This window comes from Sminthopsis crassicaudata, chromosome 4 (assembly GCF_048593235.1).
Source record: "Sminthopsis crassicaudata isolate SCR6 chromosome 4, ASM4859323v1, whole genome shotgun sequence".
NCBI lineage: Eukaryota > Metazoa > Chordata > Mammalia > Dasyuromorphia > Dasyuridae > Sminthopsis > Sminthopsis crassicaudata.
The window spans coordinates 319,092,912-319,381,269 of NC_133620.1; the positions used below are offsets into that span (position 1 = coordinate 319,092,912).

At 37.9% G+C, this 288,358-nt stretch overlaps 5 protein-coding genes, 3 long non-coding RNA genes and 1 pseudogene across 13 annotated transcripts; 3 read left to right on the forward strand and 6 right to left on the reverse strand.

Annotated features, from left to right (window-relative positions):
- Positions 1 to 6,403: 6,403 nt before the first annotated feature.
- On the forward strand, positions 6,404 to 9,041 carry PVALEF (parvalbumin like EF-hand containing). The gene is made up of 3 exons (XM_074264743.1): positions 6,404 to 6,512; positions 8,041 to 8,176; positions 8,906 to 9,041. Exons 1-3 carry the CDS (start codon positions 6,407 to 6,409, stop codon positions 9,039 to 9,041), a joined length of 378 nt encoding a protein of 125 aa, XP_074120844.1. The 5' UTR covers positions 6,404 to 6,406.
- Positions 9,042 to 28,829: 19,788 nt separating this feature from the next.
- CEP131 (centrosomal protein 131) lies at positions 28,830 to 80,856 on the reverse strand. 5 transcript variants are annotated; one of them, XM_074260385.1, is made up of 26 exons: positions 80,464 to 80,856; positions 78,954 to 79,155; positions 72,201 to 72,295; positions 65,529 to 65,640; positions 65,008 to 65,135; positions 56,107 to 56,220; positions 53,072 to 53,230; positions 52,274 to 52,391; positions 51,507 to 51,623; positions 50,878 to 51,031; positions 50,456 to 50,550; positions 49,609 to 49,791; positions 48,304 to 48,495; positions 46,799 to 46,936; positions 45,871 to 45,996; positions 44,355 to 44,471; positions 42,353 to 42,455; positions 41,201 to 41,402; positions 39,040 to 39,147; positions 38,782 to 38,899; positions 38,306 to 38,380; positions 37,945 to 38,087; positions 31,835 to 32,012; positions 31,556 to 31,752; positions 29,281 to 29,341; positions 28,830 to 29,185 (listed from the first exon to the last, which is right to left on the reverse strand). In XM_074260385.1, exons 2-26 carry the CDS (start codon positions 79,137 to 79,139, stop codon positions 29,111 to 29,113), a joined length of 3,294 nt encoding a protein of 1,097 aa, XP_074116486.1. In that variant the 5' UTR covers positions 79,140 to 79,155; positions 80,464 to 80,856; the 3' UTR covers positions 28,830 to 29,110. The 5 variants fall into 5 exon arrangements, with proteins under 5 accessions (XP_074116486.1, XP_074116489.1, XP_074116488.1 ...); XM_074260388.1 differs by lacking the exon at positions 49,609 to 49,791; XM_074260387.1 differs by lacking the exon at positions 44,355 to 44,471.
- Positions 80,857 to 80,993: 137 nt separating this feature from the next.
- On the forward strand, positions 80,994 to 94,408 carry LOC141538690 (uncharacterized). The gene is made up of 5 exons (XR_012481102.1): positions 80,994 to 81,152; positions 85,100 to 85,244; positions 88,490 to 89,255; positions 91,240 to 91,446; positions 93,310 to 94,408. It is a non-coding gene; the product is annotated as an uncharacterized LOC141538690 (long non-coding RNA).
- On the reverse strand, positions 82,741 to 98,043 carry TEPSIN (TEPSIN adaptor related protein complex 4 accessory protein). Of its 2 annotated transcripts, none has more exons than XM_074260390.1 (13): positions 97,859 to 98,043; positions 94,052 to 94,124; positions 93,674 to 93,765; positions 93,336 to 93,429; positions 92,040 to 92,107; positions 91,631 to 91,709; positions 91,347 to 91,418; positions 89,666 to 89,869; positions 88,531 to 88,705; positions 87,497 to 87,610; positions 86,975 to 87,053; positions 85,795 to 85,929; positions 82,741 to 85,349 (listed from the first exon to the last, which is right to left on the reverse strand). In XM_074260390.1, the coding sequence occupies exons 1-13, from the start codon at positions 97,901 to 97,903 to the stop codon at positions 84,759 to 84,761; spliced, it is 1,821 nt and encodes a 606-aa protein (XP_074116491.1). In that variant the 5' UTR covers positions 97,904 to 98,043; the 3' UTR covers positions 82,741 to 84,758. The 2 variants fall into 2 exon arrangements, with proteins under 2 accessions (XP_074116491.1, XP_074116492.1); XM_074260391.1 differs by lacking the exon at positions 97,859 to 98,043 and adding an exon at positions 97,287 to 97,834.
- A 163-nt stretch (positions 98,044 to 98,206) lies between these two features.
- On the forward strand, positions 98,207 to 99,273 carry NDUFAF8 (NADH:ubiquinone oxidoreductase complex assembly factor 8). The gene is made up of 3 exons (XM_074260392.1): positions 98,207 to 98,365; positions 98,483 to 98,593; positions 98,953 to 99,273. Exons 1-3 carry the CDS (start codon positions 98,282 to 98,284, stop codon positions 98,971 to 98,973), a joined length of 216 nt encoding a protein of 71 aa, XP_074116493.1. The 5' UTR covers positions 98,207 to 98,281; the 3' UTR covers positions 98,974 to 99,273.
- Positions 99,274 to 105,979: 6,706 nt separating this feature from the next.
- Positions 105,980 to 172,272, reverse strand: SLC38A10 (solute carrier family 38 member 10). The gene is made up of 16 exons (XM_074260394.1): positions 171,605 to 172,272; positions 165,004 to 165,121; positions 158,387 to 158,432; positions 157,399 to 157,492; positions 154,698 to 154,841; positions 152,624 to 152,748; positions 145,035 to 145,137; positions 143,383 to 143,565; positions 139,842 to 139,953; positions 138,421 to 138,527; positions 128,928 to 129,084; positions 117,329 to 117,496; positions 116,502 to 116,954; positions 115,762 to 115,881; positions 110,213 to 110,389; positions 105,980 to 109,854 (listed from the first exon to the last, which is right to left on the reverse strand). Exons 1-16 carry the CDS (start codon positions 171,701 to 171,703, stop codon positions 108,776 to 108,778), a joined length of 3,285 nt encoding a protein of 1,094 aa, XP_074116495.1. The 5' UTR covers positions 171,704 to 172,272; the 3' UTR covers positions 105,980 to 108,775.
- Positions 172,273 to 183,394: 11,122 nt separating this feature from the next.
- On the reverse strand, positions 183,395 to 186,074 carry LOC141538692 (uncharacterized). Its single transcript, XR_012481103.1, has 3 exons — positions 185,862 to 186,074; positions 184,379 to 184,530; positions 183,395 to 184,015 (listed from the first exon to the last, which is right to left on the reverse strand). It is a non-coding gene; the product is annotated as an uncharacterized LOC141538692 (long non-coding RNA).
- A 5,549-nt stretch (positions 186,075 to 191,623) lies between these two features.
- Positions 191,624 to 194,430, reverse strand: LOC141540784 (large ribosomal subunit protein eL6-like; annotated as a pseudogene).
- Positions 194,431 to 270,937: 76,507 nt separating this feature from the next.
- On the reverse strand, positions 270,938 to 277,988 carry LOC141541314 (uncharacterized). Its single transcript, XR_012481742.1, has 3 exons — positions 277,789 to 277,988; positions 271,164 to 271,379; positions 270,938 to 271,063 (listed from the first exon to the last, which is right to left on the reverse strand). It is a non-coding gene; the product is annotated as an uncharacterized LOC141541314 (long non-coding RNA).
- Positions 277,989 to 288,358: the final 10,370 nt, after the last annotated feature.

The following is a 288,358-nucleotide window of genomic DNA, read 5'->3' on the forward strand; positions in this document are numbered from 1 at the left end:
TGATGACTTTGCACAGCTTTGTCTCCCTTGAATCCAATTCACTTTCAAGTTAAGACATCATTCTCTTGATGTCATTTGTCTTCTTTGAGAATGAAAAATAACCAGCTGCTATGATGAGCAGGGAGGTTTTACTTTCAGCAACTTGCTCCTCAATTTCTACATGGATGTAGGTAAGGGGACACTATCTTTTCTCTGCCATCCTGCGTGGCAGAGCGATCTTACAGGCCATGAAGAATGAAGAAGATGAAAATTCCCTTTCATAACTACTCAGTCTCTGTCCTTTTGGCTGGGCTGAGCTCAATTCTAAAAGTCACCGCGTTCTCCCTGAACTTTGAGAGCTAATGCTGAGCTGAGGAAATATAGCTAACTGCAATCTCTTCCTTTTATGCCCTGACTCCCCCCTGGCCCCAGGGACATATACACCTCCAAAATAGCCACTGTGCTTGCGAGCCCCTGAACCTGATCTGCCCCTGGGATATGACAAGCCTAGTAACCTGAGAGTCCCATCTCATCACAAGATGTTCCCCTTACCACCTGGCCCCCGTATGGGAGGAGAGCAAGAGGATCTTGGGGTGGGGAGTGAGGAGGGAAGAGGCATTAATTGCCCTATTCTTCTCTAAGCTGTCCACAAAACTTCAGGCTTCCTAGTGACCCCCAATCAAACTTGTTCAGGGGAATGGGGAGCACTGGTGACTGATAGGAAAAACTAAGGTCTAGGTGCTTTAAGAAGAAAAGGGATCAGAGCCAGATTATTATACTATCAATTGGATAGCTTGAAATTTACAGACAAAGCTGCATGTAGACTAACATTTGAGTCCATGAACTTGCTTTTTTAAAGCATTTCAATATGATGTATTGAAATATATAATAACTTGTATGTTTAATATAACAATAACTTTCACTATAGGAAACCTATATATTTTTATTTATTGAAAAACATTCCTAGAATAGGCTTCACCAGACTACCAGGGGAATCCATGATATGAAAAAGGATAAGACCACAAACTACACAATTTTTAGGGGCAAGTGGTACAATGAATTGAGTACCAGGTCTGGAGTCAGCAAGACGCGTCATCCTTAGTTCAAATCCAGCCTCAGATACTTATTAGCTGGTGATCCTGGACAAATCACTTAACTTGCCTCAGTTTCCTCATTTGTAAAATGACCTGGAGAAGAAAATGGCAAAACCACTCCAATATTTTTGCCAAAGAAAACGGCAATTGAGGTCACAGTGTCAAAAATGACTGAACAACAATATATAATCTCTAAGGAAGTTTCCAGTTTTCATCTAATGATCTGAGGCTTGAAGAACCATTTGATTCGGTCCCAAGCATCGTCTCAAGTTCCCTCTTCCTGCCATAGGATGTGTGGAGGCCATGGCTTTGTGGACAGAAAGAATCTCAGGCTATAACATGACTGCTCTGCTGATGGCTTAGTGAAAATTATTCCAGACTATGAGATCAGCCAACAAATTGCTTGTAACAGTGAGCAACAACAACAGTAATAATAACACATGTTTCTATAGTAACATGATATTTGTAGAAAAAAATTTGGTGTCAGGAGAGGTGTGGGTAAAACTCATCTCATAGCTTACTAGCTTTGGGAACATGGACAACTGAGCTAACTAACCCCTCTGAAATTCAGTTACCTCCTCTGCAAAATGGGAATTATAATAGCTTTTATAACTGGCAGCTAGGTGGCAAAGAGTACTAGACCTGTAGACAGGAGGACCTGAATTCAAATTTAGTTTCAGACATTTATTAGCTATGTGATGCTGGGCAAATCACTTAGTCCTGTTTGCCTCATTTTCCTCATCTGTAAAAAGAGAAGGAAATGGCAAACCATTCCAATATCTTTGCCAAGAAACCCCCAAATTGGGTCACAAAGTAACAGTCATGACTAAAAAACAACTGAACAATAAGGAAGTCCCTTCCAGATCTCAAGTTCTCTAATTCTAGAATTCTGCAAAATCATTTTTTCTTTCTCCTTGGGCTTCAGTTTCTTTTTGTGTGAAATGTGGGAGTCCAGTGAGATGATTTCCATCATTAAGGTAGCTAAAGGTCTGCCAGACTGGCTCATAATATTCCTAAGGGCATGTGTGTTTTCTGTGTCACAGAAAAAAAAAAAAAAGGGAAATGACCATTTCTCAGTTCTCCCTGATGTTTGGCTTCTCTATAAGCCATACCATCACTCAGCAGTAAAATTTGTGTCTTGGGTCTCAGCATTGTCTTCTATCTTCTTAGGTGGGAGCCTTTGTTTACTAATCTGGGAGAGAATTCAGGGGAATGATTATACACAGTAAGGACTAACACTGGTCAAGCACTATTAATTAGCTCAGCATAGTTTTAGTTAGACTAGTGCAAAATGAGGGGATTGGCTAGATGATCACTAAAATCCTTTTCAGGGAAGAATGCAGCATAAAAGAACGAGTTCTGGAAATGTAAAATCTGAGGACTTGAATTTGAATCCTCGCTTGGTTACTTACTGTGAGGTCCTGATTGACTCAGATTGAATGTAAATAGCAATCATTTCTCTTTTGAGACCCTGAGGGTCTCCCCCCATCTATTTATTTATTTATTTATTTATTTATTTATTTATTTATTTATTTATTTATTTATTTATTTATTTATTTTCTGGACTAGGTGAAAGAGAGGATTCTTTGTCTCAATTGCTAGCCAGCCTTAATCATTGAATGGGAGTAGCCTCAGTCAAACTGAGACATGTTGAAGACCTTAGCTTAAAAAGTACAAGGTCTCCTATTGAACCCTGAGCCATCTTCAGTTGTCCTGAGGTATATCTTGCCATTGGACCTAAATGGACTCTGGAGGGGAAAGTGAGACAGGTCACCTTGCACAGCCCTCCTTCATTTAAATCTTTTTTCTTTTAATTTTTAAATTAATTTTATAATTATAACATTTTTTGATAGTACATATGCATAGGTAATTTTTTACAACATCATCCCTTGTACTCCCTTCTGTTCCGAATTTTTCCCCTCCTTCCCTCCACCCCCTCCCCTAGATGGCAGGCATTCCCATACATATTAAATATGTTATAGTATATCCTAGGTATAATATATATGTGCAGAACTGAATTTTGTTGTTGTTGTTGTTGCAAAGGAAGAATTGGATTAGGAAGGTAAAAATAACCTGGGGAGAAAAACAAAAAGTGCTAACAGTTTACACTCATTTCTCAGTGTTCCTTCTCTGGGTGTAGCTGATTCTGTCCATCATTGATCAATTGGAATTGGATTAGTTCTTCTCTATGTTGAAGATATCCACTTCCATCAGAATACATCCTCATATAGTATTGTTGTTGAAGTGTATAATGATCTCCTGGTTCTGCTCATTTCACTCAGCATCAGTTAATGTCTCTCCAAACCTCTCTCTATTCCTCCTATTGGTCATTTCTTATAGACCTTCACTTAAATCTAATTCACATGGCATCACCTCCCTGGTGTCACAGTCCACTTCGAGAATGAAGGACAAACAACAATAACAATTTGGTCTCATCTGCAATTTAAGAAAGTCTATCTCAATCATCTATTTCAATGATCTTTGAAGTGTCTTTCAGTCTTAATTTTGTGAGCTACCCTTGACTTGGACTTTGCTTTCTCAGTGTGAGACTTGCATTTTTTGACTATAGCTCCTACAATTTAGGTTTTCTTTCCTTTGAGTATGACAATGTGATGTCCCTTATGAATACAAAAGGAAAGTGAGAACTGACTGTACCCCACCCCTCTTCCTTGCATGTTGTTGCAAGATGGCTGTTTAGCCACTGATAATGTAGTCACAGACTGAAGTTCTGGGCTAGAGCCTAGAAAGCAGTTTAGGTGCTTGGGACAGGCCTGTTTTGGGGATTGTAAAAGGAAGGAAGGAAGGGAGAAAGGAAGGAAGGAAGGAAGGGAGGAAGGGAGGGAGGGAGGGAGGGAGGGAGGAAGGGAGGAAGGGAGGGAGGGAGGGAGGAAGGAAGGGAGAAAGGAAGGAAGGAAGGAAGGGAGGGAGGGAGGGAGGGAGGGAGGGAGGGAGGGAGGAAGGGAGGAAGGGAGGGAGGGAGGAAGGGAGGGAGGGAGGGAGGGAGGGAGGGAGGAAGGGAGGGAGGGAGGGAGGGAGGGAGGGAGGAAGGGAGGGAGGGAGGAAGGGAGGGAGGGAGGGAGGGAGGGAGGGAGGGAGGGAGGAAGGGAGGGAGGGAGGGAGGGAGGAAGGGAGGGAGGGAGGGAGGGAGGGAGGGAGGAAGGGAGGGAGGGAGGGAGGGAGGGAGGGAGGGAGGGAAGGAGGGAGGGAAGGAGGGAGGGAGGGAGGGAGGGAGGGAGGAAGGGAGGAAGGGAAGGAGGGAGGGAGGAAGGGAGGGAGGGAGGGAGGGAGGAAGGGAGGAAGGGAGGGAGGGAGGGAGGGAGGAAGGGAGGAAGGGAGGGAGGGAGGAAGGAAGGAAGGAAGGGAGGAAGGGAGGGAGGGAGGGAGGGAGGGAGGGAAGGAAGGAGGGAGGGAGGGAGGAAGGGAGGAAGGGAGGAAGGGAGGAAGGGAAGAAGGAAGGGAGGAAGGGAGGGAGGGAGGGAGGGAGGAAGGGAGGGAGGGAGGGAGGGAGGAAGGAAGGGAGGAAGGGAGGGAGGGAGGGAGGAAGGAAGGGAGGAAGGGAGGAAGGGAGGAAGGGAGGAAGGAAGTTCAAGTTTCTTGTTTTCTTTTTTTTTTTTCATGAGTTCCTTGGGTCTGGTCCAACAGTAGGCACCTGGATGGAATTAGAGATGTAGAAAGCTGAGCATTCAGGGTAGGATACCCACCCACCTCCAACAGGTTAAATCCAGTTATTTCTAAGCCACCAAGCAAAGTATTTAGGGAATTGAACCAATGGCTCCTTCTTGTCTGGCAAAGAGAAAAACAAGTTCCATCAGCAGATACAAATGTCCCATTGCTTTCTTGAAGAGTTCCCTCTTCCCTTCCTTAATCAGGCCTAGAATTTTCAAGAATGGGGTTGAACTAGGCCTCTAGATCCCAGGCTCAGTTGTAATGTCTTTGGATTTCTGAGATGTTCAACCTGTGTGCTTTAAGAACATCACTAAGGTATGTAGGCAATGGACAGATATCCGAATGGGACAAATATATATATATGAATTTTTGTTGTTGAGCCCTTCAAGTCAGACAACTATATGAAAATACTGAAGTGATCCAAGAAATTTTACAGATGGGGAACTGAGGCAAACAGCGTCAAGTGACTTGCCCAGGATCACTGGGCAAATATTTGAGATTGGATTTGAACTCATATATTCCTGACTCTAGGGTCAGTTCTCTATCCACTGTATTACCCAATTGACTGTACATATGAATAGACCTTATATATATATCAGGCCCAGGAAGGTTTTATAAATATATATTGCTCAAGTTTGAAATCTTGGTGCATGAAAATAGCTGAATACTCAGGAGATTCAATCATCAAAGTTATAACTAGGTATTTCTAGTACCTGGAGCAAATTCATTTGGGTAGGAGTAGGAGAAGACCCCAGGCTATATTCAAGATAATATTGAAGAACTTGGGCATGCCCTGGCTAATCATGTGAGATTGGTTCCTGGGACCACTGGCATTTTGTTTTATCTGGCAAGTCTTGAAGACAGCAGTGGAGAAAGGCAAGTCTCTAGAGATGAATAGAACTCTACTGAGGATGGGGATGGTGTGTAGTAGGCTAAGTAGAAGGGAGGCAGTAGAAAAGATATGTCAGTATCAGCACCCTGAGCCAAAGTCCTGCTCTTTTCTTCTACCATCCAGGGTTTTCCTTTGTGAAAAGGGCAATCTAATTTAACTCCACAGGGAGTGGTTTAGGGCAAGACTAAGGAGCAAAGATTGGGAAGAATCTACGTATATTTTATATGAAATCAACAATATGAAAAATTATCAGTTAGGGTAAATATTTTTCAGGAGGATTGGCAGGAAGCTAACGGATCTGAGGGTAACAGGTCCTAGAAGAATCCAAGCATTTTTATCATATTGTATAATGTAGAATTTGACCTTAATTTTAAGCATACCATATCTTAGGGAGTTATGAACCTTATTTTCTTCATTTGTAAAATGGAAATGCAATACCTACTTTAGAGAGGTATTTTGTTTGAGGAAAATACTTTATAACTTTATTTCATAAACCCTAAGGATAAATGGGAGCTTTCCCTTTTATTAGTTAGTTCTACCTAACTTTTTGCTTTCTAAAAAGATTGCTATAGGCTTTTTTTTAAATAGGCAATTTTTCTAATGCATTTAAAAATATAATTTGGTTTGCAAAAATGCGATTAAAATGTATGCAAACATCTTACACAAAGTGAATTCCATTGAAAAAAAGGTGCTTCCCTAGCTAGCTCATAGATTCCAGAGAGTTAGAATCTCCTGGGCCCTCACTGGGTACCCAATTCTTTCTTCAGTGGTCAACATGGACGAAGATTTCTCCTCCCAGGTGAAGAAGATTGGTCTGGCTATGGGGACATCCCTATCAGACAAAGATATTGACATGCTGCCATCAGACATGAGGCACCATGGTAAGGTGTGAGTTAATGCAAATTAACCAGGCTCCCTAGTTGTGCTTCATGTAATGTTGATAGCTCCAAAATAGCCTTCCCCATCAAACTAGAGACCTTCTCTTTCACCACTCCAATCCCTCTAACAATTATCCTGCTTTATTGACTCTCCCCTCTGTGGCTTGAAAGAAAGTATAGTATATTGAAAGAATTGAGTTATTTTGAATCCTCCCTCCCACTCTTCTATCCCTGGATCACTTAACCTTAATCTTTGACTCTATTCCCTCATATATAAAATGGGAAGCAAGGAAAAAAACAAGCATTTATTAAGTATACCTACATTTGATTCTCACATCTACCTGAGATAAGTACTACAGGCATATGTCAGAGATATTGTGGGTTTGATTCCAAATCATAAAGTGAATATCACAATAAACAAGTCACATGGTTTTTCCAATACATATAAAAACTGTATTTACATTTGGCTGTAATAGTGTGTCTAAAAATCACATTTTTAAAAATCTAATGTACATATCTCAATTAAAAATTACTTTATTGCTGAAAAAATTAAACATCATTTGAGCTTTCAGTAAGTCATAATTCTTTTGCTGATAGAGTGTCTTGCTTCTATATTTATTGATGGCTGTTGACTGATGGGGAGGGGTTGCTGAAGACTGGGGTAGCTGTGACAATTTCTTTTTTTTTTTTTTTTTTTTTTTTTGCTGAGGCAATTGGGGTTAAGTGACTTGGTCACACAGCTAGGAAGTGTTAAGTGTCTGAGGGCAAATTTGAACTCGGGTCCTCCTGACTTCAGAGCTGGTGCTCTATCCACTGTGCCATCTAGCTGCCCTGGCAATTCTTAAAATAAAACAACAATGAGGTTTCTCATGTGGATTGACTCTTTCACTTGAACACTTCAAGGTCATTGCAAGATTATTAATTAGCCTAATTTCAATATTGTTGTGTCTCAGGGAATAGGGAGACCTGAAGAGAAGGATGGAGACAGGGAACTACCAGTCAGTGGAACAATCAAAACACACACAATATCTGTCAATTAAGCTTGCCACCTTATATGGGCACAGTTCATGGCACTCCAAAACAATGGCAATAATAATATCAAAGATCACTGATTACAGATCACTATAAGATATAATAATAGTGGAAATTTGAAATTTTGCAAGAATTACCAAAATGGGACACAGAGAGCACATGCTGTTGGGAAAAACCGAATAGATTTGCTAAAGGCAGGATTGCCACAAAATCTTCAAACCTTTTATAAAAAATAAAAACAAAACAAAAACAAAACACAATATCTGTGAAGCATAACAAAGCAAAGTACGATACAATGAAGTAGGCTGTATTATCCCCATTTTGCAGTTGAGAAAATTGATGCAGCTAGTTTGCTTCGGGTCTTCACAGCTAGTGAAGTCAGATTTGAACTCAGGTTTTCCTGAATCCAGAACCAACTTTTTGTTCATTGTGCCATCTAGCTTCCTCTAATGAAAATACAATATTTGCACCTAACATATATGAACCATTATTATTCTAGGTTCTTTCAACTACAATAAATTCTTTGAATATATGCAGAAGTTCCAGACCTCAACCCAACAGGAGGAGATCATCCGGAAATCCTTCCAGATGTTGGATAAAGATAAGAGCGGCTTCATTGAGTGGAATGAGATCAAGTAAAGGGCAGGGAGTGGCGCTGGGCCCCATCCTTCCCTCCCTTTGTCTGCCTTCTCATCCACTCTTGGGAAATCTCCCTCTCCTTCTCTATAACCATAGAATCTGAGAACATCTAAGCCAGAAGGGAGTTCAGTTATCATCCAGGACAACCTTTTCATTTTCCAGATAAGGCCCACAGAGGGGCAATGACATGCCCAAGGTCATGTAATCCTTTAAGTGGGAAGTCATTGTTGGAGCTGCAGGCATCTTCAGACTCTTTCTATTATACCTCACTACCCCTATCAAGGCTCTGTGCCTCTTCCTCCATACTGAGAGCTTTAATTTCCTTCCTTTAGAGGCTTATAAATTCATACACACTACCACTGTAGAGGGATATAAAAGGATTCACAGATAATGGGAAGAAAATGTGCAATTATTCAGGAATACCCATACTCTTAACTCCCTTTGTTATATTGATTTGTTTTTCCTACCCACATAACTTCTGTTCTCCTGTCTCCTATTGCTTCTATATACCCAGGAAGATAGAATAGAAGGAAAAGGTCTTGCCCCATTCTTCTCAATGACCACTTGTCATCCCCAAGTGTCCTTGGCTATGTCCACAGCCTCCTCTGGAAATAAGAAAGTCAATAAACAACTTAGATCAGAACCCTGAGAATGTCCCATACCTTTACAACCCACCTATTCCAAGGCTTTCCATTCTCTGAGGTCCAGGGATCTCTGTTTTACAGGTATATCCTATCCACGATCCCCAGCACTGGCCCTGCAGCCCCCCTGACAGATGAAGAGGCAGAAGCTATGATCCAAGCAGCTGACACAGATGGAGATGGACGGATTGACTTTGAAGGTTCGGATAAGGAGGGATGAAGGGGAAAAGATGGGACTGATTCTGGGGCTGATGGTGAATAGAGGAATGAAGGTGAAAGGTCTGATTCCCAGGCAATTCACCTCCCCTGTGCAGGTTCCAGAGTCCTCCCAGCTTAGTCCCTATACTTCTTTGTGATTTGCATGTATTAAGAACACATGGGCACAGCTGTCACTGAATGCAGAATTGGGAGGTTACTTAGACAAATCCCTGCCCAAAATATAAATCCTTATTTACAATACCTTTAATAAAATATTAACTAGCTTCCACTTCTCTCATCTTACAAGGTTACCATTATCAGCAAATGAGAACACATACTTTAAAATTTATAAATGTCAGTTGCTATTATTATTATTGCTATTACTAATAGAGAGTTGTGAAAGAAATGCTCTCTCAAGTTCAAGTATTACTGACAGATGAAATCAGGAAAAGCTTTATGAAGGTGACAATGTTTGATTGAGACTTTAAAAGAAGGAGGAGAAATTATTAACAAATTTAAAGTAGAACAATTCAATCACAAGAACTGGAATATACTGGTAGTTCTATAGACTAAATGGACTGGGGTAAAATGAGAGAAGACACTAGATAGAGCTCCTTGACTGTCAAGCAAGGGAATTTGAACTTGGGAGGCAATAGGGAGCCATGGGAGACTTTCTCAATCAGGAGAATGAGATGGTCAAATACAAGTTAAAGTAAGATGTAAAGTGCTATAAAGCTGTTGTTATCAAGCTCTAATAGAAGGAGTGAGGCACTAAACCAGGAGATACAGATCCTTCATACTGACTTAGAAAACCACATATTGGGGGCAGCTAGGTGGTGCAGTAGATAGAGCACCAGCCCTGAATTCAGGAGGACCGGAGTTCAAATCTGATCTTCCTAGCTGTGTGACCCTGGGCAAGTCACTTAACCCCAGCCTGGGGGGGGAGGGGAAGAAAACCACATATTAACATTATCTGTGTTTTACTGGATTTTTATGTTAAATATTTTCCAATTATTTCCCCATTGAGGGCACCAAGAATAAATTACATTTCTTTGATAATAAGAATAATTCTTAATAATACTAAAATAATTATTATAATAAATTATTGAACATAGTAATTATTATCTTAATAAGATAATTCAGAATAATTCTTAACCTTCATAGAAAAATGGAGGAAATATAAAATTTATGCTGGAAAGCTTTCTCTCCTTTTGTGGGCAGATGGAATGATTTCCTTCATTGGTTGTTCGGTGTCTCATAACTATATTCATTCCTCTCATCATCTCCATAGCTGTCAGGCTTTTGCCAGCAGTCCTGATTATGGAGACATCTTGCAAACACTCTCAGGAGGAACCTCTTTTATCTTCTTCCCTGCTGACCTGTGGTTTAGCTGCTTTGGTTGTCCCTTTGCTGACTCCTTAGCTGAGGCTGCATTAAAAACAAACAAACAAACAAAAATAAATAAAAACCTCTTGTCCCTATAAGTCTCGCTACCTTAAGGATTCAAGAATGTTAATACCAATATTAATACCTGTTAATACCAATGCTTTTACCCAGGCATACAGTCCCTGAGGAAATTTCTTCCAATGAGCAATGCTCTCTGAGCATCATGGAGAATGAAGCCCAGGGACATCCCTAAGCTTGTTTCTTCTTCTTCTTCTGCTTGTTTCTTCTTTTTCTTCTTTTTTTTTTTTAACATGTTAGGTCTGGCGTGCTAATGAGCCTTCTGGGTAAAGATGCCCTGTGGGCATTTAGAGATATGGTTTTGGAGCTCAGAAGAGAATTCATGACTAGGAATACAGACATAGGGGTGGTCTGTATAGAGTTTGATATGATAGGACTGGGGAAAAAAATTGAAAACATTTCATATGAAAACATAGTAAAGAGAGAGAGAGAGAGAGAGAGAGAGAGAGAGAGAGAGAGAGAGAGAGAGAGAGAGAGAGAGAGAGAGAGAGAGAGAGAAAGTTGAAAAAGAAATGAGAAGCAGAACCTTAGGCTCTGAAAAAAATTGTGGAATCACAGAAAACAAAGAAAAAGCCAGTTGGAGGGTAAGAATAGAACCAGGAAGATGGGATGACTGGAGTCAAAAAAGAAAAAAAAGATGATTTAGGAAAAGAGGGGGTCAAGTACTGTAGAGAGGATGAGGAGGATACATACTGAACATAAAAGACCATGGATTTGGCCATTAGGTTATCCTTGGTGACCTTAGAGAGATTGGTTTCAGTAGTGCAGGGGCAGAAAGAATTAAGGTTAAGCAAGAATAAATAGGTAGTGAGGAAGCTGAGGCATAAGATGAAAATAATTTCTCCAACTTTAGCAGTGAAGCCAGAAGGGTGAAAGGAAGATATGTTTTGAAGACTGAACATGTTGGAAGGCAGATGTAGAAGAAGCCAGAGGCAAGGAAGAGATGGCCTGAAAGATGCATGAAAGAAGAGGGATGATGGATGGAGAAGGGGGTCAAGAAACTAGCCTTATAAGGATAATACTTTTGCTAGAGAAAAGTAGGAGGTAGGAAATGTTGTTGCTAAGTAGTTTTGAAGAACAGGGCACTGAAGGAGCTGTTGTCTGATAGTTTCAATCTTCTCAGTGAAACAGAGAGCTAAATCCGCTGCTTTAAGTATGGTGGATAAGAGTGCCAGGGAAGAGAGGGAAAAGCTCGGAACAGTTGCTGTGAGCTATGAGATAAAGAGCTGATAAAATAGGATTTTTAGAGTAGCAGAGAGTGCCCAGCTGAGCTTATGTACCATAAATCTGAAATGAATGAAATTAGCTCAATCTTTTGATTTTTCTCTACCCACAGACTGATACCCAGCAGCCCTGGAGCAGGAGGAAAGAAATTAGACAGTGGAGGTTTTTTTTTAGGGATGAGGATTCACAGGACAACTTTTCCAATTCAATTAGAGTCAACAAATACCTATTAAATTTCTGCTAAGAGTAAGGCCCTTATGATGGTTTTCATGTACTGCAAGTCTTCTGTTCTCCAGGCTAAAGATCCCTTATTTCTTTTCAACTTAATCCTCCTATGTCTTGGTCTCCTCATCATTCCACAATGCCCTATCTGGATCCCATTTATCTCTTCTGAAATATAGAACTCAAGACTGAGTGAAATACTCTTGAAGTACTTGCTTAGAAGATATTTTGTATTGGTCAGCTGAGAAACATTTTGGTCCCAGCAGGATAGAATTTCTGAAAAGCTCTGAGGCACCCTAGAGTCATGTCCTGGAGCTCCCTCATTGGTCCCAATGCCTGGATCTAAAATCCTAGCCTTGACCCTCCTTGTACCATGCATTGGCTGTAGTTGATATAGGAGACAAGCTACTAGGCTTGGGAGCCAGAAGGTTTCCTGAAACCAGCAACAGAGATTCTTCCCTGAGGATTCTATATCCCTGGATTTCAGGAGGAATAAATAGTCAAATCAAATTTGATTCTATTCCCTCTATTTCTGCTAAGTCCTATTTTTTCACACTATGGATTTTCATGGATTTTACAAATTGTACTATTGGTGAGTTCACTTTAATTCTAAAATCATGTTGCCATAGGGTCTTAAAGATCATTCACCTATCTGGTCTAACCTTTCATTTTTACTCTCATTTAGTAAGTGGATATTATGCATTAGGCAGTAAGGATTAAAAAAACCCAAAATTTAAAAATCTCTACCTTTCAGGAGTTACATTCTTTTAGGGGAGGAAAATACATATACATAGATAATAATAACATAACATAGGGAGTAAAGGAAGCAAAGGAGAAATCAGAGTCTTTTATTAATATTTTTATTTTCCCCAGTTATATGCAAAACAAATTTTACATTTGTTTTTAAAACTCTGAGTTCCAGATTCTCTCCTTTCCTCATCCTACTCCCACTTTAAGAAGGCATATGTGAAGTTATGAAAAACATTTCCATAAAAAGTCACATTGTAAAAAAAAAAACATAGATCTCCCCCCAAAAAAACCCTCAAGAAAAGGTTTTTTAAAAGAGTATACTTTAATCTGTATTCAGACACAATCAGTTCTTTCTCTGAGTATAGATAATATTTTTCATCATAAGTCCTTCAGAGTAGTCTTGGATCACTGTATTGCTCAGAATAGCAAAGTCAATCACAGTTGATCATCCCATAAAATTGTTTTTACTTTGTACACAGTGAATTTCACTTTGCTTGAGTTCATGGAAGATTTTCCAGGTTTTTCTGAAAGCCTCCTGCTCATCATTTCCTATAGAACATTAATATTCCATCATATTCACATACCACAATTTATTCAGCTATTCACCAATTGATGGGGATTCCTTCAGTTTATAATTTTTTGCCCTGAGAAAAGAGTTACTATTGATATTTTAACATATATGTCCTTTTCCTGATTTTGAAATCTCTTTTGGGATTCATGCTTAGTAGTGGTATTGTTAGATCAAAGGATTTTGATTATGTAACTCTTGGGGCATAGTTGATATCTTTTGATCATTTATCAACTGCGGAATGGCTCATTCTTTTTTTATATATAAATTTGGCTCAGTTTCCTATAATTTGAGAAATGAAATCTTCATTAGGAAAAATACTTGCTTCAAAATTCTTTTTCCCAATTACTATTGCTAACTGCGTTCTCCCCATTTATTCTATTTTCATTTTCCTTTCACCCTGACTTTCCTCAAAAAGTGTTTAGCTACTGGGCCACCCCTGTCCCCAATATCCCTCTCTTCTATCATCCTCCTCCCTTCCTGTATACCCTTCTCCTATTTTCCTGCAGGGTAAGATAGATTTCTATATCCATATTGAGTGTGTATATTATTTCCTCTTTGAGCCAGTTCTGATAAGAGTAAGGTTCATTCACTCCCCCCTTTCCCCTCCACTGTAAAAGCTTTTTCTTATCTCTTTTATGGCAGATAAATATCCACCTCTCCTTTTCTGTCCTCATAGTACATTCCTTTATCATCCCTTAATTTTATTTTTTTAGATATTATCCCTTCATATTCAACTCTGTCTATATTGTCTATATTGTGCCCACTGTCTATATTTTCTCCTTCTAATTGCCCTAATAATGAGAAAGTTCTTATGAATTACAAGTATCATTCTGCCATGTAAGAATGTAAATAGATAAATTTTACTAAGTTCTTTTAGTATCTCTTTTCTGATTTTTGTGCTTCTCCTGCGTCCTGTATTTGAAAATCAAATTCAAACACTGGTTTTTTCATCACGAATCCTTGAAAGTCTTCTATGCCACTGAATTTCCACCTTTTCTTCTGAAGGATTATATTCAGTTTTGCTGGGTAGGACAACATTCTTGGTTGTAATCCTAGTTCCATTCTCTCCAGAATATCATATTCTAAATCCTCTAATCCTTTAATGTAGAAGCTACTAAATTTTGTATTATCCTGACTGTGGCTCTACTATATTTGGTTATTTCTTTCTGAATGCCTGCAATATTTTCTTCTTGGCCTGGTAGCTCTAGAATCTGGCTATAATATTCTTGGGAGTTTTCCTGTTAGGATTTCTTTTAGGAGATGATCAGTGGATTCTTTCAATTTCTATTTTATCTTCTGGTTCTAGGTTGTTGGAACAATTTTCCTTAATAATTTCTTAAAAGATGACATCTAGGCTCCTTTTTTTAAGCATGGTTTTCAGGTAGACCAATAATTTTAAAGTTATTTTTCCTGGATCTACTTTCCAGGCCAATTGTTTTTCCAATGAGATATTTCACATTGTTTTCTACTTTTTTCATCCTTTTGGTTTTGTTTTATTGTTTCTTGATTTTTCATAAAATCATTACTTTTCATTTGCTCAATTATTATTTTCAAGATATTATTTTTTTCAGTGAGTTTATGTACTTCATTTCCCATTTGGCCAATTTTGCTTTTTATGGCATCTTCTCCTCGTTAGATTTTTGTATTGCCTTTTGTACCACTCTCAATTCTCTTCCCAATTTTTCCTCTATTTCCCTTATTGATTTTCAAAATCCCTTTTGAGCCTTTCCATGGTCTGACCACACTTTTTATTTTTTCTTGGAGACATTGGATATAAGAGTTTTGACTTTCTTATCTTTTTCTGAGTGTGTTTTTTGATGTTCCTTACCATTATAGTGATTTTCTATGGTTAAAAATCTTTTTCTTTGGTTTGCTTGTTTTCCCAGCCCATTATCTGACTTTTAATTCTTTGTTAAAATAAATAGGGCTGTTTCCAGTGTGGAAGGTTCACTGTCCCAAGCTTCAGGGGTTTTGTGCACCTGTTTTCAGAGATCCTCCTAGAGACCTAGCCAGAAACCCTCTTTTCTGCCTTGTGAAAAGTATGTGGCTCCAAGTTCTGGTGTTCTAAACTAACAGAGTTTATACTCAGTGCTAGTAAAGAATCCTTCAGACTGAAGCCTCCAGAAGCTGGCTCCACTCCTGATGCCCACACCCACTCCTGGTTTGTTGGTTTCCCAAAGTTCTCTCATCCTTTGCTGCTGACCTTTTTTTAGCTGGAAAATTATTCCATTTCATCTTTTTTGTGTTCTGATGATATAAAATTTGTTTAAAATCATTAATTAAAGGAATTTGGAAAGATATTGGGGACAGCTAGGCAAGGCCCTGCCTTTACTGCACCATCTTGAGGCTTCCCCTTTGAGATCAGAGTATTCTAAGAACATTAAAGGAGGTAGAGAATACTAACATCCCTCCAATTCGGTGAACATTTATTAAGTGCCTACTACATATAGGGCTCTTTCACTCTCTGCAACTAGATTTTTTAAGGCCCTGGGGAGCAGAGAAGAGATAATAGGATCCTAGATTTAGAGAAAGAAGGAACTTTAAGACATCTGGTCCAATAACTTTTTTTGACAGTTGAAGAAACTGAGGCTAGGAGCAGCTTAGTGACTTGCCTAAGATCACATGTATACTGACTGGGAGAGCCAGATTGATGGCTCCCTGGGAAGCTGTCCCACAAATGGACAGAAGTTTCGCAATTCTGGACATCTGCGCCAATCTGAGTCTTGTACAGAGACATGTCCACCATTGCCTTCTTCTAAGCAACAGAAATACTACTGCATAGTTTTCACATCCATTGTTGACTCCAAATCTAAGCTTTTTCTCCTGTATCATACAAAAGTGACCTTCCCCATGAGGTGCAATATAGAGGACTGACTATATGACACACTGCTACAGAATCCTTTTCTGGTCTTTCCCATCACTACCCCCTTTCAGGTCTATTTCTTTTTCTATTCCCCTTGGCCATTTGCTAGATTAAGACCCAGAAGAGATCCCTGGTCCTACCTTTGGTTCCCACTCACTGACTTTTAGCTTTTCTGAAACTCTGCTTCCCAAGATATAACACAGGTACAATGATCCTTCCCCATCTTTCTTTCAGTAGATTGTTGCAAGGACCAAAAGCGTGTTAATGGGGCTTTGAGATGGAAGGCATATAACATAAGGCATTCATTGTTTTTTTTCTTTCCCCCTTCAGAATTCTCTGACATGATCAAAAAGGAGAAGATTCCAAAGAAGAAATAAATAGAAAACAGACCCCTCTCTCCAGCTGCTCTTCATCAGAGTACATCCAATCCTACTTACCTTCAGCTTTGAGAGTCACTGGGTTGTACCTGAACATGCAGTGGGCCAGAGAGCCTGATATGGAGTGAGATGCCCGCTGGTGATCAGCACCAGGCAGATACAGCTTTTATCCTGGAAAAGAGAATGTTAGCTCCTTGAGGGCAAGGGGCAAGGAGCAAGGATTTTTTTGTTTGTTTGTTTTGGCCTTTGTCTCCCTAGTACCTCTTAGTGCTTTATACATAGCAGGCACTTAATAAACGTTTGTTTAATTGAATATAATTGAACAAAGGAGAAAAGATTGGTAAATGAACCCATTTGAATATAACTGTCCCCATGCTCTGTCCTTGGATCTAGGCCCCAACCTGCCATCCCATAGGCTCCTACTCATGCCACTAGTACCTAAAGGAAGGACAAAGATTTCTCTCTTATTGCCCTGTTTCTGCTTTCTCTTCTTCATCCCTATCTCCTATCTTGGTCAGAAGCCTGCTTTTAAACTCATTGAAAGCCAGGGGAGCCCATGATGAGTTCAGAACTCTCCCATGGATCCTGTGGTTCTGAGTGTATGCTACCTCTCCTAAGACACCCCTTTCCACTTACTTGGGTGGAGTGGAGAATCTGCAAGGGGGAAAGGAAGGGAGAGCACCTTCACTACCACAAATACACCTTGTTGTCCTAGCATTTCCTAAACAGCATTCTCCACAATGAAGAGCAAGACCAAGACTGCTTCCTCTTAGTTAACCTGTCTGTGATGAAGGTTGCATCAACTTTTGACCTCCCCAAGGGCCTAGCCCTAACTGGCAAATTACAGCGACTCCTGAAGGGGAAGTGAGAAAGGTAGCGAGAAAGAGCGTGACCTGCCTAGGGAGGCCCTCGCAGTTTCTCCAAACCCCTGCTCCTCTTGGCCCATATCAGCTGACTGCTCAGAGAGATTCCCCCCAGTTAGGGCTCACCAAGTGGGGGAGGGAGTAGTGACCTGGAGAGGGACAAATTTCAGATGTTCTGGGAGAGAAGCAAATAGATGGAAGCCTTGGATCTGTCCATCTCAGAGAAACATATACTTGGGGTAGTCCGGGGAACTAAGAAGGACAGAATCGGGGTGAAGCAGTAATTCTAGCATTCACAGGGAAGCCTCATTCCCGTAATAGAATCACGAAGAATGAAAAATCCTAGAAATTTCTAGAAATTCTTTGCCCTGCTCTCTCCCTCTTAAGATACACACCTCCTAGAAACACGGCATCCATGGACAGTTGGGACAGTATGACAAATCCATACCCATCATCGTCCCCTTCTAAGCAAAATAAATATCCTATGCTTCGTGGATTGGAATTATAAAAGAGAACTCACTTAGAGATTCCTGGACAGATGATGGTAATGAGCCCAGTCCGGGGACTGGAGCGCCATCTCCTAGGTTACAGAGAAAAAGGGATTCTCGTTAGGGCTTGAATGCATTTGTGACACTGGAGGCAGAAAAGGCAAAAAGGGAAAATATTCAGAAAAACCATTTTTCTATGAGGGAACCTAGTAATTAATTAATCTGTCATATTAATCTATTAGAGAATCTGTTAACGGCACAAGCAGCATTCTGAAGGGTGCCGGGCTCACGTGAGCACCAAGCCACAGACTCAGAGAGCCACACTGGGGGAGCATGTTCTAGGCCTTCTTAGAACCCGCTTAGAACACCCTCAGGAACATTCCGTCATGGCTTCCATCCAAGGCTTGATGAAGCTTTTTTTGTGTATGTTTCCTTTTTAATTTGCAAAATGACAGGTTTATTTTTGTTAGGGAATCTAGTAACTGAAAGCCAATTAGCATCGCTGGTAATAGCCTGAGAACGCCTAAGCTGGGGAAGGCGCCTTCTCTCACCGGCGGCTCCGGCTTTGGGCTCAGGTGCACTGGGTTCGCGTCCTGCTCGCGGGGAGGGGGGCCGCTGCTCCCCTACTCCGTCATCCCCGAGCTTTGGGGATGTCGCTTCAAGTTTTGGTTTGGCTCCCCCAGTCATCTTTCTAAAAAGCTACTCAATATGCAAGCCCGGTAAAGTGTGGGGCGGCCACTTACTTCCCTAACGGATGCGGAGCAGACACTGAGGGAGACGGGAGGGAGCACTCCTTCCCGCGGGCCGGACATTTTGGAAGGGCCGTAAATATTCCCTCACTATCTCCCAGTGACTCCCAGAGATAGCTGCTGCTGCTGCTGCTAGTATCTCCCCTTCACAGGAGAGGAAACCGAGGCAGACAGTAGTTACATCATTTGCCCAGGCCCGCATGAAGCCGTGACACGCAAGGGGAATTGGGTACAAGTGAGGAGGGCGGAGGGAGCGTCCGAGGCAGTCTTGGAACCATCCTCCCGGCTCGAGGGCCGGTTCTCTATCCACTGCGCCACCTAGCGGCAAGACTCATTAGTGCCTCTGACCCACGTGACGAACGGGATCCACAGTATGTCGTCACACATTATAGCCTTCCAGGAGGTCCGTATCTGAAACCGGAAACGCCTAATGGGACGCCTGAACGGGCATTTCCCTTTCCCTTCCCATCGCACTGTCCCAGCCACTCAATGAAGGCCCATGGCTTCCGGTCAGCCGGGACATCTCCTAGAAGCTGCTTCACAGATTATAGCCACGTCACGGAGCACGTGGCAAGTTTGTTACCAAAACCCGACACGTGCATCTCCAGCAGGGCAAGGAGCAGAGCCTCTGAATCCAGGCTCGCGTCCTCTGAGATGCCCTCACTGTCCCGTGCAGACGGGCAGTGCAACTGCCGGCTATTGAGGAAAAGGCCAATTACCCCCTCCCCAACGTGATGCTATCTGAGGGAGGGCCTTCCAGAACCCCAATGTAATCCACCGACGGAAGGAGCTTCTGAGTGGGCCCCTTTTAAACTGTTCTCCGTGAACAGAGCCAGAGCGCTCTGGGTTTAAGGCGTGGACCCGGATTAGATCTGCTCTCAGACCCCTGAGACACTAATTGTGTGACCTTGGCAAGTCACTTGCTTCGCTCTAAAAATAAATGAAATCTGAACAGCGAGCTCTTGCTGCTCAGTGGCCAGTGTTCCTTAGCAAGCTTTCCTTATCCTCTGAAAAAGAGCCTCGGACTAGAGTCTCCTCTCCCCTAAAAAACCATGGGCGCCTGTCATTGGCAACGTCCGACCAGGGCTCTAGCCAGGACAGGGTGCAGGGGGCTGATCACTACAATCACGTTCCTCTCCCCCCACTAAGATAAATATCGGCTGTAGCCAGAAATCAGCCGCGCTCCACGTACCCATGTCCATAATGCTAGTTCAGGATGTGGAGAGGCTTAAGCTTTCTTCTTGTAAGGCCCTTCCCCGGTGCCTTGTGCAAAGTTGAGTGCCATGCCGGACTAGCGAAGGGTTACTTTATGGAACTAGACGAAATGATAATAAAATTTAATCTGGGGAAATAAGTGGGAGAAAGTAGGAAGGAAAGGAATTTAGTAATCACCAGATCTCAAATTATGTTACATGAAAAGTACTACGAAAATGATCAGAAGAACGTTGATATTATTGACTAAAAAGAAAGGTTGATCAATATAATAGATTAGGTCAGAAATATTTAAAAGCAATTGAACAAATAACCCATTGTTTCCTAAACCCAAGGATACTCCCTTCTGAGATCAGGATTATTACAAAATCTGCTTGGAAAATTGGAAAGCAGTCTGGGAGAAGTTAGGTTTAAACATCTCATATACAATAAAACATAAACAACAAGGAAATCTATCTTTTAGGAAAGAAAGAAAGGGAATTGTTTTCACAACTATGAATAGGAGAGAGTTCTTGACCAAAAGATAGAAACAATAATAAAAAATAAAATGGAAAATTCTGATGAAATAAAATTTAAAAGGTTTGGAACAAACAAAATAAGTGTAGTTTGATTAAGGAAAACATTGAACTAGGAAAGAAATCTCTTCAGCATTTTTTTCCTGTTAAGGTTTGTTATTCTATATACAATGTGCAGCACATATCAATGGAATTGGTTTAAATACATAAGAACACGAGGTATTTCTCAGTAAATCAGTAGTCCAAGGACACAGAGTTTCCATAAGAAGGCAAGCTATGAATAACAAGGTGAAAACATGCTCCAAATCATTAACAAAGAAATGCAAAGTAAAACTTTGATTTTCCATTTCATATTCATCAAATTATCAAAGATAAGGGGAAAAAGAAAGTGACAATTATTGAAGGGAACATTGGAGAACTGCACATTAATGTACTTCTGTTGGATCTGTGAAATGGTCCAACTATTTTGGAAAGCAATTTTAAATTATATCCCAAAAGATCTTAAATTGTCTTCAATTTAATATTCTTCAATCTAAGGATATTAATCTGTGGCACACATACTCCAAAAGAATCAAAGACAGAGAGAAGAGACCCATATGTACAATAATATCAAGAGCAATATTTTGTTGTGACAAAAAACTGGGAACAAAGTTATATACCTATCAACTGAGGAATAATTGAACAAATTACAGTATGTGATTGTGATCCATTTTTGACCTGGAATAAATGACAGAATGAAATGGAAAGATGTAGAGAAGCCTAGCAAGAGTTCTATGAACTGACTCATAGAATCAGCAGTGCCAAGAGAACAATTATACTCTAGTTTCTTAATATTTTTTTGTATGATGGGTGCCTTTGGCAGTGTCCTATGGATCTCTTCTCAGGTAGCATAAAAATTGTATTGAAATAGTTATCAAAATTTTTAAAGAAGTTCATGACTCCAAGCTGAGAATCCCTGATTATACAATTACTACATTTTAAAGGAAAACAACTTTTAATGACTTAATACTAATATCAATGCAGCAATAATTCATGATTACAACATTATTCCCATCTCTTGGAAGAAAGATGATGAACTACAGGGGCAGAACGAGATATGCATTTTAAAACACAACTTATATGTGAATTTATTTTGTGTGACTAAACTTATTTTTTTTTTACAAAGAAAGGTTGTTTTGGGGGGATGGGAAAATTATGGAGGAAAGTGGAGAGTAGTAAGATAGTGGTACAATAAAGAATGTCAATCAAATATCTTAAAATACACAAAAAAGAGTAAAAGGAGGATCAAAGAAGACCCAAATAGAGTAGTGTTGGTACTATTGTCTAGCTATATTTAATAATTATTCATATAAAATGTTTTATAGCAACTAGGTAGTACAGTGATTAGTGCCAGAAGTCAGGAAGACTCATCTTCCTAAGTTCAAACCTGGCCTCAGACACTAGCCTCAGTTTACTTATTTAGAAAATTAGCTGAAGTCGAAATGGCATGTCACAGTAATCTTTCTGCCAAGAAAACCCTAAATGGGATTATGAAGAGCTGGATATGATTGAACAATAACAACATAAAATCTTTTTCTATCCTTTGTATATGGGAACTATTCACTTTTGTTGATGCTCATGAAGTTCATAATAAAAAACGAACTTTAAAATATCAGTCCACATGGGGAAATTTAAATAGCCTTTAATAGCCTTCCATGCCTAACAAGTCTTTTGAGGACCTAGCCCTACCAGAGGCAGTGGGCCTGATGATTATAATCACCCTCAACTATAGTAATGCAAATTTTACAGAGAATACATCACAAAGTTTTCATAGTTATTGCCTGTTTAATACTTATAAAGTCCTTTAAGCAAAACAATTAAAAAAACAAAAAGAAAAAAGAAAATAATTATGAAAAACATAAAATGTGAGGGGAAATAAAACAAGCTTCTCTAAGGCAAAATCTCCCAGAGTAATCATGTTTTCCCAATAGGGATTGAAGATTTAGGATAGACTGGAGGTTTTCCACTTACCTTTGGGTGAGAAATCAAACTGTCCCAGGAGAAAATTCCTCCTCCATAGGTTCCTTTACCACTTATGGAAACCCATATATATCCTCAATGGATCTCCCACCATGGCAATCCAGATGGACGTCTGGACAAAAAACATGTTTCCAAAGGTTCCTGAAATTCATAGAATATTCCCATTTTTCTCCAATGGAGAATACAACACTCTATGACTTTCTGGAAGTGTCCATCCTGAGCTGGTCTGGGGCTCATAATAGTATGTCTTAGATGGCACATGGAAGTTAAGGAGGATGAACCTGTGGATATATTGAGTATGCTCAGATGACTTGCTTTCCTATTCTTTGGGTGGAAAGAACTTCCTTAGCAGCTCATTCTTAGCCTTTACATCTGACCTAACATTAAGGTCAGCTGTAGACAAGGTCAAGGTGAAAAATCCCTTGAGGATTATGGACATGGGACTAGGCAGAATGACCACTGGCAGATAATCACTACCCTCCTCCCCTTGCCTCCATTTCCTAATCCTCAAAATGTGAATAATAATAGCAACCATCTTAAAGTTTGTTGTCAAGATTAAGTGAGATTTATGTAAAATATTTTGCAAACTGTAAAGTTCCGGTCATCTCTAAGTTATCCTTCCAGACTGCCATCTCAATTCACTCTCCCAGCCTATACTCTCCTTCCAGACCACCGTCTGAACTCAATCTCCCAGTCAGACCATTCTCCAGGCTCAATGTTGCCTCTTTTATCCTCACAGAGAATGGGCATGTGAGAACTCAGGGGCTTGTGGGAAAATACTTCAACCAATAAACTTGCTCCTTTTAAAAAGGGGCATGTGGGAAAATACATCAACCAATGAACTTGCTCCTCTTAAAGGTGCAAACTCCTTTAAACATGTAAACTCTATCTCAGAAGTCCAAAGGTGTAAACTCCCCTTAAAGCCCCGAACCAAAGGTGTGAATTCTGAGCTAGAGAATTGCCCAGACAACCTGAGTTATCACCTTGTAATCCTAACATCTCCCCCTTTCTTTTGATTTAGAACATAGGGTGGTCATGACCTTAAAACATAAATCCATCAATATGGGAGGTATTACACATAATTACATAAATTACATAAACACATAGTAACATAACACATGCTAGAAGTGATGTAATAATGATCAAATAATCATAAATTGAGAGTTTATAAATGTCCATAAGTCCATTGTCCATTAGTCTCATCTTGGTGTTAGGAAATCCAATGATTCCAGTTGGTTTTAAGTTCTTTAACAGTCTTCTTATTAGCCATGCTCTTTCAGTGTCAGATGTTTCTTAGATTTTCTCCTTTGTTTTGAGGTCTTTCTCTTTTTCTGTCTCTCTCTGATGGACAAGGCAAATACGACTAGTTGGCACCCATCTGATTTCTTCTCCATCTGAAGAAATACAAGCAAACCCTCTCCCCCAAGCAGTTAATCTATCTGGTCCCTTCCATTCACCACTTTCTGGGTCTCTCCACATCAGTTGGCGACTATCTAAGGACAGTGGAGCTGCTTGCACTGGACACTGCCCTTCTGGTGGGTTATAAAACCTGTCTGCCAGAGCCAGTGCATCTTTGTCAAAAATTAGAAAATGGTATAGAGAACTAAATTTAGAAGTTCTCTAGAATTACCTGTGGCTCCCCCTTTCTTTTGTTTTTGGAGGAGTGTCTTAATGTCTCTGTTTCTTCTCTCTACTATTGCCTGATCTTGCGGATTAAAAGGTATACCAGTGGTGTGTAAAATCTTATACTGTGCACAAAAGTGTGCAAAATGTTTAGAAGTATATGCAGGTCCATTGTCTGTTTTTATTTCTTGTGGTACACCCATAATTGCAAATGTTTAGATAAGGAATTCAATGACTACTCGGGCTATCTCTTTTGCTGTTGGCACTGCAAAAGTGAATCCTGAAAAGGTATCTACCACCATGTGGATACAAGACAGATGACCAAAAGATTTATAATGGGTCACATCCATTTGCCAGATTTCATTGGGTCTCAAACCACAAGGATTCTTCCCTGGAGGGAGTGTAGGAACGTGGAAAGGAAGGCAAACTGTACAGTTTTTTTTACTATGCTTCTAGCTTCCTCTCTTGTTATTCCAAATTGTAAATGTAAAGTTAGAGCAGCTTAATGATATTTAAAATGAGATTCTTGTGTACTGGCTAACATAGTTAAAAGGCTATCTGTCTTTGAATTTCCATCAAAAATAGGACCTGGAAGTCCACTATGTGAGTGGACATGCAAGATATAGATCTTGCCTGGATGCTTTTTCACTTGCTCTTGAAGTTCCTTAAAGAGTTGATAAATATTAGAGGCTGCAAATTTTATTTGGGCTGTGGCAATTCTTTGTACTACACCTACTGAATAGGCTGAATCAGTTAATTATATTTATGTTTCCTGGGTAACAAGAGCTAGCATGATAGCAAATAATTCATTCTGTTGAGTGGACTAAAAAGGAGTCCTGACTACTCTCTTTATGGTTAAATCATGACAGTATACAGCACAAATATTTTCTTTGGAGGCATCTGTAAAGATTGTTGGTCCTTTAAGAGGAACCTTAGAAACCTTTTCTTCAAAAATCCATGGCCAATTATGTAGTAGCCGGGTTATCTTTAATGGAGATCCATGTGCAAAATTTAGAACTGTGGCTAATAAAATTTGCCATTCTGGGATGGTCTTACAGCATACATTAATTTGTGTGTTAGTATAGAATGTGTATATTTTTTCAGGACTTATCCAAGATAATTGTACTACTCTCTTAATAGCCTTTAATAAAATTCTAGCCACAAGCACTGGGTAAGGAGTAAGGCTTTGTTCTGGTTGTGCTGGGAGGTTCACCCACTCAATCACACTGTCTCCTTGATGAAGGACTGCTGTGGGTGCCTCTTTTATAGCAAAAACTGATATTTCCAAGGGTTTTTGAGTGACTCTTTCAACCACATTGGATAAAGCCAGTTCAACTTCTCTCAAAGCCTCTTGTGCTTCTTTTGTAAGCTGGCGTGGTGAATTGAAAGCACTGTCTCCCCTTAAAATGTCATATAGAGGTTGCAGTTGATTGGTAGTTAAGTCTAACACTGGACGCATCCATTGGATATCTCCTATTAATTTTCCTACATATTGAAAAGGAGCATGTCTTTGAATTTTTTTTCTGTAGCTATATGCAGCTTGTAGTACTTTAGTGTTTCCATGGTCTTTTGTAGACATGCCTCTAACATTTGTTCCTCAGGTGCACATCCCAAAATGTCATCCATATAATGTAACAATATTACTTTTGGAAAGGCTTTTCTTACTGGAGCAAGAGCAGCAGCAACATACATTTGGCACATAGTAGGGCTGTTTTTCATTCCCTGTGGCAAAACTGTCCATTCATATCTTTTATAAGGCTCAGCCAAATTAACACTAGGCACTGAAAAAGCAAATCTTTTCATATCCTCTTTATCTAAAGGGATAGAATAGAAACAATCCTTAATGTCTATAACCCAAAGAGGCCATTCTCTTGGCAACTGAGTAGGAGATGGAAGTCCAGGCTGAAGAGTTCCCATAGTTTCCATCTGTTCATTTACTTTTCTTAGATCAGTTAACATCCTCCATTTTCCAGATTTCTTTTTCACCACAAATACTGGGGGAATTCCAAAGACTTAGAGAAGGCCGCAAGTGTCCTTGGTCAGGTTGTATATCCATTGTTAGTCCTTACTATGGATGGGTGTTTATTTCATTTCAAAGATATTTCTGTAAATTTTTAACTCTACTATGTGTATAGAGAACATCTGTTAATCCTTTCTCCTTTTTGATAAGAGAATTAACCTTGTTGTAACTACCTTAGGTTTCATTAGGTTCAGTGTTTAAGTATTTCAGGTTTTTATTAGAATGCTTTTCAAATTTGTTATGCCTATTTTATAATTCCAAAAGTACACAATAAGACTGTATTATAAAAATATTATAAATACATTCTTCCCATTCAACTTGGCTTTCAAGATGGTGGTCTTTTGACATACATAACTGTAATGCTGGAGAAAATGAGCAAGATAGAGATTAGAGAACAATTTAATAATTTATTTGAAAGGGAGAGATTTACTGGGACCAAATGGATCCATGCTTGGTCCCAGGGCTGAACGGGACTATATTCTCAAAGAATCCAACAGTGAATATCCGATATGAGATTCTTTTATAGGGTAACAAGAACAATGACATAATGGAGAAGGTACCTGGATGGGAATGACCTAATGGGGGGGAGGAACCTAGGATGAGGATGATGTAATGGAGGCAGGCACTTAGGAGAGAGATAATGGAGAGGCTCCTGATATTCTAATGACGTCTAAAATGGATAAAGACCTTTATCCTAACAAACATTAAGAAGAACCCATTATAGCCTAAGGTCTAAGAAATAAGACCTTTATCCAAACATTAAGGGGGAATGGTTATAACCTAAGGCAGAGTAACTGAATAGGGCAATTAGGGAAACTGGGTCAGAACTGTGAACAGAGAACTGTGGCACAATACCCTGAAGTGGTCTGTTGGAGGCTAGGATAGACTGCCAGGCCTATATTCATGAGGACATCTTCCTGAATTCAATCTGGACTAAGACATAACTAATCACTTAATCCTATTTGTTTCAGTTTTCTCATCTGTAAAATGAGCTAGAGAAGGAAATGGTAAACTATTCTAGTATTTTTGCCAAGAAAACCCCAAATGGGTTAAGGAAGAGTCAGTCATCTAAGAAACATCTGAACAACAAGAGGAAGATTTAATTCAAATCCTATCTCAGACACTTATTGTGTGACTCTGAATAAGCCATAAAACTTCTTCCTCATATATAAAAATGAGATAGCAATAGGATCTGCCTCAAAGGGCTTCTCTGAGAGTCCAATGAGAATATATATATAAGTACCTTGTAAAACTTAAAGCCTTAGCCTTTGTAGCCTTAGATACTTACTAGTTGTCTAACACTGGGCAAGTCACTAAACTGAACCTATCTTTCAGTTTCCTCATTTGTAAAATGGGGATAACAACAGTACCACTTTTTGAAGAGTAATTAATGTAAAGTATTTAGTGCCATGCCTGGCACAGATAGGCCTAATACAAATGTTAGCTATTTTAAAAGGATATTTCAAAATCTTAATCTAACTATGACTATCTCCTTAACACTCCCTATCCCTTGATTTTTTTTCCTTTGCCCTTTCTAGTCTAATCGCCCCTAAGTACAAATAACTCTTCAGGTTTTGTTCTTAATCCTTTTCTCTCTGATCACCCCCTTGGTGATCTCATCTATTCCCATGACTTCAACATTTATCTCTTTGCAATAACCCCTAAATATAATATATAGATCCAATCCTAATTTCTTCCCTCAGCTCCAGTCCCTCATCTTCAAATGACTAATTGGACAATTTGGATGTCTTATAGGCACCTCAAAACTGCTTTCCCCACTTCTTCTCTATTTCTGTTGATGTACCAGGCACAATCACTCAAACTTTTATCTTAGGGTTGTCACTCCCATACTGTCTTCACCACAGGTGCCATGTCAGGACATCTCTGCTGAGGCTTGTATCCCCTGTTCTTTAGTCATGGGACTGCATGCTCACAGTCCAAGTGCTGTCTTAGTATAAGACAAGAAACAGCCTCAACAAGGAGAACAGTGCTAGGTAGGAAATGTGGTCGAGACAAATTGAACCAGAAAGAAAGAAGTGATCAGAGGCAAAAGCAATCATTCCATAAGACCACAGCCAGAGACTTCTGAGGTGGTGACTCTAAAATCAGTGCTGGATAATCTGAAAAGGAGAAACAGAGCACTCTGAGGGAAGGTAAAATTCTTCCCTCATTCATGGGCCAAGAAAGTTATCAACCTTGCTCAATCTAGGCCAAAAAACACAAAGTGGAAGCCCACCGAAAAGAAGATTGTGGAGGAAGCAGGATCTGCAATGCATTTGGAAATCCTTAGTCCCAGAAGGAGTACATTTGAGTTTCTTTGCTGACCACTTAAAGCATTTCAGAAACCTGTGCTCAGCAAAGTTCTGCTGGTGAGCTATCCATCATCTCTTATGAATGTTTCTTGTACTGTGGTTGTGTTATTTACCTGTGCCTTAGTAAAATTATCCTTTGTGGATTTGTCAGGGGAGTGGAACAGGCAGTTTCCACACCCATCAGTGCAGCAGGTATAGCAATGTCAGGTATTGCAATCAGCAGAACCCAGAAAAGACATGGGAACTAGAACCCAGCCGATCTTTAGGATAATCCCAACTTTCTTTAAGCTGCCTATTATTACATCCCTTCATGCAAGGGCAATGAGTGCATCTTCATTCCAAAAAGAATTGACAATGTGGAAAAGAGAAGGAAAGGAGGATATAGGTGATAACTGTTACCTTATGGTGCACTACTGACAAGAAACTCAGTTCTTCCAAGACCCATATTATTATTTCTGAACAGATTTCTCTATGACTGACCTTCTTAGCTCCAAATTCTTCTCACTCTGTGAGAGACAAAATAAAGGGCTGCACTATGTTTTAAAAACCAGTGACTTTTTTTTAATGTTAAAATACAATGACAAGAACCCCAAAAGGGCTCTCAGCTTAGGGAGCCCCTCATTCATGGGCACAGGTGTGCAGACACTGTAAAAACAAAACAGCAAAGGGCAAGGAGTGTCCCTCTTCTCTCCCAAGCCCCACCTGGGGCATTAGTGCTTCCTCCGTCACAGCCACAGACTCACGGTCCCTCTGGACAGCAAGGGCCACTCTGGCCGACTTGCAGCTGCAGGCTCTCTTCTGTGTGGCAAGAGGTGGTACTCATTTGGTACTCAGGAGCTGCTTCCTCTGTTGCTCCAGGAGTGCCTCAAGGTGCTCAGCCCGCTTAACTGCTGCCTGGGACACACATACACACAGAGCCTGTCAGGCCTCACTGAGGATGGCATCCCAGGGGATAGAAGAAGAGTTACAGGTAGGAAAAAACAACTTACTTCATACTGTTTTCGAAGATTGTTCACAGCCTCTTCTTTCTTCATTATTGCCATCTTGACCCTGTGAGGTGAACAGATACTAGATTAACCAGGAGGCTCAAATCACCCCACAGTCAATAGCTTGGAATCCCAGACAGAGTCTGAAGATCAGCCAAACGTGCTTTGGCAATGATTCAGTTTTGTGACCTGGACACTCAGCTGCTCTAGGCCTGCTTCTTCATTTGTACTGGGGTGGGGGTGGGGCAGGGCAGCGGCAAAATGTTCCCTGAGGTCCTCCTACTATTCTAGAATTCTAAACTGTTCTTTTCTAGTTTTGGGGGGAGGGAGATGAAGAGACTTGATGAAGAGATGAGTCATGTGTGTCTGGGGGTAAAACTTAACTTTTGTCTACATGGGTAGACATACAAACAGTCTCCATACAAACTCCTAGGCAAATCATCATGATACCAAATTACTAGGCAGTCCTTCTAAGGGCTCAGACCACTGTTGCTTCCTATCACCCTCCCTAGGAAATTAAAGGTTACTCCAAACTGACCATCCCCCTAGGGATACATATTCTTCCATCAATACAAGACTTGATTAGCCTGCTAGACATCATTTAACCCCCCACTGACTAATTCTACAAATGGGCATTGTTATTTATTAATAACAAATGAGGACTTTTAATGCTGAGCAGCCTCCTTCTACCCCAATACAGTCCAAGAGGATACATTATCTTAGAATTCTTTCCTAGGCCCATTGGCCCTGCTCTTCCCTGCCATACCTATACTCGCCTTTCCCCCTCCTTTCTCTTCTTCATGCTGACTCCCTTCATCATCTTATCCCCCCTCCCCATGCCACCTGTTGTCTCTGTACCCCTTTTATGCTTGTCTTGGTACACTCTTTGTCTAATTAAAGTGTGATTGCAGTGTCACTTCCCACTGCTACTGTGCACTTTCCTGGTGAGAATTGGGCATTGTGCCCTTATTTCAAAATTTCATAAATTCATGATCAAGTCAGAGTTTTTAAATGTTTATTTAAAATTTGGGGTATGCTTGGTAAAGCTGGGCACATATATAAAAGCCAACAGCAAAGCCCAAGTTCTCAGTGACTAGTGTGGACAAGATCCAAGGTAGTTCATTGGCCTATAAGTGCATCCAAGACAATGTCCTCATTATATTATCTCACCTAGGAGGTTAACTCAAGGACATTGGATAGATTTTTCTGGGAAGACACCAAGCCTGGGGACAATTTCTTTTTTCAGGCTATCCTGCTAGTAATTCTCCTACTTCATCACATGAAGGGCCTGACTGAGAAGAGCAACGAACTATGGGTCATTTGTAGTATACATCTGAACCAATGTGAAGCAGTAAGAATGGGCCAAGCATCAGTGGGTAAAATGAATGTGTTAAATAGCTGCTTTTTAGGACCTATTCAACTTCTTCTAAAGAATTCTTTACCATATTGGAATATTACAGGGACATATGGAATATCCCTAAATAACAGGGGCAGTTAGGAATGGGAATAGAAGTGGCTCTCCCTCTATTCCCTGGTCTTCATTAAACCCCATCTTTTTCCTTCCACAAAGCAATTCAAAGCCATTTCCTCCCCTTGGTTCCTAGTTCAATGCTAAGCACTAAGCAGATGCCTGAAAAATGAGGTTGTGGCAAGATTTATATGAATTGTCACAAAATGAAATGAGCAGAACCAGGAGAACAGTTTACACAGTAATAGCAATATAATGATCAATTGTGAATGACTTCATTATTACCAGCAATTCAATGATCCAAGACGACTTTAAACTATTCACAATGAAAAATGCTATCCATCTTCAGAGGGAAAAAACTGATGGAATCTGAATGCAGATCAAAGCATATTTTTCCTTTATTTTTCTTTGCTTTTTGTTTCTTTCACAATATGACTAAAGTGGAAATATGTTTTATATGACTGTACATTTATAGCCTATATCAAATTGCTTGCCCTTTGCTTTTTCAAGGAGGAGGAAGGGGAGAAAAAGAATTTGGAATTCAAAAATTTCTTTTAAAAAATGAATTTTAAAAACTTTTATATGTAATTGGAGAAAAAAATAAAATATTAAATTTTTAAAAAATTATAGGTTGATAGATTGATAGATTATAGTCTATCCACTATGTGACCCTGGGCAAGTCACTTAACCCCAATTGCCTCAGGAAAAAAAAAATAGGTTACTATTTTCCCTTCAAAGAAGTCTTCCCAGACAAGAATCAATGCATTTACCAAGTAAATGGAAAGAATGATTGGTTGGAACTGCACTCACCTCTTATGCACTTCTTCTAGCTCATCTTCTTTGTCCCGATTGATCTTCTCTAGTTCTAACTGCTGACGAGTCCGTAGCTCTGATATTTCTATTTTCAATCGCCTGTTCTCCTCTTCAGTTGCCATCAGTCGATCTGAGAATTCCTGGCGGATCACCTCTGACAGGCTGCTCCTTTCTTCCATTAACTTGTCCTTCACCTGGCAGGAAAATCTAAGAATCAGAGGCAGCCTGGGAATGTGGGGAAGGGTGGGGATGCTCAGTAAGAGCTCCTGAGCTCACCATTATTACATCCTCCACCTCCTTCTCCTTCTGTTTCACTAGGCCCTGGAGCCGAGAGTTCTCGCCTTCAGCCTCTCCCAGTCGACCTTTCAATTCGGCACAGCGCTCTTGTAGCTTTCGCTCTGACTGCTCCAGATCAGCAAGTTCTGCCTCATATTTGTCCCGTACACGCTTGATCCTTAAGGCAGGAAAAGATGAAAAAGTGAGATATGTTGACACATCATACGTCCTGGCAATTAGGTTGAGTCCCTATCACTGACTCATTGGACTTTCAATATACCACCAAAACCTTCTCACTCCATTGCTTTGTGTCACTGTTACCTACTATACAGCATTACCTGTGGAAGATTCATCTAGGTCCAAACTTTTTGGCTTTTGTGATTCTTCAGGCTGAGTGCTACAATGGATCAAGTCAAGAAATCTGAGTTTGACACTCACCTCTTCAACTCATCGACTGATCTCATGAAAGAATCATGTAACTTCATGTCTCTCCTCCTTTATAAAACCGGGGATAATCATAATAGCCATGTTTACAGAGTGCGCCAAAGTTTACAAAGTGCTTCACCTATGTATCTTCCTACATGAGCAAACTCGAACTCTTTCATTTCTACCCTGGGATTACTATGCTGCCTAGTAGCTGCTCTGCTGAGACCTCGTTTCCAACCTTACTTTGTGTTGCTCTGCACAGATTTCTGATCCTTCCAGTTTTGGAACCATTGTCAGCCATGGAAAGGGTGGGTCGATATGCTCCCCAATTGTTCCACTCATTATCCCTTTAATTTTTCAAACTGGGATACAGATTTTATTATCTGTGTTTTGTTTCTCAACTAGAATAAGAGCACCTTGAGGGAAGAGTCTCTCTTTACTTTTTATTTGTATCCCCATCAATTAGCATATTGCTCAACACCCAAGTGCTTAAGTATTTTTTTCATTCATTTATTATCTGCTACTATTATCATCCCTATTTTATGGATGAGGAAGTTGAGTTTGAGAGAAATTAAGGGACTCCATGATAACAGGACTATGACAAAAGTGCTCGGTAAATCTTAGAGCACTGAGTGAGAGAAACTGCTATATGACACCAGTTACTTCACACTATCCCCCTTTATCCTATTAATGAGCCCCTGGGGGAAGCCAATGTACTATAATAGCAGTACCATTGGTAGAGGTAAAGAATCTGCTTCTGACACTTTAAGGAAGTGTCATGGATAGATCCCTTTAACTTCATGGTGCCTGTTTTCTCAACTGTAAAAAGGGAAAGTCAGCAAATCTGACTTTGAATACTAATTTCATTATTTGCTACTTAACTATAAACAAGTGGATAAATCACTGAAAGTCACAATTATCTTTATCAAATTGGAATGATAACAACTTGCAACACATGCCTCAGGGATGCTGTGAAGGGAGAACTTTGTAAACTATAGAACAGTATGTAAATGACAGCTATTTATTTTACTCTGCTTTGTTGGATGGAAGATTATACCTTTATTTTCACAGTTGGTTACTTTCCTAAATTTCCATAATTTAATTTACTCATTTAAAACTATTATTCTAAAGAGTTTAACAGGCTTTATCAGACTGTGTGCATCAGTTTACTGTACTCTACCTGTACTTTCCCCTGCCTTCTTAATTTATCCATTCTAACTAAACCTTCCTTAGGCTGCTAAAGAGTATCTCCTCAATCTCTCTTTTTCCTATTCCTTTCATTTCCATCTCCCCAAACATCTGACTCGAATTTTGTCCTTTGCTCTATAATGAACATTTTAAATCCTTGTTTAATTCTCTCTCTTTTTCACTCTTTCCTGCTGACACAGCTTCCCTTGAAACCCTTTCAAGTTATGATTGCACCTTAAACTCATATCATAATTCACATTAATCACTGCTCTGTCATAGTGGTAGAGTCAGGAAATTCTTGCTCCTCAGTGCAGATTCAATTCAAATTTATCCCCAAATTCAAATTCTGATAGCTATTATAATAAGCCCAATCTCCCTTCTTCACAATGAGTTTAATGGCTGGACATTCCACTCTAATTTGTATGTTCTATGTTGGCATGTATGCTGGTATTCTATCAAACATCCTATTTTCTTTCCTTTCCTTTCCTTTTTTCTTTTTTAGGCAATTGGGGCTGAATATCTTGCCCAGCGCGTTACATAACTAATAAGTACTTGGGGTCAAACTTGAACTCAGCTCCTCCTGACTTCAAGGATAATGCTCTATCCACTGTGTCACCCAGCTGCCCCAAACATTCTACTTTCCATCGACTTCACTCTACTCCTACAACTTCTTCCACTCCACTTCAACTAATCCTTGGAATAACTTTGATCTTGCTGTTATTGACAAAGGTTTCACGTCCATGTTCAAGAAATTTGAATTTCCTTTATCTGGTAATATATACTTTATATTTCTCCTTTTGTTTCTCTCCTTCTAAGTCTACTTTTCATCCTCATTCCATTCTTCAGGTCCTAAAAATCTATTATCTCTACTTTCCCAATCTTAACTCTATGGTGAGCCAGTTCAATTATATACTATCTTTCCTTTCTTGAATCCCTTATTTCTTTGTCCTATCCCAGATTATACCTTGCCAAACCCACTCCATTATCCATTTTCTTCATCCCTACCCATGTGCTGACGAACTGGATGAAGTCACAAAATCATCTGACTATGTAAATCTTATCTCAATAGGACCTTCAATGTAGCAAAACAACTTATCTGTAATTGATCCCAGACCTCCTTACCTCACCAAATTTTTTCCTTTTCTTGACACTTTCTCTGTTCTGAGGACAAAAAATCTCACATATCACTGAAAAAACTCTGATCACTTGCCAAGAAGCTCCCCCTTTCCCACTTCATATTTCTCTGACATTGCCCCTCCTTATCTTCTTTCCAGTCTATGAGAAGGTTACCCTTTAGAGTTTGCCAACTCCAACTACTCTAATGTTGCTTTGGTCCCATCACCTTTCATCTTCTCCAGCAAACTGTCCCCGATATGATTTCTCTCTCCTCCTCCCAATCTTCAATCCTTCCCTACCTACTGGCTCTTTGCTTACAAAAGTGTCAGAATCTATTCTAGTCTAAAAAAACCCCAACCTGTCATGAGATCTTACCATGTCCACTAAGCTATCATCCTGCAAAGGAAAACTGTAGTTTTCTTCTTCTCAGCTAAAGTTCATGAAAAAGTAACCTATACAAAAATGAATGTTGAAAACTCATGCAATTAGAAAAAAACAATACTCTTGAATTAAAAAAAAATAGCCTATACTTTTTTTTTTCTTACTATCTTCTAAAACTTCTGGTTTCCAACTTTATCATTCAACTGGAATTACTCTCTCCAAATATATCAATTATCTCAATTTCCAAATGTAATGGTTTCTTCTCAATCCTTATTTTCCTCAACTTCTCTGTAGTATATAACATTGCTGATCATTTTTATTTCCTGCATACAGTATCCCACCTCAATGGGTTTCCAAAACTTTGTTCTATTTTAGTTTTCATACTGTTACTTTTTACTTCACAGCTCTCAGATTGGCTAAGATGACAGGAAAAGATAATAATGAATGTTAGAGGGGATGTGGGAAAATTGGGACACTGATATTCTGTTGGGTGGAACTGTGAAATGACCCAACTATTCCAGAGAGCAATATGAAGCTATGCCCAAAGGATTATAAAACTGTACATACCCTTTGACCCAGCAGTACCATTATTAGGTCTGTATCCCTAGGAAATCATAAAGGAGGGAAAAGGACCTACATATGCAAAAATGTTTGTAGCAGCTTTTTGTGGTGGCAAAGAATTAAAAATGAGTAAATGCCTATCAATTGGAGAATGGCTAAATAAGTTAGGATATATGAAAGTAATGGAATATTATTGTTCTATAAAAAATGATGACCAGGCTGATTTTAGAAAGGCCTGGAAAATTTACATGAACTGATGCTGAGTAAAGCAGTAGAATAAGTAGAACCAGGAATACATTTTACACAATCACAGCAAGATTATGTGATAATCAACTATGAAAGACTTGGCTATTCTCAGTTGTTCAGTGATCCAAGGCAATCACAATAAACTTTGGATGGAAATAGTAATAACTATGTAAATCAACCCATGCTATGTTACTTTTTTTCCCTCTTATAGTTTTCCCCTTTTGTTCTGATTTTTCTCTCCCAACATGAGCCATAAGGAAATGTTTTTTTTTTTAAAAATGATTGTACATGTATAATCAGAAAAAAGTGTTCCCTTTCAGTCTCTTTTGCCTGCTCTTCATCCATATCATACCCTGTAACTATAGCAATATCCACCAAAGTCTGTGTATGTGTTTCAAATTAGATGTCCCAGGAACATGTCAAACTCAAAACAGAACTTATCTTTCTCCAAAAACCATCCTCCAAATCACCTAAGTTTGAAACTTCATATTCAATCAGTCCCCAAACCTTGTATTCTTCACATCTCTCACATTTATCCCTATATCACCACAGGTCCTCATCAGCTTATGTGATTATTCATATTAGGTTCTTAATTGGTTTCTCACTCCAATCCATCCTCCACACAGCTACCAAATTGATTTTAATGATTTCTTTAAAAAAATATTAAATTCTACGACAGATTCAGTTGACATTTAATCTTGGTTGAAGATGACAAAAGATCAAAGTAAGAAATGCAGTGCAGGAATGGAACCAACAGCAATCACTGTCTTATCTTACAAAAAAAAAAAAAAAAAGTCAATTTTTTGACCAGATATATAACTCCACCATTGACAATGGCACTACTTTAATGCTTTTAACTTTTCTAATTTTTCCTATTCTTTCTATTTTTCTAAAAGCTAAATCTTTTGCATCCATCTCCTCAGACCATTTGTTAGGCTGCTATAGAGACTTTTTACCACTTTAAAAAGAAAGTTCTTACTCTTAAAATCCTTGACACTGTCAATTGGTTTAAAATCAGAAACAAATAAGGCATCAGTGAAAATGGCAGTAAAGAGCTATCTGCTTTGTCTCTACATTCTCAGCCCCATGGGATTTTTTCATCTGACTTGCAGTTGAAATCTCCCATTTTTGTGGTCTTCCCTAATAGAACATGTGCTTCTTGAGCGGAGGGCCAGCCTTTCTTTGCAAAAGAACATGTCACTCATCTTCTCCATCAATCAGATTTTTCTAAAGTGCAGGTCTTATCGGGTTATGCCCTTGCTCAATAAACCCAAGTGATTTTGTTATTACTTCCAAAATCAAAAAAGAAGTCCTTGGCATTTAAAGCCCTTCACAACCCATTCTCTTCCTATCTTTATCTTACACTGCTTTCCCTTCCATTCTACATCCACATTGGTAGATTCCTTGCTGCTATTCCTCATTCCTGAAATGTTCCTCTTTCCGAAATTCTTAAGATTCCTTGGCTTCCCCTTTTCCAGGAGGCCCCCCAGTCATTAGTGCCATTTAGAATTATCTTCCATTTACTCTGTATTTATTTTATATGTTCTGATGGAGAGAGACAGACAGAATTTGTGTGTGTACGTATGTATGTATATTTTTGCTTTTTCTTTGTATCTCCAGTGCTTAGCATAATGCTTCATGGAATACTATAAGTATTATAACTGAACCTTCTGCCCCCCACCTCCACCCCATTCAGTCCACATCCTAAACTCAGTGGTCTAATCCTGCCATTTCTATCTTTGAAACATCTTTATATGTCCCTGCCTATCTACTCACAGAGCTGCCACTCTGCATAGCTGGACCACTGCAATAGCTTGTTAGTTGGCCTCCCTGTTTCAAGACTCTCTCTACCTTAGCCCATCTTCCACTAAGCTTATGTTTTCCCTAACTTTGCCCCTCCCAACTCAATAAACTCCAGTAGTTCCTTATTACCTCTATGATCAAATTTAAAGTCTTCAGTCAGGCATTTAAATGCCATAATCTGGTCTCTTCCTACCCTTCCTTTCTTAATACACAATATTCCTCTCCATTCATTCTATGACACATGGCAGGGACTCAGTAACTGCTTGTCAGCAGACACAGTAATTGACCCCACTGAAAAGCAGGCAGGTCTAACATCTCTTAAATAGCACTAACTACCCCAAGCAGCCAGTCCAGGTTTCCCTTCCTTTTCCTCTGGCGCTGGCTCTCACCTGTTCTCAGCTGTTTGCTCACATTCCTCCTTGGTCAGGGTCATATCAGCTTCAAGCTTCTGGATAACCAGCTCAATCTCCTTGTCTCGGACTTTCCGAACTTCATCTTTCAGCTCTCTCTCTCGTTTCAGAAGCCATGCCTCCTGGGAGAAAACAGCAGAGATCCAAACAGATGTTAATGCAGACAATTCTACTAAATAGTGGAATGCAAATTAAAAAAAAAAAAATGATTACAACTCCTAACCACATGATGATTTTCTTTTCTTTGAATCCAGAGAGGAGATGGAGGTAAGAGGACAGGCAATGGAAGGGAAAGACAGGGGAGGTTTATTGACCAATGGGAATAAGTACTGGCTTTCACCTCTTTCTTTAAGTAGTTGGCTTCCCAGGCTTCCTTCTCTACCTCCAAGCGTTCCTTCAGGGCTTTCATATCCAACTAAAAGACAAAGCAAAGTCCTATAATACAGATCCTACTGGTCGTTCTCCAATCATCCCAAGACCTGAGCTTCTGCCTACTACAGTTTGATCTATAGCACTTTGAAGAAAAGGAGCCTAGGTTTCCTGAAAAGTAGTAGAAGGAGAAGCCCCTGGGTTGGAAGCCAGGAGACTCAGCAGAATAAAACAGTGTCCTGAAATCTTAAGTGACTTTAGCATCCTTTGGACCTTAATAGAAAGAGTCACAAATAGTAGATACCTGATTAAGTGATTCCTAGATTGAAATGAGATCATGCTACTATTGTGAGGACAGAAGAATGCCCCTGGGTGGTTTTATGAGAAGCTGAGGTGTGAGTATGTGAGAGGGGAGACATGCAGATAGAAGGAAAGAGACAGGGAAACCTGGTGTCGCCTTTCTTGCTCCTCTCTGCCTTTCTCATACTCTTCTCTGAGGGCCTTTGTCACCACACAGCTGTTTTCCTCAAGCTGCTGCTTCAGTTGCTCCAATTCTGCCCGCTGCCTGAAAGGCACAGTCAGAAGTGATCAGTGCTAAGGAAGGCGGGGGAAAAAGAAATAGGAAAAAGCCCATAGCTGGCAGGCTGGTCCTGGGCTAGCTCCAGAGGCCCATCCCACCAGCCTGTCCTGCTTCCTGTGGCTTACCTGGCAGCTTGCTGGTTTAGCCGCTCCTTCTCTTCTGCCACCTCGCTGTATAGTCGGCGCCGCTGCTGTTGAAGGGCTTGTTCCTCCTCCTCCAAGTGCTTTTCATATCTGTTAGGAAAAAGATTCTTCCCAGTTACACTCATTTCTGCTCAACCACTGAAGAAAAGATGCACTCCCCTCAATTCACTCCATTTGCCATGGAATCATTAAAGCAACAGGGATCAATCACCTAATACCAGATGAGTCAACTCAGATTAACCAGGATATGTACATGTTGGGGTAAGGGAAAGTGAGGAAATTGTGGCAACGAGATTCTAAATTCTACGAGATGTAGAAACAGAGGAGTCCCGGAATTTGCTTCTATTTATGAGGAACATGTGAGTAGGATGTTGATCAAACCATAAAGTTTGATAAAAGGAAACACTCCTATTTGCCAACCCCTAAGCAAAAAATAAATATTCAAAAAAGAGGGGGATGTATTGTAGGAGAGAATAATAGTGATAATAGTAATAGCTTAGATTTATATATCATTGTTAACAGCATACTTTATATCATCCTGTTTGATCCTTGCTAAAATAGTACAGCATATTTATATATGTCAGCCATTCTCAGTTCCACTCCTCTATTGATCAGTTACAAGGTAAAGCTAAAGTGAAAGGGGCCTTATCTACTATGTTGAGCTGGTGAAGGGAAATTAAAATTTATGAAAACAAAACTTTTTCTTTAGCAAAGTAAAGTCTTTGAGTTTTTATACAGAAAGGAAGCTTGGATTACTTATTTTTATTATCTCCATATATGAGGATTTTTCCCCCCCTAGGAATCCTGAGTTTCAGGGAGAAAACTATAACAAACCCTCCACTGCTCCCTTTTCTTAAAGTCTTAACCTTTGGGATCTGCTGGCTCAGAGTGAGTGTAAATAGCAATTGTTTCTGTTTTGGCCAGATAGCCTGAGGATCTTCCCCTCTCAGATTGATTTTTTTTTTTAAACTACATAAAAGATTCATTCTTTTCCTCATTTCTTGCCTAGACTTAATAACTGAATGGACACTGTCTTAGTCAAACTGAGACCTAATAAAGATTTTATCTTAAAAAAGACAAATCTCCTACTACATCTAGGTCCTTATCTCTATCTGGCCACCAGACCCAGACAACTCTGGAAGGGAAGTACAGCAGGGTGACCTTGCACAGCCCTCCCCCTTCCCCTAAATCCAATTCATTTGCATATCATGGTATCACCTCTCTGATGCCATGGTCCCCTTAGAGAACAAAGGCCAGATGACAAACAATTCATGCATGTATGATAATCAGCCATGTGAGGCCTCAGGGAATGCATTAAAGCAGTCTGGTCCTCAGTTTCTATCCCTTCTGTGAAACACATGTTCTTAAACTATGAAATGCCAAGAATGGGAGAGGACCTCAGAGTGTCCACATGCCCAACATCTTCATTTTACAGAGAAGCAAACAGAGGCTTGAAGAAGAGAAGCTATGCCCAAGGTCATACAGTTAGCTAGTGGCAAAGTGGAAGTCAGAATTTCTGATTCTCAGCTCAGTGCTCTTTACCCCCCCAACATTCTCAACTACCTTCTCACAAAACCACTCCTCAACCCTGTGGAAAGCACAGTGGTAACTGGAGAGGTCTCAGCCAGGTCATCACACCTTTGGAATTAGATCCTGGTTCCATCTCAGACCCTTCTGTAGAGACTGGAACAAACCATAGTTCTGCTCCATGCTTATTTGTTTCATCGCTTCAATATAGATGAAATAATTATCACTCACCTCCTGACTTCAGATATAGACTCAATTTTAATCTCATTAGGAGTCACATAATAATGGTGATAATAATGATAGCTAACATGTATATCTATCTACATATATGTGCACATACATATGTATGTATATATGTTGCTTACAGTGCCAGGCACTGTGCTCCATAATTACCTCAATTGATCCACAACTTTGGGAGGCAGGTGCTATTACTGTTTCCATTCTACAGATAGGTAAACTGAGACAAAAGGGGGTGAAGTGGCTTGCCCTGTGCATCACACTGGATGTGTGATGGAAAGTATCTGAGAAAGGATTTGAAAATAGGATTTCTGGACCTGAGGCCCAGGACTCTATCCATTGTCCCAGTCACTATTCCCACCAGAAACCCTCCACGCACCGCTGCCGGGCCAACTCCCTCTCCCGCCGTCCCTGCTCCTCTTTCTCTCGCTCCAAGTGTTCCCGTAGTTCTTCTGTCTGTTGCACATAGCGCTGAGCAGCCCGTTGATCTGACTGTAGCAGCTCAGCCTCATGTAGTGTCTTTAATTTCTTGATTTCTTGCTTGTGCTTGGCGATCAGCTTCTGGATTTCTGGCTCCAACCCTAAGGTGAGGGGCATGGCACAGGCACCCCAAACAGAGCAAACAGGAAAAAGGTTCCTGCAGATGAGCTCAGGACCATGGGGATGGCCCCCGGGATGAAGCCCAAACCCTTCTCCCCATCACCTTCCAAAATAATAAGGATGCTTGGGCATTTGAATGGTAGGAAATGGGATCTCCTCCCACCCTCAGGGAGAATTTAAAGAGGGAAATGTCACCAGAGAGCTAGAAAAACAGACAGGACATTAAAGCAGACGAGGTTAGGAAACAAGAACTGCTTTGGTCTTAGAATCAATGCCCCTGTTTCCTCTCCCTTTAGCTGCAAGGCAGGAAGAAAGGGTCCCAAAGTCTAGGCCAGGATTCCACTCTCTCCAGAACATTGAAAGATTCACAAAGTTCAAAGGGAGCCTGGAGGTTTTCTAGCCCTGCCACCATCTCCTATAATTCCCTCTACTTTGATCTCTTCTAGAAGGCTGGGGAGCCCGCTATTGCCAAGGTATCCTCTTCCCCCTGCTGGACAGTTCCTCTCCCAGCCAGAGGCAAACCTCTGTCCTTTCTACTGGATCAGTCCTGCCCTCTAGAGTAGCATATATATACAATGAAAAATTTCAAATATGTGAATACAATTATGATATCTTGCCTTTTTTTCCTCTTCACCAGGCCAATTCTGTCAACTGGTCCTCCTAATATATGGTTGTTTTTTTTTTTTTTTCAGATTTTTTTCCCTTTGCCCAGGACAATGATCTTGACATTTGCCATGGCAGAACAAAAATGTCTACCAGAGAGTTGTACCCATGGTGAATAAGATCAGAGAGAACACCTAAAGTGTCCTTGATAAATGTCACTGGCCCACCTGAACCATGTCCTCAGGCACAGAAAGTGCATATATGATTGCTAAGTCACTGTCAACAACAGATAACAATTCCCAAAAGTAGGCCTTTTGGTTCCCCCTACCTCTGACAGTAATCTCTTTGATCTTTTTTGTTTTCTCATTGATCCACTTCTCTCTGCGGATTTTTTCTGTGGCACTCATTAGTTCTTTGAGTTTCTTAATCTCCTGTAAACAAGAAAGGATGCTAAGGCCAAAAGAAGTGGAAAATGAAACCCACACTTTTTCACTGCCACCTATTTCCAGATATCTTACACCAGTGGAGATTAGGAAGGTGTTTGTTTCCAGGTCCTAACAACAGAACAAGAATAACAAGGGCTATTAATACATGCAAAACTGCCTGAGAATTTCAAGAAATCTAGACATCAATGTCAAATTACAGACTGCTGACTTTCACAAGGATTGTTCTCCACATTCACATAACCCATTTCTTGGAGTACCTCACAATGAGTGCTTAAGGAATTCTGAGTAGGCTTAGTCACATAAGATGATCTTCTTGCAATGTCAATAAAGTTGGGCAAAAACTAGTCAGTTAAGTGCCCAGAAGTGCGTCTACTAGAAAAACTCTACCTGCCCCAATGCTCCCAAGGAGGAGGCCAAGGGATGTCTGTTGAAATAGAGTTTATCTACAGGTAAATGCCATAAAGACACCTCAGGTACTGAGAGTTGGCTTTAAAAAAGGACAATTTTCAGTAGGCCAATCACCATCCTAACCCATTATGTTTTATATTTCTTTTGCAGACTTTTTTTTTTTTTTTTTTTTAAATCAGCTATTTCCACAGGAGAAAAGAAGGGAGTAGAGAGTATAGATACTGCATGGCAGAAAGAAACTAAAATAGAAGTGTTCAGCGTGAGGCAAGAGTTGGGAATTCAAATTTCTTCTCCCCACTCCATCCACTGTCTTACTATATACTAAGCTCTACATTCTCCATGATCATGTCCTTTCCTTGTCATTTTTTTTTAAACCTCCTCACCAAGGTGAAAAATGGAACAGAAAGTATGGCATAGGGAAAATACAAAACAGCTTTGTAGAGCACAAGGTTGTGAGGTTTCTCCCCTTGCTCTCCTATGGCCCTATCTAAAAAAAGGGCCATAAAAGAATACTAATAAAAATCACTCCAGAGCTTCCCAGTCCCACATTTAAATACAAGGCTTTATAAGTCAAGGATTCTTACTGTGAAATGTAAACCTGTTTTAAAAATTCTTATTTTTTTTTAAGCTTCTTGTAATCCTGTGTATTTTGTTATGCATTTAAAAACATTCTTCTCAGAAAGGGTCCATAGACTTCATCAGATGCTAAAGTGGTTCAAGGTTAAGAACTCCTAAAGCAAGGAATTGGGGAAAAGGCAACTGAGAGATAAAGTGGAAAAGTGGGCTTGAAAAACTATTCCAATAAAGAATCACATCAGGAAACTGGAGGGTAGAAATGAGATTTATGAAATACCTTAAGAAAGCCATCAAGTATATCAGTATGCAGTTTGCATACATCTACATAAATTATACAACTATTATTCAGCATAGATTGAAATTAAATTATTGTCTCTTGAAATTTGTCTTTCTTAATTTCTTCTCCTGATTTCTTCTCATCTAACTCAAAGTCATTTCCCAAACAACAACAACAAAAAAAATTAGTTTATTAGTATGTAAATGAATTGGGAGCCCTCTCAATTCACCTATCATCATATTAGAGTGTAAAACAATTCCAGAATTTCTCAGGTAATATTTGTGAAACTATCTTGGTCTCAGCTAGCTTTGCCTACAATATATATGATTTGGGGCAGGGTTGCAGGGTTTTGTAGATGCCATCCCTTGTCCCTTCAGATCCTCCAAGAGTCTCAGCTGAGACAAAACAGTAAAAATTTCCTTTACACAAAGGCCTGAAAGCACACTATACCTGAGGAAATAGAGAGAGGGAAAGGAATAAAGGAGTCAATGAAATGAAAGCCTTGCCAGAATACAAGTAAGGCAGCAAAGGCAGGGCAGTTGAGGTGAGAAGAGGTCGGCAGGGCGAGCCCCACTCCCTCACCCTCGGCGCAAGCCAAGGAGTTGGCCCCTCGCATCTCTCACCAGTTCATGCTGCTCCTGCACTTGAGTGATTCTCTTGGTGTATTTCTGGTCCACTTGCTTCAGCTCGGCTACGACTGCCTCGCACTTCTCACTCAGGACCTTCTTGTCGTCAATCAGCTGAGATTGGAGGAGGGGACCAGGAGAAGCCAATGGGTGAAGCTGCTAACTCAGGACCTATAGGTACTGAGGGGACACTCCCCTGTCTTCAGGATTAACTCACAAATGTGGCAGGAGGAAGGGAGCCCCAGAATACAACCCCAGAAGATGAGACTGAAGGGCAATATGTCCCAGGGAGTTTCACAAACAGAAAGGCCTCTGTTCCTGAGGCTAAGCTTCCTGAAAGCAGCCCTTCTACTCTATATCCCAATAGAGGAGTCCTTAGGCACTTCAAGTCAGGAACCGGGGGCTCTATGAGAAACATTCCTGAGAGAAGATGGGCCTGAAAAAGAGCTGAATAAATAGGGACTTGGAAACAGGAAGAAAAGATGCATCAATCCAAGTATTGCCTGTGACATATGAGTTCAGGCCCCCAGAGGACAGTATGTGATCCTGGCAAGAGCTGGGGAGATGTGGCAGCATCTACAGCATGCGAGGCCTCAGAGCCAAGGTTCCCCCTTCCACTCCCAGCTTCCCCTATCTATCATGCCCTCTCTCCTCTCCTCTATAGTGACTAGTACTTGTGGCTATTTCTGGCCTGCTAACCCTATTCTGCTATCATCTTCACAGGGGTATTCTGCTGAATACTACTTCCTAGGAACAAACTTCTGAATTTGACAAAGTTTCCCAAGTAACAAAAAAGTTCTAGTTCCTACACCTTCTGAACTGGGCCAACCCTTTCTTAATCAGGAAATACTTGTGTGGAATGGATATGGGTCAGGATAAAGGCAAGAGGAGATGAGACACATGCAATCATTAGAAGTAAATACAAAACACCCTAATTCCATCTCCAAAGACAACTTAGGAACACCTTATATCCCCACCTCAGCTTTCTTTTCATTCCAATCTATCCTCCATACATCTACAAGTGATTTACCTGAAGCCCAGGTGCTTTATTAAAATATAGATCACTTCCCCTCTCAAAACACTCCACTGCTCTATTACCTCCAACATAAAATACAAACTTTTTTTTTTTTTGCACATAGAGCTCTTCACAATCTGGTCCCAACCTGTTTTTCCAGTCTTATAAAGCATTATTAGCAATTCCATGAAGGGTCAGACTGGTCTTCTCTTTATTCTTCACACCCAGCACTTCACTTTACTTTTGTCTGTGTATGCCCTAGTACCTAGGCATGGTGCCTGGCACACAGCTGGCATTTAATGCTTGCTGAATGACTGAATAAAGCAGGAATAAGGATCACCCTCCCATTTTGCAGATGGGAAATGAGACTTGGAGAGGAAAAGTCACATGTCCTCAAATCAATACAAAAATAAGTGGCAGAGCCATAAGCGAAAGTACAGTCTTCTCAGTTTCAAATCCATAAACTACCTACTAGTTGCCATGAGCACCCAGGGTTACCTGATCAATGAAGGCCAGGTGTCTCTGGATAGCAGCTTCATACTGCTCCCTCTGCAGCCTGAGCTGGTGGTTTAGCTCCTTCTCTGTCTCCTTCACGTTGCGCACAGTAAGCTCTCGCTGCTGAGCCTGTCAATGGGGTTTCGGGGAAGAGGATGGGAGGGGAAGGGGGGTTGGCTGGTACCTGGGTTCAAATTAAAGGAGCAGAGGCCAGGATCAGAGGAGATGGGGCCGACCATGGGGCAACTAGAGAATTCTTATTCTACTGGCACTCATATTGGAAGGAAGCAATAAAAGAAAACCAAGAAACATTAAGAGAAAAAAAAAAAAAAAAAAAGCTGTCCTGATTTGATTCTCTGATTATGAGAAGCAAGCAGTTAATATGCTGCGTGAGAAAGGAAGGCCTATGAGACACATAACTCCTAACCTTCTTCTAATGAAGGGCAGAGGATGCCTTCTGCTGCAAATCTTCTTAAGCAGCATTAAATCACAAACCTGGTCAATCATCCCCAGGGTTCAGTCTTTCCCACAATGGTCTAACCATCCCAGGGACAGAGAGACCTCTGGCTAGGTCTCCCTGAGCAGAAGGCCCATAGAGGCAATAAAGCACGTTTAGATGAGAACAATCAAGTCAATAAGCAAACATTTACTAAGCACCTATGTGTCAAGCACTGTGTTAGATGCTGGAGAGATTTGGGAAAAGACCTCTTGAAAATGTGGCCTATGTGGAAAATGTGGGAGGGGGGACTACCCACCTCCTTCCTCACAGTTCCTCAGAACAGAAAACACCTGCGATGTGGAAGGAACTCCTATCCAAAAAGAAATATTCCCTTTCCTCAGGGAAAACCTTAGCCCCATCCCACACTATCTCCCCCAAGCTGATTTCAGAAGCCCTTAAGAATACTGGCCATTTCTGTCTAAGGTCACCCACCAATGCTGTCTGTAGCAGCGTCATAGCCTGCTTCTTCTCCTCCACCTCCAGCTTCAGCCTCAGCATAGAGCTGGTGACCTCAGTAGCCACAGCCGATGCCTGCTCCAAGTGGGCCAGCTCTTCTTCTGTCAGGATCCCCTGGGAGGGAGCGGTAAAGGTTAGACATACCAGCACTGTCATCTACCTGGGTCTTATGGAAACGGGTCATTATCTTTACTCAGATCTAATTGAGCACATATCACCTGCCTTTCCCAGTCATAGCTTTCCTACCTTTCCCATCAAAAAACTCCCAATCTAGAAAGGGACCTGTATGTGCAAGAATGTTTGTGGCAGCCCTTTAGTGGCCAGAAACTGGAAACTGATTGGATGTCCATCAATTGGAGAATGGTTGGGTAAATTGTGGTATATGAATGTTATGGAATATTATTGTTCTGTAAGAAATGACCAGCAGGAAGAATACAGAGAGGCTTGGAGAGACTTACATGAACTGATGCTGAGTGAAATGAGCAGAACCAGGAGATCACTATACACTTCAACAACAATACTGTATGAAGATGTATTCTGATGGATGAGGCCCTCTCCAACAATAAGTTCCAATACAGCAGTAATGAACTGAACCAGCTACACCCAGCGAAAGAACTCTGGGAGATGACTATGAACCACTACATAGAATTCCCAATCCCTCTATTTTTATACGCCTGCATTTTTTATTTCCTTCACAGGCTAATTGCACGCTATTTCAAAGTCCGATTCTTTTTGTACAGCAAAATAACTGTATGGACATGAATACATATATTGTATTTAACTTCTACTTTAACATATTTAACATGTATTAGTCAACCTGCCATCTGGGGGAGGAGGTGGGGAGAAAGAGAGGAGAAGTTAGAACAAAAGGTTTTGCAATTGTCAATGTTGAAAAATTACCTATGCATATATCTTGTAAATAAAAAGCTATTAAAAAAAAACAAAACCAACAATCTGTTTGAGGTAACAAAGCTAAGCAAAGTTCAGAATGCTGTAGAAAAAGTCTAAGATGTAAGGATGGGTGTGTGTGTGTATCTTTGGATATGTGTGTATGTGTATGTGTGTGTGTGTGTGTGTGTGTGTGTGTATGTATAGTGCCCCAAATTCATCCAACTCATGATTATTCACTTTAAAGAGGCAGGAGGGACAATGGCAGCATAAATTGAGACAGTCTAGCTTTTTTTTTTTTTTAAATGATATTTAACTTTGAAGTATGTAGTAACTCTATCACTCTCACTCCATATGAGTTGGATTAATCTTGAGATGACTACATTTTCTGAGCACACTTCAAATTGAATTACACCAATAGCTCTATCTTTTAACACCCTGCCCTATGACCCCACTGCTTTGCCACTGCTACATAGGGAAGGAATCCACTTGGTGACAATCTTCCACTGGATCCAGAGAAGAAGCACTGAAATTCACACATTTCCTTGTTTGGGCTATTATCAAAGGATGCTCAGGGGTTAGCAGAGGCTCACCTCCCGAGGAATGGCTGAGGCCACAGAATGGGGTCTTTCCTGTTCCGACTTCTCCATCTCATCTAAAAAGCTCATGATACTCTGAAGTTTAGCTTCGGAAAGCAATGCCCCATCTTCTGGGACTCCATGTGGTGGATTTAGTTTCCCAAATTTTTCTAAGTTGTCAGTTGTTAAGGAATTAGAGCCAACTTCCTGTAAGAAAGGAAAGAGGAAAAGGATAGGAACTGATATAGGGTAAGGGAAGCAAAATAAGTATTGTTTTTTTTTTTAACAGATCACATCAGAGTAATTTGGCAATCCCAAGAAAAGGTATCTGCCCACTAATCTGGGAAGTAATCTGCATTTTTTTTGTGCTTGCTTGTGATGAAGAAGAAGTGCACAAAGGCAGCAGTACTCTATCATATTAGAAATTTGCTTTTGGAAGGTCAAATTACCCAAAGCACCTCCCCGGGCACTCAGGACCTAATGGAAAACAAAACTCTCTCCTCCATCTCTGTCTCTCTTTCTCTCTGTGTATATGTCTGACTCCATGTAAACAGATTCCCTTAGCAGAGCTGCCACTATTAACATGAGATGAATGGACAAAGAAGGAAAAAAAGCTGATTTAAAACCAGTGTTATTCTCCTTGTACTTCAAGCTGAAAAGCTTTGCACTGTATGTCTATCATCCCAGTACCAGCCTAGTTAGCTCTGGAGAGGCTCATCATTAGAAGACTGACCATCAGATGACCATCTCCTAAGATATGGAGGGCTCCAGTGATGTCATGCAGAATGAAACCCCTCCACATCTGAGGAGATGATCACCTACTGGTCAGTCTTCTATGATCTAATAAGCTAGTCCCTGGATGAGAAATATAACAGCCTGAAAGGAACTACAACAGCTTATATGCTGTATTTAGGAAACCGATGCAGAAGTATCAGGGGACTTTAGTGAGTTTCTCAATGTAGAACGAATCCAGTAAGAAGCTGGGAGAGAAAAGAACATTATTTCCTTCTGGCCCAGAGCTTACAGATGCTAGCATAGAGTGCTGATAGGGTGATTTCATAAAGACATTAGGAAATAGGCTAAGGGTCATTATCACACTTTGTTGAACCAACCTTTTATAAGGTTAGTCTCATCCAGCTCTGGTCACATGCCCCCCAAGCTTAAGATGAAAGATCAGTGGCAATTTTATTCTAATTCTATCTTCTCCCACAATCTGAGCTTCCTGGGCCTAGATTACTTTAGATGTTGACCCTATGAAGTAGAAGACTGGAGTGAGATATGTACTGCTTTCAGGTAAACTCTCTGACTCCCTTTAGTTACCCCATCAATCCAGGAATATTTCTCTTTTTTATAAGCCTTGGGTTGGGTCAGCTGTTCTGGTTCCTCTTCTAACAGCTTCAGGGTTTCCAGCAGCTCGTTAAGAGTCACCTTGGCCTGGGGTTTGCTGGCTGCTGTGACCTCAGTATCCAGGCTCTCACAAACAACCTCATGAGAGATTATGTCCTATAGTCCAAGAGAGATGATATGGAGAAAAGCGAGAAAGAAAACAAGCATCTAATTAACCAGCCAAAAGCATGCCAAAACCACTTAAGCTAGGTACTGACAGAGAAGAGAGTCAAGGGTCTACTCTCTTACTTTGGATGAACAGATTCGGTGTATACCATTAGTTTGAAGATTAGATTTATTCCTTCACTAATTTTCTTAACAACTCCTAGGTCAATAAGAGAATATTAGGTTGAGAGTTAGAAGACCTGGCTTTTTGTCCTGGCTTTGCCACTTAATAATTGTAAGGTCTTGGGCAAGTCTCTTAAACGTAAAGCCTCAGCTTCTATATGCATAAAATGTGGATCTTACTCCCTCTCATGCCTTCACCTCACAGGGCTACCGTGAGGCCACATGTGACAGAGCTTTACAAAATGTTGCACAAATATACCAACATCACCATCATGGCTGTCATTTTCTCTTAAAGAAAAGCAAACTCAGTACACAAGAATGACTATGCAATCCTGGCTTCTGCTCTCTGGATGTACAAAAGCACCCACTATAGACTGCGGGAATCTTATTACAGCAATGGAAGGAAGGGAGAATGGTGAAGGTTAGACATGGAGAGGAGGAGACTTATGGCACATGATAATCAATGTGGGAATAAAAGGGCTGCCCAAGAGACCTGTGGCTTATCTTCTGGAGATTTACAAAGATCTGGGGAAGACTCAGGGACTGGATGGAAGTATTCCTCAGGTTCTGTAGCATGGAAGTTGGCACCTATAAAATAAGAAATAGAATGAATATGTAGCCAATATTCAGATTTAGAGCCCCCTTAGATTTCTTACCTTTCCTACCTATCAGTCCCCTAAAGCTTTGTCAAAAGCAGCCACAGAGAGGGAGCAGGGCATGCATGGATACAATGGATGATCATCAGATATGTGATACAGCATTATCATAAGATATTAAAATCACTCCCTCCAAAATGTAATATGAGAGATTGTGCCTCTACCGATGTCAGAGCTTAATAGAGTACAAGTCAGGGTCAATGCAGAGAATCCAAGACTTTGGACTTCAATACTCACTTGAGCTATCTGAGCAACCCACCTGTGTTGTTAGCTTTGATGCTGCTGTTTGCCAGGCTCCCATTCTTCAGGGAGGCTGCCTGTACGGACCTTTTTTTTGATGCCTTCCTGGTTTCCTTCACCTGCTCCAATTCAGTATCTACTGCCTTTTGGGATGCTCGTTTCTGCTGGAGTTCCTGCCATGATAGATATGTTAACAGTTCACAAATCAGGGAGAAAGATTCTTTCCATTTCCTGTAAGTAGCACTACGCTGAGAAGCCCTGTTGTGTTTGGGAAGGAAAATGGAGAGGAAAGAGTCAACTGGGTTACAATAAATCAGAAATAAGCACTGAAGGTGACTTCAGTGAGAACAATTTCCCCAAGGATTAGCATCCTGACTTAAATGTCCCAGAACTTGTACTTTGGTTAGATCTAGAGCTTTGAAAAAAGATGTGCATTTTGTTTGCAATACATCACCTCTTTCCAACCTGTCTCCAAAAGACTACTCTCCTAACTTTTCCCTTCTTGTAGACACTTTCCATTATGGATGGATTTTCATTTGCTGGGACTGTCATGTTGAATGGTATCCCACAAGAATAGCCTGATCCAAAACAGATTAAAGACCAAAGGTTTACATATTTGGACTCTGATCCATCCTGTAGCTAGGCTACCTGAATAGCAGCTTGTCTAGCCTGCCGGGCTTTCTCTTCCCGAATTTTCTTTCTCTCTAAATCTTTCTGTGGCTCCAAGTCGAAGATGTTCCCTTCCGATTGTTTTTGTTGTCTTTCCTGCAGAACAAACAGAACAGGAAATGAATTTCTTCATACTTGAGACAAAGTCTCTTGAGAACATATTAAGTTTCTAAATAACATAGCAAGTAAATACATGGATGTTGAAAAGAGTCACCTTAAAAGCTACCCTTAATCCTACTATTCTTTTGATTTCTAGAAGATTTAGGGAGCTTAAAGCCATTAAGCATTCTTACATGTTAGAAGGCCTCAAATGTCTTATAGTTCTAAGGCAGTTTGATCTCTGGATTTTAAAAATCCATTAGTACAAAAAACTTGTGTCATCTAAAACCAGTCCCTCAGACAACCCTCTCATAAAAACTATCACTAAGAGGGCCCAAGACCTAGGTGACTATCATTCTACAGAAAATGACTGGGGCTAAGCAACTTGCCTGCTCTGCCCCGATCTTGTCACTCTGTCCTATTCCTTCAGTCAGAATTAGAACCCAGTAGGAATGAGAGGGGGTAGCAACATAGATTGTGATTATGTGTGGCGGTTTAAATACATGGTGCTACTGAAGCTTCTGTCACCTCAGAATCTGCCACTCTGAAGAAATGCAACTTACACCACTAATATATAGGGCCGAAACATTGTCTGGGATTGTAAATTATGTGGATATGGGCTCATATCCATGACCCTTCACACTGACCTTTCTCTTGGATGTTAGCAGGTGTTCCAGGAGGGATGCACCAGCTCGATGTCTTTGTGCATGGTGTCGGTACCAACGCTGAATAGTAATGGCAGCTAAATTTACTTGATGGATAAACCTATAAGAAAGAAAAGATCAGGATTAGATGGGATGCTTATTCACTTCTCCATTATTGTGACAAAAAAAAAGCTTTCAATGCTATGATTACCTCTTCAATTTCTCTAATGCCTATATCCAAGCATACAAAATATGTCAGTGACTCACATATCTAAAAGCATGTCATCTGTAAGTGATTTACATAGTCTAACATAGATCATAACTGTCTATTCTCAAGGACTTGAAAATATAGTGCAAATTATACATAAAAAGAAGATGCAAACAAAGTAGTTATCTGAATTTGGTAGGGGTGGTAAAGAAAGGCTTCTTAGTGGAGGTAAACTATCATGTTTTTAACACTGAATTTCATGATTTCTTTTCCTTTCTGCTCATTTCCAAATATCTAGAAAGCTAACAGCCAGACTGAGGGGATTACTAAGTAAAGTAGCAGGATCACCAAAATCTTTGATTGATCACCCAAAATCTATGAGCCACAGAAAAACACCATCAAAAAATCCCTAGCCTATGTGTTTCTGTCCATATGCTATCCATTTTTGTCTTTTCAGTTTCCAGAAGACACACCTCCCTTTACCCCTCTACCTCTACTTCTATAATTTTCCATTGTGCTTTAGACTCATCTGTTGTCCTTCTGATACCAAGAATCCTCTCCTTCCCAGCTATTTCCCAAAGGGCTTGGCTCACCTTTCTGCTTCTTCTTCTGTAACTTCCTTCCTTTTAAGCAGTCCTGCAGTGCTGCTAGTGTTGTTCCGAGTCACATTATTATTGCTGGATAAATTTTTCTGAGATTTCATAAAACTGCTGCTTTCATTATCTTCATTGGTGGTTGCCTTGATGATGTTGCTAAAAGGGAAAAAAAGCATCTGTAGTTTTATCACAGGCACCCTTTACACTAAGGAAGCTCACTGTAGCTCACACCTGCTTGCAGGCCAATAACTGTATAAAGAGGCAACAATGGCTGGCTGACTTGCTGAGCTAGCTGAGCTAAGAAGTTAAGAGAATGAGTAAGTCTATTGCAAGACTAGTGGTTGGAAAAAAAACTTAAGTGGTTTTTCATGTTAAACTTTTTTATTATAAACTTAATCATTAATAAAGATTTAAGTATAAAAACAAGAAGAATGTATATGATACTGTGAACTTGTTAGTTTTAAAACATGATCAGAATTGCTCTATTTGTATCCTTTTCTGTATTTTTTTTCTACATTAAATTTTTCTTTTGATCTTGTTTTCTAACTATTATTGCCTATTAACTTATCCCCTTCTCCCACAAAAAACAAAAACAAAATACACCTTGATACCTCAGAGATCTCAAAGATCTCTCCTTCCTATTCTTTGTTTCTAGGTGATTCCCATATCATTAGTTTCACTTCTTATCTCTAATGGTGAAAAGACAATGCCTATTATTAGGGGGTTTTATACTGCCCAAGGTAAATTTCAAGGACAAATTGGTCTCAACCTAATGGAAGTTTCCCCCCATACTTTTTCCATCTGCTAACTACAATTAAAATAGCAGCTGAGATTTATAAGGAAAAAAATTACTGATCATTTTCATCAAAAGTCCTGCTATAGATATTTATTCCTGGCAGCCTTTACTTGCTGTGACTTGAAAATGGACAGCAATGAGTCTTTGTAACTTTAAAAGCCTCTAAAAAGGAACCAGGATAAACATTTCTTTTCAACAATGATTACTTTCATTTAAACCCTTGCAAGTTATAATACAAAACATCAATTTAATCTTTAGGCTGTAGTGAGATAGCTTACACTCCACCTAAAGCTTCTTAAAAGCCCAGGCAGAAAATGGAAGATAGAGATAGTAACTATGGTGTCTATGATGTTGGTCAACCTTTGATGGTTTTTATGCCAGAATTCCCACTGCTGCTATAGGTGGCTGCTACTATGATTGGAAAAGGGAATAATCTTGGAACTGACTTCTCTTTTCTTGGCACATATTTCCTCTCCTACTGTGTTCAAAAGGGAAGTTAGGGAATTTATACTTTTTAAAGCATCTTTTCTGACCCTTCTATCAATCCAATAAAGACCCTCATTTAGATCTTGGCAGGTTACCAGTGTCTAAGAGTATCTCAGGGGCTGCTGATCAATTAATTACACTGAATTGTATCATGAATAAATTCAGTGACCAGACAGGAGAACATTCTCAAATCCTGAATGAGAAAAAAGACAGAAAGGGGGCGCTTAGAGCAACAAGTAGATTTGAGAGGTGGTTTCCTCTTTTGGCAAAGGAATCTGATGGCAAACTACTCTTCTAAAGAGAAAAATTTTATTATTCATTTACAGAAGGGTATGGGAGAAAGGAACAAGGGTGGAATGAGAATATAAAGAAGGTGAGAAAACAGAATGTTGAACATGAAAAGGTGAGAAAACAGAATGTTGAACATGAACAAGACCTCTTTATCCTTATAGAATATCAGTTTTAAGAGAGACCTATGTTTGGACATGCATACATACATGGTAGTTAACTTATACTTTAACATATTTAACATGTATTGGTCAACCTGCCATCTGGGGGGGAGGGGAAGGAGGGGAAAAATTAGAACAAAAGGTTTGGCAATTGTCAATGCTGTAAAATTACCATGCATATATCTGGTAAATAAAAACTATTAAAAAAAAGAGAGAGAGAGAGAGAGAGAGAGACCTATAAAGTCATTTAGCCCAATATATACCTAACAATCCTTTCTACAAAGTACCCTAGAAGTGGTAATTCAGACTTAACTAGAAAACATTCAACAGAAGAAATCTACTAAGATTTCTCCTGAGTTAGCTCATTCTACTTTGGGACAACTCTTAATTGTAGGAAGATTTTTAAAAATCATATCTAAATCTGCCCTTCTGTCCCAGTATTCCTATTCTTTCTGTGTGACCAAATAGAACAAGACTAATCTCTCTTCCCCATACCATTCCTTTAAATATTTGAAGAAAATTATTATGTTTTCCTTAGGTTTCCAGGCTAAATATCTGTAATTCCTTCGAATGATCCTCATAAAACATGGTTTCCAGGGCCTTCACTACTCTGCTTGCCCTTTTCTGGATGCTCTCTTGCTTGTCAATGTCATTCTCAAAATGTGATGCTCGGAACTGAATATAACACTGCAAATGGGGACTAATTAGGACAATACCATAGCCTTCTATGTTCTGGACACTTAATTCAGACTACATTGGTATTAATGGCTCATCTGAACTTGCAATCCACTAAAACCCCTAAATCTTTCTCATATAAACTATTATATAACAATACCATTCTGATATTGTATTTGTGAAGATGATTTCTTATTTAATCCAAGTATGGGACTTTACACATTTACCTCTATTAAATTTCATCTCATTAGCCCTGGGCTACTGTATTTTGCTATTGGCCCAAGTCAAAAGAACAGGCTTTATTCCTATTTTTTATGACTGTCTCTGTCTTCAGCTCTAGACAGAAGTGATTTGGATCTTAGTGGTTCTAACTAGAAACTATTAATTATGAGATTATCTATCTTTATGTCACTCAGTGATTACTTGGTACCATAAAGGCTAACCCTCCCTCAGAGCAGGAACCTCCTAAGAACAAAATTATTTTACTGCTTTCCTCTACTACTTCTGAACTATACTTTCCCTGTGCCTGAGCTGCTGACTCCATATGAGGTTTTCTTTTCTTTTCTTCCTTGGGCACAACTCTCCTTGCTCTTCAGGAAGTGATCAAGGATAAGAAGAAAGCCTACTTGAGGGATGAAGCGGCCTGGTTGGAGCTCTTGGGTGGAGGAACTTTGTCTATGGTGTTGTAGTTGTTATGTACCATGGTGGTAACACAGTTGCCCACAGCTCCCTTGTTGCTCCTAATGAAAAACAGAAAAACACATTACAGCTTGCTGGACCATTGACTCTTCTCCATCAGTCAATGACACAAATGAGGGGTTCTTAACTATTTTTGTGTCATGGACTCTTCTTCTCAGAATGTTTTTAAATACATAAAACAGAGAAAATTATAAGGAAAACCAATTATAATGAAATACAGTTATCAAAATATGGGTATTTTTTAAAAGTTCATGGATACCAGGTTAAGAACCCTGCCACTAAATGTCCACTGTGAGCAAAATTTTATACCAGGCACTGTGAGAATAAAGGAGATTATACAAAAAGAGTTAACTTGTGCCCCTCCAAAATGATATCCTAAAGATCCAGGATCTGAGACCACCTCACAGTAAAGACTGCCTTTTGTTACTGCATTAATTTTACTTTGTAGAAAATAGCATTATAGGGAGATTCTACATACTGCCACCTGCTGATGTATGTATATAGGTGGGTCTTTTGGGTTTTTGAGTTTTTCAGTGAGGGACCCAGGAGATAGTACTTGTAAGCGCCTCAAAAAGGTAGTGTTCAGGAGAAAAGCAAAAATTAGCCACACAGAAAAAAAAAAAGAGAGAGAAGAAAAAGAACTCCCAAATATGGAAGAGGAAATAAAGGAAATTATTAGAAACTATTTTGAATTTTTTGAATACTGATAACGTAAATAAAATGGAACTTAAATAAAATGGATAGATACTTACAAAGTGTGAAATATCCAGACTGACAAAACAAGAAAAAGAAAATTCAAATAACCCAAAATCAAGGGAAAAAAAAATCAGAAAAAAACATAAAGGAATTCCAAAAGAAAAAAATTCAGAAACAAGTTGATTTACAAATAAATTCTATCAAGCATTCAGAGAACATTTAATTTCAATATTACATAAGTTGTTTGCAGAAATAGGAAAAAAAAGATAAATATGGTTCTGAAAACTAAAACAGGAAAATTAGAGAAAGAAATCTATAGATTAGAAGATCTTAACCTGGAATTTGTGGACTTTAAAATGACAACCCTATTTCAATATAATTGGTTTCTTTTGTAATCCTATATATTTTATTTTATACATTTAAAAACATTGGGAATGGTTCCATAAACTTTCAAGAACCCTTATAACAGACCAATATCAAATGGATATTAATGTAAATTTTTTATAAAATATTGAAAAATAGATTTTAATCACATTAAAAAGATTTTATCTACAACCAGATTGCCCTGATAACCAGGAATGCTCAGTTGGTTCAACATTAGAATAACTATAAGCATAATATACTATAATATCAACAATAATATCACATAATTACATCAACTAATGTAGAAGCAGCTTTGGAAAAAATGTAATTGTTCTAAATGTTAAAACTATTAAAAACCTTAGGATTAGGCTCTTTTTAATATGATAAAAAGTATCTTTCTAAAACAAAGACTAGAGGATTTCTCAACACTAGTAAACAAAACAAGAATTCCTATTAATATTACCATTATTTAATCCCGGTCTAATAGCTATTGCAATAAGGCAAGAAAAAATAAATTGAGCAAATGAGCATGGGCACAGTGAAAAAAAAAAAAAGCTTATTACTCTTTGCTCATATAGAGAACCCTAAAGAGTCAACTAAAAATCTGAAATAACTTCAGCAAACTAGCAAATGTTAAAATAAACCTACAAAAATCAACAAAATCCAGCAAGAAGTGACAGAAAAATAATACTTTTCAAAAAATTGAAAGAAAGCACAAAATATGTAGAAATATAACTATGAAGATAATCAGGAATCATAAAAATACAATAAAAACAGAAAAAAAGATAAAAAATTGAGATATTGTTTATGGTTCAATTATGTCAAACCTAATTAAAATAACATAGTAAATTAACTTACAAATTTGGTGCCACAGTAATCAAATTATCAAGGGCTACTAGAAATAGAAAAAAAAATTAACATTCATTTAGAGGAACAAAAGGACAAGAATTTCAAGGGAAATAATTGAAAAAGAAATTGGAAAGATGACCTAGCAGTACCAGAATGCAAACTATATTGCAAAGGAGTAATCAAAATTATTTGGTATTAGTTTAAAAGCAGAAAAATTGGCCAGTATATAGTATTAACTACACATGATTAAGAAGCAACTTGGCATAGTAAAAAAGTAAAAGACTCATTATTTAACATATAATGCTGGGAAAGGGAGCAGACAGTGAAGAGCAGAAAATGCAGTGAGCTCCCCATAAAACTTCCTCCAGAAAGATCTAGAAACATACCACACTGAATACTCAAGAAGAAAGCCAAGGAAAAGGTCACAATGAGTTGTTTTTAAAACCCAGTTTGGCATAGGAAAATGGGCAGAGAAGTCTGGGGATAGGGTCTGACCACAAACCTATCATGCAGAGAACTCCAGCCCTGGGAAAGGTTATGCACAAGGGTAAGAAGGGTCCTAGCTTCATATCAGAGTACCATAATCTCATGCAAGGTATAGGAAGAATTGCCAACTTGGAGCTTTTTCACTCACTTTCCATTTAGGGTTACAGATTGGGTAGATTGAGAAAGAAGCCTGCACTCACTTCAACAGTGAGGCTCAAACATTGAGCAGAGCAGGTTCCAAATTCTGGCCCAATCCGAAGCTTACAGAGGAATAAACAGGACAATTATCCTAAACTAAAAAGAAGTCTGCATTCTATCATCATGAATCTGTAGCTTCCCTATTGCCAGATGAGGCTAAGGCCACAGAAAATTATTGTGTGGCAATAATTAATAAAGGCAAGCCATTAACTGGGAAGAAAGAATTTTTGCAGCAAATTTCTCTGGTAAAGGTTTGATACCCAAAATATAAAGGAAATTGATTCAAATATACAGAGAAGTTCTCCATCCTCCAAAAATAAGACTAGCAGTTCCCAAAACAAACTATCAATAACCATATGAAAAGAAGATCCAAGTCACTAATAAAAGAAATGCAAATTAAAATAAAAATTAATAATAAAATTGAAAGTCCCTACTTCACACTCATCAGATTAGCAAATATGGCAAAAAAAAAAAAAAAAAAAGGCAATTGTTAGAAAGACTACGGGAGGAGAGGCACACAAATTTACTGCTACAGCAGGGGAGTTGTGAACTGGTCTCATCACTCTGGAAAGTAATATGAAAATATGCCTCTGAGTCACTAAAGTATACTTAACTTTTAATAATACTGGTTGGCCATATACCTCAAAGAAATTTAAAAAACAAGGAAAAGATCCATTTAAACAAAAATATGGAAAGCAGCATTTTTTATTGCAGCAAAGCATTAGAAACAAAGGAGAGACCCATCAGCTGGAGAATGGCTGAACAAATTAGGACATCTGCATAACACAATGTTATTATACCTTGAGAAATGACAAAATCATAAGATTTAAAGAATCCTTAGAATTCTAGGAAAATTTTTATGAAATGATGGAGGGTGAAATGAACAGAGGCAAGAAAACCTTTTGTATAATGTAAAGGAGAACAGCTAAGATATATTTAAGAGCTCTGATCAATGAAAAGATCAATCATAACTCTAGATGCTTCTCACCTGTGCCTGGGAGGTGATGGACTAGAGGTTAAGAATGAGACATACAGGGCAGCTAGGTGGCGCAGTGGATAGAGGAGTAGCCTTGAATTCAGGAAGACCTGAGTTCAGACACTTAACACTTCCTAGCTATGTGACCTTGGGCAAGTCACTTAACCCCAGCCTGGGGGGGGGGGGGGGAAGAATGAGACATACATATAGAAAATGTAATTTTTTTGGTTTTGTTTGAAAACACTTAATTGTTATAAGAGATGGCTTTTATGGAGGGAAAGGGAAGGAAACATAGGTAGTTAGTAATAATAATTTTTAAAACAGAAGAATCAAACTTTTTTTTAAGAGACTTTTTTTTTTGTTTTGTGCTTTTTTTTTTTTTTTTTTTGAGAGAAAATTGGGAGTAAGTTATTTGCTCAGTGTCACATAACTAGTAGTAAATATTTAGTGTCCAAGACCAGATTTTAATTCAGGTTCTCCTGATTCCCAGGTTGGTGCTCTATCCAGTGCACCATCAAGCTGTCCCCAATCAAACATTTCTTACAGTTTCAAACAATTTCTTACAGAATAGAGCAGAAGGAAGTCCAGGAGACACATGTAAACAGGACAGTGTTGGAACTGATATGTAAAATTTAGTAAATACTTAAAAAAACAACTCTGAGATGTATGTAATAGCTTTATGATACCACGTAAAATCCTTTTTTCCCTCTTTGTATAAAAAGTTCATTATCTGTTAATGTTTTTCAAATGCATAATAAAAATGTTTAATTAGTCTTTTCTTGGTATCAGCTAAAGTAATTATAAATATATCAGTATGTTATACTGAAAGCAATAGGAATTTAGTTTTTAAGATCTGCCTAAATTGTCATTAGACAAAACTAAACACAATGAATAATACATTTCACCAGATAAAATACTCTGATTTAATAAATTCATGCCTTTATTTTTGACTACAAAACAATCTTACAACATAGATCTATTTTTCATATACTAAAATGAAATAAATCCAATGAAACTTTTAAGTTACGCTGAAGTTTATTTTAAAATGACAACTGAAACTACATATTTCAATGTAAAACAATTTTATTCAATTTTTTAGCTTGTACAAGTCTGGTATTTCAAAATAAGAAGAATTTGTGAGTGTTGTTAAGAATATCAAGTTATTTCTATTTTATATGTGGCAAAACTCAAACACTCCTCTGTTGTACCTAAAGGATCAAGTGACAGTTAAATACTTACTATATATTTCATATATATATATATACCTACTATCATTTTTTTGAAGATAGAAATAATTTCTTTTTAGTTTTCCTTAATCCTAAGCAACCTCAATATTTCCACATGTCCTGTCATCTTATAGTTTATAGACCTCAACAACTTACCTGAATGTACTCTAGTTTATGTCTTTTTTTAATCTTAAACCATATTTATTTAATATTTTCCCTGTTACATTAAAAAAAAAACAAAAAAAAATTTTGAGTTCTAAGTTCTCTCCCTTATCCCTACACACAATTAAGAAACCACATGTGAAATTGTGCAAAACATTTCTATAAAAATCAAGTTGTGAAAGAAAACATAGATCTCTCACCCTAATGAAAATAAAAACCTTCAAGAAAACTTAAGTTTTAAAAAAAGAAAGAGAAAGAAAAAGTATTTTTCATCATAAGTCCTTTAGAGTAGTCATGAATGACTTTATAACTAAGAGTAGCAAAGACATTTACAAAGTTTTGAATGCTATGGATAAGTTCACTTATCCTAGTTATCCCAGAACACTTCTATTATTTTGTATATAATACATTTAATTTTGCTTGAGTTCATGAAGGACTTTTCCAGATTGTTGGATTATTTTTCCTAAGAGCATCTTGCTCATCATTTCCCATAGAAAAATTAATATTTCATCACAAACACATACCACAGTTACTGAACCATCCCCAATTGATGGGCATCCCATCAATTTCCATTTTTTTTTTTTTTTTTGCTCTGAGAAGAGAACCGTTATGAATTGTTTTTGTTACATATAGGTCATTTTTTTTTTAAATCTCTTTTGGTATTCATGCCTAGTAGTGATATTGTTAGATCAAAGGAGATACATGAATTTATAGCTGGGCACAGATCACATCTTTTGATCATTTATCAACTGGGGCATAACTCTTATTTTTTATAAATTTGACTCAGTTCCCTTCATGTTTGAAAAATGAAGCTTTATCAGAGAAACTTGCTTCAAAAATCTTTTTACAATTACTCTTGCTAACTATATATCCCCTCCCCCCAATTTATTCTCTCTCTCCTTTCACCCTATCCCTCCCTCAAAAGTGTTTTGGTACTGACCACTCCCTCCCCTAACCTATTGTCTCTTTTATCATCTTCTTTCTTCCCCCTCTTCCTATCTAACATATATTTTCCTACAGGGTAAGACAGATTTCTATATTCATAGTGAGTATGTATGTTCTTTTTTGAGCCAATTCTGAGTGTTCTTCTTAAACCACAATGCCAAAAATTAAGAATATACTTTAGATGTAATTTGATTATTGCAAAGTTCATTGAAAATCCTGAGTTCCCATAATTAAAACTGATCCTAGGTCTCTACCAAAAAGATAATTTCACCAAGAATTTAGTAAAGTGGTTCATAGTAACTGGACTAGTTTTATTTCTCAAAGCTTAGTAAATTAAGAAAAATCCCCTATGGATGGAATCCTCTCCCTTCTCACATCAACCTTTTCATTTCCTTCAAGTTCTAGCTAAGATGCCTATTAAGAAGAACCTTGACAAGAATCTTCACAGCAATTACTAAGAGAGAGACCTTTCTGTGATTGTCACTGAACAATCTATTCCCTTTACCATTATAGAGATGAACAATGGAGGCATCTTTGAACTCTTGCAGGATAATCTGGAAAATTTCAGTCAGCTTTTGTATGAGCAGTGACTGGACCACCCATCTTATAAATCTAAACTGGAATGGAATTAGTACCAGGTGCCTAATGGCATTGAAAATCTCTTCTTCATTTGGAACTTCATCATCTAGGGACCTGAGATAAAAGGTTCAATAGCTTCAACACTGATTGATAATCATCTGCTGAGAACACTATGGAAATGGTTCAATCCCTCTCTCTAGGATCATGTCCTTATCACTAATTAATGTGACTTCCTCAGGACTGAATGGTTGAGATGCGTCAAAGGTCTTGCTCCATAAATAGCCTTCAGAGTCTCATAAAAATACTTTGGATTGTTACTATCTGTATAAAATTGAATTTTATCTGTCTTTTTATGGAGTCAGGAATCCTGTGTCTCTTTAAACTTCACTTGTACTTTACTTTTGATGGAATTAAATGCTGTCTTCATAGACATGGATGAACTAAACTGCTGGTACACCTTATGGAGTTCTTGTTTTTCATTTAGCAGCTTTTCAGAAAGGGCCAAGGAATAGTTGATATGGTGTTTGCTACTTGACAATTCTAGGAGAAAGACCAAGAGCAGAACAGAGGTTTGTTCACCATGTGTGTAGATCTGATTGCCTGGAAAAGTTCATCATTATTTGATATCAATTTCACAATAGCATTCTTGTTCAGGTTCTCAATAATGAAGGATGGTCTTGCGCTATGCCAGTCACCAAGGTGCTGTGCTTGTTCCTATGCATTTTAGCATGATGTTTTCAGCCATATTGTCAAATGCCTTCATTGAGGATGAATATGGCACCAAGGTTAACTACCACATAGATGGTAAATTCTTCCACTTGAAAAGGCTACAAAAGCTAAGACTAACATGGCACAAATTAATGCAACCTCTGAAGCTGAGATACAACAAAATAAGGATTGCCTCTCTGATGCTTGTGCTCATTCTGGCCTAACAATTAACACCAAGAAAACATAGGTACTTCATCAAGCAATACCACAGCATCTATGTGTGGAACCATCCATTACAGCAAATGAAGAAGTTTTAAATGCTGTATATAAGTTCACTTACCCTGGCAGTATACTTTCCAGGGATGTCCACATTGATAATGAGATTGAAAATTCACTTCCAGAACTAGCTCAGTATTTGAGAGGCTCCGAAAGAAAATGTGGGAGAGAAGAGGTATTACACTGACTATCAAACTGAAGGGCTACAGAGCTGTAAATAGATGCCTGTGAAATCTGGGCAATATACCAGTATCATGCCAGGAAACTGAATAGCTTCTCTCTCATTTGAATTGTCTTAGTTTGATTCTAAAGATTACCAGAAAGGATAATATATCAGATACTGAAGTCCTTTCTCAAACTAAACTGCCAAGCATTCCAATTCTATTGCATAGAGCACAACTCCATTGGGATGACCACACTGTTCAAATGCCAAATGTTCGCTTGCCAAAAAAGATAATTTTATGAAGAACTCATACAGGACAAGCATTTACAAGGTAGTCAGAAAAAGCAATACAAGGTCACTATCCACATCTTTCTTAATAACTCTGGAATTCATTGTGCAACAAATGTGACACTGGTAGAGAGCCACTTAGCATGATGTGCCATCATCAGAGAAGGTACTGTGCTCTATATACAAAGCAGAATTGAATTAGCTCAAAAGAAACGTGAGATGCACAAATTTGGAGAATCTACTTCAAATGTTCACATAGTCTATTTATGCCCGATCTCTGGCAAAGCATTCCAAGATCATATTGTGTCTGATCAGACACAGCAGGACACACTTTTGGTACTCTTCAAGAATTAAGGACAATCACCACCACACTAAAATACCACCTGTTATAAGAAGTTTTTACTGATTCCCCTTACTTACAGTACCTTCCCTCTGTTACTTCTAACTTTTCCTCTATATAGTTTGTTCATATATGGGTATTTGTATGTTGTTTCCCCCATTTAATGGTAAGCTCCTGGAGAGTTTACTTTTTTTTAAATTTTACATTTTCTTTTCTTTAAATCCTTAATGCTTAGCACAATATCTAGGACAAAGTAGGTACTTAATAATAAATACATAAATAACTTTAGTTATTTGAGAAGCTAAGTCCATGAGTCTGTAAAATCATACTTGTTCCTGTGTAATGTCTATCAAGTTCTACCTTAGATTTGAGTCATAGGGAATGAGAAAGATGTCTTCATTCTCCTACAGGAAAGGCTAACTTAAGATCGATAGAAAATTTTTCTTGAGCCCTATTTAGTACCTATGCTATGCTGTGGCAATACCTACTCCCTGAATACCACACAACACATTCTTGATTAGCTGCTCTCTCTTGGGTGAGAGAAAGCCATCTGATTTCATGGTTTACCCATACCTGTTGTTGGCAGTAAAGTTAGGTGCCAAGGATATCGTGCCTTCTTTTTTCCTCAGACCAACTGAGGACTCAACTGTATTGGTGCTTCGAGCACTGGATGAGATGGTGAACACTCTGGGTTGGTCATCCTGTTATGGAACACAGAGGCAACCTAAGTAAGAAGATAGGATTTAGATCACTAACCTCAACTCTACCTCAATTATTTGTATAATACTTAGGCATATCATTTCTTCTGGTATCGGGTTTCCTATCCACAAAATGGAAAGGGCTATAATTGGCCTTCATGTGGTGGAAAAAGTAGCCAAATAAACTGAAAAGTTCTTTCTAATGAGAAGGACTTGATAAAAATTGTCTGATGTTTATTTACTTTCCCTTTTCTAGAGGTAGAAATGCTTCATAGCAAGTTACAGTCTTCTCTTTCCTTCCCAAATATCAAACCTTCTTAGGGAAGAGGAAAGTAGAACCAGAGGGATCAACAGTTCTATTTTATCTCTGACTCAAACTCCTACAGATCCCCTTACCAGAATATTCCATGTGGTTCTCTTCTCGGGTGAAGTTTTGCACAGACCTGCCAGCTTCTTTCTCCCTCCAGTGCTGCTGTCAAAGGTCAGGAAATCTGTGGGCTGGTCAGTGCTGGGTTCAGAAAAGGAAGAAGGGAAAAAAAATGAACATACTCAGATTTCAGACACAAAATGAAATCTAACAAGCTGAGGTCAAATCATTAGCTAGAAATACAGCCCTATGTACACAAAGCCCAAGGATTTAGTTTCTTAGTTCTTATTTAGAAGCTAGCAAGAAGCCATAATATGATATCTACAGAACAATGATTTGGGGCTTTAATGGTAGTTCTTATTCTTGAATGAGGACTTCAACATCAGACCCAAACTTTGGCATGAACTGGGTAATTTTTTTGGGGGGGGGGAGTGGAGGGAAGTGGGAAGGACATGGAAAATAGCAATAGGCTTGCCCAAAAAGAAAAATAAATAAATAAAAAATTATTGGAGCTATTTTTAAAAATTGCAAAAAGAAAAAAAAAACCCATTAATCTGGCAGAGAATAAACAAGCACAATTTCTTTGAAAGTTACATGTTGGAGAGAGAAAGATGGCAGTCACAGCAAAAGTACTACAATATTCCTCCCACAAAAACAAAACAAAACAAAACTGTACCAACATTCAATTCTAACTGAGATAATTTTAAAAATTAATTAATTAAATCACAGTGAGTTCTTTTTCTAGGCCATGCAGGCATAGAAAGATAATGAGGTATGAAGGTATGAAAGATGCTAGAAATCGGGTCTATCTAGGAACATACTGCATAGAATCTCCCAGCTAAAGGAGGCCTGCCTTCACAAGAAGAAGAGTCCCAGAACCATTCAAAGAAGCTGCCCTTGTTCAGAGAGCAGAAACTAATGTCAACGTGTGTATGTATGTATGTCTATTCCCCTTCTCCTCCAACCCCATTCCCATGCAAGGTTCACAAATCCAATGTGGGATTGAGAAGGGGACCTGTGCCTAGGAATGGTAAAGAAGTTATAGGAGCTATAGGTTTCAAGAACAAGTATAGAAGAAATTAATAGCTAACCAAAGAAGCAGAGAGGTCTTAATTCTAGCTCATAGTCCTGTCTGAAGCCTACAACAGAATAACCAAGGCCAATAATCCTAGACCAAAGGAAAAATGTGAAGGGGCAGGTTAATTCTCCGAGAGCCTCCACAGCTAGGGATCATAACATCTGAAAAAGTTACAGGGCAGCCTTTGCTGACACAGATGTTGTGGAATGGGAATGAGTTAAATTAGAGGCAGGGGAAGAGGAGAAAGGTCAGAGAACAGCAAATGCCTCTCAGTGTCTTTGTAACATCTTCTCACAAGAGGAGATCCTTTCTGCAGGTCTGGGTTGGATCTCCAGCAGCCACTGTCAGGTGGCTCCCGTGTATTCCAACAGCTCCCATGTATTCCCACAGAAAAACTGTAGAAGTTTCCAGCTACTACACAGTGACTGAGTCCAGCAGCAGTCTATAGTTGCTCAGACTGCAATCCAGATCAAGAACTTGGAGAGCTCAGATCAGGAAGGCAGTGATCAGACTACTCTCTGGATCATATCATTATGAGAACACTAAAAGTCTGCATTCACCAGCCTGACCTCTCCCTATAATATAAAAATAACACAATTCTCACCACTTCCAAGAAAGCAGCAACAAGATCCAAGGGGACACAAGCACAGTTCAGAAATTTCTCCCAAGAATGAAGACTGAATCACCACTGCTGCTCCTGTTTCTGCTGCTCAGCTTCTCCTCCTGCTAACATGAAAGCTGCTCTGTACCACTTCTAGTACTACTATTTGGGAAGGCAGGAAACCATATGCTGCAGCCACATCACCTTGTAGAAACTGCCCTGTGACCTGCCCTCCAACACACGTAGCCTCAGCAACACGCATTCCAACTTCAGAGTTCTGCTGGAGAGGAGTTGCCCCCCAGCCCAGGGCAATAGTAGCAGTCCTGGCCTTACTACTGCTCAACCAAGACAACATCCAAATGCAACAATGGCGAGTGCCAAACAGGCGTCAATTGCTGAAGCACTTTTTCTTCTTTGAAATGAATCAAGCATCTAATTCGACAAGTTCTGAAGCAAATAAGTACTGAAATACCACTGTATAGCATTATGGGGGAGGGAATGAAATAAAGGACTTCCAAGCACTTTCAATGAAAAAACTAGAGCTGTGTAAAACTTTGTACCCTATGAACACTATTATCTGGAGTCACAGGAGAAGTCTAATAAGGACAGAGGGCAAAAGCAGGCTTTTGTTATATTTTGATGATTTAAAAAAAAAAAAAGGAGGGAAAAAGATGGGGGAAATAAGAATACAAGAAGGGGGTAGGGGAAGGATAAGGAAAGGAAGGGTGGAGGGAATTATTTCACATAATCAAATTATGAAAGAAGAAAACTATAAATAAAAAAGTGGGGTGGGAGAGCAGGCAACACTTGAATTTCACTTCCACTTTACCTGGACAAAGGAAAAAAACACATACATATACCCACAGTTGGATGCAGAAATACATTTCACTCAATATAAAAATAAGGAAAGAGGGGAAAAAAAGAAACTTGCCTTGAGTTTTTTACCAGACTTGTGCAGGGAGGAGAAACAGATACCAAGATATCAACTGGTATCTCTCTCTCTTCTCCTCTCTCCCTCTCTCTACCACACACCACCCCCATATCTCTATCCTGTGCAAGGTCATAGATCCAATGTGGGACTAAGAAGGAAACCTGTATCCTAGAAGTGGTGATCAAGGGGAAGGGGAGATTGAAGGGCTTAGGTTATATACTGATTGAGGAACAAGTATAGAAGAAAGCAGTAGGATTATATAACCCAAGGAGCAGAGAGGGTCTTCTAGTTCATATCCTAATCTGAGAACTGCAGCAGAATAACTAAGGTAGGAATACCAGACCAAAAGAAAGCCTGCAGTTCTGTCACTCGGCACTTGCAGAGCTTTCCAGCTACCAAATAGTGGCTGAGTCTTACAGTAGTTTACTGAACCTCTAACTAGGGGCAAATCCATGGTGTTCAGTACTAAGCAAAACTCTAATTATTGAGGTAGATCTCCAAGAGGGATTGACAAGATTTTTTTCTTTATTTTCAATGGGGAGGTGAAAGGGGGTGATATAGAAAGAACTCAAGATTCCCAATCATTAAAAAAATAAAATTTAATTTAAAAAATTATATTTTCTGTAATAGACAATGAGGTGATTCAAGGCAATTCCAATAGATTTGTGATGGAAAGTGCCATCCACATCCAGAGAGAGAACTATGGAGACTGAATCTGGATCAAAGCATAGTAGTTTCACCTTTTGTTGTTGCTGTTTTTATTTGTTTGGTTTTTTTCCTCTCATGTTCCCCCCCCCCCCACTTTTGTTCTGATTTTTCTTGAGTAACATGACAAATAATGGAAAAATGTTTAGGAGAATTGTACACGTTTAACCTATAACAGATGGCTTACTATCTTAGGTTCCAGGGCAGAAGGGGGAAGAGAGAGAGAAAATTTTGAAACACAAGGTTTTGTAGAGGTAATTGTTGAAAATATCTTTGCATGTATTTGGAAAATAAAATATTAAAACCAAAAAAAGTTACATATTGAAGTTATGACATACTTAAAAGGAAAAATAAGCCTACTTTAGGCCATTCAGTTTCTTTCTATAGAAAATGGTCATTTTCTTTGGTGTTTGTTAAGTTCAGAATTTTTAAAATCTGAAGAGATTTTACCATTTAAAAAATATACACACAAACGATATGTTTACATATGTGTCTATGCATATATATATGTATATATATGTAAATATATATAAAATCAATGTGGATATCCTTGGAAAGTATATATGTGCACATGTACACATAATATATGTATACATCCTAAGAACCTCAGGTCCCTGTTCATTCAGTCAAGTTCTACAATATTAGTTATTTAATTAGGAATACTAAGAGGTTAAATCTCTCTGCTCTAATCACCTTCTATGTCTCCTTTCTAGACTATAAGATTCTAGGATTTTATCATTCTGCACCTCTCTCAATGATTCTTCAATCCAGAAAAGTAAAAATGTTGGGTTCCAAAAGCATGAATTACTATGAGAATATGCTCTCTTAACCTTCTCTCACCTATTAATAAAGACCTATTGAGAGAAAATGGAATGACAAACACTTTAAGCATATATGAGAACTATCTATCAAGTGAACTGTCTGTCATTAGTCTTAGGCTGGGATTTCTCCTTTTACTTTGGAAAGCAGAATTAGTCAACAGAATTGGGAAGTAAGGTTTCAGGAGTCTTATGGGATGCAGATCATTTCTTGGCCTCTAATTACTAACATTTCTGATAAAGTCTTCTTATATCCCAGCCACAAAAGAAGCACCATTCTAAAAGTAAACATAGATTGGATAGTTTCTTGAGCTCTCACATTTAGAGACCAGAAAATTGTTTGCTACAGGCTTGTAACATAGATATTTAGAGTGTAAACAGGTGGGGAAATATTCTAGCAACCTGCCTCACCACCCAGAACAAAAATCACAAAAAAACATTTGGCCAAATGTTTCCTAGATAGCATAAAGATGGGCTCCTGGTGAGTAGAGACCTACTTCCAAGAGGCTTCAGTAATAGTAAAGAACTTTAGGTTAACAAACATTTCCACATATTAGCTCATCTGATTGTTATAACAAGCCTGTTTCATAGCACAAACAAGATCACATTTTGCTTATCAAGCAGATGGTTCAAATTTATTTTTTAGAGGTACACAGTCAAGGGAATCCATTGACGGATTTCTGGCAATGATCTCAAAGTGACATCTCTAAAACTACAAATACAAAGGAGTTGTGCCAGGGAGAGGAAACAAGTTAAGTAAGGTCAGAAACAAGAAGAAGATCTTCAAGAACACATTTGGAATTTACCCTATGTACCACAATTCTGGAATTTGACATTGAGCAGGAGAGAGGTTTAGGATACATTATATAATTCAGCTATTCAAATGAGATAAGAGCACCTATATGACTTCATGCCAAGGAAGTTAATAGGGGTAAAGGCAATAGTCATGTTTGAATCAAATTCTTAAAAGGCAACATTTATGGAAAAGAAGAAAAGAGATGCCTCAGGCATCTGAAAAACAAAATGAAATAGTTCTGCCAATTTTGCTACAGATTTCTATTTCTTCAGTCCCTTCTCATTATTAATACAAGAAAAAAATTTTTGCATAAAGAATATAAAGCAACACAACAGCTAGAAAACAAGTAAGAAAGATCTGAGGTATAAACCCAGAATTCTTTTTCTTATTATTCCTATAAGAGAGGTAATATAAGTACTGTCACCCATTTTAAATTCAACAAAACTGAGGCCCAGAAGAGTTAAGTAATCCAAGGCCATATGAACTTAATAAAACTCAAGCTTATCCTCGATAACATTTACAGTTATTTAGTTAGGAATATTGACTAAGAGGTTAAGTCCCTCTACTCTATTCATTTTCCATGTCTCCTTTCTAGACTGTCAAAGATTTTAGGATTTTATCATTCTGCAACTCTCTCAATGATTCTACAACTCAAATAAGTAAAACTGTTGGAGTCCAAAAAGCTCTGTCCAGGCCTAGGGCTCCACCAAACCTGACCTAATTGCTTGATGCTGCTATAAACATAGCTCCAAAGAATTATTTTTCCAAGAGTCTGAAATCTCTTGAACAACTATCCCAGATGTCCCTGCCTTGTTCTGGGGCAAAAGGCAGCCTATTCCCTCTCTCCCTAGAGGAAAACTCCAATCCTTGGCCCCTAGCCCAGAATTTAATTCTCTAAAGATTCTAGCAGTCCTCCCACAAAAGAATTCCCTTGGCTTTTATAAACAATGCATTCCTGAAAAGGGGTGACAGGAAGAAGAAAGATCCCTTTCCAAACTGAAGAGAAGCATTAGGAAAAGAACACAAGAAGGGTTCAACAGTCAATCTCCAGTTCATTTAGATGAATAGGCAGCTTTTCCTAACCAAAAAAAGGTTAGAAGAATTTTAACTGGCTTCCTTTCCCAATTCTCTCAGAGATTAGAATATGAAAAGAGAGGGACTATTACAGCCTTCTGGAATCCTTTTTCCATAGCAGAACTGCCAACACATAAAGCGAGAAAGTCAGAGGACTAAAGGTCAGTACAGGTAAGGGAAGCTTATGAAGAGGAACCCAACACAGTAAAGAATAGAGTCCAGAACAACTCAAAACACATAAACATCACCGATTATGATCACTATTTCTTTTTTTCCCCATAAGCCAACAATTGCCTACGTCCATTCCTGGAAGAGAAGGGGAGACTTTCAAAGAAGAACTGTTGTCTATCACATTCTTCCACTGCTTTCTTTTCCCACCCTCATCCTCTTTCATTATTTTTTTTCCTATGAAAAACATAAAATAGCAAGGAAGAAGAAAAAAATGCCCTAGTCCCCCAACATCTGTTCCAGAAGGAACACAAGTCACCTTTCAGCCCTGTTGCCTTTCTCTCACAGAGGGTACAAAAGCTGAGCCATTAGTCTGAAAAGACAGTATTTCCTCATCCACAAAATGGTGGTCATACCACTGAAGCAAGTGCTCCTTCCTTTCTGATGTTTGAGGGAATTCCTTGGAAAGATTGAAAAGCCTAGTCTAAGAAAAGTAGGGCTGAACTGGGGGCAAAAGCTAAGAGGATTACCTGAGGGTACCATTCAACTGCTGATTGACATGGGTTGTACTGCTGGATCTTCGAAGGTTATTGATAGCTCTGGAATTCCCAAGTCCTGTACTTTCCTGAAAAAAAAAAAAAAAAAAAAAAAAATCAAGCAAGCAACAAATAATTTTTGAGAATCTATAAAGTATCTGAATTACAATAGATATATACGACTATATATTGTTGACTGGAAGGCGCTTATACTCTAACTGGGAAACACACGTGAAAAAAGTAGCAAACAACACATGATACATACAAATATAATGAAGTACTAAATCATGTTGTATGATTTATAAATATTAAAGAATTTCGCAGAATGGGAGAGGTCAATGTGGGTTAGAACCATTTTGTGAAAAGCTTCAAGAAGAACTTGAAGTAGGCCTTAAGGAATAGGTAGGATTTTTAGAAGGAAGAGAGGAATAATGCACCAGATTTAGGGAATAACAAATCAGAAAGTATAAATATGAAATGTTTGTAGAACAGGGATCCAGGGACTAGAACAAAAGATACGTATTAAAAAAGAATAGGAAATAATGTTAGGTAAGGTAGAAGGACTAAAAGTCAGAAGAGTTTAGATTTAAAGCAACAGGTATACAAGATATGATGATAATAATGCCCAAGAAAGATTAGTCAGTCAGGATACACAATTACACAGGATGAATTAGATGAGGGAAAAACTGAAGTGGTGAATGGAGGGGAAGTCAGCCTGTAAACTAGGGCAATAATGAGGAATTAAATTCTAAATTAAAGTGGTACCAGCATGACTTGAGAAGAGAGGAAGAATATTAGAGATAATTTTTATGGGAAAAAAAGTAGCATTTGATAGTTTGGGGATAAAGGATATGAAGGAGGGACATGAGTCAAAGATGACTCTAAATTTTCAAGTCTAGGTAATTAGTCCTATAGCGGTATTACTAACAGAGAATCTGAAAAGAAAAGCCTTTTGAAAAGTTGGGGAGGAGGGGCAAAGATTCTGTTTCAAATACACTGACTTAGAAATGTCCAACAGGTAGTTAGAGAAATTTAACTAAGGAAATGAAACTTGCAAAGTTAACAGGTCAAAACTAGATGTAAATATTGGGAGACATTAGCATATATATATATATATATATATATATATATATATATATATATATATATATATATATATATATATGTATATATAATGGTTGGAGTGATAGAAATGGATGGAATAAGATAACAACTTATAATGCCTTATTGATTTTTACAAATATTACCCGCCCTCTCGGTTGAGAATTTTACCAAGAAAAATCAAAGCTATTTACCTTGAACGCCACCATCTCTCCTCATATCAATATAATCCTCAATGATCCCCTTTCTTTATTTCAATCTCAAATTAAAAGGCGACCTCTATCCTTACAAAGAACATTCCCTGTCCTTGTACCTTTGATCTTATCCCTTTCTATTTTCTCCTGAAGACTGCTCCACCATGAGCTCTGTTCTACTTTACTCAATTCTCCCACCCCCAACCATTTACAAGATTCTTCACTGCTATCATCTATAAACACAACAAAGTTCCTTCTATCCTCAAAACCTCACTATAGACTACTAATCCCTTCATGCTATCCTGCTATTTCTCCTCTATTTCTTAACCAAAGTCCTCGAAAAAGGACCAGAACTTAATAGAATATTTGACATACAAGATCCAGGAGAAATAAGGCAAAAAAATCAAAGACTGATTATAAGGGATTTAATAAGGACAAATATAAACTCCTTTTGGAGGACTTTGTAAGCTCTTCACAACCTGACTCCAAGATGCTTTTTCAGATACACTGCCCTCTCCCACTGCACAGTCAAAGAATCTTCTTGCTGTTCTTGTCTAGTCTCTATGCCTTTGCACTATCATCCATGGCTACAATGTCCTGCCTTCTCCCCTTCATCTCTTGAAATGCCTAGTTTCATTAAAAAAATTAACCCTCTTGATCCAACTCTTCTGGAGAATAATTTGGAACTATAGTTAAAAGGCTATAAAACTGCATATTATTCAATCCAGCAATAGCATTGCAAGGTCTGCATCCCAAAGGGATCATAAAAAAGAAAAAAACTCAAAAATTTTTATAGTAGCTCTTCTTATGGTAACAAAAGAAATTGAGGGGATGCTCATCAATTGGGGAATGGCAGAAATTGTGGTATGTGAATGTAATGACAAATGATGAGCAGGATTGGTTTCAGAAAAACCTGGAAAGATTTACATGAACTGATGCTAAGTGAAATGAACATTATACACTATAACAGCAACATTGTGTGATGATCAACTGTGACAGACTCTTTTCTCAGCAATACAATGATCCAATGTAATTCCAAAAGACTCATGGAAAATGCTATCCACATCCAGAGAAAGAACTATGAAGTCTGAATACATAATGAAGCATACTATTTTCACTTTTTTATTGTTGTTTTCTTGATTTTCGTTTTCTTGTGGTTTTCCCTTTTGTTCTAATTTTTCTTTCAGACATGACTAATGTGGAAAAATGTTTAACATGATTGTACATGTATAACTCATATCAGATTACTTGCTTTTGGGGAGAGATGGGTGAAAGGGAAAGAAAGGAGGGAAAAAAATTTGGAACTCATAAAAAAATGAAGATGGAAAACTATCTTTACATGTAATTGGAAAAAATTAAATACTACTATTAAGTTAAAAAAATTAATCATCTTCTATAAATGATCTTTCCTAGTTTTTCCAGTGCCCATTCCCTTCCCCACAAAAGATTCTTGTAGCTATATTTTGCAGATACCATTAGATGAAAGGGCAGGGGTTATTTGATTTTTGCTTTTGTATCTCCAGCAACTAAATTCCAGTGATTAATCATTTTTTTAAAGAATAGTAAACTAAAGCTCAGATAAAATATTTTTTTCAAATTAAACCTGATTAAATGCCAGATCATAAACTTAATTAAAACTTCTGATTCCAAACTAACTATTTTTTCCTAATGGACTCTAAAATGATTATTATCATGATTCCAAGAGATTGAAGGATTATATGATTTGAGGCCAAGAAACTACTGGGGTCTTTTTAAAGGGCTTTTCAAGCAGTGGGAAAACAATTTACATATTCAGGAAATTTTCCAAGTGCAATCTAGTCTTCTCTCCTAATAAATTCTGGATCCAACTATACTTGTGCAAGTCAAATGTACTGACTCAACGGGACTAACTGAATGATGGGCAATCTATCCAACTATATGCCACATAGTCTTGACAACATCAATTCTTTATCCACTTAGTTTTTCCTATGTGGATTGAAAGGTTAACCTATTTTCAATAGCAGTGGCTTTTAGATTACAGAGAAAGCTGTGCAATGATCCAAGTTTTAGTACATCTAGAGTATTATTATATACAAACAAGAGTTTTTGGAGAATGTCACAACTCCTCTTCCATTTGAACTTCGCAAAATATTTCCTCTGTGTCACTGATTGCTTAGAAATCTTATTTTGCTTAGAAAGAATTGCTTAGCTTTGCCTGATATTGAAACTTGGGACACTACTGAACAAAAGTATCTTTGTAACTGTAACTAAAAAGGAATCTTATATAATCAAGACCACAGGTGGCCCTAAGGGCAATAGAAAGATATATATCAGATTTTAATAGGGTGTAGCATAATACCAATGATAGCTTACATGACAGAAGTGGAATAATGATAACAATATCTCAGAATTATAAGTAGTACTTTAGAATTTGGCAAGCATTTTCTTTAACAACCTTATGTAAGCATCAACTCCATTTTATATGACCAAGGTTCTAAGGAGTTGAGTACCTTACCATTATGAGGCCTTTCCTTTGAGTATGCTTTCCATTTGTATGGTATATCTCTTGAATGCACAGTTAGTTGCAGATCATCTTCTCCATTACAATGTCAGAAACTGTTTTTCCTTGTCAACCAATACAATGGGTAGCTGAGGCAATAGTTGAACCCAGAATTCCTGAGGTTAGAGTCAAAACTCTATATCATTATCTCAAGTAGAGTCAGAAAAGACAATCCAGGAATATAGCAGGAGCAAGGCAGGGATAGCCAGATAGAAAGCTATAGTGTTGCACTAATACCCACTAAATGTGATTAAGGAAGACTTTTAGCAGGATGCATAAATCCTCTAAATATATTTTATAAAATGGCACAGCAGACAGGAATCAAAGAGAATGCAGTTTGAATGGTGCATGATAGAAGAGGGCATATTCACACTGATGAGAACACAGATCCATTAAAAGATAATAAACCAACAAAGTTCCACGCTAGGCCCTTCTGTCTCCATTTTTTTACCTTGGATCACTTCATCTATTCCCATAATTATCTCTTAGGAGATACAATCAAATTTATATCTCCACCTCTAGTTACTCCCAAAAATCTAGGTCCATGTTTCCAAATACTTGTTAGACATTTCCATCTTGATGCCTATATGCAATTGATGTTGTCAAGACTATGTGGCATATAGTTGTCCCTCAAATTTAGTGCACTTAAAACTGAAAATATAAGCATGTCCCCAAACCTGCCCCTCCTCCTAACATTTCTATTTCATTAAATGCTACTAACAGCCTCTTAGTCTCCCAGACCTATAATCTTATAATCCTATTTGAATCTTCTATCTCCTTAACTCTACACAGCTAATCAGGTGCCAAATCCTGTCATTTCTACCTCCAAAATCTCTCTCATATCCATCCACTCTTTTCACCATCACTCTACTTTAGGTCCCTATCTCTTCCTAACCAGACCATTTTAAAGCTTCCTAACAGTCCTTTCTATCTCCAATCTACATCCCCTCTCCAAGTCATCCTCCCTATCACTGCTAGAATAATCATCCTAATGTATATAGCTATGATCACATCACTCCTTCACCTAAAACCATTCAGTGGTTCTCCACTAAAATAGTATAAACTTTTAGCCTGACACCTCAATGTTTCCAACAATTTGGCTCAGCTTAACCCCTATCATTACTGTTCACATGTAATTCTACAGTCCAGTTAAACAAGATTACTTTTTTCCCCCTGCTGTTGTTATTGTATACTTATAAAGTCAAGTGTAGCCCTCCACCCCTTTTTAAAAGAAGACTCCCTTCCTAAACAGTGGATAATGCTGGGCTTGGAGTCAGGAAAATTAGAATTTGGATTTTGCCTCAGATACTAATGGTGTGATCTAGGGCAAATTACTTACTATCTCTTAGGTTCAGTTTCCTTATATGTAAATGAAGATAATGTAACAGTAACTACACTTCACAGAAGAGTTCTAAGGACCAAATGAGATAACATATTTAAAGCCCATGGCAAACCTTAAAATGCTACGTAATTGCTAACTATTGTTGTTATTATTAATATTAAAAGGAACTTTTGTAATAAATGTAATTAAAGCCTTCCTTTTGGTTTATGTGTTAAGAGTTTTCTTTCAAGCATTGCAGCTGTCCTTTCAGTTAAGGGGGTTCTCAAAATATTAGTAACCAAGCTGAGCAGATTATAAAATAATTATTATTAAGATAACTGCCACTTTCCAATGTCACTGACCATATATAATTTTTAGTTTAATTGTGACAACCAATGTATCTCAAGTTCTCCCAGATAACATCTGAGGTCATCAAGACTTGGAGACACGTTGAATGCAGAATTCTGAGTACAGAAACTCAAACTCAAGTTTGAGTACAGAAAATATAGTTCACATTAGGCTCTAGCCAATTAATACTCATAAATCTTTAAGAGCAATTGAAGAACAAAAGCCGCATTAGGGGTGGGAGTGCAAATGAAGAAGAAAAGCAAATGATAAGATGTGGTCCTTACCATTTGAGTTTACAATAACTATAACATAGTTAATAACTTTAATAATAATAACATAAAACAATATAAGTACCTAAGATATATTCTTGAAGTGCTATGATAATTCATAGGAAGAGGAAGACTCTTCTGGCTAATAGAATCAGGGAAGACTTTATGAAAGAGGTGGCATTTAACCTAAACCTTGATAGATATGCACAATTTGGAGAGAGAGTAGGGATTGTTCAGATACTGGGGATAGAATGAGCAAGAGAAGAAAAACTTAGGATGTTTTAGGGGGAGAGTAGTATAGACTGGTTAGAAAATGTATTAGAAGCATGAATTTCATTTAGTAGTAAAGGAGAGTGACTGAAGGACTTGGAGCAGTAAGGTAACAGTCAAAGTTAGAACCCAAAGAAATTTAAAACTCCTTACAATTTACAAATCCAGGAGGATTCGCTCAATTATTCAGAGGATGCTATTAATAACACCAAGTTCAAAAGCTCAATCCTAACATAAGGCAGCTAAGTTTTGTACAGCCTGTTAAGTGACCATTGACTGTACACCTAAGCCTGGATAACCATTCTGTAAATATCTACCCTTGGTGAGGAAAACAAAATAAGGGAGAATAGATGATTCAGCACTGTCTGTGACCCTAAAAGAAAATGAGATAATAGACAATACAAGGTTTGAGGTAAATCTCAATAAATTTACAACATTTGCAAACTGTTTTGTGTGCAGTGATATGCATTAACATAGGATGAATTTATTTGCCACAAGGGAATAAAAATGATAATGCTGGGGAAGCGATGTTCCCATATCATCTAATCTGAAAGTTACCTTTATTCCCCCAACCATCCAAATTTCAAATTACCAAATGATTGTCAACATAAGTCTAATTTTGGAAAAACTTCTCCATCTAGCTTAATGTTGAAGGGAGTGAAAGAAGGATTTCCTGTAAGACATTCTATAGCTTTGAACACTCACCAGGGCATTCCTTCTAGGTTTGTTTTCAGTGATAACAGAGATAGAACGGGCAATGGGCTTTGCAGGGGATGCACTATTAGGCCGTCTGGAAACAAGCAGGGGAAGACCTGTTAGACTCAGTTCCATTCCTTCTAAGTTGTCTTCTGGATAGCAGGCAGGGCTACTGGAGGCCCGGGAACTTTTCATTGTGGTTAAAGCAGACCTAAAGCAAGAAAACGTATAAGGAATCACCATGGAAAAAAGATCAAACCTTCTTCCTCTCTGTTCTTCCACCAAAAGTAGTTATTGCTCATGAAAATGCTATCATCTGGAGTCCAGCACCACTAATGTCTATTCTAGAGATACAAACTTCTACAGTGGTTATGCATTTAGTGTCCTTTTTTTCGATTCAATAAGTGCTTAAGTGTTTAGCACTTATTAAAGGACTAAATCCTTTAATCCTTAAACTTAGATATGGATTATAAATTAAAAATTAGATTAAAAATTAGATATGGATAGGACTTTCATGACGCAACAATTCTATTTGCATTTGCCTAAGTCTTAGCTTCCCCTTTCAAGATATCAGAAAATACTGCTATCATCAGACAAAGCATAGTCTTCCAGTTGTCCCCTGGTGGGCAGTGAAATTTAACATGGATACAAGCATCATCAGATCCAGATTAAGATTTCCTCTACAATTTTCTCAAAGACATTTGTGAATTGCCAGGCTCTTGGATGGTAGCATAAACACAATCCTCACTATGGAAACCACCATACCAGCTTCTTTATACCACAGGGAAGCCAGAGATCATATTGAAGCTCAACAGGTGATGGAGCGGGGAGGAGGGGAAGAGAAAGAGAAGAAATCAAAAACAAAAAACACTAAAAATTGGTTTTCAAAAAGCTTAAAATCTTTCGAAAACCTTAGGAATAAGACTTTTGCCCACTGTTGGTTTCTTTTTTTCCCTTGATGCCTCTGCTGGGTGTGGAGGCATATTATACACACAATAAGAAGTCCAAATCAAGAAGCATGTGTTTCAGTGCCTGCTATATGGAAGGTCTTGTGCTAAAAATTGTAATTCTAGTACTAACATTTATGTGGTGTAGACATTAAGGTTTGCAAAGCGCTTTACACAGGTTATCGCATTCTAACGCGCCCTAGGAAAATAAGTCTGGAAACCTTTCACTAAGAGGGAGGAGAGCTGTGACCACACAAGAGAGCATGAATGAAATTAACCATTGGTCCGTCACCTGCCCATCCTCAGGCCTACCTGCCGAGACCAAAGACGAGGGTCTTCTGTTGATTTTTCTTTCTTTTCGGGCCATTCGCCATCTCCTCCCCACCCCAAGATCTTTAGTCTGCCCAACCTGTGGCTGTTTCACATCCTTTTATTTTAAAAAAATTCCCTCCCGAAAGAGGGGGGAGCGTTGTCAGGAATGCACATCACGCCCCCCCTTGGAAGACTGGGGGCTCGGCGTTTCCCTTTCCCCGCCCGCTCCCCAGAATCTCTGGACCCCGAGTAGCCCTTACCTGCTCAGCTCCGGAGCGCTGCAGGAGCCCGGGACCGGGGAGAAGAACGAACACCCTTTCTCGGACGGGGAGGGGTGTGTATCGGAGGAGGGTGACCGGCCCGGAACGGCCCCCCACGTCCCTCCTGTTTCCCTAGTCCCCAGAGGAGCCCGCCCGCGGTCAGGCTCCACAGCCCCAGGCCGGGCCCGGGGGGAGCCCTCGAAGGGAGGTCGAGTCCAGCCGGCGTGGGGTCCGGCCTTCCCGCAGCGGGGCCCCCTCGCGCCCGTCCCGAGACGCCGCTCCCCGCCGAGGAGCCCCCCCCGGGAACAATGAAGCGGGGCGGGCGAGGGGTAACGGGGGCGACAGGCTAGCGGAGGAGGTGGGAGGAAGAAGAGAGTAGCGCTGGCAGCTAGCAACCCGCCTGGCACCACCCACAGCGTCAGGTCCCCGAAGCCCGCCCTCCCTCTCCTTTCCCTTTTTCTATTGGCTGATACCAGGGTCCGCCTCTGGAGATCACAAGAATTCACTGGACGGCGCTACCGTCTTTTGGGAGGCCAGAGGGGCGGGAGAAGTACGCAGAGGGGGAGAACCTGCAATTGGTTGAGGCGAAGAAGGCGTGGCCCCAGACTGGAGGGGGCGGGGCTTGGAGATCACTGTTGGAGGGGGTGAGAACTAAAACTGAAGAGGATGATGACCTGTGGGGCCAAGAGGTCAGGGGGAAAATTGGGGAGGGGGGCAAAAAAGGAGGACAACGGGAGGCGTGAGACAGCCGTGCCTAGAGGAGAATTTAAAAAGGAAGGTCAGAGAATGAGGCCTGGGAGACCTGAAGAGGGGGAGGAATCTGGGAGGTGACATAGGGGAGGTCTTAAATGTGGGACCCAAGAGGTTCCCTTCAACTTCTGGTGTCAGGAAAACCAGGCAGGGTAGCTGTGCTGCCTTTGTTCTGGGCAAGATCCTCTGCAAGCCTTTTCCATCAATGGACCAGGGGACTGGCAGGCATCCCGATTCTTCACCCCGACAAATTAGGGAGTTATTTTTTAAAACTTTTTTTTTTTTCCCTTTAACAAAAAGGGTCTTTTAAATTAGATTTTGGAAGAAAAGTACAGGTCTATTCTGAGAAACCAAAGTACCACCATTACTACCAAAGGAGGGGTTATTAATTTTTGTGTGTGTCAGTATATTTGGTGAAGTCTGTGGACCCTTTTTAAAAAATAACTTTAATTTTTCAAAATATATGCAAAGATAGTTTTCAACATTCATCCATGAAAAACCCTGTATTCCAAATTTTTTTTACTTATCCTTTTCCCTAAATAGCAAGTAATTCAATATAGGTTAAACATATGCAATTCTTCTAAACATATTTTGTGGATCCCTTTCCTTAATGTTTTTTAAATCCATATAACAAAATACATAGAATTACAAAAGGAACCAATTATATATTCAAAAGTTAGCAAAACTGAACCCTTTTAAACCTGTTCTCCTCAAATCTAAACTTTAAATCTATGGCTGGTTCTCCTCTCTTTTTATAGCACTAATTTTTACTTGAAAGGTTCTCATTATTTTCATCCCAACAACTATCCCCTGTAATCAAGAATAAAAAAAGTAAAAAAGCAGCTCAGGATTACCATCCCACACATCAATATGAAATATTCCATACCCACAATCCCCTATTAATGCAAAAAAGAGATGTTTTTCTTCTCTTTGGAACCAAGTCGTGGTTAATCTATCAAAGTATTGCTTTATTTTTGTTTTTATTCTTCTCACTTGCACCATAGTAACTCTGCATATTATTTTCCTGGTTCTACTTAGCAAAGTAAACATGAGTTCACGTTTTTCTTCTCTATATCTAGTTTCTTAGGATCATTAAGTATCTTCCCAATGCAAAAGTGCCAGTGCCTAGCACTTAATAAATGATTATTTATTAATAGTATATATTCTATTACATTCCTGAGCTACAATTTTATTTAGCTATGCAGCAATTGGTGGGCACCTACTTTTTGTTTCTTTGCCTACCACAAAAAAATGCTATTAATATTTTAGCATATATGTGTACCACACAATCTTAATAGGAATTTGCAAGTTACCATATCTTTTTTATCTTCACAACAAGACTGTCAGATAGATACTATGGAGCTTTGTGATCCCCATTTTACAGATGAAGAAAATGAAGCTCAGGGAGTTCATGACTTATCTATCATCATAACACTTAGAGGATGAAGCAGATACATTATCTTTTTGTTAGACCAGTAGAGTAGTGATCAAAGATAGCACTTTAAGAAAAAAGCTTTGGCTCTGTTGTAAATATCCAATAGTGTTTATTAAGAAAATGTAAACAACCAGCACCCTTCCTAAGTTCCACAGAGACGGGATATTGCCTGTACCCTGCCTCTAGGGCTCTCCCCAATGCTCACAGTTGGAAACAATTTATGGCAAGAGTAAGTATGGCCAAAAAGTAGAGATTGAACAGAAGACCAACACATGAATTTTTTAAAAAGTGTCAGAAAACAAGCATCTAGACCACAAGATGTAACCTTGACCCAGAGTCCACTCCTCCAACTGGACACTTTCTTATGAAATCTCTATTATTCAGGAGTGAGGAAGATGGTGGTATAGCTTTCAGATATTATGATTATCATGTAGATTAGGAAGATTTTCAACAGAATAGCAAGGCCTTTAAAAAATAATTTTCAAGAAAAACATGCACACACACCAGGATAAAAACAAAGGAATTACTTGGAGTTTCGAAATTACAAAGGGCAAAAAACTTAGAGCTCTCTTGCTCTAGGGGTACTGAACCAGGAGTTGGTGAATAGCCCTGCCTGGCTAAGGCTTTGGTAGCATTCAGAGCCAAAAAGCACAGGACCAGTGTTTCTGGAAGCACCTTGGGCAACCTGCTCTCAAGCACCATAGGAATCCAAATCCAAATGAGCAGGTCAAAGCTAGAGGAGAGAGGGAAGGAAAGGAGGACAGAGCAATGGGCTACATTCCATCCAATGTCAGTCACCGCCTTCCAAAAGAAAGTAAGATACACCCAATTTCAAATAATCTGGAAATTATAACAGCTCAGGTCAAAGCCCTGTGACCTATTATCTCAATCTGTGGATAGATTTCTATATTCGCTTGACTAATGGCCCTTAAAGTATATCCAAAGGCCATTTGAGACTACATATATCTCCTCTACCTTGACCTAATCCAGGATCTTTAACACTCAAAATGACTCAGAGTTGAGCTGTCAGTATGAAAGATAAGAAGGAAACATTTGCTGGATATTACAGAAAGGATTCCCTGGAGGGAAATCAACCAAATGATTCTCTTGTCAAGTTCTATAGGTTTATATGATCATATAATTATTCCTACCCTTCCAAACCCTCTTGATCATTAATAAGGAGTAAACATGGTCACTAATGCAAGGACTGAAGGCCTCTTTTTTTCATTTGTAAAATGAGTATAGATCAAGAAATCCAAGTTTCCTAACCAACACTTTATCAAACTCATCTTTCCAAAAGTCAGGAAGGCCCAGCAATGTGGTTTATGATCCACCTTCTCTCTCCTAAGGCCACAGGTATTGTTAAGCAGAATCCTTGACTGCTAGAGAGGGGCTAGAACTCCTTCTGGTATTAGGACATCTTTGTCACTCACATTCCTGTACTGACAATGATCAGAATCCCATAATAATCCTGATCAATCTAACTAGTGACCCAATTCTTTAAAAATCCCATGGGAAATTACATACATACAACACATGTATGACTGAAACATGAAACCAGTTCTTCTAGAAGAAACAAACATGAATGGTGAAAAAACAAAATTTTAAGCAAGGATCAAATCTGCTCACTCTTCTTATGTTTGAGGAAGGTTCAGCACTGATCAGAAACCTCCTAGTTTACTCCTAGAAGTAATACGTAGGGCATTCTCTATGCATCTAAAATAATTTTCCCTTTCCTGTTGCTGATCAAATGACCCAAGATAAACACTGATGCTTTCTCTTTTTAACTTGGATACCAAATAGTCCAGTAGTCTGCTTAGTTCCAGTAGTCTGTAGAGTTGCCTTACTAGGAATTGGCTTGGAAATGGTTAAGAATACCCCCAGCGGAGGAACATAGACACAACCAACAGGGAGGATGACTAAGAAACACAAAAATGGAAATTATACTTTTCCAAGAATTGGAAAATATACTTCCCCAGAAGGGCCCATGAGCATAATTATAATAAAACGTAGTAAGAGGGAAGCCAAAAGACAGTCAAATGCAGACAGATGTGCAGAGTCCTTCTTAAGACAAGGAAGAAGGGACACCCCACCCTTAAGTGCTGGCCATTCATGCATTTAAGAAGGCAAAGGCAGATAGTTCTGGACTAGGAGCTTCATGGGAGGTAGTCTCTCTAGATGATATCCATGGAGCCTCAGAACTTGACGCTAGCTGGAGCAGCTCTTCTTTAGCAGCCTCAGTCACAACCACACCTGTGTGCACCACCAACTCCATGCCAGCAAACAAAGAACAAGTACCAGTTGTGGGGCTTGAAAGGTTGTTTTCAGAGTTGGTGTCCGGTTTCAATCTGCCATTTGTAGTATCAGTGCCTGATGAATCTTGGCTAAGTCCAAGCTCCTGCTCACTTGAAACTGCCAATCTGGTTTCAGCCTCCTCCATACTTCTACTAGGAACCATGTCTCCCTGTGCTGAGATAGGAGTTATTTCCTGCTGTGATGCTGCTGCTGGGGCGGTGCCCCTAGGCAGGGAAGAGGATGAACTCACTGGCTGGAGGAATGACTCCCCTTCAGCAAATGGAGCAACATCTGTCAGCAGGTCAGTTGGGCAGAGAGAAGGGCGAGATGCACCAGTATTGGCTTGTGATGCGGGTTTTTTGTGGGTGGGATGGTTTCGGCACAGGGCCTCAAAGTGCCTCAAGATCTACAAAACATGGAGAGAAAGCAGAACTCAATGCTCTATGATTTAAAAACTATGAATTATGGTTCCAAGGAGAGTAGAATAGGCAGGTTAATCATGCCCCACTTCCATCTGGTTGTTTCTATTTGCTTCATTCACCACTGTCACCCTGGGTGCTTTGATTACAGGGCTGGATCATCAGCTCTAACAAATGATAACAACGATAATAAAATATAATAAAATAATAATAATAATAAAATTTCACTTTTCGCCCATTCCTTTAAGCAAAAACAGCAAAAACAAATTCCTCTGGCAAATGCACATGAGATCATGTTGATTTTTCTGCATGCTATGAGTAACCACAAAGATACTGCCTCCACAATGTCTCTAGAAAAAGGAGCTACGCCATCCCCAAGTCTAATTTCTTTCTTAATCTCTTAGGCAGAAGTTAACATGGGGTGCTACCCACCTTGGTTGCCTTGTTAGTCACAGGGCCAGGGCTCCCCTCACTAAGCTGTTGAAGCTTCGGTTGGATAATAAAGAAGATGTGGTCCTGAGAAAGCAGATCTGAGCACATGAGGGAGAAGATGGCACACATGGCTCTCTGAGGAGAGGATAAGGCAAGGTCAGCCACACACCTTCTCAAAGTTGCTGCCAAACATGCCCATATACCATGGGGTAAAGGAGAGTGGGCACCTGCAGTATCTTTCCCTGTCACCAATTCTGGAAGCAAAGCTCCCCGTATCAGCGAGGTTTCATGTTGGCTTAGCTCCCCTTGCTGCCCCTTCCCTCTCTCACCTAAGTGTGAGGTAAGTGTGATTAGCCCAAGCTAATCCTCCTCCTTCTTCAAACTCCCATTCTTCCCTATCCTGATCCCATCCATTAATTCTCAGTTCCCAGGGTTTGACAAATGGTAATGAATCAAGAGAATCTAGAAAAGGGCACTAGACAACTCTCAAACTCCTAGCATTTTGTGTTTGGGTTTTTTGGTGGCAGGAGAAAGACAGAGCCAAGGACAAACAAGAATGCTCACAAAGACCCCACTTTTATCATAATGAATTATGGACATCAAAGCTATCAGCATTATGGGGGACAGCTAGGTGGCACAGTGGATAGAGCACCAGCCTTGAATTCAGGAGGATCAGAGTTCAAATCTGGTCTCAGACATTTAACACTTCCTAGCTGTGTGACCCTGGGCAAGTCACTTAATCCCAGCCTCAGAAAAAAGGAGGAAAAAAAGCTATCAGCATTATAACTGGGAAAGGAGCTATATGAGGTCTAGGGACAAGTCAGGATCAAAAACACATGGGAAGGAACATTTGGGTGGCCAGCATTGACAGCTAAGTGGCACAGTAGATCGAGCAATGGGCCTGAATTCAGGAAGACCTGAGTTCAAATGCAGCTTCAAACACATACTAGTGGTATGACCCTGAACAAGTCACGTAATTGGTCTGCCTCAGTTTCCTCAACTGTAAAATTGAGAAGATAATAGAACTCACTTCTCAGGGTTGTTATGAGGATTAGAAGAGGTAATATTTGTAAAGCATGTAGCACAGTACCTGGCACACAGTAAGTACTTGTTTTATTTTTATTCCCTTTCCTGTCTTCCCATCCCCCTCCAACCTTGCCATTTTGCCCATTCCTCTCACCATTTGAACACATTCACTGGGTCTTCCAAGTTCCCGATTCAAGAGTTCTAGTACTGCTTCACAATTAAGCAGCCCACACCTACAGAAGAATTAAATAGTGTAGTTGAAAAAGACCTAGCAAAGGAGGCTCAGGAGGACAAAGAAGAGACAGGGAGACAGTACAAGGAGGGGACCAAGAGAAAGGCATTTTGGACCTGGTGAAAGTTAGTATAGGGAGACAATGTGACTAAGGTTCTGTGTCTGGCCTAGAAAAAGTTTTAAAGCTCACTGGGCATGAAACATTGGCAAGGGAAGGAACAGGAACAAAACCAGGAAGTAAATTCAAGACAGAAAATCTTCATCCATAATATTAATTCCAGAAGAATGATGGAGGTCAGATTAGGTTTAGCTTCCAATGGTCTTATGCTTCCAAAAAGTATGGGATCATCACCTCCCTCCAAGAATTGGACAGGTCCCCAGCTCAAGAGAATAGAAACAAAGGAAAAAGCAGCAATGAATGTAGAGAAGGTGTGAAAGGCTCACTCTTTGATGAAATGCTGCACCTCCTCTCGAGTCAGAAAGACCCGAGGTCCCTGGGTCACGGTGCTCACAAGGCTCATTTCTTGTAGACAGTCACTCAGTGCCACAGCCTCTACCCTGTCAGACAGCACAAATTCATGTACTTTTCCCCAGAAAAGGTAAAAGGGGGCACGAGAATACTGAGAACTTTACAGTGCCTGAGGTCACTGAAAGGGAAAAACTCAAGAGTCCCATCTCATCCCCTCATTATCACCAAATGATGTTATAGGGTACTTGGTTATGTGGCTGTTTGGATCCCACCTTAAACTTTCATCTTTATTTCGTAACCCATCTGGGGATACAAGGGAATGAAATAAAGGAAAATGAAGTAAGAGACACACACAGTCAATAAGCTGATGTGTTTAAATGTATTTTTTAAGGAGTGTGGGTTGTAGGCAAGCAAGGGTAATCACTGAAAGTTACAGTAATTGGTATGAAGAGGAGTTTAGGCAGGAGTTGGAAGGGAACTGTCTTCTCTTCTCCTTCCTATTCTTTTCCTTTAATGGACAAATTTGAGAGGTGGAACTAGATCCAACATCCACTTTTAAGTCCCAGAAGGATCCCAATGGAGGGAAAGTTGGTTGAAAAGAAAAGGTACAGAATGGGTAGATTTTTTTTCTTTTCTTTTTGATGTTCGGAGACATCCTTTTGAACATTGTTGTCATTGTTCTTTACTTCCTAAAAATTCACCCCCACTCCCACACATAGACACATGTTCTCCCCACTCCCATAATAAAACCTTCCCTTTGTAACAAATTAGTATAGTCAAACAAAACAAATCAACATATTGCCTATGTCTGAAAATTTTGCTTCATTCCACTCCTACGGTCTGCCACCCCAATGCTAGGAAAAGGGAAATGTGGCTCTGCAGATAGTAATAACTTAGGATCACTGTTCCCTGTCTAGGAATAAGAGGGAAACCTGACAAAGACTGTCCTGGCATCTCTTCTATTGCAGAAGCTCAGCCGTCCACTTCCCAGATCTCATTGATGGCTTACCTTTCTGTTACATCACCCATCTCCCGGCTAGTTCCCGAGTGGCTGTCGCTGTCGGATTTACTGCCAGAGTTGGAGGCTCTGCTGAGTTCCCCATTCTCCTGAGATGAGTTCTGGGAGCTGGGGTCACTGTCCATCTCCTCCCAGCCGCCCCCCGCTTGCCCAGGCTGGTGCTTCACTGCAGAAATGGGGATGTCAGATAAGCCCCACAAAGAGCCTCAGTCCTTCCCAAGTCACCCGCTCCTCAGCTCTATGGGGACTCCATCCATCGGAGACTCCACGGGAATAGCCATAAAGGGCAGAGCCCCTGAGGAGAAGGGTCTGTGTTGATCTGCTGGATTCAAGTCAATTCAATACAACAAAGATTTATTAAAGCATCTATTGTGTACAAGGCACTGTGCAAGGCACAGGGTATGGCAGCCAGCTCTGCTTAAAGGCTTAAAGATGCCATGTTTCTATTTTGCCAAAGCAGACCAAAGAGAAAGTGTAGTTTAAAAGGAGAAGGGACAGAAAAGCAATTATAAAGCTAGGCACCGAGGTCTAGGTACTCATTGATGATCTATGCACCCCTGACAGATCCCTGATCTTGCAATGGCAATCTTCTCATCTCTACAAATAGGGCTAATGACAGTAACCTCTACAGAAAACAGCTAAAGGAAAAATTGGGAAGACTTCTGCAAAGACATTCTATAAAGAGCTAAGCAATGAAAATAGCTAAAATGAACAAGGTAAGGCAAAACATAACTTAGAACCTTTGAGATGTGGGACTTTGAAGAGCTCCTCATTCACTAACCTATGAGATTAGCCACAGCCAGGCTAATACAAAAGGAAACTCAGATAAAAGATTCTACGTCCTCCCCTTCTATCTCTTTTTTATTCTGCCCCCAAATTACATAGCTACTTCTTAAACTTAAGAATTTTCTTAATATCCATAGTTTTCTATGCTTTAGTTAGGAAAGGCAATGTAGTATGTCTCTGATCCTATGGTGTTATGGGAAGAAAAGTCTACCTAATCACAAGGACCAGGAACTGAACCTAGATTCTCTTCTTTGGGACTATTGTTCTCCCTAAACTTGCTCACTGAGGGGTGGAAAGAAAATCAAATAGGAAGAGAAGAAAATCCTCTGTGGGGTCATACCTCTAATACTCTGGGTGGGTCCAGATGGTGGTTTCCTAGGACCAAAGTGACCTTGGCCAGCAGTTGGTGCTACTACAGGCTGGTAGGTATCCTCCTTCAGCACTTGGCTCTGGATACTGGGACTTTCATGCCCAGGGAGCACAGCATTAGCCACCACCTCAGCAGCCTTCTGGATGGTGGTGAGAAGAGCTTCACCAGCAAAGCCTGTGCCACAGGAGGGAAGAGATTGTTCTAAGTCTCCAAGTTACAGTTTTGACTTGGGAGAGGAGAAATGAAGGAAAAGGATGTCTGCCTCTAGGACCTTGTGTAGTCTGCTCTTTGCTTCTGGAACTCAGAGAACAAAGGCAAATATCACTAGATGCCAGGCCACAACAGGGTGAGAGCCAAGTTTAGGAGGGAACAGAAGTCACATGTGGCAATAAAACAATCCAGCACTATACCCTTTCTAGTAGAATCTAGCCATCCTCACAGCCATTGGCATGATCATGTTTCAGCCATTATCTAGCCATAAGGACAGCATGCAAGTACTCCCAAACCTATAGTAAGACTGTATTCTTGTGTTCCCTCCAAATACTTTATCCTATCTCAGGGTTCAGGAGTGGCAACTAAGTATCCCAAAGACAGACAGACACACAAACATACACACATTAGAGGTAAAGAATATAAGGAGGAGATCAAGCAGAAAAAAGCCCCAGTCTGGAAGCGAGGATATTAACTTCTAGTACCCATTCTGCCTCAAGTTAGAAATGTCACTTGAACACACTAAGTTTCTATTCCTCATCTATAAGGAAGAACCAAGATGATAAATATGGAAATATACTGAAAAGCTAACGATGTTATACAAATTTAAGGTACTGATATTAGTAAAGCATAGACAGGTAAAAGGAAAAAACAAAAAAACAAACAAACAAAAAAAAACAGGAAAAAAGAAAGAAATGAAAATGTCTTTCCTGATTGCAAGTCACTAAACTTTTAGATTCAGCTGCCTGAGGGACTGGAGCCAATGATCTGTAATGGCCATTAATCCCAATGAATCCTACTTTTACTATCCTCCACTTTGATAAAGATACAGACTCAGAGAGCTTATGTGGCTTGCCAGTAGTCACACAGCTAGTAAGTTTCTGAGAAGGGAGGTGAATCCAGGCCTTCCAGACTCCAGTCCAACACTGTGTCCTACATCATACTTATCTCTCAACATTTTATTAAAAAAGAAAAAGAAAAGAAATATGAAACTAGTGAGGAAAAGCAGAGAGAAGACCATTTCAACTGTCACAGATATTATTTACTGGAAACAAGCTTCAGCTTTCCTCCCTTTTGACCAACCTAGAGCTCAGCTTTCAAGTTTCTCGAACTCAGCCCAAGGCCAGTGCCCCTTCCCTAACCATGGCTCTAAAGCCTGGTACCAATGTTGCTAAGTCCTCATCTTCAAAGCACTCAACTTTTAGCCCCATGAACCCTGCTTCAGGAAACTCAGCCTTTTTTTTTTTTTTTTTTTTTTTTAACCCAACTCTTGATATAGCATTTGAAAATTTACAAAGCCTTCCCAAACTTATTTCTTTTGATTAACTTTCCAGAAGACACCTCAAAGGGTCTCGCCCAGGCCATCCTCAGATGGATGGACCATTAAGAGGAGGAAGGCCTTGAACTAAGAAGGAAATGGAGTTCCATGATGAATACTCACCAGAGCTCACCCTGTCCTTGGTATAGCCAAAGCCTTGGAGACTGCTACAGGAACTGGATTGGGATCCCATACCTAAGGAGAAAGAAAAACACCTAGAATTGTAAGTCTCCTCAATGAGCAATTCCACATTCATTAGGTAAAGAAAGTCCAGGGGAAGGGAACAAAGAGAAAAGAGATGTTTTTCTCCATTTTAACCCAACAAGTACTGACTTACAATGACACAATGATAAAGGGACTGAAATTGACTCAAAAGAGAAAGGAAGGGATGGAAGTATATACTTCACCTGTTGCAGGAAGGGACTTAGGAGAGTGGGTGGAAGGCAATGGCAACAAGGTATCAGAAAACAAAGCACTTGCCAAGTCCTAGAAGAGGGATGGAGAAAGTATGTTAGTGCCACTGCTGCTTTGCATCCTGAGAAAGCTTAGAGATGCTAAAGGAGCCTAATTAGTTACTCAATAAGGAACAGAAACTCTCTCTCCAAATCCCAGGATAGTCTTTAGCAGCAAGCTTCAGCAGAATCTCAAGCGAGCCCTCATTTTTTGGGTAAGAAAAAGAAAAAAGAAGACCAATTTCTAGGCATGAACCCTGAACTGATTTTCTGCAAATTTAGAATGCCCAATAGCTAGGTATTCATTATAATCTAATCTCCTTGTTCAAAATTACTTAGACTTAACCCCAGCTTTAAGACTTACCTGGGCAGCCAATCGGACCTTCTGATACAAGCTGTTCCCATGAAGAGGATCTGGGAGACCACCAAATACTGAAAAATGAAAAGGATAGGGAATAGGAAAAAAAAAAAATCTGAAGTTCTGAACTCAAATACTAGTCACTCCCAAATGTAGAGATTGATTTCTTCATTGCATTGCACTGCATCTATACATAAGTGTCAGATCACTCCAAACAGCCCTATGTCCCACATCCCTCAGCACCATCACCAGTCACTCTCTCTTGATCACTCTGTTCTCTTCTCTAGATTTACTTTTTCCCCCCTCAAGCACTTGGATGTTTCTCTGGGGTAGCCTCTAGGGAGATTTTCCTCAAAGCTTCCATATCTTGCCCTGAAATGTCACCTTTCTAATAACATATGAAGACATCAAAAGAAAATGTGCTAGCACTGATGAAAGACAGATGTAAGAGATGAAAGGATGGACCCCAAGTCTGAAAAGGTTGCAAAATTTTGTATGCAATTACTCAGAGAACTCGTGGACTTTTTTTTTTTTTTCCTGGGAATTTTCAGGAAACAGAGAGCTAATTATCTATGCCTGGTTGAAATGAGGTTATGATCAAAGGCAAAGTCTAGGTGACTTTTTGCAGGATCTTATTCCATTTTTTCATTAACAGTATAGCTGGCTAGAGAGGCAGAAAGCAATGCTACCCATCCTTAGGATATATTTCCTGAAACATTCCATTGATTAAGAACCGTTAAAATTGCTCTAGAGAGATGCTTTGCTATTGTTCTTATCAATGCTTTTCATTTTCCTCTTCTTATGAGGACAAGGGGAAGTTTAGTAAGCTTTGAATATGGGCAACTAACATTGAAAAAACTGATGGGATCAAATCAGAAGCCAATAGTTGAAGGATCAATTCCAGAATCGCCTGTTTCTTTGCTGGAAGTTCTCCCCTTCCCTAACCCCTGGGTGGACATTTCTTTAATCAGTAACTATTCCTGAACCATAGCGTCCCTTGAAAAGTCAGGACAATCATTCAATTGTCCCTTCAACTGGCTCTGGGGAACAGTTCTCAAAGGGGTAGACAAAGTTCAACCAGGCCGAGGATCTGAACTACATGTCCCATGATGGAGTCTGGACCTTCTACATCCTGGAATCAAATTTTTATAGTCTTCTTTATCATCCTAGGAACTAGCTTTCTATGAAATTACAATATTATTTCCAAATTAATTTTAGAAAAGGGCCAAATTTCAAACTAAAACTGAACCCTCTTTTCTCTATAATCCCCCAACAGGGACTAATGCTAAAACTCCCAGATACCTGCTGCTTCCTGGATAAAGGAAGAATTGCGTTTGAGTGCAAGTAGAAAGGATGCAGAGCCATGGCTACACATGTAGAGCAAGATTTTCAGTGCCTGAGAAGAGAGAAGACATCAAGTGAAGACCACATTGGGCTGTAACTCAGATACTTTGACACAAACCCAGGGCCCAGAAAAGCCCCCTGTGCTGCCACACCATACACACACCTCCTGGTGTAGTATCCATACCATTGTCCTCTTACTTCCCTTTGGGCTATTCTGGAAACTGTATCCTGTCTAAGCTTTGACCTGGCCTGTCTGACTCAACAAGTGCCTTGAAAACTTCCTCTCTCCTGCTTACCTTGAGTTTAACATGGCAGGAGTTGCTCTGTAAACGGTTCAGGAGGTACTCCAACAGACACTGGCTGCTTCCCACTGACTCATGAGAAATTTCTGGGAAGCAATCATGTTAGGGAAAGGATATTCTCCAGATTATATAAATGGGAAAATTGAGCCTGCCAATTACAATCTCCTCTTTTTTTCTATAATTGTTTCTTTTGAGGAGAAATTATGATAACTTAGGTTTAACTGAAGTATCAACAAACAGCCTTCTTCTGTCTTCCCAGTCCCATTGCCCAACCACCTCAATTAATCCAAGGATCCTTGATAGATAAACCCATCAAAGGCTCTTTCATGGTCTGTCCCAAAACTTGTTTTTGCCTTCTTCGGAAAAGGATACTAGCAATTTCTTCAAACAGGTAGCCCGGGCAGGGGACATCATCATCAGACGTTCCTTTCATCAGCATTGGGAGCTAGATGAGAATAAGAGAAACCCCTTCCACTGGTAATCTTTTCACACAGGGATATACCTATACCTATGTCCATTCTTTAGGTATAGTTCTTTCCAGGTACAGGGGGAGTCTTATCAACCAAGAATGTGACCTAGATACTTCCTCTAAAAGCCTGGTGTTGCAAATGGCACTTTTAGCCCCAAATTTCTTTTCATCTCTTTTTCAATAAGTCAGAGAAACAGGGTTGTTGGGAATGCTACTGATGACTCTTAAGGCTAGGAGAATAAAGTGGGAATAAGGAAAAATTGTTTCTGTGCTTGAATTGAGGTGGCACATAGATCATAGCTTCCCTAGTAATTTAAGAGACAACTTTAAGTACCATCATATATCAACTGATCTGGCAAACAAATTAGAATAACAATGTTCCATATTGGCTGTGTTGTAGGGAAATAGTGCACTTATTTCTTATTTGTTCACATACATGTTTATATACATTTTGGGTGGCATCCAATATAAATAATTTCAATTTTTCTGGAGAAAATTAGCAATCTGTCATAAAAGATAAGAAAAGGCTTGTATCTTTATCCTTTGATCTGGTAAATCTATTTTGCAGAACAGATTTCTTTTTTCTTTTCTTTTCTTTAAATTATAACTTTTATCAACAGTATATATGCATGGATAATTTTTTACAACATTATCCCTTGCACTCACTTCTGTTCCGATTTTTCCCTTCCTTCCCTTCACCCCCCCTCCCTTAGATGGCAGGCAGTCTTATACATGTTAAATATGTTATAGTATATCTTAGATACAATATATGCGTGCAGAACTGAACAGTTCTCTTGTTGCACATGAAGAATTGGATTCAGAAGGTAAAAATAAGCTGGGAAGAAAAACAAGAATGCAAACAGTTTACACTCATTTCCCAGTGTTCCTTCTCTGGGTGTAGCTGATTCTGTCCATCATAAATCAATTGGAATTGGATTAGCTCTTCTCTATGTCGAAGATATCCACTTCCATCAGAATACATCCTCATACAGTATTGTTGTTGAAGTGTATAATGATCTCCTGGTTCTGCTCATTTCACTCAGCATCAGGGTCAAGTAAGTTTCTCCAAGCCTCTCTGTATTTCTCCTGTTGGTCATTTCTTACAGAACAATAATATTCTATAACCTTCATATACCATAATTTACCCAACCATTCTCCAATTGATGGACATCCATTCATTTTCCAGTTTCTAGCCACTACGAAAAGGGTGCAGAACAGATTTCAAGGAAATCATTCAAAGGAGGAAACAAAATCTATTAAAAAATGTTCAGAGAAATACTATTTACAATAGTAGAAACAACCAAAATTGTCTAAGGATAATGTAATAGCAGAAAAGATAATTGGCACTTGTGAATGGGCTGTAACACTATCTTGATTTTAAAATGACAAGAATATGAAATATATCAAATAATGGAAATGTTCATATGAAATGATCAGTGAAAAAAGAAACACCAGTTAGGATATACAACTACTTAAAGGCAAGTATGCATATTATATTATCAAAGATTTACAGAGAATTTGGAATGAGCTAAATAATCTAGGGCTAAATCATTATCAGGCTTCTCCCTTCCACCACCACTCCTATCCCCCTATAAGTAAGGGATGCCTTAAAAAGACAACAATGAAGACAGAATCTTGCTGGCTCACTTTGACCCTCACTCTACATAATATCAAGATAAATCCGTTCTGCATCAGCAAAATCATTCAGATAGAACTGAAGTCCATTGCTAGGTGTAGTGTCTTAGTTCTTTCAATACCCTCTTACAACCTGGGGCCTAAATCAATTCTGAAAGCTAGAAGCATCTTATAGGAGCAATGACATCACTAAACATTCTAGTCTTGACAAGCAGTAGGGAATAAGTAATGCCTACCACCAACAGAAATGATAAAAAGGGTCAGCCAACTAACTATGACTCAGAGCTGTAATCCTTCTGCAGAAATCATCATGTAGTTTCCTTTTATTAATTATTATGCCATCCTGAACAGGAAGGTAATATGAACTTCATTCAAAAGAGCTATAAAAGAACTTTTAAGTAATTGTGGTAAAGCCTGGCTGCTGGTGCTTACAGAAGCCAAGGACTGAAAAGGAGAAAAGAACAGGATCCCTCTGGGGTGGGGTGGAGTGGGAAGGAAGGGAAGGAAAAGAGGGGAAGATATGGTGGCAGTGGTGGGAAGTGAAGAAAGGGGGTGAGTGAAGAGGAGTTCTATTAGAAAATTACTCTGCTTCTGTTTCATGACTTCATATCTTTATGTTTTGTTTTGTTCCTAGGATTTAACAAAATCCAAGGGGAACAGGACTTGAAAAATTAAAATCTATGGCCCCCAAAGGATTCCTGTTACCTCTTATCAATTGTCATACAATTTAGGAATGGGAAAGAGTTGCAAGAGTGGTCAGCACAACCTAGAGAAGACACTATTGAGAGAATTGAGAAGATGAGGGCAAGTGACCATTTTGGGGAGATTCCAGATGTTTTCCATGAACTTTTAAAAAATATCTATTGATAATATTTTTATCATCATTTAGCTAAAAACTTCATTTCAACATAAAAAGGAAATAACCTTTAATATAACAGAAAAGGGGTTAGATTCTGCTTAGGAAAGGTTCTTTGGAGGCCTTGTAACCTGGCTTCTAATTCCTAGTTGAAATCCTACCCTCTGCAAGAATTTCTCCAAATCCCCCATTAAAGATAGTGCCTTCCCGAAGTGATTACCTCCAATTTATTCTGTATTTAACTTGTTTACCATAGTTGTTCCTAGGCAATCCCTTCCTCATTAGACTTTAGGCTATAGGAGGGCAGGGGCTGCTTTTTGCCTTTCTTAGTATTCCTAGTGTTTAGCAAAGTACCTTAATAAATGTTTGTTGACTTTGGGACTCTTTCCAGAGTAGTGTCTGATTTAAATGCATAACTTTTACTCTGTGTGTAGGGGGAGGCCCTTCTAAGAATAATGCATTAAATACATGAGCTTAATTTATTATAAAGGGATTATAAAGGAAACTAGTCCTATTGAAATATAGTTATGAGAATATTTTAGAAAGCAAAAAAGTTCATGGGCCCCAAGCTATTAAAAACCCCTTGCTTGACAAAGAATCTCGGTTGAGGTGAGAGAAGAGGGCACACAAAAGAGGAGATTGTAGACCTGGGTAAGGTGGAAGGACGACGACACGGATCCGTAGGATGGGGACGCTGTGAGGAGACATCGATTAGGAGGCCGGGAACCACGATTCTAGGACAGCTGTAGGCATGGACTAGAGGAGCTGACCCGGAGGAGATGACTCTGAGAGTCTTGCTTGGGTGACCGGGGTGGAAATAAGGAAGGGGACGCTGAGGATCACAGGGCACAAAGTTGGCGGTGAAGGTCATTCGGAGAACCTGCAAGCCTTGCCCTCCCATTTTACAGACGAGGAAAACTGAGGCCCAGATGTTGTCAGCACGTGCAAGCACAGCCAGAGTGAAGGTGGGGCGGGGAGAGACCTTAACCTTCCAGAGGGTAGTCTGGGCCTGCCGACGTGGGGCAGGAAACAACAGGCCTGGAGGCCCAGGGCCCTGCCAGGAGTTCTCCCTGGGAACGGGAGGTCAGGAAAACTCTGCCCGAAGAAACGGCTCCTATCGGAGGCGAGGGCAGCTCAGAGGAGGCAACTCAGACCTACTGGGTATCGGACGGGCTCAAAGGCCTGGTCAATGGGGTCTAGAGTCTAGCTTAGTACTCACTCGGTGTAAGAAGCTCAGCCGGTCCCGGAGCTGCGGGGCGGCCATGATCCGCGGACACCCTCACCACCCGGCTCCCACTTCCGCCAATCACCTAGCCGAAGCGAGCACTACAGACCAATTGCTCGCGATGGGGAGGAACTCCGAGGACGTCCTTAATAAACAAATTGATTTCGGACCAATCCGAAGTCAGAGAATGGAAACAGACGAGGAATATGAACCAATGGCAAGATTCTGAAAGAATCGAGGAAATCCTTCCGGCAAGCGGATGATAATGATGAAAGGAAAGGGAGGGAGAAATTATCATTAAACCAATGAGAGAACTCTCCCAAAGTTAAAGACAGGCGTTCCACCTACCAGCAGTGACTGGAAGCCGGAAGCACGGGGATCCAAGATGGTATTCCCTTGGTGGGAAAGGACAAACTCATGTCGGGTACAGGAGCTGTGTGGAGCAGAGTGCGAAGCCGAATACAGAGTTTTCCCGAGCGGCTGGCGACCTGTGGGGTCGAGGTGAGGGGGTCCATTCTGGACGACAGTGCGGAGGCCCTTCCCCCGGTGGTTGGGGAAGCCGTGTTTAGGACACTTTGCCGAGCCCCATTTCTCTCTCTCTCTCCCCCTCCCTTCCAGGCCGCTGCATACGGGAAATGTGTCCAGGCCGCCACAGCTCCCGGCGGGGAACTGAGGAGGAACCTCTGTGCCAAGGAATTTGAGGCCCTGCGGAATTGCTTCGTGGCAGTTGTACGTGTGGCCTTCGGGCCTTGATACGGCTTTCTTTCCCCGGCTGCAGCAGGCTCTGCCCACTGTCTAGTGCAGGGTCTAGGGGTGGGGATGGAGGGGGAGGGCACATTAGATATTGAAAAGGGGACTCGGGTAGGTCACTTATTCCAATCCCCTGCATGAAGCTTGGGCACCAAATATATATCAAAGGGTTATAGGCAAACCTGATGAACAGATCCATTTATCTTATTGTTATGGCAGGATGGGAAGTTGGCAAATTTTGCCTCTTCCCAACAATGGGCTTTCTTATATCTTCATAACAGAATGTCATGTTTAACATTAAAGCAATCCATTGACACCAAATTCTTTTATCATTTCAGGCCAAGAAGACCTTAAACTGAGATATTAAGATGGGCTTTGAATCACTTGATATACCTTCCATTTGGTGCTGCCCATCAGCAGGAAATCAGATTTTAACTGTTGCACCAAGGAATCATATGTCTGAAGCTCTGAGAAGTGAAACAAAAGGTGGTGCTTGTACACACTTACATACATGTATATATGTGTACGGGCACATGCACACAACATAACCGAATTAGCCAGGATGGTGGTAGAAGTTACTTTGCAAACTTGATGTATATAAAGACTTTGGTTAGTGTGGAATGTAGTTTAATTAAAAATAAAGTCTATATTTAAATTTAGCCATATATTGTAACTAGATTTTTCTTGGGCTGAGTGCCATGCCCATAGAGAATTTTAATAACCTTCAAAAAATAAGAACTCTGGTAAGTACCACTCCTATGTAAAGACTTGAAAAACAGAGAAAAGTATTAGCCTTAACCCCATAAAATAAGCTCTAGTTGTATATTTAAATTTTTTTCATTATGTATTTGGGTATCAAACATGAACATTTCAACATACAAGTGAAGATTGTATGTAAATTGGAATTTTTTGTGGTGAGGGCAAAAAGTGGATAGCATTGGAAAAGAGTATTCCAGTGGGCAGAGGCCTCCTTTGGTATAGCATGGCATGTTTAGAACTTCTGCAAAGAGGGAATTTTAGATTGGCTCTTTTGTAATAGGAGTTTTGGCTACAAGCTGAGTTTAAGCTTGAGTTGAATTTGAATAGAATTAAAGGAGTTTCTTTAATTGAACAAGATTAGAATTCTTTTAGCTCTGGACTGAACCAACCCCACCTAGATAATGGAATGGAGCTGCTTATCTTGTTTCCCTCCGGCGGGGTCCCTCATTGAGTTTTTCCTTAAAGAAGTTATAGAGTTTTGGGGTCCTTTCCTCAATGATGATCTTTTGATTCCAGTTCTTTTGGCTTAGGGAATTTATTAGTACCAAATCAGCTAAATTAGAAGCCCCAAAGAGGTTTCCCTTTTTAAATAAAAAGAGGAATTAGTTTAAAAAGAGTCCTGCATAGTTGGACCCACAGAGGGGAGGGAGATGGTAAAAGTTCTAAAATTGGTAGCTAGTTTAAAGAGATGTTCATCTGAGGGGCAGAGTTTAGCTATGGGTACACCTTGCTCTTCCCCTGTCCACCATTGCAGTCATGTGGCAAATAGAGCTGTTTATAAAAATCTGTACTCTGAGGAGAGAAGCAAGCATCAGTCATATCTCAGGTGTCAAAACTCTCCCATAAAGAACTTTGGGTGTATTCTTGAAGAAATTTACAAGATGATTCTCTTTAGTCTTTAGGGAGTCCTAGTAAAATTTTATAAGACATCTAGGATCATGACAGAAGGGTTCTTCTGCCCAAACTTGGAAAATCTGAAACTTTAGCCTGCTTATTCAAAGCCATCCAAGACAATGTAAAAATGACTTGGAATAAATCTTTTTTTTCAGGTTTTTAAATTGGGTTTCATGAACTTAATTTTTTTTTTTATTAACTATGTCAGTGTAACTGGTTTTATAATCTCATATAATTTACATATTTGAAAACATTTCATCAGGTTGCCAGAAGGATCCAAGACACACATAAAAAGGTTAAGAATACCTTGAATCTGTGCTATTGGAAAATTGTAGGCTCCTGAAGGGCCTAAAATTTTTATCATACCCAATTGGAAGGGGAAGGGAGAAAAAGGAGAAAGAGAGTGCTTCCTAATTGATAAATAACTGCTGGGTAGGAAATTGAGAAGAAGACAAAAGAAAGTACTTTTGTTCAAGTAGAGGTAGGTGGAAAAAAAAATCTAGGTCTTGGGGAGGCTAAGAGTCACGATATGTATCATCTTTAGAAGTCAGTACCTGTACAGTGTTTATAATTTCTATTATTGTGAATTAATTGATAATCATTTTACTACTCTAAGCTAAAGTTATGAAACCAAATGGAAGCCCTTGTGATGTAAACTATCCCCTTTGATTTTTGGGAGAAGGGCGGACCTAGGTTAGAGAAACCCTAAAATCTCAAGCCCACCTGGCCTCTGGAAGGGGCCCCACCCTCCTATTCATAGAAGAAACTCCCATTACTATCTCCACCTACAATTCAATTGGAGATCTTGACCTGATGTATAATCACCAACCTTTATTGAATTGAAAATTAGTCCCTCAAACTCAGCTGGAGTTCCCTAGCTCCAGGTCATGAAAACCTAATATGATCAAAGGCTCAAAACCCAAACCTTTGCTAAAAATCCTTTCAGAATTTAGCCGGCTGAGAAAGTTGTTTTCTCAGTGTAATAAACCTTTTTTTTTTTTTTTTTTTTTTTAAACCATAAAACTCCCCTATCGGAATTTCGAATTCTTTGCAAAACCTTTCACACTTCGACACTTGGGAATTCCCTGAACCAGCTAACAAGATAGGGAAGAGGGAGTGGTAATGGTGAAAATAATTTTCTTTGGAATAGAAATGAAGACTCCTTTCTATATAATAAGACTGTGTAACTACTAAAGAAGGTGGTATGTGCCCTGGAAGTTATAGTAAATTATTGGGAATTAAGTAAAACTTGCAGTGATTACTGTGGTTATTCCAGACTTTGCTAATATGGTAATCCAAGTAATCTAAGCTGCTATTGAGTGAAAAGGATTTATTAAATTTACTAACTACTTAAAAAAAAAAAATATGCAGAGAGAGACCAATCAAGAGCAGTTTGCTTTTAAGTGGGAATTATTTCAATATACCTTCCTGGTCCTTCATGGTAATTTCACCTACAAGAGAGGCAGGTAGGTGGCACAGCGAATAGAGTAGGAAAGACCAAAGTTCAAATATGGCCTTAAGAAGCATAGTAGCTGCATAACCCTAGGGAAGTCCTTTAGCCCTCTTTGCTTCAGTTTCCTCATCTATAAAGTGAAGTAGAGAAGAAATGACAAACCACTCTAGTGTGTTTGCCCAGAAACCCCCAAATGAAGTCATAAAGTGTGACATGACAAACTAAACAGATCTAAAAGAAGCCCCATTCCTGCAAGGTACTGTCCAGCAAGTAATGCTACATCCATGATTTATTCACACCAGAAACAAAAGGAAATTAGCCCTAAGAAAGCTTTGAGTCATTAAATTTTGGGGAATAGGTGGAATGTTGTGGCCTTGATGTTCCCGGTTTCCCATTTGTTACTGTTTCATAGTGAAAGACCCATTTATGAAAAGCCTGTTGCCACTCCCACTGCATGGACCCTGCTTTTTAATGGACATTTTGTATTTTTTTTTTTTTAAATTTATTACCTGTACTTTTAATATTCCTCCAGTATTATTTATGATAGACTTCTCTCAAAGTAAGTTATTTTAAGGTCTTTTTAGTGGTGAAAGATCCCCTGGAATAAGAATCTGTACCATTTTTGTATGGCCATCAATGGTTTTCACACATGAAAAATAAGGTTTCATTGTATGATTATCGGCTCCAAGTTTGCCAATTTAGTATACTTAGGGAATTCAAAACAAAACAAAAACAAAAAAAACCTTGGGAATCAGTCTGAGAGATATATCAGAATTCCCACTTCTCTGTAAGGATATCTTTCTAATCCAGCAGTTATTATTGCTGTGATTAAATGCAGAAACTAAGAGGAATAGAATTATATTTGAATAAACTATTGGCATTATAGCCTTTTTAGTCTTTCTTATCAAAAATAGCTTTGATTACATGTTGTGGTCCAAGTATATTTCATTGCTTTGCAATTCTGAACCTGTCATAGAATGGCTTGAATTAGTTCTGGTCCAGAATACCACCCTATTTTCCTCTATACCACCTTAGCCTAAGTTTACATTAGAAAAGTAACAATAAAAAGTACAACTCACATGTAGGTAAATACAGTCTGTTTTCAATACTTGGTTCAAAAAGATTAAAGGGTTGCAACAAAACATTACAAGTTGCCAGTACTTTGAAGTGTTGTTCAGTCCTTTCAGTCATGTCTAACTCTATGACCCCATTTGGGGTCACAAAATTAGTAAATGTCAGGAAAATGATTCCAGGCCCAGCACTTATTCCACTATGCCATCAGTCAATTACACAGAGTAGGAGATGCTAATTTGCTTTAAAAAAAAATTAATAATAATGAAAAGTATGAGTTGCAATTCCACTCTGAACAAATGTGTCACCTTGCACAAGTCACTTTCCTCATCTCTAAAATGAAGGTATTGGACAAAGCCTCTGAGGTTCCTTCTCTTTCTAGATCAATTGAACTGAACATTGCAAAATAGCCTCCAAAAATGTAATTGATGATCATAAAACCATGTATCAAGTTTCCCACAGGAAAGTTCAAAGTAATTTTGTTAAAACTGGGTACCTATGTTTTAAGACAAAAGTAGGGTCAATGGCCTTTGATCTAAAGTGTTTGTAACTGAAAGTGAGTTTCCTGGAGTTCTGCTCCCTTGCCCATGGTCCTATATTGACTTAGGAATCCTACCTCAAAACTACTCCAGGAAGGAAAGATGTGTTGAAATACCTAAATTTGTGATCCAGGTGAAGTGAAACAGCTAAAAGAAGGACCATAGTTCCAGTACGTTTCTGCATAGGGGCCTATCACTTTTCTAAGACTACTGTAACAGATTTCTATCATGTTGTCTAGTGTCCCATTTCCCAATAACCACCAAAATTCAGAGCTAAAAGATCCCCAAATGCATTTCTGTGATTGGGGGAAAGCAGCCCATCTTTCTTATTACTGAGGAGGGAGTGATGTTAGAGTAGTTTCTATGTACTGTGCAATGATCATAAATACAGATTTTGACAAGAAAAGATACAGGCACAGTAAAGCTACTAAGGTTAGTATCTTCCAATCATAGTAAATAGGCATTTTTGTCTAACACAAACACTGATGATGGTGATCTCCATATAGTTTTCTTGTTTTAGCTTTAGATTTTATATGACTAAGCTACAATTTTTAAAAAGGCCTTCTTTTTCCTGTCCCCTTAACTGGACCTGTCACCTTCTAGTAGACCTGAAGCTAGGAAGAACTAATTTTCCTTATCTTAAAACAGTGATGATAACACCACATTTCCAAGTTATTGTTAGGAAAAAATAGATGATTTGTAAAGCATTCTGTAAACCTTAAAAGTGCTATATAAGTTCTAGCTATTGTTTTTCCACACACATTGTCTGGAGAAATTCACCTACAAGATATAACTATGACTCTGACATCTCCCAACTCCCCAAACCAATCATCTAAGCATTAAGTTTCCAATTGTCTGGATTTTAATTCCAAAACTGAATTTCTCTCCTCCAATGTTCCCAAACTGTCATTTCTGCTGTTCTCATTCTTCTTGGTCAATGAGGTTCAATATTTTGGAGCCAGTTCTCAGACGCCTTCATCCCCATTATCCATGCCTTATTATTCCTTTGATACCTCACATCTGTTCCCTCCCTTCCATCAATCAAGTATTTATTAAGCCCCTAGTATGTATTCAGGCCTATTCTAAGCACTGGGAATACATTAGTCTTTTCCAAGAAGCAATCTAGTCAGGGAGATAAAACCAGAAGAGAAAATAACAATATATAATCAACTGCTAAAGTCTATGGTACAGGAAGTCAGAAATGAAAAGGATTGGTTATGGCTAACAAGAAAAGGGAGGACATCCTAGGTAGGGGCAAGAGCCTAAGTGCCCACAGGGAGGTGGAAACAAGCATGGCATATTAATGGCCCACTAGTCTGGCTTCAGTGAAGGGTGTATGTTTGGAAATAGTAGGATCATGGGATTTAGAGGGAATGGGAAGGCAATTTATAAGCTAAGTCCAATGCTTACATTTTACAGATGATGAAAATGAAGTCCAAGGAGATGGTCACTCTCATTCTCTTCCCCCACATACATATACATGCACACATATATATTAGACTGCATGCATTTTATATATATATATATATATATATATATATATATATATATATATATATAAATGTACACACAAATATATGTATATATAGTATAAAACATTTACATAGTACTTATTCTGTGCCAGGCATTATGCTAAATAATTTACAATTATTACCTCATTCAACCCTCACAAGAAGCCAGAAAGGTAACTTCTATTATTATCTCCATTTTATAGATGAGGAAACTGAGACAAACAGGTGGAAGGAACAACTTGTTCAGAGTTACAAATGTAATACGTGTCTGAGGTTGGATTTGAACTGGGGTCTTTCTTATTTCAGGCCTGATGCTCTTATCCAAAAATCTCTCTCAAGAAGTCCAAAATGGAACTGGTATTTCCTTCTCCCTCTTTCATTTCTATTGAGGGGACCACCATCCTTCCAGTTACCTAAGCTCATAACTTTGGAGCCATCTTTGACCCTTTTTCCCCCCCTCTTCTTCACAAATCAGTTGCTAATGTCAGTTCTGCCTCCACAATATATCTTGTATCTGCCCCCTACTTTCTTCTGAGAGCCACTCCCTTAGTTTCAAGCCTTTCTCATCTGTCATTTGGAGAATGGAAATAGTTGGTTGGTCCTCTTGCCTTCAGTCCCTTCCTTTCCAATTCATTCCCCATACAACTGTCAAAGTGATAATTCAGCACATATTTGAACATGTCAGTACTTCTTATTATGCTGCCTTCTACATTAGACTTTTCCTAATTACCCCATTGCCTAGTGCCTCCTTATCTTCACCTTGGTCTGCTTTTGTATATGCTTATGTTGTCTTTTCTCAGATTCAAAAGGCAACTCAAAGGCAAGAACAATTTAAGTTGGTCTTTCTACTCAATGCCTTCCTTACTCAATATTAATTCTTTGTAGTCACCAATTCTTCCATGACTGAAAATTTCCTGGGAAAGGGTGGCCACTACCCAGCAGACTGGGACCCCTGTTCTATTTAACTGAGTTAATCTGGGAAATAAAATGAGAACCACCAGGGTACCTAATCCTGGTAACTGAAGAAAAGGGTTAAATTTATTCAAGAAAATATCAGAATGAAAAATCTCATTGTAAATGTTGCAAAGATCAAAGTTATAATTTTAAAAGAACATATAAGGAATTGTACAATACTCAATTGCTTTGGTGTGTTTATTAAAACACATACAAACATACAACCAAAAGATCTGTTGAAAATTCTGTATGAAAATTGTAGTTCAACAATTAGCTCAGCTGAAAATACTTGCATTCCTTTTTTATACTGTTCATTTCCTAATCCTCAGTTCTTTTTTAAAGATCTGGCTTTTCCCTTTGAGTTTTAGAGTTATAATGAAAGTGAAAAAAAATAAGGTGTAAGATGATGGGTGCAAAACACCACATATGTTAAGCTTAGTTGATCTGTTTAGTTTTACTGAATTGTTTCCTGTCTCTTCTTTTTTTTATTTTTTGGTTAAAAGGGGAGGGATAGGAATATACAATGGAAAATTAAGGTGATGTAAAAACAAAATATCAATAAAAACTTAAAGGTTTAAATGAAAAAGTATTTTTAAAACCTGATGAAAAAGCTGCAAGAAAATATGGGGCAGAGGGAGAGAAAGGAGCTCCCCTTTGTAAAGCCATTAAGTTTAGTGAGGAATGTTTTAAGTATCTTTGGTCCTTTTATCATAAACATCCCATCAACCAAAATGCACAAAACAGAATAGATCCTTTATCACAAGTTTTTTCAATTCTTCCCACAACAAATCTCAACATATGCTGACATGTCCCCTCTTACAGAGGAGCCTTACCTAATTAATAATAGAAAACCATAAAGGGGTAGTGGCAGTATAAACAAACCCCTCCCCCCACTGCTTTTAAAGTGGAGAGCAAAACATCCTTTTTTGTGTATCATGTCCCTATAGAGACTCAGATAAATCAAATGACTAAAATGTGTTGTTCCTGAGACACAAAGAACAGGAAGGCTTCTCAACATTATAAGCTTTTCTACCTCTATACAAAAAGAAAAATTATTTTAAATTATCTCCAAAATTAGCTATGCTTCTTTGATAATAAAACTCACATTCAGACTCTCCTGGATTGAGTTTAGAAGAAAATCAAGGGCAAGATAGCGAAAATATAAAAAAGAAACAGGATGACTGTAGTTTGAGATGGAAATATACATTAGAGCAAGCAAGTGTTGAAGATAAGTTTTCTACAGTTCTTTTCTAGATGGATTATATACAGCAACACTCCCAATTGTCTTAATTCTCTCCTGAAGCAAAGAGGCCATCCCCATTTATGAAGTCCTAGCAATGACAAGGAGAGTGACTTTGGATCACAACACTAGATTTTGAAGAATTTAATTTTGTCCTTTTGGCTTTACATTATGAACCTTATGCACTTCAACTTTTAAGTCTCATACCATCATCTCTGTTCTTAATCCTCTTGGAATTGTGGAACTTTTTTTTTTTTTTTAATGTTTCACCTCAATACTAAAATGACTCCTCTAAGTTGATATAAGTAGTTTTTTATATTTTTAAAACTGAGCTCAGATTGATTTTGAAAAACAAATGGATAATATTGGATGAAGAACAGGAAAGGAATTCAGATGTATGATTCCATAAGTATGTGTAATTTCTAAAGTGGAATCACCCTCAATAGTCGGAGACTGGCAATGTTCCTGTAGCTTATGATCTTATGGAGTTATTGGGGTCACTGAACATTTAAGTGACTTGCCTAGAGTCACAAAGCCAGTATGTGCCAGAGGCAACACTTGAACCCAGTCTAACTCAAGGTGACCTTCTATCCATTATGCCTTGTTGCCTTTCTTACAGACATTTATCTTTACTTAGTATTTCAAACACAAATTTACTCAAGTCTCAAATATCAAATGGTTTGCATGAGATCAGAGTGTTAGTCTCAAGTCAGGAAGAACTGGATTCATGTCCCACTTCTGGCATATACGACTTGTGTGACCCTGGCTAAGTCACTTAATCTCTAAGTGTAACAGGCAATTCTGACTATAAATTGGGGGAATCTCTTGGTAGAGAAAATTCTCATGGGGAGCTCCCTACCACAATGAAATCACAGGCCAGGTTAAAAAAAAAAAATTTAAGTGCAGAACTTAAGTGTTTCCAGTCACAATATGAAATTGTATGAAACTTCCTTCTAACTATAAATTTGGTCAATCTGATGGATTTCAAATGCAATGAAGCTAATTTCAACTAAACTAAAGGCACATAACTATATTAGGCAATTAATAATAATCTGAGCAGACATGGATAGTACTTTAAGGTTTATAAAGTACTATATATATGTATTACCTTTGGGTTTTCTTGTCTTATATATTTAGGACTTGGTCTGACATTGAAACAAGCAAAGAAAAAAATCAGCAGAAACTGGGGTGATTAATTATTAATTTAACTAAGACTTTAATAGGGGAAGGTCCTCCTCAGAAATCTAAAGATTGTGTAAGATCTCAAAGTGGCTTAATGTAGACAGCAGTTTTCCCTCACAATTTATGAATTCAATAAAGTGCTGCAGATTTGGAAACAAAGTTTAGAGATGAGTATTTTTTTTAGTTGCCAGAGGGCAGATAGAATAAGGAGAAATTTAAGAAGAAATAATTCTCTGTGAAACAATGCCATGAGATACTTAAGAAATGGCAGCTTAAGGCTTGAACAAGCATAGCAATCTTTGGGGTCAAAGAACAAGAGTTTTTCTCTAAAAGCACTGAGCAAAAATTAGAGTATAAAAAAAATCAATGAAGGAAATTATTCCAATTATGGTACCCAGAATTCACAAATATTCTCCCCAAATGCTCTACCTATCAAGTTTAGCATAGCTAGTATAAAGGATAGGGCAGGTATAGCAGCTTGTTTCCTGAATGTTAAAAATGCCCATTGCCTATCAGCTCAACCATAGTAAACTAGTTTTAGTCATTAGCATGGACGGATCACACCTCGTTCTGAGACACTGGCAACTGTTTAATCTGTCTGGTCTGAACCACCTGCAAAGCTTGGTGAAGTTGAGTCTCCAATGCACTTCTCAGATTGTCCATATTCACAACCGGCAAGGAGTTAAAACTGATGAGAACACCATCCTTCTGAGCTGTCTCCTCCACAGGATTAAGAGACAAATCTCGCCGTCTCCTCCGAAGGTCAGATCCCACTTGAGATTTTAGTTCCCGATTGGGTTTTCCATTATCAGACTTTTGGTTGGGCACATGTTCAGGATCTGGCTGCTCAGGATCCTGGATAGTCTCCTCCTTTGGTCTCTGTTGATCCTCCACAACAGGACTGCCATTAGGAAAAAGGGCATTTTTTCTTGCCTCCATATGACTTTCATGATTTAGCTGGTGGTCTTGGCCTCTAAGGCCATCGTTTCTGTTAGTATCTGAAATGCTCTGGTGTTTCTGCTGATGCAGCAATTCTTGGGGCTGAGGGATAGTTTCTTTTGATTTTTTTGAAGAACCACCTTGAAATTCTCCATCTAGGCTCTTTTTGTGGATCTTCATTTCAGAGTCTTCAATTTCAACTCTGTCCTCTTTGGGGATGACTGCAGTTGGAAGCATAACTATCCCTGTCATAGTTTTCTTTCCTTCTTGGGAGCCTCTCATTTGTTCTTGACTTTTTCCAGGCAATTCCTGAGCTCCAATTTTCTTCTCAGGCCCAACAAGATGCTTCACATCTGCCTGTCCCAAGTTCTTATGAAGGATGTCTTCTATGTGCTCTTCAGCATTACCTGCTTTGCCTATGTCATGCTGGACATCGTCCTTTTTGCTGTCCTGGGGCCTGGCCTTGGGAACCTTGGGCTCTATACCAGTGAGGACGCTGGAAGAAGGAGCTCTATTCCTCACAACAGTCCGATCAGGCTCCTCACCAGGATGTTGCTGCTGCTGTTGCTGTTCTTTAGGATGGGCTGGTGCTTCCAAACCTTGTCTAAGAATGTTTTTAACTGATTCCCCAACTTTTGAGTCTTGATCTTCCTTTTCTATATTCATAGGAATGCCACCCTCTGCTTCAGGCTGCATTTCTAATGGCAGAAAAATAAAAGAAGATAACACAGTGAGTACAAAAAAACACAAATCTAAGGAGAAAGAGAAAAATAATCCAGGCAAATAACAATAGTCAACTGAAAATAAAAGATGCCCCATAGCACTTCAGACAACTGAGGCTCACTATCGTTAAATATATCATTGTGATACCAGTAGAATTAAGATGCAGAAAATATGAACTAAAAAACAAAGGGGAATAAAGAAGAAATCAGTCTATAAAGTCCAATTTCACATGCTAATCACCCAAATTGTTTTTTTGGTGCTTTTTTCAGCAAAAACTAGATGGCCTTGATCATGCATTCTGATCAACAGTGCACCAAAATCCCACATCCTTACCTTGCATTGACTTATCATCATCTTCTTCCTGCCTCTGCTGGTGGATTTCCTTGTGTTGCTCTTCAATCACAGCAAGCAGCTTCTCCTGCTGGTCCAGCAGTCGCTTTTGCTGCACCTGCTGTTCTTTAATTACTTGCAAAAGGACCGCATGATCAAGCATTTCTGCCTTGCCAGCTTCTGACGTTCAAACAAAAACAAAAACAGACTGCTGGAGACACAAGAACCATTTTTAGAAAGGTTATTTGTAGAACTTTCTTTTCTCTGAGTGGTATCCCATAGTTAACAATTTTCTTATATATCTCACTTGTACAAATTGTTGCTAACCCATTTACTCACAGTTAATAACTTATGCCAGGTGAGACCAAAAGAAGTTGTTTTTCATTTATTTGACATACTGTATATACCCACTAAGGCTCTGGCAAGCAGATCATCAGTTTAATTTACACTTCCCATAGGTCAGAGCAAAAAAACCAACTCCAAATGACCAAACTGTTGTTGTTTTTGTCTCTTGCACACCAACTTGTACCTTAGAAACAACAAAATTAAATCTAATTGTTCCTCAACCAAAACGAAAACTTAAATAAAGAATTCTTCTAATAAACTCAGAATGTTTTAAATGACCCAAAAACATGCAACAACCCTTTTGGCTCAATCTTTAGAAAAAGAATAATATACAATTTTTTTTTCATCGAATTTTTTTCTTTGAACTACTGGAAAAAGAGGAATAAAATTTTGAGAAAACCAGAGTTGTCTTCTCCAGAGACTCTGCATAGTCTTCAAGACCAAAGAAAATACAATTTTTTTCCAAGAGTTCTTTAAGGAGTGAACAGCTAGCCTTTACCTATGTTAGGTTAATTACATTACTGCCTTTGAGGCACTGAGGTATATTATTTGTGTTTTTGGCTTGAGGGTCCTATAAATATTGGTTAACACTGATTTCTTATGAATAAGTTCACTTTAGCCCACTATGCTCCTAAACTGTAACTGCTTTAGTCGGGAGGCTTGGAATGAAGACTAGTTGCAATTGAAGCCTAGAGATAAATGAAATGTGAGCTCCAAAATGGAGAAAGTAAAATAATGAGTGAGAACAAGAGATCCCTCCTACACAAAATGACATTGCTGATAATGGTAATAAAACAAATTTTTTTTAGTTTTGTTTTGCCTCTAAAAGTAGGCACAGGTTTGCATTGATGGATATAGTTTCTCACACAGTGCCCTTTCTACTGATGGCATAAATTTCCAAGAAAACTGACCAGGGTTATGAATGCGATCTGTTTCTGTTACCCAGCTCAAACCCACATTTATGCCCTCATTAATAATATCCTCTAATCAAATATATTACTTTCATTTAAATAAAATCCACCTTACATGAAAAAATTATAGGGGATATAAAATCCTGATGCCTTGGGGCTCTAGTACAGGACAAAACTCTTTTCAAAGAATGCCCGAGTAGCCACAACTCTTCCTTTGTATGTTTTAAAACAAATGTCTAATTAACATTTTCTTAGTTCTTAAAGAGTTGTCTGCTATTATCAAAGTCAACTATTATAAGAAAAAGGCCTCCTGTAGAGAAATATAAACATAAGTGTCTATATCTAACACTTCTTTTTGTAAATGCCAATATTCTAGGATTCACAACCTAAACTCATTTTAAAAACTTCAGAGTCAGAGATAGACTAAAAAGCCAGAAGACAAAGGGCTACCGTCTGATGGCAAACAATGTATTCTACAACTTGACTAGATTTAATAATGCAAGGTAGAGATGACAACTTTTCCCTAAAAACCAGGACTCTGAAACATGCAACTCAAGATTTTAACCAAGCAGGACCAGAGAACAAAGCTTTACTGATGGAATGAAAGCCATTCCTGCATATTAATATGTAAGCAGAATATATTAATATAGCTCCAGGGACATAGCAGAATTTGCAATTAGGAATCCTTGTCTATCTCCTCCAACAACTTTAATCTCTCTGAAACATGTCTTAAGCAACTTTGTTTTATAATGTGGCTGGCTTGATTTTAACAAATTTCACTTACAAGCTTATGATGGTCAATTCTGTGCAAGATGGTGGCAAGAGTACATTCATTCATTAAGAAGGGGTAAACTTATCTACAGATATATAAACATCTGTTAAGGGTAAAGGCACATAGGGTGTTGGGGAAAAGGACTGTGGTTATGATATTCAAGATAATTAGTTTAATGTTTTACTCTTTATGAAGATCTGATATACATGCTCATGCAGAATACTTACAAGATCGTGCACATTATCATCTTTGTAACTTAAGATGTTGTTCTTTGATTTTAAAATCCTGAATAAATATGCTTTTTATTTTAACACAGTCCTTTTGATTCATACCTGCTACTAGCTTTTTAATCTCAGCTGTTTCAGTTCCATTGAAAGGCATAAGGAAGAGAAACAGATTAGGAAACCATGAAATGTCTCTCCCTCTTTCATAAAGTAAAAATAAAAGCATCAAACAGGCTTAAGAGGTTAGTTACAGGAACTGGAACAAATCCATAAAACCAGATACCAAATTTAAAATAGAAAACAAATGTATATGTGAGTGTATATAATGTATATGTGTGTGTGTATGTATGTTTCTTTTTAAAAACTACTGTTCAATTCCAGAGACATCCATATAATTTCTACACCTTTGAAACATGTAATCATTTAAGAGAGTCAAAAGGATGCAGTTTCTCTGAAAAGCTTTGTTTGAATCAATATTGTTGACAAAACACCTAAGTAGGCCAGAATTAACTCATTAAATCTTTTACTGAGCTCTATGGAGATCTGAAAGTTTTGAATTATGTTAAGAAGCATATTCCAGAAGAAGTAAAGGTATATGTGACTGGTACAATGTCCAGGGGATAAATATGAGTTATTTATAATTCCCTAGGTGCTACAGATCTGAAATTATAGTTGCAGCTTCTACAAAGGGCCAATAAAGTATGGCTCTGGGAAGACTCTACAAGAAAAGCTAGAGAACTCTGCAGCTGTTCACCCAGAACAAAGCAGACAGGCCAAGTGATAGAGCAAAGGCATAAAATGTTGCCCAGGACAAATGAACACAGATATTATTCCCTATTAATAGAAGGTGGAAACGAAATTACTTTGAGAAAAGAGATGTCTTTTTGACTATTGTCACAGAAGAAAAAAAGGGAAAGAAAGAAAAAGAAAAAAGACCAATGCACCATCAAAATCCTCCAGATACTCTACTGATGGATATAGTTAGTTACTCTCCAGGTGGTATAAGAAAATCCCATAAGGGCATATTTTTCAGTGCTGGAACCAGTTCACCTGCAATTCTTTCCCCTATAAAAGTTTATTTAAAGAGTTTTGTCTAGTCTGACAATAAAGAAGTGGGAAGGAAAGAAATCAAAGAACCAAAAGAACAGCTGTTACTCTTAGTTAAAGCAAGAATTAGAGAGTGATTCCAAGAATTAATGCTGGAAAATGTTCTCAAATTACACAAAACAGATTCAAACAAAAGTTGCTCACTTGGAGGAAAAGTAATAGCAGCATCCCAGATTTGAATTTGAGGTCAAGTTGCTGCTCTTTCACACCAAATGAGCACAAATCTCTCAGTAAGTTGGACTCTGAAGATGTCAGAAATTAGAGGTATGCTCAGACAATCAAGTAACTGATTAAAAGAAAAAAAAATGTTTCACAAGTTGGGTCACCTGGAGTTATCTTCCCTAAAATAATTCTCCTGCATCTGGATGTATTAATTCTCCCACACCTGGTTTGCTTTAAATACCAGGAGTGTGAGGATTATTAGCATATCTGATTTAAGATAAAACAAAAACGGTAATTAAAAGCCATGTGACAGTGAGATTTTTTTTCCTTACAAAAATCTTAAGAAGGTGTTGAAGAAAAAACTGTCAATGAGAATAGGGCAAGGTGCAATATTAAATATGTTTCCTCAACTAAAAAGATAATGATAATTTGTTCCTCTCTGACTATAAAACAGACAGATAAAATTTGTTGGGCATCATGGGGTTACCAGGGAACCCAAAATCCTAATATCAAAAATGTTTACATTTTTTGGTAAAATAACCCTATAAAAAGTGTTCCAAATCACTAATGATAAGAGAAATGCAAATTTAAACTCCAGACAAGTCCCAAATACAACATATTGGCAAGGATGATAAGAAAAAAGCATTAGTGGTTACTAGGTTACTAGAAGGTTACTAGGAGGATAGGTTCACCAATTCATAGTTGGTAGAGTTGTGATCTGGTCCAACTGTTCCCAAAAGCAACTTGAAACTACTGGAAAAAGTCCTAAATTATGTAGATTCCTTGACACAGAAATATCACTATTAAGAATATACCCCCAAGGGGCAGCTAGGTGGCACAGTGAATAGAGTACCAGAGTTCAAATCTGGCCTCAATTAACACTTCCTAGCTGTGTGACCCTGGGCAAGTCACTTAACCCCAATTGCCTCAGCCAAAAAAAAAAGAAAAGAAAAGAAAAGAAAAAGACTGTAGTTGAAGAATACACCACCAAAGATGTCAAACAAATGAAAAAGATACACATGCGCAAAAATATTCATAAAGGCACTTTTTGTTGTAATGAATATCAGGAAACAAAATGGGTGCCTACCAAGTGGTTATTAATGGCTGAGCAAATATTATGTAAGTATAAGGTAGAGAAACAGATAAGAGTGTTTGGAGTCAGAAAGAGCTAAATTCAAAATCTAAATTCAAATCTGGCCTCAGTGTCTATGACCAACAAGTTACTTAATCTCTGTTAGCCTCACTTTTCTCATCTGTATAAAGGGCATGATAACAGCACCTGCTTCCAAGGGTTGTTGTGAAGATCAAATGAGATAATTATAAAGGTTTAGCACAATGATTAGCACCAAGGAGGTACTATATAAATGTTAGCTATATTGCACTGAAAACTATAAGAAAACAATAAAATGGACTGATTACAAGAAACTAGGGAAGAATTATATGAACTGATGAAGTGATGAGTACAAATTATGTGATCACTTTAACAATAAAAACGCCCTTTATAGATTTCAGAACTCTGAATGTATATAGTGAGTCATCATAACTTCAGATGACTAATGATGAAGTATGTTCCCCAACATCACCTAGCATCATGCTTAGTATATACAATACACTTAATAATTGCCTCTTAATTGATTGACTGAGAAATGATGGCTAGAGGAGCAGATTGAGACATTTTCAAATACAATCAATGTGCTGGTTTGTTTTGTTCAATTCTACTTATTTTAGAGGAAGGTTTCATGGGTTAGGACACTGATAACAAAAAAAAAAAAAAAAAAGCAAAGTAATAAAAAAAAATTAGTTATTGAAGCATTTAAAAAATACACAGAGAAGAGCAGAGCAAGTTAAGAAAGATACAAAGAATCAGAACAGTTATGCTACCACAAAGTTAAATTTAACAGTTTAAAAAAGAAATGCTGTAAGAGAAGTAGAGTTTCACTACAATCCTTTCTAGTGTTCTTTATATAGTCAAATATTCATATTTGTAAAGTTTATTAAAAAAAGAAAATTTATATTAAAAAAGTTTCTTACCTTCTAACTTGCTGCCTGGGTTTTCTTCCTGTTGCCCTCCAACATTTCTTATCTCTCTCAGCTCAGGCTTTTGCCCTACGATCAGATCTGGTTTCTCTGGGGGGAGAAGAGCCTTCCCACCTGCAGACGTAGAGCAAGGGCTCATTTGTTTTGTTGTGTTTCTTTTTTTTTTTCTTCTTCAAAGAAAAGAAGGTGAAGGAGGAACAAAAGAAGGTGGCAGATGTTTTCTAAAATTACTTTCTATATCTCCCCTCCTCCCCTCTGCGTCAGCACAGTTTATATTCAACCTGGTGATCACCAGGGAAGTAATAAAAAAATATTTAACAATCTTATAGACTTGTGGCAGCAAGCCAATGTTAACTACCTTAGCCAATTAAAATGCAAGAACAGTCCTAACTAGCTTTTAGATGGGCACTTAACAATGTGTTACCTGTCAAATGCTCCCAGCTCTTTGTCCCCAGTGTGCTCCCAGACACACAAGAACAGCATGGCACCTGACATTTAGTAGTCTAGCAAACAATTGTTTGACAGATATTATAGTAGCTGTCAAGCCACCAGATTCTTCGTTTTCCCCAACAGCTGCTGAAGGGGCTGCTACATTCACATGCTAATCTTGTGAAATGAAAAAGAAACACTGGGACATAGGGGACATTTCCCCAACCCAGTTTCTCCAGTCCTGGAGAATTATAGAACAAGGGGAGGAGAATCAGCCAAGATGAGTCACAAAGGATGATACTTACCAGCATCAATCTTTTCCATGGACTTAATAATCTCTTCTACTTTTCCTGGCAATTGAACATCATTTGCATTTTCCCTTTCACCCACAGGATTGACTTTCTTCTGGTCATTGGAAACTACAACCTGGGCCCCTGGCTGAAGATCTTTATTGCCTGGTCCTAGGTCTTCATATGCTGGCTGAATGACTGGCTGGCCATTTGGTTCTAAGATCTTTTGGAGATTATCAGGAGGATGGTCCAATTTTTTTGAGGCTTGATCCTCTTTCTTTTTGCTCTGTGGTTCATTTTCCTCTTGTTCAGAATTTTCCTGGTCCTTCTGTCTCCCATGGACATTTTCATTTTTGGATGGGAGTTTCTCCTCTGTTTCTTCTCTATCTTGACCCTCATCTACCACAACTTCATCATGTGGCACTGGAGGTTCATGGCGATGGGCCTCTCCCACAGGTAAAGCAATACCTAAGATAATATTTGTTAAACATCTTTGGAACCTGGTTTACATCAGGGACCACCTAATGCACGAAATGTAACCTAGAATCAATCTCTAGAAGAATATAAATCAGTGTGTGCTATTGCTTCTTATAAATTTGACTTGTTGATGAATCAATGACATTATTTTTAGCAGACTATAGAAAGAGCAGTTACTAGGAAGCTCTTTCAGTTTATAAGGGAGTCAACTATACCTAAAAGACAAAAAGAGTGGCAATGATCAGAATTTTTAACTAAGCTGAAGAGAAAAGTATCGCAAAATATTGAAAATCCCAGTTGGATGTGTACAAAACTTCTCCCTCTTTGTTCCCATCCTTTCTACCGGGCCCCTGATAGCTCACTACCTTGATCAGGACGATCAAGCTGCACCTCCTCCTGCTTCTCCTTGTGTTCATCCCTTTGGGGAACATTCACAGGACCTTTGATCTGAGGTGGCTCCACTTCATCTTTCTTGTTCGGCAGTTTTGGCTTATCACGGTTGTCCTTGGCCACTTCAACAATTGGGTTCTGGACTATAAGCATAGCATAGTTAATTGAACATGGTTTCCACATGGCTGAACTGTCAATCAACAGAAGGAATTGGGACAATTTTTCTGGGCTGTGATCATATTTCACCAGGAAATGGCAGAGGCCAGGCAGCTTCTCTCCGCCCTACTTCAATCATTAGCAGCTACGAAGTAAAGAAAACTGTCATTTTTCATGTATATCCACAAGAAATATGTCAAAAATGCAATTTATACCTAGCATGATGTAGAATGGGCAAAGCACTAACAAGATTATGCCACCAAGTGGCAGCAAAGACCCATCTTTGATTCTTGGACTGGTTACAAAGTTTCTGAGTAGTTTTACAGAATTAATACTGGAACAAATTTCCATATTGGTTTATGTTCTCTACATTCCTCCAACTTTGGGGGATCAAACCAAAATCCTGGAATCTTTCAATTACAAGCAGGAGAAAGGGGTAGGAAGAAACACTAAGGAAGAGATTGCTTAAAGAAACTAATAGTTTTTAAAATTTGCTCTCACTAATTTGCAACAGTTGATGATTTACCAAAGAAAAGATACAAAAAAGGAGGAGGGCAGACAGATATGTTACCAAAACTATAACCTTCCTTGTCTTCTTTCATGTTACAAAGTATATATGTTATTATCAAAATAAATAAGAGATTCACATGGCCATCATCACTGGTGTAGCAATCAGTCATCCTTAAGAGAAATAAACACCCTTTAACATAGTGTCATGATGTATTTTCTTAGAAAACTACTTCATATTGGGGGTCTTGGTGGGGCAGGGACTTATTCCATAAGATACAGGCCAAAGATGAAATTAGGAAAAGAAGTTAAATACAATAAAACAGGATTATTTCTTCTGTTCCCTATTTCAGAGACATGGCTTACCGAATGGAGGATAGGGAAATTCATTTCTATTTTGGAAGCACAGCACTTTGAATAAACTATGACTAAATCAAACAGAGTATATTGAATACTTTCCAAGTGACTGGAGCTGTGTTAAATGATAGGAATTCAAAGACATGGCCTCAGGAAGCATATACATTCTAAATGAGGAGACAACATGTAAATACCTCTGTTGTACATACAAGATCTGTACATACAGAGTATGTATACCTCATATAAAGTATAAATACTTCTGTACATACAAAATAAATAAAGATAATCTGAAAGAGGAAGGCAAATGCAGCTGAAAGAATCAGGGAAGGAGTTCTTGGAGAAGGTGGGATTTGATTGAATATTGAATGAAACTAGGGAACCTAAAAGACCTCAGAAGTTGAGTAAGGAAAACATTCTAGGAATGGGCATCCTCCAGTGAAAAAGCAAGTGAGCTGGGAGACAGAAGAATTGCAAGAAGACTGGAAAGGCAGGAAGATTTATGAAGTTTTCAATGCCAGAGGACTTGGGGGTAACAGGGAACATTTAGTCAACAAATGATTATTCATTGCTTTCTACAGGCAAGACAGAGAAATAAAAAGAGGCAAAATGCAGTCCTGCTCTCAAGGAGCTCACAATCTAATGGGGCTGGCAACAAGCAAACAAATATGTACAAGCAAATTATATACACAGGATAGATAGGAAATAACTAACAGAGATAATAATTAAGTGGGGTTGGTTTGAAAAAGCTTCTTAGAATAGATAAAATCTAAGTTGATACTTGAAGGAAGCCAAGGAAGGCAGTAGGTAAAGATGAGAAGAAAGAATACTGCAGACATGAGAGACAGTCAGAGAAAAATGCCTAAAGTTTAGAGATGGAAAATCTTTTTTTGTGGAATAAGGCCAGTGTTACTGGAGTGAAGAGTACATGGCAGGGAGTAAGGTGTAAGAAGACTGGGGTGGGGAGGGAGGAGGGAGGACGGAGGGAGAATAGCTTATGAATGTCAGACAGGGGATTTAGCATTTGATCCTGACAGGTAACAGAGCGCCACTAGAGTTTATTGAGGAGGGGGGTAAGGAGTGTCAAGGACCTTAGGAAAATCACTTTGGTCACTGAATGGAAAATGGATTGGAATAAAGACAAGACAAGGCAGACCAACCAGTCCAAGTGAGAGGTGACTAGGTCATGTACAAGGCAGGGTAGCACAAAAGCAGAGAATGGGACATACTCAAGAGAAGCCGCAAAGCTGAAATCAACAAGCTCTGGCAGTGTGTTAGATACAGGGCAGGGTCAGGGGAAAGGTGGGGAGGAGCTGAAGCTGACACACATGGCGGTGCTCTCGACAGTAATAGGCAAATTTGGAACAGAGGGAGAATTTCAGGGACAGATAATGAGTTCAGTGAGATGAGTTTAAGATATCCACTGGACATCCAGTTCCAAATGTCTGAGAGGCAGCTAGAGATTAAGGATTGGAAATTTGCAGACTGGAAAGGATAGGATAGGTGAATTAGAGAATCATTACTGCAAAGAGATGTTAATGAAGTCCATGGAAGTTGATGAGATCACACAGTGAATTAATATGGAGGGAGAAAAGAAGGGAAGAACCCAGTTTGGAGCCCTTTGGGACACTTATGGTTAGAGGTCATAATCTGGATAGGAATCCAGCAAAGGAGAGTGGTAGAGTCTCTGCTCTGAGCAGTAGAATGAGAAATGGAGTAGCATAGTCAAAAACTTAGAGAAAAGAGAATGTGAAGGAAATGAGGGTGATTAGCAGTGTCAAGGGCTACAGATAAGGATAAGGAATCAGAAAAGACTAGTGGATTTGGGACTCAACTCAATGAGAAAAGGAAGAACAGGTTGATGTGGTCTAACCTGGCAAGCTGAGGGGAGAATGGAGTAGAATGGGGAGAGACCAGAGGCTACTACAAGAGATGAAGGCTATATAAGGGGGGGGGGGGCAGCAAGATGAACAGAAATAAGATGGGAGAGATTTGGGGAAGAAAAAAACAACTAAACTTGGCAACATATTGGACATATGGCATGAGTGGGTGCAGTCAAAATTGACAGTCAAATTTTGAGCTTGAATAACTGGGAGAAGGGTGCTGCCCTTCAGAGTAATAGGGAAGTTCTGAAGTGGGGACAATTTGGGGAAAAAATAATGAGTTCTCTTTTGGACATGATGAATTTAAGCGATCTATAGGATATCTAGTTCAAGACATTCAAAAGGCAATTGGATATGTGAGATCTGAGGTCAGGAGAGAGGTTAGAGCTAGATCAATCGATTTAAACATTACCTGAATTTTAAATCCAGAAACAGATCTAAAGTGAAGGGTTTGGGGATTAAGAATTCAAGATCAATCACACTAAGGAAAAATTATGTATTCTTTCTCCTCCAACAAGAAAATAAGTTAAAAGTTTTAAAACTGACTACTGCAAGAGCTTAGGAAAACAAAATGGTAAATACATGGAAAGACATACTATTCATAGTTTAAAATTTACTGTTAACTATGGAGCAATGGGCAATTAACAAAAATGTCTCTTCCTTCCTTCATCCCTGGCCCTAGACTTTTTTCACTGTAGGACTGTAGTTTAGCCAAGTGACCTATTCAAATGAGTACATGGCCATCTAACATAGCAGGTGAAACTGTTCCAGTCACCATGATATAATTAGCCCACTCACAGAAGCCCCTGTGCTCTAACAAGATTCAACAATAAATCAAAAGATGTCTAATGGGTTACAAATTTAAGAAGGGAATGTGGGGAGAAGTGGGGAGAGAGGAAAAAACAACACACACACAAAAGAAAATCTCCATTCTGTAAAAAGACAAAGTTGCCTCTGAGCAGTCATTTTCTCAGCAGGAAACAAAATTAAGTTCATCATCAGGGTGTGAATTAATGGTCTCTCATGCTGTTTAGAAATCTATAAGGAGCTATATATGGTTTACAGAGAACAATTTTGCACAGGATGTGTAATAATCACTGTAACTGTATAGTCGCCCTTGAGGTCCCTTTGGATAATGTTACAGTAATGCTGTGCCTCTGAATGTTTTATGAGTGGCATTGGATTTAACAGGCAAAGGCTGAGAAGCGATAAAAGCTTCTTGGTTTACAACAACAATAACAAAAAATACAGAGTTAAGAGAACAGGGGGCTTTACCTTGTGATCAGGACCAAGGAGTCTGGCCTTTCTATGATTGCCCACTCAAATCCATATCAACCTGTGCTCACCAACTCTGTTTAGTAACTGTCAAAGACAATGACATATAGAGGTATTTCCTAAAACCCAGGCCTCCTAAAAGATATCAAAACTTTTATTTCCAGATAGTTTGCCGGCAATGCCTCAAAGTTATGGAAAAACCTAATTTCCCACCCTCCCCATTATTCCCACTCTCAAAACTTCTTACAGCTTCTTATTAGGATACCATCACTGATTACAGAAAGATTTTAAATCACAGCCTGATGCTTTTAATTGTGATGTTGTCCACTAATTTAATTACTGGCAAAAACTTATGTAAAAGGGAAGGACTTCTTGGGAAAAGAAAAAATTTAATAATTGAATTTCTTCTCTCAGTAGGAGAACAAATGAACTAGGATAGTTCTATAAGGAAAAAGTATATGGAACAAAGAGGATAATTGCTAAGTCAGAAGATGTGAAGATAATTTTTATTTTTTTTTTAAATCCTGGAGAGACAAGTTGTTTTTAAAGATCATCAATATTCCACTTCTTGAAACTACCAGTAGGGGGAACTACTCACTGCAAAGATATTCATGATATTATTCATCCTAGTTTCCCTTACTTCTCCTTATATTTTCAGTATAAAAAGGGAGAGAAATAGAATTAAACGTCTTCTTAGGTCTTTAAATAATCTTTAAAAGCATTATCTCCAAACAACTCTCAGGTTCTACCCTATTCCCAACAGATGGGCAAAGATGACGAAAAAAAAATGACAATTATTGGAGGAGATGTGGGAGATCAGGCACACTAACATACTATTGGTGAAGCAGTGAATTAATTCTGCCATTCTGGTAATCAATTTGAAACTATACCCAAAAGTCACTCAACTGTGCATATTCTTTGACCCACCAATACTACTACAAGGCATAAACTCCAAAGAGATCAAAGGAAGAAAGTACTCATGTACAAACATAGTCATAGCTGCACTTTTTGTTGTAGCAAAGAACTAGAAACATAATGAGTGCCCATTAGTCACGAGTAGCTGAACAAATTATGATATATAAATGTGATGGAAATAAGAAATAACAAAAAGGATTGATTCAGAAAAACCTAAGAAAATTTCTATGAACTTATGCAGGATGAAGTGAAATAAATCAGACGAACAATTTATAAAATGACTATGACTCCAAAGAACTAAATGATAAGGCATGTTTCCCACCTACTAACAGAGAAGTAATGGACTAGAGATGCAGAATGAGACAACTCTCTTCAGAGACAGACAATGTGTGGATTTATCTTATTTTGATTCTGCCTTTGATTACAAATGAGAGCTTTTTAAATATTTTTTAAGAGAGAGAGAGAACTTGTGGAAGGGAAGGTAGTAATGATTCCCAACAAAAGGAAAAGAAAGAAAAGAGACTCCGTAATCAATGATGGATTTAAAAGAATGTACAGATGAGAAAAGCACTCTGAGAATCATACCCGACAGACAGGAAGGACAGTAAATCAATAAGCATTTATTAAGCTCTTATTATGTGTCAAATACTATGTTAAAGACCAGGGATATAAAGAAAAGTAAATACAGAATCTACCTTCAAGGAGTTCACATTCTATGTAGCTTGCATTCAACTACATAGATAAAGAATATATACAAAGCAGATGGCAGGTAATCACAGAAGGAAGTGGTAGACACTGGGGGGAAAGACTGGGAAAGATCTGCAGAAGGTAACATTTGAGCTGAGTCTTAAAAGAAAAGGAAGGAAACCAAGAGGTGGCAGTGAGAAGGGAGAGCATTCCAGGCACAGGGACAGCTAGCACAAAGGTACACTGTCTAGAGACAGTGTCTTTTATGAAGAACAGCAAAAAAGTCAATATAGCTGGATCATAGATTACATGGAGGGGAGTAAAGTGTAAGAAGACTGGAGAATTAGGAAGGGGCTAAGGTATAAAAGGGCAGCTAGGTGACAGAAGACAAAACACAGCATTTAAAGAGTCAGAAAGTCTCATTTTCCTTGAGTTCAAATCTGGCTTTAGACACTTATTAGCTGTATGACTTCACTCTGTTTGCCTGTTTCCTCATCTGTAAAATGAACCAGAAAAGGAAATGGCAAACTACTCTAGTATCTTTGCCAAGAAAACCCCAAATGGGGAAACAAAGGGTCTGACATGACTGAAATGGCTGGAGAACAACAAAAAAGGTTGGGAAAAGCCTTAAATGTCAAACAAAAGATTTTATGTTGGATTCCAGAAGAGGAAGCAACTAGAAGACAAATGAAGGAGTGACATGGTCTAATCTGAACTTCAGAAGAATTACCTTGACAGATGAGTAGAAGATAGACCACAGAGGGGAGAAACTTGAGGGAGATTGATTGTAAGGCTACTCCAATATCCCAGGAAAAAAGTTGATAAGGGTCTAATAAATATATTGGTTGTACGAATGGACAGCAGGGCTTGTATACAGGGAGATATTATGAAGGTGGAAACAATAAAACTTGGCAACACATTGGACAGCTTTGAAAGAGACAAATATACTTTAGAAAGAAGAAAAAATTTTAATGCAGCAGAGATTTATAATTTCATATCCAATTATCTTTTACTGTTATTTTTATATAGGATTATGTTTGCTGTGTTTGTTAAGTTCAGAATAACAAAAAAAAAAAAAAAAAAAAAAAAGCATCATCTCTATTTAGTAAAGAGCAGGTATTTCCCCAATGGAGCAGCTAGGTGGAGCAATAGATAAAATGCCAAGCCTGGAATCACAAAGACTTATCTTCTAGAGTCCAAATCCAGCTTCAGATACTTAATAAAAGCAAGTCATTTAACCTGTTTGCCTCAGTTTCCTTAGCTGTAAAATGAGCTGGAAAAGAAAACCTTAAATGCGATTGGGGTCATGAAGAGTCAGACATGGCTAAAAAATGACTAAACAATCACCCAATGGTCAGTAGCAAAGGCAAGAAAAATCAACAGCTCTCAAGAGTTCCCCTTTCTTTTAAAAAATTCTTCACTGCTTTAAGTTAAAGATTACAGAAATCTAGGTGTTCTTGAGAAAAGAAAAGGAGATGATTTGCAAATGAATGAAAAGCAGTATTTGCATTGGGATTTTCTTTCAAGTTCTATCAGTGGTCTAGAGGGAAGAATCAAATAGCTATTAAGGACCCCCAAATCAGTGTTCACATGTTCCCAGAGTTAGAGCTACACTGACAATGGTGGCCTAACTGCCCTACATTCCAAATTACCATTCCAGAAGAAGAAATAAGGAGATGTAAGGTGGGTAAAAGGGCAAAGATAGAATAGGTCTAAGTAGTCTATCTTCTGCTCATTGAATTTAACCCATTGTTGGCAAATTGCATTCCATTTAAAACTAAAAGGAATAAGAAAAAGTGTAGGGTAGGAGTGAGGGAATGAGAAGAGAAAGCAGTATGTTATGGTTGTTATTATAAATGAAATACTTTTTTATTCTCAAAATATTGAGTGGGGTGGATGGAATGGGAGGAAATTGAGTCAGACAAATACAATTATCACTTCTTGGCCTATTTGAATGAAGACCAAATGTATCACTCTTTTATTATAAGCTGATAAATTAGCTCCACCCTAATCTACTCTCTGTTCCTCCTCAAATCAGTAAAATATAAAGAATTCTAGATTCACTGAGGATTTTTCCATAAATAGGGAACAATCAGCTAAATGGGGCAGTTCAAGCCATCTGTAAGAAATATCAACTTAACCCCACTGATTAGCATGATCAGCACTAGTCCTGGCAAAGGAATCATACTCACCCCATGCCAGCAACAGTCAAAGGAAAGAACTTTCCCTTCTGACCCAGAAAATGATGCCAGCCTCTCAATATATGCATTGGTTATGATGCACAGCAAGGTTATCAAATTGCATCAGTGAAATTAGTTCACTGTTGTCTCTTGACACACAAGCAGTAAAAATGAACAAAAATCACATCAGGAGGAAAGTGCCTGTGACACAGAAAAGGAACTATTAAAAGACTTCTCACAAAACGCAAGGGAGAGCTGTAGCAAGATCAAGCTGTTCTAACAGTTTAGGAGAGAAGGGATTAAGTGTGTGGAGTCAATGTCTCTTCCCACTCTCACACGTTTTGTCACTTTGTCAAAAGAGTTCTAAAACTTTACCACCTCTTCTTGCTAAGCAGCTGGTAGAAGGCAGAAGAAAGAATCAAGGAAGATCTCATTTTTTGGAGAAAGCAGAGTTAAGATAGGGCTGAGAAAATACAAATCAATTGGAAGCCATGTTAATGTCATGAACATAGTTGTCAAGGCCACCAAATTTGGAAACATGTAAAGCAAAATTCAGAAGACTGAAGAGACTATGGTTGTAAATAACATTACCTGTATACCTGAATGTAGGAAAAAACAGTTCCGGCAAATCTTTCCATCATCTAATTTCAAAAAATCCAAGTCAACTAATCCAGATGGGCAGCTAAAAAAGGCTACTCCTTGCTCATCTTTCTTGCTAAGTACAACTGTTTTCTAATCCTATTGGAAGAAAGGGGACTAGTTGCACAAGGGCACAAATAAAGTTCATTACACAATATTGCACAATGAAAGAGGGAAGGGGCAGGGAAAAGGTAGTAACATTCAAGTAAAGAGCTGAAAAATATTACAAAATCTTAATACTACCCATGAGACCCTCAAGGGTGCTATCAAACACCAAGATAAATTGCCTAATTAGCTTTTTTAAAAAATGGGTAATTGCTTTCATGAGCTTTCACAGGAGGCTTAGCAACCTTTTAACATACATTCTCACTGTATGTTACACTAGAACATTTCTGAAAGGGGTTTTATACCCTCCCGAAGAGCCACTGATAGTAAACCTCCTGCAATACAGTCAGGGTCCATAATGTGCACTTGGGTGTCATTAGTGAAAACACTATTCAGAGTTTGCTGGTCAATACGTGTTCACATAAAAGGGCAATGTTCTAATATTCATAATCCCAGAGCCCAGAGGGCAGGGTTTTAATGAAAGTCTGTACAGTTTTGGCCCCTGCAACATCAAAGAGACCAATAAAACTCCTCTCACATGCTGACAGGCAAAAGTCAGATGGTGAACACAGAACAGTTAAAGGCCCAGCACAGTTCCAGGATTTGCTTCAACAAGGCAACCCATCAATTAAAAGGGGGAAAGGGGGAAGAAAAATTGAGAACATGCTAAAAACAAACTGCATGTGGCTCAGAGAAGAGCCATGTGTTTTTGTTAAAGCCTCCTGCAAGAAATCAAAACCAGATGTTGGCCAATGGAGGACACCCAGGTGAGCACAGGGCAGACTCATGTCCTGCATATGCTTTGAATGACAGGATGCAGCTGCTGAGGAGAGCAGCAAGCCACAAGCAGTAGTCTTTCACAAAATGAGAGGAATGGAGGGACAAGGGGCTGTTGATTAACGTAGGGTAATTCATTACTGGGAAGGCCTGTAACATGCTGAGATGGAAGGAATGGGGAAATGCCAAAGTTCTGCCCACATTGCATAGGAACGAACCCAGGTTACTTCATCAAATAGACTAAAGGGGACCCAGCATACAGGATTTCACATAATACAAAGTAGCCCTTTTGTAGCTGGCAAAGCTGTGAAGACTGGGCTCAGGTTTCACAGTCATTACTTATATTTCTCTTTCCCTTAGTCCATACTGCTCTTTCCTGCTGACTCTTCTACAATAAGAGCTGGCACCTGTTATGGTCCTTTGAGACCCAAACAGATCTAGCACCTCTAAGTGGTTAAATAGGGCCACTCTTACCCCTCTTCTAGATAGGAATAGCCAAAATGAGGCATTAGACTGGGAAGCCATGCTGACTTGGGTAGTGCAACCAAATGAAGCAAAATGAAGCATCTTTAGGCATTTCTAATAGTTTCACAGTGGCTCCCAAAGGAGGGAGCTTCCCTTATGGGAGACTGTTTTCTCATATGGAATTTTTATGAGGTGTTAATACTGGTGAGAGTACACTTTTCAAATACAGGGATGCTAATTAGGGGAGAGGAAGAAGACAAAAAATTCAAGGATTTTCTGTACTCTTAATTATGTATATGTTTTAATCAAGTGTTTTCCTTAGCATCTCAACCAAGTTAAAATAACCATACACACTTCTGCCTAGTCTTCAAGGCAGTATTTGCTATCTCTCTTGCCTACCATTTTTTGACAAGACTTTTTATTTTGTCAATTACAGAAGGTGGGGAGATTCGAGTTCCTACCAGGAACAGATGTTATTTAGCCATTACCACTCAAAAGTGAACTAATATTCAAGAGCAATGGATTACATTCCTCCTCCCAGGCCAGCCACACAGAGAGTGTGATTAAGGGATTGAGAGCTGAGCGAATTTAAATCAGAGCTGTTGTGTCTCTTTGCAGGGGAGGTGTGAGCTGGACATGCATGGGTGCACCATTAATGTGAATTTATAAAACCCTATTATTGTCAGGGACAGAAGATCCCAGAAATGAATGTTATCGCAGACAGCACCGACCTACCAGCTATTGCTCCTGACAGCCACTCAAAGCAGTTCTGCAGGAATGTGTCCAGGGACTGAGAGTATAATCTCTTGCATAAAACCTTTCTTTTTATTCTCTCCTCCAATCTATGGTAAATATTCCAAGGCCTCAAAGAACCCTCCAAATAAATAAACCTATAAACACACTCAGTTTAAGCCACTACTACACATAGAAAATCAGATTTTTAAACTCCTCCCTCTCAACTCCAGGAAACAACCACAGATGGAGCCAGAAAAAGGGTCAGATAGCACCTGCTAGAAATGGCCTTGTGAAGCAGGCCTTCAGCCATGTAAGGGGGTTATAATTCTATCAAGAGTCCTAGTAAACAAACAATAAATAACATGAAACAGTAAACAGAGAAGAGACATAGTCACAAGCTTTGTCAAGACTAAAACTGGCTCAAAATTTATATCCTGAAAATTAAAAAAAAAAAAGCTGCACCCATAAATTTACATACCTTTTAGTGCACTGAATGGTGTGTTATTGAAATCTTGTCTAATATGCTGGCAGAAATGCTGAAAGCAGCTCTATTTTGGCTCCTTACATTTTTCATACAGGTGGCCAGAACAGTGCTATCTCTAGTCTCAGCCTTACAAAGCCTTCCTTTATTAGCAAGAATTGTACTCATCCCAAACTCTTCCACTGGAAGCAATCTCAAAGCCTTCCCTCCTTTTCCCACAAAACCAATGGCAGTAGGCAAAGTGAAAGAACTCCTTGGGACAAACCCCAGGACATCCATCTTTGAAAGTGATACCCACACTTACAAAGATAGCAGAATTGCTCCCAAGACATAGTCAATGCCAATACTACAGAGTTTCCATCCAAGGTTCAACAAGAATAATTTGGGGGTAGGGAAAAAACGGAGTTATACATACCTGATATTTTGGCAGAATCTGGATCCATGACATTTTTTACTTCTCCAAGATGATCAGCAACTTCTATCTTTTCAACTTTCATAGGGGGCTCCTCACTCACAGACAGGGTAGTATATGTACTAATCAACAGAATCCCCAAACTTATCCACAGAATGAACTATAGGGTACAAAGAACACATGAGAGCCAATGAACAAATGCTCTGAAAGGTCAAAAGCCAACATTTTTACTTTTGACAGTTTGAGATCTCTTAAGCTCTATAGGGAATCTTTTGGTGTGATGAGGGGAAAAGGTTAGGTTTGGATTGTGCATATGTATGTATATTTTAAATAAGGGGAAAGGGTGCTAAAAAAAAAAGCTAACATATTACTAAAACAGAGAGGGGAGAAAAGGGATGTGTGTATAGGGACCTATCTGCTTCCCCTAAGTAGCAAAATTGCCAAATGACTGGCTGCTGCTCCAAACAGAAAATGATCTGCAGAGAGAGACCAGAGAGAGATTGTTGGCTAACAACACTGACAGTTAAGGAGATTTAATTAAATACTGATGTATTATTTTTTAACTAATCATCATAATTGTCACTAGCAGAGTCTCTTGCTAAACCTGGTCTGCATGTCAGCGATGCTATTCAGTCAGGAATCATCAACAGAATTTATCAAAGCCAGATTTAGAGATTAGAGGAAAAAGGAGAAGGAAGAATGAGACTGAAAGGTTGGCCAGAGTCTCTCTTCCTTGCTCTCTTCAGACAGAGATGGGAGTAGAGGGTAGGTATTAGGAACAGGTACAAAGAAAAGACTAAAAACAGCAGGGCAGTGGTGTATGAAATGGAAAATGCCTCACTGACTCCCAGAGATCAATACAAATCTGCCAAGACTCATGTAGAGAGAGGACTTTCAGAATTACCTGGTGAACCTTCCAACATCATTTGAGAAATCAAGTACCTCTTAACTCCTTTAGCTAGAAGTAAGATTCTCAAGGTCACTCCCAAATTCACATATCTCTTTCATTCTCACTATATCCTATCAATCCCAAAACACTATAGGCTTACATATATAAAACATCATAAAGAACTATTCTGGTTCAAGTCATCAGAGTAAGAGCATCAAGACTGGGATGCAACCTGTCTAGGAATAATAAATGATGAGGTTTAACTGAATTCATCCAATTGTAAAATACAACCTTGTTTTTTAACACCATGCTAGAGTTAGAAAAAGTTAAGGACTGCTGCAGAGGCAATATGCCCAACGTAGAGGAAAACAGAACAAAAATAAAACAAACAAACAAAAATTACAGACTGACATAAAAGGCTGACTAATAAAAGCAAATGAATAGAGCAACCATCAGAAGAGAACTGTGTTGGGTGGAAGTCCCTTTCAAAATAACAAATCTCTCCCAGTCCCAGATTCACTTTTTTTACCAGTATCTTTGCCTTAAATTACTCTGTCAGGTTGTACCAATCTCTGTTGTAGGCACAGCTGAGGTACCAATTTTTTTTTAAACTCACTTCCATGAGCATGTTGACATATAACTATAATTAAGTGTTAACCTGTTCTGATTCATTATTCCTATTTATAAAACTGGACATTAAGATTATCCTCTTTAACTTGGTAAACAAAGCTATTCAACCACTTTCAGACTTCTTCATATTTTCACATAAAGAACTCCTATCTTCCTCATATTGTTAATGTTATAGTAGTAATAATGCTACCTCTGCATTTAAAGATCTAGATCACATCTGGTTCTCTTTCATCAGAGAATTTTGCAAATGAATGGTCGGTGTTTTCTACTCACAGAATCAAAGGAGATCAGTATCTTTATCCTCACTAAATTTTTATACTAATTTTGGAGCATTAGACTTCAGTCTATTTCTTAAAGGTTGAATTAGTTGATTCTTTGAAAACATGACTCAGGACCTCAAACAATTCCAGAATTGGATTTTCATAGGGAAAAAAAGCACTTGCTATATCTCAAAAATTTTATGCTTATCAATTTTTAAAAGCTCAGAACAAGTCTACTTGGAGGTTTTTCCCCCTCCCTACCCTTTCCAGAAATGGCAAGTTTGTTTCAGGGCTCATAGAATCAAAGAGCTGATAATGCTCCCCAGAGTCCAGGAGAATGCAGGGCAGGCTCTTTCCCCCAGCCACTCTGCCTATGCCAAGCAATGCTGACTTGCAGCACACACAGCAAAGCCCAGCTTGGCGCCTTAGGCAGTGACCATCTTTTGGCCCTGAAAACTTCAAGTGACAGAACAATTTCCTAAAGTGAATCTATATGAAGCTGCCCACTTTGTAGCACAGAAAGTCTAAGCCAAATCTGCCCAAAAGGCTTCAATGAGGGTTGGAACTTTCATAACCCCAAAAAGCACTTTGATTTTCTTAAAATTCATGGAGCAAATAGTAAAAGTCAAAATTCCTAGTGAAGCCGTGACTAGGGAAAACCTATACAACAAAGGAACTGTCAGAATGTCAATGGCCAACATCATCTATTTTGGATGCCACAAAAAATTCCCCTAGTTAATTCCAATCATCCTGCATTATAGTCATTTACCACTGCCCACTTTCCTTTTAGATCTAAGTTGCTCTGTGCTTCAAAGCAGAAGAGGAAAAGAATAAAATGGGATAGAAAAAGTTGTAAATGAAAGAACTTGAGGCTTAACTTGGAAGACCTTGGAGAGATAGCTTCTTGATAAAGAGTTTTTAGTTGAGCTGCCTTGGAAATCCTTTCACTAAGGACCCAGGAGGAGGTCATTATTTTATAGATTCAAAAAAAATAATAGCATCATCAAAGGGTTAATCTATTTTAAAACTTCTCTACATGTACAGGTGACTAACCATCAGCGTAATGGAATCAGTATACATTTAGGATTCATCTAGTCCACAGCAGAAATGATGTCGCTGGAAAGCAACAAAAAGTTTCTCTTCCTCAATGGGTTTCCCATAATGCCAATAGGATAATAACAAGATCTTAGTATGAGCACTTAATTGAGAAGGAGGACTTCCTGCTCCTTCATCATCAGCAGGTCATGGGGGAAGTGTATTCTAAAATGACAAGGTAGAGATGCTGCCTAGGCAGGTAGGAAACTTGATGAGCCTCAGCATCTTTACATCACTGTGATTTTTCGGTGTGTTCACAATCACCCATGTGCAATGTATAAGTTTCCCACCAGTTACACGGGACAGTCTAAATATAGTTACTTTCTAAGTCTCTTTAACTCCAATCTATCTAATAAGATGATAATAATAATAATAATAATAATAATAATAATGTAATAACCACAATCTTTAAAATGCTTCTGATGCAAAGATAAAGTTATCTGGTTGGTGATTTTATGTTGGCCTATTTTAACATGGACATCATTTAATGTTTTGTTTGGAGACTGACAAGTCAAAAGCAACACTTCACCTATATGGCTGAATGAAGTATTTCAACCCTCAATTTTTAGATCTTAAAAAAAAAAAAAAAAAAAAGGAAAACTGCACATCAAAATAAAAGTTAACTATTTCAGTGTCTAAGGATACAATATCTTTCTACTACACCAAGACAAGTGTTCTGCAGTTCCTGGGAACCAATGTAACCATAAAAAAATTATAAATAAGAAATAATGATGGGCACAGTGGATATATATTACCGGCTCTGGAGTCATGAGGCCTTGAGTTCAAATATGGACTCATACACAAGCTGTGTATGACCCTGGGAAAATCATTTAACCCCAAATGCCCTGAAATAATAGCAACAACAAAAAAGAAATAATGACAAAGAATGAAGCTAAAACACCCTACCTAGATCCACTTACTTTCTAGGGAAGAAATGCTTCACCTTCAAATTGAAAAAGATTTGCAATACATTAGTGAGATCAGATGCATTACTTACTTAAGGGATTCATAACATTTCATCTCACAATTAATTCTACCTCAAAAGGTAAGTACAAAGCCAAGCATTTTCACTTAAAATAAATTAATTTGTTTTTTTTTTTCCCCTAAAAGCAAACTACTCTAAAATGATTCTCCATCAGAGAAATATTTGGAGAAATAGGACTTGAACCAAAAGGCAAGACTAAGGGTTACAAAGTTGATTCCAGAAATCAAGCTCTAATGTGGACATGAGTCCTTAGCTAAAGAATACCATATAAGGTTATCTCCACCTCCATATAAAGGCTACATCTTTTGTTTACTAAACCAAACATATTTGTATTCAATATGAACTCACAAAGTATGTCCCTTAGTTTTTTTTTGTTTTGTTTTTTTTAAGTATTCCCTACGAGCAGCTTAATATATTGCTGGCAAAATGTTGGCCAACAAGAAATAAGTAGGAGATAAAGTTGGCTTTACAAAACCAGCAAAAATGATACCAAATGCTGACCAACAATAATGATATCTTCTGGAATCATTCACAGCTCTACCAGTCTGGTTTGAAGTTCTTAAACATCCCTTCCTTGATCAGTCATCTGACCATCTTTCCAACAAATCAAATTTTAACTAAACCACCCTCTTTGCTTTCTTTAAGCTACCAAAAAGTTTTGATGATTGTTGCTTTATAACATAGTTTTAGGTCTGGTATTACTAGAGTACTATCTTTTGAATTTTTTTTTTCATGAATTCTCTTGATATTCTTGCCCTTTTGTTCCTTCAGATGAATTCTGTTATTTTTTTCCCCCTCGCTCTTGTAAAATAATTTTTTAGTAATTTGATTGGTATGGTACTGAATAAGTGGACCAATTTAAGCAGAATTGTCATTTTTATTATATTAACTCGACCTACCCATAAGCAATTTATATTTTTCTAATTGTTTAGACCTGGCTTTATTTATGTAAGAAATGTTTTGTAATTGCATTCATATACTGATACCCAAATATTTTATTTTGTCTACAGTTATTTTAAATGGAATTTCTCTTTCTATCTTTTGCTGCTGGGCTTTGTCAGTAATATATAGAAATTCTGGTGATTTGTGTGGGTTTATCTTATATACTGAAACTTTGCTAAAGCTGTTAATTGTTTCAAGTAGGTTTTTGGATGATTTTCTAAGATTCTCTAAGTAAACCAGCATATCATTTGCAAAGAGTGATAGTTTTATCTTCTTACTGCCTATTCAAATTCCCTTAGTTTCTTTTTCTTTTCTTATTGCTAAAGCCAACATTTCTAATACAATACTGAATAATAGTGGTGATAATGGGCATCCTTGTTTCACCCTTCTTCAAGCTTTAATTCCTAGGTTTTGGCTTGGTGCCAGTCATTGACTGATTCATTGTCTTAATAACGAAGATTTCACCTGCAGAATTATACATACTTTACTAACCAACTAAAACATCTGGGGATGTGTTGCAGCCTCAATTCTCTATTTTTTTTTCTTTTCTGCAGAAAAAAAAATGCACGAGAAACTACAGTACTAGAATTAGGAGATAAAACTAACACAATTATATGTTATATAAGTTTTTGGTGGTAATTTTATATAAAATTTTAAGAGTCATCATTTTACTTACAGCACACCTCAATTCATGCAATAATGAATCATATAATAAAAAAAAATTCTGCTTTTAATTCAACTTCCTATTTCATGTTTCATCATTCCTGGGAAATAATTCAGGAAATAGGATAGGAATAGACAGTTCCTAATATCTTTCCAAAAAGTTAGATGATATTTAAGTCAGTATTTATATTTCAGGAATGGAGGAGGGGTTAAAAGGTGAGTCTACTATACATGTATACAACTTTAAATTACTAGGCATCAACATGAAATTTTCAACACTCCTCAAAAAACAATAACAAATGAGAAGAATGAGTCAAATAGTATCCGACTGAACTGAAACTAGGCTTGGCCATCACAATCTGGTTGTAATACTAGGTTTTGCAACAGATTTGGAGATTTAACATTTAAGGGGCAGCTAGGTGGCGCAGTGGATAGAGCACCAGCCTTGAATTCAGGACAGGAGTTCAAATCCGGTCTCAGACACTTAACACTTCCTAGCTGTGTGACCCTGGGCAAGTCACTTAACCCCAGCCTCAAAAAAAAAAAAAAAAAAAAAAAAAAAAAAAAAAGAGAGAGATTTAACATTTAATCTTTCCTTATTGGAAGAGAGCAGGGGAAAAGGAATATCATGAAGTTAAAAAGGAGACTTAGCAGAGAGGTCAGCTGTTAGCTTTGACCAAAAAAAATGCCAATACAACTCTTAGTATAAGCTTTGCATCAGAAACATAAATTTCATATATAATCAACATAAAATCAACCTGTATCCCATGGTTATGATGTTCAAATTATCTATGCTATTAACTAAAAAAGGATCAGAAATATGATAATTTGGTGTCAAGGTCGCAATCAATTCTTAAGCATTTAAACACCTTCTCTGGGCCAGAAGCTATAATGGGAATTGAAGATACAAACATTAAAAATTGGCCTGGAAACAGATTAAGGAGAAAAAAAGTTAAGAATCAATAGATTATTTGAATGTTACGACCAAAAAAAAAAAGGATCTAGATATTATATTTCAAGAAATCTTAAAGAAAACTGCTCACATCTCTTAGAACCAGCAGACAAACTGGAAACAGAAAGACTCTTCTCAGTCAGCTTCTAAAACAAATCCAAACAAAAACTCCCAGAGTCAAAATTTATAGTCAAAATATCAAAGCGTTCAAGTCAAGAAAAATATCCCAAACAGCTAGAAAGAATGAATTCAAGTACCTAGAAGCCATAGTCAGGATCACACACAATTGGGCAGGCACTCTCATAAAAGAGTAGAAAACCTGGAATATAATATTACATAAAGCAAAGAATCCAGCAAAACTAAGTATAATAATACAGAGGGGAAAAAACAGATCTTTAATGAAATAGAGGATTTTCAAGCATGTAAAGACCAAACCAGAGTTGTGAAGAAACTATAAAGGTCAAACACGGGAGTGAAATGAAACATTAAAAAAAAAAAAAACAATGAAAAATGATAAAGGACTAAACAAAGATAGACTGTTTATATTCAAATATAGGCAGATACATGTTCCCTCTGAACTCTATCATCATCAGGATTCATAAAGGAAGTACAATTAAACAAGGTCCAGGAGTGGTTCTATTATGTCTTGATAATCTTAAGAGAAGAATAAAAAGAGAAAGAGAAATACAATGGAAGGAAAGATGAGGGAGGAGAAGGGAAAGGATGGCTAGGGAAAATTATCTCATTTAATCAGGGTGCACAAGTAGATATCTATACAAACAAGGAGGAAGTATGGTGAACAGCAGACACCTGAATCTAAACTGGTTGAAAGAAGGAAGAATACCTATGTACACACCCAGCTGAATACAGAAATATATTTCATTAAACAGGAAATAGGAGGAAAATGGGTGAAGGAGGAAAAATGAAATTAGAGAGAAGGGATGGATTAGTCTAAGCAAAATAAATTCCAAGGATGTATAAAAACATTTAGAATACTTTTTTAGGAGGCAAAGAATGGAATCTGAGGAAATGCCATAGAGACTGGGAGAATGGATGAACAAGGTATGGTATATAAATGTAATAGAATATTATTGTGTTGAACTCTCCTCACCGTAATGACCAACCAGAATTTCAGAGGTTTAATGAGGAAACAAGATACCACCTCCAGATAAAGGTTAGTGAAGGACTCAGAGTTCATAATGAGACAAACACCTTTTTGAACAGAGTCAATGTGGACATTTCTTGGACTGACTATATGCATTTGTAATGGATTTTGTTTTCCTTATGCTTTCAGTGATGATGGGGGAAAGGAGAATGAGATAAAATGGACATTGCCTTATCAAAAGCATAAATTTTTTAAAAATATGGTACCATAAGTACATTCAATTAATATTGATTAGATAATCAATATAACCATCCTTTTGTTGGAAACACTATAGAACTACCAAGAAACCAAATTGCCTACTTTTTCCACATGAGTCATCATACTGTTAGAAATGTTTTGTTACACCCCACTTACCTCCTGCCAGAGAAATGATAAACTTAAAATATAATGATACACTTTCAGGCACGAATGGCATAGGAATTTGTTTTGTTGGACAATGTTTGCTTATAATAAGGATTTTCTCTTTTTCTTTTTTAATTCAATGTGAAAAGGGATAGTGAGAGGGACAGATTCTTAATTTTTTTTCTTTTAAAAATTACATGCATTGTTTACTTTATTGGCCTTGTGACCAACTTTTCAGGTCACATAGAAATCTGTGATGACAGTTGACAACTACCTGCAAGCCAATAGCTTGCTGGCTCATCTTGTTGGGAGGGTAATTTAACTTTATCACAAAGAATGCTTCTGCTGAGCCTGAAAATTTTTTTTGATGGGTGTTATTTGTTTCCAATGAAACTCTAGATTACTACTCAAGGCTGTGTCAAAAGCCAGGGTGAAAGCAATGGACTGATGGAACATGGACCAATGATAGGTAATACAGACTGATTTGTGAAAATGATAACATTTATTTCTTATGCAACTTATCATATATACTACCAAAAATGCAAAAAGAGTATATACGCCCTTTTTTTTTTTTACAGGTCCTATTAAAAATCTCTTACATTCCAGATAGGCTGGTTTCACAATAGCAATAGTTAAAAGTAATGTTAAGAGCCATAGCTCACCACTGTGAGACAAGTACAATATAAATGAAAGTAAGAGGCTGAAGACAATATACTGTCTTCTTCAGTCAAAACCCAAAATAATATATGTAATCCAATGAAAAAGATGAAAGGTATGTATCGAAATCACTCTATCAAAAGACAACAAAGTAAGACCTAACCATCTCTCTAATCTTTTTTAAGAATAAAAATCTTAACCAAATATTAAGGTAGCAACACTTTTCCTCCAGTTATGTACATTAATATATATAATTGGGAATTGGAGCTGGAAGAAAAATTAGAAGGCCACTGCAATAATAGAGGTAAGAAGTGATGAGGATCTGAAAAAAAAAGTGAGGTGAAATGAAAGAAATACTGTAGGGGTAGAAATGGCAATAATGATAATATAACAATAATAATAACATTTATATAATCTTTACCATGTGTCAGGCACTATTCTTTGTTTAGAAGTATTATCTTTTTTTTTTTTTTTTTGATAAGAGACTGGATATGGGGGGATTATAAAATTTTGGCTATTCTTAGAAATAGCAATTTTGCATGGCTAAAAAGTATGGGTTTTCTGGTGCAGTTCATACAGGTTGAAGTTAATAGGCTGTCTGGATTTGTACCAACAGGTCTCTGTTTCCCATTCTGTGGCAACAGAATCTGAGCTCATTGAAATGAAATAAACTGTAGGTTAATATTCTCCATGTAACACCAAAACTCCATTTTCTGTTAGGGAGATAAGAAGTAAAGCTTTCCAAAAGCATATTAAGGCACTTGGTCATAATCATTAAACAGAGAGATCATTGCTACCTCTTCAACTAAGACATTTCCTGTTGTAACATACGAATGGATTCTAGGTCTTATGTCCTGATGAAGATAACTCCATTATTCTTCCAGTATTACAGAGTAGAGAAATTAACACTACTGACCTGTGAGGAAAGGGCATTCTTATGGATTTTCTTATAAATAAGTGCAGGACAGATGAAGCAGATGAGACTTCCCATTGTAGCACCAGTAAGGCCTAGGATTGTCTCCACTAGAAATAAGAAAGAAAAGCAATGAATGGATGGGAACGAGAATAAAAGTATGAGGACAATCTTTGAGGAAGTGAAAGAAATATTTTACTAAGCGCTCAGATCATTATGTAATGGCAGCATGCTAAAGTGCTAAGCATTATCAAGGTCAAGGTTTTAATTCCCCACTTTAATCTTTACTACCAGCAAATCACATTACCTCTTGAAGCTCCAGCTTCCAGATCTACAAATAGTAGAAATGCTCAGATGAAGAATGTGCAAAAAGTGTTTTATAACCATTGGAGAGGTTCATCAAGCATCCAGAATGCTAGCAGCAGTAGCAGTAGAAGAAGTAAATGACATTTATAGAACACTTTTGAAAAGCACTTTGCTCATGACAATCCACAGGAATGAATAGTGTTTAAAAATTATTATTCCCATTTTACAAATATGGAAAATGAGACACAGAAAAGTTAAGTGATTTGAAGTCACACAAATGAGAAACTGAGTTAGGACCCAAATACATATATCTCTGCCTACAAGATCATTGTTCGTGCTCCAATATGAGATTTTCCAATTTATGAATCTTTGAAGAAATAGACTGTGGAATCTCTAATTATATGTGATTCCTGACATCTAAAGGATTAGAAATCTCCTCCAATTTGTTATTTATTAAGTGACAAATAAAACCAAAAATACTACTTGTTTTCATATAGCAGCATGGAGCAAGGACTTATTCTCTAAGCCCAGAGTCTACACAAGAGTAGATCCTTTGTATTGGTGCCTAGGGTCAGGGTTAAATATCCAACTTTAGTCTTTTGCATATACTGGATATTTTCCCAGGGTCTGATAAGCAAAAAGACATTTTTGTTGTTGTTGCTTACCAGGATTTAGGCAACAAGCATTATACTTTGCCTAGAGTTCAAGGAGCATACTTCTGAAATAATATTATAAGGCAATGGAAGGAGTGATCTACTTTATAGCAATTCATCTTAAAACAACTTTCATGGATAATTTTTTTTCACTGGGAGTCCCTGCCTCTGTAATCATAAATCCATATTGTTTATTGTTATTTATGAATATGCTAAATTTTTATCTTTCCTTGTTCACTAAAGTGAACTTAGGGGACTTTGAATCACTTTCTATTATAAGAAATTAAAGAGAAAGGTAATGAAAAATTAGGTATCGTTGGTAAGAAACTCTAAAGCTTTTGTGCAGCAGGTCACACAAAGCAGGAGTTGGTGTCCAAAACCTCACAGATTGGGTTATCTAAAGAATAAAGGAAAAGAGAAGAAAAAACTAGAAGGATGCCATCTCAAGTGGCCTTCCCACCTTACCATTTGGGATCATGATTCCACCAACCATAGTTCCAAACACAATTCCAAGAGTTAAAGCTTTAAACCGAAGAGGGGGCATATAACCTCCAGCTGCAAAGGTACCATCTTTTTGCTGCAAGAAGGAAAATCAAAACACAGTATAAGTTCTTTCCCCTATGACTCTACTGTAAAGCAGTTACTCAAAGAGTTCTGTTCTACACATAAGACAGGATTCAAAGTGGGGTTAAAATGGTGATTTCACTTGCCAATTCACCAATCTGTAAAAGAGCCAATTCAATGGTCTACATAGGCAAAACGTTAACAGCTCAATTAGATTTGGTTGAGCAATCTTAATGTGAAATTGCAATTTAAACTGGCAAAATGGCAAAAAGCTGCTATTTCACATCCTCTAATGAATCATGAACTTTAAAAATTCTTCTAGAAATATTAAGGGCAAATCCTTACTTATGCTTTTTTGTTTTGTTTTGTTTTGGTTTGGTTTTTGTTTTCAGTACCATGACAAGGAAAAAGAAATAAGAGAGTAGAGCAGAAAGGCTCTATGTTGGACAGGGAGTAGCACAATTCCAAAGGAGTATCCTTAACACCTCAAGTTGAGTTGGCCAGGTTAAAATTAGCAGATGGAATATTACCCACACTAACCATCTATTTAGCCTCTTAACAGAAGAATGATGTAAAACACTGAATAATAAGCACCAGGGGAAATCAAAGGCAGTAAGTGCAACAGGTAGCATATCTAAACTAAAATCTTCTTAGTACCACCTCCCTGGAATATCTCTAATTTGTCTTCTTTCTAAGCATTTAAACAAATAAGAAATGTTGATTTACAGGCATAAGGCAGGGAACCTCACATTATCATGTATGAAATTTTCCTTGCAAGGAGTACTTGCTCTACTGACTACCCTACAAAAAAGCTGGAGAAAATTCCCAGAATTCTAAATTATCCCAAATTTAGGAAAATAAGCCTTTGGCACATGTCAAAAAAGGACAAGGCCCAAATCCCAGAATTTATACATTACCCCAAAATAGTAATTTTCATATCACTAATTTCAAATCACTAATGATTTTCATTTCATTTCAAATGGTGACTTTTTTTTTTTTGGTAAATAGAACTATGGTAAAAAAAAAAAAAAAAATCCACGTGGAATAGTAAAAAAGCTATATACTCAAAGGAATGAAAACATCTAGCCAGGCTTTTGATTGTGGGAAAGTCTTTACTGCAACATGACACTGGTCTTGCCTTTCTCCTAGATAATAAGTTTCTTCTCCCCCAGTGACCTTAATCATGTATTACTTTTAAATTGGTGCTTGAATAGCTAATGGGAAGAGAAGTAACTCATCTAATAAGCATCAGGTTTAACATGTAGGAAAAAAAGAGGAGTTTAAAACATTACTTTGAATCCCAGCAGAGCAGCTTCTGGAATTCTTTTATAAGGACTCTTAAGCAATTAAACTTAAGCAATTAAATTAAAGTGTAGACTTAAATCATTTATACTTGAGACCACCTATACACTTTTATAAATTCAAAATCATATTAAAGCTATTTTGTTATTCCCAAATATTTAAGGAGTGCCACAAAGTAATAGCCTACAATCATAATCCTATGGACTTGTAACTTAAACTAAGATATAGGAAAAATTCAACTTAATAGCAGTTAAAATAGGGACAAGAATTGGATCTATGATTTCATTAATAATAGCGAATTCCGACGTAAGAAAATGTTCTTGGACCATTGCAGGTCAGCAACTTCTCTCCAATTAAGAGAATTAGAGAGTTGTTTAGAGTAATACAAGGTTAAGTGATTCACCCAGGATGACATGGTCAGGGTATGTCAAGGATGAGAGTAGCAATAAGGAAGAAGATCTTTAGAAGATAGAAGGGACACATCAAAGGGTCACGGAGATGCTTTATGATTTCCTTCCCACAAACGTGAAAGAACAATCACTGCTGGCTACAGCTTAACTTTACAACTCCTCCACCAGCCAAAACACCTATGCAAACTAACAAGTATTCCAGGCTATGGTAAAATCAGCTAGGTCTGAGGGGGGTGGGGAAGAGAGGGGAGGAGAAGAAAAAAAAAAGCTGCCTCTTGGCCAAAAGCAACGCAAGACAAAAACCAAAATTTGATCCATATTCTTTAGGCAACTAAAGCATGTGAAAAGGCTGCTTAATGTTTATATGGTCCTACAAAGCAATACTGAATCACTTTCCAATAGGTATTGCAGAATGCTTCAAGAAGGATTGATGGTAGGATATTTCCAGAGCAATGCTCTTTACAGATTGGGGCAATAATACTACAACAACATACAGTAAAAGCTCAATTAATCAAAGTGCTTGCAGAATAGAGTTTTCCAATTAAATACATTTTCCATATAACTCAGGGTCACACAACTGACAGACCTTTTGAATTTCAACCCATTACTGAAAATCTCTCTAAAATGTTTCCATCCCCTTTCTCATCTTAGTAAATACTAAACATAATTTTAACCTTTCTTTGCTGGTTCAGGATCTTACATGTCTCAAGCTTCTCATTCTGACTCATCAGTTGAATAGTACTAAAGATGCAAAAGATATTGGAGAATAGGTTGACTCTGTCCTGCCCCAAGGACATTATTTTGTAAGTTGCTTTTTCCCCCAACATATTGCTAATATCAGCTTTTTTAAAAAATGTCATTTGTCTCCTTCTAAAAGTAAAATGTATGACAAAAGATAGAATCATAGAAATGGAAAAGACCTCACAGGTCATTTAATTCACCCTCTATTCAAATCATGAATCCCCTCCACATTACTGACAGATAATCTAACCCCAACTTAAAGAATTCTGGTAAAGCCACATTCATTGTCCCCAAAGGCAAATCTATTTTGTGGTAGTTGGGGCAATTCAAATTGCTAGAAAGTTTTTCCTCACTCTGGGTTAAAATCTGTTTTACTATAACTCTAACCCATTAATTCTAGTTATACCCTTAGAACCAAGCAAAACAAACCTATTGTTCTTTGTTAGGTTTCTACAAGATTATAAGGTCAAGAAGGCCAGAGGCATCTAAATTTTGCATCTCCACCAATACCTAGCATACCTGTACATATTAGGTACTTAAAACTTGTTGAAATGAATTCCATATGACTACCATTCAAATATTTGAATATTGTTATATATATATCCTTTTCACCAAGTTAAATGCAACAAATTCCTGTTAAAGGTTACTAAATGTCAACTTAACATAGGATGGACTATATTAACAAAAGTTCTATTTAACAGCAGAACAAAGAATAACTTTAGGTACTACGACATGGCTCAATGGATAGAGCACTGGCCCTGAAGTAATGAGGACATGAGCTCAAATCCAATCTCTGACCTTTAATACTTGTTAGCTGTGTGACCCTAAACTAAGCTTGCCTCATTTGATCCCAATTGCCTCATCCCAAAAAACAAAACAAAAAAAAAAACAAACAAACAAAAAAAAACTCAACTTTTTAAAAGGCTGAAAGAGACCAATATTATATCACCAACTTTTTTTTTCTAAAACCAGTTACAAAAGAATCTTACCTGCTGCTCAAAAAGAAGAGTGTTCAATGCTTGTCTGCAAGGTAGAATCATCATGGGAAACCCAACAGCCACTGACATCATGAATCCCACTCGAATCATTTCAGTCACCAGATTTGAAGGGAAGTTCATTAACACATTGCCAGCAATAGCTTCTGTGAAGCTAACATAGCCAAAAAATCCTACCTGTCCAAATAGAAGAGAAATGATAGGTAGGAAGATAGTTCTGATCAATATGTATCTTAATGTAAATTAATAAGAGTAATAAGAGTAGCAAGGACAGTATCAAAAAGGCTTTCAAATGTACCAAATTCCTTAAGGCAAGAAGTGTTTTACAAGCCATTATTCACTTTTATATTTTAGTGAACTTTCTCTAAGGAGAGAAAATGACCTGATAAAAGACCAGACAGTAGAACAAAATGCATGACGGCTACAATAATATAAATTAAAATATTAAAAAAAAGTTGAAATGAGATTAAATTTTATGGGCTATATAACTTCCAAATACAATAATGATACTCTCTGACCCAGAAATTCTACCATTAGGCATATACCCTAAAAAGGTCAATGAGAAAAAGAAAAGTCTTACATACACCAAAGTACATATAACAACACTTTTTGTAATAATAAAAAATTGGAAGCAAAGTAAATCAATGTTGCCAAACTCAAATAGAAATAATCTCTATAAAACACAAATTAACCTTACCTATGTTGCATCTTCATTTTTTTTAATATTTCCCAATTATATTTTAATCTGGATTAGATAGCATTAGTGTAGATCAGCTGGTTGGCACAGTAGATAGTGTTGGACCTGAAGTCAGGAACTCATGTTCCTGAGTACAAATACAGCTTCAGACACTTATTAGCTGTGTGAATTTTTGCAAATCACTTCACTCTATTTGCCTCAATTTCTTTTTCTATAACTGAGCTGAAGAAAGAAATGGCAAACCACTCCTGTATTTCTGCCAAACCCCTCCCCCAACCAACCAAACAAACAAACCACCTAACCTTAAATGGGGTCACAAAGAATCAGAAACAACTGAAACAACAAAAGCACTAAGGAGTTTTGTAATCACGAGTCTGACACCTCTGAAGTAGATGGCCATTGATTGGAAAATGGCTAAACTAACTTTGGTTCATAAATGTAATGGAATATTACTGATGCCTATGGCAAATACAGAGAAGCATAGGAAGAATTATATAAACTAATACAATGCAAAGTAAGCAGAACAAAGAAAACAATATGCTCAATGGCAACATAAATCAAAAGAATAAAATAATCAAAATTGTATGCTGCAAAATTATGAACCATCGTGACTCATAAAGATGAGATATAAGAAAATACCTTTTCCCTTATCTTTGCAAAGGCAGGAAAGCAATGAGTAAAGAACACTATATATCATTAGTTTTGCTGAATTTTTTTTCTTCCTCTTTTAAAATTTTTTATTATAATATAACTCTGGGAGGGTATATATAAGTGAAGAGACAGTGGGAGATACAGGTGATAAAAATAACAATTTAAAATTATTTTTTAAGAAAGAATTATAATTACTTTTATATGTCTAAAGTTCTTTAATATATTCTTTACAGAGAAAGGTTTTAGGGAAAGAGATTAAAAAAAATAATAATAAAATAGAAGCATAAAGATTCCTTACCGTAATGTAAAAGGTGGTGACCACATTAAGTGATGAAGCAAATATGGAGCTCATTATTTTAACTGAAGGTTCATCTAGGCTGTCATAGGTAGGCAAAACCTGGCTACATAAAAATATGCAAAGACAATGTATTTTAGAAAGTAAAGTTCCAAATAAAAACATGCCACCCTAGATGCCGCCAATCTAGGAGAGATACTCTCTCCTCCTTAAAAAAAAAAAAAAAAAAAAATTGCTGTACCGGTATTTATAGGATAAATGCCAAGAGATTTCATAATGCTATCATTTTAAGTAAACATATCGCTTTAAAACCCTTTCTCCTCCTGAATAACATACATGATATAAACATTTCAAAAGTGCAGAAAAATGATAGGCCATTTGTTTCACTGAAATACTAATGGAGCTGCTCCAATATGCATTGGGGAGATGACTGTTCTTGGAGCCTTCCATACTGATAATTAAAGTAATGCTTTGTTTACAGAGTGAAAGCAGAATATTATTGGGAAAAAAAGTAAAGTTAAAACTCAAAATATAAAGTCTATTGTTATATTGTTGCCCAATTCATAAAAACCTAAAGAACTCTGACAAATATTTTTGAGGCTTGTAACACTCTTTAAATATAACAGAAGAAGGGAGAGAACACATTTTAGCAACTTATCTTTTTCCTATCCTATTACTGGATATATTTCAAGTCTGGTTCAATTATAAGAGACTACTGGATTAGTCAGGAGACATTAGTTGGGAAATATGATGTACATACAGGATTTGAGGAAGCATGTTTCCTTGACATGTTTTTATGGTCCATAAATTTTTGACCCCCCCCCTTTTAGGAGAACTGAATGGATAAAGGCTAAAAGAATATAATGTATGTATGTGTAGGGCACATCAAAGTATCTAGTAGTATATTGGTAGAGGCATAAAAGTTTCTAATAATGGGTTAATAGAGGTAAAAGTTTAACTGGAGAAACAGAATTGGATACAAGTGGGCATGTATCTGCAAATACAGGGTGGAAAAAGGTTAAGGTGAAGTTGACTTTAGGCAAAGAATCCTAACTTTGGTAGAGGGGAATGATTTGAATTAAGAAAGAAAAGTAAAGTGAATTTTTTTTTTTGAGGGAGAGTTGACAGAGAAAATATAATGAAAAGTTCAGTAATCACTTCCTAATCAGTTTCAGATCAGCAGTTCTTCATCTTTTTTTATGTCACAGATTCCTTTGACAATGTGGATAAACCTATGGATAAACCTCTTCTGAGAAATATTTTAAATGCATAAAATAAACATATAAAATAAGTACATGCATATATATATATATAAATAAAGTAAAATACACTGAAACAGTTATTAATTTTTTTTATGGACCCTGCCAGGTTAAAAACTCTAGCTCTAGACCAATCTTTTCAAGAACAGATCCTTTTTATGAAACATTTCATGGATTCTCACAATATTAAATAGTTGTATTTCTGCTATCCAATGATTCAGAAAATACACAGCAATGTGAATGTGAATTCACTTTTAAGTGCATTTGTTATTTATTAATTATGAGACCATGGGGGGGCATCTGAAATTGAGGCTAGTGTCTGAAATATGGGGTAATGAAGTATCTACAACAAGCACTAACTATTCTTTCAGAGTTTCCAAGGGCCACTGAGGACCTAAATAACTTGCCTAGAGCCAAAAGTCAATGTACTGATAGAGATGGGACTTTATTTTTTTTAATTTATGTATATATTTAATATTTTTGTTATTCTAAACAATACAAGCAAAAATAAGTTTTTCCATATTAGAAAAAGAGGACTGTATATAAAACTGCAAATCTCTATTATACTATTTTGGTTTCTTTGTAATATATAATACATTCAGTACATTAGGTCCAAAGATGTTCCACTTTTTTTTCCTTCTGAACCATTTCTCTTCTGCACATTTTTAAAAATGCTCTATTAACACTCATTATTTTTAAATGATTTTCCCCTTTCCCCAACTTCTCTCCCACAAAAAAATTAATTCTCCCTTGTAATTAATAAACATAGTCAAGTAAAACAAATCTACACATAGGCAAGTCTAAACATTTATGTCTCATTTTTCACTTCTAATCCATTGCCAATGTCAAGAGGTAGAAAGCGTATTTATTTCATCATTAGGCCAGTGGAATGTTGGTAGTTCACTGCATGGATCAGAGTTCTTAAATCTTTCGAAGTTGTTTTTATTTCAGGTTGTAAAGATTCTATAAATCATTATTCTGGTTCTGGTCATTTCATTCTGTATCAGTTTATACATCTTCACTCAAGTTTAACTATGTATATTTTTACTGTCACCTTTTCTCAGATGATGATAGCTATACCTGCTTTTTAAGATTCAATTGAAGTAAAATACATTCTGCTTCAGTCACTCATTTTAATTATTTGTGGCTCTTTAGGTTTCAAATGGGCTTCATGAAAGTAACATAATGTTGGATTTCGCTTTGCAGTTCATTCTATTATTCTCTTCCATTTTATAGGTCAGTTCATTCCATTCATGTTCATAGTCATGACTGCTAATTTTGTATTTCCCTTTATTATGTCCTCTCTTGGCTTCCCATCCCCTTCTTTACAAAAGTGAGTGAAAAAAGAATGTAATCAATTGAATCAAAATGTTTCCATTTTATTGACCTTCCTTTCTTTCCCTCAGCCAGACCCCATCACTAGGTTTCATACTTTCTTTCCTAATTCTCCCTTTATAATCCACCACTTGCTACCTCTATGTCTCCAAATTTACCCTTATTCTTGAACTCTTTTCCCCTCTTTTTATCTAGATCTACACACCAAACTCTCTCTATATATGTATGTGTTCAACTCTCCTCTATCCAGTTCAGATGAGAGTCCTTGTCCCACCCCTTTCCTCCATTTTTTAATACTTTTCTTTTCATGAATAAAAATTCTAAGTGGCCCCTTCTTTATTTCTTTTATTCATTTCTTGCTTTCTTCTCTTAAAATTATCAAAAAAGAGAAAAAACACTCAATTCCTGTTTATCCTATTTAATTCTCAATGTCATTCTTGAAGTCATTAGGATTCTGAAAACATACTTGTCTCTTCTCCCCTATTACAATGAAATCCCCTCATTTTTTAGCCCCTTAAAATTGCTCAAATGTATTTTACCTTTTTTATCTTCTTTTGATTTCTGTGTTTACATTCCAGAATTTCTATTGAGGTCTTTTTACCAGGAATGCTTGAAAAAATTACACACACACACACACACACACACACACACACACACACACATATTGCCTTATAGAATGCTTCTTTAAAGTAGTAGCTGTAGACTCAGTATGATACAGACTGTTGTTCCTTGGTCCTTCTGGTTGCCTATAGTACTTTTTTTTTGACCTGGAAGCTCTGGGATTTTGGTTATGACATTTTTGGGAATTTTCATTTGGGGTTTCTTTCAGGAAGTTACCAGTGGAGTCTATTTCACTTTGACCTCTGGTGCTAATAAATTTGGGCAATTTTCATTTATGATTTCTTGAAAGATATTATCCAGATTTTTTTTTAGGGGGGAGGGTCATAATTTTCAAGAAATTCAATGATCTTTAAACAGTCCCCATTTAGCCTGTTTTTCTGATAGTTTTTGATAGTAGATATGTTATATTGTTGTCTATTTTTCTAATCTTTTCATTTTGAGTATTTCTCAGTTTCATGAAATCATTGAATTAATTTTATTTGAAATAATTGTAATTTGTATTATATTATAATTTGTCAAAGTGTTAAGTATCTTTATATCCTGTGTTCCAAGCTGATTCCCCAGTTCTTTCCTCCAGAACTCTTATTTCATTTAAAATTCCATTTTAAAAAATCTTTTGTCTCATTTCTTCCAGAGACTCCTCAAAGCCTTGTTCTGAAGCTTTTTTTTTTCTTAGAGACAAAAATTATATTTTTGTGGAATTACTCTTCCTCTGAGGTTTTCCTCTTACACAACTTATGAGCTACAATATTCTATCATAGTATTCAATATCTTCTTTCTATTTTCAGTCTTATTTTGAGACTGTGCCAAGGCCAGGTTCCACTTCACTTCCACTGCATTCTGCACTAGACAGAGTGATCAAGTTCTATTTGGTTCTGACCTATCTCGCTTGAGTTCTTGATGTTGGCTTTCACTTCCCTTGATATTTCTGCATTCAGAGACTCAGAACACTAGCAGGCTTTAGGAAAATTCCTTGCTACAGTTTTCTTTTTCACCTAATGTTTTCACAACCAGGATACTGAGTGGCCTTGTGTTCCATTTAGAGTTTCCTAAAGCAGAGGTTAGCTATGGGCTTCTGGTCTATTTACTCAGGCTCACACTAGCTTCTCTGACAGGATCCCTCTTTCAATATCAATATCTGGCTATCTTTTTTCATGATTCTAGGCTGGATAACAGAACTAACTGCTATCATTCTTTGATTTGGTATTCTTTCTAGATCACTGCTACAATAAAGTAGGAGATAAACTTCTACATGGGTCTCTACTCTGTCATACTCTGAGTTTTTATTATTTCAAGACTGGTTCTCTACATTGAAACACTTGAAAAATAGTAATATACATATGTGCAGGGAATATAACTTATTCAGTTTTTAAATTTTGCATATTTACTATAAAAAGTCATTTAATGTGATGACCAACAATTTTTTTTTTTTTTGCAGCTGTCAGAACAAGAGTTAGAGACACTTTATGATAATTATACTCTAGACTCAAAATTCTTCAAGTCTCATTTTGTCAGTTCTTTGCGGGATTGGGATGATGCTAAGGGCAGTCATGAAGGCTTCGTTTTCTTTCTCTTCGGTCAGGAGAGGGCATGCTAATTCTGTTTGCCTATTCTTATTCCAAACACATCTATTAGAAAGGAATGTGTCAGTAAATCTATCCCAACATGCAGATTGACCATCAAACAAAATAAAGACAATACTAATAGGCATACTTATTAGCAAGCCATGCTGCCAAAAGAGGAAATCTAAGTTCTCACAAGCAAAAAAAGTCTTAAGTTCAAAAAATTTGAATAGTAAACTTTTTAATCCCTAACCTGGCACAGTGCAATGTGCTGCCTATCCATAGTTGTTGTAATGAGAGTTCAATGGGGTGAACCCCAATGAGAGACTTGAATACTACTAGAAGGCTCTCCCTTCCTCACTTATTCTATTAAAAGACAATATAAATATATAAAGTAGGAAAGCTCAAAGGATCAAAACTAAGAACTGGAAGGGGCCTTAAAAGGGGCCTCTTAAACTGAGATGCAAAGAAAATAAGGAACTTACTCAAGAACACATGACCCCAAGAGATAGAGCTGGAATTTGAACTCAGGTCATTTTGACTCCAAATCCAGTATAAACTCCAATGCTCCAGGTTAAAGAAACCAGAGAAGAAATGTTGCATGACATCAATTCCCCTGAGGCCATAATTGAAAAAGAAGAAGAATTTGTAGTCTAAAAGTCAAACTATTTTCAAGGGTCTAGTCTTTCTGTGGTCAAAGAACCAAGCCTACATATTTATTTTGCCTTTTGATGTTTAGCTACACATACTATCAACATCTGACCACAAGCTCCCTGCCAGACAAGAATAATCCTTCATGAAGCAAAAGGATAAGATATAACAACAAAAAATTTATGTCCCACATACTCAGAGGAGTTTTATAAAACACATACATACATTTATGTTTTTATGTATCTGTGTATATACACATGCATATAAGTATGTATCCATGTCTACACACACACACACACACACACACACACACACATATGTATATGCCAAAGCAGTCTTGTTAAAGACTAATGTTTAAGTTAAATGGCTCCTTTCTCTTTCTGATTACTTTTGAGAATATATTGTATTGTATTGGCCAAATCCAGGATTTCTAGTCAGATTCTCAAATTCAGAATCTCTAAACTTACCTCATGATTAAGATCATGTATGCAGAATTGGATAGGAACTTAGAGATGATATAACCTAGTCCTTATTTTATTATTGAGGAAACTGAGGTCCATAGAAAAAAGAAATGACTTCTCTAAAATCACATAATAAGTGACAGAGTTCAAGCATTCAAGGTAAAATGTTATTTCATCTTCAATATTAACTTTTAATGTTAACCTTGATCCAAGAATTGTTTTTTTCAAATAATAAATGAGTATTTAATATCTTAGGAAACAAGACCAAAGGGAGCAAAGAGGAAGACATTATATTTTAGGTCTAATAATGAATAATAATTATAATAAATCACAAAGGATATGAAACCACAAATGAAACCAAGTTTTATAACTCAATTATTCCCAACAAGTATAAGCAGCATAATCTTGTTCTTCACTGACATTTATATACACACATATGCTACTGGAGAATAGAACTATTATGTTTCTACATGTGTTAAATATATATTTTTAAGAAGGGGATTAAGAGGTCAGCAAAATTGAATGCACCAAGTCTGAGAATAACAAACTTATGACATTACAAGTGTCCAGAAAACATGTTATTTTTACATACAGAGAAAACATAGGTTTTTATCTTTAGGTTTAGATTGCTACTTAACTGGTATAACAGAATCTATATTTAGAGAGACATGTGCACATACTATTCCAGACCATATAATTTTGCCCAAGTTTCCAAGTCCAACAAATGTGTGCTAGTAACTACGTGGCGACCACAAGAGAGCAATTGGGCATTTAAAAAAAAACACAAGACAACTGGTAACTAGGTAAGCTGTAAAAGAATATAACTTCTGTCACCAATTATAATGGAGACATTAAACAGCAAGACTGGAGCATGTTCTGGTAGAAACTGAGCTGCCAAGAGAGAGACGATAAGTGGGAAATGATGATTTGGATCTCGCATGTGGGTGTAAACACAGCAGCATGAACAAATTTTATCTGTCACATTAGTTTACGATTGGCACAATACATGTTCACTAAAACTACAGGAGGGGGGAAGCCCAGTTCTGCCAGCCTCCCTAACGTTGATGGTCTTTTCCCTGTCCACATTTGGATTTACGCCTCTATTTTGAGCTGGTTACTATTCCAACCGAGCATGAATCACTTGCTCCTGTCATTTTGGTAGAGAAGGTAATGCTGCTGGAATTATGGAAATAACCTGATCTGCATTTACATAGTGTTATGTGCCAAAAAGAAAACACACACACACACACACACACACACACACACAATGTGAGCCTCTATAAGCATATCAGCAACAATCTGAAGTCAATGTTTGTGCAATTTCCTTTTAAATATTCCCAAACAGTTAAGTTCTGGCAAAAGATTAAGAAAGCTGCCTATTCAGATGGTTTTTGGTTGTTGCTAAAATCCATACTGCCAACTCTCTTTTTTGTTGAGAGTCTGGCAAACTAGGCAATCTAACTAGTTATTCTAAAAACATGTTTCAATTTAACTCGTGACCGAAATACAACTCCTTCAACTTAAGAGTGATGGAGAAAGGATCAAAACCAAAGTAGACATTATTCTTCAGTAGCTTGTAATACACAATTAAAGGGGGGGCGGTAAAGATAATTCCCATTTAACCCAGTAAATTATGACCCTTTATCATTACAAAATACATTTCATATCACCGCCATGAAAATCAGAGAACAGGAAGTACTTACGACTGACAGGCAAAAGACATGCCAAAGATAGGAATGCAACGAAAAATGCCCTCCCAACGGGTGTAACTAACTCGTTCCAGCCACTGCCCACTGAAAAGGCCATGTTTGAGAGAGGACAGTACTATCTGCAGCCAAGAAAAAGTAAGAAGCATTAAGATTGACACAAAAACAAAATCTCAAAAAAAAAACAAATTCCCCAGTAAATTAATGACAGGATGCTAATATTGGTAATGCTGTGATAGAGGAAGGAGAATGCAGCAACTCTCAAACAAGTGCAAACATTTATTAAAGTCTAGATTTCTCAGTGAATTTCAGATGTTAGATTTTCTCTTGCATCTTTGACCCAATCTAATAATATTTCAATAGGTAATCAAATAGGCAGTAGAGGCCTTTTGGAAGGTAGGATGCATTTTTACTTGTTCAGAATACAAACCATTAGCATACATCTATACCACAGTATTAGAATGTTTTTACCAGAATTGTGCTCAGGTGCTCAGTTTTCCTTAATATATTCAAACAGCTGTCCACATAAGGGGTCACTTAAAGCAAACAGAAATGGATTCCCTGCTCAATCCATGGTATTACTTTACTTACAGGGATGGCAGAGAAAGATGTTCCCCAATATCGGCAGATTCTTAAATAATTCTGCACCCTGCCAAAATTATACTACAGTACCATTTAAAAAATGAAAAGTCACCAAAAACAAGGCTATTTAAAGTTAAGGAGGTAATTAAAAGTGACAAACAGGGTTACTAGAACTGGTCTGTCAAACAACTGAGTTAAGGGACAATGGCCTTTTCTTCCACTGTTTAAAAAAAACAACACAACTCTTATGTCAGTTTATACACAAAAGGGTTATATGTAGTAACGTAAAAAAGACATGAGGAGCTCTACTCACTTATAAAGTGCCGTTTCCTAATTTTTAAAGCAAGTTTCAATATTTAATATGGCAGATGCCACTCTGTGATATAGAGGCTACACCTGGCATCCTTAGGTGAGTGACCTCTGAGGATTGAATGAAGCAGGCCAAATAAGAAATTTGACTCAATCCTCAGGCTTTGCTCACTATATAAGGGGGCTTAGTGAGGTTCTTATTTATGCAAAAGGAAGGATATAGTGGTATATGGAAGATGGCTTGATCTTTAAAACATTTAAGATTGGTTCATTCTGATGCTTCCAGAATATCTGGTACATCCAGTACACAGAACTCTCTGAAGCTCTAAAGCAGGGATTCTTAACTATTTTGGTATTATGGGCCCTTCGGCAGTCTGTTAAAACCTATACATCTCTTCTCAGATAACTTTATTAAATGCATAAAATAAAATTCACAGCATTATAAAAGAAGCCAACTCTATTGCAATAAATATGCAAATTTTTGCATCTAAATTCATGGGTTCCCTGAAATCTGAAGAGATCTATAGATCCCTTAGAATTTTGTGGTCCCTAGATTAAGAACTTCTGCTCTAAAACAATCCAAGACCTTCTAATTATTAGCTACTTGTCACCTGAATGGCAGTTTACTGGTAATCACAAAATAAAACCTCATGTCCAAAATATAAATTAAGATGCACCTTTTGTTCTTTAAGATAAAATATAATCAAGTCAAAGCCATATGCACATACCCAAATCATTGATGACTTCTTCCTCTGGTACCTCAGTCCAAACTAATCATACCTGTTTTTGCCAGTAAGCACAAGGTAGAGTGCTTCTGAGAGAAACTCTGAGGGTCTTCATTTTATTTATCATAAGAAAGTGGGAAAAGCACAACATGGCTTATTTTTATCATTAATTTCAGCAAGTAGATAGCTGGTGGCAAGAATTTGCCTTGAAAATGATCCATTCCTGCTTTCTGACAATGATATATTAAGCTATGCTATGCTTCTGAGTATCAACTAGTTAGAGACCAAAGCAGTCACTATGGCATTCTTAAAAAGTCAATTTGAAACCAATGATTTATTTAGAAAATACTCTTAACTAAGTAACTATTTATTACAACTGGTAACTATTATTACAACACCTTTCCTCACTACCAATAGCATATTAACAAAACCATCCAGGAGTTACAAATACTCACCACAAACATGAACACTGTGTAGAAGATAAGAGCCATGGCACTGAAAGACTGTATGGAAGCCATCATGTTCCTCTGGAGGCTCAGTGGAAGGACAATGCACAAGGAGACAACAAAGAGTAGGAATATCCGGAAGCTGCCAGTCATCTGAGAATACATGGAAATTAGAAATATTGATTTCATCAACTTGGACTTCAAGGGGTCTTGATAAACTAAAAAAAACCTAGTATATCTGGGGACACAGTAAAGCAGTTTAAGGGAATGGCCCAAAGCAAAAAGACAATTTTCCCACTACCATGTAATAATAGCATAGAGGGAAGGCTATTTCTGTGATGAACCTATCTAGTCACTGGGTGCCACTGTTGCACTATGGAGTGACTGCCAAGGATACTTATTAAAAGCTAAAACTTAATAATGAGAGAAGAGGATAATCTAATACAGACTGAGACTATCTGAATGATTTTTAGGATATTAAAGCTACCATGGTTCAGAAAAGATAGAAGTCTCCAAATTTTGATCTAGAAAATTAATCAAAACCTTCAAGATTACTATTTATAACAAAAATCTCAAAGGGCCCAGAAATACATATCTAATTTGGCTAAAACCAGAAGATAGTTTTTTTCTTAACTTCACAATCCCTTAATCATTCAATAAGAATTTATTAAGGACCTACTAAATGCTAGGTCAAAATAACAATAATAAGAATAGCATCAAGATGTCATAGATATGAACCAGATCCAGATCCTCTAAAATGTCTTTTCCCAATCCCAAATATCTGCATATTTACTCCTGGATTTAAAGCGTAAGTGGCAGGAGAAGGAATCACATGCTTCATATAGAAAATCTGAACATTCCAATGTAGAATTATAACATCTACAAAACAAAAATTAGGAAAATGGGATCATGCATTGTCTCATAAATATTTTCTTTCGTATAATAAGGATAGGTAGTGGAAATTAAAAGAAAATTGTGATTGCCTAGAATTTCCACTCTGCTAATTCCCAAAGAACTAGGAAACCTTAGCAAACAAGCACTAATTAATAATAAATATATACCTATATATAATAGGTATATAATAATAAATATATACATATAAATATATAATATATAATAATAAACCTTAGACAAGCATTAATTAAATGCCCACTATATGCCAGATACTATGCTGGATACTGAAGATACAAAAACAAAACAGTCCCTGCTCGCAGGGAGCTTACAATATATTGGAGGAAGTAATGTATATATACCTAAGCATATGCAAATTTATAAATAAGTAGAATGTAAATTTGGAGAAAGGGTACTGGCAACTAGGAGAATCAAGAAAAGCATCATGTAGAAAAGTGTCACAAGCAGAATTCTGAAGGAAAAAAGATAAAGGTGAGTGTGAGAGTATTTCAGGAAAGAAGAGCAGTTAGTACAAAAGTGAAGAGATGAGAAATGGAGTGTCATATGTGAGGAAAAGCCATAAAGAAAGTTTAGATATAGTGTGTTAGAAGAGGAATAATGTCCAATAAAGTTGGAAAGGCAGATTATGGTCAGCATATAAAGGACTTTAAAAGCTAAGCAGGGAATCTGGAGGCAATAGGGAGTCACTGGAGTTTTATTGAGTAGGGAAGTAACATAGTCAGATGTTCACTTTAAGAAAATCAGCTTGTCAGCTATGTGGGAAAATGTACTGCAGAGGGAAGAGACTTAAGGCAGAAACAAGTAAGAGGCTCTTAGAGTAACTTCAGGAGAGAGAGATGAACTAGACTATAGTCATAAGATCAGAAAGAAGGGGATGGGTTTGAGAGTTACTTGGAAAGGTAGAAACAATGATCAGCCACTGAATGGAGATGTGGAACAAGGGAGAATGAGAAGTCAAGGATGAAGCAGATGAAGGATAGGGAGCAAATTCTTTGGAGGTAAAATTAATCTGCTCCTAGATTTTTACAGTGAAATAAAAAATGTTTTGATTTTGAAATTGTTTTCAAATTTTGGAAAACCAAACTAAAAATTCAAGAATAAGGACTATCCTAACAACAAAAGCATACCAGAAGTTTCTCTTAAAAGTATACAAATTCAGCATTACAATTAAAATAATTATTCCACTCTGTGTAAGGCAGTGATGTCAAAGAAATAGGAGCCACCAATCCATATATACCTACAGGATGCATATTAATTTAGTTTGAAAATATATTAACTATGTTTTGCTATTTAGTTATTTTGTTAAATATTTTCCAATTACAATTTAATATGATTGCATACGATTGACATCTCTGGTATGAGTTAACATCTAATTGTATCATTTTATCATTTTTTTTCATTGTTACATACTCAAAGTATAGTAGACCACTTGGTAATCGCAATTCAATATATTAAAAATAATCTGAAGCAAATTGTTGATTAATACTTAAAGAATTATTCTACAACCAAGAGCAGTTTTTAAAATCATTTCAATCACAGAGCTAATCAGATCCTCAAATCGATGTAATAGCAGAAGAGAGATAAAGCACTGATTATACAGATAAGGAAACAGGGTAATGAACAAATGAATTAATTCACCCAAGATCACACTAGTGAGCAAGGCATAATAAGGACTTTATACCTAGTTTCAAACACTGTCATCCTAGTTTTATAAGACATAAATTTTCCAAAATGAATTAAATTAACTGCAATATGAATAAGTTTGAATTCAAGTAAACTGAAATGTCTGAAAACTTACCTCAAATCCAAGCAACCGTGCAAAGAAGTTTGACCCCAAATCACCAATGACAACATAGAAGGCAATGCAGGTTCCCAGCATCAGTCCAATCATACTATAAAGACAGAAAGTGGGGTTTTAAATTATATTTTTAAAAGATTCCATTGTCTCATCACAATCAAAGCCATGTCACCCTAGCAGAAAATCAGATCCAGCTCAGATTTCTATGAAAGAATAGTGTGCTATGAACACTGTATACATAGTACTATTGATTTAGATTTAATGAAAGATGCAATTTAGAAAGTCCAACAATTTATAGGATGTGGAGATGTTTTGTGTGGTTCACCATTCTACTAAGTCTGAATATTGAATAACACTAAACTTTTCCTTTATGTAGTATTATATTTTTCTCTCCACAGGAATCTCTAAAAGTTCTTTCAGGTACTATAAAAAAGCATTGCAATATTAGACAAGTTAAAAGAATAATCAACTACTTTTTCAAAAGGGCTGCTCTCTGTAATTTGCAATTTCCTAATCAAGAATCCTGAGCACATTTTTTCTCAAAAATTTTACCATCTGACAAAATTGTATTCCAAAGGAAAAAAAGAAAAACATAGCCTTTTCTATTTAATATTTCTTTAAGTAGTCACACATTTGGTAATTTACCTTTTAGAGAACAGCACTCCATAGTTATAACTCTAGTTGAAGAAGTTCTATTTTGTGGCATTAAAAAAACTTTTCCATTTCTTTTCTTCCATTTTTATTAGTAAAACAAATACTTTCAAAGTTGATTCTAAGCATTTTAAGAATATAAGCTAAGCTTTCATCTTAGTACAAACTTCTTGGATTTGTGTTTATAAAAAATGTATAAAAACTTGGTGAAAATTCCACAAACCAAAAATATTATTCATTCTGTAACAATTTTTCAGTCTTTTTGCTTTTAAGGATGATTAGAGGTGGGGGATGAGAGGAAGGATATGACAATCAAAGAGTAAAGTACACAGATTACCTGGTCTCCACCAACATTTTTCCTGCTTTTCCATAGGCATGAAATGCTTGGATTAAAAAAAACAACAACAAAATCTTGTAAGTGAAACATGACTTGGATAATGCCACATATATCAGTGAAAAGCTATTGATAACATATAGGGCAATTTTCAATCTTACAGAAACATTTTAGTCTGGGATTTCTAGGTGTCTGAGGAGTTTTGTTTCTTTTTCTTTCTTTTTTGGACATACCATTCACAAATCAAAACCACATTAAAAAAAAAAAGAACAAAGTAATAGTTAGACACAAGGCAGGTTCTTTTTTTCCACTCAAAAAAAAAAAAAAAGTCACTGCAAAGTAGCAGTTTCCCACACATGGCAACCATTAAAAGAAAATCTGCTTGGAATAGAAAATATGCATGTATAGATGCTGTGTGGCCAAAAAAAAAAAAAAAAAAAAACACTATAGTGCAAAATTTCAATCAGATCTCTTCCCCCCCCCCTTGTAGCCTATTATAAACTGAACCGCCTGATGTTGTTTAGCAAAACTGAGACAGTGCCCAGAATGTTCGGTCCCATCACCAGAATCCCCAGCTTTCACAGCCCACACCAAAAGTAATTTTTATTCCAATGCTTTTATTTTTAATCCTTTGGTCAGAGTTTGTACCAGAAAATGAAGAGTATCCTTTCCATTACTTCATTTGGAGAAGGGAAAAGACCCAGAAAGCTCATGTTTGCATTTTTAAAGATAGGCTCCTGAAGAAATAGGCAATACATTCCACTTCTGTGTATTTTATTAACATATATCATTCTAGCCTCAGTTCTCTGCAATTTATCTTAGTACAAATCACATGGTTTAAAAAGAGCTTGGCTAGCTTTCCTGATGATGGTATGTGTTCAAGTAGCTGAGAAATGTAAAATTGTTCACTTCAGCAAGTTTCTCCTATGACCTTAACAGCTCTATTACAATCCCAGTGTTCCTTAATGCTCAAACTTTAAAAGAAGGAAAAATCAAAATCTCTGAGGAAGAAATCAAAAGAAAAATGTTTGTGAATGGAAAAGAAAGGAAACAGCGATGGTCAGCTGCCCAGATTTCCTGATCCTCTTTTTCTTCCCTTACTAGAAATGACAGCCCCCCTGAAAAGAAAGCAGGAAATGAGCATGCTTATTTCCTGTGAAGGGGCTTGAAAAACAGTCATCTTTTCTTTTTGAGTAACTGTTTAGAAAATAAGACCTTTGGTATCTTGTTTCTAAAGTGTTGGCTAAAAGGGAGAAAAGACCAGGATTGAGCAAAAGTTTTTACTTAGACCTTAAGAAAAAAACTTTTCAGAAATATACTCAAGAAATTGTTTTCCAAGATTTTTACCACCTTAGCACTAGCTGATAAAGCTTTTGTGTTATCAAGTAGAAATCTAAATATAATGAATTATTATACTAATGTTAACCAAGGGACCTTTATTTTTGTTTAATCCAAATCTGCTATGACACAGCCATATTACTCAACATCCAATGGTCAAATTTACTGCCAAAGAGGAAAATTAGTCTTAAATTAAAGAACTCACAATCATAATAAATCAGCAAATTTTCTGAATACAAACTTCAATGCATCAAACCAAGTTGTTCTCAAGGCCCTAGGAATTTCTTTTTTCTTTCCTTTCTAGAAGCCAGGAGAGCAATTCTCTAGTTGAGATTCTGCAGTACAATTTAGAAGACCTAAGAAAAGTCAGGAATAGTGTTTGGAGAAAAATAAGAAAATCCCCAAAGCAGTTTTTTTTTCCCCCAAGAAGTCTTTCTGGAGTCAGTAGGTGTCACTTTTTTCCTCATTAAATAACTAGACAGGTACCCTAGCATAGGTAAATGGCTTTAGGGAAACAGGGTTGATCCTGGGCAAAATTGTGAAAGCAGAGAAATTTGTCTGTTTCCTCAACCTTTTTCTGTACTCTTTTATTCATCTCAGCTGCCATTCCCTGCTCTTTAACCTTTTCCCTAACTATAAAATAATTATTTATGTTATGACTCCAAGATATATTTTGGGGGACAGGAAAACTATGCTTTCAATAATACTGACTTTCAATGTTGATCCTAAAAGTAAACAAGTATTGAGGGAGAATGGGGGAAGATGATAGAAGATGTACACTTACTTAGCTGCTAGTCTCTCATTGCCTCAGTGCCTATAATTCTTTTGAGCCTGTCTCCAAGCTTATTCTCAAGGTCTCTCTGAAGAATTTTGGAGTTGCTTGGGAGACACTGGCAAAGGACTGCACTGATAGTGTGGCACGATCAAAGAAGGCACTGTGTTCTGTGAGGAAAGCAGAAGTACAGGGGCTCCAAAGGAATGAGATGCACAAATTAGAGACCTCTTCACTCCAAATGTTCATATGGATTATTTGTGCCTGACCTATGGTGGAACTTGTGATCAGCCATAGTCAGATACACCATACCTTGACCCCAACACAGTGATGTCACATTGATTGTCTTCTAACATGAAGAGCAACCAGGCCCCAAATCACAGATTTTTTGTCCCTTTTTGTCCCATGTCTTCTCTTATCTCCCCCTTTCCCTCTCCTGATCGTGACAAGATCATTGGTCTGTTCCCTTCCTCCAAGAAATCATCTATTATACACAGCCTGGTGAGTCAGTATTTATTGGCTCTTACCAGTCCCTCTGTAATACTCAGGACACATAGTAGGCAGGTATTGGAGACACCAAGAACTACTGATCTCCCAGAGAGACATCAGCCCTAAGAGACCACAGGAAGCCTCAATCCTAAAGTGCTATGGGGTAATACTCAGGACACATAGTAGGCAGGTATTGGAGAACACCAAGAACTACTGATCTCCCAGAGAGACATCAGCCCTAAGAGACCACAGGAAGCCTCAATCCTAAAGTGCTATGGGGAAAGGAGGTTGTAGAAACCCTGCCTTTTAGAAAGTTGAATCCCAACTCTTTATCATTTGGCTTATGGGAACATCAACAGGTTTGAGAAAGATTAAACTATAACTGAAAATTCTCAACAGAGGCAGCATGGTAGGATATTTGACTTGATTCAAATCAGGCCTCTAATGCTTACCAGCTGTGTGAACCTGTCCGAGCAAACAATCCCTCAGCCTCAGTTTCTTCATCTGCGAAACGAGGTTAATAGCATCTACTTCATAGGGTTACTATGAAGATCAAAGCTGAAAATACATAAAATGCTTTTCAAAACTTCAAAGTGCTATATAAATGGGAATGTTATTAGGCTAATTAGAGTTTACCGCTATATAGCACTTTATAAATTACAAAGGAGTAAGGTAATCAAATTATCCCGGTTTCCCTAACAGGCCAATACTGTAAGTCCTAACAAAACTTTTTGGCATGTCAGAATTGAAACATGTTGCAAGGTATCCGCCATTACCTAAGGCAGGTGTTTAACTTCTAGTTAGCACATTTGGGCAAGGTCTCTCTTTGCAATGAAAAATACCATTATCCCAAATTTAGAGATGAGGAAATTGAGGCTCAAAGTGACATGATTTGACCAGGATCAGAGCTGAGGCCCAAATCTAGATCTTCTGATTATAATAAGTCCAGGGTTCTGTTTCACTAAGTGAAAGTTAATCCCTTCCACTATTTTTGACTATTATGAAATTTGAGAGGCAACACAGTCTTGTGGATAGAGAATTTACCTGGAAGGCCCTAAGTCAGATCCTATAAGACGTTGTATAAATGACTTGACTTCTAACTATTCCAGGTGGCTCTCTAAGGGAAGGGTGATTAAAAGGGGGCTGAGTTGCAAAGGGACAGGAAGTTCTCACTTTGTGGGTTATGCTAGTGAAATTACAGGACCAATTTTTATCTCTATTATATGATATAATGATTACATACATTAAATGTGAGGTATAAATTTTGCATAGTTGCATTACTAAGCTATGTATGTACATGACCATCCTTCCTAGTTTGTCATCACATGGTAGCAATTTAGAGGGGACAATGGTGCTGAGGATACTGCCAAAAGTGTCTCAGTTGAGACAAGAGCCCACTTCACACAGTTCTGGGTCATGGTCAATGAATATCATATAATTGTGAAACTCAGAACAATTTCATTTGGGTCATTCCACACCTAAACTGTGTATGATCATTTTCTGTGGGGAAAAATGAAGTCTATGTAAAATTAGGATGGGCAGGTATGAATTTTAATCAAAATATAAAATATGATGACCCATAATCTGAAAAAAATTGAAAAAGCACCAAAAAACTTTAGGTTGGCAAAGTTCACTGCCAATCAAATGCTGTATCACTGTGGGAGAATGATATAGTAAAATCTATAGGATGGTACATTTCCGGAACCCAAATACAAGCTATATTAAATCTACTCAAATTTAACAGCTCAGAACAATTTCTCAAGTTGCCTTGGACCTTTCCAAATTGCCAAATACTCCCACAGAATCAGCTACAAGACTGAAAGGATCTCCTGCAGATTGTATTAGTAGTATACAAGTAATTAATGACAAAGACTAGCTGTTCAACAATTTTGAACTGATGTATTAGGAAACAGTATAAAATAACTATCAAGAACATCTTTTCTTTCAATCATGTCCATCTTGCTGTAGTGTAAACTTATTCAGGCTTTCACCCAGGAAGATGAAGAAGAGAATAATTTTCATTTCTTTCAATTTTTCTCTGCATACGAGAAAAAAAAAAGATGGTCCAGTATTTCCCAAAATACCAAGAAATTTGGAAGTATTGTTAATCTCTCTATATTGGAGTTTATTAGTTTCAGAAACGGTGAAGGAGAGTCTCATCTTCTTTCATAAGACGTTAGAGCTCTTCATTTCTGCGAAGTGGATATGGCAATGGAAAAAAGACAGGTGAAAGGACAGCTAAATACTGTATCAGACTAGACCTCAGGAAACTTTCTGGGAGCCCAGAATGATCAGGTAATTTTGTTTAGTTGGTATGAGGCATAACTTTATTAATACTCTGAGGGTTTTCTTCTTCTGCTTCCTTTTTTCTTCTCTTTCTTTCTTTTTTTTTTTTTTCCTTTTTGCTTCCAGTAGGTACACTTAGGCAGAGTCACACTGTGCAACTAAATGCTAAGCCCCAGGCAGCCAATGCAATGGAAGTATCCATCTGTCAACAGCATGGTCACTGAACATAATAAACATTTTCTTTATGTCTTTTGCATATGACAAAAACCAAACCACTTTGTACTAACATCCTCAGAACAGTAAGCCACAGAAAATTATGAGATCCACAAGATAATATTGAGAGAGAGGATTAGTGCAGTACCTGAAGCCAATTAAACATTTCTGAAAAAGGTACAGAATGAGGGAAATTTCTAAGTGTAGCATAGCAGCACAAATACTTAAGAAATGTAGAAATGTCTCCTATTTTATTTCTGGTGAGGAGCTATGTTACAACACAAATTTTGGCTTTGTGTTTTTGCACTAAGGGTCAAGCTCATCTGGTCAGAGGTAAATGTTATTTCTATGACTTTATCTAACACACTCATCCTCATTAGCAAAAGAATGGAGAGAGGATGAAAAATTTTCCCTTGAGAATTTTAGCTAAATGTTAACATATTGGTGCCAAAGTCAAATCGTCACAGTGAAAGGAAAAGAACAATGAGCAAATTTGCCAAAAACTCACACGTGGATCTTGCAGATGTTTTTATTTTGTCAGCTACTTGTAACTTTGTACACTATTTCCTCTTACCTTCTCCTCCTCATTTTGCCATGGGTACTTATATAGCAGCAATCCAGAAAGTTGGCACTCCCTGCCAGGCACTCTGCTGGCAGAACCTAATGTCCTCAGAAACACATGGGGTAGAGAAACTAGTGGCTTTCATTTGGAGACCAATAACTTTCACCAGACACCCACAATGTCAACCCCTGAGAATTTGTATTTTGACATTTCAACACCCACTCTGAACTGAAATGCAATCAAAACAATTCTGAGTCTATGCCTTTGAAAAGACAGAAATATTCATATGCTAGAATGAAGGGAAAAGAAGAAGATTAACAGTTCAGTTAAATCATACAAGTGATAAAATATTACAAACTGAAATGTCTTTCAGAAAGCAAAAAAGATAAATGTTTTTGTTTCTTTTGATGAAAAGAGAATTGCAAGACAAAAGAACTGAAGGGATGAAAAGCAGAACTAAGAATATCAAGGAAAGTTACAACTACTGGGATAATGAGGTTACTTTATATGAAATTCACCACCTCCTCAAAGAAAGAAGAAAAGCAAATAGATTACAAGGTACTCAAAAACTTCAACAATATTAAATGCTACAGCTTATCAGATCATAGCCTTTGAGCTAGAAAGGTCCTCTGAGATGACTGAATCTAACCCGAAAATTCTATAGAAAAACAAACTGAGAAATAGAAAAAGTGACTTACTCAGGATCATATAGTAATTAAGTATGTGAGGTGGAGTTTCAACCAGGTTTTCTCAATTCCAATTCCAATTCCCTATGCATTGCACTCTATCAAGAAAAATGTAAGCACTGATATCCATGGAGAAAGAGCTTTAATAACAAGTCCACAGGATAATTCTGATCTTTAGATTCTAATACTTTACCATTACATTTCACAGTGCCTTTGTGCATTGTACTCACTCAATAAATAGCTGCTGAATGATTTCAAGGTCTGAAATTCTCACCTAGGCCTGCATAGGTCCTGCGTTTGCTAAGGCTGGCTGACTTCACTAAGAACATGCAGGACTGATGTGTCATCCAGGAACAGAAAATCAACAGTAGGGCTCCCAGGATAATGCCACACTAGAGGGTTCAAAAAGAAAAGAGAGATATCATCACAAAATAATATATAAAAAATGTTCTCAGATTTCTCACACACATATGCATATTTATTTCATCTACTTATTTAACTCAGAGCTATTATAAATGCAAAAATGCAAAATTTGTCCAATTTTACTCACCTGCCCATACAAGCATTTATTAAACCCCTATATGTGCCAAACACTGACAATTTAAAGAGTCCCTTCCCAAAAGAATTGCTCCCCAAATTAATTTGTTGTAACTTTTGGACAGAAGGATCAAATCAGGGTCACCTCTCCAAGGAAAACCCTCTCAGGCTTTCACTATCCTAATGCCACCCCTCCCCCCAAAATTAATCATTCTAGTGGATTATCTCTGTTTATGAATCAATCTAGCAGTTCTCTTATTCTTTGCACATTTATTTACAATCCAGTCACTTTTTTAATGAGCTATCTTAAATACTAACAATAGTGTTAAGTGATTATTTTGGAAGAAAGGGGCTCAAACGAAACAAAAATCTACGAACTGAATACAGTTCAACATTATTAAAAAATAACCCAGATCACTCATATTATCTAATCTGGCTGTAGAAATCACAGAAAAATACCTGTATTTTAGAAGAATAGCTAAAACAAAACCTTGAAATACACAGAAATAAAAGCAACCATTATATGCAAATAGTGAAACTCAAAAAATAGGCAAGAATGATGAAAAAACTACATTCACAGTGAAAAAGTATAATATAGTGGAAAGTACAGGGGATTGGTAATTAACAGAATAGACCTCACCACCTGTGACCTTGGACAACATCTCTGAGCTTCTACTTATTCATTTATGAGGGAAATATTCTGCAAGAGACAATCTCTAGCACTCCTTCAAGCGCTATGATCTTTCAGAAGTACACATCACTGAAACTACAAATCCCAGAATAAAATGTTTTTAAGAGGAAGGGGAGAATAAAGCAGCAGTGCATACTGGGACATGTAGTAGTAGTTGATGAATCCCTTCTGACAGAAACTGGGATCTGAAAAAAAAATGTGTAATCATGTAGCCCCAGGGGACTAGCAAGCTGCCAGCCCGGCCTACAGCCACTTTTGCCCTAGGCAAAGTAAAGAATCACTTATTTTATGTTTGCTAAACAATCCAGAAGTCCAACTTGCTAATAACTCTAGAAGTATCATAAAAAATTGGGTCATTTCTAAGACTGAAAACCTTTCATTAATTTTGTTTTAAACTTTTGGCTCTTTTTTCAAAAGAAGAAAATTGCAAAATTTTTCTAACTTTTAAATAAAATGAAGCCATTGAGTCATTCACTAACCCATTCTATAAATACTGATGATGATGTAGTGAGTAAAGCACAATGGAAAGTCTTGGGAGTAACACCTAATTTAGATGAGTTCCCAGACTTCGTAGAAAGAGGAACAAATCAGACATAAATGTAAAATTAAAAATACAATAGAGAAACATAAAAGAGCATGAGATCTGCTGGGGAAACGCTAGGGGGGGGGGGAGGAGAAAGACTAACATTAACACAGAACTTTGAAATTTCCAAAGTACTCTTTAAAATATTATCTCATTTGATTCTTACAAGAACCCTTGAGGTAAAAACCATGGCTTTTCACCCTTACTTTATAGAAGTTAGGGCCCTAAAAGATCAAAGTCATGAATACATGGTCACATTGATAGAAAGTGTCAGGGGTAGGATTTTAAATGTTTTTGACTCTAGCTAAAGCATTCTATCCACTGTTATTCCTCATGAAAAAAGAAGTGAAGTCTTGATTTTTGGTGAGTTTTAACTTCTTGAAAGTTGTGAACATTTTTTGATTTCATGAGGGATGTGGGGAGGCTTCATATTATTACAGATAATAACTGTAAAATAATTGTTTTATTTTAACACAACTAAGTGTCACAGATAATGAACTTGAGACCTAAAAAAGGCAATGTAATTTGTACAAAGTCACACAGGTAGTAAAGGTAAGATTCAGCATTCAGCAGACAAAGAGTAGGAAGGAGGTCATCCCACTATAGGGAACAATGTTAAGCACAAGAAGAGTTGATGAAGTTTGGCTAGGACATGGTGTGAGAAAAGTGAAATGAAATCAGGTTGGAAAGGTAGAATGGCAGCACATGATTTGAATGCCTAATAAAATGGTAACAGTAGGGCAGAAAGTGCATTTGAGATTTTTTTTTTTTTTAAACAGACATAACCAGATCCACAGACAAGATTATTTTTTCAATAATAAGGAGTGGAGACAGATGAAAAGGGAAGACCTGTTAGAAGCTAACAGGTGATAGTGTAAAAAGGTGGCAAAAAGTTTACAAAACAGTTTATTAATCTTCAGAAAAAAATAAAAGACTTCTAGGTTTTATAGCATAGGATTGTTGTAGATGCTCAAATGAGATCCTTCTCTTACTTCAACAAGCACACTTGTAATCCTCTCTTCTCCAGTACAGCTACTACCTCCTTTTTTTTTTTTCCCCACAAACTACCTTGCATTTAAATACTTTCTATTTATTCTGTTTATACTTATTGTGAATACACTTACTTGTGTACTTGTCTCGCTGTTAGAATGTAAAATACTTGAGAGTAGGGATGGTTTTATTTTTTTGTATCTTCAAAGTCAAGCATAACATCTGGCACATAGATGCTAAATAAATGCTGGTTGACTGATTTTGTAAAAGTTCCAGCTGCCATTAATTATTATTATTATTATTATTATTGTTGTTGTTGTCGTTGTTGAGGCAATTGGGGTTAAGTGACTTGCCCAGGGTCACACAGCTAAGAAGTGTTATGTGAGTGAGAACAAATTTGAACTCAGGTCCTCCTGACTTCAGGACTAGTACTCTACCCACTGCAATACCCTCCTCCCCCTCTCTTTCCCTCCCCCTCTGTTACTAATTATTGCACCAGAAATACAAACATGTTTTGGGACAGAAAAATTAATTTTAATTTATTTCTACCTCATTCTCAGAAGAGAGGGCAGGAAGGAGGACATTGGTGACCACTTTCTATTTTTAAAAACTTCATCTTTCAAAGGAAAATATGAATTTTTTTCCATGTAATATTTTTTATATGAAACTCTCCCCAAAAATGTTCATTTTCAACTCAAAATTCCATGTCATATATTCTATCCCCAACCCAGGTCTCAGATTTTACCCACTAAGCTATATGAGATTTATTGGTTAACAGCAGCAATTCCTTTTCTGAGTGACCCTTCATTGACTGCTTCCTATCATGCTCATTCTCCTTTTTTCATGAAGCAGTCCTCTCCCCAAAATGTTCATTTTCCTTTTAGAAAGGTATCAAGATATAAAACAAGAATTCTATCTTTCCAATATTAGCATAAGCATAAAGAACAAAAATTTGGAAGTATGTTGGTTTTTTCTACTTTTTATTGGATCTTTATATTCTTATGTATATAGACTTTTATATAAATTATTACCTCCCCAATTACATATCCTGCTTATAGTAGGTATTCAATATTTTCTGATAGACTATAAGCTAGTACAAAAATGGTTTTGTTTTCTTAAATTACTGCCCGATTTTCACTCAGTAAGTTTTCCATGCATCTACTAAATACATGGGTACTAAAAGTTAATGTTGATAAGTTTGGAAGTATTTAAAAAAACAAATGTCCCCTCTCTCAGAGTTTATCTTGTTCTTTGGAAATTTATAATCCAGTTGCAGTGATGAGATGTGACATGAAGCACAATTAAGTTACAATACCAGCAGAGGTAGGTATCTACAAAGTATATAAATGACATATAACACACACATACACACACACACACACACACACACACACACACACACACACACACACACACACAGATGATTAGGTGCCAAAATCAGGAATAAAATATATACCCCAGGAATTTTAGTTGAAGAGATAGTATGAAACAAAATTAAGTTACAATACAAGCAATACTTTGTATGTATGTGTATAGTATACATATATGGGAGTATGTAAACATACATGTACACGTGTTTAAAATATATTATGTATGAATGAATATCAAAACGAAGTACAGATTATATGCTTCTAGAGTTCAGGAATGGGTGAGATAAATGTGGACTATAGCTAGGTAGCTAGGAAGGAAAAAGGATTTGTGACGGGCCCTGAATAGATAGGAATTATATAATCAATTAACAAGGTATTCATTAAATGCCTATTCTGGGCCTGTCACTGTGGTAGGTGCTGGGGATACAAATATAACGAATGAAATAATCTCTACATATAAAGAGCTTGCATTCTAATAGGAACACAGGAGACAACAAGGACAAGTAGATTAGATGTACATGTACATAACATATAAATACAAAAAATACAAAGTACTTAAAAACAAAAGTAGCTTTAAGAGGGCACTATCGGTTGAAGATGTTAGGAAAAAATTCATTTTGGAGATGGTGCTTAACTGAGTCTTGAAGGAGAGGGATTCTATGAGGCAAAAATAAGGAAGAAATGAATTCCAGGTATGGTTGATGTACAATGCAAATAAAAAGGAATTTCTATTTGATTCTAGAGACAACAGGAAATCACTAGTTTATTGAGTACAGAATGACATGGTCCTTTCTGTGCTGATAGGAAATCTTTGGTGGTGGTGGTGGGGGTAGATGATAGACTAAAGTGAGAAAGATTTGAAGCAGAGACCAATTTGGAGATTGTTTCAATAATCAAGTCAAGAGATGATGAGGATGGTTATGAGTAGAAAGGAGTCAGAAATGAGAGATGCTGTGGAAGTAGAAATGGCAAGATTTGGCAACTGATCTGATATGTGGAGTTAAGGAGACTAATGTCAATGTCTTTGATGTCTTCATCAAAAATAGGGAATTGAACTTTGGGGAGAAAAATAATGAGTTTGGTTTTAGACATGTTGATTTTGAGATATCTCTGGGACATCTGGTTTAAAATATCCAAAAGGCAACAGATGATGTAGAACTGATGCTCAGAGGAGAGAGTAGGGATGATCATCAGCAGATAGATAATTAAATCATTGGGATGTGATGAGGTCACCAAGAGAGAATATATAAAGAGAAGAGATTTAGGGAAACTCAACAGTTCAAGGACATGATCTGAATGATGAACCAGCAAAGAAGGCTGAAAAGGATAGTATAGAAAGACTAGGGCCACAAAAGCCCAGATGAAAGATTATCTAGGAGGAAAGGGTGGTCCCAAGTATGGAAGGTAATGGAATGACTGATGAGGGTTTAAAGACTATCAGAGGTCTGGGGATTGAGATCATTAGTAACTTTGAAAATAATACTTTTTCTCATAGGTAGAAAAAAGAAAAATCCCTGTATTTTTTTCCTTTTGCTTTAACCGAAACAAGTTGAACAACATCTCAAGTTGATGAGAATGAATGGTAAACTGAATGTGTGGATCAGAGATTTAAAATGGTGAAAACATTAATCCTTCATGTGGTTTACAGAAAAATCTGTCAATAATAGGCACTTTAATGAAATGTTCCAATTAAGCTCAAAGTAGGGGTTTCTTTCATAGAAAACATTTCAGTCAACCTTTTCTGAAAAGTTCACATTTTCACAAGTATCCCTCTTAATTCAGACATAACCACGTTAATCTCTGAAAAGCATTATATGGGTACTTTTCATCACAGGCCTGGCAGGCAAAGATTTGTGTATACAGATTACATGAACAATATAACCTGAAGTTTGATACAAATCTATATAAAATGCTTTTTATGAACGCTTTATTTCAGAAAAAAGTTCATGTTTTAATCATATTTTTTAAATTATTTACAAAATTTACAAAAATTTTAGAAGGCACCACTAGCCTAGACAAGTTTCCTTTTTAGGAATTTTTAGACTGGAGGCCAAAAACAGATGCTACCAAACTTTCTCTTTTCGATGTATTGATAACTGGAACAACTTTGACAAATGCTTGGCTCCACAGGCCTCTCCAGAGTTGAAAATCAAATAAAAATTATCAGGTGCACATATATACTGGTACTTACATATTAGGAGTCCTAATTACATTAGAAGTCCATATTAATTGTCCTGATACGCATCTATTTACACGTTAAAAATGCATTCTTCATTAACTTTGTTAATGGTACGATTTGGCCTACAAGACTAGGGAAGTTTCTTCAACTCTAAATATTCTACCAGTCTAGTTCCACTTAAAAGTAATTTGGGTACAAAGGGCTCTTTTGTTCACAAGTAAAAAAAATAAATAAATAAAGAATTAAAAAAAAAAAACACAAAAAAACACCTTGTTGCTAATCAGTCCAGGAGAAGACACATAAAGGAAAGATGTTTATTTCTAGCTTGGGGGCAAATACCTAGCCTGCAGGTTATACAGTAAGTTTTGGGTCAAACATCCAATTTACTTCTTTCCCATGACAATTCCTACCAACCACGACAAAAAAAAAAAAAAAAAAAAAAGGGACGCAAGAAAAGTCTATTTTACTACCCATTTTACTAGAGTAGCTCCGCGGCAGGAGCCAGGTGCGGGCCGGCAGACTCACCTGTTTAAAGCAGAAGGGCATGGTGAGCACACTGACCCCCACAATGCTGTTCACAATGTTCATGATCAGACCCCAGTTAGACGCAGCCACCGTGGCCATCGCTTGAAGGGGTCAGGGTCAATGACCCCTCTCTTCTAGCACCGGGGTAAGCAGGGGTCGGGGACTCGGGATGCCAGCAAGCGGGGCTGGGGGAGAAGGGTCAGGGTCAGGGGTCACACGATTCTCTTCCCACCGGCTCCCATGGAGTAACTTGCCCAGGATTTGTTAGTCCAAGATAGGGGGGGTGTTGTCAAAGCCAAGAAGGAGCAGGTGGAGGGGAAACAGTGGGAAGGGGAAAAAAAGGAAGGAGGGGGATCTGGGATGCAGGAAGGGGGGAGATTGGGGACAGGGGATGAGGAGAGAACAGGAGCAGAGTGGGGAGGACAGCGCTTCAGCCTCCCGAGTCCTCCAGCTTCCGCGATTGCTTCATGTCCTTTTCCCTCTTCCTCCTATATTGGCAACTTTGTTTGCCCCCTTCCCGCTACTGAGGAAACGTCGGCCTCTTCCGCAGCCCCAGCGTAGGACCCAGGAAATCCCCACAACGGCTTAGCCAGGGACACCTCAGCCCAGACTCCCTCTCAGCCTCACCCACACAAACTTCCGCTTTCCCCGGGCTACCTTCCAGGAAGTGACGGAGAAGCAGGACCTGGCCCGGGTTGGGGGGGGCGGGGAAGAGAGAGGCGGGGAAGAGCTGGAGGGAAAGTTATGTGGACCAATGAAAGAATGGGAGGAGAAGAGGGGGGCGGAGCGGAAAGCTGTGTGGACCAATGAGATAGCGGAGCTACCATGGCCCGGTTTAGAGCCGGAGTAGGAAGGTTTGCTCTGGGGGATTGGAGATCCGCTTCTACACGTGGCGCTTAAGCCGGCCGAAGCTGGAGAGCCAGTTGTAAAACTTTCCATGTGGATATTTGCTCTTCGCAAATTGGCTTCAAACGTCTTTAATGTCAGACCCCCGTGACCCCATTTGGATTTTTATTGTCAAAGATACTGGAGTGGTTTGTTATTTCCTTGTCTTGCACTTTTTACAGATGAGAAAACTGAGGCAAATTGAATTGGTGACTTTCCCAGCGTCACCTAGCTTAGTGTGCGTCTAAAGCCAAATATGAACTCAAGAAGGCAAGTCTTGCCTCGGGCTGGGCACTTTATCCACTGCGCCACCTAGCGGCCGGGTGGATACTCCAGTCCTGAGAAAACGAAGAAGAGATTGTTAATGGAGCATTTTGCAGTTAAAAGTTGCATCTCTCAGCCCATCCCATCCAGACTTCTGCAAGTGTACTATTTCCCAACATATCCAGCATCCCTCTCCTCACTTTCTGTCCTGTCCAGGCAACCAATCTCTAGTGGCATTTTGCATCCTCGTAGATAGACCCAGCCAGTTGATAAGTACCCACAACACTACAGCTAGGCAGGGTGCTGCTGTCTTGATGGATGGAAAGCAAATTTCTCTATGGCAACAAGGACGGACGCAGGATCAGCAGTGGAGCAAAGGAAAGGGCGAGGAAGAATCCTTCCCCCTCTCTCCCCCAGTTTGAGGCTGAGAAGTCTTTTATGGTCACTTTGCTGCCTATCAACTAGGACCGCCTTCTGGAAGCCCAGAGAAATCAGTTCTATGAACTCATCAATCAAGTTTATATAAACCACTTACAATGTGCTTCCCTTTGCCCCTACAAAGACAAAAATGAACACAGCCCTCAATCCGAAGGAGTTTGCATTCAGTCTGGGGAGACAGCATGGAAATTTAAAATATATTCAAAATAAGTACAAGGTAATTTCAAGAAAGAGTCAGAAGACCAAGGCCTCTAGCCCCCTGCTTTGCCATTAACTATGACTTTGATCAGCATGTGTGACTGAGCATTTCAAAAAATACCTAAGCATCTCCTAGTTATTAATCTGGGATCTTTTACAAATATATATAAATAACTTTTTATATAATTGGTTTCCTTTGTAATAATACATTTTTTAAAAATTTTATTCATTTTAAAAGTTTTCACAAAAGGGTTTCATAGATTTCACTGGATTGTCAAAAGGCTCCATAACACACAAAAAAGATTAAGACACAAGGTCCTGAGGTTCCTAGGACTTTCTGAGACTCAGTTTGTCATCTATGAAATAGGTTTAAATTGGTAGATTTTGGAGGTCCCTTTTAACTCTATGGTTTCATAAAGTCCTTATTGGGGAACCACTAGAGCAGGGTTCTCAAACTACAGCTCGAGGGCCAGATGCTGCCACTGAGGACATTTATGCGGCCCAGTGGGTTACGGCAAATGGGCTAAGGGGCGGAGACCGAGTGTGAGCTTTTGTTTTTCTACAGTCCGGCCCTCCCACAGTCTGAGGGACAGTGAACTGGCCCCTTATTTAAAAAGTTTGAGGACCACTGCTAGATGGTGCAGTGGATAGAGCTGAGGACCTGGGTTTAAATCTGACCTCACACACTTAACACTTACTAATTGTGTGATCCTGATCCAATCACTTAACCACAATTGCCTCCTTAAAAAAAAAAAAAAAAAAAAAAAAAGTCTACTGGATTGAATGAAAGTTTTCCTAGTAATTTGAAACTGTTCCAGAACGAGGGCAGAGGTCTTTTCCACACTTGTACCACTGACATACCATTGGAAAGCAGCAGTTTCTGAGGTTGTCAGCCTTGTTACTTAGTCATTATAATAAAAATTCTCTTCTCTCCTGTGAGGAGAAAGGATAAGGTAATAAAATATACATAGATTTAGAACTGGAAGAGTTATATATAAGTCATGAGTCCAATCCCCTCATTTTACAGATGAGGAAAGTGTCAATATGTTTACAGAATCCAATGTTCTTTCCCTTCCTCTAATATGTCTTAAGAGGCTAAAAGGTGATGAAACAACTAGTTTCCAGTCTTTGGACGAAGGTGCTGGAGTGGAGGGAGGAAACATACTTGATGTACATCTTTCCAAGGCTGGACTCTAATTTTACATCATCTCTGAAGGGACCCCTTTCCCTCCCTAGAATGAGGTCAGTTTTGGCTCAAGGACAGTTGCGCCACCTCCTATGTATGTCACCTAGACATTTGGATGGCTTCTCAGAAATATTCTTTTCATAATCTGAGCTAATTTAGTAATGCTGACAAACAGGGAGCAGTGAGGGGAGGTTGTCTTGAATTTATTTCTTTTCTTGGTCCCTAAAATATTAGAGATTTTCTTGAAACATCAGCATTAAAATGAAACTGAGTGTTCTTATGATTAAATTATTGGAAGTGCTCTTTTCTGGCATCATCTGAGCCTCAGCAATTCCTATGGCTGGCTCAGAGTTTAAAACAGAGCCATAACTAGGTAAAGGTGACTGGAGCCCTCTCCCAAAGCCCTGAAATTTAGAGGGAGTTGCTAGTACTCTTCTCTAGTCACCTTTTCAACAGTAGCCCTCTCTTCCAGAGGATTGAGCTATGCCTCAATATTCCTGTTCCTTCTCCCCACTCCCAAAGTCTCATCCCAGAAAAGCTCCTATTCCTTAATTCTTTTTTAGGAGTAAAATCCCAAGTTTTGCCAAAGGAGTAAAAATCCACATATGTACCAGTACAGGAGCGCTTAAACCTTGGTTTAGAAACTTGAATAGATTTCAGGGAGTCTGAAAGTTCAGGTAAATTTGGATGAGGGAAAAAATTTTAAAATCACCAACTTATAAATACAATTTAGCCTTTCCTGCTATTATTTTTAAAAGTTCCACAGGCTTTAGCAGGCTGCCAAAATGATCTCCATGATTTAGAGCAATCTTTTCATTTTATAAAGGAGAAAAGCGAATGTAGAAAAGTGAGATGACTTGTCCAGATCACTTACATAAATTCCCTGTTTTTGTTTTTGCATGCTATTGAATGAAACAGGAAAAAAATCATCAAAAGATCACAATTTTCTATAAAGTTATGTTATATAATCTCAATTGAGCCCTCACTGCAGCTAGGCAATATTTTTAGATGTCCCTAACTAATTCTGTATCCTACTCACTACAGTGGTTCTGCCAAACATTTTCATCCCTCCTCAAGTTTCCCTTTCTGAGAACTCTCTTCATCTGACAACTTTGCATTTTACTGAATTGAGACTATTCACAGAGAGTGCTCTCTTCTCCCCTTTTCCTTATTTCACATCACTCAAATGACTTCTGCTGCCATCAGTATTACATGAAAAGATGGCCCTTTTCCTCCTCTAACTGCTCTCAATGTACAAGTAGACCTTATTCTTTCTGATCATTTCCAGCAGATTGCCCCATCTATCACGCCCTCACTAAGCTTCATATTCTCCTTGCCTAGGTTGCTTCCCTATTTTGTAGAGACCCACTCATGCCTCCCATTCTCAAAAAATAAAACAAAACAACTTTCACTTGATCCATCCATTTCCTTTCTCCCCCTTTTCTCTCTTCCTTTTTTTGTAGAGAAGTTCATCTATAATCAATCCCTTTACGTTCTCTAACCGTACCACTGAAATTGTTCTCTCCAAGTTAGGGATGATCTTATGATTTCCTGCAGCCTTTGCACTGTCAATAATCTTCTTCTGGATATTCTTTTCTCAGTAGTTTTCCATGACATTCCTCCTACCTCTCTAACTGTTCCTTCTTGGCCTCTTTTACTGGATCTTAAGCTAGGTCAAGTCTATTAATTATGGATTTGTTCTGGGCCTTCTTTTCTTCTTCCTCAGGATTATTTTGTTTAGTGATTTCATTGGTTTCTGAGAATTTGATTATCATTTGATTATCATCTCTATACAGATGATTCTCAGATCTGCTTATTCAGCTCTTTCCTGACATCTACTTTCAAGGATCTCCAATGGCTTATCAGACTGAATTCTCTATGGACATCTCAAAACAAATATTTCTGAAACTGAATTCACTATCTCTCTCCTCAAATTTTCCCTTCTTAATTCTTCTATTATTGTCAAAGATACTTCCAACCTCTCCATAAATCAGGCTCAAAACCTAGTTGTCATTCTCAAATCCTTACTTTCTCTTATCCCCATATTCAATGTATTAACTAAATTCTATTAATTCTACCTTCATAACTTCTTGAAAATACCCCACCTTTTAGGGAAAAGGACCCACATGGGCAAAAATGTTTGTAGCAGTCCTTTTTGTAGTGACAAGCACCTGGAAACTGAGTGGATGTCCATTAGTTGGAGAATGCTGAGTAAATTATGGTATATGAATGTAATGGAATAATATTGTTCTTAAGAAATGATCATCAGGCTGATTTCAGAAAGGCCTGGAGAGACTTACATGAACTGATGCTAAATGAAGTGAATAGAACCAAGAGAACATTGTACACAGTGAGAACAAAATTATGTGATGATCAATCATGATGGACTTGGCTCTTTTCAACAGTGAGGTGATTCAGGCCAATTCCAATAAACTTATGATGGAGAGAGCCTTCTTCATCCAGAAAGAGAATCATGGGGATTGAATGTGGGTCATAACATAATATTTTCATATTTTTGTTGTTGTTTGCTAGCTTTTTTCTTATTTCTTTTCCTTTTTTGATCTGATTTTTCTTGTGCAGCATGATAAATTAGAAGAATTGCACATGTTTATCTGTATTGGATTATTTGCTGTCTAGGGGAAGAGGGAAAGGAGAAGGGAGAGAGATAAATTTGGAACACAAGGCTTTGCAAGGGTAAATGCTGAAAACGATTTTTAATGTATTTTGAAAATAAAAAGCTACGATTAAAAATTTTTAAATACCCTTTTTTTCTCCTCTGACACTGGCACCACCCTTGTTCAGGCCCCTATTACTTCACACTTGGACTATTACAACAGCCTTCTTGTTGGTTTCCCATCTCCAAGTCTTTCCCCACTCTAATCTGACCACTCACAAACTGAGCTAAAATGCAGGTCTACCCATGTTATCCATGTCACGTTCAATAAATTCTAGTGGTTCCTGTCACAAGGATAAAATATAAAATCTTCCATTTAGCATTCAAAGACTCTCATAACCTGGCTGCCTCCTATTTTCTAGTCTTCTTACTCTTCTCTTCTCATACCCATCCAAAGACAGTGGCCTTCTTTATATTCTTCACGTACTTCATCTCTCTATATTGATTGTCCCTTCATAAGGAATTTTCTCCCTCATCATCTCTGTAATCAGGACTCCTAGACTGTCATTAAGTCCCAACAAAAATTTCACTATCTACAAGGAGACTTTCCCAGTCTCTCTTAATTGCTAAGTCCTTCTTTGCTATATCTTATATATATATATATATATATATATATATATATATATATATATATATATATATATATATATGTATGTGATTTGTATATCTTGTTTTACTTAGTTGTTTTACTTAGTTGTTTCATGTTATTTTCCCCATTAAACAGTAAGCTCCTTGAGAACATGGAATGTCTTTTATGTTTCTTTGTATCCTCAGAGCTTAGCAGAATGGCTAACAGTATATTTAACAGTATATGTTAAATAAATGCTTGTTAGTTAAATAACACTGTCATATATGAATCCAAGTCTTCAGATTCCAAATCTAGTGATTATTTTTGATGATGACACAGAATTGTATTCTGTGATTCACTCAGCTACTTAAATTGGTAATTCCAGAATCCTCCAGAAAATTTAGCCTACTGTTAAGCAATACATATAGAAGGGGATAGAGAGATGACCTAAAAGACAATGCTGTTAAAGCTGCTTTAAATATGTCCACAAATTAGGAAAACCCAACAGTGGCTGCTGGATTGGAAAAAAATACTTTAGATCTCATTCCTAAAGAATAGCAATGCCAAAGAATATTCAAATTACCAAACAATGGCACTCATTTCACATGCCAGCAAGGTTATGCTTAAGATTTTGCAAGCTGGGCTTCAGCAATATGGGAACCCAGAACTATCAGAAGGGTACACTGGTTTTCTTTCTTTTTTTTTAAACATTTCCCCCCAAATACATAGTAAGATAGTTTTTCAACTTTCATCTTTGTAAGATTTTGAGCTTCAATACATGTACAATCATGTGAAACATTTCCATATTAGTCATATTATGAAAGAGAACAAAAGATGAAAATACTATGCTTCAATTTGTATTCAGATCCCATAGTTATCTAGATGTGGTCAGCATTTTCTATCACTTGGGATTGTCTGGGATCATCGCATATTATCGAGAAGAGCTAAGTCTATCATAATTGATCATCTCATGATGTTGCTATATTGTATACAACATTCTCCTGGTCCTGCTCACTTCATTAGTTCATATAAGTCTTTCCAGCCTTTGCTGAAATTCACCTACTCATCATTTTTTATAGAACAATAGTATTCCATCACATTCACATACCACAACTTATTCAGCCATTCTCCAACTGATGAGCATCCACTCAGTTTCCAGTTCCTTCCCACTACAAAAAAAAAAGCTGTTACAAAATTTTTGCACACATGTGTCCTTTTCTCTTTTTTATGATCTTTTTGGGATACAGGCCAGTAGAGACACTGTTGGATCAAAGGGTATGCACAGTTGGTAGCCCTTTAAGCATAGTTCCAGATTGCCCTCCAGAATGGCCAGATTCTTTCACAACTCCACCAACAATGTATCAATGTCCCAGTTTTCCCACATCCCCTCCAACATTCATCATTTTCTTTTTCTGTCATCTTAGCCAATCTGACAGGTGTGTAGTGGTATCTCAGAGTGATCTTAATTTGCATTTCTCTGATCAATCATGACTTAGAGCATTTTTTTCATATGACTAGAAATGGCTTTATTCATCTGAAAATTGTTCATATCCTTTGTCCATTTATCAATTGGAGAATGACTAGTATTCTTATAAATTTGACTCAATTCTCTACATATTTTAGAAATTAGGTCTTTAGCTGAACCCTTGGATATAAAAATTTTTCTCAGTTTACTGCTTCCCTTCTAATATTGTCTACATTGTTTTGTTTGTACAAAACATAATATAATCAAAATTATTCATTTTGCATTCTATAATGTATTCCAGTTCTTTTTTTGGTCAGAAATTCTTCCTTCTCCACAGATCTGAGAGGTAGACTATCTTTTTTTTTTCTTCAAATTTGTTTATAGTATCACTCTTTAAGTTTAAATCCCCGTCCATTTTGACCTTATCTTGGTAGAGGATATTAGGTGTGGGTCAATGTTTAGTTTCTGCCATACCAATTTCCAATATTCCCAGAAATTTTTGTAGTGACTTCATTTCTAATACTGTCTTCTGAGATCTTAATACAGTTTTTTGGAAGCTTTATCCAACCCATAGCTATGATCATGACATGACTACTGGAAAATCTGCTTTGACTGGCTATTTCAAATCTCATTCAGATTTTCAAATCTACATTCCTTTCTGTACATCAGATATCTTTCTTCCTTGATCAGTCTATAAACAGCCATAGCTTCAATCTCTACTTAGGCATGGTATGAAGTCTTACATGGTATTGTCTTTGCTCCATATATATATAATTATATATATATATATATATGCATATATATATATATATATATACACACACATGCATGTATATGTATATATATGTGTGTATATGCACATATACATAAGCAAAAATATACATAAATATATATACATATATATTTTCCAAATTTTTGTAGGTTGAGCAGATGAAAGTCAGGGAGTGTATTGCAAGTGGCATTTGCTGTTTTCTTCAGTTATACAAAGATTTTTTTTCTCCTAAAATGTCTGAAATAAAGACAGTCAACAAAGAAACAAAACCCTGAGTGCCATAGTACTGATGCTTTTGAATTGTGTTGGAGAAGACTTTTGAGATTCCTTTGGACAGCAAGGAGAACAAATCCGGTAATACTTAAAGAAATTAGGTCATACCTGGAAAGTCATATAGTGAAGCTGAAATTTGACCACATAATGAGAAGACAGGATTCATTGGAAAAGACTCTGATGTTGGGAAAGATTGAAGGCAAAAGGAAAAAAATTTGGCATAAGATAAGATGGATCGATAGTATCATGAAAACAACATGCATGAATTTGGACAGACTTTGAAAGATAATGAAGGATAGAAGAGCCCGGCTATGCTATGATCCATGGAATCACAAAGAGTTGGACATGAATATATGACTGAATAACAAGGAGGAATGACTAGCTGATTCAGGGAATTCAGTGCTTGAAGCATGTACAGTGTTCTTTGTCTCTATAGATCCATGTGGAAGATTGGGAAGTCTGCTTTGGGGAGCAATTGATGATGTGTTGGAGCAACCTTATCCCAATTCAGTGCATGTATAGGGATTCTGTGACATTCCTGTCCAGTAAAGAAAATCATTTTAATTGGCTGTTGAGCCAGAACTGAATATATATACAAAAGGGCTCACTTTCTGTCTCTCTCACTCTCCCTGGTGATTTTTTAGTGAAGAAGAAATGTCATGAACCAATGGCATTAAACTCAACTAGAAACGGGACCACTAAACCATAATAAAGATCCCTATGGACTGCATACTGACTTAGGAAACTACATGTTAAATTATCTACGCTTTATTTTATTTGTATTTATTTTGTTAAATATTATCCAATCACATTTTAATCTAGTTCGCTCAACCCTTGGGAGTGTTATAAACTGCAGATACTCTGGACTACATATTTGATACCACTGCTGTGGATCTCTGGATGAGAAGAGAATTAGTATCAACAGTGCCAGTTGCTAATGTAGCTCGATGTCCTATTTCTTATATGGCCAAAATACTTTGGTCATGTCTTTCTCTCAGCCTCTTTCACCCTCCCTCCCTCCCTCCCTCCCTCCCTCCCTCCCTCTCTCTCTCTCTCTCTCTCTCTCTCTCTCTCTCTCTCTCTCTCTCTCTCTCTCTCTCTCTCTGTTTCTGTATTTTCTTGCCTAGTTTCTCTTCTCCCTATTGTTTCTAATTTTTCCTGATTTTACATGAATAAGTATGAGAAATGGACAAACCATATTATGACTTTGAATTTTCAAAGGTCAGAAAAATCACCAGAGATCCAGCAAGGGCAGTTCATAGCTCAGTCTGATACAGGCACAGCTACTGAACTAGATGAGGCGCAACCTACTTGACCCAGTCCATCAGTGAATTGACTCAGCAGCTGAAATACTCCATCCTGCTATGGAGTAACTGATCTGTTAGGAGTCCCATACCTAGAAATGAACATGATGAAGCAGGTGGAGGGAGGAATGGAAATTTGAGTTGACTCTCCCAAGGCATCCAGGTGGTAGAAGAGATACACTTACTCTTTTCTACATGATTGAGGGTAGGGAATTGGGTAAGGGTAGTTTGTACTTCAAGTTCGGTTATACCTTCTAAGAAGTAAATATCCTTTATTAAAAACTAATTGGTGTTCATTGATAGTGGGGAGGGGAAATCAGCAGTAAAGTGATATGAGATAATAATTACTCATTAGATAGATGATATTGAGAAGATAGTAACTAGATGATTGAGACTGGGGAGAATATACTGGTCTATAGTTTGGGAGTAATGGTATTAGAAATATACTCCAGAAAGAGGGAGGGAAGGAGAGAAAGAGAGAGAGAGAGAGAGAGAGAGAGAGAGAGAGAGAGAGAGAGAGAGAGAGAGAGAGAGAGAGACTCAGAGAGACAGAGAGAGAAAAAAACCCAGCAACTTTAAACTCTTAAAGTTTACTCATCAACAGCTCCTATTAAAACCACAGATGAGCTGGAAGGCTGCATGCAGAATCTCTACTATTAGATTATAGGCAAGTGGAATTCCATGAATATTGTCCCACACATTGAAGAATGGAGCTGAACCTAACAAACTTAAATTTCTTAGAGTCACATCTGAAAAGCTGGTCTGAAACCGCCTTATACCAAAGGGCTTTTTAAGAAGATGGCCAATGGAGAATCTGGTTGTTACAAGTTCTCAGGGTTTCATTTCCTCTAGAGAGTTTGACGTTGCTTTTTGGACTTCCTGGGCTTGGGAGAAGAGAATGTAAATGGGGAGAAACCATAACCCAAACACAGTGGTAGCAGAAAAAAGAAAAGTATATTTAATAGTAAATGTGGTAAATGTTTAACAATTGGTTCTCTGTGTGCCTGACATACTTTTAATTTGTATTATTAACATTTCCTCCATCATTTTCTTAAGTCTTAGTCAATCAGCAAAACAATAAATCAAACTCCAGTGTTTGCCAGTTTCTGAAGTTAAATGTTCAGACTGAAAATTTAACATTCAGTTCTCCAGAACAGGTTTAAGCTACCTCCAGCATATCCTTGCTTGGATATATCTTACACTCATACTACTTTTTTGTTTAACTACATTTTCTCATGATCTTATCCTAAACTCCGTTATACCTCACTTTTGGGGGACATGGAGCTTTCCACCGCAGTAAAAACAACAATAACAGCTAATAATGCCAAAAGCGATGGACCTTTTTTACTTCACACAAGGGAAGATGCTTAACTTTCATCATCTGGGTAAGGGCATGAAGAGGACAACCATTTCAAATCCAGAGCTCTGTGATCCAAAAGTTAGGCTTTGGATGCTAAGATCTTCAGGCCTATCGAAAGGAGAAAACAGATCAATGATCCAAGCTAGAAGCCATCTCCTTGCCAACACTCAAATTATAGCAATTTCTTGGTCAATCTTCCAATTCTTTGGTGCAGCAAACCTGGACGGTGTTAGAAGAAAGCCAGGTATTTTCATAAGGATAAAAATGGTCTCACTCAGACACATTTTATTGGTTTCTCACCTCTGATGTTACAGACAGGAAAGTTCTGATTAATTGGAGAGTTAATCTAGATATTTCTAGGAGATGCCAGATATAGAGTAATTTCAGAAAAAAAAAAGGGGCATCAAATTAAGTTATTTAACAAGAGTAGGCTACCAAGTACATTTACTCTCCTAGGCTGATTTTCCTAGCAGGGAGAAGAGGGGAAAGCAAAAAGATCCCACATCCTCAAACAAGTCAGTCTAAGATATAAAAGCAGGTTGGCATGGGGCATGCTGCATAGATGCCCAACATCAGCAACATCTTGGTCTCTAAACAAAACTTCAGTCCTTAGCAGAGGGGCAGAAAGGTTTTTGCACAACCTAAGAAAACTCAGAGCGTGGGGATGTGGTCCATAGATCATATTCTTTGTTAGGAAAGTTTTTCAGGGGCTTCAGTTCTCTAGAAATATGATGTATTTCTTTGGACCTTGCTCCTTCAGGGATGAGAAAGCACTTCAAGGTGGAACAGCTCCCAGCAGAAGGCAATGAATGTTCCCCTAGATATAGGGGTTCTCCATGGCATGGAGTACTTCAGAGATCTCTCAGCATTAGCCAGCAACACTGAGGGGTCAGAAGCAGCAGACTGAGGAGTGGTTCTATTTTCTCTTACATCCTCTGCAATAATGAATTTGCTCCAGGGGCCACAATTTCTAGTTCTAACTCCGATAAGCAGGTTTGGAATACCAGTTAAGAAAAGGGGATATCTGTAAAGTAGATACAGTCTATATGAAAAAAAGAGAAGTCTTAAGGATTAAAAAACAAAAACAAAAACAAAAAAATCCCAGGCATTTGGAGGTGTTTTCACCTCATAATGCTATGAAGTGAATAGACAATTTGTACATGCAGAGGACATAACTTCTGGTCCTACCTCTGATGATTATCATACATGTGACCTTAGACAAGCCCCTGAAGCTCCTTGAACCTCAGTTTCCTAATCTGTAAAATGAGGACGGGATGGTACAAATAGTCTCCATGATCATATGAAAGAAGGATATCATATGAAAGAAAGCTATTTTACAGATGACAGAGAGACACAGACAGAGAGACAGAGAGAGTTAATAGTTTACCCAAAATCCTATAGCAATTTCATCTCGTTTGTTGTTGAAGATGGCTACATCCATCAGAACTGATCATCACACAGTATTGTTGTTGAAGTATATAATGATCTCCTGGTCCTGCTCTTTTCACTCAGCATCAGTTCATGTAAGTCTCTCCAATCCTATAGCAATTTCAGAGTAGAAATAAGATGATCACTTAGGTTGATCTACTGTTTACCAGGTACTGCTACCTGGTTCTCTTTAACTAGAAATGAATCAGCCAAGAGACTTCCAGATGTTGCAGAGTAAAACCTGGACAAGAATATTGTTTTGAAGGTGAGGTCAGTGTGTTAGGGCCATCAGCTAAATGTGAGCTGAGACCAGACCTAGAACTTTTTAATATGGACTAAAGATTTGTTTTCACATGTTAGTCACTTTAAAATCCTATAGAATAGAGAAAAAAGTAATTGGGAGAAATGTAAGAAGGTAAAATCATTCTGGATGACAGTTGACTTTAGGAAATTTAATGGGACAGTATAGATATGAGTTGAAGATAAGATTTTTAAAAGAGGATATGAGGAAAGCAAAGAGCTAGAAATGAATGTTCTATGGATTCGATGAACTGAGAAAAGAAATAAAACAGATTTTGATGGAGGGATGGTCAGGTTTGGGGCTGACTGGGGACCTAAATTTTAGACAAGATTACTTCTATCCACAGACCCAGGCTACCTTGCCATCTGCCCTGCAATGCTCCCTCCCTCATCTTCCTCTTGGAATAGCAGCCTTCTCACTGGATCTCCAGAATATGTTTCTTGAGAAGCAAAGACTGTCCGCCTTCCTTCTAAGCCCTAGGCAGAGTACTCTGTTTACACTGGACCAACTACCCCTCAGCCTGGTACATAGTAAATGCCTATTTTTAAAGAAAAAAAAAAGAAAAATTTGGCAAAATCAATCAATAAATGAAAGAAAAACAAAACATATGCAAAATTGCATATTCATGGACCTCCCATCTCTGCAACAGAATGCAGGGCAATATTTTCTTATATCTCTTCTTTGGAGCCACACTTTTTTTTTGTGGGTGGGTGGGTGTAATTCTATGACATTCACCTTTTAGGCAGGGATTTGGATGGGCCACATAGATTTTGAACATCAGCAGCATCTTGGTCTCTACACAAAATTGAGCCCTGAGCAGAGGGACAGAGGATTTTCACAACCCTAAGAAAAATCAGAGAGTGTGATAGGATTCCTGGAACATATTCTCTCTTAAGAGAGTTTTTCAAAGATATCGCGTTTTCCAGAGATACCGAGTATTTTTCTTTTTGGATCCTGTTCCTTCAGGAACAAGAAGGTATTCCAAGGTGGAGTGACTCTCAGAAGAATGCAGTGAATACTGTTGTGTGTTCTATGCTCTATGCTCTGTCCAGTGCATATTTTTTTTTCATTCATTCCATCAGAAAACAAATCTCTCTTTTTTTTTCCCCCAAAATCATTTGTCCTTCCCTTCATTACTCACCCTCTGTTGTCACAAAGTTGAACCAACCCAATAAGCATTTTGTAACAGTTGGGCACCATGCTACGGGCTGGGGTTGGAGACAGATCCTGTCCTTAAAGAGTTCACATGTAATACAATTTCATTCCTGGACAAAGTGAAAGACTTTGCAAGGCCCTCCTCCTAATACCTTCCTCTCCCTTTCCCCCCTTCTTCATGACTAGTTTAGAGACTCTACTTTCCACTGGGAGTGATAGAAGTAGTTGGCAAGACAGGAGACCAATCCCTTTTTGACCGGATTGACCTCACCATGGAAACCAAATAAGACTGTCTTGCCCCGAGGACTCTGTGTTCCGCCTCCCTTTCCCTAGGTTATCATTAGATTGATGAAGTTAGCTGTGTGCTCAGGCAGCTCTACTAAGCTCTTCCTTCTCACTGAGCAGAATCACGCCTCCTCGGGGCCTTGGGGAGTTTGGGGCCAGGAGACTGAGACTCCTCAAATTTTGCAATCTTTTCTCCTCCTCCCCCCCTCCTTTCCTTGTGGAAACCTAATCAGAAGCTGATGAATCCTTATCCTTGGAATGTAGCTGGGGGAAGAGGAGGGAGGGAGATCTTTCAGAAGGAACTGGGAAATGGAATTCAGGGGAGTCCTCCCACATTGCCCATGGATCCCTCAGACTAGAATGAACAGGCCTACTGTTCCAAGCCCTTCCCCTTCTTTCCTATCCATTACCCCCATGCTTATCCTGCCTTCACTTTACTGGAAACACCAGCCAGATTGGGACTCAGGCTTGATTTCCCTCCAGATCATTAGCTTGGCCCCACATAGAACCAATGGAGAGAAATTCTTCTACAAACCCATCACACATACATGCAGATTTGAAACACTATCAGAGAAATTAATTAGGCATTTCAGTCAATAGAGCTCTGGACTTAGAATGAGGAAGATGTGAGTTTAAATCCTGCCTAAAACATTTATTGGGTTTCTTATCATCTATTTACCTCAATTTCTCCATCTGTAAAGTGGGGATAATAATAACATCCATCTCTTGGGTTGTAGTAAGGATCAAGTGAGATTTGTAAAGTATTTTGCAAATCTTAAAATTGTTATGGAAATGCAAGTTATTATAAATATATTTTGGGACAAGCTGGGGATGCAGTAGATAGAGCACCTAGGCTTGGAGTCAGGATGACTCATCTTCCTGAGGTTAAATCTGGCTGTGTGATTCTGGACAAGTCACTTAACCCTGTTTGCCTCAGTTCCTCATTTGTAAAATGAGCTGGAGGAGGAAATGGCCCCAAATCACAGAAAGTTGGACATGACTTAAACAACAATAACAAAAATTATTGCTTTACTTATCTATACACTTCTGTGAGCTTTAATACACACTTCCACATGTGTGGAAGTGCCCTTTCACATATATGGACACACAATCTTCTTCAATTTTACACAACATGTAAGTATACAATAGTTCATTTTTTTCCTCCCTTGTGGACAGTGTCTCCTTCTTCGAATTCTTCTCACCATTTTACTCCACTCCTTTTTAATGGAGATGCTTTTGGACATTTAAAAAATAGCTTTTACATATGTTAAAAAGGCACCATTTTAGTTCTGATGATACAAAACATTACCTGCCCTTGTAACTTATATTGTTAGCCAGTGGAAGGATGGGTAATATACAGAGAAAACAATAATCAAAGTATCTGAGAAATAATTGAAAGTAATTTGGGATCGTGGAAGGAGAACACTAACAAGGAGGATTGGAAAAGAAGCACCTGTTCTCACTCTTGAAGGAGGTAGGGATTCTAAGAGGAAAGGGGAAGAGGGAAAGCATTCTAAGTGTTTTGGGCTAAACTCTCACCATGACTCAGGCAGACTGATAGTTGTCCTGGTAGTTTCTGCTAAAATATTGGAACAAAATGAAGCGCTCCCTGGGTCATTCTGATGTATCAGAAGAGATTACTGAATTCTCAGGAAGAAGGGTATTCGAAGAAGGTAGTCACTGAGAACACCCCACGTCTATGCAGTTGAGTGAAGTTTCTCTACTTTTTGAATTGCTCCTCTTGGTCAAGCATCAGAGCAAGCCTGAAGCATCTTGTGGCTGCTTTGTTCTAAGGCAACAGGAAATGATGTCAGGAGCCTGAGCCTTTAGTCCTCTGAGCCAATTAAGATTCTGGGATGGTTTCAATACCTTTAAAGGAAAAACTAACCTAAAATGTATGGGGGTAGGGACAGAATATTACTCCCACCAAGCCAAGAATGAGACATGTTCTAGGTTTGTGAGTCGAAATCAAAGGGTTAAGGAAGGATCGAGTTTCTCCTGATTCTTCCCTAACATTTAGCAATCAATGCTCTCTAAATCAACTTAGTTAAACATAACTACCTCACTCCCACTGAGAGGGGAAAGCAGGGCCCAACCCACAATTCACATATATTTTGGTGGAATTTATTAGAGAATATGAGTTATTGGAGAAATAAATTATAGCTGGATGAATCTCAGCTAGATAGCAAGTTCAGTGAGAGTGAAAGCTGCTAATCCCCGCTCTGGTACTTCCAAATGAAGGCCACACTCCTCCAGGCCTGTAGGAGTTTCTGTCCTGTCATTCTTTAAAGAATTCAAGAACCAAGTTGTCATAATAAGGTTGGAAGATGAGTCTTTAGCTTGTACTTATATAGTAAACAGGCTTCTCTTCTGTTCTTAGACCTCATCAGTAAAGCATGAAACTTTTCAAGCATTCCAGAAGATTTAATTGGTCACTCAGTCAGTCAACTAGCATTTATTTAACATGTCCTATGTGCCAGGCACTGTGCTAAGCTGTGTCGAAACAGGATATAGTCAGGATAAATTAGGGTAGAAGAAAGTAGAAGGAAGGCCCTAAGATTAAGAAGGACTGGGCCAGGCAGCAAATGTTCATGAATAGATATTTCTGAGTGGGATGGAGGACAGGGTACTGGGCTTGGAACCAGGATAGATCAGACACTTTCTAGTTCCTGTGTTCATGGACAAGGGATAACTTCTATGAGTTTCATTTTTGTTATAAAAAGAGTACATTGGATTCAATGGCCTCAACGGTTATTTTTTTCCAGTTCTAAATCTGACTCGTTTTCCTAAATTCGAATGCAGATTCAGACATTTCATTAGCTATGTGACCCTGAACAAGTCAGTTAACTCAGTTTGTCTCAGTTTCTCATCTATAAAAGGAGCTGGAGAAGGAAATGGCACCACTCCAGTGTCTTTGGGATTCTGAAGAGTCAGGGCTGAGACAACTGAACAACAAAAACAAATCTACGATCTCTATGAAAATGCTAATTGATCTGGACCCATAAACCTAGTTTGTACATAATCTTTTCCACTCATCACTCATGAGTGATCTTTGACTTTAAGTGGCCTCAGATATAGTTGCCAGTTGTTTGGGGGAAACCTATGATGGACTGTTCCTCTAATTGACCATGGGATGATATACTTAGGGAAGTGGCAATTATCTCAAGATGATAATTCAGATCAACCTTGATGCTAAATAAATATCCTGATCATACTCTCAACAAAAGTTATTGTTATCTTACATTGAGAGGGGTACAAGTAAAACCTTTCACAAAAGTTGGAAAAAATTTTGTTAAGTTTTTTAACTTTTGACAAGCAAATTTATGAAATTCCAAGTAGTTATGTTTCAAAAAAACAAAGCAAAACATTAACTTTTAGCATGTAAGCAAAAGGGATTATAATAAGCCATATTTAATATAAAAGTTTCTTATGCTTGAGAAAGGTGTTTCCCCAAATAGGAGTTGCCCTTTTCATTTCAGTATATGATAAGTAATAACAACAAGAAGAATACTGGAAATTCATAAATCACCCCTCAAACCATGAGGTTTCATGGTTGATGAAAAGAAAGGCCATCCAGGACAGGAATAACCCTTGCAAAGGTTTGGAGAAGCAGGTAGAACAATAAGAAAGCCAGCTTGGAATATAAATTGGATGAAAGTGCAATTAAGTCTGAAAATAAAGTCTGAAAAGATCCCAGAGCCAGATCATAAAAATCTACATCCTAGAGCAGAAGCTTTCACAATTTTTGAATTTTGGCAGTTTTATAAAGCCTATGGATTCCTTCTCAAAAGAATAATTTTAAATGCATGAAATATGTGATTACAAAGGAAATCAATTATATTAATATACAAATATCAAATAGTTTTTTTTCAGTCATTGTTATTTTTCAGTCATGTCTGAGTCCTTATGACCCCATTGGGGACTTCTTAGCAAAAAACAAAACAAAACAAAAAACCTGAAGTGGTTTATTATTTCTTTTTCAACTCATATTATAGATAAGGAAACTGAGGCAAATAGGATTAAACAATTTGCCCAGGATTACTTGACTATTAAATTTCTGAGACCAAATTTAAATTCAGAAAAACGAATCTTCCTGATTCCAGGCCCAGAATCTTATACACTAGACTACCTACCTGTCCTTAATAACTTAATAAAATAATAAATAAAAAAGTTCATAGGCTCCAGGTTAAGAACCATTGTCCTAGAATAATAGGGAGTAAGCAATGTTTTTTGAGCAGGGGAATCAACCTTGTTAGAACTATGCTTTAAGAATATCAATTCAGCATTCTATGTGGAAGATAGAATGGAAAGAGGAGATACTTGAGGTGGGAAGACAAATGTAAGGTTGTGGCAGTACCCCAGGTATAAAAGATCTGAACTTAAGTGGTGGCCATGAGAGTCAAAAGAAGTAAATGAATAAGAGAGATGTTGTGCACATAGAAACAACAAGACTTAGTTTGGAAATGGGAGGGGGGATGAGGGAATGGGAAAAATATGGAATGACCATGAGATTGTAAGCTTGGTTCCCTTTAAAAGAGATAATTTTTGTATGGGGTGGAGAGAGTTATAAAGAAGTCAGGAAAGGCTTCATGGAGGAACTTAAGTTAGTCTTTAAAGAAGATTCAAATTAATAAATGAAACAAACATTTACAAAGACTCTATTGTGTGCTGAGCAATGTTCTAGGTTCTAAGGAAGATAAAAATATAATATTGCCACAAACTTCTACCTCCAGGTAAAACCTTGTAGTTTTGTAATCATAACATTCACAATAATGCTCACAAGTCCTTATCCACTGATCGATTGATCTTGTATTGTGGTGAACACCAAGGATTATCTCAAAATATCTGGATTCTAAGACAATATACCAACAGAAGACACTTCCCCAAATTACCAGTCTCTTTGAAATCTCTCTGGAAGAGAAGGCTGTCTCTTTACCCTGGACTCAGCTTCTTAGTCAATTTAGTGAAGGAGGATATGATTAGTCAACATTGTTCACTCCTTATGGTTTAGAAGGTCATGATCGCATTGAATCCCAACCTAAGCATGGGAACAAAATTCAGGTCTGAATAGTTCAACAGGGACTGCTGCTTCTATTATCAAAAGTCCATGTTACAAATGGAAAGGTAAATATCTTCTTCTAGCCTGAAGGATACAACATGTCCAACCAAGTAGAAATCCCAAAGTATCAACACCCTCCACCTATGTTTGCTTTCCTTTGCATTTCTCTCACTGTCCAGGAACCAAGGATGAAAGGATATGAATGCAAATTTATATAGCACTGGAAAAGTCTATCAATGGCTCAGGTGATTTATTATAAAACTACAATTACAGAGGCCTACATAAGACCTGTGCTCTCATGGAGCTAGAGTCTGGTGGAAGGGGCTCACCCCATATCCCTGAGTGTTTTGCACAGAAAATTAAAGTTATTCCAAATATTTTAATAAAAGTTCTCTGCAAGGCATTTAAAATACCACTTTGTGAGTATAAACTCCATTGGAAAGAGAGAATACAGAATATAGGTAGCCATAGAGCTGAAGAATTTGTGACAGGATCTGAGAGGCTATTGTTTATTGGTCACCCTTGCTCTGCTCTATAATCTCATGTTGCTCTTTTTGTGTGTCAAAAATCTGTCCTTCTTGGTGCTGAGGTTTCTGAATCTCTTCTTGAAATAAACATCAGTAAGATGATTTGGAACTTTTACACCAGAAAGGTTAACTCTGGTAGAGTTGGAATGACAAATTTCTGATTGGTTCTTTGCAAAAGAACATGGTTGACGGTCAGAGGTCCAGTCACCACTAGCAAGCCAGTTGCTTCAGGAAAACCATTCACTTACCCCTGTGACAACCAATGAGCATGATCAGAATTGGGCCTGGACTGATGCTGCTTGAAGTCTCCTCACATTCTAGCTGAAGGACTTTTTGCCATAACTTAACAGCGTTCTAGGCACATTTTCAGTAGGATAATACTTAGACACTTTGCTAATCTAACACACAAGTTCCTCCATTTATCACCACCAACTGGCTTTGAAAGAGTAACCAGCATCTTCTCTCTCTTTTTCCTTTCGATCTCAGTTTTTGGTGCAGCATTATTTCCACTTGCACATGGCTCTTGGGAATACATCGTAGACCTGAAGTATTTACTGATCCCTTAGGCCAGGACTAGGTTCTGATTACAATGCTTTCATCACCTTTTCAACTGCATCTTTCTTTTTTTTCCTTCTTTTCCTTTTTATTTATTTTTAATCTTCTTTTGATTCCTTTTGGGGGTTCTTGACCATTCTCTTGAGAGAAGGAAAAGGACAACAAAGGTGTCTTGAAGGATGAGCAGGAATCAGTAAGTTGTGATATATGTAACTGGACTCATTATATATCTTTTCATCCAATGGATCCCTCTTCTGAAATTCCTTATTTCTCTTCCCCATTCTCCCTGTCACCTAGGATTGCAACACTGGAATCATCCTCAAGTACTCCTAGAACTCTAGTTCAAGCTTTTATCACATCCTTCCCAAATCACTGCAATAACCTCTTAACTGGTCTGTCTACCTCAAGTCTCCCCCATCTTTAATCATTAATTGCCAACGTGGTTTCCTAAAATGCAAGTCTGACAATGTCATCTCCCATTCAATAAACTCCAGTAATTCCATAATGACTCTAGGATCAAACATTATTTCATCTGCCCATCTCCTGTGTGCAAAAGGGTGGGGAGCCTGCTTGTGGAAAGCCATATGGACAAGTAATGGAAATGCCCCTGCTCCTAATTTGGAGCATGCAGATACCTTCTGCTGCTGGTTCCAACCTGTTAATCATGTGATGATATTGTTGATTGGCAGAGTAGTCAGAACTGGGGTGCATTCAAAAGTACTTAATCAGTCGAGGCAAAGATCTTGGCTCTTGTTTTCTGAACTAGCTGGCATTAGAGAAATAGGATGAGTTACTGAAGGCCTTGGAGCCTCTCTCACCCAAAGAGGGCAAGAATATATAGCCTTGCTTTCAGTTCTGTCCCCTGTGTCTACTGAAGAAGGCTACAGCTAGGTGACCCAATGGATAGAGTACTAGAAGCAATTATCTTCACGAGTTCAAATCCAGCCTCAATTACTTATTGACCATGTGAGCAAGTCACTGACCTTTTTGCCTTAGTTTTTTTTATAAAATGAGCCAGAGAAGGAAATGGCAAACCATTCTAGTATCTTTGCTAAGAAAACCCCAAGAGTATCATGAAGAATTGTACATGGCTGAAATGACTGAACAATGCTGTAAAGCTTTAAAAGATCGGGTGAGTGAGCCACTAGGAAACCTAAGAATAGGATACATGCTAGGTTTTGTGGCTGGCCAACCCAGCATTAAGATCTTTCAGGAATGATTTTGGAAACTCAGTTTAGCACTAAGCTTCAGCAGAATTACATAAGGAACCTAGCCCCTTTACTAGCCCAGTAATTGCTGAGAGGATGAGTTCTCATCTAGCATCTATACCAACGTTAGAAGTGAACATGTTAGGTAACAGTAAATAGAAACTGCATGAAATCTGAACCCATTCTTCCTAGAGATCAAGGTGATTGATTTATGGGAGATTGTGCTCCCAGGAATTGGGAAATATTTGTATTTCTCACTTTATCTCCTCAATAAATATCCCTTTGTAAAATTAATGTTAATTGATTAAATAGAACTGGGGCACAGTGAAGGGAACACACAGGAATAGAGGTTCAAACTAATAGCAGCAGAGAAATATACTCCATTCTCTAAAGGATGCTTCTAAGGAGGAGATATTGCAAGTCTCACTCTGGAAAAGTGAGTCCCAAGTCATCACTGCACATCTTTATTTCATCATTTTAAAAGCTGGCTTTGTGTAACCCTGGACAAGATATTTAACCTCTCGGTACTTTGGACAACTCTCAAGAAGATGCTTACTTGAAATAGTACATGGAGTTCTTTCACCTCCATGTTCACTCCACAAATAAAGTCGTTAGTACAGTCTCTGTCTCATATTTGGGGGAATGGAAGTTTTATAATGTAAATAATTATTAATATAGTAGAGGGATAGGGATAGTGAGGTTGAAACAGCAAGGTATCTTGAGGGAGAGTCAGGAACTACATCAACTACCATCTGAAGATGGTCCAGCACCCTGAAGCCAAGAGCTTTGGGAATAGTCATGACTCTCCCCCCACCCATTATGCCTTACCTTGCTGCTAGCTCTGGCCCCGTAGTTACCAGTTTGTGGAGCAATCACTAGAAAGGAGCCATCTCCATTGCCAGCTCCAACATCAAAGATCATGGACTGACAGGTAATACCAAGAATGACAGGAGTGACAGAACCTCTAAGACCACAGTGGGTCTTACTTCTCTATCAAAACTAACAGCCATCAATCTGAAAAGCAAGCCTTGTGGAGATGTGGGCCAGGAACTGTTCTCATGAAATGCTACCACCCTAACTACTAAAGATCTAGAAAAAAAAATCTCATCATCAAGATCCTTTGTTTTGTTAAATGGTTAGAAATTTTGTCAGCAGAAATGACATTAAACAATAAATGTTACCAAAGCATCCTAAGATCCACCAGGCTTTTCAAGGGGACTTGTAGCTGAAACCTCCTCTGTACGTTGTCTCCTCCGTTAGAATGTGAGCTCCTTGAGATCAGGGACCATTTTTGATTTTCTTGTAAACTATCAGTGTTTTGCATATAGTAAATACACAATATTTTTTCATTTATTTACAATTGACAAATCCCACTCTTCACTAAGTCTAGTCCCAGAAATCCTTTTGATGTTAGGAAGTTAAAAAAAAAAAAAAAAAAAGAGAGAGACAGAGAGAGAGAAGCAATCAATTAGACCTCTTCCCATATTAAAAACTCCAGGTGAGGAGGTTCATTAGGAACCCAACCCTATCCCTCTCTGCTTCTACGACACAAAAAGCAAGCAGCCAGTTTCTCAGGGAAGACTCCTAGTCATCTTCATTCTACACTGCTCCCTCACCCGTGACTCCTACCCAACAGCTCTATACTCCCACTATCATCCAGTGGAGCCAAGTTCCCAGTGCTTGTATAAGCAGCAGCATTTTCACTGGATAACCACAAAAATTCGCTTTATAAAGATTTGCAAAGAGATGGAACATGCTTGTCTAATTCCCTCCAGGCGCCACTCAGATTTAAAAGCTACAGCTCCTTTGGGTTTTTCTGCCCGCCTTGGGAGCCTGATATTGCCTGATTTTCTGCATAGTTCCAGGGAAGAGGATGACATGGTCTGTCTGCTGCCCACATCCTTCTAGCATTCACGGCAATATCACTGATGACAAGCCTGAAAGGGAAAAATCATCAGTGTCTCTCCCTCTCTCCACTCTGAATCAGGCTGCAGAAGAAACTTCTCTTTAGAGACTTTTTCCTAACTAAACACCTCCAAGAATTTTTAGAAACTGTATGTCACTAGTTCCTCTCCAAAAGTTAGGAATTAAAAAGTTAGGAAGTAAACTCTACTTTATTAAACTTACACCTCTCTCCATATTCTATTCCTTAGCTTGTTTCTTCTAGATAGCAGCAAGAGAGGAAGAATTTCCTTATTGTAAAGATAGGTAGGAGACACTGAAGTGAATTAGTAAGGGATCTTGAGTCATCTCCCAAGCTAGAGAGCTTTAAAAGAAGGATGGGCATTTTTAACCAGCATGCTTAAACTAAAGGGGCTCTAGATGAAATGGACAGGCCTTCCAGTTGGTAAGATTATGGGCTCTTCTCAAATTGAAGGAGAAAAAAGAGCTTTTTTTATGCTTACTGACTCCCTTCTCTTTACTTATGCAGCCATGAGACTAGTTCAGGCCCTCGTCACCATTTGCCAGTTCCATTGCAGCATCTTCCTAAATGGTATCCCTAGCTCAAGAATCTCTTTTCTCTAATTCATCCTCTATACATGTTGAAGTAATTTTCCTAAAGTACATGTCTGACCATGTCATTCCTCTATGTGATAAACTCCAATGGCTATCTATTACCTTTGGAAGCAAATGTAAAATCCTCTTTGCCATTTAGAGTCCTTTTTTCTGGCCCCAATCTATTTTTCCAGTTTTATTGCAAATTATTCTCCTTCGTGTTCCCTTGGGGTTCAGTCAGTTAGTTGTGTCTAACTCCATATGACTTCATAGAAGACAAGTCCAAGAGGTTTTTTTTGGCAAAGATATTGGAGTGGTTTGCCATTTCTTTCTCCAATATGTCCTCATTTTACAGATGAAGAACTGTGGGATTAAGTGACTTGCCCAGAATCACAGAGTAATTGAGATGGATTTGAATTCAGATCTTCCTGACTCTTTACCTAATGCTTTATCATCTATACACTTTAGCTATTCCAACTTTTCCCTACAGTTCAGTAAAACTGGCTTTCTTACTGTTCCTGTTTCACATCTTATCTCTCTGCCCTTGTCCCTCATGTTTAGAATGCTCTTCTTACTCATTTCTGGCTGTAAGAACCCCTAGTTTCCTTCAAGACTGAGGTCCAGTTCCACCTTCTACCTGAAACCTATCATTACTACCTCACCTGGAAGGGTCCTCCTTGCTAAACAGCCAATTACCAATACATCCTGTGTTCTCCCATTGATAGAATGTAAGCTTATTGAGGGGAGGGACTGTCTTCTTTATTTTTGTCTTTGCTTGGCAAATAGTGAGTGCCTGATAAATCCTTGTTGATTGATGGATAGATGAAGAATTTTAAAATAGAAAAGGACATCAAAGATTATATGGTTCAACCACACTCATTTCTTTTCTGGCTCCTTAAACTAGCTTCTCTTCCTGACTACTTTATTTCAGCTAATGGTATCAATACCATTAATAATAAAGACAGTCCACATTTCTCTAGTGGCTTGTGATTACAAAGCCCTTTACATACATTATCTCATTTAAGCAGCTCAACAATTCTATGTGGTAAACAGCATATTATCTTCCTCATTTTAGAGATGAGAAGCACTAAGCTTAAAGGGGTCAATAACTTGGCCAAAACCACGTAGTTAAAAAGTGATGGAGTTGGAATGAGAACTCAGGAGTCCTGACTCCAAATCCTATACTTTTTGTCCTATATATGCTTTCCTCAAGATTAGAAGAATTGCCCAGGTTTAAATTTTATCAGATTGCTTGGTATGTAGGAGAAGGGGAAGGGAGAAAAAGAGGGAGAAAAATTTGGACACAAGATTTTGCAAAGGAGAATGTTGATGTTTAACATGTATAAATCTGCCTGCCTTCTAGGGGAAGGGGTGAAGGGAGAGAAGGGAAAAGTTGGAATAGAAGTGAATGCAAGGGACAATGTTGAAAAATTACCCATGTATATGTTATGTCAATAAAAAGCTATAATAAAAAGAAGAATGTTGAAAACTGTTTTTGCATGTATTTGGAAAAATAAAAAGCTATTAAATTTTTTAAAAAATTAGATTATGCTAATTGTCAACAGGATTGAAAACTTTCATTCATTTACAACTCTTCCTTTCCTTCATCCTGATATTAAATCAGTGATCGAGTCCTCTCCATTCTTTCTTCAGAATGTCTCTTACATTCCTTTCTTTTCCATTTATACTATCACTTTTGATTTGCTATAAGGACCATAGTTGTAACTGAATGGAGTGATTGGAGCTTACACAAAGGCACATTAGAGGGCATTTATGGAACTTGCAGTCTCGAATAATCCAGAAACATTGACACTTTTCAGCTAGATGATACAGTGGGATTATATGCTGGGCCTGGAGTTGGGAGGACCCAAGTTCAAATCCAGTCTTGGATACTAACTGTGTGACCCCAGGGGTCCTATTTTCCTCAGTTCCTCATCTGTAAAATGAGTTGGAGAAGGAAATGACAAATCACTTTAGTATCTTTGCCAAGAAAACTCCAAGGAGACTCATACATGACTAAGGCCATTAACAAAAACAACAAAAGTAGGTTAAATTGAGTTCCCTGACTCACTCTGCCTTCCCCAACTTCACACAGAGCAGTCCTCCCAGCAACAACCTAACACCAATGTCTCTGTGTCCCACCTCCGCCACCCTTAGGGAGATGTCCTGTTCCTCCTCCTCACTTAAGTATATACAATTTGTGCTGTTTGCCTCATTTATGGTTTATGTCCTAACTATAAAAATTCCTACTTATGGCTCTGATCTTGATTATTCTAATTTTCTCTAATCCATTTTTAATAATATTGACTATTAATCTTCTAAGAACACTGATTTGTATATCATTCCCCTTCTCCAAAAACCAAACAAATGAAAATGCTTTCATTTTTAGCCATCCCATTCCACCTTGTATACTGGATAAATCTAAATACCTTGGCAATTGCATTCGGGGTCCTCTACATTTAGGTCCTGCTATCCCTTTTTAGCGTTATCTTTGACTACTTCCCCTCCCAGATTCAAATTCTCCTACCTCCTTGCCTAGTTCTGCTTATAGAACTATTGTCCTCTGAGTCACTTACCTTTGGATTTTTCCTTCCCTTCATCCCCTACACAGGAGCAATTGCCAAGTCCAGTCAATATTTCTTTTGTTCCTTCCCTCCTCTCCACTCACATTCCTGCAGACTCTCCCTCATAGCTTCTCTCCCAGATTATTGTAATTGCCTCCTAACTGTCCACCTCATCTCCAGCCTCCCCTTTCTCCCCTCTATCCTTGACACAACTTTCAAAGTAATTTTCCTAATGCACAGGTCTGACAGTGTTCTTCCCCTGTTCAAAGGCTTTTAGTGGCTTCTCATTTCCTATAGCGTAAAATGCAAACTCCTTAGGCTCACATCGAAGGCCTCTGCAATCTGGCTCCGACCTATCTTTTCAGCCTTATTTCACACACCCTACATTCCAGCCTTAAAGTTCTACCAGCTGTTTCTCACTCTCTTTCTGCACTCTGCCAATTCTGTGTATTCACACTGGCTGGCCTCATGCCTGGAACACATTCTCTCCTCGCCTCTGCCTGTTGAAATCCTGCTCTTCCTTCAAGGTAGGTGGTACCTCCTCTAGAAGATTTTCCTGAACCCCCACTTGAAAGGATTGTCTTCCTCCCCAATTTTTCTGGAGCACTGGAATTCTAAAAGAGTTTTATGCTTTCTTTTCTCCTAATCACATTCTTTCTTGCACCTTTTTTTTTTCTTGTTCATGTCATTATCTTTTCTATTAAATAATAGCTCCTTCAGGGTAGGGATTATTTAATTTTTTCATCCTTGTTTCCCCATAACTTTTCATAGTGCCACATAGTAGGTACTTAACAAAATGGTCACTAAATTGAAACAAGCCTTCAGCTTTCCATCCCGTCTAACTTTTCATATCCTATTTCTCTCAACAAGAATTCTATCCCTTTTTCTTTATCCAAATCCTTTCCATTTTTTCATTCAACAAATATTTATTAAAAAGCCTACTGCGTCTAAAATGTTGAGTGATACAAACTTTAACATATTTACACAATTAATAAAAAGGCATTACATGTTAAGGATATTATTAGAAAGTTGGGGAACAAAGGGTGAGGTCCAGTGGAGAAGATCATTACTGACAGGCAAAATCAGAAAGGTTTCCATGCAGAAGCTGACAATTCAAATAGATTTCAAGTAAAAGGGAAGGAATTTATCAGTAAGTAGGAATTCTACAAGTAAAGAGAGGGAGGGACTATATTACTGGCATAGGGAGAATAGCATTATTGAAGCTTGTAGGAGGAACAAAGAGTAGACTAACTTGGCCCGAGTGTAGAAGATAATAATGTGAGATGAGACTGGAATGATAGGATGGTACCAAATTGTGGAGGGATTTAAATGTCAGGCAGAGGAGTCTGAATTCCTTTCCAGGGATAATTTTTGAGTAGAAGACTGACAAAGCAGTGAGAATGGGACTGATTAGAATAGGTTAAATCAATTGATTATATATATATATATATTACTTTGTATATTAGAGGTGAGAGAAAGGAAAAAATGAAAGAAACACCAAGATTAAACACTTGTGAGACTGCTAGAAAGTGGGCCAATCATAGATCCTTGGGTGATAGGAAGTTTAAGAAAGGGATGTTTTTGGAGAAAGATAATTAATTTTGTTTGAATATATTGAATTTGAGCTATTTGTAAAACAAGGGATAAAAATTTGGAATTCAGGAGAGAGGATAGGATTATATACACACACAGATACAAATAGAAAATTCAGAAGGAAGAATAGGTTTAGAAAAAAAAGAAAATAAACCAAGTTTTTCTTGTATAGAGTTTTAATGTTACTGGAACAGCCAAATTGAGATATCCCCAAAATACCTGAGGATATAGATCTAGGGCTTGGAAAACAGATTCAAACATGGAGAATCATCTACATAGAAGTAGTTGTTGAAACCTTAGAAATGAGTAAGACTGGCAAGGGAGAGAATGTGAAAAATGCTAGAAAGTGGGCCAATCATAGATCCTTGGGTGATAGGAAGTTTAAGAAAGGGATATTTTTGGAGAAAGATAATTAATTTTGTTTGAATATATTGAATTTGAGCTATTTGTAAAACAGGGGATAAAAATTTGGAACTCAGGAGAGAGGATAGGACTATACACACACACACATATACATATGTATGTATGTGTATGTGTGTGTATGTCACATGCCAGGTGCTAAGTGATGGGGATAAAAAGGAAGGCAAAAGATATAGTCTTTGGTAATTAAAGATCTCTCTTGCTAAATATCTTTACTTCCTTCAACAAATCCTTAAGATCCTTGACCATTCTGGTCACCTTCCTCTTGAGATTTCACCTATCTCAATGTCCTTCCTAAAACGTAGCACCTGGAACTTGGAACTATTATATTTGCCTACCAGGGCAAATCTACAGAAATGGAAAGGAAAGGAAAAGGATATCCACTTCTATAGGCACAGGTCCTTCAGGCATTCTTGAATTTCTACATTTCACTATTATAATTTTCTTAACAGTGTGGAGGCAAGAATCCAGGTCAGATCACCAATCTCCACTCTTAGTTATCATTATCCTTTTAAAAATTTATTGCAATTTTCTGTTTGCATGTTACCTCCATTTCCTCTTCTATTCTTTCCCCCACATTCCAAAGGGGCATCCCTTATATTAAAGAAAACTTTGGAAGAAGAATAGAAAACATTCAGCAAAACCAATCAACAGGCCAAAAAATGCAGTGCTCCATGTTCATAGACAGCCCTGCCTCCTGCAAAGCAGTCTTTTCATTTCTCTTTTGGTTGTTGTCCTTTCCATTAATGTCACTGGGTATATTGTTTTCCTGACTTTGATTATTTCACTTGTCATCAGTTCTTATATGTCTAAACATGCTTTTCTGTATTCATCATACAAATCATTTCTTAAATATTTCATTACATTCATGTATCACAATTTATTTAGCCTTTCTCCAATTGATGGGCATCTATTTTATTTCCAGGTGTTTGCTAGTTATGGTTTACTGACTTGAGAAAGAGAAAGGAACCTTTAACTTCTTAGGAATCTTTTCAAAGGCATAACTTAAGCAACTTCTCCCTTCCACTGCATCGGTGCATTCATGCTTGTCTCCTGGATCTGGTTTCAACAGCTGGTACCATGAGGGGCATAGTTTTTCCCCAGATGTTGCCGTCTTTTTATCCCCAGCCTCTGTCAAACACCTTTATAGCTGTATTAGGAAATATGACAGCTGTGTAGGTGCATGTGTCTGTGAATGACAGTAGAGTACCTCATTTCTAAGCATATCCTATTGCATATAATAACAGGCTTTTAATAAACATGGCACCCGGGCTCCCACTTTTCTTCCTCCCATGAATCCCCAGAAGATTATTCCAGGTTCTACATACTTTGGGGATCAGGATCCTTTCCAAATCATAGCTCACAAGTACATGCTGAGGTGTTTACTTTTACTAGTCAGCCAGAGGACATACTTAGTTCAAAGCAAAGGCATTTAATGAAATAACATAGTAATAAAACAATAACAGAATAGTTCCTCATAAACTTTGACCTCACTCTCTCCCATAAATACACAGAGAATAAATGTGGGTAGGATCTCCTCTCCCACTGGGGAGGGGCCGGAGTCCTACTGACTACAGCATGAACTGGAGGATGGTAGGCAAAAGTATTAAATGGTCCTGAATATAACATCAGCTTCAACAGCTGGAAGTTGAAGCAGAGACCCCAGAGACTGAAAGAATTGACAAAGAAGACCAAAAAAAGAGCAGTCAGACAGGTAAGAAGAGAACCAAAAGAAAGCAGCGTTACGGAAGCCGAGGAGGAGAGATATCCAGAAGGGGGTGATTGGCTGTGTCAAAAGCTATCAGGTGGAATGAAGACTGAGAAAAGGCCACTGGGCTTAGTAGTCTTTTAACTGGCAGCTTTAGAGATCAGTTACAGCTGAATGGTGAGTGAACGACAGCATGTACCAAGGAGGGGTGGACAAAAATGTTAAAGATAGCGAGATAACTGGGTACCAAGACTCGCTATCTGGCAGGAAGCAACCCACTGGAAGTCTGACATTGGAGGCAAGAGGGATTTTCCCACGAAACTATGCTCACATATGAATATATGGCCCACTTAATACTCTGCCCACTCTCCACTAGGGGACGTGATACCAAGGGGTAGTAGATGCCTTAGCTCAGACCCCATTTGCTCTTAAACAGTTCTCCACCGTTCCCCTGACTTCCTCAGCTCTACATTCATCTCCCTTGTGCTGAGACTCTCATCCTCCCTGACCAGGCTTTCAGGTTTCTCCCACCCTGCTTGCTGCCGCCTGTCTGGGAAGCACCGTCTCCTGCTTTCTCATTGGGGTCCCAGACCCTGGAACATACCTCTTCCTCCTCGGTCCAACACCGTCTGAGACATGGTTTCAAGCTTGAGGACTGACCTCGAACCTTCTAACCTCCTGTGTTCCTCAGTGGACCTCTCCCTGACAGCTGAAATTCTTCCAGGACTCATTTCGCATTGGTCAACATCCTCCCTCCTTTGCTCTCCCCGTGCCAGTGACACTTAACCCACCGCTGCTGAAGAAATAACCCTCTTGCCCAACTAAGTCCCAGACGTCGGCTCCCACATTCTCATATGCTTTAACCCTCTTCTCCCATCCGCTTTCAGTGTCCTAGACTGCACCATCCTACCTCCTTCTGCACGCGCTGGAATGCTTATTCAGTGATTCACAAACATTTCATCTTAAACTTTCTTTCACTTCTCTCTACTGGCACTCACCGAGACCTGGCTTCTCTAGCAGGGAAGGCACTGGTCCCCTGATCAAATTGACTTTACTTTCTCTAGTTCTTCCATCCCCACACTCACTGGTCAAGGGTGAGTAGGCAGAATATTCTTTGTTGTCTCCCCAGTGTCATAATTATTTTCTTCCTCTGCCATAACCGTTCTACAAAGAATCAAACTACCCAAATCCAGATGGTCATCACTGATCAGCCTTGAGGATGCTGCTTCTCCTTCCTCAATGAATTCAGTGCCTTGCTCACCCCTGTCCCTGTCCACCACAACTCCTACACACATATTGATGTTCCTACAATTACCCTGACTTCTAGGTCTTCAGTCCTTGTTCTTGACAAAGAACACACACACTCACCACTGTCTCCTTTCCCTTCAGCAATCTTAGTCTTCATCCTCTCTTTCCCTCATCTGAGAGTATCATCTACTCTTCTTCTCTCTATTTAATCTTAAATGTTTCTTTCAATTGCATTTGTCTCCATCTTAAAATGTAAGCTCCTTGAGGGTAGGAGCTTTTTTCCATTTTTCCTCATCTACCCAGTGCCTAGCACAGAACTTGACAAAGAATAAATGCTCTTAAATATCTATTCATTGATTCATTGATTTTATTTCTTAGTTCCTATTGTAACTCCCCATGTAGAAACAATGATCTCCACTACTCTACTTTGTAGAATGGAAAAAATGAAACGAACGAAATTGGTGAGAAAAGTGATTTCAACTTCCCTTCCATCATGCTCTTTTGTTCCATACAAATCATAAGGATTATACTAGTTGGAAAAGACTGAAATGCTGGTGACCTTTGTCACGTTCCCTCCCTGCAACAATTCACAACTGATCTCTGTACATAAATATTGACAGGAAGGGAGAGAGCACTGGGGGATAGCAGTAGTTTGAGCCTTTAATGATCTGGTGTCACAGAAATATGACCAACCTTCTGTGAGGAAACTGTGCCACTCTAACGTCCACATTATGGGATAAATCATTGTGTTTCCCTGAGGACTGACACAATCTGGGGACTATTTGCCTCCTCCTCATCCATACCCTTCCCCCCAGTTCCTGACAATAAGGATGGCATTTTTTTAAAAAAGGGATAAGGATTTGGCAGAGCTACAGTTTAGGGTTGGAAACACTTAGGAGTAGCAATGTTTTTGTCAAAACAATTTTTCTCCAATTTTTTTTCATGATTCTCCATGTTCTTTACCCCTAAAATAATTTTCAAAATGTGGTCTCTGAGAATACAAACTCATTTAATGTAAACTTTACCTTTTGATTTTTATTTTATTTTATTTTTAAAAATTTTTATTTATATTTTATTTATTTTGATTTGGACCCATGAACTCATTAGGACAGATATGATGCAATATGGACAACAAAATTAGGAGGCTACTTTGAGTTCCCTGAAAAAAGTGCAATAAATAATATAATGCATTTTGATATACAACTGTATCTGAGTTAAAAAAAAAAAGTTAAAGGAAGCATATTGCTACTATTTGGGAGTGTATTTAAAATTTTATTAAGAATTATTTTTGATTCAAAATGAGCATTGGAGTATTTTTAACATTACCTTCAACTATCAATTCGCCTCTTCCCCTCTCTTTCTAGAAAGCCAACTCTTATAACTGAGAATTCAAGAAAAAAGTAATTCATCAATTTTAACCAACATATTAATCAATATAGAAGATATCACAGTCTCAAAAAGTTTAATACATTTTATGTCTTTTTTGTTTTTTAAAAAAACACAATTGTTAGAAAATGTTTTACATGTAACTGGAAAAATAAAATATTAATGAAAAAAATAACTTTATATATGGAACAGTCTATTTATATAAAGGTATGTCTTACTTTCTGTTTGTATTTTAAAAGCCAAATTTGGTTGTTAATGTTTACTTTAAATTTAATTTAGTTAATATTTATTTTAAAATTCACTTTAGTATGAAGAACAAAAGCAATGTCCTTTAAGATTAAGAATGTAATAAATACTCACCTTTAAAAAATAAAATATAAAATTCCCTAGGTGCCTACTTTCATGAAGTGTGATACCTACATCTATGTAGTTTAGCAGATAATTTTAAAAGAAGAATCAAAAAAGAAGCTTTAAAAAAAAAAAATTGTGTTACCCATTTGATTCTTAGATTTCCCTAGCCTGTCTCTAAGGGGCAGTAGCCACAAAGGGTTGGAGAAAGAAACATACTCGAATCACTTTAATGGGAAACAATTTGGGATTGTAGAAAGAGTAAGTGCTTAATGTGGAGGTAGAGGCCCTTGGTTCTAATCCTGAGTCAGCCATTTCCTAGCTGAATGAATTTGGTGAAGTCATTTGATCTCTCTGGGAAGTTTTCTCATCTGTGAAATGAAGGGGCTTAAATTAAATTATCTCTGAAGTTTCATGGTCATCCTCATGGTCTGAATGATGTTAGAAGAGCACCCAATGAAATTAGGCTAAGGATCTGGAGTCAGAGATCTTAGATTCCAAAAGTCAGTTCTTTCTCAGATTTTAATGCCCTCTCCTGCATTTCCAAAATAAATCTTTCCTGAATTTTTTCTTTTTATATCACCCTCAATTCTAAATATTTCTCCCTTTCCTATTCCTTTCCTGGTAATCATCTCTTATAACAAAAAATGTAAAAAAAATAAAGGAATAATAAAAGCACTTCAGTAAAACTAATCAATACATTAACTGAGTCAGTCAGTGTATGCTATGTTCCACATCCTGAGTCCCCCACTTCTGCAAAGAAGAGAGGAAAGAAAAGTTTCTCATCTCTTGTCTGGACAACAAAATTAGGAGGCTACTTTGAGTTCCCTGAAAAAAGTGCAATAAATAATATAATGCATTTTGATATACAATTGCTTATTGCAATTACACACAATTCTTTTCTTTTCCTTTCCAATTCCTTTGTTGCAATCATTGTATATATTGTTTTATGGTTCTACTTCTTTCATTCTGCAGCAGTTTGTCTTCCCATGCTTTTATGAATTCTTCATAGCCATCATCAGTACAGAAATATTCTGTTACATTTATGTACCACAATTTGCATAGTTATTTTTCACTCAATGGTTACTCACTTTTTTCCAGTTCTTTCCTCCCACAAAAAGTGCTGCCATGAATATGTCTAACTTCGACTCCCTTGTCCAACAGTGTCTGACATGTCTGACAGTGAGATCCCTGGGGACAGGGCATTTAAGTCACTATTTAAAAGCATAATTCCAAATTACTTTCTAGAATGGGTGAATCAATTCAAGTCAATTTTACTACTTGCTAGTTGTATGACCTTGAACAAATCACTTTCCTTCCTCTGGGACTTAGTTTCCTCATATATAATAAGAAGGTATAGGAATAGATGATCTCTAAGGTTCCTTCTAGTCATAAATCCACATTTCCATGGATGCTATTTGATAATATTGGCAGTCTCTTTAACATTCAAAAATGTAAATTTTATTTGGTATTTGTTAAATTCCAAATAAATGGAAAATGAAAAGAAAAAAGAAGAAAAAATTAAATTTCTTTTACATGGCAGTGAAAAAAAATCCAGACTCTGCTTTCAATCTTGAGGCCTTCTTTCTATTCCTCCTTTAATAATGGACATACCCTCTGGCCCACATGATATGCTCAAACTGAGTAATAGTAATAGCTAGCATTGATAGAGATCTTTATGTTCCATAAAGCACTTTTCATAGCTATTTCACTTAATTCTTCCTACAAGTCTGGAAGGTAGGTACTATTATGAATCCCTATTTTACAAATGAGGAAACTGAGGCTCTCAGAAGTCAAGTTACTCTCTAATCTGAGGTTGGATTTTAATCCCAGTTCCATCACTCTCTCTACAATGGCATTTAGCTGCCACAGTGATCTGGATAAGAGTCCAATTTGCTGCTCCTTTCCACATGGGGTTTCTAAAATAGTCAAACTGGAAAGAGAGGCAAACTTCTGCAAGAAGCCTAAGGGCTCAGACCAGAGTAGCAGTTTTTAATCTCAGCTATCAGTCAATAGATCAATCAATCAACAAACATTTATTTCTCTCTCACTATAAGCTATGTTCCTACTGCCCTGGAGGTAATGCAAAGACAAAACTTATTCTAAATCATTTACTATAAGTCTCATAATTAAGAGGGCTGATGGACAATTAAATAAAATGCAAATTTATGAGAATACAAGTCTCAAATGGTCAAAGGATATGAACAGTTTTCAGATGAAAAAATTAAAGCAATCTATAGTCATATGAAAATGTTCTCAATCACTATTGTTTGGAGAAATGCAAATTATATCACTCTGAAGTATCATTTCATATCTATAAGATTGGCTAAGAAGACAGGAAAAGATAGTGATAAATGTTGGAGGGGATGTGGAAAAACTGGACATTAATGCATTGCTGGTGGAATTGTGAACTGATCCAACCATTCTGGAGAACAATTTGGAACTATGCAGAAAAGGCTATTGATCCAGCAATACTACTGCTAGCTATGTATCCCAAAGAAATCATAAAAAAGGGGAAAGGACCCACTTGTGCAAAAATATTCATAGTAACTCTTTTTGTGGTGGCAAAGAATTGGAATTTAAGAAGATGGCTATCAATTGAGGAATGGTTGAACAAATTGTGACATAAGAATCAACGAAATATTATTATTCTCTAAGATATAAGCAGGTGGATTTCAGAAAAACCCAAAAAGACTTATATGAACTTTTGCTGTGTGAAGTGAGCAGAACCAGGAGAACATTGTACACAGTAACAGTAATATACTGTGATGATTATCTGAGATGGACTTAGCAATATGGTGATCTAAGACCACTCTAAAAGACTTGTGATGGAAAATATCATCCGCATCTAGAGAAAGAAGTATGGAGACTGAGGCATACTATTTTCACTTAAAATTGTTTTGTTTGCTTGTTTTTTCTTGTAGTTTTCCCCTTTTGTTCTGATTCTTCTTTTCACAACATGGCTAATGTAGAAATATGTTTAGCATGATTGCATGAGTATGGCATATATCAGATTGCATGCTGTCCTGGAGGGGGAGGAAGGGAGAAAGATTTGGACTTGTAGAGATGAATGTTGAAAATTATCTTTATGTATAATTGAGGAAAAAATAAAAATATTATTAAGTAAGAGAAGGGGGAGAAGAAATAAGACAAAATGAAAACCTCTTTTCATCAACTTTTTTTCACTTTAAAAAATATGGATAGGAGGAGAGATTTCTATATTTCTAACTCTTTCACATATATAGCTAGGGGATTCAGTGGATGGAGTATTAGGCCTGGATTCAGGAAGAACTGAGTTCAAATCCAGCCTCAGACACTTATTAGCTATGCGACCCTGGGCAAGGCATTTAACCCTGTTTGCCTCAGTTTCCTCATCTGACAAATGAGCCAGAGAAGGAAATGACAAACCACTCCTTAAATGACTGAACAACAACAACAACAAAAAGTATATATAGAGAGAAAAATAGACATCTCTCTGTCTCTGTCTATCTCTTTCTCTCTTCTTCTTTCCCTCTCTCTTCCCCCTCTTTCCTCTTTCTCCCACAATGAGGAAGTATCTATTGCTTTTTATTAAATTAAGTAGAGACACTTGGCCGTGATTGCTGGGCAGGGGGAGGGAAGGAGAAGCTGCCTCCGAGAGCGGCCAGAGGCCCCCCAGGGCCCTGGCGCTGTCCAGTCACCAGGCTGGGCTGCTTCAGCTCTCCGCTCGGGTACCAGCCGTGGTGGCTCCTCTCAGGCCCCCGCAGCTGGGAGCAGCAGGAAGGCACACAGGAATGAGTGCTGGACATACCTCGACCTTGTGCTGGGAGGGGATGAGACACAGAGACAGGAGCTCCTGTGAGATTACCCAGATACCAAGAGGACAGAGGCAGATGGAGCCGCGATAACAGAAACTGCTGGCAAAGGACAGTGATGGAGTCTGGGAGGGCTCAGCCAATGGGGAGGAAACCATTTATCCTCAGGGCAGGAAAGAAAGAGGTCTGCCAAGTTCTGTGGCTACACCAGCCCGCTCTGCTTAAGGAGCAAGAACAAGGTGATGTAGGAGACTGAAAACCCCAAAAAGAGCCCCTCTAGAAACTCCTCAGGATTCAATTCGGTTCAAAAAATGTTTCTCCCTTGACCACGTCACTCCCTGGCTCAGAAACCATCAGTGGCTCCCTATTTCCCATGGGGAAATTTCCTCAGCCCAGCTCTTAACATTTTCCTAAGATGCTTTGTCTTCTGGATGTCTCTCTTAACCCTATCAAACAGTTATATCATATTTGTCCATTTGTGTGGCATCTGGCACCCTATTGTCATTTTTGAAAATAAGTACTTTTAAAATTGTTTTACATGAAATTGAGAGAAATAAAATGCTAAATTAAACAAATAAGTACTTTTAAAATTGTTTTACATGAAATCGAAAGAAATAAAATACTAAATTAAACAAATAAGTACTTTTTATTTTTATCTGGACCTGTGAGTTTAGGAGCGTCAGGAAACTTCTCACTAATGTAGACTGTTTGGGAAACTGACATTTTAGAAAGTTGTTTAGGGAAAGTTAAATGATTTGGCCAAGATCACACAATCAGTATGTATATCAGAAGCAGGACTGGAACCTGGAACAGCCTTAGTTACCATGTCAGGTAAGTAAATTTTAACTAAATGCAGGCATTAAGCACCTACTGTGTGGAGTACTATACAAGGCACTGAAGATTACCGAAGACTTTGAACGTCCGGGTGAAGGGAGTATATTTCATCCCAGAGGCCGGAGGGGATGACAGATCACTCCAGAGCAAGGAAGTAACATAATCAGGCCGGTGCCCTAGGCAGATTGCTTTGGCAGCTGTGTGGAGGATAGACTGGAGAGAGGAGAGGCTGAAAGCTGGGGTGACAATCTTGCTGTTGACTGCCAGAGAGAGACTTGAGTTTTGGTGGCAGAAACATGAGATCCCCCACTTTGGGTGTCCCATCATACTCATGAAATCCTGATGCTGACTAATGCATCCAGACCTTGTGATCACGGCATAATACATCCAGAAACGACCGGATTCGACAACATATAAACATAATAAGCAGGTACACACAAGAGAGATACAGCTTAGAGAGAATAACTTTATAAGAGAAAGCAGTAGCACTGGGGGAGGACTAGGAAAGGTCTCCTAAAAAAAAGTAGTGTTTGCTCTATGTCTCAAGGAAACGGGGGATTCTAAGAAGCAGAACTGAAGAAGAAGAGGATTAAATGAATGGGAGAAAACACAGGCAAACGTACAAAGATGGAATGTGGAAGACAGATTGTCATAGACCATAGAGTGAGTGAAGGAAAGTATGGTTGAGAAAACTTGAAGAGAAACAAGGCACAATATTGTGAAAAGTTTAAAAGTCAAATGAAGTTGATCCTAGAGATAATAGGGAGCCAGTGGAATCTGCTGTACAGAGGAGTAATGGTCAAATCAGCTTTACAAAAATCACTGGTAGTTGTGTGGAGAAAAGATTGTAGTAAGGAAAACCAGGTGCAGAGACCTGTTAGAAATCTATTGGAACAGTAGAGACAAGAAGTAATGAAAGTTTGAACTATAAGGATAGATATGTAAATTAAGCATAAATATATATATATATAGGTATTTGTATGTATGTTTATGTGTATATGTGATCATATATATGCCTATAAGCTATATGCAGGGAGGGATGGTGAGGGTATGAGTTATTTACCTGCAAATACTAACAAAAACAATAATACAACTGTAACTATATAAAGATATCATAAAATAAAATAGAATGGAATGGAAATACATTTATTAAGTACTTAATATTTATGAGATACAGCTAGATAGTATAGTGGCTATTGTTCTGGGACTGGAGTTTTTCTGGCCAATGGGCTTTGATAATTCTGGAAGAAAGTGAGAATGCTGACTTTGTGCAACTTTGCCCACTTCACAAACAAGTCAGGACATCACCCCGTAACATCACTGGTCCTCTTCCCAAACAAAACAAACAATAATGATTGCTTTAACCTAATTTAGCCTCAGTTTTCTCATCTGTAAAATAGGTACAGCACTAAACTTATAGGGTTGTTGTGAGGCTCATATGATACAATATGTGAAACACTTTTTAAACCTCAGTGTGCCAAAATACTAGATTTTAGGGAGATGTTTGTAGACTCGGAGAGGGGAGGCACATTCCTATTTGAAGAAAAGAAAGTGCCAGCTGTCCGCTCATTAGTTTCAGCTCTCCCTCTTAAAAATCATTCTGGGTATTGCCTGCCCTGCTTTGGAAAGGTTATTCCACCTTAGCAGAGAACTTGGCAAAGGCATAGGACTGGATAAAGAACTCTGGGAATAAGGTAATGATAAGGGTCTTTAAGATACCTAAGATAGGGACAATCTGAAAGCTGGAGCTAAGGAGGGAAATAATTGACAGGAAATGAAGAACACAATACTGACAAACAAGGGGTCTCTGAGGACACCATCCATCCCGCTCCTCTCTTCTTGTTAAGCAGTCATCGAAGTCTCAAGGTTCCTCCATTTACATTATTGGCAACAAAGGACAGATAGGAAGTGAGATGCCTTTTTCCTTTGCCAATTGCAAAATAGTGGGCTAGGATGCAGCCACATTTAAACAGGTAGAGACTACAAATCTACTGTCCTACTTCCATATTCTTTTCATCGAATTAGATATTATTTACAAAGCCTGGCATGCCGTAGGTAATTAATAAATTCTTGTTCTCTTGCCTCTCTTCTTTCACTAAAATGTTCCACCAACTCTTCCATGTTTTGTTTCTTCTCTCCCTTCAAGTCCTGCCTCCATCCCTTTCCCCTCTTCCACAGCCTTTGTCCATCCCAGAATTCAAGAGAAACAAACATTGGTTCAGCATCTTAGAAAAGAGGTAGAATCAGAGCTCCCTGAGAACTCTTAGGGCAAGATTAGGATAAGAAAAATAGAGGGAAAATGGCAAGGGAATGGCTAAAGAAAGAGGGTATTTGAGGAAGATATCCCAGTCTTGCCCATCTAAATTCCTCATATCTAAGAGGGAGTCTTGGACAGACTCCTTGGAACAAGTCATCTGGTGTTATCCCCCACTTGGGGGTATCTCTCTGTATCTCTCTCTCTTTGTCTGATGCTCTTGCCTTGAATAGGGACCTTTGTGATTGATAGCTCCTCCTCCAGTGGCTAAGAACAGCCTTCCCCCTGAGAGTCACAAGGCCACTAGTGATAGTGCAGCTGGGCAGATGAATGAGCTATTTTAGAATTTGGATTTCAAATTCAAGAGAGGTGGTTGGGGGAAGGGAAAAAATTTCAGATACTAGTTTCTCTAGGCTATCCCAAGTGTCCACTGATCTGTAGATTCCCAAGCATATATTTCATATTATTGCAAAGCTAGATCTCAAATTTTCCCTTTGTAAAATGGGATAGGGGGGAAAGTTGCACTAAATGAGTTCCAATATCCCTTTCAATCTTTAATATTCTGTGATTCCATAAGATTCAAACTCTGGTCATTTCTGGCTGTGTAGTCTCAGGACTCTAAGATCCAGCTATATTTGTTAGCACATGTTTATGGGTAGAATGGGATTTCCTGTTATATTACCCAATGAATTCACATTTCAGTATGTCAAGTAGTCAGTAAGGAAGCCTATCTCATTTTACCAAAAGATAAGGACTAGGAGTTGTTTGAACAGTTCAAAGTTGTGGTAAAATTTAAAATAATTAATTAATGATCCCACAAACTGCTTTGGGTATTGCCTGTTATGAGTATCTCCCAGAGAGAAGCTGGCTTTAAGGGATTGAAGTATCTTTTCTCTAAGGCAACAGCCTAAATCCCCATTCTGGATTTGTCTCCCTTCTATATTAATTTCCAACGAATTCCATTTAACCAGTTGACATCAATTAGCAGACACCTTGGTCACAAGTCCAACAAGATGGAGGACTAGACATTTTCTTTGATCCTTACAACTTCTCAAACTTCTACCAAACAGAAATTATGTATGAGATAAATCAATATAAGTTGTATTTATGATTTAAGAGAAGACTAATTTCTAATCCCTAATATGCAAACTTGGTACCCCCTTCCTCCATCACTCACCATGCTCCATGGGCTGCACAAACTGATTCATGAATTACCAACAGAATTCAACCCTATCCCTTGTCCCTTCTTCTCAGTGACAGGGAAAACTCTAAGTCAGAAGCTTGTTCAGGCTAGGGCAGTCAGTGTTCATGTAAGAGCCCCACCAAAGAACTGAGAAATAGGGAACTCAGTTGTATGGCATTTGTATGGTGATTGTATGGCATTCCATAAGCCTGAGGGGGAAAGCTTAGCGTCTAACTGGGATTAAATATGTCCTCCCATAAATCACTTGGAGCAGAGATTGAGGGCAATGAAATATTAATCACAGCATTGAAGGAGGCTGGGAGGATTTTGAGGTCCAGCTCTCAGGGAAGCTGCCATCAAAGGACAGGGAGTCTGAACGTGATCAATTGGGGGAAAAGACTGGAACTACCAAAAATCTCACAAGGAAGAAAACTCAATTAAAAATCTTGTACATAAGAAATGACCAGGGGGCAGCCAAGTGGCACAGTGGATAGAGCACCAGCCTTGAATTCAGGAGGACCCGAGTTCAAATCTGGTCTCAGACACTTAACACTTCCTAGCTGTGTGACCCTGGGCAAGTCACTTAACCCCAGCCTCAAGAAAAAAAAAAACAAAAAACAAAAAAACATAAGAAATGACCAGCAGGAGGAATACAGAGAGGCTTGGAGAGACTTACATCAACTGATGCTGAGTGAAATGAGCAGAACCAGGAGATCATTATACACTTCAACAATGATACTGTACGAGGATGTGTTCTGATAGAGGTAGATATCTTCAACATAGAGAAAATCTAACTTAGATCCAATTGATCAATGACGGACAGAATCAGCTACACCCAGAGAAGGAACACTGGGAAATGAGTGTAAACTTTGCATTTTTGTTTTTCTTCCCAAGTTATTTTTACCTTCTGAATTCAATTCTTCCTTTGCAAAAAAAAAAAAAAATCGGTTCTGCACATATATATTGTACCTAGGATATAGTATAACATATTTAATATGTATGGGAATGCCTGCCATCTAGGGGAGGGGGTGGAGGGAAGGAGGGGAAAAATTCGGAACAGAAGGGAGTACAAGGGATGATGTTGTTAAAAATTACCTATGCATATGTCCTGTCAAAAAAAAAGCTATAATTATAAAATTAATTTTAAAAACTTGTACATAAGTATATAAATGTAAACATTAATAACAGAAATGAATATAGCATACAGATTCCAGCAATCTATAAATAAATAGGGAGAAAAATTGATCAAGACCTGGTGAGGCCTAAAAGACTTTGTAGATTGCCAAGAGAGTATAGATGTTCCTGAATAGCTTAAAAGAGAAATTAAGAATTGTGCAAGCAGAATTTATGACCTATAAAGCAGAAATACTTGACATAATAGAAATCTTGAATTCATGTTGACAAGTCTCACAAAAAAACAGGAGGGAGAGTAAATGAATGGTAAGTTAAGTACATAGAAAGTGAAGAATAATCTGGACAAAGAAAAACAAAAAACAATAACATTAAAAGAAAACGTGGTCTCCAAACAAGTAAAACATATTGATCTCAAAGTCAGATTATAAAGAGACAATTTAAGGAGCATAGATCTCCAAGAACACAAGTCAAGAAAACCTGAACATCATAATGCCAGAAATAATGCAAAAAGATTGGTCGGAACTTCTGAACACAAAAAACCAAAGTACCCAAAAAAGAATTACAGATTTTTTTCAGAAGAAACTCTAAGACACATACTGATTAAATTTAAATTCCACCAATAACAAATTCTGCAAGCAACCAGGAAAAAGATTATCCAATATAAAGGAGAGGAAATTTAAATGATAAGACTATTCTGTACCCATAAAAGGAAATGGAATAATGTATTCCAAGGAACAAAGTAATTCAAGATATACTTAAGGTGACATGCTTTATAAACCTGAACCTAGCCATTAATTAAAAAAGATGAGTATTCCACTACACACCTCTTAGTCTAAGATGACAGGAAAAGATAATAATGAATGTTAGAGGGGATGGGGGAAAACTGGGACAAAAAATACATTGTCGGTGGAGTTGTGAACTGATCCAGCCATTCTGGAGAACAATTTGGAACTATCCCCAAAGGGCTATCAAACTGTGCATACCCTTTGATCCAGCTCTCTCTCTACTGGGCTTATATCCCAAAGAGATATTAAAGAAGGGAAAGGAACTCACACGTGCACAAATGTTTGTGGCAGCCCTCTTTGTAGTAGCAAGAAACTGGAAACTGAGTGGATGCCCATCAGTTGGAGAATGGCTAAATAAGTTATGGTATATGAATGTTATGGAATATTATTGCTCTATAAAAAATGATCAGCAGATGATTTCAGAGAAACCTGGAGAAACTTACATGAACTGCTGCTGTGACATGAGCAGAACCAGGAGATCATTATGCAAGGAAACAACAAGATGATATGATGATCAATTCTGATGGATGTGGCTTTCTTCAATAATGAAATGATTCAGGCCATTTCCAATGATACTGTGATGAAGAGAGCCATTTCCACGCAGAGGGAGGATTATAGGAACTGAGTACGGACCGCAACATAACATTCTAACGCTTTTTGTTGTTGTTTGCTTGCATTTTATTGTTTCTAATTTTTTTCTTTTTGATCTGATTTTTCTTATGCAGCAAGTTAATTGTATAAATATGTATGCATATATTGGATTTAACATATGTTTTTACCATGTTTAGCATACATTGGATTACTTGACATCTAGGGGGGTGGGTGGGGAGAAGAGGGGGAATTGGAATGCAATGTTTTGAAAGGGTCATTGTTGAGAAATTATCCATGTATATGTTTTGAAAATAAAAAGCTTTAATTAAAAAAAGGTTATTCAATTAAAAGGATTCATTTGAAGTGTTCATAAAAAGAAAACTAGAATGGAAGAAATAATTTTTCTTCTCAAACACCTCAGATAATGATATACAAAAAAGGCAAACAAATATGGCAACCAAAGATAAGTGACACAATAACAACAGAGAAACCATTGAGAGATTTCTTTCTAAAAGCATAAAAGAAGACAAGGGTGAAAGTAGGAAACAAATAGAAGTGGTGGTAGAGAAACAGTCCTGAAACATCATGAACTAAACCTCATAATACTGGCCTATAGATGAATCAATAATTTTTTGGTGGAAACTAAATTACAGGAAGGAAATTACATACATGGGAGAAAAAGAGGAAGAAGATAGAAGGGAATATATAATACCCCGTAATCAAGTCAAAGGCTAACAGTGACGGAAAAAACTCCTATAGTTTTGTTTGTTTATTATTATTATTTTTTTAGGAACAAGAGAACCTACAGGTGACAATGTAAGGAGACTAAAGGAGGGATTGGGAAATAAAGGAAGAAAAAAGGAAGGAAGGAAGGAAGGAAGGGAGGAAGGAAGGAAGGAAGGGAGGAAGGAAGGAAGGAAGAAAGGGAGGGAGGGAGGGAGGAAGGGAGGGAAGGAGGGAGGAAGGGAGGGAGGGAGGGAAAGAGGAAGGAAGGGAGGGAGGGAGGGAGGGAGGAAGGAAGGGAGGGAGGGAGGAAGGAAGGGAGGAAGGAAGGGAGGGAGGGAGGGAGGAAGGGAGGGAGGGAGGGAAAGAGGAAGGAAGGGAGGGAGGGAGGGAGGAAGGAAGGGAGGGAGGGAGGGAGGGAGGAAGGAAGGGAGGGAGGGAGGAAGGAAGGGAGGAAGGAAGGGAGGGAGGGAGGGAGGAAGGGAGGGAGGGAGGGAAAGAGGAAGGAAGGGAGGGAGGGAGGGAGGAAGGAAGGGAGGGAGGGAGGGAGGAAGGGAGGGAGGGAGGGAAAGAGGAAGGAAGGGAGGGAGGGAGGGAGGAAGGAAGGGAGGGAGAGAGAGAGGGAGGGAGAGAGAGAGGGAGGGAGGGAGGGAGGAAGGAAGGGAGGGAGGGAGGAAGGGAGGGAGGGAGGGAGGGAGGAAGGAAGGGAGGGAGGGAGGAAGGGAGGGAGGGAGGGAGGGAGGAAGGAAGGGAGGGAGGAAGGAAGGGAGGAATCAAGGGAGGGGGGAGAGAGGGAGGGAGGGAGGAAGGAAGGGAGGGAGGGAGGAAGGAAGGAAGCAAGGAAGGAAGGAAGGAAGGAAGGAAGGAAGGAAGGAAGGGAGGGAGGGAGGGAGGAAGGAAGGAAGGAAGGAAGGAAGGAAGGAAGGAAGGAAGGAAGGAAGGAAGGAAGGAAGGAAGGAAAGAAGGAAGGAAGGAAAGAGGGAGGGAAAGAAGGAAGGAAGAAAGGGAGGGAGAGAGATTTTGTCAGTGGTGGGAGGAGGTACCATTACTGAACACTCCTAAGGGAGAGAGATATTCTTTCTATAAAGGAAAATGGGGATCTTATAATGGGCATAACATCAATTAGCTTTGTCAAAGAGCTCTTTACTTCAAAGATACAGCAAGCACAGGAATAAAAACATCTCCCTCCCAACGCCTCTGGACACATTCTCCCTTTTACCACCATGCTCTCTAGAGAAAGGAGGCTCGGATTTAATGTATTTTCTCTACAGCATTGGTCCTGCCAAGATCATATTCCAATGTGACATCACTACCATCTGAGTTCTTGTCTTAGCTACTACCCAGGCTGGTTCAAAAAGGTTTCTTGTTCCTTGAGGCATCCATCAATGCTGGGCTGGCTTCAAAACCCAGTAGGACTCCTGAACTTCATTCAAGTGACCTTTCAAATCTCATGAGGTCAAGGGCTCCAACTTTCAATCTTCTTCTCCTAAAACGAGATAGGAAATAAAGAGGTAAAGAACACAAGCCCCAGTTTTTGGTCACAAGTCAGCACTGAAGGAAGAAGTAAAGGGAGAACCATATAGCATTTTCCTCCAGCAGATGCCATCAGCCGGAAAAGAGTTAAACCAAATGAAAAGTTGAACCAAGAAGCAACAAAAAAACAAAGGATGAGGCTGAAAGGTACCTTTAAAAATGCCTCCCAGTTCTGACCACCCAGAAGAAGCTCCTAGTACTACATGGTCAGCAGACCAGAACTAGTTAAAGAAGGTAGACTCGTGTTCCAAATCTATCCAAGGCATTCCTCGGTTATACATCTTGAAGAAGCAGGCCCCCTCGTCACGGCCACGTGGGGAACTGCCTCAGCTGCACTCTGCACATGCTCTTAAGAAATGGGCTCAGTGGCCAATCTTCCATTACAGATGGTTTTAATTAACCACCTCCAGGCACATTCACTTGTTTAAGTGCTGTTGTCAATGTGCTCTTCAGAGACTCTTTTGTGTTTTAGCATTTCTTCTGTGTGTAGGAAATAAATACCTGTCCTATACTTATTCAGATTGTGCATTGAGTACCTTTCTATTCCAGTTTATTTAGAGATAACTTAGACATGAAAAAAACAAAACAAAATAAAACAAAACCAAGGAACTGGTAAGTCATCCCAGGGATGACAAGACAGAGTTGGGGTTTAAAGAATGTGAGAAAAGAGAGTCCAATTCCTCTCATTAGAGGCAATATTCCCCCAGGACTTAACTCAGGCTGATGCATGCTTGGATCCAGAGCAGAGGGACCCCTTAGGGAGCGACTGAGAAGGCTCAGTACCGCAGCCTCTAAAGCCTCAGCAGTGATTCCTCAGTGTTATCCTTGAAATGTTACACCCCGTGAGACAGCTAGATAGCTCAGTGGATAGAGAGCTGGCCCTGGAATCAGAAGGACCTGGGTTCACATGTGGCTTCAGACACTTAACACTGGGTAGGTGACGCTAGTCAAGTCACCTAACCCCAATTGCTTGCAAAAAAAGAAAACATCCGAGGTTACCTTGAAAAAAACACTGAGGAAACTTTAAAGTATTATATGAGCACAGAATACTGTTAATTTTAATTACAATATCACTCTTAATTTTAATCATGATATCACAGATAAAACATAAGACAAGAGCTTTCTTTAGGTTATCTCCCTTATGGAACCTATAAGAAAATTTAGATCTTGGTCTGGAAAGATTTCAGAGACTATCTAATCCAGTGATCATGCTCTATATATGAGGAAATTGAGAACTTGGTCAGGGTCACATAGTATCAGAGGAGAGATTTGAACTCAGGTCCTCTGATTCTGGGGGCAGTTCCCTTTCCATTGTGCCATTCCATTTAGGGAATAATAGAAAGAAGAATCTATTTGGAATCAGAGGTGCAGTGTTTAAATCTTGATTTTAGCACCTTCTATTTATGTGACCTTGAACAAATCAAGATTCTTCTGATTACAGAGCAGTGTATTTAAGGGATAACAGAAAGAAGAATTTATTTGGAATCCCAGGTGCAGGGTTCAACTCTTGATTTTGGCACCTATTTATTTAATCTTGAGCAAATCGCTTAAGCCTTCTGAGGCCCAATTATAAAACAAAGAGGTTGGTCTAGATCACATCTATAGTCTTGTCTTGCTCTAAGTCCTATGATTCTGTGAATGCTGATTGATCCTAGCAAAAAAAAAAAAAAAAAAAAAAAAAGGCAGAAAGAAAAGTGATGATTCCAGACTTCAGAAAGTGAACTGGTCTGAGAGAAATCAAATGCTCCCTGAAACCTTCCCCTAGTCCTGGGGACACCCAGTACAACCAGACATGTGATAAGGGACCTGTGCTGAGGAAGGGGATCACACTGAAGACTCTTAAACAAAGACCAGGTAAGGAGATAAATCAGCTTCCCCATCAAATTTCCTGTGCTCAGAAAGGCCCTGTAAAACACAAGAGAAAATTGACCTGTCAAGGAAATAGATAGGCAGTGATAGCAAACTAGCCCCCGTTCCGACCCGGCCCCCGCCGTGGGCCACGTCCTCCAGCCCTGCCTCACTGCCACCAGCAAAAAGCCACTGCTATTCTCAGGGACCTGCCTTGTTTTTCAGAATGGGAAGCAGAAGCAGAAAGAGGAAAAGAAAAAGGAAGAGGAGAAGGAGGAGGAGGAAAAGACGGAGGAGGGTTAGGCAGTGAAGGTGGTATTGCATTTAACAGGCCCCTGCCTAGGAAGGATCTGGGCTCCGGCTCCATCCCCTTTGTCCCCCTCCTCCCCACTGCCGGGGGGCACAGCTGCCTGAACTAATCAGGCAATAAAATGGATGGAGACCAGTGATGGTGTCAGCAGACTGAGTACCTTTTAAAAAAAAATTTAATCTCTTTTTATTTTCCTTTCCTTCCCTTCCTCCCCCCTCCCCAATAACTAACCTCCCCATAACCCCTTCCCTTCTTCTTATACAATGGGCTCTGGGTGATCTGAGGCCTTGGAGCTCAGAGACTTGGCCTGGTGCAGCATGGAGCTTTCAAGGGCATTAACCTTCACCTTGAATAGCTCTTGGCTTCTGGAGAGAGAGAGAAGGACAATGACTGGAGGAAGGGGGAGGGAAGAGGGAAATAAGCCTGGCTGTGTGCTTCCTTGGAGGCTACAATCCTTGAAGGCTGTTCTCATTAGGATGGAGGTGACATCTGCCCCCTCCCCCCCTGCCACACCAGCAGCTTTTGTCTAGAGATACTGATTAGGACTGAGAACAGGACGGGGTGACTTCCGCTAAGGGGGCAAGCCACATCTCCAAGAGGCCAGACTCCTGGCTTGGCAGAGTAGGCAGAGGCTCAGCATCCTGCCCCAGTCCCCTTCATCCCTTCCCTTCCCAAAAGACAGACACTCACAGGTCACTCTTGTCCCACATTCATTCGACGGAGACTTACTCAATGCAGCCTTTGTGGTAGACTTGGCACTGAGGCCGACTGCAGTGATACTGGCTGATACTGATGCTTCTAGGTAGCAAAGCCACTACAGAGCTGGGCCTGGAGTCAGGGAGGCTCATTGAATTCATATCCAGTTTCAGACATTTCCTAGCTGTGTGACTCTGGCAAATTATTTCATCCTGTTTGCCTCAGTTTCCCCATCTATATATAATAAGTTGGAGAAAGAGAAGGTAAATCACTCCAGTATCTTTGCCCAAAAATTCCCAAATGGAGTCACAAGAAATGGAATCGAATTTTTTTTAAAAAGCATAATTAAACAGAGTGGACTTTGTGTTGCTTTAGAGTTTAAAAGCATTTTCATACTGTTCCATTTGATATGTATAACCTCCTGAGATAGGCAGGAAAGATTTTTGTAGTTTAGGAAATTAAAGCTCACAACTAAAGGTTACACGAATAATGGCCTTTCCAGTCTACCAGAGGTGTCAGACTCACATCCAATGGCCTCAAGTCTTCCCCAAAACTCCCTGTGCAGCTCCAATCAGAGTAAAATGTTATTGGGAAATTTTTAAACAAAATAAATAAAAATGCAATACCACAAATTTATGAATTTCTAAGTCAATATGTTGCCAGAAGTTTTCTGTGTCTATTTAAATTTGATACTACTGCCCTATGGGTACTATACTGATATTGTTGTTGTTGTTGTTCAGTCATGTCTGACTTGTGATTCCATTTGAGGTTTTCTTGGCAAAGTTACTGGAGTGGTTTGTCATTTCCTTCTCCAATTCATTTATAAGATGTGGAAACCGAGGCAAACAGGATTAAGTGACTTGCTCAGAACCATACAGCTATCTATACCAAAGAAATACAAATCATGGTCCCTGTCTAAATGACAATGAAAAATGAAATAACAACACAAGAAATATTACAAGATGAGTTGCTGAGTAAATAGGTCAAGAAGTGCTTTAAGTTCAGAGGAGAAAAGGAGTAAAGGGAGGTTGGAATGGTAAGAGAAAAGATGGACTTGAACTGGAGTTTAAAGAATAGGATTTGAATAAATGAAAATGAAGATAAAGTCATTTCTCAATGATCTCTAAGGTCTTTGCAGCTCTAAAATTCTATGATACCATGGATGAGAAGATGGACTCAAGTAGGCACAAAGTTTATTCAGGAAAATGACTAGAATAGGATAACTTAAGGCAAAGGTTTTAATAGAGAAATAGAGTCAGTTGGGGATGAGATTGCATTGTTAATTAACTTTGAATGCCAGGCTCCTTACTATACATACTATAGCCTTTCTCCCACCAGTGAGCACCACTCTAATCAAGCACTTGATTTGAAGTCAGCAAAATCTGGGCTGGAATCTCATCTCAGGCACTAACTAGCTATGTAACCATAGGCAAATCACTCTAATTCTTCATCTTCAACTTCAACTTTGACTTCTTCATCTATAAAATGAGGCTGTTTGGCCCTTTCTGGCTCTAAATTTGGCCATGAACGATTAAGTCAAAGCAACAGATACAGCAATGAGTGTGACAAGGTATACAACATTCTGAATCAGCATCCCTCACCTCTCTGGTGAAAGGAGCAAGGTATGTTTATTTCATCATTAATTCACCATGACCAAGATCAATCATTATATATGTATGTATACATAAATACCTATATATAATTTTGTTATTAATTCGCCATGACTAAGATTAATCATTACAATCAGTAAGTTCAACTGTGTTTTAATATTATTTTCCCTAAAAGAATTGTAGTCATTGTGTTCCCGTTTTCCTAGTTCTGCTCAATTCACTTTATATCAGATCATATAAGTCTTTTCCATATTTCCCTGAATTCCTTATTTCTCTCACACATCTGCCTGTGTGATACTAACCTGCCTGTGGCTTGCCAAATGCGTAAAGACTTACCTGATCATAATCTAAACCAAAATGTTCCTCCAACATTTCAGATACCTAGTCCCATATTCATTTTTAAAAAGCATATATTTGGCAATTGAAGCCCAGTGGGAAGCAGTTTTCTACCAATCATCCCATCTCTCCTCCACTCTCTCAGGTACTGGAAGCTTCCCAATCCAGGGCTCTCCTTATTCCTCACCCCATCCTATCAGTCATCTGCCTGCTTAGTGTCAGTGCTATGTCTGGGCAGGGCTGATGTCCAGCCACAGATCATGCCAGCTGCATGGCCTTCTGCCCACGTGATAAATGAGCTATTGTCCATTCTCCCCGCCTCTTCATCTAAGATGAATGGAACAGGAGCAGTGAAGCCAGCCAGCCAGCATGTCCGACTGATGGCCTGGGGAGCAGAGGATGAACACACAGAGAGAGAGAGAGTTTGAACCCCCAATCTATATTACAGTTCATTGCTTCTTGCTAGCTGTGCAGGGGATATGGCAACCTTGGACTTTGATGAATACCTGGGAATGACATACTCCTTGTTTAAGTGAGTGGCTTCCTGGGTTCAGGGATGAAGTCTGGGGGAAGGAAGATATAATTTTGTTCCCAGGTACAGCTATCTCCCGGATTTCCTTCTTTCTGTGCTCCAAACTAATATTCCAAAGATGGCTAATGCATTTGACTTTGCTTCTGAGACACAGAGAAGTTAAGATACTTATCCAGGATGATAGAGAAAGACAAGAGCAGAGTCAGGATTAGGTGCAATAACCTTTCGTTAAATTATTAGTATGTGGCTTCTTCCCAGCTTCTTAAATATGGTTCACGACCCAGTATGGGATCTTGTAACTGGTGTGGGAGTCAAAAAATTACGATTTATTATCAGTGAATGGTTGATTTATATACCTAATTTATATTCCTATATACTCAGGGTCATGTAAAAATTTCTTGGATAATAAAGGGTCACAAATGGAAAAAATTTAAGAAGCCCTGCTCTAGTATTTTCCTTGCTATCAAATCAAGATAAATCCTCATCTTTCAGAAGATCCAAGCTATAAAATGGGGATGATGATGTTTGTCCTATTCTACCTCACAAGATTATTGGGGGTTTTTGTCTGAGTTGTTTGCTCAGAAGGCATCCCAAAATTTTGATAGAGCCCATATGAACCCTAAGGGTCCTTGTCTCAAATTGCACTCACGCTGACAAGTTGGGTCCCCCTGAGCTATGCTACATCTTCTCTGGACACTCCAGTTCTGTAACTTTTTGAGCTGAAGAATATTGCAAACTAGTTTATCTATATCCTATATCTATATACATATACATATGCTTTACTAAAGAGTAGAAAGGATAAGACACAACATAGACAAAATATCCCCCCTTAAAAAAATGTACCATATTCATGGCTACAGGGAGGTATATAACCCTAGTACTAAAGGTTCAAGGCACCTCATCCTCTCCTTTTCCTCCCTCCCTTTTTCTCTCTCTGCTTCTCTGCTTCTCTCTTTGTTTCTATATCTGTGTCTGTCTATCTTTCTTGTTCTCTGTTTCTGTCTCCAGTTCCCTCTTTCAACTCAATCAAATGCAACCAGGATGCACAAATACCTAATCATCTGATTTGTGCCTTTTAAAAAAATTCTCAACTCCAGCTCAGCAACCAACTGAAAGCCCACTTTTCTTTGCCTGGTAAATGGATCAGAAATAATACTTGTATGTAATCTCAAGCCCCCTTGAGGATTTCAGGGTTTCTGGTCTGGACCTGATAGGACAACCCCCTAGTAACTTCAATATTGTTCAGTATTGCAAAAAATGATACACTGGGAAAGAATTAAATGATTCACAAAAGGTAATTTACTTATCCAACTGGATATTCATTAATGATGGACATTGAGGATACCTCAACCCGATTTATCCATCATTTTCCACCTGACAATCATCTGAGTGTACTTGGATCTCTTGGTGGCTATTTTGTAGTCAGGTGACCAGAAAGTAATGGCAACAGCCCCATCAAGGACTTGTATCTCATGAGCCAACAGGTTTCAAGGATGATTTTAATGCCTTTTAATAAAACATCAGAGCAAGCAGGTGGCACAGTGGATAAAGCATCAGTCCTGGAGTCAGGAGGACTTGAGTTCAAATGTGATCTAAAACATTTACTAGCTGTATGTTCCAGGGCAAATCATTTAACCCTGTTTACCTCAGTTTCTTCATTTGTAAAATGATCCGGAAAAGGAAATGGCAAATCACTCCAGTATCTCTGTCAAGAAGTCTCAAATGGGGTCACAAAGAGTCAGACACAAGTGAACAACAGCAAAAGGAAGCATTAACCCAACTTGCATGTGGGAAGGAATTAGAATATTGTTCCTATCATATTTAAGCAAAGAATGCTACATAAATTTTCATAAGGATAAGATTTCATTGGCCAATTCTAGTCTCTTGTTACATCAGCTATGCCCAGAGGTAGATTGGTAAATGTTTTACAATCAGTTTTCCAGGAAAAACACTCGAGTACATACACATACTCTTAAATTTAATCTGCATTATTAATATTTTCTGCATCACTTCTTTAAGTCTAGACAATTGACAAAACAATATATCAAGGCCTGGCTTAATTATATTTACTGATTTCCAAAGTATGAATGTTCACTTGAGTCTCTAGCAAACTCTTAGCTATACTCCTCCTTTGAAAGCAGTCATCAGAAAAGAGTGAATTGTTCTTTTTATCTGATTATTCTCATTTCATTTTTCATACATGTGTAAGTGTTCCATAAGTTGTAAAATACTAGGCTAAGGTATGGTTTTATTTATCTGAATAGACTGAATTGTATACCCTCTACCTGATAATAATCGCCTCGAGGAGAATATACAAATTTCTCATCCTGGTATTTAAAGCCCTCTGCCATTGCTTCCTTTCCAATCTTATTTCATATTATTCTCCTTCTCATACTTTCCATTCCCGTCAGATTGACCTGATAACTATTATCCACATATGATATTGTATATCCTGCCTTCAGGCCTTTGAATAGATGGACCCTCATGATTGGGATAGCAGTTCATGGCGCAGTAGGTAGAGTGTCCCTCCTAAAGTCAAAAAAAAGAAGACTCATCTTCCTGAGTTCAAATCCAACCTCAGATGCTTCCCTAGCTGTACGTCCCAGGACAAGTCACTTATCTCCGTTTTCTCATCTGTAAAATGAGCTGGAGAAGGAAATAGCAAATTACTCCAGTATCTTTGTCAAGAAAACTCCAAGTGGGGTCATGAAAAATAAGACGCAACTAAAAAATGACTGAACAACATAAATAAATAAATAAAATGTACTATGTGCCTCCTAGAATGCATGGCTTCCTTTAAAACATATCAGCTTCTTCATATGGCCTCTCATAGGAGTTGGAAGGAACTAAAGATATCATCTAATCTAACCTCCTCATTTTACAGAGAGGCCCAGAAAGGTTGTGATTCTTCTAGGGGAAGAGGAAGAAGAAGGAATAAATAAGCATTAGAACACTTACTATGTGCCAGGCACTTTAAAAATATTATTTCATTTGATCCTCACAACAATTATGCAAGGTAGGTGTTATTATCCCTATTTTACAGTTGAGGAAACTGAGGCACACCAAAGTTAAGCATTCTGAGATCATACAGCTAAGTAAGTATGAGGCTGGATTTGAACTCAGGTCTATCCTGACTCTAAGCCCAGTGTTCTATCTAATAAGCCATCTAGCAGATCTCATTTGTCATCTCAACTGATTCTTGAAAGATTAATGAGTGCATTAGGGTAAGTCCACGGCCACTACTAGTCTCTCATATGCTTAAGGTTGCACAGGTAGTAAATTGCAGAGCTCAGGTTTGAACCCATTTCATAGGATCACATAATTAGGATAGGACTTTAAAACCTTAAAAAAACATATATTCCAGCCCTCTCTGCCAATAGAGACAAAATGACTTTCCCACAATCACACAAATAATGAGTAAAACGGAAAGGTTCTCCAGCTCCCAATTCAACATACTTTTCGTTGCTCCAGATTACCTGGTTTCCCCAGCAATTAATACTCTCTCTTTGTGTTACAAAAAGCATCAAATAGGGAGACATTGGCTTGCCAAAGGTATTCGTGTCATAAAGGACAACTAAAAGGGACTTATATGGATGGTGAAGTCCTTCAGAGGTTGGTGGTGGTGAATGATATTATATTGGTTATGTAAAGCCTTGGAACACTGCAGAACTCCTGAATGAGGTCCAGAATCACTCACAGGAATTTGATCTGACTCTTCATGTTGGAAAAACTAAATGGATTAAAAGTCTACCACGCAGATTGAATGGATAACTTCTAGAGTTCACCTGCCAATAAAACTAGGAGAGGAGAATGGGTCTATCTATTGCTTTTGGAAAATTGCAAAATTCTTTCAATAAACCCAAGCTTCTCTCTATGGAATACTGCAACCTTCAAAAGACTCATATTGAGAATCACCCAAAGAGCAATGGGGAGATGCATGATAAGTACAGTCTGAAAAGCATTGCAAACAAAAAATTACAAATTACAAGTAATATAATGGTAGTCATGCAAGAAATATATGAATGAAAAAGAAGATGGACTGGTCACAGAGAGAGGAAGGAATAATCAATGTACAGCCTCATACACTTTAGATATCTATGGATGTCAAGTGAAAATGAGAATGGTCCATCCCAGTATTTTGGTTGGACCCCTTGTGATTACCTTATCTTTTTCTCAAATTTTTTACTAATTACATGTCAAAATTTTTTAACATTCTTTTTTTTTTTTTTAAATTTTGAGTTCCAGATTACTTTCTTGCCTCCTCCTCATAGATAAGACAAGCAATTTGATATAGGTTATACTGTGCAATCATGCAAAATGTATTTCCATATAAGTCATTGTAAAAGAAAACAAAGACCAAAATAAAAACCCAGGAAAAACCAAGAAAACAAACAAACAAAAAAATATGCTTCACTCTGTATTCAGACTCTGTCAGTCCTTTCTCTGGAGGTGATTTGCATTTTCATCTTAACTTTTTTGGACTTGTCTTGGATTGTATTTTTTTTTCTTTTTTTTTTTAATTTTTAAAGCTTTTTATTTTCAAAACAAATGCATGGATAATTTGACAACATTGACCCTTGCATATCCTTGTGTTTCAGTTTTTCTCCTCCTTCCTCCCACCCCTCCTCTAAATCCAATATATGTTAAACATGTTAAAATATGCTAAATCCAATATGTATAAGCATATTTATACAATTCTTTTGCTGCTCAAAAAATCAGATAAAAAAGAAAGTAAATGAGTAAGAAAACAAAATTCAAGTGAACAACAACAAAAAGAGTGAGAATGTTATGTTGTGGTCCACATTCAGTTCCCACAGTCCTCTCTCTGGGTGTAGATGGCTCTCTTTGTCACAAGATCATTGGAACTGGCATCAATCATCTCATTGTTAGTCATGTTTATCAGAATTATCGTCATATAATATTGATGTTGCTGTGTACAATGAATGCATCATTGTATTGCTGAGAATAGCAAAGTCATTCATGGGTGTTACTTTGTACAATGTCCTCCTGATTCTGTTCAATTCTGCATCAGTTCTAAGGCTTTCAAGTTTTTCTGAAAGCATCCTGCTCATCATTTCTTAAAGCACAATAGTTATTTATTCTACTTTGTGACGAACTTATAAGAAATTATGATAACAAAAATTAGTGAAGAATGATGAGTTGAGATATACATCACTGGAGGGAGAAGGAACACAACGTTGTTGGGTTCATAGATCCATTGAATAGTTGAATACACTTTACATTTACTTACTTTCCTATGTAATGGAGAAAATCTACGGAGCCACCACTGATCTACTCTGGGGCATTTCCTACAGAGAAATGTTAATGGCTATTTCCAGTTACTCGTATTTTCTGTCTGGGACACTTCCCAGAAACGTGGAATCTACACCTTCTTCACTTCCACAAAGCAAATGTTTTGATGTCTTCTCTCTATACTCTCTCCCTTGATTTTAACAGTTTTGAGATGTTCTATTTTTATTTTTATGCAGATAACTCCTAGGTCTAGTCGAGCCATAATCTCTTTTCTGAGCTCTAACCCCACATCTCCAATTGCTTATTGGACATTTTGAACTAGATCTTCTGAAGATATCTCAAGCTCAACAGATCTAAAACAGAGCACCCTGAAACCTTCTCTTCTAACAAATTTCTCTGTTACTGTTGAGGATTTTACTCACCTCCCAGTCTCTCAAATTTGCAATACTGGCATTTTCCCAGACTTTTCACTCTCACTCACCCAAGACACCCAATCAGTTGCCAAATCTTGTCATTTCCACCTTCACCACACTCTTGTATAAGTCTTTCCACCCACACAGCAAGCACTATAGTTCAGCCCTATCATCTCTTGCATAGTCCTTCTATTCTTTCTCTTCTTGAGTCCTCTTCCCTTTCACACAGCTGCCAAAGTGATTTTCCTGTCATGTTATCCTATTAATCCCTGCTCCCTCCAGACTCAAATAAATTCCAGTGGTTGTCTCATTCCTCATGGATCAAATATTAAAAGTACTTCATTTGGCATTTAAGTCTCTTCACAATTTGACCCCTTCCTACCTTCTCATGTACTCCCCTTCATGTACTCTAGTGATACTGGCCTACATACTGTTTCTCACATAGAGAGAATGTCTCTGTGCCTTTTCTATTGGCCATTCCCCATGACCATTTCCTCCTCACTGGTCCCTCTTTTCATTCTTGGTTTATTTCAAGATTCAACTCAAACATCACCTTCTGCAGAAGGTGCAGAATTTCATTCCTCCAGCTCCTCCTTCTGACTATTCTATATGTTTCTTTTACAAAACTAATATTTATATATTGTCTCCCCTATCACTATGTAAGCTCCTTGAGGAAAAGAGCTGTTTTTATGTTTTTGCCTTTCTTTTGTAACCACAAACCTTAGCATAGTGCCTAACACTTAGTAAGGGCTGAATAAATACTTTTTGACTAACTGATTGATTGATGTACAACCGGAGGCTTCTGATTGGCCCCTATGTGCTCTTCTTCCCTTCCACTATCGCATAACCATGCTAGAAAGAATTGACTATTTAGTAGAAAGATCCTCCGACTTAGTGGTCTTTGAAAAAATATCCACTCTCTCTTTCCCCTTTTTCAAGAATGTTAGGATTTTTCATGACTCTCCCTTGGATTTCCATGAAGGTAGGAAGAGAGGATATTTCTTCCCTTTTCTGAGCAGCTATGGGAGCTGCTCATACGTGAAAGCAAGGTATCTTGGCAATCCTGAAATGGAACCTCAAGTCATTAGCTGCCATTTCTACTGTGTATTTCTTTACTTGAGAAAAATAGCAATCCTGAAATAGGGGATTTCTGTCTTTGCCAGCAACTTTATGACTGCAGGAGACCAGGTCCTCCTAAGGGCAGGGAGTGACCTCTGAAAATAATCATTGCTAGGAGAAGCCCAAGCCATCTTTTCAGAAGATATCAACTGTGAGTGAGTTTTCTCAGTTAGTATTGAACAAAAGCGAAGGTGAAATATCTGATCAGCAGCCCCACAGAATGTTTCATGTTCTAATGTTTGAAATAACAACATCCTAAAAGAGGGTAATATGTGATGGGTTACTGTCATGGGTTAGGCGTTTGTCAATGTGTATTTTCTATGAATGACACTGGAGTATGATTACCTGTGGGTTGCTAGGTTATCCATCCCTATTATTTTAAAGTACGGATGTTTCTTTTGATGCCTTTTGAGAGCCAGGCCTGACGGAGGCTTGGGATTGGAACAAAACGAGACTTTTGTAGACAATCCAATACTTTAAAAAGTTTACTTCATTGTAGAAAGACTACTCAGCAAGGACACAACTGGTTTCAGTAGATGTAGTCCCCTTGTCGCCATATGGAAATGAAACTTGTCAGCATGCCATAGTGGGTCAGATGAGTATGATGACTTACACAGCAGTAGGAAATCTGTTAAGTCTGAGGGGCACTGACTCCCGGTGGGAGGCCCTTTTTATGTTTTTGACAACTGGGAAGCCTGAGCCCTAGTACAACTTCCCTGGATTTTAGCAGGGAAACTAGCCCAATCTATATAGCAGAGCCTTAGCAACTGGCAAGCCACTTCAATGTGTTAAATTCTTGTCCCTTGAAGCAATTATGTATGAGCAACGGCTTTCCTGACTATTGAGGAAAAACTATAGGTTTTTCTATCTATCTTCTTTCTGCTTATATCGAGAGCAGTGAAAGTCAGATAATAGACTAACTTTTATGTCAGAGACTCCAGGAGATATTATTCCTACCAAGACTGTGCTGTGTGATTGCAAATTTCCAACATACTCTTGATGATTTTTGCAATCAACTCCAAAATTTGGGGCTCTGGGGAAGAATACAAACTTTCAACCTCCCAGTTACCACCTGGTAAATATGGCCATAAGACATCAAACTCTGAAACTCTTCAGGACACAAGCTCAGCACTCCATGGGAAACCTCCTGACCAAAATATATGTGAGACAGGAGAGGATCTGGGCACATGGCTGCATGACAAGTGTCCTAGCCAAAACAGATGGGGAGGGGTCATCCCAGATTATGACTAATACATGGATATATTTTATCTTTCCCGTAGAATTTCAGATCCCTTAGGAGAACTTTCATTTTTCTCTTTGAATCCATGATGCCTAACATAAGGCTTTGCAAAGAGTAAGAGTCAACATTGTTAAGTTTTATTATAATATTATTATTTTTACTTACTTGTACTTTCCCATCACATTTTAGGGTCAGGGAACTCTCTGATTCTAGTTAGGAACAGAAACTTCTAAACACTAAACAAGCAGTTCAGAGGAAGAGAGGACTAAAAATGTTTTGTGTGAGTATCTTTTAGGGATTTATTTTACAACAAAGACAATTTTATCATTTTAGGATCATTGGGCAGTGAGTTCTGCTTACCCAGTGAATGGCTAAAAGGACTCATTTGGATCTCAGGGCCCAAAGAGCAGAATTAAGTATATATCAGAAACGAGGTATTTAGCAAATACATTGGTATAAATAGCTCCTGCATGATGTCTGAACTTAAGTTGCAGGGGTCTCCAAGACTGATCACTCCTTGCTTGGACACTATCCCAACCTGATTCTTTTACCTTCTCTTTATTTGCCACATCCAGCCCACATTGCTCTCTTTAATTCTCAATCTCTCCCTTTTTCTTTCAAATATTTCCTATCCCTGACACCAGTGTTTTTCTTTTCCCCCAACTCACCTATGACTTTTTCCTAGTTGAATACTTCTCCTTCCCCTGTGCCTCAGCCTCTCAATCTATGAAATAGTGATATGCCCTTGCCCATTTCCAATGTTAGATATGTTATGATGGGCTGTGAGCAGTACAATAATTTGAATTGCTTGGAGAATGAGTTAGATTGCACAAATACCACCCTTTCTTTCTTCCTCAGTCTTCCTGTTCACTAAGAAAGACCCTGTCTGCCTTTAAAACATAGCTAAAAATTTAACTCATTAATCTATCCTTAGCCTTTTATAGTGTCCAGGGCATACTTCCTCCAAAGAATGACTACCTTCTGGGACCTGTTTTTACTTTCTCTGCCTGCTCCCCAACCCAACATCCCAGAAACCTTATGGTATCCTGGTGTGAGCTTCATTCCACTGGGCAAGATCTTTAATTAGCCTCCCCAGCTACAGCATCATATTAGAATCTCCTCTTTCTCCCCAACCCCCCCTAACAAATCTTGCCTCAGGCACAAAAATTTATAATTATATCTCTGTGTTTATGGCTCAAGGTTAAAAATTTTAAAATAATTTGAAAAAAAAAGTTTAGTACCCTTTATCTCAGGCAATAAGGTACCATGGGACAGCATTTCAAATCCCTTTTAGAGAAGTATTCCAGAATGAGATCACTTGTTTAGAAGCAGGCAGAAAGAGGTTATCTTTTAATTTCCAACCTGGGTCAAAGCCCAGATAGCCCTGTCTTAGTTAAAGTTCTGCCTACCCATCTTCCTTCTGCCTACATCTATGGCAAGGAAAGCCAGATAATGAGGTATTTTGCATGGCTCATTCATTCCCAGCTTTGGGAATAAACCTCTCTCCTCATCATCATCTGAAATCCATGATTATTGTGAGTTTAATCATGTGTGGTGCCATGCTGAACACTACACAAAGAGAAATATATAGAACAAGTCGCTGCTCTCTAGGGATTCAGTGACATGGGAAATTAGGTAAAGCATTGTGAGATGCAGTAAAGACCTTTAGGGATGGAAGGCACTGGGGAGAAAGAGATTAGAAAAACATATAGGGAAAAAATTTATTTTGGAAGATTTTTTAGCTTCTTTATGTAATCCAAAAATAGGGGTGAGAGTGGATATAAGTGGGGGGGAAGGAATTTTCATTAAACCTTTACTGATTTTTTCCAGGCCTTCACTTCTTGAAGTATATCTCACATAATAATTTTATTAACATATGCATAATATATGTCAATGTCCCTAAGCTAACAGTATATAAAGGGATTTCTTCAAAAAGAGTTGTATTGCTTTCATTTTAATTTTCTATCAAATTTCAGTGGGTCATTTAAAAAAAAAAGTCTGGAAAAAACCTTAAATGAGGTAGGGAAGGGGAGAAAAGAGTGTTAATGAAGAAGAAACATCATTATCAAGTACTTTTCTATTTTCACTAATTATTTTTCTGATTAGTTGCTAAGGTGTTCTTTCAATGCTGCTAGAGGACTCTAAGTACTGTCAGTACCTTTCAAATTTGAGCACTGTGGTGCAAAGCCCCATTTGTCCCATCCCAGTTACAACATTGAAATGGAAGCTCAGAAAAGCTAAGTGATTTCCCTAGTGTTACTTTTATTAAGTTTGCAAACTAGGATTAGAAACCCCAGTCTGAGGTCCTAAGTCTAGAACTCTTTCCATTGTACTTCACTACATTGTGAAAAATTTTTAAAAAATATGTTAAACTACAGAGTAACTTCATCATGTCAAGGAGAAATACCTAAGTGTATTTCTATGGGGGAGCTATGATAAATGTAGAATATTTGAATGGAAATTTTGATGTAGTCTGTTGTTGAGTCATTTCAGTGATTTATGATTCTTTGTTACTCTATTTGGTGTTTTTCTTTGCAAAGATACTGGAGTGGTTTGCCATTTCCTTCTTCAGCTCATTTTACATGTGAGGAAACTGAGGCAAGGAGCGTTAAATGACTTACCCAGGATCACATAGCAAGTGATCTGAGGCTATATCTGAATTGACAAAAAATGAGTCTTCCTGAGTCCAGACCTGGAACTCTTATCCACTTTACTACCTAGCTGCCTTATCAATGTCAGAAAAGATGGCAAATTCCCAATCAATGCACAAAGATTTCTGAAAGAAAAAAAGTGTTTAAACCTCTTCAACTATTTAAAGAGAGACCAAAGTGAGCCTTCCACAAACTGACCAAAATCTTCCTTTCCCTTCTACTTACATGCCTGACCCACCTTTCCCACCAAACCTAGCACAGGCCCATCTATTTCTCTCTATCCTCAACTTCATGTCTCTCCTCCCCCAAAATAATTTTATGCCAATTAATGGCATGAAGTTGATGTAAAAATTACATAAGTTAGAGAATGGTGGCAGTAGTAGGTTTTGGGGGGTGGGTGGGAAAGAAAACCTTTTGAAAATATAATTGAGTTAATGGAGCCATAACTGCTCCTTTTTTTTTTTTTTTGTAATTGGTGTGCTTTTTGTCACTCTGTCCATTTACATACTTCTGTTTTCTTTTTGTTATTGATTTTTCTTTATAAAATGGGCCACTTTAAGGCAATTTTTAAAGCCCCAATGATGAATAAAACGCCATTTTCACTCTCATTAAGACAGAAAATTAGTGAGGCACACTGTTTTCAACCACTCAATTTGCTTAAAAATCCCAGGCAGGCTTTATTTTAGTTAAGACTAGGGAACTGGTCTACTATTTCTTTCTGGTTCAAAAGAGGTGACCCAGGGATGGGAAGAGGAGAATGAAAAACCAGAAAGGGACAAAGAGGGAGAATCAAAGAGAGGGGGAGAAGATGAGATAAAGGGGAAAGGAGGAGAGGGCACAGGGAAGATAGAAGGAAAAGGAGGAGAAAGGAAAGAAGGGGGAGAGAAAGAAGAAGAAAAGGTAGAGAAGAAAGAGTGAGGAGATGAAGGAAAGAAAGAGAGTAAAAGAAACAGAGACAGAGATCTTTATTTTTGGTGTGAGTTTAAGCATAAACTGCACTTACCCACAAGGGAAAGGAAATTGAATGAGTTTATAATGAAACAAGCCCAAAACACCCCTAAACAGAAGTTGTTCAGTGTTCTGCTGCTACCAATCAATTCAAAGTATCAAGGTTTCTCCTCTTTCCTATAATAAACTATAGGGAGCATAGTCTTATATCTTTTTTCTCTCTTAAATTACTTCAGAGTGGGTTTTCAGAATAGTGCACACTTTATTATCCAGCTGTCTAGTTCTTTACTAAGACTTGTGATCTTAGTGTGGAAACTCCTACCAATGAGGCAGCCTAGCCAGATGGTGGAGTGAAGAGATCCTCAATTCTTCAGTCAGGAAATTAAAATTTGGCTTCAGACACTTACAAACAGTATGATGTTGGGGAAGTCATGCTCCATTTGCCTCAACTGTAAAATGGGAATAACATTTTAAAGAAGTGAAAGGGACCTGTATGTGCAAGAATGTTTGGGGCAGCCCTCTTTGTAGTGGCCAGAAACTGGAAACTAAGTGGATGCCCATCAATTGAAGAATGGCTGAATAAATTGTGGCATATGGATATTATGGAATATTATTGTTCTGTAAGAAACAATCAGGGAAAGGATTTCAGAAAGTCCTGGAGAGACTTACATGAACTGATGCTGAGTGAAATGAGCAGAACCAGGAGATCGTCGTATACTTCAACAACAATACTATATGATGATCAATTCTGATGGATGTGGCCATTTTCAACAATGAGATGAACCAAATCAGTTCCAATAGAGCAGTAATGAACTGAACCAGCTACACCCAGCGAAAGAACTCTGGGAAATGACTATGAATCTCTACATAGAATTCCCAGTTCCTCTATTTTTGTCTGCCTGCATTTTTGATTTCCTTCACAGGCTAATTGTACACTGTTTCAAAGTCCGATTCTTTTTGTACAGCAAATAACTGTTTGGACATGTATCCATATATTGAATTTAACTTATACTTTAACATATTTAATATGTATTGATCAATTCCTTCTGGGGAAAGGGGTGGGGGGAAGGAGGGGAAAAGTTGAAACAAAAGGTTTTGCAATTGTCAATGATGGAAAATTACCTATGCATAAAATTTTTGTAAAAATCAATTAACTAATTAATTAATTGATTTTAAATAAAATAAAATGGGAATAACAATAGCATCTACCTCAAAAGGTTGTTGGGAGGATCAAAAAAAGGATCATAAAGAATGTAACAGAATGCTTGACACCTAATAAAAGCTTTTCACCTACCCACTTCGAGAAGATCTGCAAATCCTCGATTTGTCTAAGATCATACAAATTTGATTTAGTTTGATTTGAGCCCTGGGTCCTAAATTAAAGTCCACCAACACTAGGGAACTTCCCATTTGTTTACCATGGTGTTGGTGTAAAATGTGCAAATTTAGAGATATCTTCATTCTAAATGTTCACATGGACTATTTTTCCCCAAGCTATAGATAGAACCTTCTGAGTTCATATTGGTCTGATCAGCCACAGTGTGTCTACATTGTACCTTGACCTTGACATAATGATGGCATTTTTGTCCTTTTGGAAAACAAAGGCCAACAACCAACCAATATGGTATGAGGAATTCTCAGGACATAATAGGTAAAGATAAATTATAAACACTTTACAGTCCCTACACATTGAGGAGGCTTTATCAACTGGTATTAGCTACTTTGTCAAATTCCCCTCTTGTTCTTGCCCTGAATCCAATCCAGAGCCTACTTTGTCAGCAAACTACCCAAGTTTTAAGTCCCTATCTCAGATTCTGAACAATAATGCCCCCTTCTCTCTCTTACACTTAAACTCTCCCTGAACTTTATTTCCTGAGTGATAGCCTTCTGATAGTTTTCCCATAATTAAACCTCTTTCAAATTTACTTGATTCTGCAGCTGGTCCTTTCTCACAGATCCTATAGTTTCTCCAACCTGCATCAAATAATTTTATGCAAAAACAATTTAAGCAAAATTTAACAAATAATTTTGCTTTCTGCTCCTGGTTTCTTTTTCTCTTCACCTCTCTTTGTAAATATGACTATTTCCATAATTCCCACTGCTATTTTGCACTGCTCCAGTGCAAAGTAAGCAGAGTTCTATCTAAAATTTGGAAAGGAGGATTTTCACAAAGGGTGCTCATCCTGAAGAAAGTAGAGCCTGATCCTTACCTTGAGTGACCAGGTATGAAATAAATTATAATAACTATAATTTATATAGCACTTCAAGGTTTGCAAAGCTCTTTACAAATACTGTTTCATTTTATCCTCAAAAGAGATTGACCTGGAGAGGTAGGTGCTATCATTAACCCCATTTCAAAAATGAACAAACTAGGGGCAGCTAGGTGGGACAGTGGATAGAGCACCAGCCCTGAATTCAGGAGGACCCGAGTTCAAATCTGGTCTCAGACACTTAACAATTCCTAGCTGTGTGACCCTGGGCAAGTCACTTAACCCCAATTAACTCAGCAAAAAAAAAAATGGACAAACTGAGGCAGACAGAAGTTAAGGTGATATCCACAGTCACACAGTAAGTATATAAGACCAAATTTGAACTCAGGACTTCCTAACTCCAAGGCCAGATCATCTATTTATTGTATTACTTATCTGACTATTAAATAAACACTTTTTTGAGAGAAAGAATGGTAGAGAGAAAAAAGGGGGGGAGAGACAGAGAGACACACACAAAGAGAGAGACACATACACACACACACACACACACAGAGACAGAGAGAGGAGAGAATTCTAGTCATGGGGGACTGAAAACTTTAGCTATTCCCTAGGTCTAGAATCCCATTCTCTTTCCATGGCATTGGCAGACTGAAGTCTTATTTTTGCCATTTTCTTGGCATAGCACTGAGAGCCTGTTTCCTTCCTTTATGTGCTCCTGAATAGTTACTGACTAAGAAACTCTTGCTCTTGTTTATACATCCCTTCACTTCTTCTTTGTCCAAAGCAGGGGGAAGAATTTGTCTTGATCTTTATGGGCACATGCCTTCTACAATTAATGAGATTTTATTTTGTATTATACTTATTCATGTATATATCATACCTCACTTTTACATTGCAAACTCCATAAGCATCTTTTCCAAAATTTTAATTCCCTTCTTATTCTCCCCTCTTCCTCCCTTGGCCTCTCTATACACACCATATATAAATTAAATGTTTGTTACACGCACAGGTAGTGAGAATACCCAAGTATTGTCCTGGATTTTCTTTGCCCTTTTAGTGAGTTCCTTATTTTGGCATGGAATAATAGAATTACAACCTCACAAAATGTGAGAGTTAGAAGGATCTCAGTGATCATCCATCTAATCCATCCATGAAAAACAAGAAAAGTTTCCCCAGTATAGCATACCCTACAAGTGTATTGATGATGTCCTCTTGACAAGGTGTGAATTTCCCTTCACTTAATAGGAATTGACATCCTGTCCTGAGTTTCTCCCTTGACTACACATTGAAGATTATTCATTGATTCATGGTCAGTTCATATACCTTGTGATACACCCTTGAACTTAGCTATCCTGAGTACTTTCATAAAGTGAAGGTCCTCAAACCAAGCATAATACTATAGGTCTTAAAGATTACGTGACCGTATAAGTCCTTGGGTAGATACTGGAGAGAGAAAGAAAAGTTTTTGTTTTTATTTAGGGACTCGGATAGCAAACTTTCATTTTTTTGGTTGGGCTAAATAAAGCCAATACTATATTTAATATTTTGTCAGCCTGAATGTTTACATGAGATCTGAGGGCTCTTTTCGTGTGTGTGTGTGTGTGTGTGTGTGTGTGTGTGTGTGTGTCTTTGTATAAAGAACTAGAAGTAAAACAAATTCTGGTAAATAACAAATTTTTTTTGCAGGCAATTGGGTTAAGTGCCTAGGGTCACACAGTTAGTACTGAGATATGAGGCTGAATTTGAACTCAGGTCCTCCTAATTCCAGGGCTGGTGCTCTAATCCTTGCACCATCTAGCTGCCCCTCTGGTAAATAATAATAACAACATGTATTTATGCTTTAAAGTTCATAAAACTCATTACAAGCATCATTTCATTAGGTAAAGATGCAGCCAAGACTGAACCTCAGAACTTTATTTCTGAGAAATGGGTTAAACGTAACGGAAAGAATGAATGAATGAGCAACAATTCATTTTCTTTTTTACAACTTCCTCTTACAATGTAGGCACTTCAGTAATCAGTGTATAGGTTTGTGGGGACAGAACTTCCAGGTAGGTGATGAACAGAGCTCCCTAAATGGGGCTTTCCCATTTGCTTTGCCAAGGAATCACATCCTTTCTATATTTGTTATAACCTTAAGTAATCTTAGTTAGTGTTTAAAGCCTTTATCATTATCAGTTCCTTAAGGCAAAGTGTGGATCCTTTCAGTGTCAAATTCTGGTGCTTCCACAGGGCAAACGACAAGAGTGCTATGGGTGGTCTGAGTCAGGAATGGTAAGGAGGAAGAATTCATGGAAGGCTTCTTGAAGCTAAGGAAGCAGGAATTCTCTCAAAGGACATCTTGGGGGGGGGGGGTGATGGAGAAAATGGACAACAAATTGACAACAACCTGCAGTACCTTTCCTGGTTCAGTTGCTTTTTGTGCTTTCCCACAGTCAAGCAGAAGAGAGGAAACAGTGTAGCCCCAAGACTCTGGAAACGCCATCTAGTAGCCCTGGTAGTTTGGCCCCACTGGTAAAAGTCCTCCCACAGGGAGCTTCTCAAACACTGAACCGCTATTTCAAAGAGGGAGCTTCAGTCCAATGGATCTGAAAAATAAAGGGGGTTCAATTCAATTCAAGTCAACAAGCATTTGTCCTTGATGGTTTCTGAGGTTCCTTTGAGCTGTAAATCCTATGACTTTATTCTTGTCCGGCACCAGCCAAACTCCTGCATTTTCTATTGGTCACCAGGACTGTGACCAAGACCAGCTGGAGTAGGAAGGGGAGGGAGAGGCGCTTACTGTGCCTTTTTAAATAGACTTCTTTATGCTGGGAAAAAGGGGGAAAGGAGAGATTTGGCAGATATGCCCTGTTTAGAGCAGCAATAACCCCATCACCAAAGGCTTTTACCCAGCATCCTCAAATGCATATTTTAGGACAGTAAAGACTCTTTCCTCCTTTTTGGCCAGTTTAGTTACTCTGGTGTCAAGTCTCTTAAGTACACATCACTCATTTCCCCATCCAGGTCAGACATAAGAAATTAAATGGGGATTTGAGAGGAGATTTTCCAGAAGCCAGAGATGACACTGGAAGACCAACAGAAATGCATAAAATACATGCATAGTATTGTACAATATCAAAATGTTTTATCTTTTAATATTATAATAATTCAGACTTCTTCTCTAGTATGAAGGGAGGGCCCAAAAATTTGATTTGGAGATCTGGAGATCGTGGCAAAGAAGGGAAAGGGGCCTTTGGATGTAGAAAGGATAACTGTATTGAAACAAACAGAAATGGGAACGCATAACTGTGTCAGGAAACCTAGCGTTTTACATCTGTGACTCACCAGCTGGGTCTCCTTGGAGGAGCCGCGTCTCCTGCCTGAAATTGTCTCCTTTTCTGTAAACTAACTCATCTCCAATGTCCCTTCCATCCTTTGAATCTAGGAAAAACCTTTGAAGAACCCACTCTCTGTCCTGTGAGCCTGTTTAAAGCTGCACGTGTGTGATCCCTGGGTAGGGGTTAGTATTAGATGGGAGAGGTGTCCACCTTGAAGTTTCCTTTATAAATCTTAAGTGCGTTTATAGATCTTAACTTTAATTGGCCAGCCCAGTCAGGCATCCAGCTTTGGGTACTCGGGAAGTTTGGCCTTGAATGCTGCTCAGCGAGTCCTGCCAACAGCCTGGGGGAGGGGGTCCGCTTGAAGGCTTCTCGGAGCCTCGGGGGTTGTCCTGACCCAGCCAAGGTCTGAGCAGCTGCAGCTCGCCCGCCCCAGGGAGGGAGAACACAGACAGAAGCTGTTGGCTTCAGCCTTCAGCTCTGCAGTTTGGCAGCTGCTCCCCAGGGCCGAGGCTGCTTTTGCTATGTGTCTGTCCCATCCTACCCTCGTTGGGCAGGCCGGGAGAGCAGGGAGCCAAGGGCAGTCCTTGAACTTCAGGCAGAATTGTCTCCTTAATCCATGAGGTCTAAAGTGCTGTTAGAACTGGACACGATCTGCCTCTGAAACAGGGCTTCTTTTCACCCAGATCGCCACAGGAACCCAGTATTTTGAACCCCAGATCAGGACACACCATCAGACAAAATTGTACATTGTCCTTCTTTGTGAAACCTCATGAAAAAGTTTTTTTCCTGACTTATATAAAGTAATACAGTCTGAAGAAAGGAACAGAATGTCAATGTGCATACCTAATTCAACTGGTAAAACAGACAACAGCCAACAAAATCCCAAAGGAAAAGGCACAAAGCATCAAAAAAAAGTGCAAAGAAAAAAAGGGGAGAAAAAGACCAAGAGGAAACAGAGGAATCAAGAGGCATTTTGTTATTATTTTGTTAAAATTAAAAGATACATTTTTTAAAATTGTAAATAATTTGGTGTTCATGATTTGGATCTTTAAAATAAATTTTCCCTAAAGTTAATTAAATTTCTTATTGGTAAAAAAAAAAAAAAAAAAAAAAAAAAAGGAAGAATGAATGGATCCAGTATCTTGACAAAGACTCAGAGCTCTGGTTTCCAAATTTTATGAAGTAATGCCTCCCCTTTTTATACTTCACAAAATAATCTAAGCAAACAATTTTCCTAGCTCAAACGTATCCAAAGAAAATTAATGCTTTATTACAATTTTATACACATATTTTAACATTTGAAAACAATAGATTTTTACTGAAAAATCTTTATTTCCACATTTTTCATTTATAAAAATAATAACCACAATATTATTGATGTAATCAGTAAGCTTAGTCTTAAAATGTATAATATCGATGATATTGCTACTCATAATTCTTTTTCAATCACTGACGAAGATCATATTTTGTCTCTATGGCAGAAAACCCCCATTTCATATGCAATTATCAGAAACCAAGGTTGTTCCCATAGATTCTGAAAGGTTGGCTTCTCTCCCTGTCAAGGAACCAGTAGAGGGATCAGTTATTTGTTAAGCACTTCCTCCTATGCCAGGCACTGTGTTAAACACGAGGGTTACAAAGAAAGGACAAGAAAAGCAATCGAGATCTGTTGTGGCATTTTCTCAGGTTCTTTATACTTTCACATGGAACTCAGGAGCATTACTTAAAGCTCAGCTTTGGTTTGTCTGACTCTCCTCAAAAAGGAGAAGAATAAGGTTTTCTATGTACAAAGTAGATTAGGATAGCTATTTATTTCTTACACACAAAGACACAAAATGTTTATAAGGGTCTTGAAAGTCCTTGATCTAATTATCAAACAGGGGTTAATAATTAAGTAAAATCTTAACCAAGTGTAAGAAACAAAATATCTTACTAAGAACTCCACTGACTCACTGATGAATGCAAGAAAGATTTATTTTACATTTTTGCAAGAATGGGTGCCAAAGGTAGCATTTTATTTCCTATCCTGAAGTCAAGGCCCTCCCCTTATTCCTCATTAGTTGAATGATACACTACATGAATCTTCATCCCTCATTATATAAACAGTCCCTACACCAAAGGAGCTTCCAGTCTAAAAGGGCAGAAGGTAACAGAGGAGGGCTAAGGGCAAAGAACAAAAGATTCTTTTCTAGTGTCAGTCCTGTACACAAAAGCAGTCCTGGCTCCCAAGGAGCTTCCATTCTTTCGTGAGAAGGTGACCTCCACTCTTGATTATTCCTTGATATCCTGATGGACTGTGGAAAGCATCCATTTCTCACGCCAAGCCATGTGCTCTACACCTTTGATGAGATATGAACAAATTGACTGAATTAGAAAGGGACAGATTGGATGAAGAATGTAGAACACACCTCTGGTTGCCATGTAAAAATCAGTTCAGTGAGTCCAGGGAGGAAGAAGGAATATAGCTCCAGACAAGAAATATGAAGATGCACATAGTTGGAGAATGGGAGATGGTGAGTAGCCCCCTGGAGTTGGGAGAGTGGAAGCACTGGTAGAATAAAGGGGCCAGAACTGTGGATGTGAGGCTCTTTGAGCCAAAACTATGTTTCCAAAAGTCTCTCTTCCCCCACTCCTATCTCTCACCCCCATTCCTCCATAGAGGAAGTCAACAATCACCATCTCCTTCCTCACTTCTCACCTTGGGTTACTCAGGGGAACCCAAAGCCTTTCCTTCTGCACAGAGAGGAAAGTCTGTTTATCTTCCTTTGTTTAAAAGTTTACTTTGTCTTTATAAATAGTGTTAACCACAGACCTTTGTTAGTCTATGTGTACTTACTGGAAATAGTAGGGAGGAAGTGGTTGAAGGTGAAGCTTCCTCTGAGAGACAGACACAGAGAGAAACCGAGACAGAAAAAGAGAAAGGGGAGGGATAGAGGAAGTAGAGGGAAGAAAAAAAAGGAGAAGGAAAAGAAAAAGGAGGAGAAGGAGGAAGAGAAGAAAAGAAAAAGAGGAGGAGGAAGAAAAAGAAGAAATTTTTCTTTTTAAAGTCATATCACCACTACTTGGGGTTTGCTATATTATTCCAAAGCACTGAACCGAATTAATGAAAGAGGAAGGAATTCTTTTTCTCTTTTCTTCTCTTTTACTCTGGCTCCAAGAAATGGGCCCAAGGGTTTCTATTCTGTTTCATTTGTCTTCATTTTCAGCAGCAATTCCCACAGGAGCCACTGGGCCCAAGCTGTCTAATCATGGTGACCTTGGAACCCAGATTCCAGGTAGAATGTCGAAGATAACCAGGTTGCCTGATGAAGAAGCCTGGAGAAACCAGGGTACCTGAGAGTTGAGCACAAGGAGGATTGTGGACATGGAACTTGGGACTGTATTCTACAAGTACTAAGCTAACTTTATTAACTTTCCCCTCTCCAGAGACTGAGGTGGCCAAAGGGAGAGAGGAGGGTGAAATAACATCCCCTGGGGGAATATTTATATATTTGTGATTATACATTTTGAAATAAATTTTGTATTTCCTTGTAAAAGCTAATCTGATTATTAGTAGTTGAGTGGAACTGGGATTTAGGGGACCCACTCCTACACATTAAAGAATACCATGGTGGGGAAGAATCTAATGGCAGAGAGCCTAGATATCTTCCCCCCGCCCCATCTCCCTTAAGAGTACTGGAGAACCCTGGAAGAGTAGTGAAATCTAATATATCTAGTCTCCATGTAAAGGTAGTCAATGTTACATTTGGAACAGTGGCAAAACTTATATTACTTTGACAATCCAGAAAAATTTTTATTCACCTTTAGTTAAAGCATAATAAAAATTATCAGGATCAAATACTTGTTTCAAAGTATTATCATAAAAGAAGTCTATTTTATCTTTCTTGTTCAGATAGGGTAGGAACAAATATAACATTGTCCATTGTAGATAGTTTCCATATCTATTCTTATTTAGTAGTCTGGTCAAGTAAGTTACTAATCAGGTCTGTTTTCTTCAACATCCTCTTCTGATGAGGCCATTTTTAAAATAACTTTTTATTTACTAGATATATGCATGGGTAATTTTACAGCACTGACAATGACCAAGCCTTTTGTTCCAATTTTTCTCCTCCTCCCCTCCCCCATGGCAGGTTTGACCAATACATGTCTAAATATGTTAAAGTATAAATTAAATACAATATATGTATACATGTCCAAACAGTTGTTTTGCTGTACAAAAAGAATCGGATTTTGAAATTATACAATGTGTACAATTAGCCTGTGAAGGAAATCCAAAATGCAGGCAGACAAAAATAGAGGGATTGGGAATTCTATGTAGTGGTTCATAGTCATCTCCCAGAGTTCTTTCGCTGGGTGTAGCTGGTTCAGTTCATCACTGCTATATTGGAACTGATTTGGTTCATCTCATTGTTGGAGAGGACCACGTCCATCAGAATTGATCATCACATAGTATTGTTGTTGAAGTATATAATGATCTCCTGGTCCTGCTCATTTCACTCAGCATCAGTTCATGTAAGTCGATGAGGCCATTTTTTACTCCCACACCTGCTGCTGCCCCCATTCTGGGAGACACTAAGTTCCTGTATTTAGTTCTTGTCTTGCCACTGCATATAGACTCTTCTTCCTTTATAGAGAGAACTGTCATCAAATTTGAACTCTAGAATCATGGAACCAATGAAACCAAACAAATTAATTAATTATTCTCTTTATGTTTTTCCAGACATAAATTCCTTCTCAGTAACCCCACTCTTCATAAGTTTTTTTAAGACAGTGACTGTCTCATATTTGTATTTTCAATCCTAGCACTTAGCTCAATGCTGGGAACATAGTAAGCATTTAATAAATACATTTTATTCATTAATTCTATTTCATTTGGAGTGCAGGGTTTTTTTAACTGAGAAAAATAAAAAATATTTGATTTGTGAATTTGTTATTTGTAGTGATGAGATCCTGTGTAACTAGGTGGAGTTGGCAGAGAAAACCTGAGATACTGTTAGGATTACCCTCTGACACAAGCTAGAAAGGGCACTGATGAGATCAGTTCAACCTTTAGTCCCCACACCCTGTGGAAGTCTTGGGTAGCCCCATATTGCTCTGTCCAGTCAGAAATCCAAACTATGAAAAATCCCTGAGATTAAATTTCTCCTATAAATCTGCCTATGGCTCACACCATCTTGGCTGACTACTCTTGGGTTAGCCTGCCACAGTGTTCTCCCTTGAGGTCCCTTTCTTTTCACCCCTCCTCCATGCTCACAATGTCTTTTTTCCATCTTATAATTAACTAATTCTTTTAGTTGCTAAACTCTTCTATAGATTTAGCCTTCAGTCAATGGCATACTCATACTTCATGGCATATGCATTTAACGGATTTTTCCAAACTCCTTTCTTTAGTAACCCTATTGCTCTCCCAAATCTATTTCATATTTATCAATTTGGGTGTCTATCTTATCTCTTCATTTTACCTGTAACTTCTCCTAAATAATTCTACCTTTTGCCAAAGAGAGTAACCATTGTAAATTCATCACTTGACTGAACTCTAACATATGGTGCTTGAACTTTAATCTTTTATCACTTGGTGCTGAACCTCAAACATATCAATATCATTTTTTTTTCAGATCAGTGTATAAATTTGTGGATTTTACATTAATTTGCTTAAAGTATTCAGTCTTTTTTTAAATATAGGGGCAGCTAGTTGGTGCAGGGGATAGAGCTCCAGCCCTGAAGTTAGGAGGATCTGAGTTCAAATCTAATCTTAGACACTTAACACTTCCTACCTGTGTGACCCTGGGCAAGTCACTTAATCCCAATTTCCATGCATTGAGTACATCTCCCCAGAGAGATTGGGGTGCCTCTTCTCTAAAGCTATCAGCTTGAGTCCCCATTCTAGTAATTTTCACCATTACTAGCCACTATTGAATAACTACTTAGTTCTATTTAACCAGTTAAATGTAAAATGATTTTTATTACAAAGATATAGCGAGAATAGAAGTACACACATTTTACCACTTTGAGGACCACTTTCCCCAATGCCACCTCAGGCTCTGTGGAGAGTGAGCCCAGATCCAATTCCATTTCTTCACTAAATTAAGGTATAAATGTGGCACGGTTCTTGGAAGAGTCTGTTAGGTTGTCTACAATTTCCTATCTTGAAGCACAGAACCAACAACTGTGGACCAACATGGTCCACAGGTTGATCTCTGAAGTGGAGGATCCAAGACTTCTCCCCTCAAAGCACTGTGTTTTCTCACTGTCAATCGGGGAAGCTGAGGTGTTTGGAGGAGGGTGATGGGGGAAGAAGGTTCTAGTCATTCAGAGCTTTTTGAATGCCCCAACAATCCTGACTATATAGTCAATCAAAGAGATTCCTTTTGGTTAGCTGCCTGTGTTTACTGCTTCTGTCAAGCTCACATGAGGATTCCATCAGCTAATCACTCTGCTCAGGCTCGTAGTGACTGGACTTATTGGCCAGTTTGTCATTATAAAAATATACATTAAAAACAAAGATTTCAGAGGAAATTTTTTGTTACCAAATGAATTTATTCAATTTTCATTATCACAAAAAATGACTGCCTCTGAAGTATTTTAGCATGAGGAAGTCAGTGTTTCTTCCAACAATACAGAAATGCTCTGGCTCCCATTTTGTCACACACTTTTACAAAAAGCCTCCTTTTTCCCCACTCAGTTTTAATTTTTCTTATTCTGGATTTATATATACACACACATCCACACATACATATAGATGAATATTTCATATCCACAGCAGAACACCAAATAAAGGATTAAATGTGAAACTAATGAACATCTATTTCACATTGCTTGCTTTCAAAAAACAAAAAAAACTATGTAATAAATTTCACATTATTTTCAAAACTGTTTTGCTTGTCTGTTTTCTTCTGAAGTTGCTTCTGTTCTCTTTTTCACATTAAAAAGTTTCAATAGCTCTATAGCCAACATCTCTCTTCCTATCCCCACCTCCAATTAAAAATCAAGAGAAAAAAGACCTTGTATCAATACATATAAACACAAGCTAAACAAATCTGTACAGTGGTATCTAAAAATGTTCTGCCTTCTATACTCTGAGACCATCATTACTCTGTTGGGAGGTGAGTAAAATGTATCATTATAGCTCCTCTGGAAATACATTGATAATTGAATTTATAGATCAGAGTCCTTAAAACATTCAAAGTTATTGTTCATTACATTGATGCTATTCTTGTATAAATTTTCTTCTCACTTCATTTTTGATTGGTTCATGCTACCCAAGATTCTCCGAAATCATATCTTTCATCATTTCTCAAAGCAAAATAATATTCAATTATACTCACATACAATTTATTTAGCTATTCCACACCTTATTTGGCATCCTCTTACCCCCTTAAATTCTGATTCCTTACTTTTATCTTTTTTCCTTTTCATCTCCCTTTCAGAATTAGAAAGTTTGCTTTGCTTGTGATTCTTTTCTCCCTCCTAATAGCTCTCTATCTTCTCTGATTTCCCTATTGGGTTAGATGTATTTCTATAGAAATTGTGTGTTCAACCCTCCTTTGTCTGTTTCAGATAAATGAGATTTACTTGATGTCTCTTCTCCAACTCCTTCTTTCCTATGTACATTTTTCATCTCACACACACCAATTATGAGAAAGATCAAGTTCCATTCCTCTCACGCCTTTCTCTTTTTAACACCAGTTTATAGCATATAAACTCCCTTGTTTGGCATTTAAACCTTTCAGAACTTATCTTATTTCTTTCTCTCCCCAGTATTAAAATAAACAGCTCACATTTACAGCGCTAAGCATTTTACAAATATTATCTCATTTAATCTTTACAACAACCCTGAGAGGTACATGCAATATAATTATTCTTTCTTTACAGGTGGGAAAACTATGGCAAATGAAAGCTAAGTGACTTTTCCAAGTTGCTCCAGCTAATACCTTACCCCATCAAAGGTCCTTCCATCTACTCTGAATATCTCATAACTACCTAGTTACTAAGTTCCTCAGGGAGAGTGACAAATTTTTCTTCTTTCCTTTTTTGTACCCCAGTAATTTTTTTGTGCTTGGCAAATGTTGTTCTGTTTTCAATTGTATCCAACTCTTCATAACCTCATTTGGTATTTTTCTTTGCAAAGATATTAGAATGGCTTGACATTTCCTTTTCCAGTTTATTTTGCAGATGAGAAAATTGAGGCAAACAAGATTAAGTGACTCACGAAACTAAACTGAGATCAGATTTGAACTCAGAAGATGAGTTTTCCTGACTTCATGCCCAACACTCTATCCATTGTGTCACGTAACTGTCCCTGCTTAGCACATAGTAAGGGCTTAATAAATTCTTGTTGACCTCATGGCTTACAAACCCTTCTATTTTCCCTCTTAAATCCCTCAGAACAGAACAAATCACCTCCAGATCTTCTATTTTCCTAATCTAACTCCCTCAACACCCTTTGAAGATATTGAAATTCTGAAGAAACTATGTTCCTTCTATTGAAAGTCGTTCTATTGAAGTCTTGAAAAAATAATTCCAAAGAACTCATAATAAGAAAAAAATGCTATTTACCGCCAGAAAAAGAAACTAGGTGCAAATTTTTTCACCTTATTTTTCTTGCCTTTTTAAAAATAAGGCTAATATGGAAATATGTTTTGCATGATTTCACATATATAATTGATAAATTGCTTGCCTTTTCAGTGGATGAGTTAGGGGTAAGAGGGAGGGAGAGAATTTGGAATTAAAAATTTCAAAAGAAAAAATACTAAGAAATAAATACATTATAAATTCAGAAACATTTAAATAAATGAATTTTTATTGAATGTTTTAAAGTCTTGAAAGTCTTCTATTCTATTAAAAAAGCTTTTTTTCTCTTCTTTCCTTTTTTCCCTTGCCCTATAGGATATCATTCAACTTGAAGGGCAAATCATTCTTGGTTAAAAGCTTATATCTTTTGCCTTTTGGAATACTGTATTACAAGATCTCCTCTCTTTTATAGTAGAAACTGCAACAACTTATATGATCCTAACTGTGGTCTCTTGGTACTTGAACTCCTTTCTGGCTGCTTGTAGCCTTTTTTTCTTTGATGTAGAAACTCTAGTATTTCTTTTGAAATACTTGGTGGAGTCTAGCTTAACTTCAGTTCTAACAGATATTGACAGTTTTCATTTCTGATTTCTTGAAATATAGTATTCAGACTCCCCACCACCACCACCTCAATTGTGATTTTTCAGAGACTTCAATGATTTTTAAATTACTTCTTTTTGATTTATTTTTCAGTTCAGTTGTTTTTGATATCAGATATCTTATTTTTACCTTTTCAGTCTTTTGATTTTGTTCTTATATTTCTTATAATCTTTTAGAGTCATTGATTTCAATTTGATCTATTCTAGTTTTCCATGGGTCTACTACTTAAGGTAAAGTTTTAACACTTTTGTTCTAAGCTATTTATTTTCCTTCCAGTTCTTTCCTCCAGAACTTTTACTTCATTTTTTTCTTCCTTGCTTCATTTCTATGTAGTCCTTATGGAAAAGCCATTTTTAGTGTGTCTTCTTATGATTTGTTTTGAAGATACTTTTTTCATTTCAGGCTGGATTTGGGGGCATTTATAGATCTCCAAAATTTTTTCATACTGATCAATCTCTGTTTTACTCATTTTTCCAGTTTTAGTTACAGAATTGAGACTTTACACGTTGTTATGCTTTTGAATAGGTAGGATCTACTTAATTTTGCCCTAGGTCATCCATATCAATAGAAGTAACACTAATATTTTTCCTTGTGAATGAGGCTTTTTACTCTTAGCAACTCCATAAGAAACTTTCTAAGGTGCAAGCAATCCTTCTGATAGCACAAGCATGGAATTTGAAAAAACAAAAGCTTGGTTTTGCTTTTTTTAAGTACCTAGTTTTCTCTGGGGGAAAAAAACCTGTCTTTTCAATGGATACTTTAAAAATATTGTTTTAATTTACTAGGTTTTATGATATCTACACTTAAAACATTGATGTAAAGCAAATACAGATGTGTTCCCATGCTATCAATAGCAGTACTTGTGAATCTCAGTCATAAAAATAATCTCCTGTCTTGTTCAGTCATTTCAGTCATATCTGATTCTTTATGATCCAATTTGGGATTTTTTTTTGCAAAGATACTAGAGTTGTTTCAAACAGGGTGGAGTGATGTAGTCAAGGTCACACGACATTAAGTTTCTGAGGCTGAACTGAAGGTCTTCTTGAGTCCAGGTCCACCAGTCCTCCATCTATCATGCTAGCTACCTCAATAAAAATAATGCATTGTATTTTATGGATTTGGGCTTTTTATTTTGCATTTTTACATTCTTGCTATCTTTTGTCTTTGCTGCTTCAGTGGATTTTCTTTTCAAATTAGTTATTAATACATTATATGAATTTTTAAAAGACAAAAATATAAGACAAATTTAAATTTAATGGGTAAAATTTCAAACAAATTTCAATAACTCTTTTCAAACTATTTTATTTTCTAAAAGACTGTAGTTTTTTGGAAGCCAGTTCATTACATATGGGGAAAAATGACATTGACATAGATATTGTGGCACTTCTAATTCTTATTCAAACATCAACTATAAGTTTATATACTTTGCATTTTAATACAATAAACAGCACTACAATACAACTCATTTGTGTCATAAGTAGGATGTGCCAGTAACATAATTTTAAGCTTAATTTGCATTATTAACATTTTCTCTATCACTTTCTTAAATTTACAGCAGAGCTTCTTGAACTTTTTCCCTTCATGATCCCTTTTCATCTGAGAAATTTTTATGCAACCCAAGATAAATAGATATTCATAACAAACATTTACTGATAATAAATCATTATTTCACAATCACATTCAATTTATGCAATTTGAGACCCACAGTTCAAGAGATTCAGACAATCAGCAATGTAATCAGTCAAACCTTGATTCGTACCATTTTCTGATTTCAGATTGTAATGCTCATACCTGAAATTTAACAATCAAGGATAGAGCCAAGATGCCAGAGAGTAAACAGTCTTTGAGCTTTTCCTGGCTTCCCTCAAATCAAGATCAGATCAAATTTTCAGAAGGTATTTTGGAAGAACTTCAGAAAAGGTCTGTTTTAATAGAAGGTTGCCTAGTGCAAGCATAGTTCAGGTACCAAGGACATAGTGACTCCTCAAGCTAAGGGAATCTACTGGGAGGCTCTTGGTCAAAATATAGCAGGTTTGGTTCAGAAGCCAGTGGATCAGCAGACTATCTGTGAGATATCCAATGGCAAATACAAAAAGCAAATAGTGAGCATTGGAACCCCAAAATAGCCACACCCACCCAGCATGGGAAGGAAGCCAGCAGCACCTACTCCAAGTCACCTTCTGTTGCCTATAGAGGAAGCTTGTGACAATCTCCCCTTTGCCCTAAATGAGCAAAAAAGAGATCTAAGCATAGATAGCTTTTATGGAGACAGAGAAGAACAAACCTCAAATCCTGAGGATACTAAGGCAAAACATCTCCAGATGAAGCCCTGAAAAGTCATATGAATTGGTCTCTATCTCACGAGGCTCTCTTGGAAGAATTTAAAGAGGATCTTTAAAAAGCATTAGAAGAAAAATGGGAAAAGGAAATAAGAACTTTGCAGGTGAGTTTGGAAAAGGAAAAACAGAAATTAGAAAACTCCTTAAAATTGATTTAATGAAAAGGGAAAAGCATATTACTCCTTATATTTGATGAGATGGGAAAAGCAAACAACTCATTAGAAAGCAGAATTTGTGAAATGGAAAGCAATCCAATGAACAAAAAATCTCATTTAAAAGTTCAACTGGTCAAATGCAAAAGGAGATAAAAAAGCTAACTGAAAAAAAAATTCACTAAAAATTAGAATTGAACAAATGGAAGTGTCTCAATGAGACATCAAGAATCTGTCAAACAAAACCAAAAAACAGAAGAAAAATGTAAAATACCTCATTGGAAAAACAACTGATCTGGAAAATAGATCCAGAAGAGACAATCTAAGAATTATTAGACTACCTGAAAACCATGAAAAAAAAAAAAGACCCTGGACAACATCTTTCAAGAAATCATCAAGGAAAACTGTTCTTATGTGCTAACCAGAGAGTAAAATAACCATTGAAAGAATCCACCAATCATCGTCCTGAAAGAGATCCCAAAATGAAAACTCTAAGGAATATTGTAGTTCAATTCCAGAATTATCAGATCAAGGAGAAAATACTGCAAGCAGCCAGAAAGAAACAATTCAAATATCAAGGAGCCATAATCAGGATTACCAAAGATCTAGCAGCTTCCACTTTAAAGGATAGAAGGGTCTGGAAAAATGACATTTCAGAGGACAAAGGAGTTTGGACTACAGCCAAGAATCAACCACTCAGCAAAACTAAGCATGTCTTTCAGGGAAAAAGATGAAATTTAAAAATCAGATCTCTCTGGAGTTGGTTAGAGCTGGCTCCAGCACATTCCTTTGCCTATGCCAATTGATCAAGATGATGGCACAATGATGATATTTGACATGAACTGAATCAAATTCTATTTCTTTTTTGTATAATATTAATCACTGAACTATATTGTTAGTTGGCATGAATTCTGCCTTTTAGTCTGACTTTTGTTGACCCTAGTTTGAACTTTTTTATTAAAAAATATAGAATTTAAAGTGAAAAGCACCTAAGTGTACAAAACTATTTATAGCATCTCTTTTTGTGGTGGCAAAGAATTGAAAATTGAAAAAATGCTCATTAATTGAATGATTGAACAAGTTGTGCTATATAAATATAATTGAATACTATGAGCCATAAGAAAATGACAAGCAGGCAAATTTCAGAAAAATCTAGGACATAAACTGTTACAAAGCAAACTGAGCAGAACCAGGAAAATATAATACCAGGAAAAAATAAATAGTAACAGCAACATTATGCAACGATCAACTATGATAGACTTAGCTCTTCTCAGCAATACAATGATCCAAGACAATTCCAAAAGACTCATGATGGAAAATGCTATCCCATCTCCAGAAAAAGAATTAGTGGAGATTGAATCTGTGATGATCAAAGCACACTATTTTCACTCTCTTTATTTTTTTCCATGTTTTTTTCCTTTTGTTGTTTATTCTTTCACCACATGACTAATATGAAAAGGAGACTAATAGAGAGGAAGGAAGTAGAAAACTCAGAACTTCAAATTTTATTTTAAAAAGAATGTTAAAATGTCTTTACATGTAATTGGAAAAAAATAAAATACTATTTAAAAGGGAAAAAAGTAGAATTGAACTCAAAACTATCCAATATAATTTTCACTATTGTTTCACCATCACAGAAGATATAGAAACAAGCACACAAAGAGAGTGTGCCTCACAGAATAGAAACATCTAATTTAGAAAGAGGAACAAAAAGTGTTCTAATAGTTTATGATGGACTTTGGCTCTTAGATTCATGGGTTTAAGGAATCCCCCTGTATGTCAAATCCCTCAATGGCTAAAGATTGGAAGACTTTTATGTAATTTATGGAAGATTAATTGTGTGTAATTGCCTGGGTACACTGAGAAACTTGCCATAGTCACATAGCTAGGAAGTATTGAAGAAGATCTGGAACATAAGCCTTCTTGACCAACTCCTAGACTTTTTTGATTGAAAAAATCAAAAAGGTCCTTTATCCATTACACCATGTAACCTTTCTCATGATACTCAGTTTAAATGTAAATAGTTACTAAACATGTATGTCTAATAAAGCATCTAATTGATTTTTGATTTACCACTATCATCTTCCTTATCCTTCTCATAAATTTTTTGAGGTAATTGGGGTTAAAGTGACTTGGCCAGGATCACATAGCTAGAAAGTATCTGAGGCAGGATTTGAACTAAGGTCTTCCTGACTTAAGGGTTGGTGCTCTATCCACTATGACATCTCTCCATTTTTTAAAGTAAATATCTTTTTCTTGAACTCAGAACAGTTTGGAAATTCCTGGATATATTACTACCATAACAATATCAAATACCTATTTAGCAACCCCTTCCTCCCCCCATCTTCCCTATCCTTATTCTATTTCTCAGATGACTTATTTTATAGCATGGTCCACCAGCACCACCCATTCTATTTCTAGCCCTCAACTCATACATCAATTTCATGAAGGGTCTTCTTTTGAAAAAGCCTCTCATTCTTGGCAAAGCTTCTTCTTTTCATAGTCAGACTGAGTACCACCCAGAAACAAACTAAGCCTAAAGACTGTGGGTACAGAAATTGGGGATTGAGCTAGGCTGGGTTGCAAAAAGTTCTATAAATATTTGTTGATTTGAATTGAAGGGCAGCTGATCCCAAGAAAGGGAAAAGTGGTGAGGGATCAAAGGAACATGAGATTTTAGCGTGGGAAGGAAACATGGAAGGCAATATCCACGTAAACATCATCATATACCCTCATTCTCACCCTTCAGAGAAATCACTGGGAGCTAGAAGTTTTTTCTTATTTCTTTTTTTTTTAAAAAACAAAACCATTTTTACTAGATTCTTAGCTTATATGTCAATGACAAAGTTTTTGAATGTCATCTTCCTAACCCCATTTTCCTCATAAGTCCTGTGGTTTTTGTTACTTATTTTTTGCATGTTGATGTGCTTTTACATATTTTTAATTTTTTTTAAAAAAGAGAATAAGAAAAAAGAAAAAGAAAAAAGGAATACAAAACAAAATAAAACAAAACAAAAAAGAACATTGTCATGTGCCCAGCAGAACATCAGGGAGTATTCAAAATATATTACAACAAATTATCAGTTCAAGAAAGTTATTATAATATTAATATTAGTAGAAAAAATTATATTTATGAGTATCCATTTTTTCTTTACTTCCTTGTAAATTGTTCTTTTGTTCTCTGCTGCACATCTTTTTTATTTATTCTTCACTCCCTTTTATCTCCCTTCCACAGGCTATAGTTAAGAAAAAAATATATTTATGTATACATATGTACACACACACACACACACACACACATACACACACACACACTGTGCCCCACTACCATACACACACATATACCTTTCCTATGCCTGTCTTTAATTCTTGTCCTTAATTTGCGTTGCTATTACTTAACCTCCTCCCACCCATGGATCCCTCCCTTGTCTTCTTCCCTTACCTTTTGCTTCCCCATCCTCCTTCCCCCTCTTATTTCTTTAAAGATTTTGTAGTGTTGTCTATTTAACCCATTCCTGCTTCTGGTAGGTTTTCAGAATTATAAGCCTTCTCCCACTTCTAATGCCTATGTAGCTATTCTTTCTCTTCACCTCATTTGTATAACATAATTACTATTTTTATCTTAACTCTGCCACATTCTTTCTTTTGAGCTGCCCTCTTGATGATGTCAATCTTAAACATATGGTATGTTTCCCATGTTAAAATAAAAACAATTTGTCCATGTTGAGATCCTTTAAATTAATCTTTGATATTGGTTCTTATATGTTAAATTTTCTAATTTTGGTTGATAGAAAGTCCTAAAATCTGCAAGTTCGTTAAATGTCCAATTTTTCTCATTCAATAGCATAGCTAATTTTCCTGGATATATTTTTGGCTGCAGGTCTAGTTCTTTTGATTGTTGGTATATATGATTCCAGGACTGTGGTCTTTTATTGTGGCTGCTAATAAGTGATGTAGAATTCTATGTAGCTCCAGCGTATTAGAATTGTTTCTTTGTTTCTTGGAAAATTTTTTCTTTGATCTGGGGGTTTCAAAATTTGACAATAATATTCCTATGGGTTTTCCACAAAGTATCTCATTGAAGTGGTGATTGGTAGACATTTTTATTTCTACTTTCTTCTCATGTTCTATTACTCTAGGAACATTTTCTTAGATTATTTCTTGCATTATTGTATCAAGGCTCTTTTTTTTGTCACAACCTTCAGGTAGTCAAATTATTCTTATATTTTTTCTTCTTGAGTTCTTTTCCAGATCTGTCATTTTTCTCATAAGATGTTTCACATTCTGTTCTATTTGGTTTGTTTTTTTATATATATAATCTGTTTTGTTATTTTTTGGTCTCTCATGCCTTCACTGGCTTCCCCTTGCCCAATTCTAATTTTCATCTTTGAGACTCTTTATCTCCATTTCTAGTTAGTTAACTTTTTTTTTGGTAATCTTGTTTTTCTTTTCTTTTTTTTTTTTAATTTTTTATTTTATTTTATAATTATAACATTTTTTGACAGTACATATGCATGGGTATTTTTTTTACAACATTATCCCTTGCACTTACTTCTATTCAGATTTTTTCCCTTCCTCCCCCAATCCCCTCCCCCAGATGGCAAGCAGTCTTATATATGTTAAATATATTACAGTATATTCTAGATACAATATATGTATGTAGAACCGAATTTTTTGTTGCACAGGAAGAATTGGATTCAGAAGGTAAAAATAACAGTTTACATTCATTTCCCAGTGTTCCTTTTCTGGATGTAGCTGGTTCTGTCCATCATTAATCAATTGGAATTGGATTAGCTCTTCTCTATGTTGAAGAAATCCACTTCCATCAGCATACATCCTCGTACAGTATCATTGTTGAAGTGTATAATGATCTTCTGGTTCTGCTCGTTTCACTCAGCATCAGTTGATGTAAGTCTCTCCAAGCCTCTCTGTATTCCTCCTGCTGGTCATTTCTTATAGAACAATAATATTCCATAACATTCATATACCATAGTTTACCCAACCATTCTCCAATTGATGGACATCCATTCATCTTCCAGCTTCTAGCCACTATGAAAAGGGCTGCCACAAACATTTTGGCACATACAGGTCCCTTTCCCTTCTTTAGTAGTTCCTTGGGGTATAAGCCCAGTAGTAGTATGGCTAGGTCAAAGGGTATGCACATTTTGATAACTTTTGGGGCATAATTCCAGATTGCTCTCCAGAATGGTTGGATTCTTTCACAACTCCACCAACAATGCATCAGTGTCCCAGTTTTCCCACAGCCCCTCCAACATTCATCGTTATTTGTTCCTGTCATCTTAGCCAATCTGACAGGTGTGTAATGATACCTCAGAGTTGTCTTAATTTGCATTTCTCTGATCAATAGTGATTTGGAAGCTAATCTTGTTTTTCTTGGATTTTTTTTAGTTTTTACTCAATGTCTCTCATTTGATTTTTAAATTCTTTTTTGAGTTATGTAAATTCTCTCTGGACAGGGAGCCATTTCATTCTTTGAGGTAGAAGAAGTTCTTTTTACTTCAGGGTCTTCCTCTAAAGATGAATTCTGGCCTTTTCTATTCTAACAATACGTTTCTATGCTTGAGTTCTTTCTTTGCTGCATTCACTTTAAAAAAATAAGAGATATGAGTAATCATGGGATGGGAAGATAGTGCCTCTAGTTTCACTTGAGCTCTCCCTTTTAATCTGGAACCCTAAACCAAAGGCTTCTCCCTCAAGCAAACATCCACAGCAGCAACATCTCTGACTCATTGCCTCTGCACTCCCAGGTATGCTGGTTCCTTGTCACCCAGGACCACTTTCCTGAAGCATAGCTGAGTCTGGGATTCCTAATCAGCTGAAAGTTCATTCAGTCTTTTCAGATTCACACCCCCACTCCACACTTGCCCAGGAGATGAAAGTTTCTGTGATTCCTTCTGAAGTTCCAACTAGGGACCTGGGAAAGGTATTTGTACTTCATACAAGTTACTTCCTGGTCCAAGGTCTTTCTTCAGATCTCAGGTTGTATCTGGAAGACCCCTCTTCTGCCCCAAGACTTCTTGATTTTTCACCAGTCTATGTTCTCTCTGAGACACAAATTTGTTCTATTTGTGGGGGAAATCTGGAGAGCTTGAAATTTACCAACCTACTCTGCCATCTTCCCAGAATCCTCTCCCATTTTTTGCTAGAAGCTTTTTCAAACTTCTACCTTGCCAGTCCTAGAAGGGAAAAATTGAAGTCTGACTCTAAAAATTGACTGCCTCAGCCCTCTTTGTAGTGGCCAGAAACTGGAAACTACGTGGATGCCCATCAATTGGAGAACGGTTGAATAAATTGTGGTATATGAATATTATAGAATATTATTGTTCTGTAAGAAATGACCAACAGGATGATTTCAGAAAGGCCTGAGAGACTTACATCAACTGATGCTGAGTGAAATGAGCAGAACCAGGAGATCGTTGTATACTTCAACAACAATACTAGATGATGATCAATTCTTTCTGACAAGGCCCTCTCCAACAATGAGTTGAACCAAATCAGTTCCAATAGAGCAGTAATGAACTGAACCAGCTGCACCCAGTGAAAGAACTCTGGGAGATGATTATGAACCATTACATAGAATTTCTAATCCTTCTAATTTTGTCCACCTGCATTTTTGATTTCCATCACAGGCTAATTGTACACTATTTCAAAGTCTGATTCTTTTTATATAGCAAAATAACTGTATGGACATGTATACAAATATATTTTAACATATTTAACATGTATTGGTCAACCTGCCATCTGGGAAAAGGGGTGGGGGGAAGGAAGGGAAAAGTTGGAACAAAAGGTTTTGCAACTGTCACTGCTGAAAAATTACCTATGCATATATCTTGTAAATAAAAAGCTATAATTTAAAAAAAGAAAACTAAATTTTTAAAAATTGACTGCCTCCCAGTGATCTGAGAAAACTAAATGACTCTGTAAAAAGACACTTTTATTTCTCTCTGAATAAAATAAAGTTGTTAGGAAGCTGGCCACATACATGCTATAAACCAATGTTTTGCTCCTCCCCAGAACATTCTTTTCCTCAAGAAATCCTCTGAGGAAGGGCTATGATCATATGCTCCTGTGTCTAAGGCTGGATAGTATTCAGGAGAAAAGCTGTAACTAGCCATTTTGATATCTGGGGCAAACAACTCAAAGATATCCTCAAATTAACTTTGTAATTCCATTGTGATAATAATAAAAACAAGACAAATTTAAGTGCATTGCAAGAGCAATTCGTAACTGTAGTAGTTGTACTTCATATTTTATAAATCTTAGTGTATAAAGTATAAAGCTTACCTCAATTATAATTCTGTTAAGAAAAGGTCTCTTTAATCTTACCCATACTTTATTCCAGGAATTATCACATTTTAAAATGTTTTCAGTCAGAATTATTAGCGTCCTTATCTTCCCAAATGCCCACTATGCATATGCACATATATACTCTTACTTTTACTCTTACTCTCTCTCTCTCTCTCTCTCTCTCTCTCTCTCTCTCTCTCTCTCTCTCTCTCTCTCTCTCTCTTTCTCTCTCTCTCTCTCTCTCTCTCTTATATCATGGCTTATAGTAGTGGCCAAATGCCCTATAATAAAATTTATTTAAGAGAAAAATAGAATTTTATTTAAGAGAAAAGGAACTCTTGGCATTTCTTAGAAGTGAATTTCCTCTTTGCTGAAACTGTGTATTTAACTGGGACTATTTAAGTCCAATCTAAATTAGTAATAAATTATATTTGTATCACACCTAGAGTTTTATAAAGTATATTTTTCTCTCAACAAATCCATGAGGCATGTAATACAAATATTGCTATTCTTTTTTACAGATGGGAAAGTTAAAGTTTGGAGAAGTAAAGTCTCACAATTAGTAAGTGATAGGGACAGGACTCAAAACCATGTCTTCTGATTCTAGATGATTCCTAAGAATTCTTTTAGCTTAAATTATAGAGGAAAGGAAAAAAATCCAAGTTCAACATTCTTTCCACTATATAGTGGTGTGTTGGATCCAGCTCCTACTAGTGCAAGATAACCTATTGTTAAACTTTTAGTGTGAGCACTTAAACCTCACAAATCCACAAACATTACAAAACAAGGTTTGATTTATAACTTTATTTATTGCCTGGACTTGAGAAAATAATGAGGAAATATAATAATTAGATTAAACTTTTTTGGAGAGGATGGCTAGCTTTTTTTTATTAAAGCTTTTTATTTTCAAAACATGCATAGATAGTTTTCACCATTCGCTTTTGTAAAACCTTATGTTCCAAATTTTTCCCTCCCTTCCCCTAACCCCTCCCCTAGATGGCAAATAAGCCAATATATGTTAAACATGTGCAGTTCATCTACATATTTCCACAATTATCATGCTGCACAAGAAATTTTTTAGGAAAATTTTTTTCAGACACAGTGGTTAGCGTATTGGTCTTAAAATCAGGTGTCAAAATCAGGATTAGTACCTAGTTTCTGCTACACTTAGATCAAACTTAAAAATATCTTATGTGAACATTTTGGGAGGAGCTCATTTTTAAATGTGTACCTGGATATTACTGACTGTATAACAATGAAATAATTTAGAACTGAGTTGATGCTCCGGAGAATAGTATTTAATTTTTTTAATAGATTTTTCTCCAAATTTTTTTTTGTTTTTTATGTTGCTTATATTTTCCCTTGTGTTCTTCCCTTGCCCTGCCAGAGAGTAATCTCTTATCTCAAAGAATTTTTTAAAGAAAAGAAAAGAGAAAAAAATTCAGCATCAATGCATTAAAAATTTTGAAATTATATGCAACTGTTAACAACTACAGAGGTCTGTCCTGTCACTCTACCTCTTCAAAGGAGTAGGGGTGGGAGAGAAATCTTTTCATATATCTTTTTTGAAGTCATGCTTATTCTTTGTAATTTTGTGACATTCATTTTTAATTGTTTTGTGATTTCTGTAATTCCTATTTATATAGACATATTCATTGTAAACATTATTAATACATATACATACATATACATATACAGTAATATTCTATCACATTCATGCATTAGAATAGTATATAGTTTTTAAAAATTATTGAGTTCAGTAAGGAAATCTTTAAAGCAGATAAAGAAAACAAAAAATCAATTTCCTAATGAATATGGATTTTTAAGTATTGAATAAAATTTTAGCAAAGCTATGACAAATAAAAAAGGATTATACATCATTATTTGCTTAAAGTTATACCAAGATTGCTTGTTAGGAAAACTGAATAAAATAGGCTACATTAATATCAAACGTCATAAAAGCAATAAGATTATTATTAATAAATGAAGAAAAACTTTGAAAATACAATATCATTTTACATTAAAACTATTTAAAAAAACATCAGAATACAGGGTCAGACCTTAATATGGTAAATACTATATATATGCAAATTCATGAATGAATATTATCTGTAATGGGAAGATATTGGAGACTTTTCCAGTAAAAACAGGGATAAAGCAAGGATGTGAATGGCCACAATTACTATTTGATATAATTTTAGAAATGCTAGCTACAAAAATAAGATAAGAAAAAGAAATTTTAAAATGAGGCATAGGCAAAAAAGAAGAAAAAATGATTGCTTTTATAGATAATAATATTGTTTCTATAGAAAACCCTAATGATTCAATTAAAAATTAATTTAAATAATTACTAATTCCAGCAAAGTAGCAAAGACACTTAAAGGAAGTGGCTGACAAGATGCCAGTTTTGGTGGTATGGTGCATTTATCAAGTAAAAAACACGTCTCATTTGTTCACTAGGTGTGAACAAGCCTGGACACCTGCTTACACAGAACAAGAAGTTTGTTTGGTTTGGCTGAATTGGATTGATCACATACTCTGAGACCCGAGTAAAACCATCAAACTATTTGGATTCAAAGTTTTCCATGTCTGACAATAGACAGGAGAAAGCATTCTAGCTCAAAATCTGAGAAGAAAATTGAATTTCAGGGAAGAAGAATTTTGGTTTCCATTTTCTCCCTTCCTCCTAACTTCCTCTTTGGCAAATGGAAAATGATGTGAAATTAGTAAAAGAAAACTCTTATCCAGTGTCCTACTAACATCTCTAGCAATGGCTGGTGGCAAGTATCTGCACCGGGAACCAAGAACAGATTGGACAATGAGGAAGAAAGCTTCAAGATTCTAGAGAGTATCTGGGGAAAAAATGTGTGCCGTACTTGAGAGAGAGCCAGCAAAGGAACTTCAAGGAGCTAGGAGTTACCCCTTTGCCATATATGCTCTCTGAGTTTTCTTCTGCTTCTGTGTATACTTGTGTGGAGAATGTGGTACAATCTTTTTATTTGTTGTTGTTGCTTTCTTTTAGAAGGGTATTTTAAACCAACTCTATATCACTTTAGTAAATACTCGTTCCTAAAAGCTAATTAAATCTGGCTGACCGATACTCATTAACAATCAATGTGAGAAGCACTTTGGTTAGGACTCTTGGCTACAACATTAGATAGACACCCCCAACCCCTCAGGGCAACTTTGGAGCCCTGAAGGAACCTATTAGCTATGCTCTCTGGAGTCCAATTTATCGGTGTAAATGATGGTTGGGATAGCAAGTACAAAACATGGCAATTCAGGAACAGATCCTTGCCAACAGAAGGATAATCTTTAAGGAGTAGAAATTTAGTAGTCTATGAAAATTATACAAAGAAATAGTAGAAATAAAATAACATCATTTCAAGTTGCAAAAATTTAGCGTCTATAGAAATACCTAGAAACACATGACCTGTTAGTAGAATTACACATCAGAAACTCACAAATTAGCAGATAGACAATAAATCACTATGCTACAAATACAGACTTTCAAATATCCTAGAAAATTCAAACAATAAACTGTATTGGAGCCATACCATCATCACAGACCAAAATGTTGCCCAAAATTGTGGGGATATAATCATTTCATAAAAACTTAAGAATAACATTTTTCAAAGAGATTGCCATGTTAAGTGCTCATAATCTCCAAGCCACATGGAATGAAAGGCTTTAAAAATATAAAGACCCAACCATGTGGGAAAAGAATGAGGGACATGCCATCTTTGTTCTCCTCTCTGCTGCTAGAATTATACTGAGGATGTTTCTTTTGAGTATATTTGAACTCACATCTTATTCCTTTTATTTTTTTAAAGCAGTTATTTTATCCATCTATTGGATAGTCTTTAGAATATTAAATATAAAAGAACAATAACAAGATAGTGACCTGTTCCAGGATAATTTTTATTCGAACTCCATGCAAAAAATTAAGAACAATATTATAAAATAATACCTCTTCCCTTCTCTGGTCCCACAATAAAACTAAATTAAATTTAAACATGTACTTTATATGCAAACACTATGGGAAGAGATATGAAATTAAAGTCCATTTAACAAACAGTTATTAAGTACCTACTGTGTACAAAGCAATGTGTCCTTGGCGTCAGGTTAATTTTTGTAGAACTGGGGAGAGACAGTATACACACAGATAAATAAATAGAGAATCCATGCAAAGTAATGTTGGATGACATGAAAAAGAAGCCCCTGATTCTGACTTTGCTAAGCTAGAGGCTATGATTACAGTAATGTTGAGTTATGGAATTTGACTGCAAGGAAGAATATGGCTCAGCTCCCACACCAGCTTGAATACTAGTGCAACTAATCTCCATGTATTCATGTTTTGTTTTACTATTGTCCATTATCCCGAGGTTTTCTCTGGACTATTTGAAAAATGTTTTGCACCTCAGCAGTCTTCAGACAACCAGTGTTCTAATTAACATTCCTCATTCCTGATATGACTCCTTCACTATCTTTGTCTCTTTCTTGAATTGAACCGAATTGAATTCAGCAAACATTTATGAAAAGCCTCCTGAGGATAGAGACAAAAACCAAATAGTCCCTGTCCCCATGGAGTTCACATTCTACTGGTTGAAAGTAATAGCTAATTATAGATAATTAAATACAAAATATATACATGTAACAGGATGTTAGAGAGAAACTAGTAGGCATCCATCTCCCGTTTCCTGTTACTTACAAAATACACACAAGGTAATTTCAGACAGGGATCACTGACAGCTGGGGGATCAGGAGAAGTCTTTTGTAGGAGGTAGCATCTGAGCTGAGCCTTGAAGGGAAAGTAAGGGATTTTAGAGTTGAGAATGAAGGCTGTTTCAGGAAGAGGAGAAAAATGACAGTCAAGTTCATATCTTTTAAACATTTCCCAAACAATTCATATTCTCCCAGGCATAGGAGAAATGGCAGCTGAAGGAGCAGCTCCTTATAGGATAAAAGGAATGTCATTAACAACAGCTATCCACTTGTCCAATAATAATGGTTAATTCAATATAATTCAGTGAATATTTATGGAGTTTGTATTAACGACAATGGCTAGCTAGGTGGTACAATAAATAGGAAGACTCAACTTCCTGAGTTCAAATCTCGCCTCAGACACTTCCTAGCTGTATGATCCTGGGCACTTAACTCTGTCTCAGTTTCCTCATCTGTAAAATAAGCTGGAGAAGGAAATGGCCAAACATTCCAATGTCCCAGTGCCAAGAAAACCTGGGGTCATGAAGTGTCTGACATGACAAAATGGCTGAACAGTAACTACAAAAATAATATTTCTCACATTTATATAATTTTTGCTACATGTATTCTGTATGTATATATATATGCATATATATACATTAGTTCATTTTATCCTCATAATAACTCTATAAGGGACTATTATAATTCCCATTTTGCAGATGAGGAAACTGAAGCACAAAATGTGAGGGATCACACTGCTAATCTTTGGCTAATCTTGAGCAATGCTGGTGCCTGTTCTATATCTGAGCATGCAGTACGGCAAGGGTTCAGTTCTAGACTTCTGATGAGAGGTGAGAAAATCTTCTATTCTCATACTTTTTGGCTTATCAAACTCTTCCCTGAGACACGTTGGATTGAATTTTTTCTAACTCAGGCTAACTCCATGTCTAGGATTCCCCAAAAAGGGTAAGTAAAAAGATTCTCAATGCATGATGGAATAGAGATATGTAATTTATACTATACACAACATAAATGCTAATCATAAAAGACTCATAGATAGAATTAATAGAATGACTCAAATAGGATTCAGTAGCATAATCTTCTGAGACTTAAGCCTCATGAATCATAGAATAAAATGGGATTTTTTAATGAGGAGATTGCTTATTGAGCATGTTACATTTCACCTCAGCCCAACACTGTCCAAACAACTTCCAGCACATCCTATAGCCAAGAGGTCAATTTTTTTCCCAGTGGCCTCTTCTCCAAGAATATGGTAGATAAAGCACTATAGACTCCCTTGAAGCCATTTAACTACAACTTGATGGGGCCACCAGATCTATCTATCTATCAAATTCACAAGGATAATTCAGGTCTGAATATACCATCTCATTCACCTAAAATCAAGACAAGACAAGGAGATAAAAGGCAGTCATGAGGTTTTCCCAGTCATTTAATTTTACATGTCTTCATAGAGGCTAGTAGCAAAAGGCACCCTTCTCTCACCTTTGTCCAGCTTACAGCAGACTGCAACTGAAAAAGGAAGACTCTTTTATATGCCCACTGAGTCTTAAACTCTTCTGACTCAGTAGTTAGTAAGGGGACTTCTCAATGTTACAAAGTATAAGCTTTTTGGTCCTGAATTTTTTTTATTCATTCATTTCAGTTGTATTTAATTATTTGTTATACACCATTTGGGGCTTTCTTGGTAAAAATATTGGAGTAATTTGTCATTTTCTTCTCCAGTTTATTTTACAGATGAGGGAACTGAAGTATATAGTAACAGCAAGTAAGTGTCTGGGGCCAAATTTGAACATGGGTTTTCCTGAGTCCCAGGTACACCATTCTATTTATTATACTTTTAGTCCTGAATTATACATAGCCTAAAGCAGATCCTAAAACTTCCATTGGGACTGACTAGAAATGGTATCTCTGAGCTTGCTTCATGGAATGGATTCTATTTAACCTCACTATAAATTGTTCCTGGGCAAGTCACCTAACTCGGTTTACCTCAGCTTCCTCTTCTGTAAAATAACGTGGAGAAGGAAATGGAAGTCACCAAGAGTTGGAAATGAATGAACAATAACAACAAAAATTCTTATTTTCCCCATTTGACAAATGAAGAAATTGAAACAAATAAAGAACATGTTACATTTGCCCATTGTCTCATGGGTAAGTATAAGGACAAAGTCCAGGGCTCTAAGCCCAGTGCTCATTCCATTACACCCGCTGTGGTAGATTCTTCCTATAAGAATTACACTCCTCATTGTGGACATTTTTCTCACAATTATGTACCACAAGTTACAATCTTTGGAACTTGGATTTTTCTTTCTTTTTTAGTCTAACAGGAAGCCAGAACAGCTTTAGTAGACACATGTGTTTCTCTGGGACCAGGCTAAAGTTAGAAAGTAATGACAGAACATGAATCATTCTCCAAGTTCTTTTCCTTCCCCCTGGAAATTGAAACTGTCCTCTTTATTTCTCCCCTGAGTCTGAGTTCCCAAAGAACATTTAGAGTTTCAGAGAACGTCCAAGTAAAGAGAAATGAGCTTAGAAGTCATGTAGCCCAACCCCTTCACCTTGCAGGTACAGAAATTGAGGTTCAGAGAGGGAAAGTGATTTTTCTGAGGTTGCCCAGTTAGCTAAGGACAGAGATAGAGCTAGGCCTTCTAACTTTGGATCCAATCCTCTTTCCATTATACAACCTGCCTTTCTCTTGGGAGTAGATATTATATAACTATATCCAGGGGGCATACAACAAATTCTCTAGGCTATCCATATCAACTAAATGAAATGAGAGTTGCAAACCTTAAAATGTAAAATAAATGCTATCATCATCATCATTTTAGCTAAATTAACATTAAATAGGGACAGCTAGATGATGCAGTGGATAGAGTGCTGAGCCTAAAGTCAGGAAGATTCATATTCTTGACTACAAATCTAGCCTCAAACACTTACTAGCTTTGTGATCCTGGGAAAGAGCATGTGTGCCTCAGTTTCCTCATCTGTAAAATGAGCTGGAGAAAGAAATGGTATACCACTCCATATCTCTTCCAGGAAAATCCCAACATGGGGTCACTAAGCATCAGAAATGACTGAAAAATGACTTAACAAAATTATTAAGAGAGGCAGCATGGCATAAAGCGTAGAAAATCAGCCTCAGAGTGAGAAAGATCTGAGTTCAAGTCCCATTTCAGAAACTTATTGAAACATTTTGCAGTCTTACATTTAATTTCTCAATACCCCAGGCAATAATCTCAGATTATATATCAGATATAAATTTCAGAGCACATTTCAGGTACATTGGTAGAGAGACCCTCATCCTGAGTTTTTGTAGCCAACAAGATCACATGCCTAACCTAATTTTAAAAAAATAACAACTTATTTTCATGGTCAACAGAGTACATTCCTTCCAGCAACCCTATGAGGTAGACATTTTAATATTTCTAACATTGAGAAAAATGCTGTTGAACCCAAAGGACTAGAATATAGCAACATTCATTATTCAAATATTTTAAGGTTTGGGTTAGGTTCAATTTAGAATACCTGGCCGCTAACAAGAGGGAGACAAGATTCCTTAAACCTCTGCTCAGGTGCCTTATATAGTACTTCAAATTAGCTTGTTTTTTGTCCTTCAATCTAGAAGAGGACCAAAATGTCAGGGAGGAGATACCATGATGTGCAAATGAATTGGATGTAAATGAGGGAGGATTGGGCAAGGTTATCTACCTCACTTTCCCAAAGCCATCTGGGTCCAGTGGCCAGAAATAGATCAGGACTCCTGGAGATGCCCTGGATGCAGTGGGAGATCTTCGTCTTTTTAAGCTAACGTCCAACAGGTCTTAGTTTGATTGAGGCTGTACCTATTAAGCGCTTAAGGCTAGCTAGCAATTAAGGCAAATTCTCTTTCATCTTCCACCTCCACATTGAACTAAGAACTTCCAGTTAGCATATTAGTATGTTTGTGTCCAAGTTTGGGCAAATCCATTTGTTAGAGGCCATACTCTGCATTTCAGAAGTTTTGCTCACTTTCAGTAATAGATAAAATTTTATGTACCTTGCAAGTTGTACACAATAGATTTGCAGTTTCATGTCCAATAATCTGTTTTAAAATTCTACTGTTATGAAAATGCATGTTTTATTTCCTAAATTAAAAATAAAATAAACAAACCTAGAAAAAGAAAAGAAAAGGTATCTGGGGGCTCTGTCTCTTTTTCTCCGTCTCTCATATGTGTGTCTGTAAATACACATGTATATGTATTTATATGACGGAGACATATATACACATACATGCATTTGTATATATACACACATACACATGTGTGTATTCTATGTATACATTCTCTAACTTCTATTTTTGATCCCGATTTGAAAGAATGGTTTTCTTGACTAAGTGTTACATGTGTTCATTGATAGGAAAGGGGTCAAGCCTTGGCTATAAAGCTTGGGGTCTTTTCCCCCTAACACTGAAAACGTGATCGAAGTTAGTTTGAATCTGAAAATTACATCCCCCTGACTAACAGTATTTAAGGGAACAGATATAATTCTAGCTGGGTACTTCCTCTCTCTCTCTGAGGTAAGCAGACTTTTGACCTCTGACTCCAGCTTCCTGCTTCTCCTCCTGGCACAAATTAAAGTCTCCTTTGGACAAGGGTAAGGGAGAAGAGGCTAACATTCTCTATTCTGCCTCTTTCTAGGTACATAACAACTAAGATCTAGGAACAATGCTCCAAAATATTGATGGCTCTCCCCACTACTGGGACCAGGAAAGGCTACAAAGAAAACATGTTCCTTGGGGAACCCCACCCCATTACACACATATACCTAAGTTGGTACTGAAATCCAGATTTTCCTAACCATCAGGACTAGAACCCAGGCTTTCCTGATCACATATAATTATATTGGTAAATACTGACCAAAATGAGATGATCCTCACGCAGCGGGCTATATTAATCCTCCCCCAAATGACCAGGATTCTAATAAAATGTCCAGTGGCTCAGGCTCCTGCAGAGAAGTCCACCTGTTTAGCTGACCCAGTCACTTGGACTGGGGCCACATGGCATTGTGGGCGTGGGTAGGGGATGTTACCCCTATTTCCTGGCCAGACAAAGCCTTAGATACCTAAGACACTAGACAGTTCTATCTGCCACCTGTCTGACAATGTCTCACCCTGGTTTGTGCCTTCCACCCTGGACAGCTGTTTTCTGAGAGTAAGTGGAGGATGACGGGGTCATTGGGAGGCCAAGAGAAGTGAGTGATGAAGCAGCAGGAACCAGCAAAATCCTTCTCCTAAGAGGGGCAGCTTGGGTAACAGAAAAAACTCACTGGGTTCTGGTCCTTGCTGGGCCACTGACTATCTGGGACCTTCTAAAAAAAATCCCATGAATTTTATAGAGCTGAGTTTCCTCATCCTGAGAAGGAGGGGGTGAGACTCAGAGATCCCTAAGGTCCTTTCAGCCCTTGCTGTCTGGGAATTAGAGACTTGGGTTCTCCGTGGCCTCCTCCCTCAGGGAAGACACACTCTTAAGCTCTGGAAATGCCAGCAGCTTGCTTTGAGATATATAGCTGCTCTGGGAGAGGAGGAGGGAAGAGGTTTTGCATTGTCCAGACTGGGAGCCGACAGCAGGGACTCTCAGAGCGCAAGGGAACAGCGAGCCAGCTGGGCCAGAGAACAATGTGGTTTCAATCTAATTGTCCCAAAATGTTGTTACAATGCAAACCACGTGCAATCCTCTCACCTGCAACTAATCAGCTGAAAAGCTACCGGATAACTAGGCTCAGCCCCTCGCCCCTGCCCCTTTCCCCTGGAGCTGCCCCACTGCACTAATCCAATTGGAGCAGCCACCTTCGCAATAGGCTTTAGCCAATGCTACGAGTGCCAGCTCTACTCCCTAATTTCATTTTGTGTTGAGTGGCAAAACCCCCTTCAGATCCAATCAGGGAAAAAGGGAAAAACTCTGCATAGAAAGCAGGAAAAGAAGAAAAGCCCTTTTTCCTTCTCTGCATCTTACTTCCCAAAGAAGATAACAACAATAATAAATAATAATAAGAGCAAATATCTACATAGCACTTCAAGGTCTGCAAGGAGATTTACATTAGCAGACTTACAGTCTTTTGATCTTTAGAGTGTTATAACCTATTATAACCATTTTAAACAGATGAGGAAACTGAGGCTGAGAGATTAAGTGACTTATTTGCTCTGGGTCACACAGTCATTGTGGGAGACTGGATTTGAATTAAATTCTTTCTGACTTCAAAACCAGCACTCTATCGACTTCACCACCCAGATTAATAGTGGTCCACCTATTTTTAGCTTTAAAAAAATCACAGTCAGACTTTTAAAAAATATATATATTAGTTTGGCAAATCCTTTTTCTTCTTTCTTCCTCTATAATTATGATAAAGGATGGTTCTTTGGGAGGAAGGAGGAGGATTCTAGTAGGAAGGAAGGAAAAAAACATTTATTAAGTATCTTCTCTGTGCCAGGTATTATGCCAAGAGCTTTGGAGATATTATCTTATTTGATCCTCCCAACAGAGAAGTGCTATTATTATCTCAACCTTACAGTTGAGGGAATTGAGGCAGATAGAGGTTAAGTGACTTGCCTAGGATCATATAGTTGGAAAGTATCTGAGGTCAAATTTTAACTCAGGTCTCCAGATCCAGTAGAAAATGAAGGTACTATAAAAACAAATGACATCAGTGAACATTTATTTATTTTTTTTAATCTAATCGGAAAGCTGAATCCTTTGGCTGCCTTTCTCAGGATTTTCCAGGGCACCATGTAATTGCTGGGTCTCCTGAAAAAAAAAAAAAATGAGTCACCCAGCCTGCCTGCCACATCATCGAAGTTGATGTTATTATTGTAGGGTTACAGAGAAGTGAGAGGTGCTGTATTACCCAGACTTTCTGGTTACCAGATGGAAAACAGGGATCGTTCCATTACTTCTATTGTAATAGGCTTGTACATGAATTCTGTGGTCAAGGAATGCATGCTGTAGTTTCTTGGCCAAAAATCGTGGACTTGGAAAGAAGGATTGCAGGAAATAAAGGGAAGCTCATTCTCCGTTCTTCCTGCAGGAAGCCCTCCACTTCTGGCAGCTGGGGAGACAGGCTCTGAGAGAGCAAAAGCAGCAGTGTAAAGGTCTGCTTAGAGATAGATTTTCAGATAGGCAGGAAATAGACAAAGATAATAGAGAGGGAGATAATAATCCATTTAGATGAGTTGATAACAGGTGACAGTTTGGCCTGATTCTGAATGGCTAACAGTGTGTCTAAGTCTCCTGTCCACTAAGAAGACTGCCCACATAATAATACAGCCAGCTCTCAATTATTCTTGGTAATGGGGGACAGGAAGGGCCCAGACATAGGAAATCTACAGATAATCCTCAAACCTTATTTCTATCCATCACTGTCCCCTTCTAGCCCATCAAACCATTGAATAAGAAGCAAAATGGATTGAAATCTCCTCGTCTACTCTCTAAACCCTTAGCCCTCCCTGGGACCGGGGAGAAAAGTGGCTAATTAGCAGTGATGGAACTACATGGCCATCAGGATAGGAGAAGAAGAGAAGGGGTCCTTGTATCATGAGACAGACAGAGACTGCTTGTATTAAATCCTTAATAAACCTTAATAAATAATAAGTCTTAACCTTCAATAAAATCCATCTGAATTTGCCTGCAAGATTTCTCTAGAAAAATTCCAAGAGGATGCATTTAACTTCATTTACCTTAAGAATCTCCTGTGATGCAGTGATAAATACAAATCACATTTTTCATTTTACAGATAGGAGTGAGACATTGGGATGCAGGTTTGGATTTGAAGCCACTTAGTTCTAAATCCTGATTCTGATATTTCCTATTTGTGTGACTCATGGGATGGGACAGCTAGGTGACATACTGGATAAAGTATCAGGCTTGGACTTAGGAAGACTCATCTTCCTGAATTCAAACCTGCCTCAGACAGAGTGACCCTTAGCAAGTCACCTAACCCCATTTACCTCCAGGATGTTTTCTAAGAAAACTCCAACTGGAGCTAACATGGAGTCATGCAGAGTGGGACATGATTGTACAATTACATCAAGGGATGTTCAAATGAGATCATGTATGAAAAACGTTTTGCAAACTTTAAAGAGCTATATAAATGCATGTTATTATAAGTGTGATTCCTCCTCCCACCCTCTCCTTGTGCGACCTCAGGCAAGGCACTTCTCTGGGATTCTTTCCCCATTGGGGAAATGAGGTCCCTAAATCTTCCCTATCCTTCAGAGTCCAGCTTAATTCCTACTTCTTGCATGAAGATTTTCCTAGCTGATGTAATGCCCAGTAATTTCTCCCTTCCCTGAGTTTACATTTTCTTATTGGCCCATACCATTATATTTCTCTTTTTTTAGAAGGCTAAATATGTATTTAGCTAAAATTAATGTACATAGTATTTTCTAATTATATGTACAGATAATTTTCAATATTAATTTTTTGTTTATAATATTTTATTTTTCCAAATGCACACAAAAAGTTTTCAGCATTCATCTTTGCAAGACCTTGTGTTCCAAATTTTTTTTCCTCTTTCCCTTTCTCCTCCCTCTCTTAAACAGCAATCTGCTCCTATATTCCTTTCTAATTATTTCATATCAGTTAATCTTGTCTCTCTGATTAGATTATAAGCCCACTGAAGGCAGGGGCTAGTTTCTTCTACTTTGCTTGAATCCCTTCCACAGCCTAGCATACAGTAGGCAGTAAACATTTATTCATTAAAAGTGAGACCTAGACACCTACCAAAACTTACGTTAAAAAAAAAAAATTGCAGGATCACAAATTTAGAACTGGAGGAACCTTAGAAATCAACGACACACTCCAGGAGCCGTATTTTACATATGAAGCTGAGGCTCAGAGATATTAAGTTGCTTTCTAAAGATCCCCCAAGGGACAGAGATGGAACTTTCAGACTCCTGGACTTCCCCCATTGTGTGAGGAGGGAACATCTTTTCCCTTCCCTACCTCCCAGCTCCCTTTCAGCTTTATGTTCTGCCTTCTATTAGAATTTAAGCTATTTGAGGGCAGACTTGTATTTGCACAGTGCTCAGCACATTTTAAGTACTTAATAAATGATTGTTAAGGATTTGAGGAAGCCCAAGTATCCTAACTCCTAAGCATTTTCTTTTCATCAGGTCATACTAACTCTGGTTCCTACACATCGATGACTTAATAATGAACAAGTTAGCAATAATGATGATAATGATAGTTAACATCTATACAGAGCTTCAAGCACTTTTATAAATATGATCTTTTATCCTCACAACAACTCTAGGAAGTACTATTATAACCCCCACTTTATAAATGAGGAAACTGAGGCAAACAGCAGTTAAATGAATTGCCCCCCCCCAAGTCACTCAGATAGTAAGTTCCTGAAGCCAGATTGGAAATCAGGTCTTCCTACTTCCAGCTCTAGTGTTCTTCATCAAAACATTGAAAAGCAAGTATATAATTATAATGACCAAGCTTTGCTCAGAAGAAACAAGAAAATAAAACCACTTGCCTTCTTTGCAGAAGTGGAAGACTATGGGTTTGGAATATTGCATATGTCAGATTCAGTTATTGTGTTGATTAGTATTACAATAAAACTGCTTCTGTGTCCCTGATCCCTCACCTCTAAAATACTCCTTTCAGTTCTAGGTTTGGATGGGATTTAGTTCTGAGAGAGACCAGACTCTACAAAGAGCAGTCAGGCTCTTTTTTCAACTATCTTTGACTCTTTACACCTCACCCACCCACCCCCAATTCCCACCCCAACACCCAGAGGAGAATTACTCAAGGCTTAGGTTTGGCTAATGTCTAGGAGCTCCCCAAAATAGGGGAAAGGGTGCTCAACCTACAATATAAATTAGAAGAGAGGAACTTATAAGAAATGCTTAACACAAGAAGAACCTTATAAATGTATCTTAATAAAAAATTTAAACAACCAAGAGTAATCATGTATAGGGCAGCTAGTGGATAAAATGCCTAACTTGAAATCAAGAAACTCATCTTCCCGAGTTCAACTCTAACCTCAGACACTACCCTGGACAACTCATTTAACCCAGTTTGCCTCAGTTTCCTCATCTGTATAATGGGTTGAAGGAAAAACTGTTAAATCACACCAGTATCTTTGCCAAGAAAACCCCAAATTGGGGTCATGAAGAATCCTACATAACTGAAAAATGACTGAACAAGGACAATAATATATAAATGCTATTATGTTCTCCTGGGAGATTGGGGCTTACTTACATCATCAAATATGAAGTAATACACAAGATTATTGACTAAATATTTTACTTTCACTTCAATTCTACCCTCCATGTTGGCTTATTCTGGTAACGGTCATAACCTTCTAATGCAGAAATTAATCCTGTTGCCAATGAACACTGAGATACTCAGAGACTTGCAGTCTCTCTCATTCAAGAGTCTGTTTTCAAGACTGGATGGGTCCCTCTCAGGACTTAAATTCAGTCACATATAGTTTGCTCAGAGAAAAGAAACATAAATTTTATATATATATATATATATATATATATATATATATATATATATATATATATATATATATATATATATATATATATATATATATATATATATATAAAGAAACTAAACTCCCCCAGCTGAGTCCCTGTTCTAGCTGAGTGGTTCTGTATTTCTGCAGAAGTAGAAAGGAAGATCCAAAATGTTTGAACTGTTCAGCAGATGGAAAGAGAGGGCAAACCCCAGGATGGAGTCTCCTTTTAAACGAAGTTGATGAGACACAGCATTTAGTAGTGTGGGATGCTAAGGAGCAACAGTTGAAGACAGCCCATTAAAAAAGTTTTATTGATGCCTTTTGCTTTTATACCACAGTTATTTCCCCTTAACACCCCCTCCCAAAGAATCCTCCCTCATTACAAAGAAAAACATTTAAGCAAAACTAACCAACATAGTGACCAAGTCTGACAGCATATACCACATTCCATACCCAGAATTCCCCTTACCCCCACCCCCAACCTCTCTACTGGGAGAAAGAAACTGTGATTCATCATCTGTTCTGAGACTGATCATTACAATTAATCAGAGTTGGGCTATGTTTTGTTTATTTTACTGTAGTCAGTGTGTACAAAGAGTCAGTATGTATAATGGATATAATGCTGGCCTCAAAGCCAGGCAGATTTAGTTTAGTTCAAGTTTAGCCTGGTTGTGTGGCCCCAGATAAGTCATTTAGCCTATCATTTCTGCAAGCAACAACCTTAGTTCTGTAGATTGCAAAAAAAAAAAGCTGCTTACTTGCATTGTTAGAGGCAGTTTTTATCACTGTGATTCCCTGTATCAATAAAATCGATATGTCTACTTCCTAACTCATTTGTGTATGTGTGTGTGTGTATACACACACACACACACACACACACAAATATATATATATATATATATATATATATATATATATATTCCTACTGAATTCCTTCTGTTAATCAGCAGCTTGGTGACAGAGTGGATAAAGTGACTTATAGACACAGGTCAGGATTCAGATTCTTCCCAAGCTTCTGGGGGAATCATTCATCCTCAACCTTGGTTTTTTCTTCTGTAATCTTGGGATAATAATATCTCACTGGGTTGTTGTGTGGCTCAAATAAGATAGCAGCTAAATGCATCATTCAGTGGAGAGAGCTTTGGGTCTAGAGCAAAAGATTCATGAGTTCAAATTCAGCCTCAGAATCAGCTGTGTGATTATGGACAATGTCTGTTTGCCTAATTCACTGGAGAAGAAAATGTCAAACCACTCCAGTATCTACGCCAAGAAGACCCTATACAAGGTCATGAAAAGAGGGACACAGCTAAACAATAACAAAAAAGTACTTTGCAAACTTTAAAGTGCCATACAAAGGTAAGTGTTATTATCTCTTGCTCTTCCTCCTAGTTTTCCTAGCTTCCTTCAAGCCCCAAATAAAATTTCACATTCTACATGAAGTCTTTCTTAATCCTCCTTAATTAATCCAGTGCCTTCCCTCTATTGATTGCTCCCTATTTTTTCTATTCTTGGATTGTTTGTACAGTTATTTGCTCCTTGTCTCTCCTTCATTAGATTATGAATTCCTTAAAGGTAGAAACTTTCTTTTGCCTTTATTTGGATGCCCAGCACTTAACACACTGTCTGGTATCTAGTAGATGCTTCATCGATGTTTATTGTTAACCGACAGAACAATAATGTTGTGTTCTATTCAGATACCACAATTTGTTCATCCATTTTCCCAAAGGATGAACACCCAGTTTCTTCCCAGTCCTTTGCTCTCACAAAAAATACAGTTAGGAGTATTTTGGCGTACATGGGATCTTTCCTTCCAGAAAGCCAATTTTGACCCAAAGAGATCAGACAATGAGAGGGCTCCTTCTGAGTTAGAGAGGAAAAAAGGTCCAGGAGCTTTGATCCTGCCAATGTTGTCAGACCTGGAAAACTATTTGAGGTATGAATTCAAACTCAAAATGCATTTGCAATATAAATTGATTAGTAATCACTCTGCACAGATTCACAGAGATTTAGGAGCTAGAAGGAACTATCACACAATTCGAGAGATACTAGACTATGGGTTCCAGAGAGTTGTAGTCTGATCCTGGCAATATCACTCACCAGCTGGGTGAGCTGGGCCAAGGTACTCCCTGGTCCCCTTTCAGCCTCTCAGCCTCCCTATCTGGGAATTGAGGTCTGCTCTGGATATGTCTGGAGGTGCTTTCAGAAAAGTAATAGAACATCTCTGACCTTTATTTAGACTTGTACCCTGAAGCTTGGAATCCAAAACACTGAGAACAATTACAAAGCAAGTTGACCCACAGTAATACTACGGGATGACAGTCTTCATTCTTGTCATCTCCCTTTTACTCAGCCCTTTCCTCAGACAACAAAATATCCATGTTAGTATGCATGAAAATGAGATGTCCTCAATAAGAGCAAGATTATGTAATGATCAACTATGATGGACTCAGCAATACAGTGATCCAAGTCAATTCCAGTAGTGTTGGGATAGAAAATACCATCCACATCCAGAAACTATGGAGTCCGAATGCAGATTGAAAGATACTAATTTTGTCTTTTTTTGTTTGCTTTTTCTTTCTTGTGGTTTTTCCCTTTTATTCTGATTTTTCTTTCACAACATGACGAAATAGAAATATTTTTTAAATGATTGTAGTACAACACATCATATTTCTTGCTGTCTTGAAGAGGGGGAGGTAAGGGAGAGAGGAAGGGAGACAAAATTTGGATTCAAAATCTTACAAAAATGAATGTAGAAAACAATTTGTATATGCAATTTGAAAAATAAAATGCTATTCAGAAATTTAAGAAATTCAGAAAATTAGGTATTCCTATGGGGGACAGTACAAGGGAATCTAATGTTTAAAAATTATTTAAACTGTTGGGAAATAGTTTTATTTTATTTTAAAGGGAAATTCCCATGATATAGTTTATACAGTGGATTAGGAATCCAGACTAGGCCCCGTCTCTGACACTAACTATAACAATGAGTACATACATTCATCTCTCTGTGTTTGCTATCCACCTGATGAAGTCTATCATCCTTTTCAGCTCAAACATTCTATAATTTAAGCTTGAGTTTTCTTAGATTTTATTCCACGGTTCTAAATGTGAAGAAATAAGCAAATGGAATTTTGAGAGGGTTCTGCCTAGAAATTAGGGGATTTGAGCGTCAGTGCAGATTTTCATCCATTAGGGGGTGCCATTTCCATTGCTTCCTTCCCCCAGTTTAATTCCTAAAAGGGGGAGGGGGCTGCCATTAACCCTTTCATGGCTGCACCACCTGGCCTGGTATACATTTAGATAAAGATTAGCAGTGCTGAGAAGCCCAAGAAAAGGAAGTGCGGGGGTAGCAGAGCTGGGAGGGGAGTGGGATGGGGAGGGTTGATGGCAAGCATAAATTGGGATGGGGAGGAGGTGAGATGACCAGAGATTATAGCTTTTCCTGTGAAGGGAAGTTATCCCTCCCCCTCTTCTGCCCAAGGACCCGAGGAGAGCCCCTTCTCTGTGTCTTTCTCTTGTGATTGGCAGAGCCCAATAAAAGGTCGGTTGTCATGGTCCCTGCCTTTCTGTCTCTCTCCACATGTCTCTGACTGGCTAGCAAAGGTCTAAAGGGAATGAAAGAATTAGATCCACAAGAAATCAGAAGGGAGGAAAAAAGAGATGGCTTTGGAGGAAGTCACTGTTCCTGCAGAGAAATGATAGCCTAGGGACAGGGGCAGGGGTAGGCATTTCTGGGGGATGCAGCAGAATTGGGTGGGGGGAGGGACTGAGGAAATATTTGCTCTTCCTGACATTGCTTGCCCAAATTATATTTATTGTGTCCCATGTCAGGAGTTATTTTTTCCCCATAAAGACAATGATTATCCCTTTCAAAGTCTGGGGTTGCATCCAAAGGAAGAGATGACCCAGGTTGCTTGAAATAAGAGTGTTGGTAGGAATGGTTAATTTTTGGTGGAGGAGGTACTTTGCAAATATGTTGCTTAGTCGATCAAAATCCATAGACTGCCTGATTATTTGATCTTATTGATCCCTTAGTTCAAGCTATTTATTTTATAGTTGAGGAAACTGGGGCCCAGTGAGGTAGGTATGACTTGCCCAACATGATACAACTAGTGAGTGGCGAAGCCAGGACTAGAACTCAAATCTCTTGAATTTTATTTAAGTTTTTTTTCAAATAATCAGCATTTATTTTCTTTCCCACCCCCCTGAAATTTATTTTTCTTCCACTATGTCATACTGCTAAAGTGCAATCTATTTATTGCTGCTGCCTTGGTCTTGACATTTCTCTTCAATAAAACTCAAAAAAACTTCAAGAAAAAATAATCCAATGGATCTATAATTTCCTGGATGTGAATTGATTCCCTCCATCGATGCAAATCATCACCTCGTCTTGTCTACCAGAAAGTTCATATTTAGCAGTGTGGATGTAGCATAAGTCCATCCTAGATCCCCAATATGCTGTAAACCTTCCTCAAATTCTCTTGCCATTGGTGAAGCAACTCATTAAAGTACCTATCAATTACTGCTTTCTCTCATCTTGTGTTCACCCTGTCTTCTTTTCTAATAATCTATTTTTGGGGTGATATTCTTAGCATATTCTCTAGGATTCAAACTTCTGGAAGAGAATGAACTAATGTCTCCACAGAGCAGTTGAACTTGTGCTGCCAATGAGAAAAGTAAACTTAAATTTTTTTCCAGAAATGTGGGATCAGGAAAGAGAACAAAATAAATAAAATAGTTGTGACCTAATCTCCCTTTGGCAGTCTATGGCTCAGAATAGAGGTTTGCCTTGGGATATATATAAATAGATAGATGATAGACAGACAGACAGATAGATAGACAGACACTAGATGGGGCAATTGGGTTTAAGTGACTTGTCCGGGGTTACACAGAAGAAAGGGTTAAATATCTGAAGCTGGGTTAAAATACTCTGTCCATTGCATCATCTAGCTGTCCTAGAATAATTTTTAAGTACATCAAAATATAGAATTATAAAAGAAACCAATTATGTTTAAATAGCTATCAAAATGTGTGTATTTTTTTAAACTTTATGAATCTCAGGTTAACAACCCCAGCTCTAAAAACTGCCTTCAGGTGTACCCACCTTCCTTTGGGAGCAGTTTCCCTACTTTGGAATTAGGACTCTACCCTAGAGACTGAATTTAAATGGCTACATGATGTGGAAGTGTATTGGACGTCACTCCTTCCAACTGAAGCCTGACCCAGTGGATAGCTATTGCTAGAAGAGAACAGGAGTAGCATAGGAAGTCATTGACCACAGCTGGATCATGGACCTGTATGGCTCCTCAGACCAGTACTAGACTGGGAGCCAGGACCCCTTAGTTCCAGTTCTATCTCTGACACTACCATGCTGTGAGACTTTGTCTGAGTTACATTACCTCTCCCTGAGGCTCAGATCCCCATCTACAAATTAAAAGACTTCACTTAGACAACCTCTACCTTTCTTTTCTCCCTCCAGGAGTGCAATATTGGTCTAGGGGACCTATCCTTTCCAGTCTCCATACAAATGACTTCCCTCTGGATGCAAGTAGGTAACATAGTAGGTGGAACTTTAGCTCTGGAATCAGGAGGACCAGAGTTCAACTCCAGCCTCAGACATAATTATGTAATCCTAGACAAGTCACTTAGTCCTGTTTGCCTCAGTAGGTACCCTGGTGAAACTCTGTGACTGGTGGAAAACAGGTGAAGGGGTCATATAGAAATAGCCCTGATCTTTAAATCAGGATGCAGATCTCCAATTTTCCTCATACTAGTTATGTGGCTATAAGCAAGTCACTTCTTTCTGAAGAGCATATAATGGGAAGCATGGAGCAGGGTTGGGAGGAGGCAAGTTATTCAACCACTTGAGCATCCTAAAATTTTGACAGATAAAAAGAAATCCAGATATGTCTATTACAGGCACCCTAAATTTGAGGAAAATAGCTTTCAAAAAGGTTCAGTGAAAGTCTGTATTCAATGTCCTGAGAGAAGTCCTCTCACTCTCTTCTAAACCCTTTGCTTTCTGGCTTCTGATCTCACCTTTCAGCTAGAATTGTCTCTACAAAATTATTCTTAATTGCCAAATCTAATGGCTTTTCCCTTAATCCTTAACTTTCTTGTACTTTCAGCTGAGTTTGATATCACTGACTACTTTTTCCTGGACACTCACTTGCTTCCCACATAAAGCTGTTCTTGGTTCTCCTCCTCCCTTCTGACCCCTTATCTTCAGTTTGTTTTGCTAGATCTTCTTCCCTGTTACACCCATAGTTCTGTCCCAGACCTTCTGCTTTATTTCTTTCTGTGCTGTCTTACTTGATTATTTTATCTGCTCTTCTGGATGTAATTATCATCTTTATGCTAAAGATCATCAGTTCCATATATCCAGTCTTAATGTCTTTTCTGGGAAACTAGGTGATAACGTGGTGGGGCCTGGAGTCAGGAAAATCTGACCTCAGACACTTCCTAGCTGTGTGACCATGGGCAAGAGCATGTGTGCCTCAGTTTCTTTATCTGCAAAATGACTGGAGAAGGACATGGAGTACCATTAGATGTGAAAATAAACCCATCCACTGTTGCTCATGAGAACAAACCACAAAATATGAAATAGTTTTAAAAAGAACTTTGGTGGATTGGGTGGGGCAGCTACAGGACACAGTAGATAGAATGACAGGTCTGAAGTCAAAAAGACTACTCATCCTAAGTTCAAATCTGGCTTCAGACACTTCCTAGATGTAGGATGCAGGGTAAGTCACTTAACTCTGTTTCCTCATCTGTAAAATGACCTGGATAAGGAAATGGCAAACCACTCCAGTGTCTTTTCCAAGAAAACCTTAGAGTTGGACACAACTAAAAAATGACTCTAACAAAGTCTTTCCTGGGTTCCCATCTCACCAAATGCCTATGGAATATTTCAAATTAGATGTCTAGTCATTTTCAACAATCATATCCCAAACTTCACTATCTTTCCCCCTAAATCCATCCCCCTTTTTAACTTCCCCATCACTATCTTTATTACCTCTAGTTTCCCCAGGCTCACAACCTTAAGGTCATCCTTTACTTCTCACTCTCGATGATACTACATATCTAATCAATTGCCTTACCTGATTTTACCATTTTATCACTAGAATATCTCTCAATTAAACCCTTTTCTCCAATTGTATAACCAACCTTACTACTTACAACCTTGCATATCTTTTATGTGAAAGAAGAGAAGGAGAACATGATGCTAGTAGACGTTTAAAAACTGAGTTTTTGATAGAATTTGATGGTGTACAATCTGCTGGAGATGACAGAGTCCTTGTAATGGGTGCAACTAACAGACCACAAGAGCTTGATGAAACTGCTCTTAGGCGTTTCATCAAACGAGTGTATGTATCTTTACCAAATGAGGAAACTAGATTCCTTTTACTAAAAAATCTATTAAGCAAAGAAGGAAGCCCATTGACCCAAAAAGAGCTAGCTCAGATAGCTAGAATGACTGAAGGATACTCAGGAAGTGATTTAACAGCACTTGCAAAAGAGGCAGCCCTGGGTCCCATAAGAGAACTGAAACCAGAACAAGTGAAGAATATGTCTACCGCGAACCTGGATTATTGCAACAAGTAGCCTTTGAATTGGCCTTCACTCACAAGAGTTTTTCTAGTCTAATAAAAGCTCACATAACTATCAAAGTGATTTTCTTAAAGCACAGATCTGACCATATCATCCACCCCTTCTCAATAAACTCCAGGGGCTCTCTGTCACCTCTCCATCTATCATGAATTCCTTTGTTTGATATTTAAAATTTATTGAAATATAGTCTTTTACTGGAGTCTCCTAATAAATTATTTCCCTCTGCAGGCAATTAGCCCTGGCTTTGGAATCAGGAGTACCTGAGTTCAGATCCCACTTCAGACATTTACTAGATGTATGTCTCTGGGCAAGTCACTTAACCCAGAAAAGCCTCAAAATAAACAAACAAACTAATTACTTCCTTCCATGTACTCTAAAGTTCAGTCATACTGGTCTACTTGTTTAACTCAAACATCTTTCTTCATTTCCTATCTCTGGAAATAGGTTTTGAATAGCTATCCCCCTTTCTGGAATGTTCTTCCTCCTCATTTTTACTTTCCACATAGTCGAGAAATAAAATCTGCTTTTTGTTGTTGACCTTAGCTTTCATTACCATCTTTAGAGGCTCAAAGAAAGAAAAGAATGGTTGCTTGAGGTAAATGGGAAGAGAGAAAAGATCAAGCTTCAATTTCTTTTTTATTTGTATTTTTAATTTTAAAAAAGTTCCAATTATATTAATAACAATTTTAACCTTCATTTAAAAAATTGTTGAGTTCTTAATTCTCTGCCTTCCTGGCCTCCCCCATCCTTAAGGAGGTAAGAAATTAGATATAGCTTATACATGTGCAGTCATGTAAAACATATTTCTATATTAGTCATGTTGAAAAAGAAAATACAGACCAAGGCAGCAGAACAAATAAGAAAAAAAAATTTAAAAGATTTAAAAGTATGCTTTGATCTACATTCAGACTCTATTAGTTCTTTCTCTGGAGGTGGATAACATTTTTCATTCTACATCTTTTGGAATTGTCTTGGATCACTGTTTTGCTGAGAATAACTGTTTTTCACAGTTGATTATTATTCAATATAGCAAGCTTCAGCTTCTACAGGGGAATCCTTGGTTGACTATCCTGCCCCAACTCCCCATCTAAGGCTACATTGTATCTATTTGGTATGTGTTTTGTATATACGGTGTGCATACATATAGCTTCCTCTTTCGGAATATAAACTTCTTGAGGACAGAAACTGGTTTTGTTTTTGTTTATGTTTTTGTTTTTGCTTTTTCTTCATATTCTCAGGGCTTGGCCCATAATAAACCCTTATTGAATAATTGATTGATTGACTTAAATTCTACATTGGAATGTCTCAGACATTTTAGGAAATTCAAGAATGAGTTTCTAAAGATAAAAGGAAAGCAATTCCAATAACGAGAAAGCATATTGTCTAAAGCAAAGGTTCTGAAACTATGGGTCACAACCCCATACCAGGTACTGTAACTGAATGTAAGGGTTGTGAAATTGTGATTTATTATCAGTAAATGTTTGGTTTATATACCTATTTTATAAATCAATATCCCTTGGGTCATGTAAAATTTCTTGGGAGAAAAGGGATTGTGAGTGGAAAAAGTTTAAGAAGCTCTGATCTAAGGAGACTGATAAGGGGATGACTACCAAACTGTCAAGATGTTTAAAAGAGAAAATGGAAGAAAGGGCAGATTATAGAAGCAGGGTAAAGAGCTGTAAAAATGATGTCAGGAATGCTGATGGTCTAAAGATGGTAATGAAAGCTAAGGACAACAACAAAAAACAGATTTTATTTTTCAATACTAATGTTTCAAATACTAAGAATTCCTCTAATTATGCCTTCTGCAGTATTATCAAAGGGATGGTTAGTTGACCTTTAGAAAAAGAAATAGTGATTACAAGGAACCAGCATGGTACCATCAAGAACAGCTCACACTAATCCGGCCTTGTTTTTTTTTTTTTTTTTCATTTTATTTTTTGGGTGGGAGGTGGACAGTTATTAGACTGGTATATTAGGGAGTTCAAACTCAGAACTGGAATGAAACAAGACTCTCATAGACCATATAACATTTAACAAAAGCAATGTTTATTTAACAGCCACATAGAAAGAATATTTAAATTTTTTAACTTAATAATATTCTATTTTTCCCAATTAAATGTAAAGATAGTTTTCAACATTCATTTTTCTAAGATTTTTGTGTTCCAAATTTTTTTCTTCCTCTCTTTCCTCTTCTCCCCAAGACAACAAGTAATCTTATATAGGTTATACACATACAATCATTTTAAACATATTTCCCTATTAGTCCTTGTGAAAGAAGAATCAGAACAAAAGGGGAAAGCCACAAAATGGGGGGGAATGAAAATAGTATGTTTTGAGCTATATTCAATCTCCATAGTTTTTTCTCTAGATATGATGGCATTTTCAATCATAAGTCTATTGGAATTGTCTCAGATCCTGTATTATTGAGAAGAGCTAAGTCTAGTATAATTGATCATCACACAGTCTTGCTGTTACTGTGTACATTGTTCTTCTGGTTCTGATCACTTCACTCAGCAACTGTTCAGGTAAGTCAAAAAGGATACTTAGTAAAGATCCAAAACTGGTTCCATAGACACAAAACCACTTGAGATTACCTCCCCCCATTCTTTCCACCCCTTCTTGTCCTAATGCAAAAATGCATCTGATTAAAAGAATGTATTGATTCTCATGGCAGTAGGATACCCATCCAGTCTGAGAGGACCTGGGACTTTTTATGTCTTAGACAACCAGGAAAGACTTGGACAATCAATGACTAGAGCTTCATCTCCTAGACTAAGGGATCTTAACGTGGAGTAAACTTGTGTTATTTCTGTTGTTTACATTTTGACAACTATATTTCAACATATTTGGTTTCCTATATAATCCTACATATTTTATTTTATAGATTTAAATGCATAATATCTCAAAATAATAAAGACATTAATTAAATGCAAGATATCTCAGAATAATATCTGAGTCAAGGAGTTCATAAGTTTCACAAGACTACTAGTCAGTCAACAAATATTTATTAAGGGTTTACTATGTGTCAGATGTTATGATAAGCACTAGAAATACAAGTATAAATAAAAAGAAAGCCCTCGAAGAGCTTTAGATAGTGGGGATTCAGTGGGGAAAGACCGAAGAAAAAGGGAATCTGAAGTGTTTAGGGGAAAGGTACCCAGGCTGAAGGAGAAGTTCAGAGGAGTGTACCTCGGTGGAAAATGAAGAATTGGCTGGCCTGGTCTCCCTCCTTAAGTAAAAGTTCTAAGAGAAGCCATCCACTCAACAATCAGAGTCAGGAAGTACTTCTGAGATGTAAATTCTAGGACTGAAGTGGTCTTCAAAAATGAAAAGGTTCCTAGGGTATGAAAAAGTCATATGAAAAAGGAGGGCAGTCTGTGAGAAATGAAGGGGTTCGTGATACACACACAAAAAGATCCAGAACATCTGCCCTCCATCAATCAAAGGTTAAGATGGCTATCCTGCCTTTAAAGGAAAAACCATCCCAGACTACACAGCAGGAACACTAGCAGATGTTACTCCTATTACAGGTAAAATCTAGGATTGGTGAAGGGAGAGACCCTCTGTCCTCACCTTAGGTCAGACAAAATCTGGTATATTGTGTTAAGTTCTGGGCACTGCATTTTAGCAAGGATGTTAGTAAACTGGAAAGCTTCCAGAGGAAGAGAAACAGGATGATGAAGAGCCTGGAGATTATATCATCTGAGCATCATGATTGACAAAGATATTTAGCCTGGAGAAATGGGATTTGGGAAGGATATGATCCCTATGTTCAAGTATTTGAAGGACTAACCTGTGAAAGATTGATTGAACTTGTTCTGCTTAGTACCAGAGAGCAGAAAAAGGAGTGTGGATAGAAATTATAAAGGCTTAACGTCAAGGCAAACTTTACTGGCAATTGGAAGAGTTCAAAAGCTGAGTGGGCTATCTTTGGGACAAGGGAGGACCCTTCTCTTGAGGTCTTTAAGCAAAGGTTGAATGAGCACTTGTCAGATGTGTTATAGGGGAGATTCTTGATTCAAGACAGTTTGAAATAGATGGCTTCTGAAGTTCCTTCCAGCTCCAAGATTCTGATTCAATCCTCAGCCTCAGTTTCCTCATCTGTAAATTGAAGATATCAATTTGTTAGGAAAGTACTTTGAATAACTTTAAAGTGCTATAGAAACATCTCTCATTGTTATGATTATCCCCCCCTTTGCTCCTACCTTCCTTGTTTTTGTTAAGGGTAAAACCATTCAGTCAGATTTGCAAGCTGTCATCTTTAATATTTTACTCTCCTGATTTACATGAACTGATGCTAAATGAAGTGAATAGAACCAGGAGATTATTGTGCAGAGCAACAACAAGATTATATGACGATCAATTCTGATGGACACAGTTCTTTTCAACAGTGAGATGATTCAGGTCAGTTCCAATAGTCTTGTGATGAAGAGACATCTGCAGCCAGTGAGTGGACTGTGGGAATTGAATGTGCTTCACAACCCAGTATTTTCACTTTTTGTTGTGTTTGCTTGCATTTTGTTTTCTTTGTCCCTTTTTTCCTTTTTGGTCTGATTTTTCTTGTGCAGCAAGATAATTGTATAAATATGTGTGCTTATATTGGATTTAACATATATTTTATCATGTTTAGCATAAAAAAAGAAAAAGTTTTATTAAAAAATATTTTACTCTATTTGCTCTTCGTATCTATCTAATAAATTTCCAGATCTTGCCAATTTCATCTGAAAATCTTTCTCATCTTTTACCTTCTCTCCATTCATTCCACAGCCATCTTCATCCAATGACCTTTTCATTTCTTGCCTGTTGCTTCTTTTTTTTCTTTTTAAATAGTATTTTATTTTTCCAACTTACATGTAAAGATAATTTTTAACATTCATTTTTTAAAAAGTGAGTTCCAAATTTTCTCTCCCCCTTCTTGCCTTACATCCTCTTCCCAAGAAAGTAAGCAATTTGATATTGCTTATATGTTCAATCATGTAATATATATTTCCATATTAGTTATATTGTAAAGGAAGACACAGACCAAAAAAATCACAAAAAAATAAAGAAAGAAAAATTAGTATGCTGTGTTCTGCATTCAGACTCCATAGTTCTTTCTCTGGATATAGATAGCATTTTCCATCATGAGTCTTTTGGAATTGTCTTAGATCATTGTATTGATGAGAAGAACTAACTAATTCATAGCTGATTATCACACAATGTTGCTGCTACTATATACACTGTTCTCTTGGTTCTGCTCACTTCACTTTGCATCAATTCACATAAGTCTTTCCAGGTTTTTCTGAAATTGTCCTGCTTATCATTTCTTATAGCATAATTGCATTCCATTCCATTCAGATACATAACTTGTTCAGCTTTCTCCATCTGGTGGGCACCCCTCAATCTGAAGATTCTTTGCCATCACAAAAAGAACCATTATAAAATTTTTTTAATATGGAAGTCTTTTTCAAAATTTTGCCATGATTTTTAAAATAGTCTCCCAACTGGTTTTTCTGTTTCAGTCTCTCACACCTTCTCTCTCAAATGAGTATTTATTAAGCATTGTACTGTACATAACTACCAATATGATGTTCCTAAAGCACGTTAAACCTTGTCACTCCCTTTCTCAAAAACCATTAATGGCACTCTGTTGCCTTTAGGATAAAATACAATCTCCTCTGTTTGGTATTTAAAGTCCTTTAAAATCTTACTCTTGTCTAGAGGTGGATAACATTTTCCATCATGAGACTTTTGGAATTATCTTAGATTGTTGTATTGTGGAGCATAGGTAAGTTCACAATTCTTCATCATATAATATGCTGTTACTATAAAAAAAACTTACTCTAATTTATTTTTCCAGTATGGTTATGAAATACTTCCCCTCATCTATTCTAGCCAACAATAGTTATTTTAACTAAAATGAGTTCACTTGCTTTTCCCCATAGACCATCATCCCACCTTTACTTTACAAA

Excerpts from the sequence above, each read along its gene's own strand:
- SLC38A10 (XM_074260394.1), bottom strand. The coding sequence starts at position 171,703 with ATGGCCACGGTGGCTGCGTCTAACTGGGGTCTGATCATGAACATTGTG. Across the intron at positions 158,433-165,003 it reads CAGGACCTATGCAGGCCTAG|CATTTCATGCCTATGGAAAA; the intron begins GTGAGAATTTCA and ends TTTTAATCCAAG. Across the intron at positions 117,497-128,927 it reads AGATTCTGCCAAAATATCAG|TCCAGAACCCAATTGTTGAA; the intron begins GTATGTATAACT and ends CTATGCTTATAG.
- CEP131 (XM_074260385.1), bottom strand. The coding sequence starts at position 79,139 with ATGAAAAGTTCCCGGGCCTCCAGTAGCCCTGCCTGCTATCCAGAAGAC. Across the intron at positions 72,296-78,953 it reads AACCTAGAAGGAATGCCCTG|GAAAGTACAGGACTTGGGAA; the intron begins GTGAGTGTTCAA and ends TTTTTTTTTCAG. Across the intron at positions 38,088-38,305 it reads CCAACTACTTAAAGAAAGAG|GAGGCATGGCTTCTGAAACG; the intron begins GTGAAAGCCAGT and ends GTTTTCTCCCAG.
- PVALEF (XM_074264743.1), top strand. The coding sequence starts at position 6,407 with ATGGACGAAGATTTCTCCTCCCAGGTGAAGAAGATTGGTCTGGCTATG. Across the intron at positions 6,513-8,040 it reads ATCAGACATGAGGCACCATG|GTTCTTTCAACTACAATAAA; the intron begins GTAAGGTGTGAG and ends TTATTATTCTAG. Across the intron at positions 8,177-8,905 it reads ATTGAGTGGAATGAGATCAA|GTATATCCTATCCACGATCC; the intron begins GTAAAGGGCAGG and ends TCTGTTTTACAG.
- TEPSIN (XM_074260390.1), bottom strand. The coding sequence starts at position 97,903 with ATGGCCGCCCCGCAGCTCCGGGACCGGCTGAGCTTCTTACACCGA. Across the intron at positions 91,419-91,630 it reads TAAGTCCCTTCCTGCAACAG|GTATGGGATCCCAATCCAGT; the intron begins GTGAAGTATATA and ends CTTTCTCCTTAG. Across the intron at positions 85,350-85,794 it reads TGACTAACAAGGCAACCAAG|ATCTTGAGGCACTTTGAGGC; the intron begins GTGGGTAGCACC and ends CATGTTTTGTAG.
- NDUFAF8 (XM_074260392.1), top strand. The coding sequence starts at position 98,282 with ATGTCGGGTACAGGAGCTGTGTGGAGCAGAGTGCGAAGCCGAATACAG. Across the intron at positions 98,366-98,482 it reads TGGCGACCTGTGGGGTCGAG|GCCGCTGCATACGGGAAATG; the intron begins GTGAGGGGGTCC and ends CCTCCCTTCCAG. Across the intron at positions 98,594-98,952 it reads GGAATTGCTTCGTGGCAGTT|GCCAAGAAGACCTTAAACTG; the intron begins GTACGTGTGGCC and ends TTATCATTTCAG.